Source organism: Megalobrama amblycephala, linkage group LG13 (assembly GCF_018812025.1).
Source record: "Megalobrama amblycephala isolate DHTTF-2021 linkage group LG13, ASM1881202v1, whole genome shotgun sequence".
Classification (NCBI taxonomy): domain Eukaryota; kingdom Metazoa; phylum Chordata; class Actinopteri; order Cypriniformes; family Xenocyprididae; genus Megalobrama; species Megalobrama amblycephala.
In genome coordinates, this window is record NC_063056.1 from 8,820,613 (window position 1) to 9,100,466 (window position 279,854).

Consider the following 279,854-nt stretch of genomic DNA (forward strand, 5'->3'; position numbering starts at 1 on the left):
GAAACGAGACACTGCGTCGGAAACGACACTTTAGGGAATCCCCTCAGCGTAGCGCGTCTGAAGCATGAATGAAACTATTCCAATCCTGATTGGTGTTGCGTCATGACGTAACGTGACGGCATACACGGAAGCTACAAAGGGACGCCGGAACACAACAGAGTTAGCTTTTGCGATGAAGCAAGCCGCTCCCAGGCATAAGGAGGTGTGGCAAAGAGACTTTGGGGAACGGATACCCACTATGCCACACCGAAACATGCCTGTCCTAGTGTGAAGCTGAACCAGGCACAACTTAGGACGAGAGCACTCGTGCACCCGGCGTGGAGGGAAGGTGCAGGCTATAAAACCTGAAGAAAGTATGCGGGGTGGACCACCCAGCCGCATTGCAGATCTCCTGCAATGGGACCCCTGACAGGAGGGCCCTAGGGTGTAAAATGGCCTTAACTCTCCCAGGGGCAAACTCCAGGCAAGTCGGCGAGATAGTCAAGGCCTGGAGATCCCCCACTCTCGAGCGAAGTAATCGCTAGGAGTAAGATCACCTTAAATGTCAGGTTCTTTGCCGTAGCCGACTCAAGAGGTTCAAAGGGGCCAAGTGACAGCCCTTCAAGAACCACCACCAGATCCCAAGTTGGGACTCTGGAACGAATCGCAGGCCTCATCCTCAATGTACCATGGAGGAAACGTATGACCAGCTGGTTCCTCCCCAGAGGCCCATCACTTAAAGGAGCATGGAAAGCCGCAATGGCAGCCACGTACACCTTTAGTGTGGACGGGGTAAGACCAGCAGAGAAGCGATCTTGGAGGAACTCCAGTACTGAAGCCACCAGGCAGTTAACAGGGTCCAACCCACACTCTCTACACCAAGTGGAAAACACATTCCACTTTAGGCCATAAAATTTCCTCATAGAAGGAGCCCTGGAACTTAGTACCGTTTCGACCACTCCAACCAACAGGCCAGCCTCTAGGTACTGAGCCCCCAGTTTCCACAGCTCTGGCCGAGGGTGAAATATCATGCCCCCTGCCTGAGACAGCAGTTCCCTCCTCAGAGGGATCTGCCATGGCTGGCCTGCCAGGAGTGACATGATGTCTGAGAACCATACTCGGGCCGGCCAGAACGGGGCTACCAACCCTAACGTGGCTGGATGCATGAGAGAAAACCACAGTGGACAGTGGGTCTTCTCTTGAGATGCAAACAAATCCACCTCCACTGGGCCGTTCCTCTCGCATATCGACTTCACCACCTCGAGGTGAAGTCTCCATTCCCCGGACCTCAACCCTGCTTCAACAGGACATCTGCTCCCTGGTTCCGGTCCCGGGGAACATACATCGCTCTGAGAGACGACAGTTTCCCCTTGGACCACAGGAGGATCTGATGCGCCAGTCTGCACAGAGGGTGTGACCTGAGACCCCCCTGATGGTTCAAATACGAGACCACCGACATATTGTCTGCTCGTATTAGGACATGGTGACCCCTGAGATCTGGGAGAAAGCTCCTCAGAACTTTGTAGACTGCCAGCAATTCCAGACAATTTATGTGCCATGTGGAATGCTGGGCCTGCCACAGACCTCTCGGAAAGTGGCCGCCCCAACCTGTAAGGGATGCGTCTGTCGGAATTACTTTTCGGCAACATGACGCTCCCAATTCCAGGCCTTGGGACAGAAACCAAGGTTTCTTCCATATGGACAGGGCACAAAGGCATCGGCGCGTGACCCAGATCATACAGAACGGATCTCCCCTCGAGGAAAACTCCTTGGTTTTCAACCACCACCGTAGGGACCTCATGTGCAGAAGGCCAAAATGTGTTATGTTGGAAGCATCTGCCATGAGCCCCAGCAGTCTTGAAACTGCTTTACAGTGATAGTGTGGCTTAGCTTCATCCTGGAAACTATTGCCATGGATGGCTCGATACGAGTGGGAGACAACTGTGCCCGCATCGTTGTCGAGTCCAGTACCACCCCCAGGAACGTGGTTCTCTAGGAGGGCAACAACACTCTCTTCTCCATGCTGTGTCTCAACCCCAAGCTTTGAATGTGGCCAAGGATGACATCTCAATGCTGAACTGCCATTTCTCGAGACTGGGCCAGTATAAGCCAGTCATCGATATACTTTAGCACACGGATGCCCTGAAGCCTCAGCAGGGCCAGGGCAGCATCCATGCACTTGGTAAATGTGCGAGGGGAGAGTGCTAGGCCAAAAGAAAGAACCCCATATTGGAACACTTCACCCCCGAAAGCGAACCTCAGGAAAACCCTGAGATGGAAGGATGGATATGTGAAAGTATGCGTCCTTTAGATCTATTGTGACAAACCAGTCCTCAGACCTGATTTGACTCACGATGATGGAATAATGAGCATCTTGAACCTGAAACTCCCCAGAGAACGGTTTAAGTGCCTCAGATCAAAAATTGGACACAACCCCCCATCCTTCTTGGAACAATGAAGTATCGGCTATAGAACCCGGACTCCCAGTCTGGAGGAAGAACACATTCTATGGCCTCCTTTACCAGCAGGGAGTGAACTTCCTGTTCCGACACCTGGCCCTGCAGTATGCAGGACCCCAGGAGATATATTCGGGAGGCATTGCCCTGCCCTGAAAACATCTACTAAGGGATCCAGCCTCTTGAGGCTGGTCTCGGGTGTTGTTGTGTGAACACGAGCACTGCTTGGCCGCAAGCCAAGCCCCTTTAGGGCGGACACTGCAGCGTGCGTTCGCTGGAAACATCGATTTCCTGAGGGCTCCCCAAAGGGAAACTTTCACTCTCGACCCCCTAAAGCAGAATACTGGCAGGGAGAAATCAAAAACGATTTCCTTTTGTGCGGACGCGAGCACTGCTTGGCCGCAAGCCTTTGGGGCGGCCACTGCAGCATGCGTTCGCTGGAAACCGATGTGTCCCGAAGCGCACTTGACGGCGGGATACAAACATCAATTTCCTGAGGGAGCAGATTTCAAATTGCCCTCTCCCAGGGAGACGGCCCTCAGAGGCCCAAACAGAGTTAGGACCTCTTTCCTGAAGCGTTCTTAGCCTGAAGTACGCTCCTCAGATCCGTCTTCTGGTTTGAAGGCTTCAGGCGAGAACGCTGAAGCTTTTCCAAGCTTTCTGAGGGGGAGCTCTAGAGGCTATGCTCTCCTGAACATCAGCTACACACAATGAAGTAAGGTCTGAATGATAGGCTGCATATACTATATTAGTATTTATTTAGTATGCACTCGTAATCTACACGTTGCCTCGGCAACACGAGATTCGAGCCGCTCATATTAGCTACATGACATTTTTCCCTCGAGAACAAACATCAACAGGCACGAGGCTGAAACACCCGAAAACGTTTTATTTTTTGCTATGCATCGAGATATTTCTGAATAAACACAGCCAGCCCCCTCAAGAGCTGACTGTACATGACCCACACCCAAACAGTAATATACACAGATCGCATGTGTCACCTCCCTTAATTTCATAGGTGAGGTTTCCCCCGGGTCAACACTGAGCACATCCACATCCTCAGATGCAGACAACTCAACAACGGGCTCCCGCACCAAGCAGAAGAAGCTGCAGAGCAGGCTTCCGCGTCGGGAACGGGAGCATATTTGGAGCAGGCCAACGAGAGCTGAGAAAGCGCCGAAATGGTCTCAAACTCCTCTGCGATTGCCATGGCAACAGACACCGCACCGCCTCAGCGGACACGGGACCGAGCCTTTGGAGCGCGGCGTGGGCAGAAAGACACATACTTTCAATGTGCTTATTTAACATTTCAAGTTCCTACAGGACAAACAACACCAAATAGTACAGACAGTTTGACATAGAGCGCTTGCTGAAGAGCAAAAAGCTAACTCTGTTTTGTGCCAGCGTCCCTTTGTAGCTTCCGTGTATGCCATCACATGTTATGTCATGACGCAACACCAATCAGGATTGGAATAGTTTCATTCATGTTTCAGACGTGTTACACTGAGGGGATTCCCCAAAGTGTCGTTACCGACGCAGTGCGAGTTCCCTCAAAAGGGAACTTTTAAATTCCAACATAATAGAAAATTAAACACTATCTCCCCCTATTAATATTGAGCAAAAACATGAAATAAGACTTAATTTTAACATTTACTCTCCTTTAACAGTCAGAAGCAAAGCATGCTGTTTTATCCACTCAATATATATAACATGATGGTTTTATGTATGTTTGAGTTTTAATTGTGTTACATGTTGTCTTAGCCATTTTATTCCTCTTACTTATTTTAATGTGTGTATGTCTTTAAATGTGTATGGGTCTGCCTGTCATGTGACTGACAGGAACCAGGAAGTAAGCCAGCATAAAGGCAATCGCTGCGTCCCAATTCGCATACTATCCGTCCTAAATAGTATTCGAAAAAAGAATTAGTATGTCCCAAATCGAAGTATGTTGAAATGAGTATTCCAAAGATACCCGGATGGTCTACTTTTTCCAGTTAGAATTTGAAGTGCAGATCCGTGCACACTTCTAACGGCTAATATTGCCCATAACACATTGCGCTGTGGACGAGGATTCGATTAGAACTACAAATACGAATAAAAAGTGTTAAAAAACTACAATCATGATGGATGTGCGAGACCGACGGTTGAGCAGAGCGGTTAAGATAAAGGTGCTTGAATGATTAATAATCAGTATAACCTGACGAAAAGATATTTATTAAATGTTATCCACATTATATTTCATCTGCAACAGCATTGTGAACTTTTATACGATGCGTTTGGTCACTTTTAAATGTACCTGCTGTTAAATGTACTGCTGTTCAGTGTACTCGCTTTAGTTTTATTTTGTAATTTTTTAGAGCAAAGCACAGCTAGTAGCTATATAATGCTTTTGCTACTTAAGGGGAAAAGTACATTTTATTAAAATTAAATAAATAACTTTTGTTTTTTGTTTTTGGATTTGATGGATCTGAATTTGCTTAATTCATGCAATCTAGTGTACAACCGTGTAATGTATTATATATTATGAAAAACAATGGTTCATTCTGAAATACCTGTGTAAAATATACATTTTATGACAAATTAATAAATGTTTATCATTTTTAGTGTTTAAGCTTTGTGTTCAATTTATATTCAGTTAATTATTTAAGACATAAAACAAATTGATGAACTTTTAAAATATTAAAAGTTTACAAGGGCGTTTTAATACACACACATAGGCTATATATATATATATATATATATATATATATATATATCATAACTTTTATGTTTTGTGTGTTATTATTATTATTGTTATTATTATTATTAAGCTATTAACACAACGTGAGTATATCTATCTATCATTTCAGTTAGATCGTTTTAATATAATGACAATATGACATTAACATAACATAACTTTAAAAAGCTCAAAATGGAGCAATATATACAAAGATAAATTGGCTCCGCCCACTTCCGCCCTCAGGCTGTTAGTCTGGCGCTGTCGTCCTCAGACTGTCATGACGTATGGTTCTGCGGTTCTGCAGTTAGTCCTGTCTAAAGGAGGCAGCATGGTAAACAATCAATCCCTGCATCTCAATGTGCATTCTATCCACCCTATCCACCCTAAATAGTATTGAATATTACTAATGTCACATACTATTTACGATGGATAGTATGCACGTTGAGACGCAGGCAATCTCTCATTACAAACGTGATCACGTGCTAGCTGGACTGTGGAGTTTAATTTTATGGATTTACCTTTCCAGCAAACCACATCACTTTTCCATTGGATTATCACTTTCAGTACTTTGTATATACACCGGTGGACACTTTCACATTGGGACAGCATGTTAGGACTCTTAAAGGCGCTCTATGCGATTTGACGTGTTTTTAGGCCCAATTTTTTTTTTTTTTTTTTCACGTACAGCAAACATCTCCTCACTATGCGCTAGCTGTCTGTCCCCTGAACACACTGTAAAAAAACGCGGTATCTGTAGTTGCCACAAGCTCCGAAAACTGCAATAAAAACAAACTGGTGCAGCCTGGACCACTTAACATAATAAACATGCTCCAGCCAATAACCGAAAAGCAGCGTCAATACGCAAGCTACTTACATTTTAAATGCGCGTTCATGACTGTTTCAGGAAGCACGGAGGGGAGGGCCAGGAGGAGTAGGAGGGAGGGTCTAGCTATCCTCTGTTTTGTTTGACAACACTTCGAACGTCAACAGGAAGTTACTCCGGTCTGAATCGCTTAGAGCGCCTTTAAGGACTGTTTAGGGTATGGTGCAAACGGACTCCACGCTTTTAAACAGCCTAAGTTTTTCTAGTTTTATTGTGTTGTTTTACGTTCCTTGTGATTATTGTAAATGCACCTTATTTATTCATTTCTGTAGTCTGTCTTATCTTTATAAACACTCGTAACCTCTCACACAGTATAATCGGACCCCAATTTTAATCAATGTAAAATCGACCGATAGGGCCGATCGTTACAACATTCACATTTATATGGGAACATATTTGTGGAATATATGTACACAAAAAACAATAAAACATTATTAATATTACAATGCTATTTTTGTCTTCATTTCTAAATATGTTTAACCCTCTGGTCCTCTTCGTTTAGGGGTGACACTTGGCTCCTTCTCAGTCAAAAATGACTGAAGCCTTGAAATGTAACTTTTTTTTTTCTTTTCTTTTTTTTTCAGGAAAACTAATGTAATACATATTTGTTCAATAATATTTTTTGATTATTATTTAAATGGAGTGTATTTTATGATACTATGCAATATTTTATAATAAATAATAATATAATTTTTATTAGCTTTTTTTCAAAATATATTTTTGAATTATTTTTCAATTAAAGCAGCATTCCATGTTAAAATAGAGACAAGGCATTTAGAATCCAATTTTTTTAAAGGTAGATTAGTGCCATCTGGTGGGAGTAAAAAAGAAAAACTTATGTAATGCCAAGGTGTAACCAGATTCCTGTATAGTTCAATATAAAGCAGCTTATAAATTCTCTAGTGGTTTTTAGACATAAATACTTTATTTTTAATTATATACTTATTTTATTTTTCTAAGTTGTGGATTTGGATTTATACTTCTCAAAGATATCGAATTTGATTTGTGCCAAAATATATTGTACGTAACTTTTCAAGAAATTAATGGAAATATAAATTGAAACTGAATAAAATCAATGTCTTTCAAACTTAAAAAAATAAATAACATAAAATCGCAGGCAAAATGCTTGACTTCGTTTTTAATACACTTCATGTTTTGCTGTTTTCTCCCTCTAGCTGATCTGTATTTATAAATGCTTTTCCAGAGTTTTTATTTAAGCTTCTGAAGTTTTCGTTTATGGTCCCAGAGTTTTTAACGGGACGTCAGAGCGGGTGACGTCACGGACCAGGAAACTATAAAGCACCCCTGAGAACAAAGAACGCTAGCTTCTGTGTCTTCAGCAAGCACTCTGTGTATTGTGTGTCTTATTTGATGTTGTTTGTCTGTTATACAGCTCGAAAATATCTCTTAGTCCGAGGGCAAGAGTATTTTCAGTCCATCAAGCACTTATATATATAGAAAGTGAAAAGACACATTTATGATGGCGAAAGAACAAGCAGGCAAGCAGCAGTTTGTTCAGTGTGTTCCTCCCTGCCCTCGCTTCATCACGGGCGGGGATACACACGAGATGTGTGTAGCCTGTTTGGGAGTGGAGCATGCCCAGGCAGCTCTTGAGGGAGCTGTCTGTGTGCACTGCGAAAAGTTAATGCTTCGTATACTCCGTTCACGCAGGGCGTTCTTTGAAAAAGATAAAGAGGGCGCCGCGGCGAGTGTTCCCCAGGGATCAGGTCCCGCTGCTGCCGAGGCACAGCGGCGGCTTCATTCCTGGGGTTCACAGATGGATCTGTCGGAGGGGTTAGAGACGGGCCCAGCCCTATCTCGGCCCTCACCCGCCAGACCCAGTGTCTCTCCTCTGGTTGCGGAAGCACGCGCTGCGGTTTCTTCCCCCAGAAGAGAGGCATCGGCGCTTCACCTGTCTAGCTCTGAGGAGTTGGATGTGGTGAGCGTCGAAGCTGGAGAGGAAGACTCACCATCCTCATCTCCAGCGTATGAGGAGCTGCTTGAGGTTGTGACTAGGGCAGTGGCAAAACTTAATATCGAATGGCCAGCAGAAAGACCCGAAGCGCGTCATAAAAGCAAACTGGATGAGCGCTTTCTCCCTGCCCGGTCACAGCCTCAGCGTCGGGGATTACCATTCTTTCCCGACCTCCACACCGTGGTGTCGAGGTCGTGGCAAAAGCCAGCACAATATCGTGTTTATAACCCTCAAACGTCAATATATTCCAGCATACTGGGGCTTAAACAACATGGCTATGGGACGATACCTTGGGTCGAAGAGACGCTCGCGAGCTATCTCTCACCTGAGTCTGCGTCGTCCCTAAAATCCCCGATGCTGCCCACCAGACCATTAAGAACAACATCAGCTCTGGTGGGCAAAGCATACGCCTCAGCAGGTCAGGCCGCAGCGTGTTTACACACAATGTCTGTCCTTCAAGCATATCAGGCTGACCTGCTGGGGGAGATTGATGAGAGCGGTGAGACGAGTTTTGAAGTAATAAAGGAACTTCGAAAAGCCACTGATCTATCTCTCCGTGCCACCAAGGAGATGGCAAAAACAATCGGCCGCTCTATGGCAGCCCTGGTGGCAACGGAGAGGCATTTATGGCTAAACTTATCTGATATAAGAGAAAGAGATAAGAGCGTCTTATTGGATGCGCCGCTGTCTCCCCTGGGCCTCTTCGGCGACTCTGTCACTTCGGTCGTCGAGAGGTTCCAGGAGGCAAAAAAGCAGTCAGCGGCCTTCCAGAAGTTCCTCCCTTGCCGCTCTCTCCCGTCCAAGGCTGCTGAGCGGGAGCAGCCTCGGCCGTCTAGCAGCTCCTCATCCGCGCATAGAGCGCAACAGAAACAGAGTGTTGCCGCCCGTGCTCCCCCGCAAAGAGCTTGGGGACCGGTACGGGCAACACAGTCGAAGCCTTCCTAGGGTAAAACAGATCTGAGGACTGTTATTATCACCAGGAAGGCTTCGAAGAAGTCCTGACGCCATTGGCCCAGGACTTCCGAGGGCAGCCCCCTCCAGAGGGGGTCCTGTATTAAAATCTATAAAGTTAACTCCCCTCCGGTGCCCTCAGGGGGTCGTTCTGCCAACCCTACCACCTTGTGTGCTTCAGGGCGCAGTGGTCCCCACCGACCCTCTTCTCGAGAGACTGGTTCCCTTAGTAGAATTTCTGGAGGAATGGAAACGTCTTCCCAACATTTCTCAATGGGTAATGCGTATGATAGAAAAGGGTTACAAAATACAATTCGGGTTTCGCCCGCCCCGGTTCAATGGGGTCCTCCCTACAGTGGTGGGCCCCCAGCAGTCTCTGGTTATGGAACAAGAAGTTATGACACTTTTGCAAAAAGGAGCTATAGAAAGGGTTCCTCCTCCCAGCAAACAGTCAGGGTTTTACAGCCGTTACTTCATCGTTCCGAAGAAGGATGGAGGGTTGCGTCCCATAATAGATTTAGGTATGCTAAATCGTTCAGTACAAAAGCTCAAGTTCAAGATGCTTACACTCAAACAGATCACCACCCAGATCAGGTCCGAGGACTGGTTTGTGACAATAGATCTGAAAGACGCTTACTTGTGTCAATCCATCCTTCACATTGGAAGTACCTCAGGTTTGCTTTCGGGGGCGAACCTTACCAATACAAGGTTCTTCCCTTTTGCCTATCCCTTTCACCCCGGATCTTCACGAAGTGCGTGGATGCAGCTCTGGCTCCTCTGAGACTCCAGGGCATCCGCGTACTGAATTATATCGACGATTGGTTGATTCTAGCTCAATCAGAGCAACAGGCAGTTCAACGTCGAGATGTAGTTCTGTCACATATGAGAAGGTTAGGGTTGAGACTCAATGCCAAGAAGAGTGTGCTTCTACCAGCTCAGACTACCAACTATCTAGGGGTAGTTTGGGATTCCACTACGATGCAGGCATGTTTGTCTCCTGCTCGGGTGAATTCCATTCTCTCAGCCATGAAAGGGGTAAAATTAGGCCAGTCACTCACTGTAAAACAGTTTCAGAGACTGTTGGGTCTGATGGCAGCTGCGTCCAACGTGATACCTTTTGGCCTGCTGCACATGAGACCCTTACAGTGGTGGCTCAGGACCAGGGGGGAAATCCGAGGGGAAATCCTCTCCGCATGATCAAAGTCACGCGGCGATGCCTTCGTGCTTTATCCATGTGGAAGAAGCCCTGGTTCCTGTCCCAGGGTCCTGTGTTGGGAGCTCCTTGTCGTCGCATAACGACGGACGCATCTCTCACAGGCTGGGGGGCGATCATGAGTGGTCACTTGGCTCAGGGTCTTTAGGAGGACCATCATCGTTCCTGGCACATAAATCGGCTGGAAATGATGGTGGTATTTCGAGCACTCAAATACTTCCTCCCAGACCTGAGGGGCCACCACGTGTTGGTCCGTACAGACAACATGTCGGTGGTCTCATATATCAACCATCAGGGGGGTCTGAGGTCTCGTCAGTTGTACAAATTAGTCCATCGGATCCTCCTGTGGTCCCAGGGAAAGCTCCTCTCCCTGAGAGCAGCTTACATCCCGGGGCATCAAAATGTGGGGGCAGACATCTTGTCAAAGCAGGGGCCGAGGCCCGGGAAATGGAGACTCCATCCCGAGGTGGTGGAGTTGATATGGAAAGAATTCGGTCGTGCAGAAGTCGACTTATTGGCCTCAAAAGAAATGTCTCACTGGCCGCTGTGGTATTCTCTGACTCATCCAGCCCCCCTGGGGTTGGATGCCATGGTACAGACGTGGCCGAGGCTGCGTCTGTACGCATTTCCCCCGATTGCACTGCTTCCCAGAGTTCTGGAGAGGGTTCGGCGGGACGGGGTCCGTCTCATATTGGTAGCCCCGTTCTGGCCAACCCGGATATGGTTTACAGACTTGATGTCTCTTCTAGACGGCTCCCCCATGGAGATTCCAATCAGGCAGGACCTTCTGTCTCAGGCGGGCGGCACGATAATTCACCCCCGCCCGGAGTTATGGAAACTGTGGGCTTGGCCTCTGAGTGGGCTGAGCTCATAGAATCCAGTCTCCCAACCGAGGTTGTGGAGACCATACTCCACTTCAGAGCTCCGTCCACGAGAAAACTGTATGCATATAAGTGGAAGCTGTTCGCTACTTGGTGTAGCCAATCTCAGGTGGATCCGTTCCACTCCTCTATCAGTCACATACTGCAGTTTCTCCAAGAAAAATTCTCTGATGGCCTAACTCCTTCTACATTGAAGGTTTATATAGCAGCAATCTCCGCTTATCATGCTCATTTGGAGGGTGTTTCTGTGGGAAGAAACCCACTAGTCATACGTTTTCTCCGTGGTACCCAGAGGTTGAGGCCGTTTGTGCGTACAAAGACTCTGTCCTGGGACTTAGCCATTGTACTAGAAGGGTTGTCTGCGGCTCCCTTTGAACCTTTGGAAGAAGTACATGAGAAGTTCCTCACGCTAAAAGCAGTATTTTTGCTGGCTATTACATCTCTTAAAAGAATTGGAGATCTTCAGGCACTTTCAGTTGCTGGCTATTACATCTCTTAAAAGAACTGGAGATCTTCAGGCACTTTCAGTTGCTGGCTATTACATCTCTTAAAAGAATTGGAGATCTTCAGGCACTTTCAGTTGCTCCTTCATGTTTAGACTTTGTGCCTGGAATGGTCAAAGCTTTCTTGCATCCTAGACCTGGGTATATACCCAAGGTCCCTACTCATGTCCCAGGGCCTATTGTACTACAGGCCTTTTGTCCTCCACCTTTCACAAATGAGGATCAGGTAAAACTAAATCTGCTCTGCCCAGTGAGGGCTTTAGACACCTATGTCCACAGAGCTGCCCTGTGGCGAAAAACAGAAGAATTGTTTGTATGTTACGGGTCCCCTAACAAGGGAGGTCCCGCGTCTAAGCAGAGAATGAGCAAGTGGGTGGTCGAGGCCATCTCTCTTGCTTATAAGTCATCCAGACAGCCCTCGCCTTTGGCTGTCCGGGCACATTCTACCAGGGGTATGGCTGCCTCAAAGGCTCTGATTTCGGGGGTTCCCCTCAATGATATCTGTGATGCTGTTGGGTGGTCATCTCAGCATACCTTCGTTAGGTTCTACAACCTTGAGTTGGGCTCCACTCCAGGGTCCTCAGTACTGTCGTCCTGAAATATAATACAGACAGGCATTTGGTCTTATGGCCTAGTTGAGATTGCGTTCCCAAAGCAAATACGCAGCGTCGACATTACTCTGTGTGTTCACTCGGCGGCTGCTGCGAGACACTTGTTACACACTGCAGTAAGATAGATCGATTTTAGAATATCATATTAAATGCTAGATGGCTTGTGCTGATAAATGGCATGCAATTCATTTTAAAACAAATTGTATGATGGAGAAAATGCTGTATTACTGTTACTAAAAATAAAGCTGCATCTGATTATGCTATGTTAGCTACTTCACAAAATAGTGTTTTTCTCTGAGGCATGGTAAAGCATGGTACTCGCAAAAAAATCAAGAAAATTTAAACAATAAGACTAAACGTGCTATATAACAATAGTTCTCTGTCTATAAACATAACCAAACAGTTGTTCTCTTGTCACTTAAAACGTAATAGATTAAAGCATCTTTGGTGTTTCCATGGTTTCTATAAAATAAAACTGGAAACCGAGGGTAACGCGGGTATGATGCAATTGACAGGCGACTCTTCACCCGTCCCGGAGCCTTGGTTAAAATTGCAATTTTCTCACGATTTACAAATTGTTGGAAACATTTGGGATATTGTAAGTTACGGTGGCTGAAAGAGCTCAGTGCGCTGCTAATGAAGAAAACACATGCAAATAGAAAAAACACCAGCAAATAAAGATAACATCTTCATCAGTTTGACAACACATGCAAAAGTCCACAACACATGCAAATAGACAAACACGCTTAAAAAGTCCACAACATATGCAAATAACATGCTGCAAATAGCACATAACAGGCCCGGCGATCTCAAGCCCCTTCTGCGATGATCTGAATGATGAAAATATTACTTTAATTCTAAAAGTAGCCTCATCATCATCATCATCATCATCATTCAGATGATCTCTTGCCTCTATTTGAGATCGCTGGGCCTGGTATATGCTATTTGCAGCGTGTTATTTGCATGTGTTATGGACTTTTGCAGCGCATTTCTCTATTTGCATGTGTTGTGGACTTTTGCAGCGCATGTGTTGTCAAACTGATGAAGATGTTTTCTTTATTTGCTGGTGTTTTTTCTATTCGCATGTGTTTTCTTCATTTGCAGTGCGTTGAGCTCTTTCGGCCACCGTAGTAAGTACTCAACTGGATAAAATATATAACACTGGCCTAGTGGTTTTTGAATATTTTACAGCAAAAATTTTACATATTGCAGTTTTAATGTTAGTAGAATGTTATTTAAAGGTTAGTATGATGTTACTGAAACATTCTTTCAGTCATTCAAACACCTGCTGTGAATAAGCACTGAAGAAAGAGAAAAAAGGTATAATACAAACATACATACAAACTTTACAATACATACATATACACACAATACCTGTGATTAACTCACAACTATCATCAACCAACCAATTGCACACTGCTCATCTTACGACACAGTAAAATGGGTTGAAGCTCTTAATTTTGAGCTTCCAAAGTGCCCCAGATTGATGCAGTTAACCTTAAAATGTACTAAATTTTCTTCCAGGGGAGCATGCCCCCTGACCCCCCGAGAGGAGGTATACCTAACAAACTTTTACAAATTAAAGTGCCAAATCATGTACATTTTATGAACTTTACTCAAGAATACTATAAAAAAGCTTCTTTCATGTCAGTAAATCTGTTAACAGGAAATTAAAATGTCATTGGAAAAATATAGATTTGGGCTAAGCCCTGAATGTTAACAATGTCTGGCTCCGCCCCTGGATGTGGGTCCAATATTGTCTAAAAATGTGTCGATTAATGCAACTTGCCTGTCTTATTACTTGGAGTAATGATCAAGGATTGTTTACAAAGTCTAAAGCATTATCAGCTATTCACATTTGTGTTCGGCTAATGTGGGAGTTTACAACATAACTTTTTTACAACATAACTGTAAACAAACTGTTTTTTTATTACAGTAGAGTACAGTTCTCCTGCTCTATCTGTATTGTAATAGGATGTTAAGATGCATCGTAATGTCAAACAATGATCTAGCCATTTTTTACTTTGTTAATAGTTATGATGAAAAAGTCTGTACACATCTGGCCTAAATGTTTATCTTACGTTAGAGGTTTTCAGCTTCGCTTGGCATTCTGATCCAGTTCCCACTGGTGCAGCTACATAAAGTATAACAGTGATGCTGCTATCACGTCTTATAAATAACTAAGGTGACACTTACCATATAGAAACGTCCAAATATAAAACAGTCCAAATATTATAATAGCAAATTTGGAGTCTCTAACTTAATCCCATAGCGCCACCAACTGTCCAAAGTTTCACTTACATTTATGCTAATAACTTTTGAATCATAAGGACTAGAAACAAAATTCCATCATGACAATTTTCCCACCAAAAAAACTTTTTCGAACTCCTAGACGGTTTGTCCCAATTTAATGAAAATTAAACCAGATCATCTACAGACCATGCTGGCTAAAATATATCAAAAGCTTTTTGATAAACTCAGCTGTTCTCAAATAAAGCGGAAACAAATTTGACGAAGAGCACGTGAGGCTAAATCTCTGCAATGCTTTAGCGTATTCAGACCAAACTTGGTACAGTACATGTCATAGCAAGCATAAGCTACATGAAAATATGAAAAATGTCTAATTGCTTATACTGTAACTTCTGAATGCTCAAAAATCATAAAAGTGGTCTTGTTAGATTTGGGGCAGCATGCAGAGTCGAATGATAATTTTTATTTACCATATCGGCCATTTTGAATTTTGTGCTAAAATGCAGTATTTTATGAACGCATCAGCATATCGTTACGAAACTTGGTATGGGCTATCAGCACGATGCCCTGAAGGAGCCTGAGAATTTTTGAGCCAGCGTCACCTAGTGGTGAAATCAAATATTCTCATCCTTATAACTTTGGATTTGGTTGACTTATATTCATGGGAGTCATCTCATTAGATTCCTGAATCCAAGTTTCGCCTTATGGTTTGTGCAACGTTGTGATTTAGCATTTAAACAACTTTCGAAAATATCTTCAAAACTGTTAGTCCAAATGAGACGAAACCACCGTAGGAAAATAGGAAACATGACTAAGTGTAAAGGGCCAAATGTCAAAAAATTGAAAGTGGCAAAAAAATGCAGTCAAAGTCAGGTGTGGGTAATTTTTATGTGCTCATAAATATAAATGTCTATAATTCACAAACTAAATGGGATATTTTCACAGAATTTGACAGGCTTATGTATGGGGGCACTCTGAGGACACACACAAACAATAGTACTATAATTGAACAAAACATGAAGCTGGCTCCAACTACAGTACTGATGGTCTGATTGACTTCAAAAATGAGATGCAGTGTCTTTGTCTCAGTTGCTATCATAGTCCATTGTGACACTGTACCTTGAAAAACATGGCCATCATTTTAATTACAAAATGTCAAAAATGATCCAAAGATATAACTGCAATGATTTCATCCCAACTTATTCTACTAACCCTAACAGTCTACTAATTCTCTAATGAGAGTTAGATAATGTGTTGTTGCAAAGTTACTCATAATTAGTAGCATGTCTAAAGTGCACCCTCAAAATAGTGTGACCAGATTTTTTTAATGCTTTTGAGTCTCTTCTGCTCACCAAGGCTGCATTTGTTTGACCAAAAATACAGTAAAACAGTAATTTAAAATAACATGAATTCTACGTGAATTTATTGTAAAATGTAATTTATTCATATGATTTAAAGCTGAATTTTCAGCATCATTACTCCAGTCTTCAGTGTCACATGATCCTTCAGAAATCATTCTAATATGCTGATTTGCTGCTCAAGAAATATTTATGATTATTATCAATGTTGAATACAATTGTGCTGCTTCATATTTTTGTAGAAACTGTGGTACTTTTTTTCAGGATTCTTTGATGGATTCTTTTGTTCAGTTTAATGTGTCCTTGCTGAATTAAAGTATTAAATATTACTGACCCCAAACATTTGAACAGTAGTGTGCATAATTTGAAATGTTGATTTAAAACTACCATTGCTTTTCACACATTTAAAAAAAAAAACCCATCTCCTTCAAGTTTAAGGCGATTTAAAAAGGATATGCATTGTACTCTGGATATACTGTATTAGTATAGACTTGTCAAAGAGTGTCCAATGAGTTCAAATGAAGACACCAACAAAGATTTTTTTGATAATAGCATTTTAATACAAAAACCCAAACAGTTCTCTTTTAATATTTCACATACATACAGTGGGTACGGAAAGTATTCAGACCCCCTTAAATTTTTCACTCTTTGTTATATTGCAGCCATTTGCTAAAATCATTTAAGTTCATTTGTGTTCCTCAATGTACACACAGCACCCCATATTGACAGAAAAACACAGAATTGTTGATATTTTTGCAGATTTATTAAAAAAGAAAAACTGAAAAATCACATGGTCCTAAGTATTCAGACCCTTTGCTGTGACACTCATATATTTAACTCAGGTGCTGTCCATTTCTTCTGATCATCCTTGAGATGGTTCTACACCTTAATTTGAGTCCAGCTGTGTTTGATTATACTGATTGGACTTGATTAGGAAAGCCACACACCTGTCTATATAAGACCTTAGAGCTCATAGTGCATGTCAGAGCAAATGAGAATCATGAGGTCAAAGGAACTGCCTGAAGAGCTCAGAGACAGAATTGTGGCAAGGCACAGATCTGGCCAAGGTTACAAAAACATTTCTGCTGCACTTGAGGTTCCTAAGAGCACAGTGGCCTCCATAATCCTTAAATGGAAGATGTTTGGGACGACCAGAACCCTCCCTAGAGCTGGCCGTCCGGCCAAACTGAGCTATCGGGGGAGAAGAGCCTTGGTGAGAGAGGTAAAGAAGAACCCAAAGATCACTGTAGCTGAGCACCAGAGATGCAGTCGGGAGATGGGAGAAAGTTGTAGAAAGTCAACCATCACTGCAGCCCTCCACCAGTCGGGGCTTTATGGCAGAGTGGCCTGACGGAAGCCTCTCCTCAGTGGAAGACACATGAAAGCCCATATGGAGTTTGCTAAAAAAACACCTGAAGGACTCCAAGATGGTGAGAAATAAGATACTCTGGTCTGATGAGACCAAGATAGAACTTTTTGGCCTTAATTCTAAGCGGTATGTGTGGAGAAAACCAGGCACTGCTCATCACCTGTCCAATACAGTCCCAACAGTGAAGCATGGTGGTGGCAGCATCATGCTGTGGGGGTGTTTTTCAGCTGCAGGGACAGTACGACTGGTTGCAATCGAGGGAAAGATGAATGCGGCCAAGTACAGGGATATCCTGGACGAAAACCTTCTCCAGAGTGCTCAGGACCTCAGACTGGGCCGAAGGTTTACCTTCCAAAAAGACAATGACCCTAAGCACACAGCTAAAATAATGAAGGAGTGGCTTCACAACAACTCCGTGACTGTTCTTGAATGGCCCAGCCAGAGCCCTGACTTAAACCCAGTTGAGCATCTCTGGAGAGACCTAAAAATGGCTGTCCACCAACGTTTACCATCCAACCTGACAGAACTGGAGAGGATCTGCAAGGAGGAATGGCAGAGGATCCCCAAATCCAGGTGTGAAAGACTTGTTGCATCTTTCCCAAAAAGACTCATGGCTGTATTAGATCAAAAGGGTGCTTCTACTAAATACTGAGCAAAGGTTCTGAATACTTAGGACCATGTGATATTTTAGTTCCCTTTCGTGGGAACTATCGACGCTACGTCGAATGACGTGATGGGAACCCTCTGTATTTTGTGTTCGTGAAGCACCTCTGTATCCAACCAATGAAGAGACGTGACGTCAGAGGCGGGTGACGTCACGGATCAGGAAGCTATAAAGCACACCTAAACACAGCGCACGCCAGCTTCTGTTGTCTTCAGCAAGCGCTCTCTGTATCTTGTGTGTCTTATTTGGTGTTGTTTGTCTTATCACATATAAACAAGTCACGATCTCTTCGTCTGAGGACAAGAGTATCTCACACCAATCCATATATTTATATATAAAAAAGACACGTATCATGGCGAGTGTTACCCGCGGATCGGGTCCCGCTTCTGCTGAGGCAGGGCGGAGGCTCCGTTCGTGGGGTTCACAAATGGATCTGACAGAGGGGTTAGAGACGGGCGGCGCCTTTTCTCTGCCCTCACCTGCCAGGTTCAGTGCCGTCTCCCAGGTGGAAGCACGCTCTGCGGTTTCTTTCCCTGGGTTGAGGCACCGATACTCACATGTCCAGCTCTGAGGAGGTGGATATTGTGATATCGATCTGAGGATCGCCACCTCACAGTGCTACAAAGCAAGTTGGCTTTATTCTCGAGGGAATAAAAGTCTATTGCAAAGCTCGAATCTCGCGCTTGCCGAGGCAGCGCGTGGATTGAGTTTTCATTAAAGTATATAGCTCAGATCTCGCGATTGCCGAGGCAGCGCGTAGGCTGAGTTTTCATTAAAGTATATAGCTCAGATCTCGCGCTTGCCGAGGCAGCGCGTAGACTGAGTTTTCATTAAAGAATATATGGCTTGGATCTCGCGTTGCCGAGGCAGCGCGTAGATAAAGTCTGCAAGAATGAAAATACGGCTCGGGTCTTGCGTTTGCCGAGGCTGCGCATATATCACGTGTCCGTAATTATGCATGTGTGTGTATGTGTATATATATGTATATATTAAGAGATCTGAGTAGACGGGAGTTCCCTTTCTCTCTTTCCCTAAAATATCTTGCGAATTATTACGAGCTATAATTCTTTTTTGTATTCTAAATATATTCAGTCTGTTCAATATATATTTATATAAAAACTGGCTGCATTTAATTTGAGGATTAAATGAAATATTGAATACGTTAAATTCTGAGGAATTTAAAAGTCCGGAGGTAGGACGGATCTGAGGACCGTCATTATCTATCGGAAGGCTTCAAAGAAGAGGTCCTGACATTTATAGTGCAGGATCTCTCGAGGGCAGCCCCCTCCGGGAGGATTCGGATATCGGGTCCTCCTCGGTGCCCTCAGGGAACCGTTCTGCCAACCCTGCCACCAAGTGTGAGTCAGGGCGCAGCGGTCTCCACCGATCCTCCGAGGAGGGTCGGCCAGCACGTGATTCGCCTGTCTGCCGGTGCGCCGATTCAGATGGACGAGTCAAGTGCTCAAAAAAACACCAGAGACCAGTCTCGAGAGACTGGTTCCCTTAGTAGAATATTTGGAAGAGTGGAAAAATCTCCCGAATGTTTCGAAGTGGGTGCTGCTCATGATAGAACAGGGCTACAGCGGTTCACGACCGCCCAAGTTCAATGGGGTGCTTCCTACGGTGGTAACCCCAGAGCAGTCTCTGGTGATGGAGCAAGAAGTAACGACGCTTTTGCAAAAAAGGGCTATAGAAAGGGTTTCCCCTCCCAGCAAAATGTCGGGCTTTTACAGCCGCTACTTCATTGTTCCGAAGAAGGATGGAGGGTTGCGTCCGATCATAGATTTACGTGTGCTAAATCGATCCGTAAAGAAGCTGAAGCTCAAAATGCTTACACTCAGACAGATCATCCCTCAGATCAGGTCCGAGGACTGGTTTGTAGCGATAGATCTGAAAGACACATACTTTCATGTATCCATCCATCCTTCACACAGGAAGTTCCTCAGGTTTGCTTTCGGGGGCGAAGCTTACCAATACAGAGTTCTTCCGTTCGGCCTATCCCTCTCACCCCGCACGTTCACGAAGTGCGTGGATGCAGCGCTGGCAGGGCATCCGCGTGCTGAACTATATCGACGATTGGTTGATATTAGCTCAAACAGAACAACTGGCAGTTGAACATCGAGATGTTGTCCTGTCGCACATGAAGTGGCTTGGGCTGAGGCTCAACGCCAAAAAGAGTGTGCTGGTCCCGAGTCAGGTTGCAAACTACTTAGGTGTAATCTGGGATTCCACCACGATGCAGGCGCAGTTGTCCCTTGCTCGTGTGAGTTCCATTATCGGGGCCGTGAAAGGGGTGAAGTTAGGCCAGTCACTCACTGTAAAACAGTTTCAGAGACTGGTGGGTCTGATGGCAGCTGCGTCCAACGTTATTACTTTTGGCCTTCTGCACATGAGACCCCTACAGTGGTGGCTCAGGACCAAGGGGTTTTCCCCGAGGGGAAATCCTTTTCGCATGATCAAAGTCACGCGGCGATGCCTTCGTGCTCTGGTCATGTGGAAAAAGCCTTGGTTCCTAACCCAGGGACCCGTGCTGGGGACTTCTGGTCGTCGTGTAATGCTTACGACAGATGCTTTCCTCACGGGCTGGGGAGCGGTCATGAGTGGCCGCTCAGCTCAGGGTCTGTGGGAGGACCATCAGCGCTCCTGGCACATAAATCGGCTGGAGATGATGGCGGTGTCTCTAGCACTGAAACACTTCCTCCCAGACCTGAGGGGCCACCACGTGTTGGTCCATACGGACAACACGACGGTGGTCTCTTATTACCAGTCACTCACTGTAAAACAGTTTCAGAGACTGTTGGGTCTTATGGCAGCTGCGTCCAACGTTATTACTTTTGGCCTTCTGCACATGAGACCCCTACAGTGGTGGCTCAGGACCAAGGGGTTTTCCCCGAGGGGAAATCCTTTTCGCATGAGCAAAGTCACGTGGCGATGCCTTCGTGCTCTGGTCATGTGGAAAAAGCCTTGGTTCCTGTCCCAGAACCCATGTTGGGGACTTCTCGTCGTCGCGTAATGCTTACGACGGATGCTTCCCTCACTGGCTGGGGGGCGATCATGAGTGGTCGCTCGGCTCAGGGTCTCTGGGAGGACCATCAGCGCTCCTGGCACATAAATCGGCTGGAGATGATGGCGGTGTTTCATGCATTAAAACACTTCCTCCCAGACCTGAGAGATCACCATGGGTTGGGCCGCACGGACAACACTGCGGTGGTCTCATACATCAACCATCAAGGGGGGCTTGCGGTCTCGCCTGTTATTCAAGCTGGCCAGTCGCATCCTCCTCTGGTCCCAGGGAAAGCTCCTCTCGCTGAGAGCAGCTTACATCCCCGGGCGGTTGAATGTGGGAGCGGACGCCCTGTCGAGGCAGGGCGCGAGACCGGGGGAATGGAAACTCCACACCGAGGTGGTGGAGTTGATATGGAAAACTTTCGGTCGAGCTCAAGTCGATCTATTTGCCACAGAGGAGTCAGCTCAGTGCCCTCTGTGGTACTCACTTCAGCACCCAGCACCTCTAGGGCTGGATGCCATGCTACAGACGTGGCCGAGGCTACGTCTGTATGCGTTCCCCCCAGTCTCAATGCTCCTGGGAGTTCTGGAGAAGGTTCGCCAGGAGAAGGTCGACCTAATATTGGTGGCCCCTTACTGGCCGACCAGAATATGGTTTTTCGGACATAATGTCTCTACTTCACGGCTCTCCCTTAGAGCTTCCTCTCAGGCAGGATCTCCTGTCTCAAGCGGGCGGCACGATTCTCTATCCCCGCCCAGAAATGTGGAAACTGTGGGCCTGGCCCCTGAGGGGGCAAGGCTCATAGGAACTGGTCTCTCAACCGAGGTTGTGGAGACCATCCTTCACTCCAGAGCTCCCTCCACGAGGAAGTTGTACTTATGTAAATGGAAATTGTTCTCTGTGTGGTGTGAACAGCATAATTTGGACCCGGTCCATTCTTCTGTCTTTGACGTGCTTCAGTTCCTTCAGGAAAAGTTTTCGGAAGGTTTAACCCCTTCCACGCTGAAAGCATATGTGGCCGCTATTTCGGCTCATCATATCCCTGTAGGGGGCTCCTCGCTGGGTCGAGACCCCCTAGTAGTACGCTTCCTCCGTGGTGCACTCAGGTTGAGACCTGTGGTGCGCACAAAGACCCCGACCTGGGACCTCACTATTGTGCTCCAAGGGCTGGCTGAGGCTCCCTTCGAGCCAATAGAGGAGGTGTCAGACAAGTTCTTGACACTTAAAACTATCTTTCTCTTGCCGTCTCTTCTTTGAAGAGAATTGGTGATTTACAAGCACTGTCAGTCGCTCCATCTTGTCTTGAGTTTGCGCCTGGTATGGTGAAAGCCTTTCTGCATACCAGGCCGGGCTATGTTCCAAAGGTTCCGACGAGGGTCCCAGGTCCCATTGTACTCGAGGCTTTCTGCCCGCCTCCTTTTACGAGTTCGGATCAGGAAAGAAAGTGGATGAGCAAGTGGGTGGTCGAGGCCATCTCACTTGCATATGAGACAGTGGGATGTCCGTGTCCCTTAGTGGTGCGCGCTCATTCCACGAGAGGTATGGCCGCGTCCAGAGCTCTCTTATCTGGAGTCTCCATGGACGACATTTGTGGTGCGGCTGGATGGTCATCCCAGCACACCTTCATCAGATTTTATAATCTTAATCTTAATATCACTCCGGGGGCCAGGGACCTACAAGATAGCAGCCAGGCACTCGGAGACACGGCGTAGTTGGGATTGCGTTCCCATCACGTCATTCGACGTAGCGTCGATAGTTCCCACGAAAGGGAACGTCTCGGGTTACGAGTGTAACCCCTGTTCCCTGAGTAAGGGAACGAGACGCTACGTCACGTGGCCGTATCTCCTGCATACCTGGTGCGCTTGCTTCAGACATTTTACAGAAGCTGGCGTGCTTTGTGTTCAGGTGTGCTTTATAGCTTCCTGATCCGTGACGTCACCCGCCTCCGATGTCACATCTCTTCATTGGTTGGATACAGAGGTGCTTCACGAACACAAAATACAGAGGGTTCCCATCACGTCATTCGACGTAGCGTCTCGTTCCCTTACTCAGGGAACAGGGGTTACACTCGTAACCCGAGACGTTTTTCTTTTTTAATAAATCTGCAAAAATGTCAACAATTCTGTGTTTTTCTGTCAATATGGGGTGCTGTGTGTACATTAATGAGGAAAAAAATGAACTTAAATGATTTTAGCAAATGGCTGCAATATAACAAAGAGTGAAAAATTTAAGGGGGTCTGAATACTTTCAGTACCCACTGTGTATATATATGTGACCAGTCACGGAAAGTAGGGACACAAGTCGGTTCTGGGGCATTTTGAGTTATTCGCAGATTCTGAAAGTGTAGTTTCCAAGCTTTCCAACGATGTGTAACACATGGAAATCTGATAATATTTGGAGAAGTTGTAGCCATTTGAATGTAGGCACTTAAGAACGCTCTATAGGGAGAAAAACGCCTCTAAAGTTGCAGTTCTCGCCTGTTCTCACCTGCTGGGAGTGACAATAGGGCTCATTTACATCTCATTTAGATAAGCCATACCCCCTGTAAAGCTCCCCCCTGTTAATGTGGGGACACATTTCAAGTGAGAGCAAGGTTACATCGTGTTACCTTGTAAAATACATTGTTACAGTTTTCATGTGTCAAACACAACTGTGCAAAAAGCTTTTTTTTTTTGCATTTATTTTTGGCCATATGACATATGAGGTCTGATTCTATTTGTCATATTTCTGTTCTGCATAAAACTAAAGAATATTCGGTACATCCTATACTGTATTCTAAAATGATCTGATATTAACTTGTGCATGGATTTTATTGAAAAGAGCTTAGGCTCATGTAACCAGTCATTTCACAGTGTGTCTGTGAAACGCTGAGGTACCGTAGTAGTTTTGTGCGCGCGTGAACATCATGGCAATGTACAACACAAAGTAACTCACGTTGTAAACACTTAACGTAATGCGTAAATGCAAGTAACTAACGTAAATCAAGCATAGTCCACGAAGTGTTGGTGAAATAACACATTATTGGACCGGAGAGAATAATATGGAATTTCTTCCAGAAAACTTCTTGCACAAAATAAATTCAAGCACTTTCAAGGATCTGTATCTATGTATGTTTATTTTCAAAAACTTTCCAGGGCATGAGTATGAATCCAAGTATGTACCAAAAGTACCACTTTTACTTGGTAATAGCAGCATAAGACAAAGGTCTTTGTGACACAGTCCAATGATATTACATTCGCGGTCTCTTCTGTGTTGTGACCCTTGGCGCTGGGCATGTGATGTATCTTGCCTCGTCAGCACAGAATGGCCTGATTTTTTCATACAGATAGGTCTGCCTGTCAATGTTCAGTCCAGGTGGGGCCAGGACAGAAAGACCGTCGATAGAGGGCAGATCTGCTCCGTCGCGCAGTAGCTGATATTCGACAGGTTGTGCATCACAGTGAGTTTTTGCAAGCACCACACCTGGTCTCTTGGCATCAAAGCTGTGACAGAATAAGCACATACGACAATTTAAACATGGCAAAGTATTTTCTCATAAAATACTGTCATGTGTATGTTGTTACTATGTTATATTGTATGTACACAATGTGAAAGTTTCAATATAAGTACCTGAAGTGCTGATAACTCTTGATCTGTGGGAGTCTACGGAAGTGGTGAGTCAGATGCTGCTGCCAGTCGAAGGTCTGGACTAAAACTTTGCCCTCTGCCGTTCAAACAAGCTGTGGGATATTGAGGTGACTCACAGGAGAGCTGTTTTCCACAACCTGATGACAAAAAAGAGAAGAGAGGAAAAAAAAATCTTCAGTTAAATGTTTAATTGAAGCAGAACAGAAAACAGCACTGAAGTCATTAAAGCAAAGTAAAGTTAAAGTACCTCAGCGATGTCTGCCAAAGTGTTGACTCTTGTCTTCATGTAGGCTTGCTTGATGAGTCCAAAGCCACAGTCAGGGGAAAACTTGGTGTGGCCAGCAATAATCAAGTGGATTTCAATTTTATCGTGAAGCTTGTGTCCAACCCGCCAGGCAAGGTACCAGAGCATAAAGTTGTTCTTGTTCTGCCCACTACAGTTGTCACAATGAAGATCCACCTCTGTTTCTCCAACTCCAAAGTTGCCGAAGAAATGATGCATGTAGCTGATGACTTCATTGCTTCCCTTAGTAGATGACATGCCTTCATCAATCAGGTAATTCACCTGTTTCTGCAGCCCTTCACAGGAAACACCAAATAGGCCACATTTCCGTGGGGTCAGGAAGTACATTGGTCCTGGCTGGAGAGGGTTTGAGGAAAAGTGTAACTGTTGGAGACAGAGGGAGAGAGGGAACTTGGATTAGATTAAATAAAATTTGTGTATATTCATAACTGTCTAATAAAGATAAAAATTACTATATTGATGGTATTCTGCATTTATCATTTATCTGCATTTATCAGGCTGCTTATTCTCATGCACCAAATCGCCCTTTAAGGGACATTAATAAAGTAAAGTAAATGTGTGTGAAGTATTACCTGCTGAGCAAAATCAAAACTGTAATGCATCCTAATCTTCTTGCTTGCTGGTAGGGACGGTCCAAAAGACAGGTTAGAGCCAGAGCAAATCTTTTTGCAGGCAGCAGTCATCTCGTTGTACACAGCCCTCTCTTTCTGCACAAGGGAAAGATGATCTTGTTGCTTCTTTACTGCTTCAGACTTTCTGTCATCTGGGAGGTTTGCACTTCGTATCAGCTGCTCATTATTGCTTTGGCACTGCCAGCAGAGATCTGTGCGTGGCCGGCAACTTTTGATGTGTGGGAGAAGTCGGTCCCACAGTGCTTTGAAGCTGGTTTTACAAACTGCACGCTCACCTGAAAAACAGATACGGCTTATGGTTAATTGTATTGTAATTGCTAATAGTGCTTCGCATTATTTCACATTATAAGCACTCAATTCTAAATCAATGTTTACACATACCAAGCTCCTTAGCAGACTTCACGTAGAGACGCCACACTGAGGCCTTGGACACATGAGTTGGCAGCAACTTCACATGCCAATCCTTATGCCCAGGCTGTCGGCCAGGCAGCATGATGGCATTGTCTTCTGCATAGTTTTTTATGAAGTCCACAACTCTGTTGATATCCTCAGGCCTGATGAACCTGGCTGGCGGACGTGGCAGTGAGTGCTTCTTCCTCAAACGTGGTCTTGCGCCATTCTCCTCATAGTGTTTGACTATATCAGCCAGGGTGTCTTTGCCAATGCTGAAAAAAGGAGAAAAAACAAGGAAAAAACGTTTAACATCATGCTAACAGGCATCTTGTCACCTATATCAGAATGCATTGTACAAATTATAGGTCAAATTATTGAGTCAAAGGATTTAAAACAATCCTGTACATTAAACTCTTCATAAATACTTTTACTTTTGACTTATAACACACATTTTGCGGCTACGGATACTTTTACTTTTACTTAAGTAGGAATTTAATCTGATACATTTACCATTACGTTAGAAAATCCTTGTTAAGAATGTAGCACTTCCTCCACCACTAGCTAAAATGATTAGCATCACATTCAATTCAAGAATGCTAACTGGCAGGTTTACGTGGGCTAAGTCATTCACACCAGTCAATTCAAGCAATTGAAGCATTATTCAAATTAATAGCAGATGCTAACATTACCATCTAAAAGCCCATTATAGTAATGGGGCTTTTTGGCAAGTGATACGATGCGAACGATTACAATTAAAACGACAGTCCTGAGCTAGCTAATAACAATAGACACATGAGAAAACGTGTACGTGTTCTTAGAATGAACACAAAACGACAAACTTTGATGTTAATGGAAACTCACCCCATAAGAAACAGAAAAGTATTCTTGCAGATCTCGTTGCCTCCAATAAAATAAGTCGTTCGGGCACACTTTCTCTTTGTCGGTGTCTTCTTTGTGGATGTAATCATCTCCGAAGTTTGCACTGTAGGTCTGTTTGCCTCTAAATGTCCAATAATTCGCATGTCCTGCCACTCTTTTTCCGCAGCTAAAGAATCCAGCCGTATGTTGTACATAATATCTGGAGAAAGCTTCTGCCCAGATAGCACACGTACGTCTGCAAGACGTCTGTTAAAGATCACTTCATCTGGAAAGCATCTGCTGTTTACAAACATCTGATAGACGTCTTTAAGATGTCAGTTTTACATACATTCTAAATCATAAACATCTTAAAGACATCTTCTAAACGTCTATTTGACATCTGACAGGATACGTCCTATAGACGTATTCCAGATGAGCAAACAACCTAAATAATACGTCTTCCAGACGTAAACACACACATCAAATAGACGTCTCCGAGATGTACGTGTGCTATCAGGGTGGCTACATGACTGTCTCCCATGCAGAGAGATCTCTTTTCTCCTCGTGCAGCATTTACAGTCAAAGTTACGGATTTTCACCATTTCTCTGTCTTTATCCCCATCAAATGTTACTATCGATATAGCCTCTGATATCTTACGGTCCAACTCGTCTGACGCCAGTCCGATACATTCTTCCTCGTCTTCATCTTCGCTCAGTTGCAGATTAGGGATATTATTCAGTCTTATTATGCTGCTTTCATCGTCGCTCAGATCGTCTTCAGAATCAGTGAGCGCTTGTTCATAATCATCCGGCTTTTCGAAGAAGTACTTCAAAACATTTTCGGTGTAACGGCCACGGTTCAGCTCGTCTGCGATATTCTTTGCGGCGTCCATCTTCACTGAATTTTGATATCAGAGCCGGTCAGAGCGCTGCATAAATAAGTAGCCACGCTTCCCTTGGAGGGCGGGAAGAAACAAAAGAAACAAAAGCCGGCGTATCCGATTCCAGTATGGAAATACACACAGACAATGACACGCCCCTACTGCGAGATAGAATCCCAGAAAAACAAGCCGATTTCAACCTCAAAATGTATGCTTTTTAATAAACCAATACTGCTATCTCAAACACGGAGAGGCTTCTTCGTGATCTCAACTAACAGATTCTGCAAAAAAACGAAAATCACCAATTTTGAAAAAAAAACGCTTCTTTCTCATTTTGCTCGATAGTTGTGCTGCCGACTTGTGTCCCTGGTTTTCGTGACGGGTCACATATGTATATAATATATATATATATATATATATTTTTTTTTTTTTTTTCTATATGTTGTATACAAACTGCAGCTCAAAACTTTAATATCAAAACTTTCATATCTGAGGAAAAAGTGACATGAGTTTTCTGATTTTGATGCACAAAAGTACTGAAAAGTACTGAAAAAAGACACCCACATTCAAAAGCAAACATCAAACATTTAATTAAAAAGATCTAAAGAAAATTAATTCAATAATCAAAAAGTTCTGGAATATTCTCTGTACAAAACCAATTCAGAATAGCGACTTCCAAATGAACACTAGAAATGGAGCCAAACAGCAAAACATGGACAGCCCAGATATAGGTTTCTTCTTTTCTATATTAAAACAAGACATTATGATAACAATACTTAAGATAGCAATAAAAATGGCTTAGAAGTAGGGCTGTGAATCTTTGGGTAGACAGCGATTCAATTCGATTCACGATTCATAAGTGTTCGATTCGATTCAAGAACGATTTTTGCAAATTCAGAACGATTCAATTAGAGACGATTCATATTAAAATTCGATGTGATCTGATTAATTCGATTAGATTCTGCATTTTAATATGCATTTATAGGGATATTGAAATTCTTCCCTCAACGTGTCTTAGTCAGGGTGCGAATTACACAGCGGCCTTCAGGAAGTCAGCGAGTAAGGGAAAAAACAAACAAACAAAAACACCTTTTGTCCATTGTTAATGTTAGTTCTGAATGATACTACATAACTTTATTTTAATAGCCTATAAAAATTGGCATTTGTGTAAATTTACATAGGCCAAAACTTTAAAAAGGCTTTATAAGTATTGTTAGGCCTAGTTCATGTAGTGGAGGATAGTGTTAATGGCTACACAACCTTATTAAAGTGTTCCAGGTACATTAAACATACTAATGCTTACATGGAGAGACTACCCTAGAATATCATGCACTTTCCCAACTAATCTTAAACCAACTTTTCTTTACGGAATAGTAAAAATCCCTCTTTGTTCTCTTTATATGGAACATTTTCCTTATGGTGATTCTGAAAGAAAACGCGCTGGGTTTCTACTGTTGCTATAGTAACGAACGCAACTCGAACACGCATCTGATTGATAAACCGCGCGCTCTTATGTCACTGTTGTTAATGGTGTAGTTCCCTTTCGATACTTCACTCGTACTGCGTATGGGGAAAGGTCTCCTTTTTCCCCGTTACTGAAGCCTTTTTCAATAACGCAGTGTAACTGCATCGTCATTGGTTCACTCATAGACAAGTTGTTGAACCAATGACAGCGCGGCATAGCTGCGCGACCTATGGCGACAGAGCGCGCGAATATTCCCGCTGAAATGGGCGGGGTTTAGGGCTATATAAGCGGGCGTTCGCCATAGGATTTCAGTTCTCTCTCCTTCAGCGACGACTTCACATCGCTCCTCGCTGATCTCCGGCTGAAGCCTTCGCCGCCTGGAAGAAGCTCGCCTGGAAAGAAGCTCTCGCCACCGTCGAAGAGGCTCCCGCAGCGGACTGCCGAGGAAGAAGCGCCGGCGCCCTCGTCGACTGCCGCCTCGAGCGCCGTCTCGAGCCGCCCGCTTCCCGCTTCCGGCCGCCTGCCAGCCCGTCTCCTGCCGCCATCCGGCGCGCCTAAAAGAGCGAATTTCCCGCGGTTTATTGCCGCTCTAAAAGAGCTTTCCAACAGCGGTTTTCACTGCTCTAGCGGCCCTCGCCGCTCTAAAAGAGCCCCCTCAAACGCCGTTTTCACGGCGGCGGCGTTGTTACAAATGCCGCGCCACTCGTGTGGCACATGTAGAGCCCCTCACCGGGACCTCGTGTTCTCACTGTGAGAACATGAGTCTCGCCTCTCTGCGCTCGCGGATCGCCTTCTTCAGTGAAGGCGATCTCCACCGAGAGAGCAGTCCCCCGTCCTGTTCTCCCGCCCTGAGCTGTGTCCCTCGGCAGATGCGAGCGACCTCATTTCTTTTGGCGGTTCTGAGGACGAGCCGCTTGATGACGTCATGTCTCTCGCGGCCTCTGTATCCGAAGGTTGGGCCGGTGATTCTGACCCCGCCCGCCTTCCTTCGCTGGAGCCCATTGACTGCAAGCCGGGTATGGATGCCGAGCTCTTCCGCATCCTTTCGAAAGCAGTAGAGGTTTTGGACCTCGAATGGGCTCCGCCAGAGGAGCCATCACGGAGCAGGCTCGATGAGTGGTTCCTGCCGGGTTCCCGCCAGGCCCCTCGTCAACGCGCCGCGCCGTTTTTCCCAGAGGTTCACAACGAGCTGACGAAGTCGTGGCGCGCCCCGTACTCTGCCCGCCTATGTACTACGCATTATTCAGCTCTCACCTCTATGGATGGCTCTGAAGAGAAGGGTTACGAGCATCTACCGCCCCTGGACGAAGCGGTGGTGGCTCACCTCTGTCCCCCACGGCTGTGGGTTGGAAAACTAAGAGGGCTCTTCCATCCAAGCCCTGCAGGACCACTTCTGCCCTGGCTGGCAGAGCATATACGTCCGCGGGCCAGGCTGCCTCAGCGCTGCACGCCATGGCTATTCTCCAGGTGTTTCAAGCGAAGCTCCTCCGTTCTCTGGATGAGTCCGGCGTCGATGCACCTGCCTTCCGTGACCTCCGCAGCGCCACTGACTTAGCCCTGCGTGCCACAAAGGCCACAGCTCAGGCTATTAGACGATCCATGGCCAGCCTGGTCGTGCTTGAGCGCCATTTGTGGCTCAACCTGACCGAGATTAACCCTCTGGAGTCTGAGGCTGATTTGGGGCCTGGAGAAGTTTTGACATGCCCTGACATTTGTGCTTTTTTCAGTTGTTCATAAACATATTAATGACACAAGTGTCATTACACTGTATTCAGCACAAACTAGGCTACCATAATATGTGAGGAACATGTATGTACATGTTTGTGTTTTTGAAGGAATAACGTTTATGCGTGGTTACTGAAAAAACAAAAAACTTAAGTCACTGATATAAGGCCAATAAAAGTATATTAAATCTGTGTTCACAAGACTTTTGGGTATTGAAGGTTGTAGACTAGAGTTTTTGCTTCAAAATTATGTAAAAATTATGCTGACTACTCTTTCATTTATAACAATATACTGATTTAGTTTTTGTAAGACACTTTTTGCCAAGAAACACGGTATGCGAGGAGGCGTGAATCTCCATGAATAATGGCTCATTCTCACCTGTGAAGACAAAAGAATTGAATAGTAATGACCTGAAAAGACTTGCATATTAATGAGGCATTTCAGTCAGGTAGGCTGTGAAAAAAAACTTCTGTGATGTCTCAAGCCCATCATGGTATATGAAACATACAGAAAAATGTTATTACAATATAAAATAATGGTTTTATATTATACTTTAAAATATAATGTATTTCTGTGATGCAAAGAGTCTGAATATAGGCTTTTAGTTTAAAAGCATGCACATTTGGAGAAATATAGGATTCTCATATGTTTGTCAATTTTCTATACAGAGGAGTTATTTTTTTATTTAATATTCATTGTTATCTCTATGAGCGCTGGTGTTTGCAATTCATACTGCAGCCGGAGGGCGCTCTGTGCATTTTAGTCCACAAATTCACCTAAGAAGAAGACGATATTCCATGAATGGTGTTTACCAATTCATACTACAGCCGGAGGGCGCTAAAGAAACAAAAACTCACTTAAAACTTATCAATAGAAGAAAACAAACAGGAATTTACTGCATGTCTTCCAGAGATCGCTAACCATGGCTTTTTCATCCAGATAAACAATTTTCAAGGCAATAAATACACGATTGAGATGATGAATGCATGTGTTGTCTCTGAATTTGCGTCTGAATAGCGCTGGCTCCGTGGGCGTGGCCGCATTAGTGGGTAATGAGCTGAATCACGGACTTCTGACATGGCTCTCTTTTCATACAGATTACATAAACACAGAATGTTTGTTTTCGATTTTACTTGCACGATTTAAAACCTGACATTTCAACGTTTTGTTAGACATAAGTATGAATTTTTTGTGATTAGTATTCACTAAGTTACACTTCATTTTCTGAGAACTATCAGATTGGACTTCGTTCAGAGGGAGATGAGAGATCACGCATCATGTTAGTTTTCTTTATTTTACAAAAAGCACAACATTTTGTTTTTACTCTGAGTGTATACAAATAAAAGGAGATATTCTATAGTTTCAATTGATGTATTACTTATGTCTCTATGACAACAAATGACAGAGTATTTTAAGTCTGTTTTGCTGCAATGTGAAAAAAAACCTGCAAAACGCGCCGGCGCGTTTTTAGACCTCAGAGTGTTAAGGAGATGGACAAGACGGCCTTTTTGGATGCCCCGGTCTCTCCTTCTGGTCTCTTCGGGCCAGCAGTAGAGGGCTTTACGGAGCGTTTTACTGCAGCACAAAAGTCGTCCCAGGCTATGCGACACTTCCTGCCTAAACGCCCTAGCTCCACGTCTGCTTCCAGCCGCCCCAAGTCTGCGCCGGCTCAGCAGAACAAACCTGCCCCCTCTACCTCTCAGGCAGCACCACCCAAGGAACAGCGCCATCGTAAGCGCTCCTCCTTCCCGAGGCAACGTCAGGGACCCCGGCCTAAGATTACGCTGGACCCGGCGCCTCCTAAACCCTCCTGATATTTCAGGAAGGAAGAGGATGGGGCAAAGTCTCGCCACAGCCGGACCACCCCAAAAGCTCTTTCGTTCCACCCCCCCTCCGCCTCGTTCAGCTCCGGGCGTGGGAGATATGTTCAGTGTTGTGCTAACTGGGCCCAGTGCTGCGTCCATGCAAAACGCTATTCTTATGGCGAACACTATGAATATTCTACCTTCTCTAAGAAAGAGCGAAGTTCCTCTTCCACTCTCTCCGGTGCACCCGATACCATTCAGCCCCTTGTCATGCGGGCCGAGGCCTGGCGGGCCATCCCCGGAGTGTCAAGCTGGGTTCTGGGAACCATAAGTCGAGGCTACTCGCTTCAGTTCGCCCGAAGGCCCCCGCGCTTCAGCGGGGTGCTTCAGACTTCAGTCAACACGGACGACGTTCATGTCCTCCGAGCCGAAGTCACGTCTCTTCTGAGGAAAGGAGCTATAGAAATAGTCTCCTCCTCAGAGAGCAATTCGGGGTTCTACAGCCGTTATTTTCTAGTTCCCAAAAAAGATGGCGGTCTCAGACCCATCTTAGATCTCAGGCTCTTGAACCTCTCCCTCATGAGACGGAAGTTCAAGATGCTAACGCTGAAGCAGATCCTCGCGCAGGTTTGCCCCGGGGACTGGTTCTGCTCGCTGGACCTGAAAGATGCATACTTTCACATCCAGATAGCCCCCCATCACAGGCGATTCTTGAGATTCGCGTTCGAGGGTGTGGCTTACCAATATACGGTCCTTCCATTCGGACTGTCCCTAGCTCCTCGCACTTTTACCAAGTGCATGAACGCGGCGCTTTCCCCACTGAGACAGATGGGAATCCGGGTTCTCAATTACCTTGACGACTGGCTCATCCTAGCCCAGTCACGAGCCGAGCTGGAGCATCACAGATCCGTGTTACTCAGCCACTTGGAGTGCCTGGGTCTCAGGGTCAACTTTGCCAAGAGCTCACTGCTCCCCAGCCAGCGTATAACGTTCCTGGGTGCAGTTTTCAACTCAGTCCGTATGACGGCTGTAGTATCTCCAGAGCGCGCTCTGGCTATTCAGCAGCTCGCGGCATCGGTCAGGAACAGAGCCTATTTCCCTCTGAAGTTTTTCCAGAGGATGCTAGGGCTGATGGCTTCCGCCTTCCCGGTTCTGCAGCTCGGCCTTCTTCGGATGCGGCCTCTGCAGTACTGGTTGAAGTTCCGGGTCCCTCCTCACGCCTGGCGGCACGGCCGCCTGCGTCTCAGGGTCAATCAGGCCTGTTTGGCAGCTCTGAAACCCTGGATGAACCCTGTATGGTTCAGCCAAGGGGTACCCCTACAGGCGGTGTCCAGAAGGACGGTGCTCTCAACGGATGCGTCCAACACAGGTTGGGGCGCTCTTTGCGAGGGCAGACCGGCCTTCGGCTCGTGGTCTCACGAGGAATGCCATCTGCACATCAACTGCCTCGAGATGTTGGCAGTGATTCGAGCCCTTCATGCATTCCAGGCACACCTGACAGGGCGCCACGTCTTAGTCCAGTCGGACAGCATGACAGTGGTGTCATACATAAATCACCAGGGCGGTCTTTCGTCCAGCCGCTTATGCGCTCTGGCGAAGCGTCTTCTGGAATGGGCATCACCGAGGTTTCAGTCGCTCAGGGCGACTCACATACCCGGGAGAACAAACTTGGGAGCAGACATGCTATCTCGGAGCAATGTCCCCTCAGACGAGTGGATGCTCCACCCCCAGACGGTTCTCATGATCTGGGAGTTCTTCGGAAAGGCAGAGGTAGACCTCTTCGCTTCAGAAGGCAACTCTCACTGCCCAATTTATTTCTCGAAGGAGGAAGATGCGCTGGCCCATGTCTGGCCCAGCACCCTCCTTTACGCTTTTCCCCCGATCGCTCTGATCCCACAGGTCATCAGACGAATCAGGGAAGACGAGCACAGAGTCCTCCTGGTGGCCCCGCTCTGGAGGAGCCAAGTTTGGTCCTCAGAGCTGTTCAGGCTTTCCACAAAAGCTCCGTGGCCGATCCCCCTGAGACGGGACCTCCTCTCTCAGGCGAACAGGACGATTTGGCATCCCCAGCCAGAACTCTGGGCTCTGCACCTCTGGTCCCTCGACGGGAGCCTGCCAACCTCCCCGGGGACGTGCTGAATACCATTTCTCAGGCGAGAGCTCCGTCCACGAGACGCCTCTACGCCCAGAAATGGTCGGTCTTTGTTGACTGGTGTTCTACACGCAACATAGACCCAGTGGAGTGTGACGTATCTCCGATACTGTCTTTTCTCCAGGAGCGTTTGAATCTGGGTCGCACCCCTTCAACGCTCAAAGTTTACGTAGCAGCCATTGCAGCGTTTCACGCTCCTATCGCTGGCCAGTCAGTGGGACGAAACAACCTCGTGGTGCGTTTCTTGAGAGGTTCTAGGCGATTAAATCCTCCTCGTCCTCTCACTGTTCCCACCTGGGACCTCTCGTTGGTCCTCAGAGCTCTTAAAGGGCCTCCCTTTGAGCCACTGCGTTCAGCTGACCTCAGGCCCTTGACACTCAAAACCGCTCTGCTACTTGCACTAGCATCGGTTAAGCGAGTTGGTGACTTGCAGGCCCTCTCCGTGAGCCCTGCATGCCTTGAGTTCGGGCCCAACGACTCCAAAGTCGTTTTGAAACCTAGGCATGGCTACGTCCCTAAGGTGCTCTCGACTCCATTCAGAGCACAGGTTATTTCCCTCTCAGCGCTTCCTCCCTCGTCGGACGAGCGAGAGTTGGAACTACTCTGCCCTGTCAGGGCATTAAGGACCTACGTTGATCGATCACAGCCTTTTCGGCAATCTGATCAGCTCTTTATCTGCTTTGGTGGCCGCACCAAGGGGTCTTCGGTCTCAAAGCAACGTCTTTCGCGTTGGATAGTCGACGCTATTGCTCTTTGTTACTCCTCTATGGGACTTGACTGCCCCATAGGAGTTAGAGCTCACTCTACTAGAGGAATGGCTTCCTCTTGGGCCTGGTCTAGTGGAGTTTCGATTAAAGACATCTGTGAGGCGGCCGGCTGGTCCTCGCCATCTACTTTTGTCAGATTTTATCATTTGGACGTCCCGACCTTACAAGCTCGGGTCCTCTCGGTATGATCCAGCGGCCTCTATCGAGCTCCGCTTCATGCCACTCTGGGAGTTAACTCCCTTTTTGTAGTGTAACGAGGGTTCGGCGGCTCCGGCCTTCTCACTTGTCCTCTGGTTCCCTCACGGTGCCCAAGACAAGTCCAGTCGTTCCCTTCCGTGGCACGGCGCGGTTGAATTCGTTCCCCATACGCAGTACGAGTGAAGTATCGAAAGGGAACGTACTCGGTTACTAACGTAACCTCGGTTCCCTGAGATACGGAACGAGTACTGCGTTACATGCCGTGCCACGAGGCTGCGGCTTCAGTGTCGTCGCTTCAGTCGAATGACCTGAAATCCTATGGCGAACGCCCGCTTATATAGCCCTAAACCCCGCCCATTTCGGCGGGAATATTCGCGCGCTCTGTCGCCATAGGTCGCGCAGCTATGCCGCGCCGTCATTGGTTCAACAACTTGTCTATGAGTGAACCAATGACGATGCAGTTACACTGCGTTATTGAAAAAGGCTTCAGTAACGGGGAAAAAGGAGACCTTTCCCCATACGCAGTACTCGTTCCGTATCTCAGGGAACCGAGGTTACGTTAGTAACCGAGTACGTTATTTCAGCAGTTTCCTTTCCATATTCAGTTTAACAACATTATTATCTCGCAATTCTGACTTTATAACTCACAACTGAGTTTATATCTCACAATTCAAAAAAGTCATAATTGACAGTTAAAGTCAGAATTGCTTGATAAAAACTCGATTGCAAGAAAAAGAATTGCGGGACAAAATTGCGTGTTAAATTGTCCAATTGTGAGGGAAAAAGATTTTTTTTTTCTTTTAAAATTGTGAGTTTGTAACTTAATTTGGAGAAAAAAAGTCAGAATTTTGAGTTATAAACTCAGAATTGTGTGATAAACTCTTGCAGAATTCTCGTAATTCTGACTTTATAACCCGTTTCTGACTATAACGCAATTCTGACTTTATATCACTCAATTCTAACTTTATATCACTCAATTCTGACTTTATATCACTCAATTCTGACTTTATATCACTCAATTCTAACTTTATATCACTCAATTCTAACATTATATCACTCAATTCTAACTTTATAACATGCAATTCTAACTTTATAACTCGCAATTCTGAGAAAAAAGTCAGAAATGTAAGATAAAAAGTCGCAATTACCATTTTTATTTTTTTATTTAGTGGCGGAAACAAGCTTCCATTTACAGTTCATCCAAAAGTGAAAATTCAGTCATTTACTCACCCTCAAGTTGTTCTAAACCTGTATGTAGTCAATGAGAAAATAATGACAGTTTTCATTTTTGGGTGAACTTTCCCTTTAATGTGCAAAATTCCAATTCAGTAAATTTCCATAATTTTCAGTAAATTAATTTAATTGTCCTGTCTTTCCAATTCAACATCCTGTTTGGCCAATTAAATTCAAATTCCAAGTCATCAACTGAAAGAGAGACTATTCTTCAAAGAAGAAGCTCTTAAAATGAGAAAAAGGAAAACATGCCACTGCTTCTGCTTTACAGACAACAACGAACCTGACCAACACATCTGATCTGGACGTATTTCTGAGCAACTTTCTGACACATTATATCATGGGGATCAAAATGTCACATGGCATTAGAAAAGAGGCAGTGCAATCAGTACAATCACAGTCAGAGACAGACAGACGAGACTGCCTTTGTGCGCGCGCAATGTTATGTGTGTGTGTGTGTTTATAGGGCAAACTTACCCTCCTCATTGCCAACTCAAAATTCAAAGCATGTGCATGTATGGCAGAGACACAGTGTGGGACTGCTTGTGCAAGAAGTGTGCAATTGTGCGTGATTTCAAAGTGAACACATAGAAACTACGTCGTTTCTGTCTCTCTCCTGTATCCTCACATTATGGCTTATAACTTCCATTCTCACAATGCATCCTTCTCTCTTTCTCTAGATCCCCCTGTGCCTCCATTCTGTCCGACCCTGCTGTCCATTTGGTTAAAAGAGTAAGAAATGGCAACAGTGAGTGAAGGCACTGACAAAGAAAAGATCACTCAGGGAAAGTAGGAAACATGGGCATCTCTCCGAAGTCATCATTCATGAAGCTGCCGGTCTGATCCAACATGGAGAGAACATCCTGAAGAAGAGAAAGAGAGAGGGATGTTAAAGGAATAAACCATGTAGAATGAGTCCAGTCATCATTTACTCACTCACATGCTGTTCCAAACCTGTAGGATTTTATTTTGTCAGTGAAACACAAAAGAGAACGTTTAGGAGAATGTTCATGCTGCTCTTTTACATTCAGTGAAAGTAAATGGGATTCCACCAGATATTAGGATGCGTTTTGGTCAATCGGATCACACTTAGAGGAGGACATATTCAAGAAAATCTTCAAGGGGAAGGTCTATGGGCTGGTAAATGTATGGGTTCTATGGGTTGTATAGATCTTTCAATCTAATGGTCAAAGTAATCTTTCACAATTTACATATGAACGTACTGAGCCCCGCACATGACATGCAGGAAAAAAATAGTCTAAATTGTGCCCACGATTTACTAATTCATTCTCTCGTGCACACGGTTTAGCAAATCGAGGGAACGAATTAGTAAATTGTGCACACTTTTTAGCAAATCGAGGGAACAAATTATTAAATCGTGTACACTGTTTAGCAAATCGAGGGAACGAAATAGTAAATCGTGCGCACTTTTTAGCAAATTGAGGGAACAAATTATTAAATCGTGTACACTGTTTAGCAAATCGGGGGAACAAAATAGTAAAATAGAGCACATTAATTACTTTTTTTATATAAAGACGGTAATTTTATACCGGTACATTACCGGTATAAAGCTCCGTATGAATGTGACCGGAGATGATGGAAAAACATAAAGAGAGAATCAACTTTCAGCTACTCTGACAGCCGCAAGACCGGCCAAACGATGTGAGTGTGCTTTAGAAATCAGGAATGGTGAGAAAACATTGTGTTTGGTACGTTTTTCAACTTCACACCAAACTTGGGTCTTCAGCCAACAAAGTTTAAATCACATCTGGCTAGCGTGCTTCCCATAATGTTCATGCATTAGATTAGTAGGCAGTCTATAGTGGCTGTTCAAACACTTTCAACCACATGAGCATTTACACCATGAAAGCAATCTGGTTGAATGCGTTTTCAACTACCTCTGGAAGTGGCCGAAAGTGGGCAAGCTCAAAACGTTTTACGCCCCATTTACACCTGTATTTAGTGTTTTCCACTTATGATCCATCTTAATACCAGGCAGAAACAGGGCCTGAGCTTCAAAAACGACAAAAACAGCACCAAAGCATCACAACAGTATTCCATGTGACTTGTGTGATATAGATAAGCTTTTAAAGACCTGCACAAGTAAAGGCCCGTTCACTATAACTATAACAATGAAGATACAATTTTTATTTGAGTCTGTTCCTCACACTGACCGGAAACATCTCTGCCTATCCTTACAGTGAAGGATCAATTATATACATTACCGGTATAAAGTTCAGAATAATTAACATTTCTTATTGTTTCTGAAAGAGTCTCTAATGCTCACCAAGGCTGCATTTATTTGATCAAAAATACAGTAAACTGGCAAAAAAACAAGCTGTTGCTGTTGTTCCCTACTGCTTACACTTTGTTATGAGACCACTAACAGCTGACCGTGGAATATTTAGTAGCGAGTAAATTTCACAAATGGACTTATTGCACAGGTGGCAACCTATCATGGTACCATGCTTGAATTCACTGAGCTCCTGAGATTGACCCATTCTTTCACAAATGTTTGTAGAAGCAGTCTGCATGCCTAGGTGCTTGATTTCATACACCTGTGGCCATGGAATTGATTGGAACACCTGAATTCAATGATTTGGAGGGGTGTCCCAGTACTTTTGACAATATACAGTAGTGTAGTTATGAATATGAGTTTATGAATTTAAAAATGGCAGTCAGCCAATTTAAAATAGTCAATTTCTGCAAATTAAATTAGTTTTAATTGAGTGCATGGTATTTTTACCTTAACATACTGCAATGTAGATTACAGTAAAGAACTGTAAAAGTAACAGTAAATTACTGTCAACTTTTTGCCAGTATTTTATTGTAAATTCACAGGACAATTTTTACAGTAATTAATGTTGATTTTTTTTATTGACAATTTTTGATGTCACTATTATAGTGAAAAGCATTTGCTTTAGTCGAGCACTTGACCCTTGGCTTTTCTTAAATTAATTTTTACATCAATTGCAACAGTGTTTCATTAAGGGTGTGTTCACACTTGTAGTTCGTTTGGTTCATTTGGTCCGGACCAAAGAAGAAAAAAAAAAAAACATTAATTCCTGGTCCGATTAGCGTTCAGATTGGCAATTTTATCACAGAACCAAAAGATACCGAACCTTAAGGCATACATTCACAACTTGGTTGGATTTTATTAAGTATTGCCTATTTTGAGACGGAACTTACCGTAGCGGTGCGTAGCCTGCATGTGATGGTATTTTGGCCAGCTGGGAACTCGTGAAGTGCTTATAAAATGTGTAAAGGAGTCAAAACAGCGGCGGGAATCCATCCATCACACACAAACGATCTGCTGCGTGGAGACGCGCATCTGATGCCTGTGATGGGCAAACTTGCGACTATGACAAGAAAAACGTCATGCGTGAGGATTCTGTCCTTTTTAGGGTCTCGTCTTCCTGTCTTTGGTCCGTGTTGCGTTCATATATCATTCGAACTGCACCAGAGTTCGTTTGGAAGCGGACCGAAATCGCTTCCCTTGTTTGGTGCGCACCAGGGTTCGGATGGCAGCATTCACATACGTTCAAATGAACCGCACTAACCGAGCAATCGCACCAGGGTTAGTTTTAATCGAACCAAACATGACAAGTGTGAACGCACCCTAAGGGTGCTTTCACACCTGCCTCATTTAGTTCAGTTGAATCGTACTAGAGTTCGTTTTCCCCTTTGGTGCAGTTGATTTGGGCAGGTGTGAAAGCAGCAATCGCACTCGGGTGCGCACCAAAAGTGTACCAAACAAGCCTACAGAGACCTCCTTGAAGAGGTGGTCTCAGTACGCTTTCAAACGAACTCTGGAGCGGTTCGCTTGAGATGTGAAAGCAACCGACCCAGTTAACGGACCAACAAACCAAACAATATCATAATTCATATCAGGAAATGTGATTTTAAAAGCAGTAGTGTATGATTCTGAGTGAGAACATTATTTACCATAGTTGAAAACCAACGAGTGGCTCTTCATCTTAAATGTTGTGTAATTGCACTGACTGTTGTGTAATTTGCTTCCGACAAAGCCTTTTTTTCTGCTCTGCTTCATTTTAACATTCATATGGTCTCGACACACTGACAGCCTACTACAACACTGGGACATCCAGAGAAAGCGCATGCGTTTGAATTTGCCGCAGCATTAATATGAATGTAGTATATTTAACAGTGGGAATGACGGCTACATTCATATAGTGTTTGCGTGTGTCTCGACATTTACAAATACAGACACAATAAGCTCATGGAGCGAACTTGTCAATCATTATTTATGGATGACGCTGAGAAAACTCTGACCAATAAGAATACATTGTACTCGCATGTGACTTCCGTAAACTCATTTTGGTACGCTTTGAAATGTTGCTTTGTGAAAGCGACCTGTTTCAGAACAAAACAAATGATCCATAGGTGTGAAAACACCCTAAGAACACTTGTGCATGGATAAAGTAGATCAGCTGAAGTTGTCTGTATTTTATATTTTCTTTCATCTAAAATTTAGCTGGAAGTAGAAAATTTAGAGACACTAATAGCACTAAACCCTAGCAAACCAGTGATGAGGTTTCAGATATGAACAGTGAAGAAAACCACTTTATGATGCTTATATCATTGATAAGTAGCAAGTATCTTATTTTTCCCTTTCTTTAACACAACAAGCATGTTTTCTAAACACAGTGTTAAAGCAGCCTCAAAAAAGTTAACGAAAAAAATCCAAGGATCAAGAACACAACTAAAGGAAATGCTATTCACCAAAATTGTGACTTTAAAAAATATATTATTTTCAATTATAATTAAATAAGTGAAGCTGGCAAAGCTGTTTTATGTCTTTTTGTTTTTTGAGTTGTTTAATCATCATCTGCTGAGATCTTGAGATATTTCATTTCATTGTTTGCGATTGATGTTTCAGTGGCTGACATCAGATCAGTTATTATTTGCAGTAGAAATTAATTTGAATGTGAAAGATCTCAACAGAACAAGGTGAAATATTTGAAATAAAAGAATTATTCACAATTGACAAAAGAACAATTTATTTATTTATTTTTTGTTTAAGAAATAAGTCAAATTAGGTTAGTTGAGGTATAAAAAAAAAAAGTTAATTTTACTTTCATAAAGTTATTCCAACTAAACTTTATAAGTTCAAATAACTACATTAAATTGTACGTAAATACAACTTAAATTTTTGGGTTATCTTTTTGCATTGACTCAGTTAAGTTAAAAACTTCCTTCAGAAAAAACTTCAGCAGAATCAGAAGAATTTGTGATCTTTTTGAAAATGAATGAATCATTTCACTTCTAAAGTCAAACAGCAGCTTTGTGTGAGGAGCAGATGAGATTTTAAATATTCACTCAATCATCAAGAATTTCAGAAGATTACATTCAGGATGTTTTTAACACTTTAGAAACGGATAGGTTCAGTTCACTGGTCATTACATCAGCATACAGACACAAAAGCAAAAAACACTGTTAAGAGTTACACAGAATAACAGAGATGAGAGTCCGTGCTTATATAAAACCTGAAATATGAGGAATAGTCAACAAAAATAACTGTATTGATTGAGAAAACTACATTCATCACACGTCAACAGTTCATGTCAAGGTTTTTTGGGCGATGAGAGCCAAACCTTTAAAAACATGAAGAATACTCACCTTTATGAATGAAAGCCATTGTCAGTTTTGACAGTCCAGTTTATTTCTTTTTATCCACAAAACAGTTCAGAGGACGAGTTTTCTTTACAGTTAGAGAATAAACAAATTAGCCTTTGGAGTTATTCAAAAAGTTTCATCCTTAAAAATGTTAAAGGACTTACAGTAAGGGTCCTGACCTGGTCAAAGCATAATTACTCAACTATAACTACACACAAATTAATTATAACTACACAACTATAACTACACAAACATCAATACATGTTTTTGATTAAAGAGACTGATGAAGATCATTATGAACAGATAAGCTGATATACAGTGATCCTCACCCGACACGACTGACTGAATAAGATATTTGTGTTTATAGATGTCTATAGATAAGTTATCTGTCCATCATTCTGATGAGGAAATATGATAAGTCCACTGTTTCCTTCTTAAATTCAAATAAACAAATGTATATGTACAGTGCATTCTCATAATTTGTGCACACAATGCCACATGTGTAGGTTTTTTTTTCTTTCTTTTTCAGATTTAACACACATTGGCAGCTGCTGGTAATTAATCATGAGGTTTTTTCTCAGCTCGACCCGTCATGGACAATCCCAACATTCCCTTCTAAACATCCTCAATAAGATGGGCATTTCAAGTCTCGTCCATCCCTCAAACTCTGATTATTAACTTGTGTTGTAAACAGAAAATATGCATAGACCTTGTGATCAGATTCTCTGATTATTTCACAGATATATCTATAGTTAAGACTTTTGTATGTTACATTTTAAGTACAGATATGTTGCAGAAAATGGCTTGATTTAATTTTTTTCAAACTAGGACATTCTTCTCAAATTAGAGTCAGTCTATTATATGTATAAAAACATTTTCACAAACACACTTATATCACACTGTTTATTAAGAGATAACTTTGTAACAAAACATTAAAATAAAACCTGAACGAAAGCAAAAGCAAAAAAAATAAAAAAAATAAAAAATACAATCATTATTCATGTGTTTTAATACAAAAATACAAGCCATTTTAAAATAAGTATATGAACAGATGATATCTTAAGTTTAGTTATAAAGGTAAATCCCCTACATATGAAACCTGTGACCTTCCCTTCTGAAAATATATTTTGCCATATGAATATTTATATATAAAAAGGATCCTTAAAGAAAAAAGTAGATTTCTGAGCTCAACTCAGTCTGTAAAAAATGCTTTTCACCCTCCACCAAAAAAAATCTTGTAGGTTTCAAAAGAAGATTAAATAATAATCTTTTTTTCCATATAAAGAAATGGGCTGAGACTACATTTAACACCCAAAACATTGATTCTGTGTATTTAAATATAACATTTGTTACGAAGCAGCAGGGAAAAGGAGGAGCAAGAATCAGGATGGAGCAACATTGATTCCAAAAACACAAACAAAGATATTCCACATCAAAAATCCAAACCAGGAACAGGAACAAAATGGAAGGAACAAGAACGTAACAGCTTTATGAAACATGCTAAAACAAGGACAGACACAAGGCATCTAAAACACAGGTATAAGGCTACATTCAGACTGTCAGTCCAAATCCAAATTTTTCCAAACATTAAATGTGATTTTTAAAAATCTGTTTCGAGCAACATTCATATGTGGTTTGGAATCCTATTCAAATTGCATTTCTAGAAATCCGTGTCAGTGAGTCTGACTGCTCTGATCGGATTTCGTGTAGTTTAAGTGACTTTCTCACGCCACTTAATGCCAAGTTTACACTACAGGACTTTAAACGTCAGCAGATCGCTGTGCTGTTCAGACTACATGACTTGCTGTGGAGTCTTGAAGTCGTTGTGGTGTTCACACTACGTGACCCTACGTAAATGATCCGCAACAGGGGGTTACACACTACACGAGCTGACAACAACTGTCACACAATGACTTTATTTGAAAATGGACATTGGGAAGAAATTAGATTAAATGTTTAATTAAATTTAATAAAAGTTAGATGAACCCTTTCACACACAAGTTTAAAATATTCTGGCTGACCTTCCAGAGTTAAGGCCACCATTAGAATGTTTCCTTTTTATTTTCCATGACGACTTGTCATAATTGTCACGTGACACATTGCGGCCACACTGTACGACAGATGTATTGCTTTTATCACCATGTCATCAACTATCTGATATTCCGATTCTCAAATATTTGCAAGTGAGTGTTTTGTCATTTAAAGTCCTACATCATGATAAATACACAAGGAAACCATGGGGCTAACGAGAGACAGGTGTATTCAACGAGTGGCCATAGTAACAAATGAGGGTAGCTATGGAAACAGACAATGGAGTAAGGAACAAGGGCAACAAGAAACTAAACACAGGAAGTGAACACAGAAACAATTGAAAAGAAAAACTTCAACATAAAAGTCCTTAACCATGAGACAGGGGAATACAGGCTGGAATCATGACAACATCACCCATATATTAATGGCACTTGAGCAGTACTTTTTATTTCCTGAAGATGCTGCTATTGTCCTCAGTGTTGTTTGCGTCCACAGCAAAGACATCTGAAGCACTTCCTGTACTGCTGCCTGACCTGGACAAGAATAAGACGAGAGGAGCTGAGTGACATCATGACATCAATTTAACCTCTGAAACTCAACCACAATGGAATTATAATAAACAGGTTGAAAAAAAAAAAATGAAAAAAAAAGGTGTTTTAAGAGACTTTCTGAAATAAACTGATACTTTTCTTCAATATACTGTTTCTGGAGAGAGTGAAACAGTTTTCCTATGAAGCAGAATGATAAAATGGCTGAATTAATTACAGAGGACAAAATAGAAAAAAAGCCTGGGAAAGCTGGGCCTAAAAGTTTGAAGTCTTTTGAAAAGCTTGGAGTTTGAAAGCATTAATGCCATGCATTAGACAGACTGATCAGACAGTGTCTGTTTGAATAGTTTTGAACATTCAGTCACAGGAAGGAAATGGAAAAGTAACAGATTAAAGAACTGCTTCTGACATTTCTCTCTAAAAGACACGGATTGACAAAATGACAGGACCTCCATGAAAACAACTGTAATAGTCTTTCATATTCAGATTTTGACATTGAATATACAGTGGGGATCGAAAAGTTTGGGAACCCCTTGCAGAATCTGTGAAATTTTTATCAAAATAAGAGAGATCATACAAAATGCATGTTATTTTTTATTTAGTACTGTCTTGAGTAAGATATTTACAAAAAAATGTTTATATATAGTCCACAAGACAAAAAAATAGCTGAATTTATTAAAATGACCCCATTCAAAAGTTTGGGAACCCTTGATTCTTAATACTGTGTGTGGTTACCCGGATGATCTACGACTGTTTTTTGTTTTGAGATGGTTGTTCATGAGTCTCTTGTTTGTCCTGAGCAGTTAAACTGAGCTCTGTTCTTCAGAAAAATCCTCCAGGTCCTGCAGATTCTTCAGTTTTCCAGCATCTTTTGCATATTTGAACCCTTTCCAGCAGTGACTGTATGATTTTGAGATCCGTCTTTTCACACTTAAGACAACTGAGGGACTCAAACACAACTATTAAAAAAGGTTCAAACATTCACTGATGCTCCAGAAGGAAACACGATGCATTAAGAGTTGGGGAACTTTTGAACAGGATGAAGAGGTCCAAATTTTTCTTATTTTATTGAAATATCATTGCTTTTCATTTAGTACTGCCCTTAAGAAGCAACATAAGACACTTAAATGTTTGCCAGAAGACAAATTAAGTACAATTTACCTTGATCTTCAAATTCCAAAAGTTTTCACCCCCCAACTCTTAATGCATCGTGTTTCCTTCTGGAGCATCAGTGAATGTTTGAACCATTTTTAATAGTTGTGTTTGAGTCCCTCAGTTGTCCTCAGTGTGAAAAGATGGATCTCAAAATCATACAGTCACTGCTGGAAAGGGTTCAAATACGCAAACGATGCTGGAAAACTGAAGAATCTGCAGGACCTGGAGATTTTTTCTGAAGAACAGAGTTCAGTTTAACTGCTCAGAACAAACAAGAGACTCATGAAGAACCATCACAAAAACAGTCGTAGATCATCCAGGTAACCACACACAGTATTAAGAATCAAGGGTTCCCAAACTTTTGAATGGGATCATTTTAATAAATTCAGCTTTTTTTTTGTCTTGTGGACTATATATAATCATATTTTTTTTGTAAAATATCTTACTCAGGACAGTACTAAATACAAAATAACATGCATTTTGTATGATCTCTCTTATTTTGATATAATTATTCACATTTTCACAGATTCTGCAAGGGGTTCCCAAACTTTTGATCCCCACTGTAGTGGCAAATTGAGTGATGTCTGACCTCATTATTGAGGACACAATAGACCAGGAAGATGAAGGTTCCCTGCTGGGAGTTCAAGATCAGGAAGAGGATCTCCAGCTCCTTCCTGCCATTAGTGAAGAAACCCAGAATCCAGGAACAACCAAGAACCACAAACTGAGCCAGTGTTTTAAATGTCATAGTCCTGCAGAGAAACAGAGAGAGTTAATGTGTCTTTATTGACTGCATATATTTTTGAATGGAGTGATCAAATCATAATGTTTGTTACTTGGTTTGTTTCATCTGTGAAACTTCAGCGTTCAGATTTTTGAGAGTTGAGTTCAGTTTGATGATGATGTTGATGAAGAGAATCATGTTTAACTGAAAAGTGGAAAAAGTAGAAATTATCTTGTTATCCCATTAATATGAATTAAAATCATGAGAAATAAGAAATGTACTTACTGCTAGTATGACACAAACAGGACCCAGAAAACTCCAGATGAAACCTTTATCCATTTTAATCCAGCAGCTGTTTGGAGGAAAATACAATATAAGAACTAGATGAGTTTGTCAAAAAAATACTATTTGACTTTTTAATATTTTTATTCTTGTATGTGTTTATACAGATTGTGTAAAAATGTACTTTTATCAGATATAAGAAATGTCACAAAAGCCCCAAGCTGATTTATTTCATTTTAATCAAATTTATTTTAAACAAAAACTGCCTGAAAAAAAACTGACTTTTCACTGCCGTAGCCTTCAGGAAGCAGCCCGACAGACACGGCCACCACAACCAGAGCAACCGTATATCCAATCACACACAGGAATCCACTGCTTAGCACCTCCCTCTTTTTGGAGCTGATCTGTGATAGGTTCTTCACGCAGATGAAGAGCAGCACAGCTTCAATGAACATCCACACAAAGCCGGAGAGAAAGAGGAAGTGCAGCACACCTGATATCACGGCACACAACACCTGGAGATCATGAGAGACAGTTATGATGATTCTCAGTGAGGTTGTGCTGAGCTGTAGGGCTCCATCATTCTCACCTGCTGAGGGCGTATGAGGTCCAGGAACTGTTGTGTGAGCAGGAACAGAAGGTGAGCCAACAGAAGACTGATGCAGATGTTGACTCGAGCCACATTATTCACTCCAGGACTCCACTGACAAAGGGCAAAGGTCAACAGGGCCAAACTGAAGAACACCAGCCCCACGATCACACACACCAAATTCAACAGATCCAGCTGTGAGTCGCTCTGAGAAAACAAGTCAGAGTACATGAGTGCCAAATCTGTGCTGTTCTTCAATGGTCACTATGTAAATGTTCTCGTACCTCTGGTGGTCTGCTGGTTTGCATGATGAGAGCGAATGTCGACAGATGAACACAGGAACACACAGTGTAGTTGCTGTTGGTCTCTAAAACAGAACAACCATCTACAATCCATTCGCTGATATTCCAGTACACACAAGACAGAGAACCGTTGAGGTCAAACTCCTGGAAGATGAAGAAAGAACATGCAGAAAATATTACAAGACTGAATATTCGATGTTTTCAGATGTTCATCAGTTCTCAGGTTGGTCAAAAACTCATTTCAGTCTCACTCTGATGTGTTTGAGGGTGAAGTTGACTGGTTTGGTAAGTTTAGTGTTGTTGGTTTTGGGAAGAGTAGCTGAGATCACAGTGGACATCATGGTTTTAACCGTATCATTTGATGTGTTGAAGAAGTCGGGCTTCAGTAGATTCTCCATTGTGTTGTAACCCATGAAAGCCACAGCAGCTGATCCTGTGTGACAGAAACAGAAGTTTACATGCAATACCATGCTAAAACAACAACAATAATAATAATAAAAAATAATAAAAAAATATTATTTTTTACAGAGAATCATTAATTCTACAGAGACATTTCACATACCTTTATTGTTCTTGGCAATCCCAATGAGATCAATGTCCACAGAAGAGTTTGTCGTGTCAAGTCGAGGGATTTTATTTAAGGCGACACTTGGTCCAACCATGAAGACTTCAACCTCTGATTAAAAACAAACAAGCAGTTGTGCGCTATATTAATTTATTTACAATATTTAACTTTTTTTTTTTTTTTTTTTAAATGAAAGTACAATTCAATCATTCAATTTGCACAAAAGACAAACAAATAAAATGTCTATTCACTATTGTTGGGTTTTCATCTCTGATGTAATTTTGAACCCTTTAGGTTTGCTTTCATTTAATCCGCAAACTGAATAAATGTAAATCTAAACACTATTAACTGTCATTAGGAGGTCAAAGGTTAGATCTTACAGCACAGTAAATTCCCTGTCCTAAATCAACACCGCTCTGTTTTCATATTGGAACCAACAGCAGGGTGTTAAAAGTAACACAGAAGCAGTGTTAGAGTTATTTAGATACTTAAAGGGTTCTCCCAAAAATGATTTTTTTTTTTGTCATCAAGTACACACTCTCATGTAATTCCAAACACCTTTGTTTATCTTATGTTATTTTTGATGAAATCCAAGAGTTTTTTTTATCCCCAACAGAAAGCAACGTAATTACTGTCATTCAAGGTCCAGAAAAGTACTAAAGATATTGTTAAAACAGTCAACATAACTACAGTCTTAAAGTCCCCCTGTAGTCAATTATTTTATCCCTTAAAACTCATCTTTGATCACAAAAATGACATATTTAAAAAAAAAAAAAAAAAAAAAAAATCAAGTGAAAAAAAATTCTTCATGTCTTAAAATAGCTTGAATGTAACTCTACACCCTTGCCTCATTTAATATACACGGATCAATGAATATGCAAATTAGCTCTGCCTCCACTCGCTCACACCAGCTCGGAGAGTCTACTGTTGCTGTAGTGATGAGCAATTTGTTGTTTGTGTTGTGGGTATTTAAGAAAAAAGCTTGCTTCGCTTCGTATATTCAGTTTAACAGCGGTGCAACTGAACTGCTCATATTTTCTGACGCTTCAATTGTGTTTTAAATTATGAATTGGTAAAATGCCTTTGCAAAACAGTCTGAATCTACTTGCATTTGTTTGGACAGCTCTCTCACTGAATCACCTGAAGTGATTTCTCAGTAAAGCAGACAGTATCGAGAGAACAAGTAGCCATTTTCCTCTGTGAACATGCACTAAATGGATGTTTGACAATTTTGTTGCTTTTTGGAGTTTTTCAGATTTAAAAAAAAAAAAAAAAAACATTCAGATGGAAGCCTGCTGGCACGTTGTTGTGATTGGTTACAAGGTAGTCTGTGACATCACAAACACCACCGATTTCAAACCGCGGGTTTTTTGTTTACTGCAGTTTCAAACATAAAATACTCAGCAATGGTGCTGACTTATGAATTTGCACATAGTTTGTCTCAAAGCATATTAAAAACACTACATAGGTATATAAACAACATTAAAAACTTGATTTTCACCACAGGGGGTCTTTAATGTTATGAAGCAACAAGACTCAGTATTGTATTCCAAAGAAAAACGAAGGTCTTATGGGTTTGGAATGACATGAGAGTACTTAATGACTTAAGTACTTAATTTCATTTTTGGGTGAACTAACCCTTTAAGTGATTAAGTGAGTGATGATTGTTTGATTATTGAAGACGCCTGATGATAATGAGCAAAATCACTGGTGATTTTGATGCAAAGTATATTGCACCTGAAAGAACCATTTACTGGATCATCAAGAACTTCAAGGTGAGAAATTCAACTGCAATGAAGATGGCTTCAGAACAACCCAGAATGTCCAGCAAGTGCCAAGACTGTCACCTCCTGAAGCAGGGATGGCTAATGTTGTTCCTGGAGAGCCACAGTCCTGCAGAAATTAGCTTCAACCCTAATCAAAAACACCTAAACAAGCTAATCAAGGTCTGAAGGGTTGCTAGAAAGCTATAGGCAGGTGAGTTTTTATCAAGGTTGGAGCTAAACTCTGCAGGACTGAGGCTCTCCAGGACCAAACTTCGCCACCCCTGTCCTGAAGAGTCACTAATGAATCATGTGCAGAGCTGCTCAATATTGGCAGCAGGTGTGTCTGAGAGCATCTGTACACACAGTCTCATTTAGAGCACAATCTCTGACTGTATGGGTGATGTGTTAATTTTATCTTATTGATTATGACAGACCTGAGCTTCTTCAACTGAAGGATTTTTAAAAGTTGCTTTGCTCAAAAAAAATCAATCAGACACACAGAAATTAAGAATCAGCGTATGAATTAACAATGGTGACAATAAAAAAAGCTTCATGTTGCTGTGCATTCTGGGTGCACCAATCAAAACTCATCCATGGCTCCCATCATGAATTGTGCCATGAATAAATGATGAGCTTAACTGTCTTAGTAATTTCTTTTATTACTATTTTCTTTTATTTTTTATGTTTTTGATGTGACTTTTTAGTAGCTTGCTTTGTGATGTTCTTTGTTTACCTGAATATGCGGTTTGATTGTTACCTTTGTTAAGATGCATACGCTAATTCTTGATGTCTGTGTGTGTCTAAATTATGAAGTAGTTCAAACCTTTATATGCAGAGTCTAATACTGTAAAGTTACAGAATTGCTATATTTAATAACACAAAGATTAAATATCAACCATATAATCAGATATCAAACTCTATGAGATCAGAGAATCAGGTCACTCTATGGTAATTATGTCACTATCAAAACATAACCAACACCTGATCACTTTTTCTCTGGGTTTTCTTTGTCACAATAAACGTCTTTAAAAGCAGCCAGAAAAATAAAAAAGTATAATGTTAAAAAGTCAAGGGTCAAGAGCCCAACTAAAGCAAACACTAATCACCATAATGGCAACTTAAAATTGTGTGACTTTTCTTTCATTGATTCTGCTTGTTAACAGCAGGTGTTCATCAATAATGCTCATACATAACTCAGTCAATGACTTTATCTCATTAACTTTAACACTGCTTCAGTGTTACTTTAACACACTTGAGTGTGGACTCAGAGCAGAGTTAATTTAACACTGGGGTCTTTGATATGTAGAAGCTTCCTTACAAGTGTTTTGGAGCCGGGTTGGATTTAAACTCTGCAGGACGTTGGCCCTCCAGGAGCAGGATTGGGTACCCCTGCCAATAAGACTTTAGTTCTTCTTTGGAACACAAATTAAGATATTTTTGATGAAATCTGAGAACTTTCTGATCTCCCATAGATAGCAACGTAATTACCATCATTCGAGGCCCAGAAAGATAAAGACATCGTTAGAATAGTTCATGTGACTACAGTGGTTTAACCTTAATGTTATGAAGCGACGAGAATACTTTGTGCGCAAAAAGTAAAGACTTTATTCAACAATTTCTTCTCTTCTGTGACAGTCTCTGACATTGTTCATGTGAACACCACGACACATTTGTGTGATGCTGACGTAGAACCCCAAACCACTGCACTGTATTTACAATGTGTGGTAGTTGCTTTCTATGAAAGTAAGCTCTCGGATTTCATCAAAAAAAAAAAAAAAAAAAAAAAAAAAAATTTATTTGTGTTCCAAAGATGAATAAAGGTCTTACAGGTTTGGAACAACATGAAGGTAAGTAATTAATGACAGAATTGGGGAATTTACTGTAAATTTACTTTGAGTATTACTCTAGTGATTCAGTTCCCAACTGGTTTTGCTTCCAAATCCAAATTTCCTTAAAATCAAACATTTATGGTTTTTCAGGATGAGTGATTTTCAGGACACCTGTCCATCTGACATCTGTGTAATTTGACGAGCTTCTACCAAATGATGAATGAATTTGTCTGCTCTCTTTCAAAACATTTGTAACTCTTCATATTTACATAGTTACTGAAGCTGTAGCATTAATCATTGTTGCTGTCTGTCACCCGTGATCCTCTGCTGCTCTCTAGACTAAACCCAGATAGCAAGCATCCATAGAAATAATGTTAAATCAATGTTAATGTGTCAGTGTTAACTGCATTGAATCGACATCACTTTTGCACCCGCAATTAATGTTGAAATGTTATAAAAAAAAAAAAAAAAAAAAAAAATAAATCAATGGTAATGAATCAATCAATGAATCAATGTTTCAATATGATGTTGGTTCAACATCATTCTTGCACTCTCAGAAAATGAAACAACAACTACAACTGACTTAAAGCCACACAGCTGGAAATCAACTGCAAATAAAATAATTTGGTGTCCATTATTTGCAGTTGATGTCAGGCTGTATGTATTTAAAAAACAGAATATCTGAATGGTTCACTTAATGAATGGCTTAATGAATCAATAAAGCCATTTACCACTGGCAGTTTTAGCTTCTTATTTAGAGTATAATTTTATATATATAAAAAAAAAAAAAAAATAAAAAAATTACATTTTGATATAGTAATAAAAAAAAGTTATATTTCACCCAAAAATAAAAATGATCAGTCATCATTTACTCACCCTCATGTTCCAAAAGAGTATGTGTAATAAATTCTATGTTGAATCAAATAAAATGTTTCTTGTTGAAGCCACTTTTTTGTAATGTCTATTTGATGCTTCACACATAATGATCTTTTGAGAGTAATTTCTCAGCAAAATTTGATTTGCAATTAATTTGAGATTAATTAGATTAAAAATCTGAATTGCTTGACAGCCCTACCAAAAACTGTTTCTGCACTTACCAACAGCAGCAAGAGCCAAACTGACATTGTCACTTGTGTCTGTCGGCTTCACCAACGTAGAGATGAGTTTCTCACTGGTTTTTAACACACGGTTTCCATAGGAGGCGAGTTCAGCTGGGCTGACTGATGATGATGACGAGTCTAAAATCTTCTCTGAAGCATTGAAGGCCATAGTCAAAATGTTCGTCACAGTCTAGTTTATTGATCAGATAAATAGACTCACAGTAAATGTCAACAGAGCCAACACAGTCAACACTGTTTTGTCAACCATCTATTATCTACAGTATGTAACTGACAAATATGATTTGATCAAGACTTACAGTCACAGAGAGCACTTGAGATGATGTAATGTTCTCAATCTGCTCAAGTAGATTTTGGAAACAGTTCTGACTCTGAAATCACAATTGTGAAAGCTGTATTTGTTGACTTTGATCATGTTTTTCAAGATTAACAGGTAACCAAACATGTATTTTTACTGTACTGAAGAACGCTGTGAAGATCCTTCAGTGATGTTAGTACAGACACACAACACACATCTATCAACAATAAATAGACAAGCACATTCATATTTCACATAACAGTTATCTAAAATTCACATTTAATTGTACTGCTCTTTGGACTAATTAGCTTTAACTTGAGCAAAAAAGAAAAAAAATCACCATTTCCATTCCATGTGTTCTAGAGAGCAAAATTGCCAGTTCCTGAAAAACTGGCAGAAAACACCAGTAATAAAAATTGAAGCTGCTGCAACCAGACATGAAACGCAATAATAAACATCATGTCATCTTTTGTTTAGATGCCTGATGTTCATGATTACGTGTAACAGGTCTGGTACCAAATCATTTTGACAGGAATTTCAGAATAACTAAAACCAAATTTTAGATGGTGTGTGATGAAACTGTTTAGTTCAGTAATCACATAATCTTATGCAATATCCCAAAATGTGCATAAGATACATGGATGGAAACATGGCTATTGATAAGAGCTGTGAGTCTAACTCTAAAACTTAATTTCATAGACTCAACTTACAGTGCATCCTTCCTGCAGTGTTATATTTATACCTGCAATGACAGAAATCAGCATGAAGACAATCTGCAAATGAAAGTTCAGCAGGGTCAGACAAAACTTTGGAAAATAATCTCATAAAGCCCTCGTATCCATTTTTATTACTTTGAACTTAGTCCAGAGTGAAAGTCAGTGTCTCACTTTAAGGCTGTTATGATGTTGCTCCATTAGGATCAAAACTCATGTTACCAGCCCATAAAACAGTAAGAAATCAATATTAAACAATATTAAAAGATTAGCAGCAGTCAGAATTAAAGAAAGCAATGATCAAAAATAAAATGATGGATGCGACCATAAATGTGGGAATGAAGAGAAGTTGCCTTTTTCCCATATATGGACATCAAATCTAAATCTATCTCATCTCAGTCTATTAAAAAGAAAAATGTCAAAAGAAAAAAAAAAAATCTCCCTTATATACAGTAGCTTGTGTGCAGACATGTAAATTGTATACAATGATCTGCAACTGCACATTTTACACACTCAATCCTTATCTTTATCTAGAGACACAAACACACTCATGTTCAATTCTACAGATCCTCAAACATTCAGCCAAAACACAATCCAACAGAGGAAACTACATTACCAGCTGATGTCGTCTCTGGTGTGACTGTTGGAAAGGTTGCACTGATGTTAGTAACATCTGAAAAAAAAGAAAGATGAATATCAATGAATTGACAAATGCAAATAAATTAAATGTAAATATATTTACCAATACAGTAAGGCTCTAGCACAGTGGTTCTCAACTCCAGTCCTCAGAACACACTGCTCTGCACATTTTGTATGTCTCTCTTATCTGACACACTCAGTTCAGTTCATGGAGTCTCTCCTAACAAGCTGATGATCTGAATCAGGTGCGTTAAATAAGGGATACATACAAAATGTGCAGAGCAGTGGTTCCCGAGGACTGGAGTTGAAAAACACTGCTCTAGCAAATCTACTACAATAAATTAGAATTGTTTGTGTGTTATCAGCTTGAGCACACTGTGTTTGTCTATTCATGTGACTTAGATGAAGATCAGATCACATTTTATGGCAAATTACTGCAGAAAACCAATTAATTCCAAGGGGTTCACATATTGGAGTCAGAAAAAACATTGTTCTCTCATATTAGTAGTCATGTGAAACAGAAAGCCATGGCTGGACAGTTTGACCCTGGTTTGCTAAAAATTGTAAACAACAATGGGAATATACTTCAGAGATCCTTAGAGGTTTTACTCATAATAATTTCTACACAGTTAAATCGACTCTGCTCAGAGAGTTCCCTATCTAGTTAAAGTAACACTGAAGCAGAGTTAAAGTTAATGAGATAATTAAGCGATTAATTAAGTGATGATTGAGCATTAGTGATGAACACCTGCTGTTAACAATCATTAAAGAAAAGAGAAACATAAGAACTACACCTGACTTCAGCCACAGCCTTAGATGAAATCAACTGAAGATAAAAGGCATCGAATCTCTCAAGACCTGATTAAACATCTCCACAAACAGCATTACCAGCTTCATTTATTGCTAACCAGACTGACTTTTTCACATGTCTACAGAAGTCCTTATTGAGAATTTGTTTATTGCAAATCAGCAGAGGTGGGTAGTAACGAAGTAAATTTACATGAGTGGTTTTTTTTTGTTTTGTTTTTTTTGAAAATTTGTACTTTTTAGAGTAGATTTACATGTGGGTACTTTTACTTTAACTTGAATACATTTGTAATGAAAAATCTGTACTTTTACTTCGCTACGTTTGGCGACGTTCCTCGTTACTTTATTGTAATGCAATACTGTAAGAAATGCATAGTTTATTCCAAGCACGCTGTCTCTTTTTTCATGAATGATGCCCCATTCACAAATGAATCACTCTTCTGAGTCGATTCTGTTCAAAGACTTGATCAAACAGGTTGGCAAAGCTGACTTTTGAATGATTTGTTCAGTTCCCGCACGCACTGAATCGTCTGAAGTGGTTTCTCATTCGGAGCGTTGGATGAAATGGCAGTGGATCTACAGTCAATTAAAAGCAAATCTGCAAATGCATCCTATTGTTTTCCAGCGATGAATATCTTTATTAGTTAAACTGCGTATGCTGTCTGTGAACAATTCCACAGGTATCGATTTCATTTGATTTCAATACATACAGCCAATAGCCTACATTTCACAACCAAGCAGATTATTACGCCACGATAACAAAGTATGTAGCATTTCTTTACCGTTTTTATGGACTTAATTTATACATTAAATAAACTACCATTGTTCAGAGATTATGAAATGAACACCAGCGGTTGCGCAATGGCGGCGCCGGCGACCTGTCCGTCTTGAAAATGAACGCCTTTGCGTTGACACAATTAACCAGTTTACACGCGCCTGCAGAAATGTAAATTTGATTACATTTTGGAGAACAGACAGAAGAAGATCCGTCAATGTGCATTTGATCATTGTTTGTGTTCAGATGTTCAGCGGTTATGAGCGCGAGCACATCGAGTTTCTCTCTTCTTTCAAATGTAGCTGTATACGTTATTATTATAAAAAGCAAAGGACGTGCAGTGGTATTTGGGCAACAGATGCCAGAAATAATGCTTGTCTCTTCTGTGTTTGTTGCAAAGATATCTAATTATGATAATAATTTAAATATCTATATAAATAATAACATGCTATTGTATTGTGGTGTGTGTGTGTGTGTGTGTATATATATATATATATATATATATAAAACAGTTCTGTCTGGTTCTCGAATCTGATTGGCTGATAGCCGTGCGATATTTCAGTGATAACAGCACTCCTACCGTTTTACGTTTGTATCACTCGGATCCGCCTGAAGCGACCGTCGTGGCGGCTGATCAAATCCACCATCATTTTTGCTAATACTATTTGTTATACCAAGAACTGTTGTTTTAATAGTTTTTTTAGATGAGAATGTAGTTTTTTAGACCTGAAATACGTTACTCATATTTAATAATAGCGCCTAATTTGTTTTGACGTTTTCGGAGATGCGAGCTCCAGGGCTTCAGTGGCCGTTCAGTGCTCGTGTACCCGCCGAGAACAGCTTCATCTCGGCCAGTGCTTCGGGGATTTGCCGCTGGCTCTTACAGTGGTTAAACATGAGACATAACTCATTTTGAGTACATTAAACAGGCAATCTTTGGTCTTATTAATCTATTATTTGTTCCAGAGAAAGTCGAATTGTGCTATGTTTAATTTGATAATAATTAAGTTACCTTATCCTTTATATAGCATAGCATATTGGCTACAACTAGACGGGACATATCAGACGAAGACTCTTCTCTGCTTCCTCTTCTTGCTCCCTTTAAATACATACCCTTTATAGACAGTGTTTTTTGAGTAAAGAAAATGCTTTATAATTTTTTTTTCTTTTTTCAAACATCAGATCTTTATTTACCTTTGCATTGCATAGACGAGATGACCAAACATGCACTTTATTCACGAGGATTTATGAGGTTTGACTGACAGTTTGAGGATCCAATGGAGTTACGGGGTTTTGTCACAAGCACTGTTGCCAACTATTTTCAATGGAAAGTAGCTAAAGCCTGCCCAAAAAGTTGCTAAATGTAGCTAGATGACGTCATACGTAAATTAGCATATTCGTGACGTCATCACGTCGGTTGCATTCTGCCTGCCTAATGTGTTCTCTCTCCTAATCCGTGCTCACATACTGTATTTTAATACAATATAATATAATATAGCCGAATGTCAAATAAAGCTGTTCTCATTTCCTATATATATATATATATAGCCTATATAAATGTTTATTTTTCTGTCCGGCAACAGAACGAGTATGATATAATGAATGACATTCTTATTTATTTGTAAATTACATGAATTCAGAGAGTTCGGAAACTGGATGAACTAAAGTTCTGTCATAGTGAGTAATATAAGTGATAAGCACACGAGAAAAAATGGAAATAAAAACCAAACTAAGTTATTTAAATATAAAACAAAGGAGAATCAGAAATAGTGTTTGGTCTGTGCAACACTGTGTGCTCATGTGTAACTCGCTCATTCACGTCTGTCAGATACCGTGCACTCGTGCTGCTGCTCCTCTCAGCCATTCAATGAACTGTCATTAGTAAATTAATACATTAGTAAACATTGATCAGATTATATGCAATCATTAAAACAATTTTAATGTAGGAGTGGACAGTCAAAATTGGGATAATATTTTAATAGAAAGAACACAACCATTTACTGTAATTCTACCATTTCAATACCGTTTTACATTTTCAGCAATGGTTACAGCTATAATTATACAATATAAAAATGAATACATTACATAAACGATAGTCTACATAGGCCTAATTAACATCTCTAGTGGCATATATATATATATATATATATATATATATATATATATATATATATATATATATATATATATATATATATATATATATATATATATATATATATATATAATGTATACATATCAAACTATTTTTCAGTAGATTGAGAAAAAATAAATGAAGAAGAAATAGATTGTGGTACATAATTTTCTATTTATTAAAGCACAGACACAAAAAAAAAAAAAAAAAAAAAAAAAAAAAAAAGGCATTGACAAATTGGCTGAAACTGACCCAAACTGAATCCCAGCATAAATGGCCTATAAACAGGAAGTTAAGAAAAAGGAAAATAGCACTTGCTTTAACATGAAAAAAAAAGTTAATTTGTTCAATTAAATTCTCATTATTCATTTACCCTGATGCACAACTGCCTTTCTTCAGCAGAACACATATATTTTTAGAAAGAAATTTGAATTCTGTAGATGCATACCATGAAAATAAAAGACTGCAATCATTTGGAAAGTCCAAAATTAATGCATGCACAACCTGATCAATTAATGTCTTATAGCAAAACAATAGGTGTATAACAAAACAAACAAAAAAACAAATAAAGCTTTAGAAGTTCTTCCTGTCTGCACTCAATTCATTATGTAGCGGTGTAACAAATTCATGTGAAAAGAAAGTGATGCTTTGATGGCAATAGAAGAATGAACTTCACATGAGTTTCAAACCGAATTTCAAACAGTATCAGAGCCCTGGTCAGAAACACTAGTTTAAAGGTGATAATGTTTTACTAATTGATTTGTTCTTGCATATAAATCACAATGGTGGAACCCATTTTCTTGCATTATATATGCATATACAGAACTTGAATTTCCTGCAGATTAAAAAAATGCATTTGTGTTCTGATAAAGAAAGTCATGTACACCGAGAGAATCTTAATTTTTCATAAACAATAAGAATCTTCATTTTTGAAAATATACTGCTTTATATTTTAATGATTATGATAACAGTTTTAAGAGGAAAAAACAATGTTAAAGAAAAGTGTAAATTGCACAGTCCAATGAGAAGAACTAGTTTGTTAATAAACCTTAATAAGAGACCACTAAAAAAAAAGCCAACATGTTATACCAACTTTGAAAAACTTTTTTCCCCTTTATGTTAGTAAATATATAGCACATGACAACAGAGTTATCATTAACACTGCACATGGTTGTGTTGTTTCTATTAAACTTTTATCCCAGTTTTGAAAGTGTAATATTGGTCCCCAAACTCCACTCCTACATTAGAATTGTTTTAAATGACTGCATATATAATCTAATCAATGTTTACAAATGTACTAATGCTCAGTCTCTCTTGCGCAGGTTCGCTCGCTCTCGGACAACTCGATCTCTCTCGTGCGCGCATTCGGTCTCTCTCACGCAGGTTCGCTCATCTTAATTCTTCTGCCACTGGTGCAATGATCTGATTGGATGCGCGAGTCATCGTTTTTATTAAAAATCGCGAAAAAAAAAAATTAAATCGTCTTAAGATTTAAATTCGAATTAATTGAAAAAAAAAAACACAAAAAAAAAAAAAACCACCCAGCCCTACAATCTAGATTAGACTCTGATGAGATCAGTGAATCAGGCCATTAGATGATGAACATTAATAATTAGCCAACCTCATCTGATCACGCTTTCTTTCAGCTTGTTTTGCCACAACAAATGTGTTTTAGACATGGTTACAGCAGCCAAAGAAAAACTAATTTTCACAATTCAAGGGTCACTGATCTCCATCATGGTAACATCAAATGAAACAATAAAACATCTAAACCTCTGTTAGTTCTCAATAAGAACTTCTGCAGACGTATGACAGAAATAAAGTCAGTCTGGTTAGTAATAAGTGAAACTGGTAATGCTGTTTGTGGAATTGTTTAATCAGATCTTTAAAAATTTAATGTTATTTTCAGCTGATTTCATCTTTTTCTGTTCTTGTTTCTCTTTCCTTCAGTGATTCTGCTTGTTAACAGCAGGTGTTCATCAATGTTTGAATTCATACACGTGTTTTCATTCACTCTTTCAAGTGGACTATATTAGTGAACTAATTTAGGGAATAATGATTGAGGGTACAGGGTGTGATTTGGAACAGCCTCTGAGTGTCAATTTTGAGTGCTGTTATTTCACAGTATATTGCTGTAGGCTACTTTCTCAAAAACGTTGAATATTACCCAGAATACATTGTTTTCTACGGTATATTACTGTTTTAATGGAAAACAGCATGTTGCTGTCGAAATTTGGCCATTTTTTTTACAGCAATTTTTTACAGTGTGGCAAGAAACTATTGTTGGTGAAAATAATCTATTAATAATGAAGAACGACATTTGGTCAGTGATGAGATTAATGAATAATGCTACTTTATGAAGATGAAAATTATATCACCTGATCGTCTTTGTTTCTGTTAAAAGAGGGGCCTTTCCTCATGATATTACACTTTTATATGTCTGTGTGGTGTTTTAATAAACATGCTTTAATAAGCGTCTTTGGTGTTTCCATGGTTTCTACAAAATAAAACCGGAAACCGAGGGTAACGCGGGTACATTTGGGATATTGTAAGTACTCAAGTGTACAAAATATATAACACTGGCCTACTGGTTTTTGGATATTTTACTGCAAAAATAATACATATTGTACCTTTAAGCAGAGCGGTTAAGCTAAAGGGGATTGAAAGATTAATAATCAGTAAATCCTGACAAAAAGATATTTACTAAATGTTATATACATTATATTTAATCTGCAACAGTAATGTGAACTTTTATAACGATGCGTTTGGTCATTAACTTTTAAATCATTATGCAAAGATGAAGAGAGTTCTCTGCATGAAAGTCCCATGACTGGCAGATCAATGTGCGACTACATTTCTCTCCGAAACGGTAGGAAATTAAATTTAATTGAATGTGGAGAATTTTAACTGTGACAAGATGATTGACAGGGTAGTTTAAACAGTTGCAGGTTGTGTAACTAAGCGACAGAATGTCCGTTAAAGACGCAATTATGATGAAGTAGTATGTCCCAAAGCTTGCATACTCTTCTGCTACACACTCAAAAGTGTGTAGCCTACTTTTTCTTTACAAAAACAGTACATACTTTTAGGACGTAGTATAAGTAGGCAAATTGGGACACAGCAATAGTTTAACTTTATAATAGTTTCTATTATATATATATATATATATATATATATATATATATATATATATATATATATATATACACTATTATAAATATAATAGTCTCTTTCTTTTAAATAATCAAAAAAAAAAAAAAAAAAAAAAAAAACATTTAAAACTAAAAGAGAAGTCACAAAATTAATTGAATAAACAACAAACTTTCTGACCAAAACAAGTGAGCTGTATTTTCCACTGAGGAGTTAACAGAAAAAGAGTTATTTACATCAGTGTCTGATTTATATCTCTTAAGAACACTTTGGTTGGACAAAATCTCATTTAAACATGCACTTTCCTCGAGAAAGAGAGGGAGGCATGCCCACATTATCAGGAGATTACAACAGGATTATTGGTGCCCCTCTGCCCACCCTCAAGGACCTGTACTCCTCCAGAGTGAGGAAGAGGGCAGGTAAAATCATCACAGACTCCACTGACCCCGACCACCACCTGTTTGAACTGTTACTGTCCGGACGGCGCCTCAGATCACTGGGCACTAGAACATCTAGGCACAGCAATGGTTTCTTCCCACAGGCTGTTTCCCTCTTGAACAGTTAAATGCCTTTCAAGTGCAGTGTTCCACTGTTTAGTGCAGTATCTTCATAAATTAATTTAGTCCTATTTATTCATACAAAGTTCTGGCATGAAACTCTAATGGGCAGGCTAATAGGTCCTTTAACACAACCTGCTAATTATCGCATCATTTTCTATAGGTCACAGATGATTGGTTCTTGCTGTATTAGTAGCCAATGAGCTTGCGTGCTAATCTTTAAATACATGAGTTGGCATTGCTTAGCAGCGCGCTTCAGAAATCATCTAAGATAATTACATGGGTTCTTATACCACCGTTTTGCGTAGTCTGCTTCATCAATTCTATGTCATGTCAACAGTCTGTTTAATGCTTAGAGAGAATTACTAAGCATATTAGCAGCTAGCGCATGCATGTATAAGGATACAGAGACAAGCTCGCTGAACTTTAAATGGAACAGGTTGTGTTTAGTATTTATATTCTAATGAAGCTACAGCAAATATTTTGTACAGCAGCAGCAGCAACAGTATAGATAACAAATTCAGATAGCAATAAGCAAATATCATAGGTGAATATCAACAACATAGAACGCAGCAGACGTTTCGGTGCGTGCCGCGTGCAGGTCTAAAGTTACCTGAGCTGTTGAGTGAGATGAGTTTGTGTCGGCTAATGAGTTGATCATGCAATGTGATATATCATGATTAAAATGCAAACAATGTTTTCATCTTATTTACATACTAAGTACGTTAGCAGCTGTATTCTGATTTTATTGGGCATATATTTTTCATACTACAGGACGAACAGCGATTTTGCAAGGCCGGTAAGTCATTTATTAATGGATTTCACGTAAAATGATATTTATCATTTATGCTTAGAGTGTGCCAAGGCAGTTCCATGTATTCTTCAAACGAAGCGCCTCAGTTGATGCTTAATACATATTTGTGTCATAATTTGTATAGTATAATTTTATAAAACATTAGGTGTTTTCTATATGCAGTGTGTTGCAGCGGCAGGCAGTATGGCTGAATTATGGACACGCCTTGTTGATCTGAGCGGTGGCTGCATGTCTGTCAGAAATCTCTCTCTCTGCTTAAAATGCCGAGGTATTCATTAACAGGAGCGTAAATAGGAGACACTTTGCAGTGTGGTGGTCAGCCATTGACGTAACGGAACTTTTGAGTTCGCTACTGAGATAAGTGAACGTTCTACACGCTCTCGCGGACATACGTTTCATTTGTGTTATCTGTGAGGACCGACAGTCGGTTGCACGCTGAGAAGTGATGATAAAGCAGGAACACACCAAGCCGACAGTCGGCCAACTAAGTTTTCTCAGTGTGTTCTGCACCGTCGAGTCGTCGACTGAAGTTGGTCCTCGTCGGCTTTTTTTCAGCCAATTCGAAATGTTGAATTGGCATTGGAGCTCGTCGGTCCGTCAGGCCATCTGATCATTCTGATTGGCTGTTCAGATACTGCCACCTGCTGGTACGGAAAGGCATTTCATCTGGCGCAGAACTGACGTGATACTTGGCCGTCGGCTGTTTAGCGTTGGTTTGGGGCAACTTTGGACACAGATGCTGCCGACGTGAGCCAACCCCGCAGTCTGCCACTAATTCGTTGCCGTCGGCTTGGTGTGTTCTGGCCTTTATGGGATTCACTGTCAAATGCATAGACTGACATAACCATTGCATATGAGACAAAGATATAATAGTAATGCATTAGCATGCAACTCAGACAGATAGAATATTAATTCAAAATTTTAAGTTTCTATTAATCTCATTCATATTATGACATGTAAATCTAAATGTTCACAGTATTTCTCAACCTCAACAACTCTTCAAGGCTAAAGGCCCCGGTATACTTCAAACGAAATCGAAGAACAAACTGATGTGATGTCATTTCAAACAAAATCAGGCCAAAACGAAGTTCGTTTTGTGTTCTTTTTGGAAGTTCGAAATGGCTTGCCAAAGCGAACTTTCAGGAAAAGTTCGCTCCAGCTGCAAAAGACCTTCGTACTACCATTGGTCATGACGATAAAGTAATAGGAGGTGTGCGCTGAGGCTCCACCTTCACTCGCGTGGACCGCGTCTTTGACTCATTTCGTGTGTTTGAGTTTGTCGAGGTAAGATCTCTATGGGTGAAAACATGAACACGCTGGATAGCCGCTTTATAGTACAAAATGAAGTTGTGCTTGTAAAAAAAATGAGGCACTAACACTGTTTTTCATGTTTGATACTGTAAAGCTGCATGATTTTAAGCAATCTATTAAATAAAGTGCTATATGAAGATGTGATGTGACTGGAGAGCTCATTTGCAGAGCTCATGCTACTGCTAACATACCCATGTTGTTATGATCAGACGCTTTTCTTATGCTTTCTATAATAAATGGCATCAGATGTTCATTTACAGTATATCGCTGGTCACGCATTTCGAACTTCGTTTTACTCCTAAACGAAGAATGAAAAAGAACTTTGTTTGAAGTATACCGGGGCCTTAATGTTTCATGTACCTATGTGTTTCGGGCTGGGTCAGCTGATGCATGTTGGAGTCATGCCCATTAATTTCCGTTCATCCGAATGAGTTTACTTTAGGAGTATACCGGGTTTGACAATGACATTATCAAACGATGCTATATCATTGTACTATTATATTATACATTATACAGGTGGTCGTGGAGGGTTTCTTATCTCTATTAGCCTGCAACGTTTTACCATTGTTAAAGCCACACATAATGCACGTTCTAATTAGTATGTTTGAGCCTTTTGGCTCAGACACACATAGACATAGGCCACTAGAGCTAAGCCATTTGGCGTGGTAGCCCAGGCACACATAGTCTAGTAGGCCACTAGAGCCTTACAGCCCAGAATTACTTAATTGTGGCAAAAATGGGCCAGGCACACATAGACAGCATACACATGGTTCCTATGGCTCTTCGGAGCAGCAGCAGTACATATGTTTTGGCGGTAGATCTGCTGGGGGGGTGAGGGTGAATCATCATCTTGCCTTCTGCATAGATGGGGGATCTCTGACCTAAAATACACCAGGCTTGTTATGCCAGGCGCCAATCTAATGTTAAATTTCACTTTGGATTTATAATGTTTTTTATTGTAAAGTTTTGAAATGCCCCCCTTTATAATTTGGGTCTGGGTTACAGTCTGAGGTAAATTTATAGATCCTTTATATTTAGATAGATCGTTAGATTTATATAGATATTTTAGTTGTTTAGCTGGTCTCTTAAACAGGTAACTTTACAATAATATATTTCATATTTTCTAAACTTTAAATGTAGTAAAGTGTTTGTTAGACTCACACAACAGATGCAAGCCTGTGAAAGGTGTTTAAAACTTAAAATCTCTTTTACACTCTTGAAAACGGTTCACCAAAGGCTAAATTTCCATTCGGCAGAATTTTCTGCATACACTTTCACCGTGGAGGCCAGAACGAGCATTTGAAATGTTAGAGCCTCATGTTATATTTATAATAATTTTTGTTTTAATACTAATCATTGTATTTCAGGGCAGTTCGTGAAGACAGAGAAACATAAGAGATGTTGTGACAACATGGTCATGGACAGAAGTCAGTTCCAGGTCCACCTTCCACACCAGACTCTCTTTATATGGATGTCTGTCTACTATATTTTGTATTCTTTTCAGAATTAAGTGCAGATATTACTCAGGGACATGAACACTTGAATACTGCAAGAATAGAGAATTATATAAGAAATTAATGTTCACTGCACTTAACTTTAAAATACTTTTTTTTTTTTTTTTTTTTTTTTTTACAGTGCCTGCACTGCCACAACAAACACCAACAGGTTGAACACACCGATGCAACAAAACCAAATAAAGATGTTATTTGTGTTTTTGTGACAGTGTAAACTGACCATAATAACTGTATGTTGTTAAGTGTAACTTTAAGATTCGTTAAACTGCCTTTAATTTCTTCGCTATTATATATCTATTTATGAGTGCACGCGTTTGAAGCATAAGTTTCCCCACATTTGTTCTAAGTCCATAAACGGATAGTTCACCCAAAAATTTAATTGAGGTAAAATATAATTCACCTTTTTTTTTTTTTTTTTACAATTTACAATAACAGAACATGAATAATCATGAACTAATACCTGAATTAATAGTTACTTCAACATGAACTCATGATTAGTGAAGATATGAACTAATCATGAACTAATGAAGAGTGATCCTTAACTACGACAGGATTCATGCATGAAAACAGCAGCCTTAAGTACGCTTTAATACATGTTTGATAATTAATTAATTAATTAACATTTTAGGGTAAACTAAATAAACCAGGCTCCATAAGAGTAAACAAGAAGTACTCTGAATTTGAATTAAACATGTGATTCAATACTGTCATAATTTACACTGAAATATCATAATCTGCCATCTGCAGCTTTGTGACAAATAATTAGAATGGCACATGATTATTTAGACATTAATTACATAGATCCATTTAAACAAACGTGGAAAATAGACTAACTACCACAAATAAATTTAATTTGATCTAAACCGTTTTCTGATTGTTATAGTTCATTTATATTTAGTCATAGCTAAATAGTCATATTTCTTCTCGAAACTAAAGTATGTAGGGTTTGTTTCTGGTGGGACACTCATTAGTGGTACTCGAGGTGTTATTAACGGAATTTGTATTTTTGTCATTTAAATGTATACGCTTTGATTAGCATTAGCCTGTGGACGCCCGATTTTACATGTAAATGTGCCTTATGTGTGTCTTTACAGGTATGTTTATGGCTTGCTTTCAAGCCCATATATGTTTAATTATATAAATTAAAATAAAATACAAATACTTTTGTGTAAAGGAATAAGGTTGACACTCTTAGTGTTTATTCTTATATTAGTTAATGATTTGTAAGTGCATCATTGTGTCATGACTTTACTTGAGGGGGCACAATCATAATTAACTCATTAACTAACCATACTAACATCAACTAATAGCTTGCTAATGCATAATTATGTCATGACTTTACTTGAGGGGGCACATCATACTTAATTCACTGTTAACTACCAAATTCAGCTCATGATTTATCATTAACTAACTTACTATCAAATACACAACTAGTATTGAGCACAGTTAAGTGATGTTGTGTGGCTTTTCAAAAAGTCAGAGTCTGGCGGTACCGTATGATCACGGCCTCTGTCTGGATGGAGAGTGAACTTCTGAATCTGATCCCAGCAAATGTTCCCTGACCTTAGTTCATGTTTCCTGTTTGGCTATTTTTTTGGGAACTGATTCCTCAGGAACTGTTGTAAGTCACAGTAAGTTTAGTTTGATGGGAAAAAATGTCACAAAACATATTAAGACCTTTTAAGATAAATTATTAGTGTATTTAATATTTTATATTTTTTATAAGGAGGATCAGTGAAAATAATGACAAACTAATCCTGTGCTTTTTAGTAATGATTATAACGAAGCTGCTGATGTCAGTAGTTTAAATTCTGACAATAATTAATTGTTTAAATTTATTTCAAAGTCCAAATATTTCTTATTCCTTCAAATAAAGACTGTTTGATTTAGTTTACCCTAAATGTTAATTAATGCATTAATTATCAAACATGTATTAACATGTAGTTAAGGCTGCTGTTTTCATGCATGACTCCTGTCGTAGTTAAGGATCACTCTTCATTAGTTCATATCTTCTTCACTAATCATGAGTTCATGTTGAAGTAACTATTAATTCAGGTATTAGTTCATGATTATTCATGTACTGTTATTGTAAAGTGTTAATTTTCTGATGTTAGGCATACAATGTCTACCTGACCAATTTCATACTCTGAACTGAAGAAAATGGCATTAACCAATCAGAACACATGAAATCTCTTTAAATATAGACAGACATGGAAACACATACATCATGAATGTGTAGAAAGAGCTCACGTGAATATAATTACCTGCACAGTATGCTGAAGCACAGTGAATTGGTCTAACCAGCTCATAGACATAATAATTGCCTGGACAGGCTTTGACTTTAATGGGATAAGACCCCAAAAAGCAGCAGAAACTGCCAACATAACTGCAGACATCTCGAGTGACGACTCCATCCTCAACTGTTGGGTGTCCACCACTTATCCACAGTGAGTAATAAGTGCCACAGCTATACTGAGCAACACACGTGTCTGGGATATGTGCGCTCAGGCCGTTAATGAAGAGACGATACCAGCCGCTCCACGAGACATACTGGTCACACATGTTGTTATTTGTATTATTGATGGATCTCCATGGATCGTCCAGCACAGTGTAGTTGTAGCAGGGGTCTGCAGAGAGATAAACTTATGAAAACACCAATATGAAGTCATAATGACAATATAAATACAGTATGTTCACGAAATACAATTCCCAAAAGCATAACCTATGATATTAACAAAATTATTCCCAAATGCAAAATATGGTCACATTTTTTTTTTAATGATCTTACATTTCCTGCATTTGCAAATTGTCACATTCTTGTAAATCACCTTGAATTTATATTTATATTTAAATATTATATGAATATTTTGGGTTGTTCTGAGCCCAAAATAAAAGGATGAAAAAAACAAAACAAAAGATGTCCTAATCAGATGTGTTTCTGAATCTGGCCAATCATAACAGGCCTATGAACTCTATGACTAAAGAGTCACATGTCATCTGTACAGAGCGGATGAATCAGATGTCATTCCATCACAGCGGATGATCAACAGGATCTGCTCTAAATGAAGCAGAATTTCTATATTTTATAGATCTTTATAAATGAAAACACAATGAGGACTGTTTTTGTCAATGAAGTGTGTCATATTCAGAACTACTGTACAGTGAATGACAGCCAGCCACACCTGAGAACAATCTACAGGGTTCATACATTTCTATCAATACATTTCCATGACGTTTGAGGCGAATATTCATGACCTAACCCTCCATGAAATGTCTGTAAATACATGTAGAATAAGAATAAAAATACATGTTCAAATTTACCACAGCACATCTTAATTTAAAATTAATGTCAAGCTATGTGGTTTATTATAAAATAAACATTTATTTAAATAATGCTGACTAAGACAGATAAAATAATGTCTAACCCTGATAACTCAATGAGTTAACATAAATCAACTGGAGGCAACAATATGTTGCTACTGTATTTTTACGGTACTGGCAACCACAGCTTTACGTTCTTTACTGTTTTTATTTTATTTTATTTTATTTTATTTTATTTTATTTTATTTTATTTTATTTTATTTTATTTTATTTTATCTTTTACAAGGTATTATACTGGTACAGTAAATATTTTACACAAGCACAGATCTGTAAATACATTAGAAAACATTCAGAAAATAAACCAATAGAGACAAAGTGTGTTGCATTACCAGGTGAGATGGTCACTGGTGTGACAGTGGTAATGTTACCAGTGTCTGAAAGTTTGCATTAATAGTGTTTAATAAACAGACACAAATATCAATACAATAAATATATGACTGTAGAAAGAGCTCATGTGAATATAATTACCTGCACAGTATGCTGAATAGCAGAGAGTTGGTCTAACCAGCTCATAGACATAATAATTGCCTGGACAGGCTTTGACTTTAATGGGATAAGACCCGTAATAGCAGCAGAAACTGCCAGCATAACCACAGACATCTCGAGTGACGACTCCATCCTTAACTGTTGGGTGTCCACCACTTATCCACAGTGCGTAATCAGTGCCACATCTCTGCCGAGCAACACACGTGTCTGCGACATAAGCGCTCAGGCCGTTAATGAAGAGACGATACCAGCCGCTCCAGGATACAGAGGTGTCACACATGGTGTTATATGTATTACTGATGGATCTCCATGGATTGTCCAGCACAGTGTAGTTGTAGCAGGGGTCTGCAGAGAGATTAGCTGTTAATGAAAATATTTCAAGACATTAATGTTTCTGAAAAATGTGTTATTAATAAAATGTATCCAGAAGTGCAGCTTAAGACATTATTTTTTATTTATTTAACCTATTTTTGCCCATTCAGAGCGATTCATTTTCGATCCATTTTTTTTTTAAATGAATTTTTATTTAAATACCAATGTGTCTTAGAAAAGAAAGAGCACGAGCGTCACTGTGAGAAGCAGAAAGTGTCGGACTTTACGTTTGTTTTCAGCTCCTCACGACTGCGCGTGGTTACTCTCGCTGATCGGGTGCATCCAGCCGCAGCCGATGTCAAACACAAACTGTTGCTGTCAGGGGCAGTGGATATTTCACAAAGACAAATAATTTAATGTCATAAAAAGTCTTCAATACATTAAATGGTAAAACAAACGTCTTAATGATCATGTTAAGCATATTTGAATAAGTATAAGTGGCAAAGCCATGTTATAGTCTACGCAGTGACGTCATTGAAACGTGCATGTCCTGCGCACTGTGTATGTTATGAGCATGAGCATAATAAAAGTGTTGATGCTGTGAGTTCAAGAGACGATGGTGGTCTATCTGATTTTTCTCCCGTGAATAAGTTAATCACTTTGGTGACTGTGACACGCGAGTGACTGCTGCAGAGATGTCTACCGCTACAGGTTATGGGCCCAGTCATTCAGGCCAAAGGTGGTTCAGACTTTTATTCGACGATGATGAGAAAAATTATGAACTCTTGGAAACGAGATTCCTCGCGCACATGGAGTTTCGTGGCCTCAGAGAAGTTATTTTGGAGGTTCCGCAGATAGACAAGGGAGACGAAGAAGCTCTCGCGGATGAATGAATGAATGAATGAATGAACGGAGAGGCATATGCAGAGCTGGTACAATGCCTAGATAACGAAAGTTTGTCGTTGATAATGAGGGACGCGAAACGTGAAGAAAAGCACTGGAGATTCTTCGCGAGCATTACGCCGGAAAGGACAAACCCCGCGTTGTGAGTTTGTATTGTGAACTTTCCTCACTCCATAAGGCTAGCAATGAAACGGTCACTGACTACATTATTCGAGCAGAGACTATATTTACGTCATTGAGAAGAGCAGACGAGCATATTAGTGATGGACTTCAGATAGCTATGGTAGTAAAGGGGCTACCTGATTCATACAAGCCGTTTGTTGTGCACGTCACCCAGACTAATGGTAACGCTGTAACGTTCGGCGAGTTTAAAACAAAACTATGAAGTTACGAGAGTACTGAAAAATACGGGAAAAGTGACGTGAATGTAGAAGAAGACAATGTGATGAAGACTAGCGTGACAACGAGATCACTTGGAAGAGGGAGAGGAAAGAAAATGGATTTGACTGATATTGAGTGTTACACCTGCGGTAAAAATCGACATATGGCCAGGACATGTCCCGACGAATCCCAGGCGAGAAGAGATGATCGAAAATGGGACACACCACAGCGAGGAAAGGGACGTGGCCGAGGACGAGGCCGTGATCACGTGAAGAAAGCAGATGGAGAGACAGAGGCAGAGCCTACATCTTTCTGTTTCTTCAAGATGAGTGACTGTCCTATTCAAAGAGGAAACAAGAAGGGTCTCATGGTCGACTGCGGCACCACATCACACATGATCAACGACTCCACAAAGTTCATAACAGTTGACAAGAGCTTCAGGCCCGAGGATCACATGATCAAGCTTGGCGACGGAACCAAGGTGAGCGGGATGGCGAATATGAGGGGAGAAGCCGAAGTCTACTTGCTGGACAGCGAGGGACGACAAGTGAAAACGAGGCTAAAGCAAGCACTATACATCCCATCATTTCCATAAAACATCTTTTCAGTCAAATCAGCTACAGCTAAAGGAGCCGAGATGCACTTCAAAGATGGCGATTACTGGCTGATTCACAGGGACGGTACCAAATTTAAAATGGACGTGTATGGTAGGCTTTATTACCTTAACACAGTAGAAAATGAAAATGTTGATGAAGTGTATGGTAGTCATGACATTCAAACGTGGCATAGGATACTTGGTCACTGTAATTTTTATGATGTTGCAAAATTAGAAAAGGTAGTTGAAGGGATGACGATAAGAGGGAAACATGACAGGTCCAATCAAAACTGTGAAATATGCAGATAACCAGACTCAGATAGATTGTGACATGGGGGACGAAATTGAGAGTTATGGAGATACATCACCAAAAATAGTCAACCAAGGTCAGGAACAGCCTAAAGAGAGTAAAGAGTCCAGTACTGAGGAGGGTCCGACCCAGACAGATAGTACTCAGATACCCCTTTTCCACCAAGGCAGTTTGAGTGCTGGTTCGGAGCCAGAGCCTAGTTTCAAATCAGTTCTTTGTCTTTCGACACACAAAGCACCAGCTCCGAACCAGAAAAAGTGGTTCGTAAGTAGCACCAAAACGTTGCTGGGCTAGAAGTAAGAACCGCTTGCGTCAGGGGCTGGGGGCGGGGTTACCGTGACCACCATTTTTGAAATAGCAGCTAATCGAGCTAATAGCAGCTCGATCGTAATCTCCGTCTATATACAAATTACGGCGAGCCGTGTTTGGATGCCGATGTAGGTTCACAAAGCCATGAGCATCAACAGTAGTGTAACATTCACGATTGTTGATAGAAGGCTTGTTCGAGATGCATCGGAGCAGCGCGGACTGATTCGGCGGGTGCCGCGGGTCCGCGGCAGCGTTTGTAGAGCATACGACTCCTTGTGCTTTTGGATCGTTCTCGCGGAGCTTTGATGTCATGCGCCGATCGCTATGCGAGAAGCCGATGCATCTCAAACGAGTCTGGTGTATTTGTGTTTGGCGCTGCGGCGCTAGCTTTGCTGTGAAATATGAGACATATACAGTGACGCAAGACCTGGCTCTGTGGTGGCTCTCTAGCCTGTGGAAAGGCAAACTGGTTCTTAGAAGGCTCGTCAGTTGAACCAACTCCGAACTGGCACTAGCACTAGCTCTGAACTAGCACCCAGTTCGTGCTGGTAGAAAGGGGGTAAGAGTGAACAGGGAGAAAGAAGGTATCCTACAAGAGAAAAGCTCCAGAATACCTTAATGATTACCAATCTAAGGCTGAGTGTAATAATGATGAAAGTGAAAATGTAGATTATTTCTACAGAGTGGCTTATGATGTACCTAAAACATTTAGAGAGGCTATGGACTCTAAGAAGTCAAAAATTTGGACTGATGCGATGAAAGAGGAGATTAACTCTTTGACAGAGAATGAGACTTTCACTCTGACACCACTGCCAATAGGCACACAAGCAGTGGGAGGTCGCTGGGTATATACAGTAAAAGAGAGCCTAGATGGATCTGAGACTTGTAAAGCCAGATATGTTGCAAAAGGGTATGGTCAAGTGGAAGGGATTGACTATAAAGAGACCTTTTCACCGACAGCCAACATGACCTCTGTCCGAGCATTAATGCAAGTGGCTGTACAGGAGGATCTTACCCTACATCAAATGGATGTAAAGACTGCTTACCTCCATGCTCCGATGGACTGTGAGGTATATATGGAGCAACCGGAAGGTTTTGAGATCAAATCTAAAACAGGAGAACACTTAGTGTGTAAACTCAATAAGTCATTATATGGCCTAAAACAGTCCGGACGTAACTGGAACATGTTACTGCATGATCACCTTATGACTGAAAAGAGACATAAAGAAGATGTTAGCGAAATTTGGAATGTCCGAATGTAAACCGAGATCCACCCCATGTGAACAAAAGTTAAACTTTGACAATGAGGGTGAAGTCATTGACTCAACAGGATATAGAGAGATAGTAGGTAGTTTGATATACATTATGACATGCACTCGACCTGACCTGAGCTGGGTTGTTAGTAAACTTTCACAACACCTAGCAGAACCAAAACAACAGCATTGGGCTACAGCAAAACACCTACTGAGATACTTAAAGGGTACTATATATCAAGAACTACACTTCCGAAAATGTGAGGAAAGCCTACAGCTTGAGGGATACAGTGATGCTGATTGGGCAGCCGATAAAAATGATAGGAGGAGCACAACTGGATATTGTTTCAGCTTAACTGAGAATGGTCCAGTCATATCGTGGAAGAGTAGGAAACAGCCAACGGTGGCTTTATCCACCTGTGAAGCCGAGTATATGGCACTAGCTGCCACTACTCAAGAGAGTATGTATCTTGTACAACTACTTAAAGGAATTGATAGTAGTAACCAGCATGTACCAGTCAAGATATATGAGGACAACCAGGGGGCGATAGCTTTGTCTAAGAACCCAGTATGCAGACAGAGAAGTAAACACGTTGATATAAAATATCACTTTGTACGGTCTGCACACACAGAAGGGAAAATATCTATAGAATATTGCCCTACTGCAAACATGATAGCTGATGTCCTTACCAAGCCGGTGACAAAGGCTAAGTTTGAGAACTTCAAGAGGTATTTGTTTGGAGAATAATGTGAACTGGCAGGTGTTTTTATTTTTGAGAGGTTTTTAGATTACTGCCAGTATACCAAATGTTTTATTTTGGAGTTATGTATTGTTTTGTTTTTTGTTTGTCACTATAGAATGCTAGAAACATGTCTTTGAGTGGGAGTGTTAAGCATTTGAATAAGTATAAGTGGCATAGCCATGTTACGCAGTGACATCATTGAAACGTGCATGTCCCGCGCACTGTGTATGTTTTGAGCATGCGCATAATAAAAGTGTTGATGCTGTGAGTTCAAGAGACGATGGTGGTCTATCTGATTTTTCTCCCGTGAATAAGTTAATCACTTTGGTGACTGTGACACGCGAGTGACTGCTGCAGAGATGTCTACCGCTACAGATCATTTTAAGATGTCTTATATTTTGGGGATGAAAAACATAATTCGCGATACAGCCTATTGATTATTAAACTTCAAAAGGTTATTATTTCATTTAAAAAAAAAAAAAAAGAGTGCTGCACGTTGCTCATTCTACAGGCTCGCTTCAGCGCTTCAGACTTCTTCAGAGCGATCCTTAATCAATGAATAGTGCACATTTATGCCAAGCGATTTCTAATGAACTCAAGTTAATGAATTATTGTAGTCTCTGGCTGGGATGCTCCCCCACAGGAAGAAAAGCCTATAACATTTGACACATATTATCCAATAAATAGCCTAGATTTCACTAGTATCAGTATAATCAGTGTCCCATTCACTGAGAGAAACACTAACCGACATAACGATAACTCTTCCATTATTAAATGCTGTAATTCTGCATAATTTACAATGCATAATAATGCATTAGTAATTAAATGTAATAGTGGTCTATGTAATTAAAATTTGTTTCAATAAATCCAAATATTGTTAAAAATCACACATTATTTGTTGTTTGTCACAATTTTCGTGCCGTGGGTAATAGTAGGATTGACCACCGCAAGTAGGGTTGCCAACTGTCCCGAATTAGGCGGGACGTACCGCACTTTTGATTTGTCCCGTACGGGACCTCACTTGTCCCGTTTTTTTACTACTGCGCTGATCTAACCACTGATACAACAGCAGTGCTGATCACGACACTTGAGAATGATCACCGACACGGCAACACACACAAGGTGTGTTCGACATCGGCTGCGGCTGGATGTAACCGATCGGCGAGATTAGCCGCGTGCAGGCGGGGAGGAGCTGAAAACGGAGACGTGAAGTCGGACACTTTCTGCTTCCCGTAGTGACGCTCGCGCTGCGTTTGCATCGGTTTGCATACTTTATCACAGCTGAAGTGAAATAAATGCAATATTTGACTAATACACTGATGTTTCAGAGACCTTTTCATTCAAAACTTTATGTACTGCTTACAGCGTCTGTTTTTACAAGAATAAAGTTCAACATAAGCATATGTTATTTAAATAACAATGTAGTGGGGTCTTTGTTTTTTATCCGTTTTATTTTGATAAACATGACACAATACAACATCGCGACTACATGAAAAGAGCTTTAACTGTTATAAATACACATTTTTGAGCATTAGTGGAGCTGAAGGCGTGACAATAAACATGAAACACACGTGATCGTTGTCATGCGGTGAATCCGGCCAATCATGAAACAGCTGTATCGTCATCAGCGCTCGTGCAGCTCCTCTTGAGAAACTGCTCTGGCTGCCTCAGGCGGCTGATCTCGAATCGCTCTCGCGGTACTTTAAAGCCACACGTCACAGTCACATGACGTCAGCGCTGTCTCAAGTCGGACAACATTTCTTACCGGCATGCACTGCTTCAAGTCAGCCGCCGATCGGTCTTTGCGGCGCTGCATCAGGTCGAACAAGCCTACACACACAGGACACCTCACACCTGACCTATCATCATCATCCAATCACAGCCCCCCTCCTCTCACGCGCATCAGTATACGTTGTATGCGCCAATTCCTCCACACACACACACACACACACACACACACACACACACACACACACACACACAAAGTCGATAATCGATTTGGCATGTGGGTAAAACTGCAAATATGGATAAACCTGCAAAAAAAGAAAAGACTGTGCAGCTACAATAAAAATTGGGAAGTAAAAAATATATGGATTAAGCCCGTCAGCGGTGACTCAACAAAAGCCTTCTGTAGTTTATGTCGCAGGGAATTTTCAGTTGCCCATGGAGGTGAGAATGACTTGACTGAACATGCTTCCACAGAAATGCACAAGAAGGCCACACTAGCTAAAGGTGCAAGCAATATATGCAAAATAAGCTATGTTATTTTTAGTTTGTCACATGCAAGATTAACATGAATTTTTCTAACCTACAGTGCAGGAGTCACAAGTGTTTTGTCTCAGTCTGTATGAGTTTCTTTGTTCTGCTGAACACAAAGGAAGATATTTGGAAGAATGTTTGTAATCAAACAGATCTTGGTCCCCATTGACTTCCATATAGGAAAAAATATATACTATGGAAGTCAATGGGGACCGAGATCTGTTTGGTTACAAACATTCTTCCAAATATCTTCCTTTGTGTTCAGCAGAACAAAGAAACTCATACAGGTTTGGAACAACTTGAGGGTGAGTAAACGATGACAGAATTTTCATTTTTGGGTGAACTATTCCTTTAAATTAGCTATCATTATGACAAATGGCTAAAAATCATACACTGTATTTTCGCACAAAACCAGCCCACCTTTTGTCCCTCATTTCATAGTGACAAAGTTGGCAACCCTAACCGCAAGTATATTTCAAACCTGTGGAAAGCACTGAAATATGATTATACATACTATGTGTGCCATTCTTATCCAATTAGTGGTACAGTACAAAGAACAAAGAAAAAGGTCATTTGTAGTTCTTTTATCATTTATTAATAAACATATACGGACAAATGAAAAGAAATCCAAAACATGTAAAGACACACATAAGGCACGTTTACATATAGGGCGCAGCTAATGCTAATCAAAGCATAATTAAACAACAAAACAATATAGTTAATTACTGAACATAATTTTCTGAAATCCCAACACAACACACGTGCAAACATGACTTTAATGATCAATTCGGTTTAGCAAAGCAACCAACATTTATTAGATTATAATGTCAGCTATAACGTAGCAACACAACTAATGCTTCGAGCGAGCTAGAGTGCGCCACTAATGAGTGTCCCACCAGAAACAAACCCTACACGCTGTGGTCAAAAACAAACAATAAAAATCAGAAAATGGTTTAGATCAAATTATTAGTGGTAGTTATTAGTCTGTTTTCCACATTTGATTAGAAGGATCTATGTAATTAATGACAAAATCATGCACCATTTTAATTATGTGTCACATTAATTCAGTCACTTTTATTTCTATAGTGCTTTATACAATACAAACTGCTTAAAGCAGCAAACTTTGAATTAAATGTGAACAAATAGTGTCAAAATTTAAACTGTAATATCATAATGCCATAATCTGCAGCTTTGTGACAAATAATTAGAATGGTGCATGATTTTGTCATTAATTACATAAATCTGTCTAATCACATGTGGAAAACAGACTAATAACTACCACTAATAACTTTGATTTGATCTAAACCATTTTCTTATTTTTATTGTTCGTTTTTGTTTAGTCATAGCTACTTTTCTTCCTGGGACTACAGTATGTACAGTAATTAACTGTATTGTTTTGTTGTTTAATTGTATATGCTTCGATTAGCATTAGCTTATTAACGCACTCTATATTGTACATGTAAATGTACCTTATGTGTGTCTTTACAGGTATGTTTGGGATTTCTTTTCATTTGTCCATATATATGTTTATTGATGTAAACAAATAATAGAAAAACTACATATAACCTTTATCTTTATCTTTTATTTTATTTATTTATTTTTGTAGTGGTGTAAAGGAATAAGAATGGCACTCTCAGAGCATGTTTAATCATATTTTATTTAATGTTTTGTTAGTGGTCATTGTGTCATGACTTTACTCTGAGGGGCACATCATTACTAACACATGATTAATCACCCTTACCTCATGGCTTGTTAATGCATTATTTTGTCATGACTTTACTTGAGAGGACCCATCATAATTAACTCATTATTAACTATCCATACACTAACATCATAATGTTTATGACAAAGCTGCAGTCGAAATTTTAAATTGATAATATTATTTAAATTTGTTTTAAAGTCAGAGTACTTTTTATTCATTCTTAAAGAGGCTGTTTGATTGGGTTTATCCATAAATGTTAATTAACGCATTACCTATCAAACATGTACTAACATGTAGTTAAGGCTGCCTTTATTCATGTCCATAATGACTCCAGTCATAATTAATGATAACTCTTCATAGGTGTTATGGTATGCTGGTGTAGAGAAGAGGCAGATACGGATTTCCACAATCACACGTAATCTTTACTGAACAAAAGGCAAGGAGAACCAAACATACGCTCTATACAACATTCAAGACGGACGAGGAGTGAAGGGAGTGAGTGCAATATAAAGGGAGTGCTAACAATAGAGTCCAGGTGCTGGTGATGAGTGACGATGGGGAGCTGACGAGGGAAGTGAGTGCAGGTGAAGAAACAGGAGGATTCTGGGAAAAGGAGTCCAGGGAAACAAGGGATCCGTAACAGTACCTCCCCCTCCCGGTAGGCGCGTCCTCGCGCCGTAGATGTAACAACCGGGAGGGGGGCGGGCGCCCTGGAGACCTCAAACCGGAGCAGGGGGAGGAGTAGACTGGAGTGGAGGTCTCCAGGGCAGGTCCAAGAACCATGGCGGGTCAGGAGCCGTGGGCAGCCATGGCGGGTCAGGAGCCGTGGGCAGCCATGGCGGGTCAGGAGCCGTGGGCAGCCATGGCGGGTCAGGAGCCGAGGGCGGCCATTGCGGGTCAGGAGCCGAAGCCGAATTGTCGCCGAGCCCAGGCGGCGCTGAAGGACCGGCGGGAGATGGCGGAACCAGCGGCTCCACCGACCGAAGCGCAGCCGGGGCTCCAGAAGGCCGCAGTTGAACACAGACGACAGACAACAGAGTGAACACCAGGGGGAGTGAGGAAGCCAACTGGAAACGAGGGACGGAGGGACGGAGCGGAGACGGAGGAGTGCAGTCCAGAGGGGAGGGCAGGCTGACGAGGGACCAAGGTGTGAACGGGGGCAGGATGGAGACTTGTGAGGCTGGAGGACTGATGGGCAACGGTGGAGACGAGGGAGGTTGGAGCCAGGGTGTAGGTAATCGCCCAGAGGTCCGAGGTGGAGATCTGGGCGAGGGGGCTTGAGGTGGAGGTGACGTGTAGAGACAAATGGAAGGAGGCGGGAGAGGGAGGCAGGGAGGGAAAACAGTCTTTGGGTTGGAGGATACAAACACACAGTTCATAGTAGGAGCGGCTGGCTCGGCGGCGGCTGGAGCTGAGGGCTCGGCGGCGGCTGGAGCTGAGGGCTCGGAGGCGGAGACTGGCGCTGCTTGCTCGGCGGCGGAGACTGGCGCTGCTTGCTCGGCGGCGGAGACTGGCGCTGCTTGCTCGGCGGCGGAGACTGGCGCTGCTTGCTCGGCGGCGGAGACTGGCGCTGCTTGCTCGGCGGCGGAGACTGGCGCTGCTTGCTCGGCGGCGGAGACTGGCGCTGCTTGCTCGGCGGCGGAGACTGGCGCTGCTTGCTCGGCGGCGGAGACTGGCGCTGCTTGCTCGGCGGCGGAGACTGGAGAACTTGGCTCTGCGGAGACTGGAGAACTTGGCTCTGCGGAGACTGGAGAACTTGGCTCTGCGGAGACTGGAGAACTTGGCTCTGCGGAGACTGGAGAACTTGGCTCTGCGGAGACTGGAGAACTTGGCTCTGCGGAGACTGGAGAACTTGGCTCTGCGGAGACTGGAGAACTTGGCTCTGCGGAGACTGGAGAACTTGGCTCTGCGGAGACTGGAGAACTTGGCTCAGAGAAAAAGTCTATTAGCCAGGCCGCATCATCTGGCAGCTCGCACAGGGATGGAGCGGCAGGCTCTGGAGAGACTGGAGCGGGCTCTGGAGATACTGGAGCTGGCTCTGGGGATACTGGAGCGGGCTCTGGAGATACTGGAGCGTGCTCTGGAGATACTGGAGCGGGCTCTGAAGAGACTGGAGCCGCTTTCTTCCTCCTCCTCCGCTTACTGGGCCCAGTAGAGGACTGTGGGTCCAGCATGGGGCAGGCAGGGAGTTCGCAGGAAAGGTATGCGGAGGAAGCCGGAGGTTGACTGACTGGCCCGGCCAACCGTGTCTCTGGATGGACTAGAGACAGACACCCATCCTGAACCCAATCCACGATAAATTTGGAATCATTTAACCATAAAATGGAATTTATGGTTTCGCTTAAGGAGAAACGATAATCGGGTTCACTAAAACGGATGGTGTCATCATCTAGTCCATCCAGAAACAGGGAGATCAAAACTGCTTCAGGCCAGTCAGACAAATAAGCGAGCTCAACGAACTCCTCCACATATCTCTCCAGCGAACGACCTACCTGCAGGAGCCCGATAAGGCGATCGCTGGCTGTCAGGGTGAGAGGCGTTGGAGGAGCTGGATCCAGGGAGCCGGTGTAAGTCTCCATTATTTTTTTTTTTTGTTTTTTTTTTTTTTTTCCCTTGTGGAAAATCCGGTCGTTTTTGGGTCCGTCTTTCTGTTATGGTATGCTGGTGTAGAGAAGAGGCAGATACGGATTTCCACAATCACACGTAATCTTTACTGAACAAAAGGCAAGGAGAACCAAACATACGCTCTATACAACATTCAAGACGGACGAGGAGTGAAGGGAGTGAGTGCAATATAAAGGGAGTGCTAACAATAGAGTCCAGGTGCTGGTGATGAGTGACGATGGGGAGCTGACGAGGGAAGTGAGTGCAGGTGAAGAAACAGGAGGATTCTGGGAAAAGGAGTCCAGGGAAACAAGGGATCCGTAACAATAGGTTTATGATTAGTTCATGCTTTCAGTAATTATTACGTCATGTTGAATTAAGTATTAATTCAGGTATTAGTACATAATTAATCACGTGCCCTTGTTGTAAAGTGTCGCCATTATTATTATTATTATTATTAAAGAATTTATTTATCTCCATTATCTTGGTCTAGAAAGGACCATTTCAAAATTTTATAACTTTCCAGGTTTTCAACAGGAATCCTGGGTCACAAAACTTTAATAAAATAAATTAAAGTAACATAATTTGAGATTCAATTTCCTCAGTGTTTCATATGCAAATAAAGAAAAAAAGTTTAATGTTTGCCAAATGATTTCACTATAAAACGGCATTATTATTATTTTATTTTTTTACAGAAAATATGTGAAGGTGAAGTTTCCAGGCAGCAAAAGTGTTTTATTCCAGTAGTGTCCTCACCCACACTGTTTCAGTGGTTTAATCGGGTCTGAGTCTAAACTAGTGCTATTGTGAGAGAGACGGAGAGCTGTCATTCCCTCAGTGACAGTCAGTGTTTGTACTGAGAAAAGATCAGGTGCTATAAGAAAAGTGTCAGTGAGAGATACAGATGTAACAGAGCGCGGTGCAATCCTGTGAAGGATGATAAGTAGCGCAGAAACCTTGAGAAAATGAGTGAATCGTTTCACCTCTAAAGCTACAGACATGAATCCATAAAAAAAATCAGCCAACAGCAGAGTACATTACCAGTTGCAGTCGTCACCGGTGTCACAGTTGAAATGGCCAAGATAAGTCTTAAGACATCTAAAAAATAATAATGAATACAAATGAGCATATATAAACACATATAAATATAAGCTTGCAATTAAAATAACAGTTCACCTAAAATGAAAATTCTGTCATCATATCATTCAAAACCAGTATGACTTTTTCTTTCACACAGAAAAAAAAAAAACATTTATTGCATTAAAAAAAAAAAAAAAAAAAGGATCTGTCAGGATATTCTTCCACTGAAGAAAGACAGTGATGACCCAGACAAGCAATAATCATTATTTGACCTGAATGTGTCATCCACTATGGGGTGTTTTTGAGTCTTAATTTGGGCACCATTAACCCTTTAGATAGGCCTGTGCAAAATAAAGCTTAGTTTTATGGAGTATAACAGCATATTATAGTGTGTGTGTGAGAGAGAGAGAGTGGGAGAGAGTGGGAGAACTTACTGTGGTGTATCTGAGAAAATCAAAATATGCACCTCAACTACATGGAGTAAACAAAAACAAAGTAAGTGTATTTATGCACCTGCTGACTTTTGATGGTGAGAAGTACAGGCTAAACAAAAACAAGGTAAGTGGATTTAAACACTTGCATGCCATCCTGCTGGTCTTTTGATGGTGAGAAGAGCAGCAAGCAACATGAGAAAGGGCTTGACTTGTACCGAAGTTTTAGAAATGATTATGCAGCCTGACCCCTCCAGCGAGCTGCAGGATGTATTGTCTTCTCCCACTGACACCACAGACTCAGGAGAGTCAGATCCTGATTTTGTTGTGGCACACTCATCATCCTCTCCAGCTACCACTGAAGGCGAGGAGGATTCAGAGGATCCTTGATCTGGGTGGATTGGGAGAAACGGCGAAGTGTGGTTCCCTTTCGATACTTCACTCGTACTGCGTATGGGGAAAAGTCTCCCTTTTTCCCCGTCACTGAAGCCTTTTTCAATAACGCAGTGTAACTGCATCGTCATTGGTTCACTCATAGACAAGTTGTCGAACCAATGACGGCGCGGCATAGCTGCGCGACCTATGGCGAGAGAGCACGCGAACTTTCCAGCCGAAATGGGCGGGGTAAAGGGCTATATAAGCAGGCGTTACGCCATAGGATTTCAGTCCTTTCTCCTTCAGCGACGACAACGCATCTCCTCGCTGATCTCCGCCTGAAGCCTGAGGAAGCTCGCCGCCTTCGAGAAGCTCCCGCCGCCGTCTGAAGAGGCCCCGCAGCGGACCCAGCTGAACTCGCCGGTCGGAGACAGCGCCGGCGCCCTCGCTGACTGCCGCTCCGAGCGCCATCCTCGAGACGCCCGCCTCCCGCTCCCGCTTCCGGCCGCCTTCTCAGCGTGTCTCCTGCCGCCATCCGGTGCGCCCCTTGAGAGCTTTCCCGCGGCTTATTGCCGCTCGAAAAGAGCGTTTCCTCAGGCCATGAGACACTTTCTGCCCAAGCGCTCCAGCTCTGCGTCTGCTCCTAGCCGCCCCAGGACTGTGCCGGCTCAGCAGACCAAACCTGCCCCATCCACCTCTCAAGCAGCGCCGCCTAAGGAGCATCGTCAGCGCCCTCGCCCTGCTAAGCGCCAATCCTCCTTCCCGAGACGCCAGGGACCCCGGCCCAAGATTGTGCTGGACCCGGTGACTCCGAAGACGTCCTGATCCAGCAGGAAGGAAGAGGGTTGGGGAATGTCCCGTTGCGACCGGACCACCCCAAAAGCTGCCTCGTGCAGTCTCCCCTCCGCCTCGTTTAATTCCGGGCGTGGGAGAAATGCTCTGTGTTGTAGCTGGGCCCACACATGTTGCGCCCAAACAAAACGCTGTTTTCACGGCGAACACTATTTTGCTTCCTCTAAAAGAGAGCAAATTTCCTCTTCCACCTCCTTCGGTGTACGGCCCCCTACCCGGCGGCCTGTCATCCAACATCATTCAACCCCTTGTCACTCGGGCCGAGGCCTGGCAGGCCATCCCCGACGTGTCAAGCTGGATCCTCGGGATCATAAAGCAGGGCTACTCGCTCCAGTTTGCACGACGGCCCCCTCGCTTCGGAGGGGTGCTTCAAACCTTGGTGAACCCGGACGACGCTCCCGTCCTCCGGGCCGAGGTCATGACCTTACTGAAGAAAGGGGCTATAGAAATAGTTCCCCCTTCAGAGAGCGAGTCAGGCTTTTACAGCCGTTACTTTCTGGTCCCCAAAAAGGATGCCGGCCTCATGCCCATCCTAGATCTCAGACTTTTGAATCGCTCCCTCATGAGACGGAAATTCAAAATGCTGACGCTGAAGCAGATCCTCGCACAAATTTGTCACGAGGACTGGTTCTGCTCGCTGGATCTGAAAGATGCATATTTTCACATCCAGATAGCCTCCCTTCACAGACGATTCTTGAGATTCGCGTTCGAGGGGTGGCATACCAATATACAGTCCTGCCCTTCGGGCTGTCCCTGGCTCCTCGCACTTTTACCAAGTGCATGAACGCAGCGCTTTCCCCTCTGAGACAGATGGGAATCCGGGTTCTGAATTACCTCGACGATTGGCTCATTTTGGCCCATTCGCGAGTCGAGCTGGAACACCACAGATCCATGCTCCTCAGCCATCTCCAATGCCTGGGTCTCAGGGTCAACCTAGCCAAGAGCTCACTGCTCCCCAGCCAATACATTTCATTTCTGGGGGCAGTTTTCGACTCAGTCCGCATGACGGCAGTAGTCTCGCCAGAGCGCGCCCTGGCGATTCAGCAGCTCGCGGCTTCCGTCAGGAACAAAGCCTATCTTCCTCTGAAGCTCTTCCAGAGGCTCTTAGGGCTGATGGCTTCCGCCTCCCCAGTTCTGCAGCTTGGCCTTCTTCGGATGCGGCCGCTACAGTTCTGGCTGAAATCCCAGGTCCCCCCACATGCCTGGCGGCACGGCCGCTTATGTCTCAAGGTCAATCGGGCCTGTCTTTTAGCCCTGAAACCTTGGATGAACCCTGCTTGGTTCAGTCTTGGGGTACCTCTACAGGCGGTGTCACGTAGGACGTTGCTCTCGACGGACGCATCCAACTCAGGTTGGGGGGCTCTGTGCGAGGGCAGACCGGCCTTCGGTTCGTGGTCCCACGAAGAGAGCCATCTCCATATCAACTGCCTCGAAATGTTGGCAGTGATGAAAGCCCTGCAAGCGTTTCAGGTTCACTTGACGGGACGCCACGTCTTAGTCCAATCGGACAGCATGACCGTGGTGTCATACATAAATCACCAGGGCGGTCTTTCGTCCAGCCGTCTATGCGCTCTGGCGAAACGTCTTCTGGAGTGGTCAATACCAAGGCTTCGGTCGCTCAGGGCGACTCATATACCTGGCAAAACCAACCTGGGTGCAGACATGCTATCATGGAGCAACGTCCCCTCAGACGAGTGGATGCTCCATCCCCAGATGGTTTTCAAGATTTGGGAGCTCTTCGGGAGAGCAGAGATAGACCTCTTCGCCTCAGAAGACAACTCTCATTGCCCAACATATTTCTCAAAGGAAGTCGATGCGCTGGCCCACACCTGGCCCAGCACACTCCTTTACGCATTTCCCCCAATCGCACTGATCCCGCAGGTCATCAGGCGAGTCAGGGAAGACAGACACAGAGTCCTTCTAGTGGCCCCGCTCTGGAGGAGCCAGACTTGGTCCTCAGAGCTGTTCAGGCTCTCCACGGAAGCCCCGTGGCCCATTCCCCTGAGACGGGACCTCCTCTCTCAGGCGAACAAAACAATCTGGCACCCCCAGCCAGAGCTCTGGGCTCTACACCTCTGGTCCCTCGATGGGAGCCAACTGACCTTCCCAGGGACGTACTAGAGACCATATCTCAGGCGAGAGCCCCGTCCACAAGACGCCTCTACGCCCAGAAATGGTCGGTCTTTGTTGATTGGTGTTCCACACGCAACATAGACCCCGTGGAGTGTGACGTATCACCGATACTGTCCTTCCTCCAAGAGCGTTTGGATCTGGGGCGCGCCCCTTCAACGCTCAAAGTATACGTAGCAGCCATCTCAGCGTTTCATGCTCCTATCGCTGGCCAGTCAATGGGTCGGAACAACCTTGTGGTTCATTTCTTAAGGGGTTCGAGGCGATTAAATCCTCCTTGTCCCCTTACTGTTCCCACTTGGGACCTTTCTTTGGTCCTTAGGGCTCTCAAAGGAAACCCCTTCGAGCCGCTGAGTTCAGCTGACCTCAGGCCTTTAACCCTGAAAACCGCTCTGCTACTTGCACTAGCATCGGTCAAGCGTGTTGGCGATTTGCAGGCCCTCTCTGTGAGCCCTGCGTGCCTCGAATTTGGACCTAATGACTCTAAGGTCGTGCTGAAACCTAGGCATGGCTACGTCCCCAAGGTGCTCTCTACTCCGTTTAGAGCTCAGGTCATTTCGCTCTCTGCTCTTCCTCCCTCCGCGGATGAACAGGAGCTGAAGTTACTCTGCCCTGTCAGGGCATTGAGGACCTATGTAGAGCGATCACAGCCTTTCAGGCAATCAGATCAGCTCTTTGTCTGTTTTGGTGGCCGCACCAAAGGGTCTTCGGTCTCAAAGCAACGTCTCTCGCGTTGGATAGTCGACGCGATTAATCTCTGTTACTCCTCCCTGGACATTCAATGCCCCTTAGGAGTTAGGGCCCATTCCACTAGAGGAATGGCTTCCTCCTGGGCCTGGTCTAATGGAGTTTCCATTAAAGACATCTGTGAGGCGGCCGGCTGGTCCTCGCCGTCCACTTTTGTCAGATTTTATCATCTGGACGTTCCGGCCTTACAAGCCCGGGTCCTCTCGGTCTAACCAAGCGGCCTCTTCGAGTTCCACCTCTCGCCGATCAGGAGTCATCTCCTCTTGTAGTGTAACAAGGGTTTACGACGGCTTTGCCTTCTTACTTGCTCTCTTGGTCCCCTCTCGGTGTCCAAAACAAGTTATGTCGTTCCCTGCCGTGGCACGGCTCGGTTGAATTCGTTCCCCATACGCAGTACGAGTGAAGTATCGAAAGGGAACGTACTCGGTTACTAACGTAACCTCGGTTCCCTGAGATACGGAACGAGTACTGCGTTACTTGCCGTGCCACGAGGCTGCGGCTTCAGTGTCGTCGCTTCAGTCGATTGGCCTGAAATCCTATGGCGAAACGCCTGCTTATATAGCCCTTTACCCCGCCCATTTCGGCGGGAAAGTTCGCGCGCTCTTTCGCCATAGGTCGCGCAGCTATGCCGCGCCGTCATTGGTTCAACAACTTGTCTATGAGTGAACCAATGACGATGCAGTTACACTGTGTTATTGAAAAAGGCTTCAGTGACGGGGAAAAAGGGAGACTTTTCCCCATACGCAGTACTCGTTCCGTATCTCAGGGAACCGAGGTTACGTTAGTAACCGAGTACGTTTTCCACCTACATGGAGACAACTCTCTTTCTTCAGCCTGCCAGAGGTGTGACTCAAGGGCCGACGCATTAAGGCAGGAACACACCAAGCCGATGCCGACGAACTAGTGGCGACGAAAGCAGACTGCGGGGTTGGCTCACGTCGGCAGGGTCTGGGTCCAAAGTTGCCCAGACACACCAAACCGACGCTCGACAGCCGACGGCCAAGTAGCACGTCCGTTCTGCACCTGCATAAGATGAAATGCCTTTCCTTACCAGCAGGTGGCAGTAGCTGAACAGCCAATCAGAATGATCAGATGGCCCGAAGAGGACCATCTGAGAAAACTTAGTTGGCTGAGGGACAAAAACTGCCCGACGGCCAACCGTCGGCTTGGTTTTTTCCTGCCTTTATGCCATCGCAAGGGTCCAGAATGTGGATTCTGTGTTCAATCTGTTTTTTACGGAGGAGATGACTGACCTCATTGTTAGCATGACCAACCTCCATGGACGCCGCACAATGAGAAAGTAAAGTTGTTGCACTTTGGTTCATAATAAATTATGTTCATAAATCTGATGCAGAGTAGATTTTTTACAAAAAAAAAATGGAAAAGTGTATCACTGAAGGATTTTATGGTTTTAAACTGGCTTTACCATCAAGAAAAGACAAGCATTTCACACAAAGGCCGTCCGTACTTCTCACCATCAAAAGGCAGCAGGTGCATAAATACATTTACTTTGTTTTTGTTTACTCCATGTAGTTCTGAGAGTTGAGGTGCATATTTTGATTTTCTCAGACGCATCTAGGTAAGTGCGCAAAGGTCTCACTCTCACACACACACACACACTATAATATGCAGTTATACTCCATATAACTCCATATAAAACCAGAAACCAAGCTTTTTTTTGCACAGGTCTATCTAAAGGTTTGATGGTGGCACCTGGTGATCAACTGTAAAAATTACAAATTTTACCTCTTCCCAACAGGGAAAACCACCATCAATCAAGAATGCATGATTATATGGTGTCATGGCTTTGCAATCAAAAAATGTCATTATAATGGAAGTCAATAGGGCAAAAACAGCCACGAACACTAAATGAGGGAGAAAAAATTAAAATCTGATGCTGCACAAAAACTAACAATGCATTAAAACCAATGTAATCTTTCACATGTCCAAGACTGTGATAAAAGGTTAAAAAAATCCAGTCCACAATCACTTTTTATATTGAAAATAAGTCATTTTGTGTTTTTTCCAAAAATCAGTGACATCATTTATAAACTTGGCAATAAAAGACTAAAAATCCTGGATTTTTTTAAAACATTTAGTAGTTTTGATCAGGACTGAGGTTGATTAACAGATTTATGCAAAAAAAATTGAAAAAAATATTTATCTGATAAATTTTTACAGCAGTTTAATTTAGTGGATGTTTTCATCCACGAACATAACGAAAGGGTAGTAAATTTGAACAATACACAAGGGTTAATGAAAGTAGTGGTCCCCTGGAGTTGTGTCACTGGTGTTACCTTTAACAAAAATCTCTTATTTTGAAATAAAAAAAAAAAAATCACACTGATGACATCATTTGACTTCCTTTTTCCTATTTCCTGAAGATCAATGAAGAAAGGCCAATGGAAAGTCCACTATCTCTAACAATAAAGTAGGTCATACCAGTGACTTCAACTAAAAGCTTCATACGAAATTATGATTTTCTAATTCAAATTTCTGTTAACTGAAAAGAGATAGATCAGCTTTATTCAAAGCTATTCATTTTGTTCTTTTGCTTAAAATAGCACTAAGATTACATGTTTCTAACTTTTCTTTCTCATTGTTAATCCTCCTTTGGGCAGTTATGGCTAAATTCAGGGTATTTGGCTAAAGTGAGTGCAGCTGAGAAGCAGCGACTTTACAGACAGCGTATTTTACAGACATTTTAAAATGTTGTTTATGATCTTTTACTGCTTTCACTAAGTGTCAATGATAAGTCTTTGATTGTATACCAAATGTAAAAATTTAGTCCCATCTACTTAATTATAGTTGAAGAATAAGGATCTTTGGTCTTATGTACATGATTCATTGTGTCACTGGTGTTACTGTGTCACATTAAAGTACACATGAAATCAAAATTGGCCTTATTTATTTTGTTAGATCAAATTGCTAGTTTTGTGGTGAACAATTCATCCATGCAAGTCAATCCACACAAAAAAATTGTTTGGCTTTGTAATATTTAATCAAAATCTGAAAATGCTCCTCCCCTCTGCAATGGTGCCCCTTCTCTGATGACGTCAGTTTGACGGCTTGGGTTGAAAACACATAAACCACTCCCCTGCAACCGTTAGTCTGCTATGAGTGAGAGATGGAGAGGAGGAGCGCTAAAGTAAAACCCTGCCCTCTATTCAATATTCCGTTTAACTTGTAAATACATCATAACACTGGAAAAAAGTTGTTTGCAACTTCCGGTTCACACAGACATTAAAGGTGCAATGTGTAATATTTTTGCAGTAAAATATCCCAAAAACCACTAGGCCAGTGTTATATATTTTGTTCACTTGAGTACTTACAATATCCCAAATGTTTCCAACTTTTTGTAAATCGTGAGAAAATTGCAATTTTAACCAAGGCTCCGGGAAGTGTGAGGAGTTGTCAAGTAGCTAACATAGCATAATCAGATGCAGCTTGATTTTTTTTTAACAGTAATACATAATTTTCTCCATCATACAATACATCTTAAAATTAATTGCATGCCATTCATCAACACAAGCCATCCAGCATTTAATATGATATTCTCAAATCGATCTATCTTACTGCAGTAACAGTGTCTCACAGCAGCCGGTGAGAGTAACGTTATAACATCATTTTCAACACACACAAATGTATCTAATATGATAAACAGAGCTGCGTTACCTCATACCAGAGGTTGCGCTAGACTTTAACATTGTCCGTCATTTTGACGGACAGGGTCGTAAAAATTCCATCATAATCATTTTCATATTTTAATTATAATAACACATTTAATTGCTTTTATTTTTGTTCACATTTTCATTTTTAATTATGAACCTACAGGACGATATAGGCTTATCCGTTTATTTTGAAGAACAGATTAACAGATTAGACTGCGTAACTTTTACTTTAACATTAAATTTCTCTGTACTGTACTGTACGCTACGTGTTGTAGCCATTAAAGAAAACATAGTTTCATATTTATGTTTAAATAGTCCTATGTTATGTTTTAAATTCATCTATTTGATTATGAAAAGTGAACAGCACGAGTAAGATGCATCATAAGATGCGCAATATATCGTGAGACATGGAGTGAGTCAGACATGATTTTGACCACTTCATTAAGTTTTGTTTTGTAGAAAGCCTTTCTTTAAAGTAAATTTCGTTTTGTAAAAATTGTATCTTAATTTTAATCAATGTTTCATCAACCAACTGCCTGGATGTAATAAATAAGAAGCAAATATAGCAGGCAATTTAATCGTGACATGGAGGCGCGGGCGCGATCACTGGCACATGAACTGGAGCGCGACTTATAGGCTAAATGAACCGAAACTCAGCGGCTGCTTGCCTCACAGACATGAGAAATATATCTATAGAAAGCTTTAAAAATCTACTTTAACGAAAACAAAATAATTAAAAGCGAAAAGAAATAGACTACTCTGATTATGCAGACTAAACCGAATGAATTGTGCATTCTCTCTCTAGCGCGTCCATGAGGAGATGAGGAGAGTCAGTAATGTCAACTACATCTTTGCCGCCGACACTAATTCAGAAAACATTACTTTATTGAGAAACAATTAAAATGTCTCCTTGCTGTTTTGGGCACATTCATAAGATCAATATCGATTCGTAAATCCCAGTCGATCTTTTGGTAGGCTATATTCTGTTTTCAGTTGATGAATAAACAGTACATAGTGCGCCTCCCATCCAATAAATCGCAATAGGCTGAAAGCATGGGGTTGCTTTTGATATGAAACAAAGTCTCAGATTTCAAATTCTGTCCATTTCATTAAGAAATTCAAGCAATAAATACCGTTTTGGCGCTCTTTAATGTGGCGTGATAGATAGCTTACGGGTACTCGCCTGTGCGTTATTAAATGCATAGCAAAAGATTCGTGCCACTTTAATTTTTGTTCTGGATCCAGTGCTCTGCTGCTACATTGGAGCGCACTCGCCACCAACTGGACAGGGGTGGGAATTACAGTTACAATTTACAATAGATCACCCTCAGTGTAATCTGTCAACGTGACGGACGGCCTTCAGATTTTTCCGTCATTGATAAAAAAAAATCCGTCAATGACGGACAATTTTCGGTTAACGCGACCTCTGCCTCATACTCATGACCGGAAAAGCGGAAGCGGCGCCAGCGACTGTGGCATAATAAAAGTTCCGCTGCTCGTGTGTTGCTCAATCGCTCCAGCGGCCTCATTCAGCGGCTATCCGATCGTGAAAAGGCCAGGTGTAAATGTCCTCCGAAACGCATTCGAGACCGATATAAAGCTGATCACTCAAACCAGTTTAGGAGGTGGTCTGGGACACATTCCAGTCAAACCTGTACATGTATAAATGCATCTTGTTGTTGAAACCACATATGTAAATTGAACTCCTCCCAAAAATACTAAAAAATAAACTTGTGAGCATGTGTTTTAGGCTAAATAACATGTTACAGCCAGATATTACAGCGCTACTGCAGTACGCATCACTGCAGATGAGCAGCTGTGTATCTATTCAGCAATCTATTCAAACTGAAAGTAAGTCGCAGGCGCTCAAAACACAATCATCTTCATTAAAGGGTTAGTTCACCCAAAAATGAAAATTGTGTCATTAATGACTCACCTTCATGTCGTTAAGACCGTAAGACCTCCGTTCATCTTTGAAACACAGTTTAAGATATTTTAGATTTAGTCAGAGAGCTTTCTGTCCCTCCATTGAAAATGTATGTACGGTATACTGTCCATAAAGGTAATAAAAACATCGTCAAAGTAGTCCATGTGACATCAGTGGGTTAGTTAGAAGTTTTTGAAGCATCTTATATAGATTTTGGTAAAAAAAAATAATAAAAAATGCGACTTTATTCAGCATTGCATTCTCTTCCGGAATCCTTTCCATTGAATTGATTCCATTGAATCCTTTCATCTGTCGGCGTTGGTAATGCATTTTTACGTGGTTGTTTTTGACGATTAGGACATCCGCGGCATGCACACTTACGCACCATTTTAAAAAATAGCTTGAATACAGCGTGCGTCTCCCTCAGACTGTAAACAAAACTATGGCGCACCAGATAACACGTCAGCAGCGTCTTACATCAGCAGTGCACTGCGGTTCACTGAACCCGAGTCGTGAACCTGGATGAACAACAGACCCGGAAGAGAATACAATGCTGAATAAAGTCGTAGTTTTTGTTATTTTTGGACCAAAATGTATTTTAGATGCTTCAAAAACTTCTAACTAACCCACTGATGTCACATGGGCTACTTTGATGATGTGTTTATCACCTTTCTGGACATGGACAGTGAACCGTACATACATTTTCAATGGAGGGACAGAAAGCTCTCGGACTAAATCTAAAATATCTTAAACTGTGTTCCGAAGATGAAAGGAGCTCTTACGGGTTTGGAACGACATGAGGGTGAGTCATTAATGACATAATTTTCATTTTTGGGTGAACTAACCCTTTAAGAGTAATGAGACTAAATGATCTTACCAGTGCTGTGGCCACGCTCTCTCCTATTGCAGTTTTTGAATTTGTATTAGCTGATGATCAATAAAATGCAGCTCATATTTGTTCCTTTCGGTGACGTGGAGTCCATGAAATCTGCATGTAGCGTGGGAATTGAAGATCGGATTTATATCCGTTTTACAAAGACACATTTATGTGGCCAAGTGTAAAATCGTGCAATCGTTTTTATAAATCAGACAGCTATCTGATCAGAGAAAACGCATGAAGTGACCAGGTGTAAACAGGCCCTAAGACTCCTACGTCGAAGATTTTAAGATAAATTAGCAGCTTTCTTGAGAGCACAAAAAGCACCATTTATATGTTACATTACCAACTTTACTCAACCTCCCAAACAGATGAAGGCACATTAAGTGATGTGAAGGATGAACAGGATCTAATTCACTAGTCATTACATCAACAGACACAAAAGCAAAAAAACAAAAAAAAACAAAAAACAAAAAAAAACACTGATTAACAGAGATGAGAGTCTGTGCTTTTATAAAACCTGAAATATGAAGAAAAAGTCAATAAAAATAGCTAAAAATGTATTGGATTGGATTGAGTCTGAGAAAACTACATTCATCACATTCACCACAGTTCATGTCAAGGTTTTTGGGGCAATAAGAGCCAAACTTTTAAAGATGAGAAGAATACTCACCTTTATGAATGAAAGCCATTGTCAGTTTTGACAGTCCAGTTTATTTCTTTTTATCCACAAACCAGTTCAGAGGACGAGTTTCCTTTACAGTTAGAGAATAAACAAATTAGCCACTGCATTAATGCATGACTTTAAAAAAAGCTTTGTTTCAAACACACATGAAAAATATTCTAAAGCATTTATGAATCTGAATTAGAGTTCAAATTGCTGAGAGATTTAAACAGATACTATCAAAGCATAATGCAATAAAGAATGAAATGATGCTTGTGTGTTTTCCCAGAAATTATCATATATGAATCATCATAGAATCACAAGCTGTTTCCCAAAACTTCAGATCTGAAAAGTGGTGTAGATCTACAAGTGCTCTGGAGTTATTAAAAAAAAAAATGTTTTCATCCTTAAAAATGTTAAAGGACTTACAATAAGAGTCCTGCTCAACTATAACTACACACAAATTAATTATAACTACACAAACATCAAAACATGTTTTTGATTAAAGAGAATGATGAAGATTGTTATGAACAGATCTTACCTGATATAAGCTGATATACAGTGATCCTCACCCGACACTGACTGAATAAGATATGTGTGTTTGTTGAGATGTTTATAGATTAGTTATCTGTCCATCATTCTGATGAGGAAATATGACAAATCCACTGTTTCCTTCTCAAATTCAAATTACAAATGTATACTGTACACTGAATTGTCAGACTTTGTCCACACAATGCTATATGTGTAGGTCTTTTTTTATTATTATTTATTTTTCAGATTTAACACACATTGGCAGCTGCTGGTAATTAATCATTAGGTTTTTTCTCAGCTCGACCCGTTATGGACAATACCAACATTCCCTTCTTAACATCCTCAATAAGATGGACATTTAAAGTCTCGTCCATCCCTCAAACTCTGATAATTAACTTGTGTTGTAAACAGAAAATGTGTGTAAGGGTGGAACTCCTACAGCGGTTCAGACTGTAAGGTTTGCCGAGCGACTAAAGAAACGTTATCAGTAAGATGGTAGAAAACTGTACATTTCTTGTCTATTACCACCCACTGCAACTTATACCAACCACGGAAATAAGCGCAGTTAAGCAAAATATGTGGGAGAGCGTTGCTATAGTGTGACAATATCGTATTGCAATAGGGAGCACATTAATGTTAATACTAAATCAAAATTAGTTAGCACATCATTTGTAATTGAAAGGGTTTAATGACAATATCTGATTATGGTTACACTTAAAATAATTACAAAATAGATGTATGAGATGATAAAATCATATACCATTAATTGTACACAGCATGTATGAAAAAAGATAACTGAGGGATAGAGAGAGAGAAAGAGAGAGAGAAAGAGGGCCAGAGAGTGCCCAAGAAAAGCCAAGAATCAAAAAGAGACAGAGCAATAGTTACAATCTTCTTTTATCCCTTCCTTGACCATGTGACTAAAACCCAAATGTGAGACATTCAAACTGACCAATCAGAAGATTAAAACTTCCCCCACTGTACTAAAGGTGTGACCATTTGTAGACCCCCAATGTACATACATTTTGGCCTATAGGGGTTGATCACTATCAGCACCTTTGTGCCTTCCAAATGGCCCTTGTAGCAAGAGGGTTGAAACAGTAAAGCAAATGTCTTTGTTCATTTTAAAATATCTTTGGATATTTTCAATCTTACATGTGCATAGACCTTGTGATCAGATTCTCTGATTATTTCACAGATACATCTACAGTTAAGACTTTTGTATGTTACATTTTAAATACAGATATGTTGCAGAAAATGGCTTGATTTAAATTTTCATTTTTCAAACTACGACTCAAATTAGATTCAGTCTATTATATGGAGAAAAAAAAACATTTTCACAATCCCACTTATATCACACTGTTTATTAAGAGATAACTTTGTAACAAAACATGTATTAATAAAACCTGAACGAAAGCAAAAGCAAAAAAAAAAAAAAAATCAACCATCATTCACATGTTTTAATACAAAAATACAAGCCATTTTAGGATATCAGTTGTTCATATACTTATTTTAATAGTTTAGTTATAAAGGTAAATCCCCTACACCTATGAAACCTGTGACCTTCCCTTCTGAAAATATATTTTGCCATATGATTATTTAAATATAAAAATGATTCTTACAGAAGAAACAGTAATTTCCTTTCTAGGAGCTTTCTGAGATCAACAGTGAACTCAGTCTGTAAAAATATGCTTTTCACCCTCCACCAAAAAAAATCTTGTGGGTTTCAAAAAGATGGAGCAACATTGATTCCAAAAACACAAAGATATTCCACATCAAAAATCCAAACCTTATTGGAGGACTTATTGGACATTGTGAGAACTTGAATGGAGCTCAGATAAGACTTTATTCACACCATTTCTTACCATCATCATTCATGACAATACATGATCTATCTAGAATTCTGTTTACCTTTTTGTGTGTTTTGACTTAGTGGAAATTATCTGGATGAAAAGTTAAAGTGAAATAACCATTGCTATGCTTACTTGAATGTTTTTTTTCTTAATATAAATATGATATTTTGCATTCCATGTGAGTCTCTTGAGTTGTGTTATGTTTTGTTAGACAAATTACATTATTGCAGTAGGTTTCCTTTTTATAAATAGTTGTATGACTAGTTTTTGGTTTAGTTAAATCAGAAACTGTTATAATCACACGTCACAATTCATGTCAAGGTTTTTGGTAAATGAGAGCCAACCCTTTAATGATGAGAAGAATGCTCCCTTTTATGAATGAAAGCCATTGTCAGTTTTGACAGTCCAGTTTATTTCTTTTATCCACAAACCAGTTCAGAGGACAAGTTTTCTTTACAGTTAGAGAATAAACAAATTAGCCATTGCATTGATCCATGACTTTAAAAAAAAAAGAAAAAAAAAAAATTCCACAGCATTTATGAACCTGAATTGGAGATAAAATTGAAGAGAGTTTTAAACAGATATTATCAAAGCATAAAGGATGAAATTACGCTCTTGTGTTTTCCCAGAAATTATCATACACGAATCATCATAGAACCACAAGCTGTTTCCCAAAAACTCTGAAAAGTGGTGTAGATCTACAATCTACAATCTGTGCTCTGGAGTTATTCATAAAGTTTCATCCTTCGAAATGTGTGTCGAATCATGATTCGGATCGCCTGTCAAACCGCCAAACTGCTGAAATCACATGACTTTGGCACTCCGAACAGCGGATTCGACACGCTGATTCATAATGCTCCAATGTTTCCTGAAGCAGTGTTTTGAAATTGGCCATCGCTACATAAGTCGTTATTTAGTTTTTTTTTTGCCACACCAAAAATATTCTTGTCGCTTTATAATATTAATATTGAACCACTGTACTTACATGAACTGATTTAGGTGTGTTTTTAGTACCTTTATGGATCTTGGGAGAGGAAGTGTCATTGCTGGCTATGCAGGCCTCACGGAGCTATCGGATTTCAACTAAAATATCTGAATTTGTGTTCCGAAGATTCGGTATTATGGGTGTGAAACAGCATTAGGGTAAGTAATAAATGACAAAATTTTCATTTTTGGGTGAACTAACCCTTTAAGTGACAGTATTTATGCTCTATTTTGCAACAAAAGCCACAGCAGAACTGCAGCACACAAGCTGTGATTCGTGAACAAATCTGCGGCCTTGAACGACTCGTCAATGATTCAATGATCCATTCATAAATACAGCCGCTTTGATACTGAAAGAATGAATGACTCGATGATTCACTCATAAAAACAGTGACTTACCGCCACCTACTGACGGATTTAATGTAATATTTAAAAGTATCACTTCGTTTTTATCATCATTGTATATTTATTTAAATTTTTTTAAAGCATTTTTTATTTTATAAAGGCATTTATAAAGGTAAAAAAATGCACTGGAAAAATCGATTTAAGAGGGCAAATATTGTCCCTTAATGGAAAAGGTGTAACTTAAAGGTCCCGTTTTTCGTGTTTTTTTTTTAAGCTTTGATTGTGTTTATAGTGTGCAATATAACATGTGTTCATGTTTCGCGTGTAAAAAAACGTTTTCACATAATTTACTTATCTGTATACCGCTGTTTCCACTGTCATAAAAACGGGCGGATGACTTCCTTGTTCTATGAAGTCCCTCCTTCAGAAATACGTAACGAGTTCTGATTGTGCCAGCGGTTCCTGTGTTGTGATTCGACAGCAGCTTAGCGAACCTTGCCCGGAAAGGTCACGCCTCTTACCATAACGTGGAGATGCACGCGCTCAGTGTTATTATAAACATGTCTTTAATTTTACCCTATCAATTTGAGCCGGAATCAGACCCGGTGATTGGACTGCGGGATGAAAATAACAGCGTTTCGACGACATGGCGACAAACGCACTCTACAAACGCAACTCTTGTGTATTCCTGTGGGCGGAGGTTAGTCAAAAAACTGTTTTAGTGACGTCATTAAAGAAGGAAGTAGAGGGATGTAGTCCAAACTGGCCGTTCGATGTAGGCAACTTCTGTTAAATAAAATATCTCGATTGGCATTGAACTTTGAGCTTTAAAATTTTACATATTTTATTTATACTCTAACAACAACATTACACACTAACTAAAGTTTGAAACATGGGATCACGAAGAACGGGACCTTTAAGTCTAAGTGGAAAAGAGAGGGTACGCAGAAGGATGTTAAATCCCTCAGGGGGTACAACACTAAAAAGTTTGAGAACCACTGAAGAGGGATATGTAGAATTGCACAAGTGGTACTGCTACAAGTGCAATGTCAGTGCAGCCTGTTACCTTGATTCAAATTTTTCATGAGCATAAATGAACTGGTCTAAAAAGAAAAAATTATAATGACCATTTTGTCTAAAGACTACTTATAAAATAGCAATCAAAATGAATGTTGGTAACTGTAGTTTGACTTAAAGTAATGACTAAATCTTGACAAAAATGTGATGACTTTATGTCAACTAAAACAAGACTAAAATAAAGACAAAAATGTGACTGAGACTAAAGAGCCTTCTCGTCTGAAGATAAAGACTAAATCAAAAATGGCTGCCAAAATGAACATTGATGTAAGGTGATCCTCACCCGACACGACTGACTGAACAAGATATTTGTGTTTGTTGAGATGCTTATAGATTAGTTATCTGTTCATCATTCTGATGAGGAAATATGAGCACAAGTCCACTGTTTCCTTCTTAAATTCAAATAACAAATGTATACTGTACAGTGCATTGGTCAGACTTTCCACACAATGCTATATGTGTAGGGTTTTTTTTTTTTTTTCCCCAGTTTTAACGGTTTGTATGTTACATTTTAAACACAGATGCGTTGCAGAAAATGGCTTGATTTAAATTTTCATTTTTCAAACTAGGATATTCTTCTCAAATTAGAGTCAGTCTATTATATAGAGCTTTTTTTTTTGTCTTTTGTGGAATGTGGAAAAAACATGGTTCACAAACCCACTTATTACATCACACTGTTTATTGAGAGATAACAAAACATGTATTAAAATAAATCAAAAATACAAGCAATTTTAAGATATCAGCTGTTCATATACTTATTTTAATAGTTTAGTTATAAAGGTAAATCCCCTACACCTATGAAACCTGTGACCTTCCCTTCTGAAAATATATTTTGCCATATGAATATTTAAATATAAAAAGGATCCTTAAAGAAAAAAGTAGCTTTCTGAGCTCAACAGTGAACTCAGTCTGTAAAAAATGCTTTTCACCCTCCACCAAAAAAAATCTTGTAGGTTTCAAAAAAAGATTAAATACAGTTTATAAGTTAATCATAAATAGTATTTAGCAAAAGGTAATATTTCTTTTACCATTTAAAGACATGGGCTGAGACTACATTTAACACCCAAAACATTGATTCTGTGTATTTAAATATAACATTTGTTACGAAGCAGCAGGGAAAAGGTCAAAGGAGGAGCAAGAACCAGGATTGAGCAACATTGATTTCAAAAACACAAAACAAAGATATTCCACATCAAAAATCCAAACCAGGAACAGGAACAAAATGCAAGGAACAAGAACGCAAAAGCTTTACGAAACATTCTAAAACAACGACAGACACAAGGCATCTAAAACACAGGTATAAGGCTACATTCAGACTGTCAGTCCAAATCCAAATTTTTCCAAACATTAAATGCGATTTTTAAAAATCTGTTTCGAGCTACATTCATATGTGGTTTGAAATCCTATTCAAATTGCATTTCAAGAAATCCGTTTCAGTGAGTCTGACTGCTCTGATCAGATTTTGTGTATTTTAAGTGACTTTCTCACGCCACGTAATGCCAAGTTTACACTACAGGACTTTAAACGTCGGCAGATCGCTGTGCTGTTCAGACTACATGACTTGCTGTGGAGTCTTGAAGTCATTGTGGTGTTCACACTACGTGACCCTACGTAAATGATCCGCAACAGGGGGTTACACTAGACGAGCTGACGACAACTGTCACACAATGACTTTATTTGAAAATGGAAATTGGGAAGAAATTTGATTCAATTTTTAATTAAATTTAATAAAAATCAGATGAACCCTTTCACACACAAATTTAAAATATTCTGGCTGACCTTCCAGAGTTAAGGCCACCATTAGAATGTTTCCTTTATATTTTCCATGAGGACATCATGATTGTCACGTGACACACCGCGGCCACACTGTACGACAGATGTATTGCTTTTCTCACCATGTCATCAAATATCTGATATTCCGATTCTTAAATATTTGCAAGTAAGTGTTTTGTCATTTAAAGTCCTACATCATGATAATGCCGGTTTCACACCGCAAGTGTCAGTGGTATAGATACTTTAACCCAAACTGAATAATTAAAAACAAGTTTAAATGAGTAAATCTTCCATAAATATTTTTTTATACTAATTTTCTTTCTTGACATACTCCAATTCTTGTTAAAACACACTAGATATGCTTATTCTGTGCATTTTGAGCACTTTTTGTGTGAAATCATATTTTGTCCATCAAAGGTGTACTGTCACTTTAATTGAGCATTAGCAGCGCAGCAAAAATAGACCCAGCGCTGAAACAATCGTGGCATCATTGCTTCTGCTCTGCTCCTGCTACGTGCTGCTGCACAGCCTCTGTGTGTGGTGTGAATGCTCTCATCTGTTAACATGGGCACCGAAAAAAATGTGCGCTGCTTATGCTTTGCTGACGCATGCGGTGTGAAACCGGCCTAAAAACACAAGGAAACCATGGGGCTAACGAGAGACAGGTGTAGGCAACAAGTGGCCATGGTAACAGACGAGGATAGCTATGGAAACAGACAATGGAGTCAGGAACAAGGGCAATAAGGAACTAAACACAGGAAGTGATCACAGAAACAATTGAAAAGAAAAACTTCAACATAAAAGTCCTTAACCATGAGACAGGGGAATACAGGCTGAAATCATGACAACATCACATGTATATTAATGGCACTTGAGCAGTACTTTTTATTTCCTGAAGATGCTGCCATCATCCTCAGTGTTGTTTGCGTCCATAGCAAAGACATCTGAAGCAGTTTCTGTACTGCTGCCTGACCTGGACAAGAATAAGACGAGAGGAGCTTGTGACATCAATTTAACCTCTGAAACTCAGCCACAATGGAATTATAATAAATGGGTATTTAAAAAAAAAAAAAAAAAAAAAAGTGTTTTAAGAGACTTTATGAAGTAAACTGATACTTTTCTTAAATATACTATTTCTGGAGAGAGTGAAACGGATTTCCTATGAAGCAGGATGATAAAATGGCTGAATTAATTACAGAGGACAGAATAGAAAAAAGCCTGGGAAAGCTGGGCCTAAAAGTTTGAAGTCTTTTGAAAAGCTAGAAGTCTGAAAGCATTAATGCCATGCATTAGACAGACTGAATAGACAGTGTCTGTTTGAATAGTTTTGGCTCTTTTGAACATTCAATCACAGGAAGGAAATGGAAAGTAATACATTAAACAACTGCTTTGACATTTCTCTCTAAAAGACACGGATTGACAAAATGACAGGAACTCCATGAAAACAACTGTAATAGTCTTTCATATTCAGATTTTGACATTGAATATGGTGGCAAATTGAGTGATGTCTGACCTCATTATTGAGGATACAATAGACCAGGAAGATGAAGGTTCCCTGCTGGGAGTTCAAGATCAGGAAGATGATCTCCAGCTCCTTCCTGCCATTAGTGAAGAAACCCAGAATCCAGGAGCAACCAAGAACCACAAACTGAGCCAGTGTTTTAAATGTCATAGTCCTGCAGAGAAACAGAGAGAGTTAATGTGTCTTTATTGACTGCATATATTTTTCAGTGGAGTGATCAAATCATAATGTTTGTTACTTGGTTTGTTTCATCTGTGAAACTTCAGCGTTCAGATTTTTGAGAGTTGAGTTCAGTTTGATGATGATGTTGATGAAGAGAATCATGTTCAACTTAAAAGCAGAAAAAGTACAAATCACCTTGTTATCCCTTTAATATGAGTCAAAATAATGAGAAATAAGTGATGTGCTTACTGCTAGTATGACACAAACAGGACCCAGAAAACTCCAGATGAAACCTTTATCCATTTTAATCCAGCAGCTGTTTGGAGGAAAACACAATATAAGAACTAGATGAATCTGTCAAAAATACTATTTGACTTTTTTAATATTTTTAATCTTGTATGTGTTTATACAGAGTGTGTAAAAATGTACTTATATCAGATATAAGAAATGTCATAAAAGCCCCAAGCTGATTTATTTCATTTTAATCAAATTTATTTCAAACATCAACTCACTGTTCGCTGCCGTAGCCTTCAGGAAGCAGCCCGACAGACACGGCCACCACAACCAGAGCAACCGTATATCCAATCACACACAGGAATCCAGTGCTTAGCACCTCCCTCTTTTTGGAGCTGATCTGTGATAGGTTCCTCACACAGATGAAGAGCAGCACAGCTTCAATGAACATCCACGCAAAGCCGGAGAGAAAGAGGAAGTGCAGCACACCTGATATCACGGCACACAACACCTGGAGATCAGGAGAGACAGTTATGATGATTCTCAGTGAGGTTGTGCTGAGCTGTAGGGCTCCTTCATCATTCTCACCTGCTGAGGGCGTATGAGGTCCAGGAACTGTTGTGTGAGCAGGAACAGAAGGTGAGCCAACAGAAGACTGATGCAGATGTTGATCCGAGCCACATTATTCACTCCAGGACTCCACTGACAAAGGGCAAAGGTCAACAGGGCCAAACTGAAGAACACCAGCCCCACGATCACACACACCAAATTCAACAGATCCAGCTGTGAGTCGCTCTGAGAAAACATGTCAGAGTACATGAGTGCCAAATCTGTGCTGTTCTTCAGTGGTCACTATGTAAATGTTCTCGTACCTCTGGTGGTCTGCTGGTTTGCATGATGAGAGCGAATGTCGACAGATGAACACAGGAACACACAGTGTAGTTGCTGTTGGTCTCTAAAACAGAACAACCATCTACAATCCACTCACTGATATTCCAGTACACACAAGACAGAGAACCGTTGGGGTCAAACTCCTGGAAGATGAAGAAAGAACATGCAGAAAATATTACAAGACTGAATATTCGATGTTTTCAGATGTTCATCAGTTCTCAGGTCAAAAACACATTACAGTCTCTCACTCTGATGTGTTTGAGGGTGAAGTTGACTGGTTTGGTAAGTTTAGTGTTGTTGGTTTTGGGAAGAGTAGCTGAGATCACAGTGGACATCATGGTTTTAACCGTATCATTTGATGTGTTGAAGAAGTCGGGCTTCAGTAGATTCTCCATTGTGTTGTAACCCATGAAAGCCACAGCAGCTGATCCTGTGTGACAGAAACAGACGTTTACATGATATACCATGCTAAAAACAACAACAATAATAAAAAAAAATAATATAAAAAAGCAAATGTGGCTTGGAGACAGTGGTTTGACATTTCTTTCTAAGAGTTTTTAATTGTACAGAGACATTTCACATACCTTTATCGTTGTTCCTGGCGATCCCAATGAGATCAATGTCCACAGAAGAGTTTGTTGTGTCAAGTCGAGGGATTTTATTTAAGGCGACATTTGGTCCAACCATGAAGACTTCAACCTCTGATTAAAAACAAACAAGCAGTTGTGCGCTATATTAATTTATTTACAATATTTATCTTTTTTTAATGAAAGTACAATTCAATCATTCAATTTTCACAAAAGACAAACAAATAAAATGACTATTCACTATTGTTGGGTTTTCATCTCTGATGTAATTTTGAATCCTTCAGTTTGCTTTCATTTAATCCGCAAACTGAATAAATGTTAATCTAAGCACTATTAACTGTCATTAGGAGGTCAAAGGTTAGATCTTACAGCACAGTAAATTCCCTGTCTTAAATCAACACCGCTCTGTGTTCATATTGGAATCAACAGCAGGGTGTTAAAAATAACACAGAAGCAGTTATTTAGATACTTAAAGGGTTAGTTCACCCAAAAATGACATTTCTGTTGTTAAGTACTCTCTCGTGTTATTCCAAACACCTTTGTTTATCTTCAGAACACAAATTAAGATATTTCTGATGAAATCCAAGTTTTTTTTAATCCCCAATAGAAAGCAACGTAATTACTGTCATTCAAGGTCCAGAAAAGTACTAAAGATATTGTTAAAATAGTCAACATGGCTACAATGGTTCAATCTTTACGTTATGAAGCGACGAGACTCTGCACTGTATTCAGAAGATGAACGAAGGTCTTACGGGTTTGGAATGACATGAGAGTACTTAATGACAGAAATTACATTTTTGGGTGAACTAACCCTTTAAGTGATTAAGTGAGTGATGATTGTTTGATTATTGAAGACGCCTGATGATAATGAGCAAAATCACTGGTGATTTTGATGCAAAGAATATTGCAACTGAAAGAACCATTTACTGGATCATCAAGAACTTCAAGGTGAGAAATTCAACTGCAATGAAGATGGCTTCAGAACGTCCCAGAATGTCCAGCAAGTGCCAAGACTGTCACCTCCTGAAGCAGGGATGGCTAATGTTGTTACTGGAGAGCCACAGTCCTGCAGAGATTAGCTTCAACCCTAATCAAAAACACCTAAACAAGCTAATCAAGGTCTGAAGGGTTGCTAGAAAGCTACAGGCAGGTGAGTTTTTATCAGGGTTGGAGCTAAACTCTGCAGGACTGAGGCTCTCCAGGACCAAACTTCGCCACCCCTGTCCTGAAGAGTCACTAATGAATCATGTGCAGAGCTGCTCAATATTGGCAGCAGGTGTGTCTGAGAGCATCTGTACACACGGTCTCATTTAGAGCACAATCTCTGACTGTATGAGTGATGTGTTAATTTTATCAGACCTGAGCTTCTTCAACTGAAGGATTTTTAAAAGTTGCTTTGCTCAAAAAAAAAATCAAAAAAAAAAAATTAATCAGACACACAGAAATTAAGAATCAGCGTATGCATTAACAATGGTGACAATAAAAAAAGCTTCATGTTGCAGTGCATTCTGGGTGCACCAATCAAAACTCATCCATGGTTCCCAGCATGAATTGTGCCATGAATAAATTATGAGCTTAATTGTCTTTCTTAGTAATTTCTTTTATTACTATTTTCTTTCATTTTTGATGTGATTTTTTAGTTGCTTGTTTTGTGATGTTCTCCGTTTACCTGAATATCCTGTTTAATTGTTACCTTTGTTAAGATTCATACGCTAATTCTTGATGTCTGTGTGTGTCTAAATTATAAAGTAGTTCAAACCTTTAAATGCAGAGTCTAATACTGTAAAGTTACAGGATTACTATATCTAATCTTTGTGTTATTAAATATCAACCATATAATCAGATATCAAACTCTATATGAGATCAGAGAATCAGGTCACTCTATGGTAATTATGTCACCATTAAAACATAACCAACACCTGATCACTTTTTTCTCTGGGTTTTCTTTGTCACAATAAACTTTGTTTAAAAGCAGCCAGAAAAAAAAAGTATAATGTTAAAAAGTCAAGGGTCAAGAGCCTCACCAAAGCAAACACTAATCAACTTAAAATTGTGTGATTTTCTTTCATTGATTCTGCTTGTTAACAGCAGGTGTTCATCACTAATGCTCATACATAACTCAATGACTTAATTATCTCATTAACTTTATTATCTCTATTAACTTTAACACTGCTTCAGTGTTACTTTAACACACTTGAGTGTGGACTCATAGCATCGTTAGAATAGTCCATGTGACTACAGTGGTTTAAACTTAATGTTATGAAGCGACGAGAATACTTTTTGTGCGCAAAAAGTAAAGACTTTATTCAACAATTTCTTCTCTTCTGTGACAGTCTCTGACACTGTTCATGTGAGCACCACGACACATTCATGTGATGCTGACGTAGAACCCCAAACCACTGCACTGTATTTACAATGTGTGGTAGTTGCTTTCTATGAAAGTAAGCTCTCTGATTTCATCAACACTTTAGAATCTCACGCTATGAAGCATTAGTTAAGCATTAGTAAATAGTCAATTCATCATTTATAAAACATTAATAAACATTAGTAAGCATTTATAAATACAGATATAAATGCTTTGTTCTTGATTTATAAGCATATCTATAATGAGTTTAATAATTGTATTTTCATACTTTATTAATGATCAATTTATCATTTCTAAATTATGTATTACATTATTCACAAACCAGTTATTTAGGAGTTGTCAGTGGTTCATAAGATCATTTAGGAAGTGTAAGTAAATGATTAATAAAATATTTAAATGTACATTTATGCATCTTATTATTTAGACATATAGTTTTAGTTACTTAGTGTGTTATTAAATGCTTTATTAATACATATTCCCAGTGTCAAAACTACCTCAGTACTAACTTTAAAACATTAGAGAACAGCAGTGCAGAAGATCACTGAACCTTTAAATCTCATTTATAAAAGCTTTACAAAGCATAAATAGTCCTCACTTTAGATGAGCTCACAAAAATAGTTAACTGACTGCTTCTAGATGTTTTATAATTATCTGAATTAATCATGAATTACAGTAGGAATATGTGTTAATAAAACATTTACTAACACACTAAGTAACTATTACTATGTGTCTAAATAATAAGATGTATAAATGAATGTTTAAATGGTTTATTAATCATTTACTTACACTTCCTAAATGAACTACTGACAACTCATAAACAACTGGTTTGTAAATAATGTAATACTTAATTTAGAAATGATAAATTGATAATTAATAAAGTATGAAAATACAATTATTAAACACATTATAGATATGCTTATAAATCAAGAATAAAGCAATTATAGCTGTATTTATAAACGACTTACTAATGTCTATTAATGCTTTATAAGTGATTAATTAACTATTAACTAATGCTTCATAGTGTGCAGTTATTATAAAGTGTTACCATTTCATCATCAAAAAAAAAAAATATATATTTGTGTTCCGAAGATGAATAAAGGTCTTACAGGTTTGGAACAACATGAAGGTAAGTAATTAATGACAGAATTGGGGAATTTACTGTGAATTTACTTTGAGTATTACTCAAGTGATTCAGTTCCCAACTAGTTTTGCTTCCAAATCCAAATTTCCTTAAAATCAAACATTTATGGTTTTTCAGGATAAGTGATTTTCAGGACACCTGTCCATCTGACATCTGTGTAATTTGACGAGCTTGTACCAAATGATGAATGAATTTGTCTGCTCTCTTTCAAAACATTTGTAACTCTTCACAATTACATAGTTACTGTAGCTGTAGCATTAATCATTGTTGCTGTCTGTCACCTGTGATCCTCTGCTGCTCTCTAGACTAAACCCAGATAGCAAGCATCCATAGAAATAATGTTAAATCAATGTTAATGTGTCAGTGTTAACTGCATTGAATCAACGTCACTTTTGCACCCGCAATTAATGTTGAAATGTTATTTTAAAAAAAATCAATGATAATGAATCAATCAATGAATCAATGTTTCAATATGATGTTGGTTCAACATTATTCTTGCACTCTCAGAAAATGAAACAACAACTACAACTGACTTAAAGCCACACAGCCGGAAATCAACTGCAAATAAAATAATTTAGTGTCCTTTATTTGCAGCTGATGTCAGGCTGTATGTATTTAAAAACCAAAATTCAGAATATCTGAATGGTTCACTTAATGAATGGCTTAATGAATCAATAAAGACATTTACCATTGACAGTTTTAGCTTCTTATTTAGAGTATAATTTTATTTAAATAATTTTACATTTTGATATAGTAATAAAAAAAAGTTAAAATAAAAATGATCAGTCATCATTTACTCACCCTCATGGTCCAAAAGAGTATGTGTAATAAATTCTATGTTGAATCAAATAAAATATTTCTTGTTGAAACCACTTTTTTTGTAATGTCTATTTGATCCTTCACACATAATGACTTTATATTATCTTTTGAGAGTAATTTCTCAGCAAAATTTGATTTGCAATTAATCTGAGATTAATTAGATTAAAAATCTGAATTGCTTGACAGCCCTACCAAAAACTGTTTCTCCACTTACCAACAGCAGCAAGAGCCAAACTGACATTGTCACTTGTGTCTGTCGGCTTCACCAACGTAGAAATGAGTTTCTCACTGGTTTTTAATACACGGTTTCCATAGGAGGCGAGTTCAGCTGGGCTGACTGATGATGATGATGAGTCTAACATCTTCTCTGAAGCATTGAAGGCCATAGTCAAAATGTTCGTCACAGTCTAGTTTATTGATCAGATAAATAGACTCACAGTAAATGTCAACAGAGCCAACACAGTCAACACTGTTTTGTCAATCATCTATTATCTATAGTCTGTAACTGACAAATATGATTTTATCAAGACTTACAGTGACAGAGAGCACTTGAGATGATGTAATGTTCTCGATCTGCTCAAGTAGATTTTGGAAACAGTTCTGACTCTGAAATCACAATTGTGAAAGCTGTATTTGTTGACTTTGATCATGTTTTTCAAGATTAACAGGGAACCAAACATGTATTTTTACTGTACTGAAGAACGCTGTGAAGATCCTTCAGTGATGTTAGTACAGACACACAACACACATCTATCAACAATAAATAGACAAGCACATTCATATTTCACATAACAGTTATCTAAAATTCACATTTAATTGTACTGCTCTTTGGAATAATTGGCTTTAACTTGAGCAAAAAAGAAAAAAAAAATCACCATTTCCATTCCATGTGTTCTAGAGAGCAAAATTGCCAGTTCCTGAAAAACTGGCAGAAAACACCAGTAATAAAAATTGAAGCTGCTGCAACCAGACATGAAACACAATAATAAACGCTGTCATGTCATCTTTTGTTTAGATGCCTGATGTTCATGATTACGTGTAACAGGTCTGGTACCAAATCATTTTGACAGGAATTTCAGAATAACTAAAACCAAATTTTAGATGGTGTGTGATGAAGCTGATTAGATGGATAGATACATGGATGGAAACATGGCTATTGATAAGAGCTGTGAGTCTAACTCTAAAACTTAATTTCATAGACTCAACTTACAGTGCATCCTTCCGGCAGTGTTATATTTATACCTGCAATGACAGAAATCAGCATGAAGACAATCGAGAAATTGAAAATTCAGCAGGGTCAGACAATACTAAACTAAACAAAACTAAAGCCCTTGTATCCATTTGTAGTGTTTTATTACTTTGAACTTAGTCCAAAGTGAAAGTCAGTGTCTCACTTTAAGGCTTTAGGATCAAAACTCATGTTACCAGCCCATAAAACTATCAGTAAGAAATCAATATTAAACAATATTAAAAGATTAGCAGCAGTCAGAATTAAAGAAAGCAATGATCAAAAATAAAATGATGGATGCGACCATAAATGTGGGAATGAAGAGAAGTTGCCTTTTTCCCATATATGGATATAAAATTTAAATCTATCTCATCTCAGTCTATTAAAAAATATGTTCAAAAAAAAATCTCACTTATATACAGTAGCTTGTATACAAGTATATTGTATACAATGATCTGCAACTGCACATTTTACACACTCAATCCTTATCTTTATCTAGAGACACAAACACACTCATGTTCAATTCTACAGATCCTCAAACATTCAGCCAAAACACAATCCAACAGAGGAAACTACATTACCAGCTGATGTCGTCTCTGGTGTGACTGTTGTAAAGGCTGCACTGATGTCAGTAACAGCTGAAAAAAAGATGAATATCAATGAATTGGCAAATGCAAATAAATTAAATGTAAATATATTTACCAATACAGTAAGGCTCTAGCACAGTGGTTCTCAACTCCAGTCCTCAGAACCCATTGCTCTGCACATTTTGTATGTCTCTCTTATCTGACACACTCAGTTCAGTTCATGGAGTCTCTCCTAACAAGCTGATGATCTGAATCAGGTGCGTTAAATAAGGGATACATACAAAATGTGCAAAGCAGTGGTTCCCGAGGACTGGAGTTGAAAAACATTGCTCTAGCAAATCTACTACAAGAAATTAGAATTGTTTGTGTGTTATCAGCTTGAGTACACTGTGTTTGTCTATTGTTGTGACTTAGATGAGGATCAGATCACATTTTATGGCAAATTACTGCAGAAAACCAATTCATTCTAAGGGGTTCACATATTGGAGTCAGAAAAAACATAGTTCTCTCATATTAATAGTCATGTGAAACAGAAAGCCATGGCTGGACAGTTTGACCCTGGTTTGCTAAAAATTGTAAATAACAATGGGAATATACTTCAGAGATCCTCAATAATTATTAAAAATTATTATGGTTTTACTCATATTTTCTACACAGTTAAATCAACTCTGCTCAGAGTGGTCCCTCTCTATATAGAGTTAAAGTAATACTGAAGCAGAGTTAAAGTTAATGAGATAATTAAGCAATTAATTAAGTGATGATTGAGCATTAGTGATGAACACCTGCTGTTAACAAGCAGAATCACTAAAGAAAAGAGAAACACAAGAACTACAACTGACTTCAGCCACAGCCTTACATTAAATCAACTGAAAATAAAAAAAGTCATTAAATCTCTCAAGACCTGATTAAACAACTCCACAAACAGCATTACCAGCTTCATTTATTGCTAACCAGACTGACATTTTCACATGTCTACAGAAGTTCTTATTGAGAATTTGCTTATTGCAAATCAGGTGACATATTCGGTTTGTAAGGCATTTGAATAAACATTACAAAAGGGTCTCTAAATAGCTCCATTAAACAAAACCACCATAAAGCTTCACTGCTGAAGATGAACAAGTATTACCACTCAGGCTTTTAGCATGAACACTTATCATACAATCCTCAACAGTGGTGACAATAATTATTCATACTGCAGTGCATGAGTTCAGTACTATGGTGATACCCAGCATGCATTGCAGCATGAAGCATTTTTTTTATCACCATTGTTGAGATTCATATGCTGATTCTTGATGTCTGTGTGTCTCTAAACAGAGTAGTTAAAAATCTTTTATGCACTACACAATTTTAAAGTCACTCACAGTATCTGTTTGCTGCAAAACTGTTAAAATGCTGTAGTTTCACAGGCTTGCTAATGCAAAATCTAAATGACAAATGACATATAATTAGTTATTTTAGATGAAAACAGGCCAGCTCATGATTATTATCTCATCACACACTGTAAAAGCAGCTGATATCTGCTCATTGTAAAGCACTGACCTCACTGCTTTACAACTTCATATGAATTGTTGCAGCGAAAAATCTAACATAGGAGGTCAAGGGTCAAGAACCCAACTGAAGCAAACACGGATCTCCATGATGGTGGCATAGTTTTTTTTTTTTTTTTCTTGACCAATAATACATCATCTTAACCTCTGTTAATTCTCAATAAGAGCTTCTGTAGATGTGTGATAGAAATAAAGTCAATCTGGTTATTTATGAGTGAAGCTGGTAATGCTGTTTGTGGAGTTGTTTTATCCGATCTTGTGCTTTTATCTTCAGTTGATTTCATCTAAGTCTGTGGCTGAATTCAGTTGTAGTTCTTATGTTTCTCTTTTCTTTAGTGATTCTGCTTGTTAACAGCAGGTGTTCATCACTAATGCTCAATCATCACTGTAGTGAAACTAGTACAAAAGAGAAAAATGAATAATTAATCATAACTCATTATAATTAATTATAAATATTTGAATCAGTTAATCGAATCGCTTGATGAAGCTGAATTAATATTACAATCAATTAATCTGTTCTGCAGAAGGCAGAAGACCAGAAGAGACTAGAGCGATCTGCATGAGGGCTTTTTAACCTCTACAGAAAGCACACCTTTGAGTTTTGTCTTGACCAATGAGAAAGGTGCAATTTCCAAGTGGGAAATGTTCCTTTGTTTAAAAGTGGATTCAATTGCATGAGTGCAATAAGCTGGCAGTTTGTGTCCATTTATACTCTGATAAATATAATAAACATACAATGCTTTCTATGAGATGGTGATGACCACGAAAATGAGTCATTAAATGATGAGTATTTTGATATGAAACACCACCTAGATGGGCTACATTATCTAGAAATTCTGTCCTCAGGCATGCAAAACACTATACAATATACAAAAGAACAACATACAAACAGTTATAATGCACAAAAATGTACTGGGGACATGCATGTACATTTATTTAAACAGATTTGTCAATGAATTAGTGGCAATGATTTCATTTCTATGAGCTGAATGTCTGATACTTGTGTTGAGAACAATCAATGTCCCACGTGTCTTTGAAGTGCACTTCAGTGAAGCAGAAGGATGATAGCTCTCCAGTCATTATGGAGTCTGCATGGGTGAACGGTTGGAAGAGTAACTTTTACTGTGAATTTGATCGATTCAGATGCTACATTAAGATCCTTAATTAATTGCTTTAATCACTTAATTTGTCTCATTAAATTTAACTCTGCTTCAGTGTTCCTTTAATGCTATAGAGAGGAACCATACATTCTCTGAAGAGTTGAGTTAACTCTAGGGGGTTATGGATTGCACAGGGACATGAAGGTAGAGGATCTAAATGCAGGTTTATTTAAAGGGTAATCCACACTCCAGGTCAAGAAAACAGACAAAGGGTCAAAAATACATGAGAAGGCCGTCCACACAGACAACAAGACAGGAAAACACAGGCAGACAGGCAAATCCAAAGACATGCAATAATCCAAGAACCAGAAAACATGAAACCAGGGGGAGGCTCAGAATTGCAGCGGTACCTTTTTAGGGGTAAATAATTGTGGCCAAAGTGAGCAAAATATTTTTTGGATAAAAGATCAAAAGGATAAACAATAGAGATTTATTTTCACAACCCTCTTTGGACATATTTACCAAGGGTGCCAATAATTCTTACCATGACTAACACACACACACACACACACACACACACACACACACACACACATTTGTTTTTGTGAATTGTGGGGACATTCCATAGGCGTAATGGTTTTTATACTGTATAAACCGTATTTTCTATCCCCCTACACTACCCCTACCCCTAAACCTACCCATCACAGGAAACTGTGCACATTTTTACTTTCTCACAAATAAACTCATTCTGTATGATTTATAAGCCTTTTGAAAAGTGGGGACATGGGCAATGTCCTCATAAGTCACCTCTTTTTGTAATACCTATGTCATACCCATGTCATTATACACATCTGTGTCCTGATATGTCACAAAAACACGCACACACACTGTATAATTCATATATATATATATATATATATATATATATATATATATATATATATATATATATATGAGAGAGAGTTAATTACACATTTTTATTTGTATTTAATTTTTATTTGTATTTTTAGTGCAGTTTTTTTCTGCTGCCATTGTTTTCCTTGATTTGCTTCTCAGTTCCATGCAGTTTTTATATGCATGCAGATCTATAAGTTTTATTCTTGATGTCCGCCAACAATGTATTTACTGTAAATAAAAATAAATAAATAAAAAAAAATTCTACTGACAGCTGTGGTTGCCTGTAATGTGCTGTTAATTTACATCGCTCTACCGTAAATTTACAGCTCTCCTTTTTTACAGTTTGTTGCCATGATACTACCATGCATGAACTCATTTCATTTTGGAAACAGATTGCTTTAAATAGTTTGAGTTTAAAAACTAGTATTTATACGGTGTTAGTACTGTGAACTTATTTCATTTGAGTCTACTGAAAAAGAATATTTCTTAATATAAAAATGCAAACACATTGTGTAATAAAGAAATAAATAAAAACATGACTTAAGCTCAAATTTTTGCAGCTTGCCATTAGCTAGCCATGGCTCACATATATGTGTTAAAGTACTTAGCAAACAGCTTCACTGCATCAGTAACTACACAGTTACTTTAAATAAAGCAACATGCAGCATCAGTGTTTCTCTGCTCATCACTGACTGAAGCACAGGCTCTACTCTTCAGCACAATGGTGACACACAAAACTAATTAATTAAACTAAGGGTGCTTTCACACTTGGTTCGATTGGCTGGACCGAACCCGAGTTCGATTGCCTCCCTCCCCCCACTGGACTGTGTTCACATTATATCATTTGGGTCTGAACCGCGGTTTGTTTGCGTCATCAAACCAGCAGCTGTTTACTCCGTTGCTTAGTAACGACGGCGCAGGAGAAGGCGGCAAAATGTATAACGTTGCTCTCCTCACTTTAATATTTTTGTTTTTGAACCGTTGGTTTTGTTCATAACGGCACTTGCCTCTATCTGCCGCGAATGTAGAATGCTGAAGGCGAGCAGAAATGAGAAAGGCTACACTACTGTAAAGACTGAGACAAATCAGACACAATTATTTGTTACTTCACCAATAGTTTTAAGCTCACTCTGGGATCTGACTGTCCCCATCCCCCGAGAAGTTCTCAGTTACAAGTTTATTGCACCGAGGAATGTGCTGCCACATTGAGAGCAGAGAAGAGACACAGAAAATCTGCATCTTCCCTGCATTTTCCACACAGAACAAAGACGTTACTGCATTAATTCTATAAATGAACATGCATAATCCCAGGAAATGGTATCTATTATTACTGTGTTGTATTGCAGTCATTGTATTTACATGTTTTATGATTTTTAAGTTTTATGACATTTAAGGTAACTTCATTCATGCCATGTTTAGTGTCTATACATTCGTAGCAGGAAGATTTAAATGCTTGTGTATGCGGTATGTCCATACCTGTGCAACACATCAGTATTACAAGAATCTTTAATAGTTCTTATTCAAGAACTCAGCTTGTTAATCTTTCTGGGTTGTAAAAGCCCTGACAGGAGGGGTGTTGTCACCCAGAATTACAACATCTTCACTGGTCCGGTCAACAACTGAGAGGTGTGACTTTGACCAGAGGTTAAAAGCCAGCGAAAAATGCCACTCCCTCTCTTTCCTTGCCTCGTGGACAACTGAACAGAACCCTCTTGGCCAAAGACCGCTTCAGGCCAAGGCCTGTTAGGCCTAGGTCTGCTGGCCTCGGCCTATAAACCAGCCATGTGCCCAACATCCAAAAGACTGGCAACAACTTCAGACAAAATCCTCAAGATCTCTCCTCAACCTGCCGATCCGACGCTCCTCAGCCTAAAGGCATTTTGCAAGTATCGTACATTTGAACACTAAACAGCAATTTAGTATTGTGTAAAACTTACCTTTGTCAGCAAAGGTGTTTTATTACTGAGGAAACTGATGATTCTCTTCCAGATTGTCTTTGAATTTTTCCTTTAGCTCTAGTAACAGTACCTCTTCCGGTTCAACTCTATCATTACTCATTCTGACCTACGTATATGTGTGACCCTTTGTGTATGTTATGTTATGTGTTTGTTAGTTTAGTTATGTGTTTGTGAGTTAGTTAATAAAGTTTGTGCACGATACATGTTTGGTTCTGACTCTGTCTGCTAATAAGTTGCCTCTTAAGTGATTTAGATCCCAATTTAGATACGGTACAATAAGAATGTTATTTTTCCATAACCTGGAAATTAACATTTCTTAGAAGTAATAAACAATGAACACTGAGTGTTCACTGGACGAACAGCTTAGTTGATTGTAATACTAAGATTAATGTAGCTATATCCAGTTAATCTGAGTAACAGATTTACATATTCATAATTAATCATAACTAATAAATCATATTGAGTTATGAATAATTATTAATATTTCCCCTTTGAGTTAATTTCGCTACACTACAGCTCTCTGCTTGCAGTAGCCTACGTCAGTCATGCTCGTCCTCGTCAGGAAAGTGAGTGAAACACACACACAAACACGCATTTTTATCAAATAATACAGCATTAATAGCGGTTCACTTCCGCAATTTGGTACGTTTGCATTCATATCAGAAGCGAACCATACCGGAGTTCACTTGAACCGCACCCCAGACCACCCTTTTTAAGTGGACTCGGGTACGGTTCGCGGGTGTGCACCCGAGTTCAGAAGACAGTGTTCACATCATCCAAACGTACCAAACGCTGACATCAATCGAATCCGGGTGCGCACCAAAAGTGCTAATGTGAAAGCACCCTAACCGATCTCTCCTATATCATCTTGTGCAAAAACACATTAAAACACTTCAGTTTAATATTTAATCTCCTTTTCAGTTATTAACTTTGCATAACTTTTTTCAATTAACTTTCACTAATATTTCAGTGAAATTAATTTAGTTTAGAAAATCTGACTTTTTATTTTACAGTACATTACTGTTTTTTCCTTAATTTTATGGTAATCTACTGGCAGCTATGGTTGCCTGTAGATTGCTGTTTTTTTACAGTATGTTGCCGTAAATTAATTTACAGTTGATTACTGTTAAATTACTCTGTTTTGTTTTTTTTATCTTACACCTTTAACCCTTTTAACCCAACAGCAAAGTCTTCCATTTTAAAGGAAAACTTGTATGTTTTGCATGCACAGGGATACCATAATCAAAAATATAAAACAATCTTATTAAACAATCTGATTAGACTCCGATGAGATCAGTGAATCGGGCCATTAGATGATGAACATTAATAATCAGCCAACCTCATCTGATCACGCTTTCTTTCAGCTTGTTTTGCCACAACAAATGTGTTTTAGACACGGTTACAGCAGCCAAAGAAAAACTAATGTTCACAATTCAAGGGTCACTGATCTCCATCATGGTAATGCCAAATGAAACAATAAATCATCTAAACCTCTGTTAGTTCTCAATAAGAACTTCTGCAGATGTATGACAGAAATAAAGTCAGTCTGGTTAATAATAAGTGAAGCTGGTAATGCTGTTTGTGGAATTGTTTAATCAGATCTTTAAAGATTTAATGTTATTTTCAGCTGATTTAATCTTTTTCTGTTCTTGTTTCTCTTTCCTTCAGTGATTCTGCTTGTTAACAGCAGGTGTTCATCAGTGTTTGAATTCATACATGTGTTTTCATTCACTCTTTCAAGTGGACTATATTAGTGAACTAATTTAGGGAATAGTGAATGAGGGTACAGGGTGTGATTTGGAACAGCCTCTGAGTGTCAATTTTGAGTGCTGTTAATTCACGGTATATTGCTGTAGGCTACTTTCTCAAAAACGTCAAATATTACCCAGAATACATTGTTTTAATGGAAAACAGCATGTTGCTGTCGAAATTTGGCCATTTTTTACAGCAATTTTTTACATTGTGGCAAGAAACTATTGTTGGTGAAAATAATCTATTAATAATGAAGAACGACATTTGGTCAGTGATGAGATTAATGAATAATGCTACTTTATGAAGATGAAAATTATATCACCTGATCGTCTTTGTTTCTGTTAAAAGAGGGGCCTTTCCTCATGATATTACACTTTTATATGTTTGTGTGGTGTTTTAATAAACATTATTTAATAAGCGTCTTTGGTGTTTCCATGGTTTCTACACAATAAAACCGGAAACTGAGGGTAATGCGGGTATGACGCAATTGACAGGCGACTCCTCACACATCCCGGAGCCTTGGTTAAAATTGCAATTTTCTCATGATTTACAAATAGTTGTAAACATTTGGGATATTGTAAGTACTCAAGTGAACAAAATATATAACACTGGCCTAGTGGTTTTTGGGTATTTTACTGCAAAAATATTACATATTGCACCTTTAAGCAGAGTGGTTAAGATAAAGGGGCTTGAGTGATTATTAATCAGTATCTAACCTGACAAAAAGATATTTACTAAATGTTATATACTGTCACAGACACGTCAGGTTCCACCTCCATCCAATACCCACGCACACAATCACCTGAGTACTAATCACCGCCACCTGCACGTCATCAACTTTGCCATCACCACCACCTTAAATACCCCACACTCACACACAGTCACTGTCCGGTCTCGTTTGTACTACAACTCCATGTGTACTTACCTTAAGGACTCCAATCTGCTACTTACCTGCTTCCATTGTCTCCAGTGTCTCCAGTGTCTCCAGTGTCTCCAGTGTCTCCAGTGTCTCCAGTGTCTCCAGTGTCTCCAGTGTCTCCAGTGTCTCCAGTGTGCTTCTCCAACTGTGTGTGAGTGTTCCCAGTCTTCAGTCTCCAGCGTGCTTCTCCATATTCCATCTGCAATCAACAAAAGGACAGTATCACTTCTTCTATCAACTCACCAAACTTCCATCATTGCTACATACTTACCGTTTACTCTGCTGAACTCAATAAAACATTGTACTTGCTTTTACATCTGCCTCCGAGCCGTTTCTGTTGTAACAGAAGACCGGACCATAACAACAGGATTTCAGCATGAGTTCCCAGGACCCATTCCAAGAGCTCATTGACGCTTTGCGCTGAGCACTCACCCCACAACCACCGTCACCGTCACCATTATCTGCCGCCGCTTCCGCCTCCACTTCTTCCACTCCTCCACCGATGATGCACGCCAGTCCCATGGCCCGACCGGTGCCCTACTCTGGATCGGCGGAAGATTGCAGCGGTTTCCTCCTACAATGTGAGTTGGTCCTGGAGATGCAACCGCATCTCTACCCCACCGACACGGCTAAAATAGCGTTCATAATCTTTTAACTGCAAGGCAAGGCGCTCCAGTGGGCCGACTCACTCTGGACTCAGAAAGGTTCCGTGGTGAAATCATACTCTTCATTCGTCACCCACTTCCGCGAAGTCTTTGGAACTACCTCGGCGGACTCTTCCATTGGTGAGAAACTCTATAATCTAAAACAAGGATCAAACTCTGTGATTGATTATGCCTTGCAGTTCCGGACGCTAGCCGCGAGCAGTGGATGGAACGAACAAGCCCTCAGGCCTCCCAACGAACAAGCACCTCGTTCCATCAGGGGTTGGAACCCAGAGTGCGGTTGCATCTCGCTGCATACGAGGATTCCATCGGCCTCGAGCGCTTCATCCAACTCGCCATCCGCGTAGACACTCGTATGCAGTCGTGTCTCGATGAGCACCAGGGCCAGCCACTCTCCACCATCTATTCCCGCCAATGCGAACCCGTCAGCTCCCCAGGACCAGCCAGCGAACCCATGCAAGTGGATAATTCCTGTCTGTCTCCCTCAGAGCGGCAAAGAAGGCTGACCCTGAACTTATGTTTATACTGTGGATCTCCGGGGCATGCAATCTCCGCATGCCCAATTTGTCCTCCTCGACCTATGGTGAGTGCCATCATTCCCTCCATTAAGAAGATGAAACCACTCACTACTATTGTAAACCTTACTGCTGTTGATGTATCTGTTCCAGTGGTGGTGCTCCTCAACTCAGGGTCAGCAGGAAACTTCATCTCAGGCTCCCTCTGTCGACAACTCAAGCTCAAAACCTCGCCCTCTCCGACCATCTACCAAGTCCACTCCATCACGGGCAAACCCCTGAGCAGGAAGAGGATCAGTCGCTGTGGGGGACCCCTTCAACTCCGTGTAGGTATCTATATCCGTGTAGGGATCTAATCTAATGTTAAATTTCACTTTGGATTTATAATGTTTTTTATTGTAAAGTTTTGAAATGCCCCCCTTTATAATTTTATAATTCCTTGTCATTAATTAGCACTTGAGGTGGTCTGGGTTACAGTCTGAGGTAAATTTATAGATCATTTTTATTTAGATATATCTTTATATATTTAGTTGTTTAGCTGGTCACTTATTGTTTGAATTGTTGAATATTTGCAAGAATAGAGAATTATATAAGAAATTAATGTTCACTGCACTTAAATTAAAATGTATTTTAAAAGTTTTTTTTTTTTTTTTTTTTTTTTTTTTACAGTGCCTATTCAAACTGCCACAACAAACTCCAACAGGTTGCACTGGTGCAACAAAACCAAATAAAACCAAATGTTTTTTGTAGTTTTTGTGACAGTGTAAACTGTACGTTGTTAAGTGTAACTTTAAGATTTGTTAAACTTGCCTTTAATTTCTTTGCTATTATACATCTATTTATGAGTACACCAGTTTGAAGCATAAGTTTCCCCACATTTGTTCTAAGTCCATAAATGGATAGTTCACCCAAAAATGAAATTGAGGTAAAACATAATTCACCTCTTTTATTTTTATTTTTTTCAAATGTATAATTTTGTTAACACTTCACAATAACAGTACTTGAATAATTATGAACTAATACCTGAATTAATAGTTACTTCAGAATGAACTTATGATTAGTTAAGATATGAACTAATCATGAACTAATGAAGAGTGATCCTTAACTACGACAGGATTCATGCATGAAAACAGCAGCCTTAAAGGTGCCATAGAATTGAAAATTGAATTTACCTCGGCATAGTTGAATAACAAGAGTTCAGTACATGGAAATGACATGCAGTGAGTCTCAAACTCCATTGTTTCCTCCTTCTTATATAAATCTCATTTGTTTAAAAGACATCCGAAGAACAGGCAAATCTCAACATAACACAGACTGTGACGCAACAGTCAGGATCATTAATATATGTACGCCCCCAATATTTGCATATGCCAGCTCATGTTCAAGGCATTAGACAAGCCAGTATTAATGTCTGGAGCTGCACAGCTGAATCAACAGACTTTATGCAGGTAAGCAAGCAAGGACAATAGCGAAAAATGGCAGATGGAGCAATAATAACTGGCATGATCCATGATATCACAATATTTTTAGTGATATTTGTAAATTGTCTTTCTAAATGTTTTGTTAGCATGTTGCTAATGTACTGTTAAATGTGGTTAAAGTTACCATCGTTTCTTACTGTATTCAAGGAGATCAGAGTCATGTCGTTATTTTCATTTTTAAACACTTGCAGTCTGTATAATTCATAAACACAACTTCATTCTTTATAAATCTCTCCAACAGTGTGTAATGTTAGCTTTAGCCACGGAGCACTATCAAACTCATTCAGAATCAAATGTAAACATCCAAATAAATACTGTACTTACATGATCTGATGCATGAATGCATGCAGCATGCATGATGAACATTTTGTAAAGATCCATTTTGGTGTGTGAACTTTGTTTATGCAATGTATTATAGAGTCGCAAGCTCAGGGGCGGGGAGCGCGAGCATTTCAAGGGGAAGCAGCCTGAATCGGCGCATATTTAATGATGCCCCAAAATTGTTACGGTATACAGGAGACAGACACAGATGTAACAGGTAATGGATGTTTATTTGACCACAGTAGAGCAGGTGAACACACACAGGTGAGTGAACTGGTGATATTGAAGTTTAAGCAGGTAGTGTGAGGAATAGTTACTGTCCTTTCTCTTTGCAGGTAGATGTAAGTTGGAGCTTGGGGATCGCTGGAGCACAGAGGAGATCGCTGGAGAACTGAGGAGCCGACGGAAACACACCCACACAGCAGACGAGGCACACAGAGGGAAGGAGACACACTGGAGACAGGTGAGTATACGAAGAGGAGTCCTTGAGGTAAGCATAACATGGGTAAATGCGAACGAGACCGGACGTGGAGTGCTGTGTGCGTGTGGGTTATATAGTGCTGTAGATGAGTGCGGTGATGAGGTGCAGGTGGCGGTGATCAGTATTCTGGTGATGGCGTGGGTTGTGATTGGAGGTTGGAACCTGACGTGTCTGTGACAGTACCCCCCCCTCCACGGCCCGCTCCAGAGGGCCGAGGACCCCGACGCCGTGGTGGTCATCCTCTTCCCCGCGGCACCGGTCTCTCAGGGTGACTGTCATGGAATGTTTGGAGTAAGTTGGGGTCTAAGATGTCGTTCCTTGGGACCCAGGAGCGTTCCTCGGGGCCGTATCCTTCCCAATCCACAAGGTATTCCAGCTGACCACCACGACGTCGGGAGTCCAAGATTTCCCGAACCTCATATGCAGCTCCGTCCTCCAGGATGAGTGGAAGGGGGGGTTCGAGCCACGTCAGGTCCTGTGGGAAGAACAGAAGGGTGGTGAGCTTTCAGGAGTGACACGTGGAAAGTGGGGTGTATACGATACCCTTGTGGAAGACGGAGTTGATAGGTGACTGGGTTGACCTGCTTGACGATAGGGAATGGGCCAATGAACCTGGGACTCAGCTTTCTGCAGGGCAGACGCAGTCTGATGTCACGGGTGGATAGCCAAACCAACTGACCAGGCTGGAAGACAGGGGTGTTGGAACGTCGGAGGTCGGCTACCATCCTGCGTCTGCGCAGGGCTCGTTGCAGTTGATGGTGTGCTGAGTCCCAGACCCTCTCGCTCTCTCGGAACCAGTAATCCACTGCCGGAACGTTGGAGGGTTCCCCATCCCAGGGGATCAGTGGGGGTTGGTAGCCGAGTACGCACTGGAAAGGTGTGAGTCCTGTAGTAGACTGTCGGAGGGAGTTTTGGGCGTACTCGGCCCAACCCAGGAACTGGTTCCAAGAGTCCTGGTGGTCATGACAGAAGGTACGGAGGAAGCGGCCGATATCCTGCACCTTCCTTTCCGTCTGCCCGTTCGATTGCGGGTGGTATCCGGATGTCAGGCTAACGGCCACACCTAGGAGGGAGTAGAACGATTTCCATACCCTGGATATGAATTGGGGCCCTCGGTCGGAGACAATGTCCTCGGGTATTCCAAAGTATCTGAAGACTTGGTTGAAGAGGATCTCGGCTGTCTCCATGGCAGTGGGTAATCCTGGAAGTGGGATTAGACGGCACGATTTGGAGAAGCGGTCCACAACAACTAGGATGGTGGTATTTCCGTCTGAGACAGGGAGATCAGTAATGAAATCCACTCCTAGGTGTGACCATGGGCGATCTGGAATGGGCAGTGGAAGGAGTTTCCCAGCTGGCAGATGACGAGGAGATTTGGAGATGGCACACTCCCTACAGCCCTGCACGTACCTTCTGACATCCGAAGCCATCCCTGGCCACCAAAAGCGTTCTTTAAGCAACGAGAGGGTTTCATTGACCCCCGGGTGACCAGTGCCAAGTGACGTGTGAGCCGAGTGGATGGTGGGAGTGCGTCGTGTCCGTGGAATGTAGAGCAAGCCGGGTGGACAGCCCGGCGGAGGGTTCATGGAGGCATTGGAGGAGGGAATGGTCTCTTCTGACCAGGTAATAGGACTTACGATGAGAGAGCTCGGGATGATGGGTTCTGATTCCTCGGTCTGTTCGCCAGGAGCATGGAGACGGGAGAGAGCGTCGGCCTTTACATTCTTGGTGCCTGGGCGGTAGGAGATGGTATAATTGAAGCGGGAGAAAAACATCGCCCAACGGGCTTGCCTGGGGTTCAGTCTCTTTGCTGATCGAAGATATTCAAGGTTTTTATGGTCGGTTAGCACCAGGAACGCGTGTTTGGCTCCCTCCAGCCAATGCCTCCACTCTTCCAAGGCAAGCTTAACAGCAAGAAGTTCCCTGTCACCGATGGAGTAGTTGACTTCCGCCGGGCTGAGCTTGCGGGAGAAGAAGGCGCATGGATGGAGTCTACTTGGCGTCCCCTGCTGCTGCGACAACACCGCTCCCACTCCAGTTGTCGAGGCGTCCACTTCTACGACGAACTGTTTCTCTGGGTCTGGATGTACGAGTAAGGGAGCGGTGGTGAAGGCTTCTTTGAGCTGGTTAAAGGCGTTGGTGGCTGCCGGGGTCCAGGACAGAGACTTGGGCTGATGACGGAGCAGGCTGGTGAGTGGATGGGCGATGGAACTGTAACCTTTGAAGCGTCTGTAGAAATTGGAGAATCCGAGGAAGCGCTGGAGTTCTTTTATGGTGGTGGGTTCTGGCCAGTTCTGGTCAGTTCTGGCCAATGGATTCCACCTTCCTCTCGTCCATCCGGATGCCACTGTGGTCGATGTTGTAGCCCAGGAAAGAGACAGAAGGTTGGTGAAATGAACATTTCTCTGCCTTGAGGAACAGGTTGTACTGGCGAAGTTGGGTGAGGACCTCCGCAACGTGTCGGCGATGTTCGGCCTGGCTCCGGGAGTATATGAGAATGTCATCGATGTAGACTAGGACAAAGCGGTGGAGAAACTCCCGGAGCACCTCATGAATGAAGTCCTGGAATACGGAGGGGGCGTTGACCAGTCCATACGGCATTACTAGGTACTCGTAGTGGCCAGTAGGGGTGATGAAGGCGGTCTTCCACTCGTCCCCCTCACGTATCCGGATGAGGTTGTACGCGCTGCGGAGGTCCAGCTTCGTAAACACAGTGGCACCACGGAGATGTTCCAGGGCCGCTGGGACGAGAGGAAGGGGATACCGGAACTTGACGGTTATTTTGTTGAGGGAGCGATAATCAATGCAGGGCCGCAAGCCTCCGTCCTTTTTAGCCACAAAGAAGAAACTGGAAGCAGCAGGGGAAGTAGACGGCCTGATGTAACCTTGGGCGAGGGCTTCCTTGATGTAATCCTCCATGGCCTTCTCCTCCGGGATGGAAAGTGTGTATATCTTACCCTTTGGCACTGGTTCACCCGGAAGCAGGTCGATGGCACAGTCCCATGGCCGGTGTGGAGGCAGCTTGGAAGCCCGTTGCGGGCAGAAGACATCGCTGAAGGGGGCGTAACACTTGGGGATGTCGATGGACGTGGCGCAGAGAGAGAGGTCAGGCGAAGAAGATGGTGGAACAGGAAGTTCAGTCAGGCAGTGAGAGAAGCAAGTGTCGCCCCACTTCAGGATTTCGCCCGTTTTTCAGGAGATGATCGGGTTATGCTGCTCCAACCAGGGGCGCCCCAGAACCACGTCAGCAGTTGAGTCCTCCAGAACCAGCATATGAGCCTCTTCCCGGTGTAGTAAACCAACTTGAATGGTTACTGGTCCAGCCACGGTGCGGACGCGCTTACGGCTCAGGGGTCTGCCGGTTAGTGAGTTGAGCGTGTAGATGGTAGGAGACGGAGTGGTCTTGATACGAAGGTGGTGGCAGATGGCTCCGGAGATGAAGTTGCCGGCTGACCCCGAGTCGATGAGCGCGACCACTAAAAGGGAGACATTGGCGGCAGTAAGACTGACGACAGTAGTGAGTGGCTTCAACTTATGAGTAGCAGGAATAATGGCACTCAATAGCGTGCCCGGGTTCACCACAGTAGAGACAGAGACGGAGGGTCAGCCGGCGGCGGCGTTCTTCAGAAGATAGACGAGAGTGTTCAACATCCATAGGTATTTGTGCTGGTTCTGGGGTGCTGACGGGTTCGGATCGGCAGATGAGCACGTTGGAGAGGGACTGGTCCTGGTGCTCTTGGATGGAGTCCTCGCATGCAGCGAGATGCAGCCGTACCCGAGGTTCCAAACCTTGGCGATAAGTCGTTATTAGAGCTTGTTCATTCCATCCGCTGAGTGCTGCAAGCGTTCTGAATTGCAAAGCATAGTCGTAAACAGACAGATATCCTTGTTTCAAATTATAAAGTTTCTCACCAGCTGAAGAGTCCGTGATCGGTTTCCCGAACACTTCCCGGAAGTGGAAAATAAACGCCGAGTAGGATTAGGTTACAGCGCCCCGCTGGGACCAGATGGAGTCGGACCACTTTAATGCTTTGCCACTGAGCTGAGATATGATGAACGCTATTTTGGAGGTGTCACTCGGGTACAGGTGCGGCTGCATCTCCAGGACCAGTGTGCATTGCAGCAGGAAGCCGCTGCAATCCTCCGCCGATCCTGAGTAGGGCACCGGTTTGGCCATGGGACTGGCGTACGGCGGCAGTGAAGGAGGAGTGTTGACATCGCTGGTGGTGTTAGCTGGTGCAGGTGAAGGGACAGTAACTGGAGATGGCGGTGGATGATGAGTGGATAATGTGCGCCGAAGCGCATCCACGAGTTCCTGGAATGGATCTGGCTGGCTCATACTGGGTCTGCAGTGTAGGTCCGGTCTTCTGTTACGGTATACAGGAGACAGACACAGATGTAACAGGTAATGGATGTTTATTTGACCACAGTAGAGCAGGTGAACACACACAGGTGAGTGAACTGGTGATATTGAAGTTTAAGCAGGTAGTGTGAGGAATAGTTACTGTCCTTTCTCTTTGCAGGTAGATGTAAGTTGGAGCTTGGGGATCGCTGGAGCACAGAGGAGATCGCTGGAGAACTGAGGAGCCGACGGAAACACACCCACACAGCAGACGAGGCACACAGAGGGAAGGAGACACGCTGGAGACAGGTGAGTATACGAAGAGGAGTCCTTGAGGTAAGCATAACATGGGTATATGCGAACGAGACCGGACGTGGAGTGCTGTGTGCGTGTGGGTTATATAGTGCTGTAGATGAGTGCGGTAATGAGGTGCAGGTGGCGGTGATCAGTATTCTGGTGATGGCGTGCGTTGTGATTGGAGGTTGGAACCTGACGTGTCTGTGACAAAAATAGGCAGTTAAAAAAATAAATAAAAAAAATCTATGGGGTATTTTGAGTTGAAACTTCACAGACACATTCAGGGGACACCTTAGACTTATATTATATCTTGTGAAAAAGCATTCTATGGCACATTTAACTACGTGTTAATACATGTTTGATAATTAATGCATTAATTAACATTTATTTGAAAAGGGAGAAATTCTTTATGGACTACTTGTATTTTATATTGAATTGTTAACTAGACGATAGGCTCTGGAATAGTTCCCCCTCGGTTGTATATTGATTTCCTCTCACAAAATGACACCAGTTGTTCAGTTGCTCCAGAACTAAAGGAAAGATGCAAGGTTGATGTGGACATTGTTCATAGACTGGGTCGGAAAGAACACGGCAGAAGCCCAAGAACAACGATAATTCAGTTCACGAACAGGTCTACTCGTGATCTACTCTGGAAAGGGCGAAGAACTGTGAATTCCTTCAAGCGCAGCATTTACGGTTTACAGAGGACCTGACCACGCTGGATGTGGAAAGACGAAAACTCCTGTGGCCCATGGTGAAAGATGCCAGAGAGAAAGGTCGTAAGGCTTTTTTGTGGGAAGTAGAGCCTTTGCTGATGGCGTCGAAATTTTCCCCACATAAAGGTTTGGTTCGGGTGATTTTTGACCATAAAATATGCACAAATTAAAAGACAATGGACGAGGGGGGATGAAAAAAAAATAAATACAAAATAATAATCTCCCAGGTTAAGTTGTTAATAAATAGGAATTATGCACCCTTTGAGTTACATATACCTTAGCTTTTAAGAGTTTTCTCTTTCTCTCTTTTTTCTGTAATTGTTAAAAGTTCATGTCGTTATCTTTTTGTTCTTTTAATGTCAGGGGTATTCGAGATTTAACTAAACGAAAGGCTGTTTTTTTTGTATTGCAAGAGATTTAATGTCGATTTTTATTTGTTACAAGAGACCCATGCTTGCTCTTCAGATGTGAATTTTTGGATGGCACAATGGGGCAGTGAAGTTTGGCATTCTTTTGGAAGAAATCATTCAGCAGGAGTTGCGATTTTAAAGGGTTCATTCAAAGGTAAAATTGTTAATACTAAAGTCCACAATGGGGGTAGGTGGATAATTCTAACGGTATCCTTGGATGGGAAAATGTTTTTGTTAGGTACTGTATATGCCTCAAATATTAAAAAATATAATGTTGATTTGTTCTCTGATATTGAAAATGAGATTAATAAGGTAAGAGAAAGATTTCATGATATTGAAATTATTCTAGGTGGGGACTTTATTATTGTCCCAGATGCTAAAATAGATAGAATTCCTATTCCAATGAAACCATCTCCATCTAATTCAGAGCTATCTAAATTTTAAGATAACTGACATAGAAATAAACTGGAGAAATAAACATCCACTTATGAAAGAATACACATGGAGTAATAGAGATAAATCTAAACAGTCAAGAATAGACCTTTGGTTAATTTTAACCTAATTCATTAGAACAAAATACTAACAAAGTATCCACTGAACCATCATCAATATTGTCTGATCACAAAATGATTTATCTTCTCATTAAATGGAATAACGAAACTTCTTTTAAAGGCTCTAAGACTTATTGGAAACTCAATAATAGACTACTGGAAATAGACAGTTTTAAACATGGGATTAAAAAAATAATACCTACCTATTGGAATCAAGCTAAGCAAACAAATTTATATTGTAAAAATTGGGAGCTTATGAAGTTTCAGATTAGACTTAGTGCAATTAAAAAAGGCAAAGAAGTTGCAAAATTAAATAAATCAAAAGAAGAGGAAATTATTAAATCTATTTGTAACATTACTGACAGGAATTCTAAATATTTCAGGATGATTTAGCAGATTTTTTGTTAATGGTCTTTAAAGAGTCTATTGATCAGGGTTTTTTGCCTCCCTCTATGACACAAGGTCTAATATCACTATTTCCAAAACCTGATAAAGACCTATTATCACTAGATAATTGGCGGCCAATCACCTTAATTAATAATGATAGCAAAATTATTGCTTCTATATTTGCTGAAAGGTTAAAATCTATTAGAATTAGAATCTATTGTTGATGAGGTGCAGTCAGGTTTTATAAAAGGAAGACATATTTCCAATAATATTAGACTTGTATTTAATGAAAATATCAATGAAAATAGTTTTATTTTGTTTGTCAATTTTTATAAGGCCTTTGATACAATCGAACATGACTTTATTTTTAAAACCCTTGAATTTTTTGGTTTTGGGGACAAATTTCAGAAAGTAATTAGAACCCTATATAACAAGATTAATAGCTCTGTAAAATTGGCATATGGAACTTCTCATAGATTTGAAATCAAAAGGGGGATTCGACAGGGCTGTCCTATTAGTCCATTACTTTTTTTTGTTGGTTGCACAAATTATGGCCAATCATATTAAGAAAGATATTTTTCGTGGTATTAAAATAGAAGAGAAAGAAATTAAATGCACACAATTAGCAGATGACACTACTCTTTTCTTAAGAGACTATACTGAAGTTGAAAAAGCAATTAAATGCCTGCAATTATTTTCATATGTATCTGGTCTTTCCCTGAATATTAATAAACCCCCCTTTTCAATCATTTGAAAAGAACACACTCCCCAGGTTTACAGGTATGTTTATGGCTTTCTTTCAAGTACATATATGTTTAATTATATACATGAAAATAAAATACAAATACTTTTTATTTTTGTTTATTTGTACTGGGGTGTAAAGGAATAAGGTTGACACTCTTAGTGTTTATTCATATATTAGTTACTGATTTGTAAGTGCATCATTGTGTCATGACTTTACTTGAGGGGGCACATCATACTTAATTCATACCTACCAAATTCAGCTCATGGTTTATCATTAACTTACTATCAAATACACGTGTATAACACAACTAGTATTGAGCCCAGTTAAGTGATGTTGTGTGGCTTCTCAAAAAGTCAGAGTCTGGCGGTACTGTATGATCACTGCCTGTGTCTGGATGGAGAGTGAACATCTGAATCTGATCCCAGCAAACGTTCTAGTTCATGTTTCCTGTTTGGCTATTTTTTTTGGGGAACAAATTCCTCAGAAACTGTTGTAAAACACAGTAGGTTTAGTTTGATGGGAAAGAATGTCACAAAACCTAGCTGTAGCAGGGGTCTGCAGAGAGATAAATTTATGAAAACACCAATATGAAGTCATAATGTCAATATAAATACAGTATGTTCACGAAATACAATTCCCAAATGCATAAACTAATTGATATTCACAAAATATTATTCCCAAATGCAAAATATCGTCACATTTTTTTTAAAAATGATCTTATATTTCCTGCATTTGCAAATTGTCACATACCTGTAAATCACCTTGAATTTATGTGTGAATATTTTGGGTAGATTTGAGCCCAAAATAAAAGGATGAAAAAAGAAAAAAAACATGTCCCATCAGATGTGTTTCTGAATTTGGCCAATCATAACAGGCCTATGAACTCTATGACTAAAGGTTCACATGTCATCTGTACAGAGCGGATGAATCAGATGTCAAGCTATGTGGTTTATTATAAAATAAACATTTAAATAATGCTGACACACTAGTAAGACAAATCAAATAATGTGTCTAACCCTGAGTACTCAATGAGTTAACATAAATCAACTGGAGGCAACAATATATTGCTACTGTATTTTTATGGTACTGGAAACCGCAGCTTTACGTTCTTTACTGTATTTTTTATTTGTTATTATTTTTTTTACAATGTATTATACTGGTACAGTAAATATTTTACACAAGCACAGATCTGTAAATACATTAGAAAACATTCAGAAAATAAGCGAATAGAGACAAAGTGTGTTACATTACCAGGTGAGATGGTCACTGGTGTAACAGCTGTAGTGGTAATGTTACCAGTGTCTGAAAGTTTGCATTAATAGTGTTTAATAAACAGACACAAATATCAATACAATAAATATATGAATGTGTAGAAAGAGCTCATGTGGATATAATTACCTGCACAGTATGCTGCATTGCAGATATTTGGACTAACCAACTCGTAGACATAATAATTGCCTGGACAGGCTTTGACTTTAATGGGATAAGACCCGTGATAACAGCAGTAATTGACATCATAACCGCAGACATCTCGAGTGACGACTCCATCCTTAACTGTTGGGTGTCCACCACGTATCCACAGTGTGACACTAGTGCCACATCTATACAGAGCAACACACGTGTCTGCGACATGAGCGCTCAGGCCGTTAATGAAGAGACGATACCAGCCGCTCCAGGAGACAGAGGTGTCACACATGTTGTTATTAATTGTATTATTGATGGATCTCCATGGATTGTCCAGCACAGTGTAGTTGTAGCAGGGGTCAGAGAGATTAGCTGTTAATTAAAATATTTAAAGAAATTAATGTTTCTGAAAAACATGTGTTATTAATAAAATGTATCCAGAAGTGCAACTAAGCCTATTTTTGCTCATTCAGAGCGATTCATTTTCAAACCACATTTTTTTTAAATGCATTTTTATTTAAATACCAATGTGTCTTAGACAAGAAAGAGCGCGAGCGTCACTGTGAGAAGCAGAAAGTGTCGGACTTTACGTTAATGAATTATTGTAGTCTCTGGCTGGGATGCTCCGCCACAGGAAGAAAAGCCTATAACATTTGACACATATTATCCAATAAATAGCCTAGATTTCACTAGCAGTATAATCTGTGTCCCATTCACTGAGACAAACACTATCTGACATAACAAGGATAACTCTTCCATAATTAAATGCTGTAATTGTGCATAATTTACAATGCATAATAATGCATAATATTAGTAAATAAATGTAATAGTGGCCTATGTAATTAAAATTTGTTTCAATAAAAAAAATAATGTTAAAAATCACACATTATTTGTTGTTTGTCACAATTTTCATGCCGTGGGTAATAGTAGGATTGACCACCGCAAGTAGCCTATATTTCAAACCCGTGGAAAGCACTGAAATATGATTATACATACGCGTGCCATTCTTATCCAATAAGTGGTACAGTACAAAGAACAAAGAAAAAGGTCATTTGTAGTTCTTCTATTATTTATTAATAAACATATATGGACAAATGAAAAGAAATCCAAAACATGTAAAGATACACAGAAGGCACATTTACATGTAAAATAGGGCGCAGCTTATCGAAGCATATACAATTAAACAACAAAACAATATAGTTAATTACTGAACATACTTTTCTGAAATCCCAATGCAACACAAGTGCAAATATGATTTTAATGATCAATTCGGTTTAGCAAAGCAGCCAACATTTATTAGATTAAAATGCCAGCTATAATATAGCAACAACTAACGCTTCGAGCGAGCTAGAGTGCGCCACTAATGAGTGTCCCACCAGAAACAAACCCTACACACTGTAGTCAAAAACCAACAATAAAAATCAGAAAATCTTATAGATAAAAATATTAGTGGTAGTTATTAGTCTGTTTTCCACGTTTGATTAGACATCAAATCATGCATCATTCTAATTATGTGTCTCATTAATTCAGTCACTTTTATTTCTATAGTGCTTTATACAATACAAACTGTTTAAAGCAGCAAACTTTGAATTAAATGTGAAAATTTAAACTATAACATCATAATGCCATAATCTGCAGCTTTGTGACAAATAGTTAGAATGGTGCATGATTTTGTTATTAATTACATAGATCTGTCTAACCATGGAAAACTAATAAGACTAATAACTACCACTAATAAGTTGTTTAGTCATAGCTACTTTTCTTCCTGGGACTGCAGTATGTACAGTAATGAACTGTATTGTTTTGTTGTTTAATTGTATATGCTTTGATTACCATTAGCTTATGAACCCTATATTGTACATGTAAATGTGCCTTATGTGTCTTTACAGGTATGTTTGGGATTTCTTTATATTTGTCCATATATATGTTTATTGATGTAAACAAATAATAGAAGAACTAGATATAACCTTTATCTTTGTTTTTGTTTGTTGTTTTTTTTGTTTGTTTGTTTTTTTGTAGTGGTGTAAAGGAATAAGAATGGCGTGTTTAATCATATTTTTTTTAATGTTTTATTAGTGGTCATTGTGTCATGACTTTACTTTGAGGGGCACATCATTACTAACTCATGATTAATCAGCCTTACACTAACTTCAACTCATGGCTTGTTAATGCATTATTTTGTCATGACTTTACTTGAGAGGGCCCATCATAATTAACTCATTATTAACTAACCATACACTAACATCATAATGTTTATGACAAACCTGCAGTCGAAATTTTAAACTGATAATATTAAATTATTTAAATTTGTTTTAAAGTCAGAGTACTTTTTATTCCTTCTTAAAGAGGCTGTTTGATTGGGTTTATCCATAAATGTTAATTAATGCATTACCTATCAAACATGCACTATCATGTAGTTAAGGCTGCCTTTATTCATGTCCATAATGACTCCAGTCATAATTAATGATAACTGATTAGTGATTAGTTCATGCTTTCAATAATCATTACTTCATGTTGAATTAAGCATTAATTCAGGTATTAGTACATGATTATTCACATACACTTATTGTAAAGTGTCACCATTATTATTATTATTATTATTATTATTATTATTATTAAAGAATTTATTTATCTCCATTATCTTGGTCTAGAAAGGATTATTTCAAAATTACCTAACATTTCCAGGTTCAGCATGAATCCTGGGTCACAAAACTTTAATAAAATAAATTAAAGTAACATAATCTGAGATCTCAGTGTTTCATATGCAAATAAAGAAAAAAAGTTTAACGTTTGCCAAATTATTTCACTATAAAATGGCAGTATTTTATTTTACAGAAAATATGTGAAGGTGAAGTTTCCAGGCAGCAAAAGTGTTTTATTCCAGTAGTGTCCTCACCCACACTGTGTCAGTGGTTTAATCGAGTCTAAACTAGTGCTATTGTGAGAGAGACAGAGAGCTGTCATTCCCTCAGTGACAGTCAGTGTTTGTACTGAGAAAAGATCAGGTGCTATGAGAAAAGTGTCAGTGAGAGTTACAGATGTAACAGAGAGCGGTGCAATCCCGTGAAGGGTAATAAATAGTGCAGAACCTTGAGAAAATGAGTGAATCATTTCACCTCTAAAACTACAGACATGCATCTATAAAAAACATCAGCCAACCGCAGAGTACATTACCAGTTGCAGTCGTCACCGGTGTAACAGTTGAAATGGCCAAGATAAGTCTTAAGACATCTAAAAAATAATGATGAATACAAATTAGCATATAAAAACACATATAAATATAAGCTTGCACTTAAAATAACACACTCAAAAAAAAGATTTTTTGATGCTGTTCAGTTTATTTAAACAATTTATTTTGATTCAACACCATTGTATCAGGTTTCTGGTTTAAATGTGATTGATTAATGTTAAATTGACTTGAAACAATTACTCTTTGACTTAACTTGATGTTTTCATATTGGAATAACATGTTTAAATCAAGTAAACCCAACCAGGACTCAATCAAACAGGATTTTCACTTCCCATATATGCTTTGCAAAGGGGCTGAACTAGGAGTGTAAATGTTGAAATAAATTGTTATTTTAAGCAGTTTTTAGGAAGATGAGAAAATGGAAAGACTATTTAATGTTTACTGTTCTATTATGTTGGTATTTAAAAGTTTCTGTTAATTAATAGTTTTAGGGTTACCATTGTGGTGAATTGTTGCACTTGTGCTTGGGTTGAGGACCTGCTAACAAACTTTCAAATTACTTTAATAAGAAAGTAATCACTGTGGTAGTGCTCTGGGTTGCATTTCCCAAAAGCATTGTAAGTCTATGTTGATTGTAAAACCATTGCCACCAATGGACTTATGATCAATTTAGGCTTTACAATGTTTTTGGTTAAGGCAATTTAGGATGAATCCAGCATCACATCTAGATTTCTAACACCGAACATCACAAAAGTTATATAAATCACAAAATTAAACAAGAAGAATTAATTGTAAAAATCAATGTATATGAAACAATTTATTATTTATTTATTTATTGCTTTTTATTTATTTTCCAAAACATTGCAAATTAGTTGGGCTGACACTATTAAATTAAGCTGTGCCCAACCATAGTAAATAGGTTGAATCAACCTTAATAAATTAAGTTGACCCAACGTAAGTACATTAAATTGGAATAACAGAATTGCATTATGCTGAAATAAAGCAACTTAATCATGTGGAAATCCTTTCCATGATTTTTTTATGTTCGTTCAAAGAGTTATTTTTTTGAGTGCAGCTCACCCAAAATGAAAATTCTATCATGTCGTTCCAAACCAGTATGACTTTTTCTTTCACACAGAAAACAAAATCCTTTCTATCCTAGATTTTCTTGTTATCCCAACCCATCTTTTCCACATAATGAAACTCTTAAGACTTTTCTGTTCAAACTGACAAAAAAAAAAAAAAGACCATTGCAGTAATCTTTTTACAGTAAACATTTCACAAAAACAAACGTGAGTGAGTGAGTGAGTGAGTGAGTGAGTGAGTGAGTGTGTGTGTGTGTGTGTGTGTGTGTGTGTGTGTGTGTGTGTGTGTGTGTGTGTGTGTGTGTGTGTGTGTGTGTGTGTGTCTAATTAACTCAAAGGTATTTCCAGTGCTTGGTAATAAGCATTTATAGAGCAGATAATAAGATCTGATCATTTAAGAGGCAATCTATTGCAGACAGAGAGTCAGAACCAAATATGTATTGTGCACAAGCTTTATTAACTAAATCACAAACACATAGCTAAACTAACACATAACATACACGCAGGTCACACACATGCATAGGTAAAAATGAACAATGATAGAGTTGAACCGAAGTGGGACAGAAAATTGAACTATGATGATTTCTGAAGGATCATGTGACACTGAAGACTGGAGTAATGATGCTGAAAATTCAGCTTTGCCATCACAGGAATAAATTACTTTGTGAAATATTTTCAAATAGAAAACAGTTATTTTAAATTGTAATAATATTTCACAATATTACTGTTTTTTACTGTATTTTTAATTAAATAAATGTAGCCTTGGTGAGCAGACGAAACTTATTTTAAAAACATTAAAAATCTTAGTGGTTCCAAACTTTTGGACTGTACTGTAAGTGTGATAAAGGGGGTACCAATGAGTGTAACGATGGAGGAATTAAAGAAGAATATTAAAGGGGCAAAAGTTGTGAATGTTCAAAGAATGAAAACAACAAGGGATGGAGTGGTAAAGGACAGTGAGACAGTGCCAATAGAATTTGAAGAAGAGATTGTGCCAAAGAAAGTATTCCTGGGGTTTATGACTTACCCAGTGAGGATGTATATACCAAAACCAATGAGATGCTTTAAATGTCAAAGGTTTGGTCACACTGCAAAAAACGAATAATAGGCAGAGAAGATATGCAAGATGTGGAGGAGACTATTATTATTGAGAGTGTGGCTCAGGGGTTCCACCAAAGTGTTGCAGTTATGGAGGAGCCCACAATGTGGCTTATAGTGGGTGTGAAGTAATGAGACGGAAGACAAATATTCAAAAGATAATAGTGAAAAAAGAAAAATTACCTATGCAGAAGCTGTTAAGGTATCTATGGAAAAGGAAAGTAAAACACACGAGGAAGTAGAGATGGATACACTGGAGCAACCGCAAATCAACACTGAAGGACTGTACGTAAAGAAAACGGATTTAGTAACATTTATAGCAGGTGTGATAAATAGTACAGCTGAAGTAAAATCCACAAATGACAAAATCCAGTTAGTGGTTAAAGCTGCAGTCAATCATTTGGGATTAGTGGGACTGACATGGGAAGAGGTGAGGGAGACCCTTACTAATCAGTCAAGTCAAGAGTCATTATGGGTTGGTTGGTTGGCTGGTTAATAATAATAATGGTTTTTATTTTACAATGGAATGACAGGAGTTTAAACAGTTCATGAATGAGTTAGATGAGAAACCTGATGTTGTGTGTATTCAAAAAAACATGGTTGAAGCCAAATTTAGACTATGTGATGCATGGGTATTCAATAATAAGGAGAGATAGAATTTCTGGTCATAGCTCAGTATGGGGGAGTAATCATACAGACGCTAATGGTAGGTTAATTGAAGAATTGATGGAAGTATAATTCTCTTAACAGTGGCTATCCTACCACGAAGAGCCAAACAGAGTGGAGACCAACACAGAAGACTGCTTTTAATCTTATCAAGAAGAGACTGATAGTTCCATTTAGCAATGTGTGAAAGTGAAGAAAAAACTCTAATCCCCAGATAATTAAACTGGTTGATAATTGGAATCATAGTGGGTAAGGCCTGAATCTCTGATTTAGCAGCTATATTAAGGGGTAGAAGTACGGATTTGCTCCAATTAATTTTGTAACCAGACAATTTACTGAATGTATTGAATAATTTTAAGCATTCACTAACAGAATCTGTGATATTTGATAGATACAAAAGAAAAACCTGACTGATCATACTTGATCAAGTCTCCTACACACCGATCCAATCACCAATCCAAAAAGGCCAAACCTTTTGCCATTAGCTTTGAATCTGTGGATAGGAGGCTAATTGGCCTGTAACTAGAACACTCAAAGGGATCCTTTCCTTTCTTCAACAGTAAAGTTATCAAAGCTGTGTTTTGGTTTCTATGTAGAGCACTTTTTTTCTAGCAAAACTAAAAGAATTAAGCATCAATGGAGCCACTATGTATGGAAGCATATGTGTATCAGAATTCAATTTGCAATGTAATATGCAAAATGGCAATGCAATATGTAAAATGACAATGCATTTCTGTATTTAAATTTACATTTTCCATAGTATAGCAGATATACTGGCTTTGGATTCACCATCCTTCAACCTTAAAGCCAAAAGCTCCATAGAAATAAGAAGATTGCCTAGGCTAGTACCATGTATAATAAATTCAGCTCTATGCAAATATATAGATTTTAATTCTGATTTCAGAACATTTACTTCTTTGGCTTTGATATCACTAAATTTACCTTTTAATTCCTTCTCTAGCAGATCAGTTTGTTTTTCTAATTCAATTGTACGACTCTCTCTACGCTTTTTACTAAAAGATGAAAAACGTATACGTTTACCCCTAATAAAACACTTAGTGGTTTCCCACAATAATTGAGGGTTAGAGGCTGAATCCCTGTTAATCTGCAAAACTTCCTTCAAAGAGCTTCGCAATTCATCCACAAAAGTACAGTCTGTAACAGGGAGGTGTTAAATCTCCAGCAGTTGCGTCTGGAGCCCAACGATACTGGTGTTAAGGTAATAATTACAGGGGAATGATCAGATAAAAGAAGTGGCAGAATATCAACTTTACTAATAAATGGAATAAGAGAAGGGGACATAAGTAAATAGTCTATCCTTTAATAGCTCTTATGACGAGCTGAACAGAATGTATAGACCCTGGCACCATCATTTTGCAGATGCCAGACATCACATATGTTAGAGTGTCGCAAAAATGAGCATCCAGTAATCACTGAATCAGCCTTAGAGGCCTGAGATCTACCTAGCTGAGGATCCAACACAGCATTAAAATCGCCCCCTAAAACCACAAGACAGTCTTCCAAATTTAAAACTAAACGTAATAATTCTTAAAAAAAATAGGGGATCACCCTCGTTAGGTGCATATATAGACATAAAACATTATTTAGTATTATTTAGGGAACCAACAACATAGGTAATTCTGCCTTCTGTATCTTCACCAGAAAGTATAATTGAAAAATTAGTAGAACGCCTAGACAGTATCAGCACTCCTTTAGTCTTATTGCCTGCCGAAGATGAGGAGATCACTTTGAAGTATCTATTTTGAAAGCGATGTACGTCATCTCCTTTCAAATAAGACTCTTGAATAAGGGCAATGGAGACCCTTTTAGGCCCTTTAGGTAATCTAAGCATTTGGTTTGCTTAATAGGGCTATTTAGACCATTAACGTTCCATGACAATATATTTATAGCCATGTTATTGAGTAACAGTGATATCCAGACCAACCAGACTGAACAATAGGTGGGAGGACCATAAAATAATCCCCAGGAAAGATAGCAGCAATCAAAATATATGCATACACATACATGTACATCCAAATAACGTTATTACGCATATAAATACATAAAACTCGGGCATAGAACAGAAAAACACAAACAAGAACAGTAACAAAATGGACAGGAAGCAAAGAGTTGAAACACACTCTTCTACCTGGCCACAAAGTAAAAATCTTTGGATACGCAGCCAAGTAGCAGTCTGGCTCGTCTGTCAACGCCTGACCCAGTCATTTTTTGGATGAAAAAATAGTCAAACTGCCTCAGTAAGGTCCTCCATGGGAACGTCTCGGTTACAAAGGTAACCCTCGTTCCCTGAAGGAGGGAACGGAGACGTACGTCGGACAGACCGACGAATAGGAATCTCGCCAGAGAGGCCAATCTACTTCGAGTGTAACTAAACGAGCCAATGCACATTGGCATGCAATCATCTGCATCAGCTGCTCGCCTCGCAGCGCGGGTATATAATGAGCAGCAGGTGCGTTGCATCTTCAGGTTTTCGCTGAGGAGCCGAACCAAGCAGGCGGCAGCACAGCAGGACAACAACTGTGGCGACGGGACGTACGTCTCCGTTCCCTCCTTCAGGGAACGAGGGTTACCTTTGTAACCGAGACGTTCCCATTCAGTCGGTCACGTTCGACGTACGTCGGACAGACCGACGAATAGGAATCCCTACCAAGGCGCCACAGGAGCTGCCCTCCTCCAGCGCTCTGTTGTAAGCCACCTGAACCCCCTTGCCTGCGGACGGTGGGACAGGGCTAACACACAGAGAGGGTCGATCACTGTTGTTCCCAAACCCATTCAGTGAGACTATTGGATAATGCTGGGAAAGCGTAACCTTTCGTTGAAAGGAACGCTGCGGAAGCCACATCCTTCCCCGAAGGAGTTATGTGGAGAAGTACATATGGACTAACCCTGTAGGGCTGTGCTACATATGGAAGAACTGGGGTGACTCCAACTCGGTAGAGATGGGTTCTCCCAGAGGGAAAGACACGGGCTTCGTTTAGGAGCAACCGTGGAGAAGCCATATGGGATCCCCGTAGGGTCACACATATGGAACCCAGCCTAAATCCGGTTCTCAAGGATTCAACGGAGTATAGGCCTGGCGCCGGACGCTCCGCCACGTCGGCTGCCGAAGGGTAACCGGAGGAATCAACAGGGTCTGCCCGTAGGGACTCTCTGGAGCAAAAAAGCGCACGCAGCGCAGCAAGCCGACACTAAGCCGGGGCCTCTCCGTGCGTCTGACCTGAGGCGAGAACACGGGAGGAGACCGGCTCGACACGAAGGCTATAGTATCTAGCGAACGTGTTAGGTGTCGCCCAGCCCGCAGCTCTACAAATGTCTGTTAGCGAGGCGCCACGAGCCAGCGCCCAGGAAGATGCTACACCTCTCGTGGAGTGAGCATGCAACCTGAGCGGGCAGGGCATGCCCTGAGCTTGGTAAGCCAGGGCGATGGCATCCACTATCCAGTGGGCCATCCTCTGCTTGGAGACAGCCTTTCCCTTCTGCTGGCCTCCGTAACAGACAAAGAGCTGGTCTGAGGTCCTGAAGCTTCGAGTTCTGTCTATGTACAGTCGCAAGGCGCGGATTGGACAGAGCAAAGCCAGGGCTGGGTCTGCCTCCTCCGAGGGCAGCGCTTGCAGGCTCACCACCTGGTCCCTGAAGGGAGTGGTAGGAACCTTGGGCACATAGCCAGGCCGGGGTCTCAGTACCACGTGGCTGTCACCCGGCCCGAACTCTAGGCACGATTCGTCGACCGAAAATGACTGCAGGTCCCCTACCCTCTTGATAGAGGCCAATGCAACCAGCAGCAAAGTCTTCATAGACAGAATCTTTAAATCTGCCGACTGCAAAAGCTCAAAGGGAGCAATCTGGAGTGCTCTTAGCACCAGAGCAAGGTCCCAAGAGGGTATGGAGGGGGGACGAGGAGGATTTAACCGTCTCGCCCCCCTAAGGAACCTGACGACCAGGTCGTGCTGACCAACAGATTTGCCATCTATGTGGTCGTGGTAAGCGGAGATAGCAGCAGAATGGACTTTGAGGGTGGAGGGGGACAGCCTACGCTCCAACCCTTGCTGCAAGAAGGAAAGCACGACACCGATCGAGCATCTTCGGGGGTCTTCTCGGCGAGAAGAGCACCACTCGACGAACAGGTTCCACTTCGAGGCATAGGCACGTCTCGTAGACAATGCACGAGCCGAAGTGATGGTGTTAAGTACCTCGGGGGGTAAGTCACCTAGAACCTCCGCGTCCCGTCCAGGGACCAGACATGGAGTTTCCAGAGGTCTGGACGCGGGTGCCAAAGAGTGCCCCGTCTCTGAGAAAGAAGGTCCTTCCTCAGAGGAATGGGCCAGGGAGGGGCTGTCGCGAGGAGTGAGAGTTCTGGGAACCAGGTCCGGTTGGGCCAGTAGGGCGCAACTAACAAGACCTGCTCCTCGTCCTCCCTGACTTTGCACAGGGTCTGTGCAAGTAGGCTCACTGGGGGAAACGCATATTTGCGCAGGCCCCGGGGCCAGCTGTGTGCCAGTGCATCTGTCCCGAGTGTTCCCCCGGTCAGAGAGTAAAACATCTGGCAGTGGGAGGTTTCTGGTGAGGCAAACAGGTCTACCTGAGCCTCTCCGAACTCTCTCCAGATCAGCTGAACCACCTGGGGGTGGAGTCGCCACTCTCCTGGCAGCGCAGCTCGTGATAGCTCGTCGGCCACACGGTTGAGCACACCGGGAACATGAATGGCGCGAAGCGACCTCAGATGCTTCCGACTCCACAGGAGGAGATGGCGGGCGAGTTGCGACATGCGACGGGAGCGTAGACCACCTTGACGGTTGATGTACGCAACGGTCGCAGTGTTGTCCGTACGGACCAGTACATGCTTGCCCCGTAGCAGGCCTTTGAGGCGGCCCAGAGCAAGACGTACTGCCAGCAACTCGAGGCAGTTGATGTGCCAATGCAGATGGGGTCCCGTCCAAACCCCTGACACTGCATGCCCGTTGTACGTGGCACCCCAGCCGGTGGCAGAAGCATCTGTGAACACCACAGCATGCCGGGACACCTGTTCTAGGGGCACTCCTGCCCGGAGAAACAAGGGGTCCGACCACGGACTGAAGGTTCGGCGGCACTCCTGAGTGATTGGCACCCGGAACGTGCCGCGTTGCCACGCCCATCTCGGGACTCGGCCGTGAAGCCAGTGCTGAAGCGGTCTCATATGAAGCAGACCGAGCGGTGTTACAGCCGCAGCAGCCGCCATATGCCCCAGGAGCCTCTGAAAGAACTTCAGTGGGACCGCTGTCCTGCCATTGAATGTATTCAGGCAGTTCAACACCGACCGAGCACGTTCCTCTGTGAGGCGTGCTATCTGTTCGACCGAATCCAACTCCATACCGAGAAAAGAGATCCTCTGCACCGGGGCGAGTTTGCTCTTTTCCCAGTTGACCTGAAGCCCCAACTGGCTGAGGTGTCTGAGCACCAAATCCCTGTGTTCGCACAACTGATCCCGGGACTGTGCTAAAATGAGCCAGTCGTCGAGATAGTTGAGGATGCGAACACCCTGTTCTCTCATGGGAACAAGGGCTCCCTCCACGACTTTGGTGAAGACGCGGGGAGACAGGGCCAGCCCGAAGGGTAGGACTCTGTACTGATATGCCTGACCTTCGAACGCGAACCGCAGGAAAGGCCTGTGCCGCGGAAGGATCGAGACATGAAAGTACGCGTCCTTCAGGTCGATCGCTGCAAACCAATCCCGGGGACGGATGCATTCGAAAATGCGTTTCTGCGTGAGCATCTTGAACGGTAGCTTGTGAAGGCTCCGATTCAAGACTCGCAGATCCAGGATCAGTCGTAACCCGCCGCTTTTCTTGGGTACAATGAAGTAGGGACTGTAGAACCCTGACCTCATATCGGCTGGAGGGACCGGCTCTAACGCATCCTTCGCCAGTAGGACTGCGATCTCCGCACGCAAGACAGGGGCATCGACATCTTTCACTACAGTGAAGTGGACGCCCCTGAACCTGGGGGGACGCCGGGCGAACTGAATCGCGTAGCCGAGCCTGATGATCCGAATGAGCCAGCGGGACGGACTGGGGAGCGCTAACCAGGCTCCCAGAGACCGCACCAGCGGGACCAGAGGAACCACAGGCGCACCCGCAGCGGGGCAGCGAGGTGGAACGCAGGGACGCGGCCCGGGAGGCTCTCTCTGCGAGGCGGCCCGAAGCGGCGTCACAGTGTGCTGTGCAACACTTACCTGCTTCCACGGGTGGACAGAGGGAGCAGTCGAGGCTTTGACTGCCTGCTGCTCGCTGCTGTCCGCTGGCGACAGAAGAGGGGGATGAGAGTGGTGAGGTTCTTGCCCTCCCACTGCTCTCCGAGCCCTCTTCGGACCCGGAGATAGAGGAAACTGCTCTTTTATTGAGAATTTGGGTACCGCTGGCTGCTGGGCCACCCTTCTTCTTGGGGGGTGGCGGGACGGGCTGGGCGCTCCGACCGCGACCGGCTCCACGGCGCCGCTTAGCTGGAGGCTGCTGCTGCTGGGGCGCGGGAGCGGGGGCGGCCGCAGGGGGGCGCCCTCGGCGACGGGCAGTCTGAGGTGCTGCGGGCGGTGGTGGAGCAGCAGCTGACCGCCTCGGCAGGATGTGACTGATGGCCTCAGACTGCTTTTGTACAGTCGAGAACTGTTGGGCAAAGTTCTCGACCGCGTCGCCGAACAGGCCGGTCTGGGACACGGGGGAATTAAGAAACCTGACCTTGTCGGTATCCCTCATGTCCGCGAGACACAGCCAGAGATGGCGCTCCTGGACCACAAGTGTGGACATCGCACGACCCACTGACCGCGCCGTAACCTTCGTCGCACGAAGCGCGAGGTCCGTCGCGGCACGAAGTTCCTGAAGAACTTGTGGGTCATGACCACCCTCGTGCAGATCAGAAGAGCAGTCAGAAGAGCAGTCAGAGAGAGAGCTGGCTCGTTGAAGTCCGTCTTCAAACACTCACTCGTAGAAACCACCGTGTTTGCTCAGTAGTTCGGCTCCGAAGCGAAAAGCTGAAGATGCAACGCACCTGCTGCTCATTATATACCCGCGCTGCGAGGCGAGCAGCTGATGCAGATGATTGCATGCCAATGTGCATTGGCTCGTTTAGTTACACTCGAAGTAGATTGGCCTCTCTGGCGAGATTCCTATTCGTCGGTCTGTCCGACGTACGTCGAACGTGACCGACTGAATGGGAACTACAGATTCATGCTCACTATCCTCGGATTCTCGTGACACAGGCACTGAAACTCCCTTCAGAGAAGAATTTGCGATGGGATCCAGATTGCGTACAAACTTTTCAACCTCCGCCGGTGTCTCCAAAAGTGAAACCTTCCCTCTGTGAGTGACTTTCACTACCACGGGATAAAGCAAAAAAGACGTTATTCCAAAATGGGTTAGCTTCTTCCTCGCCAATGCCATCGATCTCCTCTTGGACGCAGTTTGATTGCTGTAGTCTGGGAAGAAGAGCAATGGAGATCCATTATGAAGAATTTGTCCAACACCTCAGGCTCCATGCAGGATCGCATTCCGATCTTGATACCGCAGCATCTTGAAGACGAATGTACGAGGGGTAGATTTTTACCGCTGTATATACGGTGAGCTCTTTCGATCTCCAATACCTTGCCAGCGAGAGAGGGAATCCATTTAGGAAGGTGATTTTGTATAAATCATAGAGGGTCATCTCCTTCTACACCCTCTTCAAGTCCCACTAAACGGACAGTAGACTGGCGGCTTTTGTCTTCAATTCTCGCCAACTTTTCCTGAAGGGAGTCCACTACTACCTTGATTTCCACTGTGTCTTTTTTGTGTTACGGAAAGCAGCCTGCATGTTGTCAAAGTTGTTTCTTATCAGACGAACATCCTCTTCCAAGTCTATCCATGATCGGGGTGAATTCTTCCTTAAACAGTTCCCTGACGAAGCTGAGGTGCATCTTTAGCTCATCTGCAACAATGGGGCAAAGATCCCCCTCAGGAATGTTAGGATCTTTAACTCATTTTTCTCTGGAGAAGCCAACGTTAATTGATGTTTTGCCATCCTCATTCGTTGCACCGTGAGTAGACCAACCAAATCTAACCAAGTGTTGATGGTTTAACTGAGAACAAGTATATAAGGGATACAGAGTCAGGGAGCAATCAAACTACATCGCTATTATTTCCCGTGGGTCATGTGATCCCCCTGCCTGTGTTTTTGACCCTGGACAGTTTCTTTGTTTGATGATCATTTGCTGCCTGCCTTGACCATAGACTGTGTTTGGATTACTCTTGTCATAGAGACATAAGTAATATATCAATTGAAACTATAGTATGTCTTCTTTTGTTTGTGTACACTCAGAGTAAAAACAAAATGTTGTGCTTTTTTGCAAAATAAGGAAAACTAACATGATGCTTGATCTCTCGTCTCGAAGTCCAATCTGATAGTTCTCCGAAAAGGAACTGTAACTTAGTGAATACTAATGACACATAAATAAGACTTATGTCTAAAGAAACGTTGAAATGTCAGGTTTTAAATTGTAAGTCAATTTTTGGATTTTGCTCTACTGTTAACTGGCTCTTTTTCTACTGTGGGGGTCGTGGAGGAATGCAACATTACTTCTGTGCTTTTAATGGTGGCTGCGCTAGAACCCACTCACAAAATGGCGGCCATCACAACACCAAAACAAGTCACAGTTGATCTTTATGAGCCAAATCAAGTCACAGTTGATCTTCCTGAGCCAAGTCAAGTCACAGTTGATGTTCCTGAGCCAAGTCAAGTCACAGCTGATCTTCCTGAGCCCAGTCAAGTCACAGTTGATCTTCGTGAGCCAAGTCAAGTCACAGCTGATCTTCGTGAACCTCGTCACGTCTCAGCAGACCTTCCAGAGCCTCATCACATCTCAGCAGACCTTCCAGAGCCTCGTCACGTCTCAGCAGACCTTCCAGAGTCACGTCATGTCTCCGCTGATCATCCAGAGCCACGTCACGTCTCCGCTGATCGTCCAGAGTCACGTCACGTCTCCGCTAATTGTCCAGAGTCACGTCACTTCTCCGCTAATCTTCCAGAGTCATGACACGTTTCCGTTGATCGTCCAGAGTCATGTCAAGTCTCCGCTGATTGTCCGGAGTCACATCACGTCTCCGCTGATCGTCCAGAGTCACATCACGTCTCTGCTGATCGTCCAGAGTCACGTCACGTCTCCGCTAATTGTCCAGAGTCACGTCACTTCTCCGCTAATTGTCCAGAGTCACGTCACTTCTCCGCTAATCTTCCAGAGTCATGACACGTTTCCGTTGATCGTCCAGAGTCATGTCAAGTCTCCGCCGATTGTCCGGAGTCACATCACGTCTCCGCTGATCGTCCAGAGTCACATCACGTCTCTGCTGATCGTCCAGAGTCACGTCACATCTCCGCTGATCGTCCAGAGTCACGTCACGTCTCTGCTGATTTTTCAGAGCCTTGCAACATTATGTCTGACACCCCAGAGTCACGTCTTGTTACGACTGTCATACCACAACCCTACTCTGTTCTGTCGGGGGAACCCGTCATCAAACATCAGAGGTTGGCATCCAGCGTGGAGGATCCACCGCTGGTGTCAGTTCAAACCGCTGATTTCGCCAAACCAATTAATTTTAGTCCTCCTGCTCCTGAACTGATTCCCCTGTCTGCAGAGCTCCTCATAATGGGGGTAGCCTTATGGTGTACCTGGGCCACATACATCACCACTGAATCTCCAGAGGTGGCGGCATATGCTGCAGAACCTCACGAAGTGGCGGTGCTTGCTTCAGCTACATGCACGGTGGTGGCGTCCAGCAACACGCTCTCATCCTGCCCTGTCCTGTCACAGCTAAGGAGGCCGTCTATGAACTTTTGCCTTGTCCTGTCACAGCTAAGGTGGCTGTCTGTCCCAGGTGAAAAAAAGTACACTTCTATAATGTACTTAAAGTGCTCTATTTTCGCGCACTAATTTTGTACTTAATATACTAAAAATTCTTCTTTAGTACTACTTAAGATAATCTTAAGAACACCTAAGTGTACTCAACTGTGCTATTTTGAGACAGCATGAAATATGAACTAAAATGTGCATTTTAGTTCATATTTCATGCTGTCTCAAAATAGCACAGTTGAGTAAAATCCAAGATGGCTGCCACACCTGAGCCCTCATCCAAGATGGCTTCCACGCCTGAGCCCTCAGCCAAGATGGCTGCCACGCCTGAGCCCTCAGAGATTGCAGCGTTGGCCACAGCCATTTGGTGCGTGTGGGCTACACACACATCAGCTCCAGTTCCAGAACCCGCTCCAGTCCATGAGCCACTCAAGAGTTTGCTGTGGTCCCAGAACCCAGCCTTGTGGGCTATGGACATGACCACGGAAGTCGTCCCTGAGTTTCCCATCTACCTTGACACGACCACAGAGGTCGTCCCTGAATTTCCCGTCTACCTTGACATGACTATGGAGGTGGTCTCTGACTTTCCTGTCTGACCATAGAGGTGACTTCGACATGACCATAGAGGTTGTACCAGAACTGTCCGTTTGTCCCAAAGCAACCACAGAGGTTGTTTCTGAACTGTCTGCTCCCCTCTACATGACCAGAGAGGACCTTCCAGTCAGAGCCCTGGAGGGCTTTTCTGAGCTCCCTGCCTGTACTGTCATGGCCCTAGTGGCCTATATTAACCTCTCTGTGCTTCATGTTTCAGTTTCTCCTGTTCAGTTATGTTGGTTCCCAGTGCTATCTGAACTGCTTTGGTGGTCATCTGCTCTGCCTTGGGGGTCTTCAAGCCCATCTCAACTGCTTTGGTGGTCATCTGCTCTGCCGAGGGGGTCTTCAAGCCCAGCTGATCTACTGTGGTGGTCATCTGCTCCGCCATGGGGGTCTTCAAGACCATCTTAACTGCTTTGGTGGTCATCTGCTCCGCCGTGGGGGTCATCAAGCCCATCTGAACTGCTTTGGTGGTCGCCTGCTCTGTTGTGGGGGTCTTCAAGCCCATTTGAACTGCTTTGGTGGTCATCTGCTCCGCCGTGGGGGTCTTCAAGCACATCTGATTGGTGGTCATCTGCTCTGTCGTGGGGGTCTTCAAGCCCATCTGAACTGCATTGGTGGTCATCTGCTCCGCCATGGGGGTCTTCATGCCCATCTGAACTGCATTGGTGGTCGTCTGCTCTGCTGTGGGGGTCTTCAAGTCTGTTGTTCTGGTCATCTGTCCAGTCTTCTTTGCCCTGGTTGTCTGCCCTTTTTTAGTTTTCAGGATGTCTTCCTTTCCATGGACCTGGCCCTCCATTCCACCCCATGTTCCGTCCCCGCTCCACCTCCCTCCAAGATTTAGGAGTGTCTGGAAGCCACTCTTTTGGGGGGGGAGGGGGGTTTCTGTGATGTTTCTGCCCACTGCTGCTTTCTTCCACTCCCCACCAGAGGTCTGTTCACCATTAAGACTTTTTCATTGCACACAGCAGTCACTTCACTTTGGATTACATTTCCCACAATTCCCCAACTAGGCACTAATCACACACCTGTTTTCCATCAGAGACTCTGTATAAGCTGCACTCAGACACACACACATTGATGAGTATTGTTTAGCCTTGTTTTGACCTTGTCTCCGTGTTCCTTGCCCTGCCTGTGTTTTTGACCCTGGACTGTTTCTTTGTTTGATGATCATTTGCTGCTTGCCTTGACCATAGCCTGTGTTTGGATTACTCTTTTGCCTTGCATTTCCTGTATCTGTTTGCTGGTGTTTGACCTACTGTCTGTATGACTACGCTCTCCTGTAATAATCTCCAACTTCGTTGCCCTGTCCCGTATGTTACAACGCAGCCCTGAAGTATCAGCAGAGATCAAGTCAACTAGATCATCCATTGTGAAGGCCTCATCGACACGACAGCCAGTAGCACAGTTCCACAACAAACCGTCCATACCGGCGTGATGAATACGATCCTCAACTGGATGGAACTGAAATAAATACTTTGATTGTTGCGATCATATCAGACTTATGATAGCAACCTGATTCGTAACAAAGCACTGTTTGCCAGAGGAGAACTGGCCCCCCAACTAAGCCTGGTTTCTCCCAAGGTTTTTTTCTCCATTTTAACACCTATTTGCCAATTGTTTGAAACCTGATGTCACCTGTTGGAGTTTGGGTTCCTTGCCGCTGTCGCCTTTGGCTTGCTTAGTTGGGGACACTTGACATTTGACTTGACATTTGATATTCAACAGTATTCTTGACATTTATTCAACAGTGCTTCTGATCTGCCTGCATTGACACTATTCTTTAAGAGAAAGAATTATGTACCAGTTATCAATGTAAAGCTGCTTTGACACAATCTGCATTATAAAAAGTGCTATATAAATAAAGGTGACTTGACTTGACTTACAGTATAAAATGCAAAAAGAGGTAATGAGGAACAAGATGAGGAACAAGATGAAGGAGACTGGGGTCCAAGACATCACATTAAAAGGGTTATTGAACACAAAACATAGGGCTCAGACCAGAATTCTTATGAATTTTTTAAGAGAAACAGGGATTTTTGATAGGATTTGAATATGTATAGGGGTATTAAGGAAGCTAGTCGTATAAATAGTATTATTGTAGGTCAGGGAAGAAGTGTGTGTAATGTGTGTATGGTATGTGTGAACAGGGGAGAATGGGGGAAGGTGGATGATCAGTCTGTAAACCTATTTTCTGATCCACACTCTGGAACAGAAGGGGGCGGTAATGCACCAAAATGCTGGATGCCAACCGCCGTAAAACAAGAAGAAGAAGAAGAAGAAGACACGTTGCTGAGTATTGTTTTGGCTTTCATTTATATCTTGTGTATTTCTTCGTTGTTGGCCTATTTCCTAGTAGATGTCTTTCTGTGTTCTGCCTTGCCTATCTGTCATTTTGACCCTGGACTCACTCCTTGTTTTGCTCGTTTGCTGCCTGCCCTGACCATTGCCGGTATTTTTGACTACTCCTTGCCTTGCCCCTTGCCTCCTGTTTGCTAGTGTTTGACCTCCTGCCTGTTTGACTTCGCTCTTTTTTTAATAAAGCTTGCTTTTGGATCTACCACCCTTTTGACTCGATCGCCAACATTACAATGGGGGTAGGATTGTAGCTAAATTCCAAATAAATAGATTATGATCCACAAATAAATGTAAAGGTATTCACAAAAAAATAATCGTATTCACAAATGAATATAATGAGATCCACATAATATATGTTAGGAGTTTCACAAAAATTTATTGAATTCACAAATAATTAAAATGAGATTTGCTAATAAAAAACATATTCACAAATGTGTTTTTATGTCACAAGCAAAACTCTGCCTGCATTTATTTGTAAATCACCACCTGTAGATTTGTGGATCGCTGCACGTATTTGTGGATCTCTTCCTGCGCATTTGTGAATCACCTCACGCATTTGTGGATTCTGAAACAATTCTAGCGTCATGACTGCAGACAAATCCACAAATAGGTCAACTCCACCCACCGACTACTCAAGCCAATCAGATAACAGCCACGTTGCGCTGACCAATCGCAGCACACTTTCGCTACAACCAATCACGTTTTGCTTTACAATCGGGGGCGTTCTCATCCTGCATTGGCTTAGAAAGGAGGTAGAGGGTTCTTAAACAATGGTACAGTAAAAACAGGTTTATAATTAATATTTCGTAAGACCATTAGACTGTGTGTCAAGCCCAGCCAAACTAATGTGAGTGCTAAGGTGCGAATCACGGGGTGTTATTGCCTAAATTACTTGTAAATATTAATATATACATTTTTAGCTCTGATTGATTTTAAAGTATCATTTGGCTGCTGGCGCATACTAAAATGGGTCATATGAGCAGGGGCATTCTACAGAAATGTCCACTTTTCTGTCCCTTTACTTTACAGAAATATTACTTGAAAAACACTTTAGGATTACAATTTTTTATATTTTAATATGAAACAATATGTTATTTGAACAATTAAACCTTCTTGAGCCATCAATGTGGCAATATTTGTTTTTTTATTAATTATAAAAATTCCAAGCACCACAGAAGTGCTCGTCCCCACAGTCATGTACAGAGGGAAATTGCTTTATTTTGAGCTCAGAAACAGGTTTTTCTACCATTTCAAATACAATAATGTATGCATAACTATCAAATATATAATGTAAATGACATAAAAAACAAATTCTGAAAAAGTATTATAACATTTTTAATGAATGTAGTGGTCCCCTGGAGTTGTGTCACTGGTGTTACCTTTAACAAAAATCTCTTATTCTGAAATAAAAAAATCAAACTGATAATCACTTGACTTCCTTTTTCCTATTTCCTGAAGATCAATGAAGAAAGGCCGATGGAAAGTCCACTATCTCTAAAAAGTAGGTCAATACCAGTGACAACTAAAAGCTTCATATGAAATTATGATTTTTCTAATTAAAATTTCTGATAACTGAAAAGAGATAGATTAACTTTATTCAAAGCTATTAATTTAGTTCTTTTGCTTAAAATAGCACTAAGATTACATGATTCTAACTTTTCTTTCTCATTGTTAATCCTCCTTTGGGCAGTTATGGCTAAATTAAGGGTATATGGCTAAATTCAGTGCAGCTGAGAAGCAGCGACTTTACAGACAGCATATTTTACAGACATTTTAAAATGTTGTTTATGATCTTTTACTGCTCTCACTAAGTGTCAATGATAAGTCTTTAATTGTATACCAAATGTAAAAATGTAGTCCCATCTACTTAATTATAGTTGAAGAATAAGGATCTTTGGACTTATGTATACGTGATTCATTGTGATTCATTGTGTTACTGTTTTTTTTTTTTTTTTTTTTTTTTTTGTCTGTCACATTAAATAAAATGTGTCATATGTGACATGGTAATAATTTTATATTCGTTGAATTCTGCTACACTCAAGAATTAAGATATAAAGGATTGCATCATTACTTGTTTATAACTGTTTTTCAAATATTTTCATTGTTATAGCAAATACTTGCGCAATTGAATTAACATCAATCAATCACACAACTAACCTGATTAAAATATTTTTTTAAAAAAAACACACATAATATCCTTATTTTTAGAATTGTCATTATTTTTCTGTAACTCTGACTGCATGTGCTGAAAACATTGAGAAATAATATTTCATAAAAACATTTAAAAATGCCAGAGAAGTAAGGTAACAGCAGTGACAAAAAAACATGCAATCTTTAAATAAGTACAAAAAAAAAAAAAAAAATGCTGTCATTTATGTGTATTCATAAAGTCAAAGTGTAATATAATAATGTGGTCTAAGTTTAATTGTTAGAAAAAGAAATACATTTTAAGACACTTTGTCATACCAAAAGTGGACGTTTCTGTAGAATGCAGTTAAAATTAATCCAAGAATGTGCATTTATTGCATGGATGGAGCAAGAACATAATGTAAGTGTTTAAAATGCATATGCATTGTTCATTTGCCCTCTTTTGCTTGCTGTTAATTCTGTTAAACTACATGTACGAGGCAAACTGTCTGCTTAAATAACAGCACTGAAGTAAGAAGAACTGTTTGTCCTTCGACTAGCCACACAGAACGCGTTTTTTTTGGGGTTTTTTTGGTTACAATTGCGAGACGCACGTCAGTGCAGGCATAGACGCCTTTTTTTTTTAAAAAAAAGTTTAACTTATTTTAACCTAAGCGCCGCATTTTTAGAACACCGCGTCATGACCATAGAGGTCATGACAAGACGATGCAAAGGATGCAAGACGCGAGTGCAAAGGTCAAAGCCCGTATAAAGCGCGTTTAAACAATTAAAAACAATGGAAAAGTAGATGAAATTGATAAGTGTTCTAAATTGTCACTGGACAGTAGAAAAGTGAAAATGGTAGCATTTTACTGAAAGTGAAAATAAGATAAAATCTTGGAGAGGTATGTACGGTGACCGGGAGGGGACATGTTCGGTTCACTTAGTTTTGTCGTGGCCACGACATATAAACTCGTGGGAACATGATAATATGTCGTGGCCACAAGATATTAATTCGTGATAACGTGATAATAAGTCGTGGCCACGAGATCGTTTTGTCAAGGTAACGACATCCTTATGTTGAGGCCACGTGAGGTAAAGTCGTGGCCTCGAGATCATATGGTGAGGTAACAATATATTTTTCTTGTGGCCATGACTTCATTATGTTGAGGGAACGGCATCATTTCTCATGGCCATGAGTTACTTGTGTAAACAACCTGCGCTACCATAGCAACCTGGAATTAAGAATGATCAAACAATAGAGGAATTAAGAAATGATTATATTAATATATTATTTGAATGCTGTCTATATAGTCAACATTGCGCACAATGTAATAAGCTATAAGCCTATTGCGCGTGATGTTGCCACTATAGCATTCAAATGAAGTTTATTATCAATTTGATAACAAACTTCATTTAATGATAAAAGAATATGTAAAAACATTAAATACTAAAGGCCTAGAAGAAAAAAAGGTATCCATCCCATCTCATAGCCTTTTAATCTGATTGTGTCTTTAGTATTATAACAATAATAATAATTATTATTATTATTATCAATATGCCTAATAAATAAAATGAATAATATGATGAACAAAATTAAGTTTTTGTCTAGAATATATCAGTGAATGGATTTTTTTTTTAGCTTAAATATTCTTTTAACATATAACCTATTAATAATAATAAATTATTCGAACTTCATTCAAATGCACGTCCATGAGGGGCTACAAATGATAACAGACGCTCATTTAGCCTATCTTCACGGCTACAGTCATAAAGTCACATTTTATTGGCATAGTCTGGCATTTAAAGTATTTACAAAATATAGCTAACATAATATAGGCCTACAGAAAGGATACAGGAAATGAAGGGGAAAAATAAAGCAAATAGGGCTACATAACAATGGATAAAAAATTTAACCAATAATGATAGCCTAATAATAATAATAAATGATATAAAATATGAAATAAAAAAATTAACAATCAGTGAATGGATTTAAAAGACTGTTGGATGTGATAAAAATATACATGGTATATTCTAATATTTATTGATAAACTTCATTTATTTGATAAACTTCAGCATTAGTGCGATGCCTAATGCTGCTGTAGGCATCGCACACAACACAGTAGGCAACATATTAATATAATCACTTCTTAATTCCGCACTTTTTCTTAATTAAAAATAAATATTATAATCTTATCCGTTTCTGATAGTTCCAGGTTACTATGGTATCGCAGGTTGTTTACACATGTAACTCCTTGCCATGAGAAATAGATGTCGTTCCCTCACCATATGATCTCGAGGCCACGACTTTACATTGTGTGGCCATGACATAAGGATGCCGTTACCTCGACAAAACAATCTCGTGGCCACAAGTTATTATCACATTCCCACGAGTTTATAAGTCAAGGCCACGACAAAACTAAGTGAACCGAACATGTCCCCTCCTGGTCACTGTATGTATGTTATATAAATGTTCAGTTTAAATAATTAAGAATAAGAATTATTAACTTATATAACTGGATTTAACCTTGTGATAAACATGCGAGTTTGCAAAATAGATTAAACTGTCGTCACATAACAGCATTTCCCAGTTTATCAATCAAACATCGACGGATATGAGCAGCAAACCAGGTATTAAACATTAACAGGCCCTTAAATAATATTTTAAACATTAACATTTAAAAACGTTTTAACGTTACCATTGTTTGTAAGACTTTTTAAATGTGACCGATTATTGAATTACATAGCCTATAGATTAAGTAAAATGTCCAGCAGTCAAACACTTGATCACCCAAATATTTCAGATGAATCAGACTATTTTTTATTATAAAAGTTATTTACAGCATCCAAAATAAATACAAAAAATTAATCTTTCAGGATTGCAACCTCTTTACTTGCATTATCCAAAACCATAGCTGCAGTGATGCAGAGACTCGTACTGGTACATCACTGATGCTCATTCAGGCTCATATTTGGTATTATACACATAGTATTGTGCAAAAGAATATACTCCAAAAATCATCCCCGTCCGAATAATGGCCGAAACTATACTGATGAGTTTCATGAAGTTTTATTGTACATTAGCTACCATGAAATGTCTGTTTTTTTACTCCAGATTAGCACTGTAAGAGCCTATGCCAGGGGTCCCCAAACTACGGCCCGTGACCGGCCCTCTGAACAATGCCAGAGACATATTTTGAAAATTTAATTTTAAAATTTTAATCATATCCGTATTTGATTATAAAGGTTGGCTTTCAAACTAAAATTTCCCTTAGTTGTTAACTATTACAATTTCCCTTAGTTATTAACTAAAATATTAACATAGCGTAGCTTAAGAAAAGCCAGCAAGAAAATTCAAAGACAACAAAATGGCTAAACGGTTGGGAAAGAGAAAAGTTGATTCAGAATGTAGGGTATTTAACCAAAAGTGGACGAGTGATCATTTTTTTGTTCAATGCAAAGAAACGGCTGTTTGTCTCATCTGTCAAGAAACAGTGTCTGTGTTCAAAGAATACAATCTGCGCCGACACTATGAAACCCGCCACAGAGACAAGTATGCGAGCTTGCAGGGCCAAATGAGAGCTGACAAAGTGAAAGTTGAACCAGTCATTCGTTCGAGCTAGCTTTCAGGTAGCTAAACTAATTGCAACTAATGGTAGGCCATTCAGTGACGGTGAGTTTGTCAAGAAATGTATGAATGTTGTTGCGGAGGAGGTGTGCCCCGATAGGAAAGACGTCTTAAATGCGGTGAGTCTGTCCGCAAGTACCATCACCAGACAAATTGAAGAAATGGGGGATTATGTATATGCCCAGTTTAAGGAGAAAGTGAAAGAATTTGATTTTTTTGCATTAGCACTGGATGAGAGCAATGACGTGCAGGACACCGCACAGCTGCTAATTTTTCTTCGTGGAGTTAGCGCAAACTTTGAAGTGTCCGAGGAGCTGGCAGCCCTACAAAGTCTCAAAGGTACAACGACAGGGGAGGATATTTTTGGTAAAGTGTGCCAAACGATGGGAGAGCTGGATCTAGACTGGTCTAAGCTGGCCAGCATCACGACTGACGGGGCTTCTAGTATGGTTGGCGCGTTGAGGGGGCTTATAGGACGGATGAACAGAGAAATGGAGGAAAGAGGTTTCACTCCCCCGTTACAAAGTCCACTGCCTGATTTACCAGCAAGCACTGTGCTGCAAAGTTCTGAAGTGGGAATCGGTCATGAAGGTGGTGATGTCATGTATAAACTTCATCAGAGCAAACCTCGCCTTTTTAATTGATGTGACAGAAATGTTAAACGGCCTTAACTTGCAGCTCCAAGGCAAGGGGAAACTAATATGTGACGTATTCCCACATAAAAGCATTTGAGGTGAAACTAGCACTGCTTGTGGGACAAGTGCAAAAGCAAGACTTCACCCATCTCTCTGTTACCCAAAGTCTCTCAGCTGAGAAACCAGTGGCCCCATTCCCAACTGAAAAGTCCTCGGAAGCGCTGGAAATGCTGAAGGCGGAGCTTGATATGCGATTCCATGAGCTTTTCCAGAACCCCTTTGCTGCCGACATTGACGAAGCCCTGCCTTTTTATCAGTTTGAGTTGGCTGAGTTACAGAACTGTGATGTTCTGAAAGACGCATTTAAGCCCAACAGTCTCATTGAATTTTATTCTGCCCTCCCTAACGAGACATACCCAAACATCAAAAGGCATGCAATGAAGATGTGCACACTTTTTGGCAGCACGTATATCTGTGAGCATACCTTTTCTCGTATGAAACTGATGAAAACTCCGATGAGATCAAGACTCACTGATGAACATTTGCATCAGACTTTGAGACTGGCTGTGACAGGAATGGAACCTGACATCGAACTTCTCACCAGCCAGAAGCAAGCCCACAGTTCACACTGATTAATAATAGGCTATACATAAGTAAGTAAATGTTTTGATTTCAATAGCAATGGATATGAAACATTTTATTATGATAATAATTATGCTTTTTTAAAAGGCTATATATCTCTTGAAAAGTGATACTCATTTGTCTGTATGGTGCATAACAAAATAATAAACTAAGCATTTGGAGGCATAATAAATACATTTAAAATCATAATAAAAACTCCACAATAATAGTAACTCTGGCCCATGTAATTTTCTGTGACCGACCCGGCTGCCCATTAAAGAAAGGAACAATAATGTGGCCCTCACAGAAAAAAGTTTGGGGACCCCTGGCCTATGCCCTTTCAGGGATGCATAACAAACTGGTAAACTTTCTATCCGTAAGAAAACTTAGATGAACCGTAATAATGTGCATGACCCTTTCTCTTGTTCATTACTGCAGTGATCAGTAACACTCACACCATAATACCTGTCAAAATAAGAGCCCCCATTTGTAAGATGGATAATGCAGACCTTATATATAATTACACCCACAAAAATATGTACAAAAACAATAAAGTCTGTTACATTTTGTAAGCGGGGTGTTTTTATCACACAAACAGCACTTCAGCTCAATTTGAACAAATTAGAACATAGTCTGTTCCCACCCCCGATTATAAAGCAAAGCGTGATTGGTTGTAGCTAGAGTGGGCTGCGATTGGTCAGCGCAACGTGGTCGTTATCTGATTGGCTTGAGTAGTTGGTGGGTGGAGTCGACCTATTTGTGGATTTGTCTGCAGTCGTGATGCCAGAATTGTTACAGAATCCACAAATGCATGAGGTGATTCACAAATGTGCAGGAAGAGATCCACAAATGCGTGCAGCGATCCACAAATGCACAAAAAGTAATTCACAAATGTACAGGTGGTGATTCACAAATAAATGCAGGCAGAGTTGTGCTTGTGACATAAAAGCATATTTGTGAATATGTTTTTTATTAGCAAATCTCATTTTATTTATTTGTGAATTCAATTATTTTTTGTGAAACTCCTATATATTTGTGGATCTCATTCTATTAATCTGTGGATACGATTATTTTTTGTGAATATCTTTACATTTATTTGTGGATCATAATCTATTTATTTGGAATTTAGGAATTTAGGAATTTAGCCCATACTTCAGTCCGTCCAAAAGAAGCAAGAGACAGAGGCGGAGTTGTGCATCTCCTCTTAAGGTCTGGGAGGAGCCACACCTCTCCGGGTGGACCTGACCAACGAGCAAAGTGGAATGTCTGTAGCGGGAACTTCCTTTTCGGGGGAGTTTATGGCTCTTGTCTTTGAGCGGGATTAAACTGGCTGAGTTGTTTTGAAGAAACTATTAAAGATTCTTGTAGTACTGATATGTTGCACAGGAATCAATATATCATATACACAATCATTTAAATCTTCAAAATACAAACTTATAGACACCAAACTTGGTATAGGTTGGTTTACATTAACCATTTGTTCTTATCATAAAATATGCATAAAACAGATATCATGCACACAACAGTTTGCAAGACAGTTATAATAATGTCATGGGATGCATGTTCATTTATAGATCGGTTCATCTATAAATTAATGCAGGAAAGTCTGTTTTGAGGACTATGTGTCTCTTTGTCTCTGCTCTTCTATGTAGCAATCCACATACTTCGGTGCAATAAAACTTGTAACTGAGGCCCCCTGTACAGACTGGTCTTCTCGGGGGATGGGGGACAGAACCCAAAATGAGTTTTAAACAATTATTTGTTAAATATACAAATAATTGTGTCTGATTTGTCTCAGTTGTTACAGGAGTCCCTGGGATGGCTCCAGCCAACTGGGGGAGACATGAGTGGCAGGGACAGCAGAGCGGACTCTGCTAATGGAAAGACACAGGCTCACTGTAGGGAGGTTACCATGGAAGATACACATAAGGAACCGCCGTAAGGGTCACAACATATGGCACACAGCCAAGCACAGGCATAGAACAAGTGCTTGGCCTAGCATCAGACACTCCGCAATGTCTGAGCCACAGGGTTCGCCAGAAGGGGAACTCGCTGGAGCAATGGACGCATATATCTGGCCCAGGGGACGGGAATGGCGTTGCAAGCCAACACTTAGAACTGGTCCTTCGCGCTACTGGCAACTGGGGGCAAGTACACAGGAAGATATAGGTTCTACACAAAGACTATAGAATCTCGCAAACATGTTGGGTGTCGCCCAGCCCGCAGCTCTACATATATCTGTCAGCAAGGTGCCGTGCACCAACGCCCAGGAAGAAGCCACTCCCCTAGTGGAGTGAGCCCTCAACCCGAGCAGGCAAGGCATGCCTTGGGACTGATAAGCCAAGGCGATGGTATCCACTATCCAGTGGGCCGTCCTCTGCTTGGAGACAGACCGTAACAGACGAAGGGCTGGTCTGAGGTCCTAAAGCTTTGTGTACTGTCCACGTATAGGTGCAAAACATGGATGGGACAGAGCAAAGCCAGGGCTGGGCCTCCTCCTCCAGGGCTTTCAGGTTCACTACTGATCTCTGAAGGGAGTGGTAGGAACCTTGGGCACATATCCAGGCCGAGTTCCCGGCACGATTCGTCAACCGAAAATGCATGCAGGTCCCCTACCCTCTTGATGGAGGCCAATGCAATCAGGAGGACCGTCTTAAGGGACACCCTTTGCTCCAAACCATCTTGCAGGAAGGAAAGCACTGACCTGATTGAACATGTTCGGGGGTCCTCTCATTGAGAGGAACACCACTTGGCGAACAGGTTCCACTTCAGAGCATAGAGGTTCCTCATAGAAGGTGATGGTGAGAAGTGATGGTGTCTACAACCAACTGGGGTAGATCACTTAGAACCTCCACGTCCCATCCAGGGACCAGACATGAAGTTTCCAGAAGTCTGGATGCGGATGCCATAGGGTGCCCCGTCTCTGAGTCAGTAGGTCCTTCCTCAGAGGAATGGGCCAAGGTGGTGCTGTCCCGAGGAGCATCAGTTCTGGAAACCAGGTCCAAGTGGGCCAATAGGGCGCCAGTAAGAGGACCTGCTCCTTGTGCGAGCAGGCTTACTAGGGGAAACACATACTTGGGTGTGCCAGTGCGTCCATACTGAGAGTGCCCTCGGACAGGGAGTAAAACAACTGGCATAGGGCTGTGTCCGAAGAGGCAAACAGATCTATCTGTGCTGCCTGGAAAAATTGACAAATCAGCTGGACCACCTGGGGATGGAGTCTCCATTCTCCCGGAAGCGGAGGCTGCCGTGAGAGCTCGTCAGCTGCACGTTTGAGCATGCCTGGGTTGTGATTGGAACCAAGCGACCTCAGATGCTTGGGCGGGCGAGTTGCAACATGCATCAGGAGCGTAGACCGCCCTGGTGGTTGATGTATGCAACGGTCGCAATGCAAAGCATGTGCTTGCCTAGTAGCAACTGTTTGAAGCGGCCCAACGCAAGATGTACTGCTGGCAACTCGAGGCAATTGATATGCCACTGCATTTGAGGCCCTGTCCACAGACAGGCACAGACAGGCACCCCTGTGGTGGAGGAATCTGTGGAGACCACAGCATGCCTGGACACATTTCCAGGGGGAACTCCTGCCCGCAGAAATGAAAGGTCTGACCACTGAGTGAGGGTACAACGGCAGCTCGGTATGATAGCCACACGTAACGTGCCGTGTTGCCATGCCGTTCTCGGGACTCGGCCATGAAGCCAGTGCTGAAGAGGCCTCATATGAAGCAATCCAAGCAGCGTGACTGCGGCTGCAGATGCCATATGCCCCAGGAGCCTCTGAAATAACTTCAGTGGGACTGCCATCCTGCTCTTGAGCGAACTCAGGCAGTTCAACACTGACTGGACACACTCCTCGTGAGGCATGCTGTCTGGATGACCGGGTCCAGTTCCATACTGAGATAAGAGATCCTTTGCCCCGGGGTGAGTTTGCTCTTGACCAGTGTTAATTTCGTTGATGAATAATTTTCGTCAACAACATTTTTTCACGGACGAAAAAAGAGATGATGACTAAATAAAAATGCATTTTGAATGACTAAAACTATGACTAAAATTAACTAATTTTCATCAACAAATAAAAGAAGATATCCAGTCAGGACTGCTGTCCTGTGTGGAAGATGCGCACATTTGAAGTGTAATGTGCTGATATAACCGTGGAAAATGTGGTGCTGTTGCGCACTCTACAGGTTCGCGCAGCAGCACTTCAGACTGCTTCGCAATTAATAAATAGCACACATTTATGCCAAGCGATTGCTTATAAGCTAATGTTGATGAATTATGACAATGTTTACTACACAATGTTTATATGGTAGTATGTTTTAGACGGTTGTAAGACTGCTCTCAACCGCTTCACCAAATAGGTCAACCTGCGACACGGGGGAGACCAGGAACCAATAGCCATATATGGCACTGCTGGACCACTAGAGTGGCCATCGTTTGACCAACAAAGCGTGCTGTCACCTTGGCCGCTCGCAGAGTGAGGTCGGTGGCAGTATGCAGCTCAGGAAAGAGCTGCTGATCAAAACCAGCCTGGGGCATGTCCATGAGCGCTTTAGGTCCGGATGGACCTGAAGGAGGGCCATGGCATGCAGGGCGGAGGCGGCCTGTCCAAAGGCTCTGTAAGCCTTCTCTGTTAGATTTGAGGATAACTTACAGGCCCGGGATGGAAGATGCAGGTCACCCCGCCAGCCGGCGGCTGTTGGACACAGCTGCATCGTAATGGCACGCTCAAGTGGGGGGATCCCGGCGTATCCTTTGGCCTCCTCGCCATCCAGGGTGGTGAAGGCAGAGGGAGGGACCAGACCGACTTTCAGATGCTAAAGAGCGTCTTCCATGATCTGGTCACCTCCTCATGCACCTCCGAGAAGAATGGCACCGGGGCAGGGTGCTGAGAACTAGCACGGGCTGCCCTTAGAAACCAATCATCCAGCCGAGAAGGTTCGGGACGCGGCGGAGGATTCCACACGAGCCCGAAATTCTCAGCGGCCTGGGAAAGCATAGCCATCAGCTCCGGATCTGAATCGGGCAGGATCTGAATCAGCCAGACATGATTCAGTGATTGTGATCGTCAGCAGGGGCCAGGGGAATCCAGTAACGGACGAAATGACATCTTGAAAAAGATGCAGTGTCCGTCCGTTAAGCTCTTTTAGTAAGGAAAACGCTCTTTGTACTGGTGCTGAAGCACACAGAGGATCGGGCCGTGGTGCGATTGTAGGTTCACACTGGACACCTACAATCTGCACACACAGAGAAAACCGACCCAAATTGCAGACCTGACCAGCAACAATCAAAAGCTTGCTTTGAAAACAGCAGTTGAGAACAGTGTACAAGCTCACAGCTGCCACTATAAAGTGCTGTTTCACCAACACTCGCCAACAAAGAGGTTCCAAAAGACTCAACTTCACACTGTCAATCTTTTTGCAGCAACAGAAACACAAATGCTTCAAAGTGAAAGACAAAGTGCGAGTGCTCTGCTTCCGCATTTATACCTGCTCGCGGGGGCGGTGCATGTGATGTAAAAGGTGATAGGGCTCTCTTGAGATATCTCAATTCGTCGGTTCACTTCTGATGTACATCAAACGTGACCAACTGAAAGGGAACAAAATGTATTGGCCTTTTTACCCATTATTATCAATCTAAATAAATCTACTGCGAAATATAGGAAGCTTGTTAAAACTCAAACGTGAGATTTTACTAGGACGTCACATGCCCCAGTAAAGTCGTCTATGATTGAACGTCATGATTTAGTTCATTCGTTAGGTTAAATGTTAAAAATGTTAGGCTACCTTATTAAAAGTTTTGCTCTTAACAGACCTGTGTGTTTTGTATCACTAGTGCAGTGTCTATTCTCTGAGCATATAAGCCCTGCCCTCGTGAGGCACGCCACTTCCGGTTCCCACTGTTTTGTAGTTTATTAAAAGTTTATTAATTCTGAACGTGTCGCGTGTCCATATTGCACCAAATGCGACACTGCTCTCCCTTGGGTCCGTAGCAACACATCCGCCACGTGTGAAGTTGATTGGATGAATGCTTCTCAACTTAATCAAAATGCAAACAGACAGACACACAGAGATCCCTGCCTTTATTAGAATATGTTCAGCCCCCTCCCTCCGAAACGTTGAATATTTAGTATTGATTACTACTGAAGCTTCAAAGCTCAAAAAATGGTATTCTGACCAACCCAAATCTTAACCTTTAAAAGAGGTCTTATGATCCAAAATTATTAGGAGAATAGACGATGACTTTTAAGAGGCTTAAAATGGAAGTAATCTCTGCATTAACATATTTGGCAACTGGAAAAATGCAACTCTGCAGCAGGTTTTGGGTCTGTCAAAACGTTCTTTAAGTATCATACAAACTAGTGGCGACGAAAGCAGACTGCGGGGTTGGATCACGTCGGCAGCGTCTGTGTTCAAAGTTGCCCTGACACACCAAACCGACACTAAACAGCCGACGGCCAAGTAGCACCTCAGTTCTGAGCCTGCGTGAGATGAAATGCCTTTCCGAACCAGCAGGCGGCAGTAGCTGAACAGCCAATCAGGATGATCAGATGGCCCGACGGACCGACGAGCTCCAATGCCGATTCAACATTTCAAATCGGCCGAAAAAAAGCAGTCGAGGACCAACTTCAGCCGACGGTGCAGAACACACTGAGAAAACTTAGTCGGCCGACAAAGAAAAACTGCCAGACGGCCGACTGTCGGCTTGGTGTGTTCCTGCCTTTAGACTCCTACATAGAAGTTTTTAAGCTAAATTAGGAACTTTCTGAGAGCACAAAAAGTACCATTTATATGTTACATTACCAACTTTACTCCACCTCCCAAACAGATGAAGACATATGAAGTGATGTGAAGGATGAACAGAATCTGATTCACTGGTCATTACATCAACAGACCCAAAAGCAAAAAAAAAAAAAAAAAAAAACACTGTTTAGACTTACACTGATTAACAGAGATGAGAGTCTGTGCTTTTATAAAACCTGAAATATGAAGAAAAAGTCAATATAAACAACTGAAAAAGTATTGGATTGAGTCTGAGAAAACTATATTCATCATACGTCAACAGTTCATGTCAAGGTTTTTGGGGTAATGAGAGCCAAACTTTTAAAAACGAGAAGAAAACTCACCTTTATGAATGAAAGCCATTGTCAGTTTTTACATTCCAGTTTATTTCTTTTTATCCACAAACCAGTTCAGAGGACAAGTTTCCTTTACAGTTAAAGAATAAACAAATTAGCCACAATGATTTTTTTTTTTTTTTTTTTTTAAAGCTTTGTTTCAAACATGCATGAAAAATATGCAGCATAGCATTTATGAATCTGAGTTAGAGTTCAAATTGAGGAGAGTTTTAACCCAGCCTGGTCTCATTGTTAATTCGTAGGTATTAATACGTAACTTTCAAAGACACAAAACATGCATTTTTGTACGTTTTAATTATAACTACACAGCTGTAACATCCTATACACACACACATCTATACATGTTTTTGACATAAATATAGGCTGATGAGGAGCATTATGAGCAGAAAGATCTTACCTGAGAATAATAATAAGCTGATATACTGTGATCCTCACCCAACACGACTGACTGAACAAGATATTTGTTTGTTGAGATGTTTATAGATAAGTTATCTGTCCATCATTCTGATGAGGAAATATGAACACAAGTCCACTGTTTTCAATCCTTAAATTCAAATGTGCATTCCCTTACACACAAAAAAGATATCTTTCCATATATGAAAGATTAATATATTAAATGATTTAATAGTATATTTGAAAATACAAAGGATACATTGTGTTAATATTACAATATATTGAATAATATTGTGTCTTAATGAATGAATAATTTATATGAATAATTGTCGCTTTTTATATATTGGAAAAATATGACAATATATTTACTAATACACACCTGCACATATTAAAGTATTCAGCAAAGGGACTCTCAATGTGCTGAAGAGAGCCATTACACTTACAACCATTACTAGTTTTTAAACAAAGTAATTATAAGTTGCGTCCCAAATGACACACTATACACAATTCACTTATACACTACAGTACTTACATTTGAGCTCAAAAGTTTACATACCCCATGCAGAATATGCAAAAATGTTAATCATTTTAACAAAATAAGAAGGATCATGAAAATTGCATGTTGTTTTATTTAGTACTGTCCTGATTAAAGTATTTCACATAACAGATGTTTACATAAAAAAAAAAAAATAGCTGAATTTATAAAAATGACCCAGTTCAAAAGTTTAAAAGATTTTCCAGCATCTTCTGCATATTTGAACCCTTTCCAGCAGTGACTGTATGATTTTGAGATCCATCTTTTCACACTGAGGGACTCAAACACAACTATTAAAAAAAGTTTAAACATTCACTGATGCTCCAGAAGGAAACATGATGTATTAAGAGCCGGGGATGAAAACTTTTTGAATTGGATGAACAGGGTAAATTATACTTTTTTCTCTTCTGGTAAACATGCAATAATCTTCTGTTCTGTACTAAATGAAAAAATCTTGTGGACATTATGTAAACATCTATTATGTGAAATACTTTATTCAGGACAGTACTAAATAAAAAATAGCATGCAATTTTCATGATCCTTCTTATTTTGTTAAAATGATTAACATTTTTGCATATTCTGCAAGTGGTAAACTTTTGAGATCAACTGTATGTACTACTGTACTATGTACTCATCCATGTAGTGTATGAATTTTTTACGTTTATTTTGTAATTAAACATCTATGTCTGATGCCCCTCCCCTCCACAACATAATTAAAGCTGCGACAGTTGAGTGCATGAAGTGTCCAACGTTCCACACTTTGTTTTCCCCATTAATTTAGTGCATCATCTGGGTATTAAAGTGCACTTTTTCTTTTTGGAAATTTCTGTGTGAACGCACTACTCGCACTATTTGTACTTAAGAACATCATAGAATAGTGCATAATTATGTGAATTGGGACGCACCTACAGTCTTATTTGTGATTGGCCAATCGTCAGCCTAACCACAGGCTCTACTCTTCAGCACAATGGTGACCCCAAAAACTCACATATACCAGAAATCCGTCTCGGGTTATGACTGTAATCCTTGTACACTGCGTCGGTAATGACACTTTGGGGAATCCCCTCAGCGTAGCGCGTCTGAAGCATAAATTAAACTATTCCAATTCTGATTGGTGTTGTGTCATGACGTAACATGTGACGGCATACACGGAAGCTACAAAGGGACGCCGGCACACAACCGAGTTAGCTTTTGCGATAAAGCAAGCCACTCCCAGGTATAAGGAGGTGTGGCAAAGAGACGCAGTGTCTCGTTCCCTTTCTCAGGGAACAAGGGTTACAGTCGTACAGTCGTAACCTTTCGAGGGAACTCGCACTGCGTCGGTAACGCCACTTTAGGGAACGGATACCCACTATGCCACACCGAAACATGCCTGTCCTAGTGTGAAGCTGAACCAGGAACAACTTAGGACGAGAGCACTCGTGCACCTGGCGTGGAGGGAAGGTGCAGGCTATAAAACCTGAAGAAAGTATGCAACGGGACCCCTGACAGGGAGGCCCTAGAGGATGCCCTGCCTCTAGTAGAATGGGCCCTCAAGGCCACAGGTGAAGGCAAGCCACGCACCTGATAAGCAGAGACAATAGCCTGAATGATCCAATTACTAATCATCTGCTTGGAGCAGGAAGTCCCTTCTTGGGTGATCCAAAGCACACCAGCAACTGTTCTGACCTCTTCCGATGAGAGGACTTTTGAATAAAAATGTTCAATGCTCTGACAGGGCAGAGCAGATGAAGCCTCTCCTCTTCCGCCGACACATGAGGCGAAGGATGAAAACCCTAAAGAACCACAGGCCGTGCCACATCAGAAGGCACCTTGGGCACATAGCCAGGCCTAGGGTGTAAAATGTCCTTAACTCTCCCAGGGGCAAACTCCAGGCAAGTCAGCGAGATAGCCAAGGCCTGGAGATCCCCCACTCTCAAGCGAAGTAATCACTAGGAGAAAGATCATCTTAAATGTCAGGTTCTTTGCCGTAGCCGACTCAAGAAGTTCGAAGGGGCCAAGTGACAGCCCTTCAAGAACCACCGCCAGATCCCAAGTTGGGACTCTGGAACGCATTGCAGGCCTCATCCTCAATGTACCATGGAGGAAACGTACAACCAGCTGGTGCCTCCCCAGAGGCCCATCACTTAAAGGAGCGTGGAAAGCTGCAATGGCAGCCACATACACCTTTAGTGTGGATGGGGTAAGACCAGCAGAGAAGCAATCTTGGAGGAACTCCAGTACTGAAGCCACCAGGCAGTTAACTGGGTCCAACCCACACTCTCTACACCAAGTGTAAAACACATTCCACTTTAGGCCATACAATTTTCTTCATAGAAGGAGCCCTGGAACTTATATAGTGATTTTTACTTTGTCCATCCAAGGACGCAAAGTAAGATAGGGATTGGTACTCACGTCACCACTGACGTTGTGATTTTAGGATCACATTTCTCTTAGGGTGTAGTTATGAGTACATCAGATGACCACTTCCCCCTTTTCCTAGTTCAGGACACCAGTCAAGGTCTTTTACCTTGGCAGAATGAGAACACTCTCAACAGGGGCTTTTCATTCATTTAGAATTAATGTAAAATGGTCAACTGATTTATTTGAAAGATTGGTGAGATTGCTAACTTGTAAAGCCTCTTCTGTATTATCAGCACAAGGAAGACACGAGTGTAATAAAAATAAATTTTATTAACAAAAAGATAAACAAGAATAACTAACACAACTACTAAATGAATACCATGAATTATAAAGGAATAAAGATACATAGAATACAAGTGATTAAGTTGGGTGTGGCTATGGAAGAGTTATGTTATCTTATGCAAAGATAAACTGTTTCATTGAAAATAATAAGGTGGAGAACCTTATTATGCACCAAACAAATAAACGAGAGATTATTTGTTATTAACTAACATCAGCTATATTACATCTAATGGGAATTAGGAAATGATACACTGATAATATACAACAATGCCAAGGTCTCTGGAAAGAGGTTTGGTTAAGTGATATTTACGTTCCACTTGGTTGAGTTCAATGACGGTGACGTCTTCCACTGGTTGTGCTGGGTGACAATGCAGCAGGGAGAGGAGCCAGAATCTGTTTCAACAGTCTTGAACACAAAGCTCTGTGTGATGCTGATCTCCTGGAGCACCAAAGGGTCCTAAAATCTGGAACACGCAGATGAGGCCCTGGTGTAGGTGCAGAAGGTCCTTAACAATCTGGAACACGCAGATGAAGGTACCTTGTAGTAAAGATTTGCTCTCCTGAGCTTAACCTTGTTGCAAATGTCATTACTGTCTCGCTGGACGGAAACTAAACGTAGTGTTTGTTAATGTCTTTTTCTTCGCAGGCTAGAGGCTCAGAACGTGGTCGTCTCTGTTGCTGCCTCACAAGCTGTAGACTCAGATCATGGGATCTGTTGTTGTCTCTTCCGGATGGACCAGAGGCTCAGAACGGTGTTTCTGTTGTGTCTTTCCCCTTTGACGGGCAGACTCAGATCTGTGTATCTGTTACAGTAATGTCTATCTCCGTGCAGGACAGACTAAGAACAATATCTGTTAATGTCTCACTCCTTACAGAGTTGAGACCCAGAACAATATCTGTTATGTCTTTCCCTGTTTGAAGGGCAGATTCAGAACAAGGAGTGTCTGTTGAAAGGGTAGTTTATCCCTTTCTGATGAGGAGGAGATTGCAATTTGGCACTTCTCCATTTGAGTGCTTTGATTGACTGCTGGCATCAGAGGGGACACACACAGTGTGGCCCACCCTTCTTTCTCCTGTGGAACTCATTTGCATAAGGCACAAAGTTGGAAGTCTTTACAGTGTCTTTAAAGTTTACCAGTGCATTTCTCACTTTCCAAACCACCACCAGAATATAGCATTATTCTAAACAAATAGAGACTAAACATGATGAAAAAAGATTGAACTTTCATTCAATTGTATATTAACAGCTGAATTTGTATCAGATGTTGCACTACAAATAACTGTCAATGAGAATACTTATTTCTGTTTCACGAGTTCACACTTACAAATAAGTCAAGTAAATTAATTGGTAAACGTATTTGGCGTGCTGTCCGGGGAGAGGGCTCCGAGCTCGGTAATCGGCCCGAACACACAGTACCCCCCCAAAAATGCAAAATGTTGGCTACGGACAGCAGCCGGGAACTGTAACCCCCCAAAAATATAGAAATAAGGCTGATGTTTGCAAGGAGAAAGCTGTCTGCCGGATCGGGAGGGTTCTATCTGATGGGAGTTCAATACTCACAGCGAACCGATGAATATAAACCTCTTTGACCAGCAAACTAAGATAAGGTTTAGATGTTTTGGCTGGGGGCATCTGCAGCATCCGACGGGAGTTCAATACTCGCAGCGATCGGATGGGTAAAACCCCACCAGCCAGAACACTGAGAAGGAATGGCATCCGACGGGAGTTCGTTACTTGCGGCAACTAGAAGGGTAGCTTCAGCTGAGGGGGCCCCTTTAGGTGTCCGACGGGAGTTCAATACTCACTGCGATCAGACGGGTAGGCCCCAGCTGACGGTGGGGAGGACGTTTAGTAATTGGGGGGCTCTTGCGGCATCCGACGGGAGTTCAATACTCACTGCGATCGGACGGGTAAGCCCCTGTTGGCATGGGGTGAATGTTTAGTTATTTTAGATTGGGAGGGTTCTAGCAGCGTCCGACGGGAGTTCAATACTCGCTGCGATCGGACGGGTAAGCCCCCCGCTGATGGTGGGGTGGACGTTTAGTAATTTTAGATTGGAGGCTCGTGTGGTGTCCGACGGGAGTTCAATACTCACTGCGATCGGACGGGTAAGCCACTGTTGGCATGGGGTGAATGTTTAGTTATTTTAGATTGGGAGGGTTCTAGCGGCGTCTGACGGGAGTTCAATACTCGCTGCGATCGGACGGGTAAGCCCCCCCGCTGGCAGAGGGGTTAATGTTTGGTAAGGGCTCTTGTGGCATCCGACGGGAGTTCAATACTCGCAGCAATCAGACGGGTAAGCCCCCGCTGGCAGTGAGGTTAACGTTAGTTATTTTGGATTGGGAGGCTCTCATGGCGTCCGACGGGAGTTCAATACTCACTGCAATCGGACGGGTAAGCCCCTGCTGGCAGTGAGGTAAATGTTTAATTATTTTAGATTGGTAAGCGCTCTAGCAACGTCCGACGGGAGTTCAATACTCGCTGCGATCGGACGGGTAAGCCCCTGATGGCATAAACGCAAAACGTTTAGCTATTTTCGACTGGGAGGGCTCTCGCGCAGTCCGACGGGAGTTCAATACTCACAGCGATCAGACGGATAAGCCCAGCCATAGTTGAACGAGAATAGAAAATTTATACTGTTTCTACTGTTTTCTTATGGGAGCTCAATACTCATGGTGTCAGATAGAAGTTTGACGGATTTGACTGGGTGGTTTGAATCATCTGTTTAGAGGGTTAGTTTGAAGACCGGGAGATTTCTTGCAACATTGGATGAGGGTGAGTTTAGGAAGAGCTGGGCTCCTGCGGGAACGGGGGTGACATCACTGCTGCGGCAGTGGAGAAATTAGCCAGAAGAACTGATCTGTAGGAGCCGAGGCAACATCACTGCTGCGGCAGTGGAGAAATTAGCCAGAAGAGTTGATCTGTGGGAGCCGAGGCGACATCACTGCTGCGGCAGTGGAGAGAAAAAGCCAGAGAAACTGACTTTTATTGGAATGACGGTAAACTTTTATTGGAATGACGGTATTAGTTGAGTTTAATATGGCTTGTGGGTATGTGTGAGAATATGAGCTGGAGCTGAAAACCTAGCTGATAAGCGTTTGTTAGGCTTCTTTAATGTGGAAACAGTTTGATGTAGTTCTTAAAAGCTTCTTATGACCAGTGACCAAGTGTTTGAATCTGATGCTGGGAAAGGCCTTATTGAGCAGCTGTGGTTGTTGCTCCTATGGGGAACGAATGACTGGAAAAGTGGTCTGCTGGGAGCTTGAAGGTTCTTAATGCTGTTTACATGATATAAATAAAGTAATGTTGAGAAGAGAAAATCAGGAAAGGCAGGCTGGAGGAACGGCTGTGACCGGGGCCACTTGCAGAGGCAGCCTCATGCTCGGGCTGGCCCCTGGAACCTAGGGAGGAACAAGAAGTGTAGAAAAGAGGGAAGCTGGGAGTCCAATAAGGCCTCTGGGCCTGCGCCGCTAGCGGAGGCAACCTCACGCTTGGGTCAGTCCCTGGAGCCTGGGGAGGAACAAGAAGTGTAGAAAAGAGGGAAGCTGGGAGTCCAATAAGGCCTCTGGGCCTGCACCGCTAGCGGAGGCAACCTCACGCTTGGGTCAGTCCCTGGAGCCTGGGGAGGAACAAAAAGTGTAGAAAAGAGGGAAACTGGGGAGTAAAATATGGGATCTGGGCCTGCACCGCTAGCAGAGGCAGCCTCACGCTAAGGTCCGTGGTTGAGCTGTAGACCAAAGACAAAAAGAGAGTTTGAGACTGATGACCGGGCCTGCGCTATTAGCGGAGGCATCCTCACGCTAACATCTACAGGCCACAGACAATGGATAGGGTAAGAGACGGTGGGATGAAATGGCTGAAACAGCGGAGCTTGCTCTGCTAGCAGAGGCATCCTCACGCTAGGAGGGAAGGCATTCGCCAAGAGGGCGAAGAGAGCTGTATGTGGTGTGGCACCTGGGAAACTGCGGTGTGTGGCTAGGCGGAGGGAGGAGGAGAGTGGGGAATCTGGGGCCCAGCCCAGGCTCACTGCGGCCTGACGCCTGTCTTCTAGTGCATGAATCGAAGAAGCAAGAGAGAGGAGATGAAAAAGCGACCTGCGGGATTATGCGCATCATGAAGATAGCTGAGCAAAGATAGCAGTTCCTGTTTAGAACAGTTTGGACCATCTATGAAGATGGAAACAAATAAAAATATCCTATTTTTCCTTATGTGGTGAGGCCTAGAAATTAACTGTATTTAAGTTAAAGCCCATAAATTCAGTTTGAGTTCAGCGAAACTGTGCAAGGCTGAGAAATCGATTATTAATTTTTATTAATAAGCCTAAAATGCTTTATAACCTGCATATATTCACCTCTGGCACGATTGTTTGATACCATACTGTCGTTTACAGTTTGTACTGTCATTGATTGATGTTGAACAATCATCAAACAGCAAAGTAGGCTACAGACTGATTTAGATGATCGTTTGTTCTTTTAACTGTTGCTGGTTTGAGTCACGTGCACCTTCATTTAGTAAAGATCAAAAGAGACTAGCTTGTAAAAGAGCTTTGCATAGTTGTTTTTTTTTTTTTTTTTTTTTTTTTCCCAATACTTATCCAGACCTGGTACTCAAATTACTCAAATCAAATTCCATGCTTTCTCAAACTGCGTAGGAACATACAACATAACAGTTTATTCACTGGTTATTTGTCTATGGTTCGTTACGTTACTTACAGATTTCTGCTAGTTCTAAATATAGATGAACATACAGATGAATAGGAACGGTAAAATTTATTTAAATGCATCAGCAAAAGAACGATTTTAAGAATTTGTCCTACCAGTCTGTGCCTCGTCTCAATAGTGAAGCTGTGGGTTGAAGTTACAGAAATGCATACTATTACTTTAAGTTTCCAAGCGATTTGTTGATAAATCGCAGAACAGCGATGACAGTAAGTTCCGAGTTTCATAGTGATTCAGCGTGCGAACTGAACGTGATATATGAGCCACTGTTTGCGTGTTTAACCACAAGGAAGCGGCACAGTAATTTATAACGGCAAGTCACAGAAACAATCCCCCGATCAACATTGATCCAGATGGAATGACTGAAAATTCAGGAAAGACGACGAGAAGGATTTAAACTGCTTCTTGCGAGGTTGAGCCGATGGAGTGGAGAATGTGAGCCGGCTGGGAACTGGATCTGCACTGCGGCGCGGCTCCGGGCTTACTGAAGGCCTGCTGCGGCGGCCTGGCGCTGGAAGAAGGCCCGTTCCGTCGCGGGAAGAGGCGGCATTGCCCGAGACTCGAGCTTGGTGCTCGGTTGCCTTATTGTCATTTTTCTATGACAGTAATGATTGAATGGGCCAGAGTATGGAAATACACAGAAGGATATCGCGGATGATTCGGACGTGGTGACAGGCCTTGGCGTTTTGGCATGCAGGGACCCGTTTGTTTGGGAAAGGCCCCTCCGAAATAATGCCGTTGGATTGGAGAAAAATTGTTCTTAAGGCCAGAGGATTGTGGCAAAGATTCCTCGAGGATGAAAGATTCTTCATCGGACGCGACTTCGGACATGTTAGGAACTTAGGGCGGGACCAAATTCTGGAAACTGTCGAGGATCCTTGGGTGAGTTTGACTGTGATTATATACAGGCCTGAACTCATGCCGATTGGGTAGACATGTTGATTACAGATTGTTGACAGCTGGTTGAGATGACGTAATGATTAAGATGTTGTAATGATTGGGTATCTTATTTGACTTGTTCCTCCTGAACTACGTTTATAAAACATCATGAATACGTATGAAATGGATGTGTAGTTTGCATCAGTTCTAAGGTTTTCAAACATAGTTTTGAATGGATTTGGATGGATCTTTGTGATCTCTCTTTGTTTCACCCATTGCTGCTAAGGTCCCGAGGAATTTTTATGTCGGTCTGTGGCCAACTTTAGGAAGTAGTCTCTAGATGGGTGAAGGGCAGAAACTACCTGTGGACCAATGAGAAGTCCTGTCCTTCCCAGGCTTGGTACAAGAGGTCTTTTTCTTGCCCTTTAAGAGGTGTCTGGATGTTGTCCTTACATCTTTATCTGATGGCGTTGGACAGTTTGTTTGTGTTAGTCCACCAAGATCCAATCAAAATGTAGCAAGCCTTTGTCCGTTGTTATGGACAGAGAGGGGCCCGGCCATAAACTGGACCCTGGAATGTGCTGTTCACTACACTTAGTACGGTCTCAACCACTCCAGCCAACAGGCCAGCCTCTAGGTATGAGCCCCCTCAGGGGCCAGACCCACAGTTTCCACAGCTCTGGCCGAGGGTGAAATATCGTGCCCCCTGCCTGAGACAGGGCACGAAGGCATCGTCGCTTGACCCAGATCATACACAACTGTGCCCGCATCGTTGTCGAGTCCAATACCACCCCCAGGAACGTGGTTCTCTGGGCGGGCAACATCATGCTCTTCTCCATGCTGTGTCTCAACCCCAAGCTTTGAATGTGGCCAAGGACTACATCTCGTTGCCGAACTGCCATTTCTCGAGACTGGGCCAGTATAAGCCAGTCATCGATATACTTTAGCACATGGATGCCCTGAAGCCTCAGCAGGGCCAGGGCAGCATCCATGCACTTGGTAAATGTGCAAGGGGAGAGTGCTAGGCTAAAAAAGAAAGAACCCGATATTGGAACACTCCACCCCCGAAAGCGAACCTCAGGAACACCCTTAGATGGAAGGATGGATATGTGAAAGTATGCGTCTGTGGCGAGGGGGGTGTGGTTCAGTGGAGTCAGTGCAGCGGGAGAGAGAGCCCGGAGACGCATGGTGAGTGAGTGGGTTAAATGTAAATCACAAACACCTGTTTCTAATTCCAGTAATTGGCACGGAGACAGGATACAACCCCAGGAGAAGCAGGAGTGTGTGAGAGAGAGAGGGACTGCTGACTGAGAACAATGGATTGCTGAGACACCTGTTGCTGGAGTGAAGCCCTTAAATGTGGAGATTATTTTGGTTGTTGTGCATTTGCATGGACTTTTTGTTGGTGATTTATTATCTGAAATAAAGCTCAGTCAGCAGTCAAAGCCGACCCTGTCCTCTTCCTTCCCTACGAACTTTGATCTTTACTACAGCGTCCTTTAGATCTATCGTGACAAACCAGTCCTCAGACCTGATTTGACTCACGATGATGGAATAATGGGCGTCTTGAACCTGAAACTCCTCAGAGAATGGTTTAAGTGCCTCAGATCTAAAATTGGACGCAACCCCCCATCCTTCTTGGAACAATGAAGTACCGGCTATAGAACCCGGACTCCCAGTCTGGAGGAAGAATATGTTCTATGGCCTCCTTTACCAGCAGGGAGTGAACTTCCTGTTCCGACACCTGACCCTGCAGTATGCAGGACCCCAGGAGATACATTCGGGAGGCATTGCCTTGCCCTGAAAACATCTACTAAGGGAACCAGCCTCTCGAGGCTGATCTCGGGTGTTCTTGTGTGAACACAAGCACTGCTTGGCCGCAAGCCAAGCCCCTTTGAGGCGGACACTGCAACATGGTTTCGCTGGAAACCAATGCGTCCTGAAGCGTGTTCAACGGCGGGAAGCAAACATCGATTTCCTGAGGGCTCCCCAAAGGGAAACTTTCGTTCTCAACCCTCTGAAGTGGAATCAATTTCCATTTGTGCGGACACGAGCACTGCTTGGCCACAAGCCTTTGGGGCGGCCACTGCAGCATGCTTTCGCTGGAAACCGATGTGTCCCGAAGTGCACTTGATGGCGGGATACAAACATCGACTTCCTGAGGGCACTGTGAGGGAGCAGATTTCAAATCGCTCTCTCCCAGGGGGACGGCCCTCAGAGGCCCAAACAGAGTTAGGACCTCTTTCCCGAAGCGTTCTTAGCCTGAAGTACGGTCCTCAGATCCGTCTTCTGGTTTGAAGGCTTCAGGCGAGAATGCTGAAGCAGCTACACACAATGAAGCAAGGTCTGAATGATAGGCAGCATATACTATATTAGTATATATTTATTTAGTACACACTCGTAATCTACACGTTGCCTCGGCAACACGAGATTTGAGCCGCTCATATTAGCTACATGACATTTTTCCCTCGAGAAGAAACGTCAACAGGCACGAGGCTGAAACACCCGAAATATTTCTGAATGATATTTCTGAATGAACACAGCCAGCCCCCTCAAGAGCTGACTGTACATGCCCCGCACCCAAACAGTAATATACACAGATCGCATGTGTCAAATTGTGTCCCGTAATTTCATAGGAGAAATTACAGCGCGTCAACACTGAGCACATTTGGAGCTGGCCGATGAGAGCTGAGAAAGCGCAGAAACGGTCTCAAACTCCTCTGCGATCACCACGGCAACAGACACTGCACCGCCTCGGCGGACATGGGACCGAGCCGCGGGGTGCGCGGGCAGAAAGACACATACTTTCAATGTGCTTATTTAACATTTCAAGTTCCTACGGGACAAACAACACCAAATAGGACTGACAGTTTGACATAGAGCGCTTGCTGAAGAGCAAAAAGCTAACTCTGTTGTGTGCCGGTGTCCCTTTGTAGCTTCCATGTATGCGGTCACGTTACGTCATGACGCAACACCAATCAGGATTGGAATAGTTTCATTCATGCTTCAGACACACTACGCTGAGGGGATTCCCCAAAGTGTTGTTACCGACGCAGTGCGAGTTCCCTTGAAATGGAACTTTTAAATTCCAACATAATAGAAAATTAAACACTATCTCCCCCTATTAATATTGAGCAAAAACATGAAATAAGACTTAATTTTAACATTTACTCTCCTTTAACAGTCAGAAGCAAAGCATGCTGGGAACTAGAAGTCTGTTATAACTCATTCCATGAATGTATGTATATATGTGTGTACATACATTGTGACACTGTCACATAAGACATGTTATCCGCTCAATATATATAACATGATGGTTTTATGTATATTTGAGATTTAATTGGGTTACATGTTGTCTCAGCCATTTTATTCCTCTTACTTATTTTAATGTGTGTATGTCTTTAAATGTGTATGGGTCTGCCTGTCATGTGACTGACAGGAACCAGGAAGTAAGCCAGCATAAAGGAGGCAGCATGGCAAACAATCATTGGCTGTGTCCGAAATCGCCCTCTATACCGTTAAATAGGGCACTAATTGGGGGGACAGCCATTTTTAGTGGTGCCCGAAACCATAGTGGATGTTACTGAGTGCACTCATTCAATCCCACAATGCATCACAATAAAGAGTGTACAACCGATGTACATTCAACGGCTAGAGAATAGGCTTGTACGAGATGCATTGGCGCTGCGCAGATTGATCAGCATATGGCATCAAAGTACCGCGAGAGTGATTCAAAAGCATGTCGTATGCTCTCCAATCACTCTTGCGGTACTTTGATGCCATATGCTGATCAATTTGCGCAGCGCCGATGCATCTCGAACAAGCCCCCATACCCCATTCACTATTCCCTACATTAGTCCACTTATATAGTCCACTTGAAGGAGTGAAAGAGTGAATTCGGACAGAGTGCGCTGGATGTGATGCTGTTTGTCTTTGTGCTTTGCTTGTTGGTAAATAAATAAAATAAAATAAAAATTGACAGTATGGTTGTGATTACTTTATTTAACGCACCTGCACAAGTATTTCCCACAAATTAGTATTAGCAGTTACAAGAGTTGCTTCTTCACTATGTCGTGCTTACATGAAATTATATTGTTCTTCGAATTATAGTACAAGTGAGAGAACAACAAAATGATGATTTCTGAGAACAACGAATATAGTAGTCTTGAAAGTTTAACATGGGGATGTGTAGCCTACAACACTCACATATAAACGTAAAAAAAAATAAATAAATAAAAGCCTTGTGTTATCCATTGCTGCTCACGAATGAGGTAAGCTTTGTTTTACATCATCTGCCGCGTGCACATGTTAAGACTGCAAACTCTGCGAAAAAAGCCAACAAACTCGGGTTTGATTTGGGTATGCTAGAGCCTATATAGCTGTCTGTGTAATAGCTACAATAATGTTTATACATCATTCTTTCTGGTTAGTTTACTTTTTCTTTTTTTATAATACACCATACTTTAACCCAAAATGAACAATTAAAAATAAGTTGAGTAAATCTTTTATTAATATTTTTTAATAGCCTATTAATATTCTTTCCTGACATAGCCTACTCCAATTCTTGTTAAAACACAGTAGATATGCTGAACACTTTTTGAGGGAAATCATATTTATTTTGTCCATCAAAGGTGAACTTTCATTTCAATTGAGCGTTAGCTGCGCAGCAAAAATAGACCCAGCGCCGAAACGATCGCGGCACTGCTGCACTGTTCCTGCTACGTGCTCTGTGCAGCCTCTACATGCGGTGTGAATGCTCTCATCTGCCCCGAAAAAAATACGCTCCAAAGCCACTGGAAGGCAAGCCTGCAACATTTAGCCAAAAAAACGTAACGGCTAAAGCTAACGCTCCGCCCCCCGCGGTACACAGTGAAGGAGACCAGAGGCTGTTTTTGAATGGATGTCAATGAATGAGAGGCTTCACTATGCTGATTAAACAGCTTTTGTGTGGAAATAGCTAAACATTTTATTAATGGACAGCCTGTTTGCTAATCTGCAGCATGTTTTACACTAAACAATACTTTCGTTGGGAACTATTTGTAGATTTTAACTTAATAAAAATGCGACTGACGTCACTGCCATTACACGATAGTCTGAGAGGTGCTGCACGTGATTAAGTTAGCCGTTTTCTCCAATGGTAAGAGATACAGACCCTCTTATCTCCCCATTATATACAATCTCTGTACACTCTGCTGACTCGTGCGGTGTGAAACCACAGTGAATTGTGGGTATTCTCCAGCCATTGAGCATGCACCGGTTGTACACTCGTTACTGCGGTGCATTGTGGGATTGAATGAGCACTCGACATACAAAAAACAATAAAACTTTATTAATATTATATCTAATGCTATTTTTGTCTTCATTTCTAAATATGTTTAACCCTCTGGTCCTCTTCGTTTAAGGGTGACACTTGGATCCTTCTCGGTCAGAAATTACTGAAGCCTTGAAATGTAACTTTTTTTTTCTTTCTTTCTTTTTTTTAGGAAAACTAATGTAATATATTTTTGTTCAATAATATTTTTTGATTATTATTTAAATTGAGTGTATTTTATGATACTATGCAATATTTTATGATAAATAATAATATAAGTTTTATTAGCCATGTTTCCCTATTGAAAATATTACCTTATTTTTTTCTAATATATTTTTGAATTATTTTTCAATTAAAGCAGCATTCCATGTTAAAATAGAGAGGCATATAGTATCCAATTTTTTTGAAGGTAGATTAGTGCCATCTGGTGGGAGTAAAAAAGAAAAACTTATGTAATGCCATGGTGTAACCAGATTCCTGTATAGTTCTATATAAAGCAGCTTATAAATTCTCTAGTGGTTTTTAGACATAAATTCTCATTTTTATTAAGTTGTGGATTTAGATTTATACTTCTCAAAGAAATCGAATTCGATTTGTGCCCAAATATATTGTACGTAACTTTTCAAGAAATTAATGAAAATATAAATTGAAACGGAATAAAATCAATGTCTTTCAAACTTAAAAAAATAAATAACATAAAATCGCAGGCAAAATGCTTGACTTCGTTTTTAATACACTTTATGTTTTGCTGTTTTCTCCTTTTTCTTTAGCTGATCTGCATTTATAAATGCTTTTCCAGAGTTTTTATTTAAAGGGGTCATGACATGAGAAATCAAATTTTCCTTGAGCTTTTGACATATAAGAGGTCATCATATTATAAGAATATCCTGTAAGTTTTAGAGCTGAAAACCTCCTTGTTAGTCCAATAAAATTGACACCAGACCCAGAAAACGACAGGATTTACAAAATGGGGATCTATGACGTCAAAGGGCAGCAAGCTCCGCCTCTGCAGAAGAAGATCAACGCCTACTTCATCCCTGTCTGTTTAGCCCCGCCCACCGAATCGCGCATAAGTAACATATGTGGTGCTAAACCAGATCGAGCTACCAAGCAAAAAACATGACGTTGAGGATTATAAAATATTTTGCAGTGCCTGGACTCGACAGTAACGCAACAACGGGGCGGGGGCGGGGCTAGCAGTGGTGTGTTCCTCATTGGCTTCTGAGTTTTTGATTGACAGCTTCTTGACCTACAGTGAAGACCCAGCTAAGAAAATGTTGTTATAAGAATGTTCTCTAAATATTTAGTGTTGGTTTTGGGAATGCAAAAAATGTCCAGTTTTCTTGACATTAGAGGAGCATGTTTTAAAAGGTATGATGTTCCTCAAATGTTCTTTCAACTTTTTTGATTTAAAATTCAACAATTTTGGAACATTGATTTGTAACATTCCAAGAACATAAAATTGTCCAGCTTTCTTAAAGGTGCACTATGTAGTTTTTCCATCTCCTAAGGGGCACCTATTCAAAACAAAGGCGTAGCTTAATGATGCCAAGTTTGAGCGCGGAATCTTGGGACTTGTAGTCTTCACCTCAACGGACAGTGGAAAACAATTGGGATAGGACTCGGGCAGAAATCATGTTCATGGATGCGATTATTAATGTTACTGTAGTATGAAGCAGAGCAGGACCGAGTGTTGTGGGAGCTGAATGAGACCACTGGAGCGATTGCGCAACATGCTGTGAGCAGCAGAACTTTTATTATGCCACAGTCACTGCCTCCGCTTTTCCTGGTCAGGAGTATGAGGTAACACAGCTCTTTTTTATCATATTAAAATACATTTGAGAGTGTTGAAAACTTGTTGCACACTGCAGTAAGGTTTTAGAAAGAGAGGATTATAGGCTACTTTATGTCAAAATGATTGATTTATGACCCCCCCATAAAATATCCCCCCCACCCCTCCCACCGGACTGGACACATGTTTGGACACCTGTTTTGGCCACCTGTTTTTGTCCTCCCCCCACTACCGCACTACCCCTCCCTATTACCCCTACTAAGGAATTTATGACTGTGTTTTGGACTTTGTGTGTTTTTGAAGTGAAAATGTTTGAAAACGGTGCTTAAACTTTAAAATGTAAAACAGTGTATTGGGGTGTCAGGCATTGGGTTTTTTAAGGGATGTTTTTATTAAAGAAAGTTATTTCACATATTTAAATGTTTTTAAAAAAGGCATTAATGAATTGTACAAACACAAAGACAATTTAAAATGTTGTTAGATTTTCTGAAACAAAAGTATAAAACAAGTGCACTAAGTAACATTAAGCACATTAAGTATATCAAGCAATAGTTGTTAAAATACAAATGATTTTAAAAGGGAAAAACATTTCTAACATTTACTTTTAAAGTTTTTTAACAATAAATATTTCTTACGCTTCTCTGTGAAAGACGTCCGATCTAGTCCATGACAAACACAGAATGAAATCAGAACGGTGAGTGAAAACGCTCCCGAGTCTCCGCCCCTAACACACCTCCAAACATCGACGTCATCCGCCCCTAACAGACCCACCTCAATGCCGAAAGATAGAATGTATATTTAAAAAAGGACGTTAATTAATTAATTAATCAGAAGATTTTAACAAAAGTATCAAACAAACGCATTAAGTATATTAAATAGTGTTGTTAAAAGACAAATGACTTTTAAAAAGCAAAAACATTTCTAACAATAAATATTTCTTACTGCTCCGTGAAACACATCCTTTCTCTGCGTCGTCAGATACAGAATGAAGTCAGAACGGTGAGTGAAAACGCTCCCGAGTCTCCGCCCCAACACACCTCCAAACATCGACGTCAGACACCTCCCTAACGCATCTCCAACAATGGATGAGAGTGCAGATGCGTATTTAAATGATAATAAAATAACTCTTATAAATAATAATACTTTAATGGACTTAGCTCACTACGAATGTGTACAGGACTAACGCTTTTAACGTATCAGACATTTATCACACGCACACACACACAGACACACACACGTACGCCCACACACACACACACACACACACACACACACACACACACACACAGATAATTACATATAGATAATTATTTTCCTATTGATGTCCCCGGAATTGTTTTATTGCAGGGGTGTCTGTTGAGTTCGCACAGAGGTTAAGGAAGGATGGGGTTCAGTGATCCCTGACAAGATGTAAGACGATCGCGCGCATGCACCTACGCACATACATAGCTGCGGAGTCCTGGTGATGTTTTGAGCGGGATGCGGCCTAGTGTGTTTATGATACAGATAATGATCGCACCACGCAGCGTTAAGGAGAAGGCTGAAAGGATCGTTTGATCATAAGAGCATACGCTCTAATGTGTAAATGAGCAGCAAGTTTGAGCGGGAGAGAATGCGTTTTTCTCAGGCTCATGTAATTTGATGCATCAATTAATAAATAGTAGTGGTGTAACATATCGTATTATAATATTATCAGAAATGTCACGCTGGGAATGTTGTACTCCTCTACAACATGTAAAGATATAGAATAGAGCTACGCTAAGAGATTTTAAAAAAGGTTTAAGGTTTTTGACACAGTAGGTGACAGCTCAGAAGACAACCCAGAACTTTATAACCATCAGAAACACTCCTCAGTCCGGTTAGATTTTAAAAAAATGTCAGAAAAATGCCATTTACAACAAAGATTCGACAGGAGCTACCACGTCGCATTATCCAATCATCATTGTTAGGATGGCTGCTAACAACATCGGTGAGTACTCTATTTTATAAGTAGAGCATGTACAGACATGTTTTGGACTATCTTAATTTCAATGTTTTTTTTTTTGTTTTTGTTTTTTGTTTTTTAATATCATAGATGTGAATGAAGAGGTTCTTTATTTCGACGAAGGACTAGATCTTATTCTGGATGAAATAAGTAAGTATCATTTCGCTCTCCATTAAAAAATCATGATTAATAAATAGTCTATTAAATAATGTGTTTTTTCTTTTCTTTTTTCTCTCAGTTGATGATGCATTTCTTAGGGGTGCTGCGGTTCATGATGTCTTGCAAGGTAGTCATATGGACAAACAATTTATTCTTTTCAATGCTATCGAGAGATTTTTCTGTTGTTCATAAGCATATGCTTGTAATTTTCTCAACAGAAGAAGTAGTGTCGATTGAATTCCCCGCCGGCGACTATGAACAGCCAATCTCCATCACAGGCCCTGAAAACAACGCCTCCAACATACCTCCACCTCCTCCCCCCGAAAAAACAGTTGGCGAGAAGCGTTGTGACTCTATCCCGACGCATTCGCAACAGGGCACCGGCGTGATTGCGTCTACCAGGCCTGTGTCAGGGCGTGGAGAAAAGCGACTCCGAGAGGTGTACAGAGAACAAGCAGTACCTTTACTTACGCAATATAACGGAGATGGTGACGACGCCATCCCGTCCACATCAGGATGTGGGAGGAAGAGGCTTAGAGAGGTCTACGGAAGCGACCGTCCTCTGCCAAAAGAAGGGTGTTTAAGCACGTCGGTGGATATAGGTAAGACGATGGACTATATATATATATATATATATATATATATATATATATATATATATATATATATATATATATATATATATATATATACACATGATACATTTAATAAATAAACTTTAAATTGTATTTACACTGACCAAGATTACGACGAGAGAGGTCTAACATTATACGTGGAATCCCAGGAGGAGACTTGCAACAATTTCGATTCTGATTCAAGCTCGGATGAGGATGATACAGGATCTCTTTTTAACGAACAACATCTGCCACAACTCAGCTATTCTATGATGAACAAGATCAACCGGAATTTTAAACGAATTTTGAATTTAGCTTGCCTGCCTTTATCATATCAAGAGGTCGAAGAGATTGTACGCTCTTCACAGTCCGATGTGATATCCATCCTACAGAACATAATAGCGTGTCAACAACAGCACACCATTACCCTAAGCCACGCTGCCGATTTCTGGATGAACGCTCATAATCAGCTTCTGGATGAAAACAGACAACTGCAGGCTACGCTCTCAGAAGTAAGGGGAGAACAACAGCTTTCCGTTGTTGCGTTAAGTCTAATGTCTGAACGCTTAAATATTATTCAAAGGGTGTTATTGGATTTACAAAATATCATTATGGGGAGGGATAGATGATGATGATGATGAGATAATACTTAATTCTACATGTTGACTGTTTTGTTTTTGTTATGATAATTTTGCATGCATGTATTTAAGTGTTTGTTTTATAATCTGAAAGTCATTCGCTATTTTTGGTACCGATGGTATGCTATTTACTGATATTATACATTGTGCCATATATTTTGATATGTATTTTGTAACTTCTAACGTTTTATAATTGTGTGTGGGGAAGGCGGAGCAAGCGTTTGTTTCTAAGAGAGAGAGAAAAAATAATAAATAAATAAAAAAACAAAAATGACTTCTAAAAGATGTCGCGATGATTCACTGTCACGGTTCACTAATCCGCTGTCTCATACTGTTGTCTGTGTGTAGGTTTTGGGATGTGTCACTTGATTGTTCTGTGTGGGCGTCGCCGCTGATTGCTGATCAGCGGCAGCTGTGGATCATTACACCTGCCTATATAACGGCTTGTCTTTCGTCTCATGTTTGTCAGATCGTTTGTTGAAGTCCTGGTGTTGTCCCGTTGTTTCTCGTGTTTCTTGTTCCTGGATTGGAGTCTCGTCGCTGTTCCCTGTTTCCTGTCTGTCTCGTTGGATTACTCGTTCTGGATTACATTCACAGATACTCACACGGACACACGGACTCACCATTCAGGACCATCATTCATCACGGACACTTCATCGCCCATCGAAGTCCCTGTGTTACCCCTCTCCTGCTGTCTGTGTTGCTGCTGTGTGTTTGTTGTCTACTTACCTGGCGTGAAGCTCTATTAAAGAGATATTAACTTGCATTTGTATCCAGTCTTCTTTTCCGTGACAGAACGATCTGACCAACCATGGATGCAGCAAGTTCAGCAGCTATCACGGAGTTCATCAACCACAGTATTTCTCGCATGGATCAGCAGCAGGAGAGCATCTCTTCCACCGGACGCGCTGTTCAGGCGTTGGTAACACAGGTGTCCGAGCTCTCCCAGCAGCTGCAACAACTTCACGCTCCCACTGCGCCAGCCCCGCCGCCTGTTCCCCCACCATCACCGGAGCAGAGAGACCTGCCTGAGCCCCGCCTTCCCGTCCCACAGAGCTATGCTGGTGAGCCAGATTTTTGTCGAGCGTTTCTTAACAAGTGTTCTCTTCACTTTGCTCTGCAGCCACGCACCTTCGAGAAGGAAGAATCTAAGGTAGCGTTTGTTCTAACCCTCCTGACCGGAAGGGCGGCACTCTGGGGAACGGCGGTGTGGGAAAATCAAGATCAATGCTGCTCCTCGTTCCCGGCACTCTCCGCCGAGATGAGGAGGGTGTTCGACCGTGCGGTGGCAGGAAAGGAGGCCGCCCGTCAACTCACCGCCCTGAAACAGGGCAACCGCACGGTCGCCGACTATACCATTCAGTTCCGCACCCTCGCGGCGGAGTGCCGGTGGAACGAGGAGGCGCAGTGGGATGTGTTCCTGCATGGGCTGGCCGATCGTATCCACCGTGAAATCTACGCATTGGACCTACCTAAGACCTTCAATGGACTGGTTGAGCTCGCTCTACGTGTGCACTCTCGTTTACAGAGGTTAGAGCTTTTAGAAGAATCTGGAGAGAAGCACAGCGGAGGCGGCAGTCGTTTTTCCTCCGTGGTGGATACGGTCGGTCCTGTTTCCGATCCTGAGCCCATGCAGGTGGGGAGAGCTCGGCTTTCCCGGGAGGAGAGAGAGAGGCGGAGGTCCCAGGGTCTCTGTCTATACTGCGGGGCGTCAGGACATATCATCAGGACCTGCCCGGTAAAAGACCAAGCCCGATAGTAAACTCGAGGCTACTATCGGGCGGGATCTCCGCCGAGAAGTCCTCGCCAGCCACCCTCCTCCCGGTAAGACTGAGATGGGCAACGCATAACATCACCTGCGACGCACTTCTGGACTCTGGGGCGGAGGGCAACTTCATGGACATTTCTTTCGCACGACAACACGGTTTACCCACATCACCTCTGACGCACTCCATATCAGTCAACGCTCTCAATGGACAGTCTCTTCCCAGTGTCTCCCATACTACTGATTTCATCACCCTCGTCACATCTGGTAATCACACTGACAAGTCCCAATTTCTGCTCATGGACTCACCTCATGCACCTGTTGTTCTTGGACATCCCTGGCTCACCAAACACAATCCCCGCATCGACTGGCAACAAGGAACCATCACTGAGTGGAGCACCCAGTGTCACAAGTCTTGTCTTTGTCTGCTTGTCCCACGGTGTCTGTTTCTGTTTTACAGGAGGAGGCGGTGGATTTGTCTAACGTGCCCATGGAGTACATCGATCTGAAGGAAGTGTTCAGTAAGTCCCGGGCTGCTTCTCTTCCTCCTCATCGTCCCTATGACTGTGCGATAGATTTAGTTCCCGGTAAGTCTCCGCCTAAAGGCAAACTTTACTCTCTGTCTGTTCCCGAGAGGGAGGCCATGGAGAAATATATTTCTGATTCTCTAGCGGCTAAGTTCATCCGCCCTTCCTCATCTCCAGCGGGGGCGGGGTTATTTTTTGTGGGGAAGAAGGACGGATCTTTGCGACCTTGTATTGATTACCGGGGGCTGAACAACATCACGGTAAAGAATACCTACCCTTTGCCGTTGATGTCTTCAGCCTTCGAGAGGTTGCAAGGAGCGTCCGTTTTCACTAAATTGGACTTAAGGAACGCTTATCATTTGGTCCGCATCAGGAAGGGGGATGAGTGGAAGACCGCTTTTAACACCCCCAGAGGGCACTTTGAATACTTGGTCATGCCCTTCGGGCTGTCCAACTCGCCTGCGGTCTTCCAGGCACTCGTCAATGACGTGTTGAGAGACATGGTTGACCAGTTCATATGTCTACCTGGACGACATATTGATTTTTTCATCGTCTCTCCAGGAGCACGTTCAACACGTCAGACGAGTGCTTCAGCGGCTGCTAGAGAATGGGCTTTTTGTCAAGGCGGAGAAATGCGAATTTCATGCACAGTCTGTTTCTTTTCTAGGGTACATCGTCTCGTCTGAGGGAATTCGCATGGATCCTGACAAGGTTAAGGCTGTGGTGGATTGGCCAAACCCAGATTCCCGTAAGGCCCTACAGCGGTTTCTGGGTTTCGCTAATTTTTACCGGCGTTTTATTCGCAATTTCAGCCAACTAGCCGCGCCTCTGACCGCCTTGACCTCCCCCAGAACGACCTTCAGGTGGTCAGATGCAGCCCACGCTGCATTTGCCAAACTGAAGAGCCGCTTCGTTTCGGCTCCCATTTTGATTGCCCCTGATCCTTCGCGTCAGTTCGTGGTGGAGGTCGATGCGTCAGAGGTGGGGGTAGGTGCAGTTCTTTCCCAGCGATCTCCCTCAGACGACAAGATGCATCCATGCGCGTATTTTTCGCATCGTTTATCTCCCGCCGAACGCAATTACGACATTGGTAACAGAGAGTTGTTGGCAGTCAAATTAGCGTTGGAAGAATGGCGTCACTGGTTAGAGGGATCGGGGGTTCCCTTTATTGTTTGGACTGATCACAAGAATTTAGAGTATATACGATCAGCTAAAAGGCTCAACTCTAGGCAGGCTCGGTGGGCACTTTTTTTCGGACGTTTTGACTTTACTCTATCGTACCGCCCGGGCTCCAAAAACATCAAGCCCGATTCCCTTTCTCGTATTTTTGACCCTTCCGAACGCCCGTCCACTCCCGAGTGTATTCTTCCCGAGACGTTAGTGGTCTCCACTCTTACATGGGAGGTCGAATCGAAGGTCCTAGCGGCCTTAGAAGGGGTAACGCCTCCGCCCGGATGCCCACCGTTTGTTTGTGCCGGAGGGGCTAAGGTCCTGCGTTATCAAGTGGGGTCATTGTTCCAACGTGGCTTGCCATCCAGGGGTTAATCGAACTAGGTTTTTAGTCAAGCAACGATTCTGGTGGCCAGCTATGGCTCGTGATATTCGCAGTTTTGTTTTGGCTTGTTCAGTTTGTGCCACTGGTAAGACTTCCAACCGACCTCCAGATGGGTTACTCCAACCTCTGTCTGTCCCTTCGAAACCTTGGTCCCATATCGCACTAGATTTTGTTACCGCCCTCCCACCCTCCCAAGGGTATACGGTTGTTTTGACCGTGGTGGATCGATTCTCGAAGGCGACCCATTTTATACCCTTAGCCAAATTACCCTCTGCTAAGGAGACAGCGGTTGCGGTCATTGATCACATCTTCCGGTTACATGGCCTCCCGGTGGATGTGGTTTCTGACAGGGGTCCCCAATTTGTGTCCAAATTCTGGCAGGAGTTTTGTAAGTTACTGGGGGCGACGGTTAGTCTTTCCTCTGGGTTCCATCCCCAGACCAATGGTCAGACTGAGAGGGCCAACCAAGATTTAGAGCGAATGTTGCGATGTTTGGCATCCAAGAATCCTTCCTCCTGGAGTCAACAACTCTCTATGATTGAGTACGCTCACAATTCACTGCCAGTGTCTTCTATGGGCCTTTCTCCATTTGAATGTAGTCTAGGTTACCAGCCACCTGTGTTTCCCAGTCTGGAGTCCGAGGTCGCGGTCCCCTCCGCTCACGCCTTCGTCCAGAGGTGCCGCCACACTTGGAACAGAGCCCGCGAGACTCTGCTGCAAGTGAGGGCGCGTACCAAGGCTAAGACCGATCGCCACCGGTCGAAGCCTCCCGTATACGTCGTGGGTCAGAAAGTGTGGCTTTCTACTAAGAACATTCCGCTCCGCTCCATTGCCAATAAGCTTGCTCCCAAATTCATTGGCCCGTTTACTGTCACTAAAATTATTAGTCCAGTGGCAGTCCGCCTCAAATTGCCTCCGGCGTACAGGAGGATTCATCCCGCCTTTCATGTGTCCAAAATTAAACCTGTTTTCCGTTCTCATCTTAATCCGCCTACTCCGGTTCCTCCTCCGCCGCGACTCGTAGACGGGGAACCAACCTATTCGGTTAATCGTATTCTGGACTCTAGGCGGAGGGGACGCGGATTCCAGTACTTGGTGGACTGGGAAGGTTACGGTCCGGAGGAGAGAAGTTGGGTTCCTGCTAGGGACATTCTGGATCACTCCCTTATTGATGATTACAAACAACAGGTAAGGAGTTCTGGGAACGCCGTGAGGCGTTCCTAGGAGGGAGGGTACTGTCACGGTTCACTAATCCGCTGTCTCATACTGTTGTCTGTGTGTAGGTTTTGGGATGTGTCACTTGATTGTTCTGTGTGGGCGTCGCTGCTGATTGCTGATCAGCGGCAGCTGTGGATCATTACACCTGCCTATATAATGCCTTGTCTTTCGTCTCATGTTTGTCAGATCGTTTGTTGAAGTCCTGGTGTTGTCCCGTTGTTTCTCGTGTTTCTTGTTCCTGGATTGGAGTCTCGTCGCTGTTCCCTGTTTCCTGTCTGTCTCGTTGGATTACTCGTTCTGGATTACATTCACGGATACTCACACGGACACACGGACTCACCATTCAGGACCATCATTCATCACGGACACTTCATCGCCCATCGAAGTCCCTGTGTTACCCCTCTCCTGCTGTCTGTGTTGCTGCTGTGTGTTTGTTGTCTACTTACCTGGCGTGAAGCTCTATTAAAGAGATATTAACTTGCATTTGTATCCAGTCTTCTTTTCCGTGACATTCACATCATACTGATGACGATGATAATGAACAAATAGTATTAAGACCTAGAACGAATGATGAACAGATACGTACATTAATAAGAGATCAACTACAAATGTTGATGGCCACGGGTGAAAATACACCTGTCAGCCTAGAACGTCTCATAAACGAACAAAATTAATGGTTAGAAATGTCTACGGATGATAATGAAAATGATCAGATAGGGCATGGTTCAGTTAGCCAGACAAATGACGATACTTTGGAGGCAATATGGAACTGAGTGATGATGAAATTCGTAGGTTGGTAACAGAAGGAGGTAATGTAGAAGACTATATCATAACGCCGCGTCAAAGATTTAATGGCGTAGAAATTCAAAGAACCCTAAATTTCAGGGAGATTACGGCAACTACTGATCTGGCGGCATATAACATCTTGCTACACAATGCGTTAAATGAAATTGTATCGTTATCCAGATTGCTGGCTGGTGAGACGGGATATATTAATGTGTCTCTATCGGGGGAGAGTCTTCCTGCCCCCATTAACGCAGTTTTAACACCTGATAATAACCACAATCCAGATTTATTCATAGATCAGATCGAAAATTCCATGCAAAGTAATGAATCTGTGTGCAATGATGAACAACTGATTCTTAAAGTGTCTATCGTAAGAGATAAACAGGGCGGAGGACGTAGGAAATTATCAGATTTGGCTCATAATGAAGTCATAAGAAGGAATAAAATGAACTTATTCTGCCCCGTAAATGTCGAAGACAATAGGTGTTTTAGTTACTGTTTAGCATATTTCATGAATCCTAAATCCACCGATCAGGAATTGAGAAAAATAGGGTCCGATATACACAGAGATGCGGGGTACAACCCACAAAGGATGATAGGTTTTAATGATATTTCTGTTTTTGAACGGCACTTGGGTGTGAAAATAGTTGTCTTTCATAGGGATTGGTCTGGAAATTTAGAAGTGCTTAAAAACTATGATGCACTACATCCAAAGGCTGTTCATCTATATATTCATGAAGATCATTATTATCTTATAAAAAATCTGAAAGCATTCCTAGGATCCAACTACGTATGCTCATTCTGCTATAAAGGCTTTGATGACCGGAGACTCCATAAATGCAAATTTGCATGTAACGTGTGTAACAGCTCGGATTGTCACTCCTATCCCAAGAGTTATAGACAATGTGCAGAATGTCTCAGATATTGCAAATCTAACTTCTGTTACGACACGCATAAACAATCGTACATATCAGGTGAAAAATCACAGTGTGATGTTATAAAATATTGTGACAAATGCTGTAGATTGTACCGTTTAACAAATAAGAAAAAAAAACACAAGTGTGCATCCTCTAAATGCGTGCATTGCAAGGAAGCTTTGGTGGAAGGTGCCGAACACATGTGTTTCATTCAACCTATCAAATTGGATGAACATGATGATAAATACATATATTATGACCTTGAGACAATGCACACAGATGGAAGACACGTGGCGAACTACGCATGTGCTATAACTCACAGCGGAGATGAGTTCACAGCAGAAGGCACAAATTGTGTGGAGCTTATGATTAAGCATTTTAGATGACCAAAATATGCTAATTACACGTTTATTGCACACAATGCCTCTGGATTCGACGCTCATATACTGCTGGAATATTTTACCAGAGTAGGTCTAGCACCAAAAATTTTAATGCAGGGATGTAAAATCATTTTCATGTATGACTCTGCTTTTAAACAGCGTTACATAGACAGCTTCAGCTTCCTGCCGATGGGGTTGTCTAAAACCACCTCTGCGTTCGACCTCAACATAGGTGAAAAAGGATTCTTCCCCATCACTTCAACAGACCTGAGAATGTGAATTATGTGGGGCCGTATCCTTCTAAACATTTCTACGGATATAACACGATGAGTAACTCCGATCGCGAGAGGTTTGATGAGTGGTATATTTCTTTACAAAACAGAATTTTTGATTTCAGACGTGAACTAGGATTTTACTGCCGGAATGACGTAATTATCCTGCGACAGGCGTGTATGAAGTTCAGAGATGAGTTCATGAACTGCGCGCAGATTGATCCTTTCAAATGTTTGACACTGGCTGGAACTTGCATGAAAGTTTTTAAAACGAACTACCTATGCAGAGATACTTTGGCATTAACACATAACAACGCGCACATTAATCAGTTCAAGACGTACTCCAATGCGTCGATACAATGGTTAGAGTACATTAAAGAAAGTCGTAATGTTGACGTGCGTCACGCGCTGAATTATGGCGAAGTTCAGTTTGGTCCATTCCATCTCGATGGATATTATGAAAATAATAACCATAAAGTGGCATTAGAATATTTAGGGTGTTTTTTTCACGCTCATTATTGTAAATTTAAACCCGATGATGTCCATCCTCTGCATAAAGTGACATTCGAAAATCTCAGGCGACAGACTGAAAACAGGCTTCAAACACTGCGTGACGTGTATTCCTTGGACGTAGTTTCAATCTGGGAATGTGAATGGGAGCGAGCGAAAAAAGACGATCCGTCAGTTATGAAATTTATGGAAAAATATGAAGCGCCCGAAAGACTAAAACCACGAGATGCGTTGTTTGGGGGAAGGACAAACGCATTTAAGGTATATCACAAAATCACAGAGGATCAGAAAATTCATTATTACGATTTTACTTCCTTATATCCCCACATGCAATCATGTAAAACATACCCCATAGGACACCCAACCATAATTTTTAAAGACTTTGGCCCTATTGATGAATACTTTGGTCTAATTAAGGCGACAGTGCTGCCCCCTAGAGGCCTCTATCATCCTGTGCTCCCTTTCAGAACCCGTCAGAAGTTAATGTTCACTCTGTGTCGTACGTGCGCGGAGGAAGAGAATCAAGCACGATGCAGTCACACAGACGAACAAAGAGCGATAAGTGGATGTTGGGTTTCCGTCGAGCTATCGCGAGCCATCAAACATGGCTATGTCGTATTGAAAATAGACGAAGTCTGGCACTTTCAACAGAAGTCAAACACATTATTCACTGACTACGTTAAAACATTCCTCAAACACAAACAAGAGGCGTCGGGGTTTCCAGCACACGTAGTCACAGAGACTGACAAACAGGCTTATGTTGATTCGTATCTCTTAAAAGAGGGAATCGAATTGAACATTGACAAAATTGCTCACAATCAAGCAAAACGAGCCACAAGCAAGCTAATTCTTAATTCTTTGTGGGGGAGATTCTGTCTTCGCGAGCAATTGCCAATAACAGAGCTGGTGAGTGAACCGGAGGACTTTGCACGGTTTATATTCGGGAACGGTTATGTGATAAAACATTTCTCGTTTGTGTCGGATTCAGTAGCTCTAATACAATGGACATACCCTGACAAGCTAGCTTGCGCTACTCGTGCACGACTCTTTACGCAGTACATACATCACAGGTCCATTTCAGCCTTATTTCTAATACAAAACCTGTATTTCCAGGGGAAGAGTACTCGTACTATTAGTCTCAACGCCAGTTATTTAATTATTTTTAAAAACCCACGAGATAAACAACAAATACGTTTTTTAGGGAGACAGATGTACCCCGGGGAGTCTAAGTTTTTTATAGATGCGTACAAAGACGCTACCGGACGTCCCTATGGATATTTACTAATAGACTATAAAACGGATACACCTGAGAAATTTCGACTCAGAACGGATTTACTGTCGGAGTGTCCTGTAGTGTACGTGCAGAAAAGGAAACGGTGAGACGTTATGAGTTCGAGACTATCCAGAAACCTACCTCTGTTAAAAGCTCTATATAAAGCGAGTCCTAAACAGAGACATCTTATTTTACAATCAGCTTCTGACGGATTTGTTCTTTCGCTGTGTGAGGTAGCTCTTAATATTCTTCACGGCATAATACCATTAACACCTAGTCAGCACAGAAGATTAAAAAAGAGAAAAAACGAAATTAAATACGTAGCTAATAAAAAAATTGATGTCAAGAGAAAAAGGCGCATGATTAATCAAAGAGGTGGATTTCTTCTACCCCTCTTAAGCGTGGCCATTCCATTTATTTCTAGTTTGATAACATCTAGACAATAAGTATGGACCATGCTGAAAAAATGTATGTAGTGTCTAAACAGCAGATGGATAAATTGAGGATGGGGCAGCCCCGTGAGTCTATTCACAATGTTGTGGAAGATAGCTTGGATAACACTATACGGAATATATTACAGAGGGACGATCTGAATTCACACGAAAAAGCTAAGCTTTATACTAATGCTTTACAGAGGTTTTTAAATTTAGTGAAGCATGGTGACATGGAAAGCAATATCTTAACCCTTAAATTACCTCAGCACGAGCCCTCTGATGAGGCAATGCATACTGAAACGGCTGCCATCCGTAATGATGGTGACGTAGCTGGGGACGAGGTCGTAAATGAGGTGTTAAGCAATGTACCGCAGAGGAGTCTAAAAAATATCAAATACATCATGGATAAAATGTCCAAAGCCAAGCAGTTGTCTTCATGGACAGACTCTGGAGAATTTGTTTTTAAAGGAAAAACGATTGAAGGATCGCATATGTTAGATCTACTGAAACATATAACACAGCCTCACCATATTCGTGATGATCGCAGACCAGAGGGGTGGCAGGAATTTCTGGAGGCATTTGCAAATTTAAATATCCCTTTCTCGACAATAAGCAATCATCACGTTAGACGAACAATCGAATCTATTAAAAGAGGAGCACCTACAAGAGACCCGGGTGAAGATTGAAACATATGCCCAGACTGCACACACTGTATACATTTAAAGGTCTTATCACTACAGATAACCGGTTTCAATTTTTTCACAAAGAGAGAAACCATTTTGTCATTTTTAAATAAATCATCATAATACATATTCATAATATCATCATAATCATATCCTTTTAATATATGATACAGAAAAAACACACAATGTTGTCCGCAGGTGTCTGCAAAGTCATTCTGCACTTGCTTGTTAGAATGCAGGATACGGGAGGAATTGTTTTTTAGGAAATCTTGGAAGGCTAGAGGGAAACGAATAGAGTCTGGTCTATTTCCGAAGCTGTCGAAAAAATAGCTTACACCTTCTCTGTCTACGTAAATAGCGATCCAATGCATACCCGGTCTGTGTGACGGATCTGTATTCGCTATAAAAAATAAGGGTAAATCCTTTATCTGTGCTTTGGGGATATGATCGCACGGTAGAACTCCTAAGAAATTAGTGTTGCATACCATCTTGTCTATTATTCTCGTCAACTGCACCGTATTCATTTTCAATAATAGTAGTCCGCAAGCACTTGTCTCCGGTTTGAAATTTCAATAACAGAATCATAAATAGCATAAGCTATAATAGTTATGGTATGTCTGAGGGGCCCTCTGAAGCGCGCTTCCAGACGGATGTTGTCCGTTCTGATTAGGGAGACGTGATGACCGCATTCTTCATCAGGAGTCAAGTTAAATGCATAAAGCGTGTACCCATGAAGAAAATCCTCTCTGTCTATAGCCAGGGACTGATTTTTAAGATGCTTCCCTGTAGCTAAAGCCAGCTGATAAAATTCTCTTACTGCTGATCCGTTGTCGAATTGCGGTTGAAAGGAACCACGCGATGGAATCTGTACCCCGTCCTGACAAAGCGCCAGGAATTCCAGATTAAAATTTTTAAAAGCAAAAGGATTTCTGTCGTATGCCCCTGAAAAAGCAGCGTTGTCCGTCATGGCCAGAATGATAGATTTTGGTACTGTACCTAGGAATAGATTCTCATGATTAGAGACGCGCGCACCAGCCGGTATAGACAGATTCTTAACGGACACCCTCTCAATCGCGTATTTCGCAGTTGCAGATAAAAGGGCCTGAGCGTGCCCCAGGTGAACAGGTGGCGAGACGGTGACCTTTTTTACAAAAAGGGACACAGATACTATATCGAGTTTATAAGCGACGTCGTCACCGGCCATCAGACAAAATTCATCTTTTGCACGGGTCATTTTAAGTCTTACGTCGACTCCCGAAATGAGTAACTTAGGCTGAAAAAATATATCTGAATGAATCGGAGCTAATAATTCTACAACGGTGCTTGCATTTGTGAATGCTGCCCTCTTTGTCAAGCCGGCGTTCTGGCCCCCCGGATCTGTGGCATCCATGGATCCGGCTGTGTCTTTGTAAAAGAGGCCTGCTGTGAAGGTGCTTTCCAGAGTATCTTTACCAAAATTCATAAGAGCTTCGATGATACATCTATAGGGATACGTATTGGAGCTCTGTGAGACTAGACGATCTCCTAAAGACACATCAACCTGGGAGAAAATACATGCTCCTGGATAATTCACGAGTCCGACAGGTGCACCGTCAGGAATATCTGATCCGTCAGGATTTGTTATCTTGACGCGTGTGTATAGGAGCGTATTATTCAGATCAAGATAATCTTCACCCGTGCCCGCGATAAAAAATTCTAATGGTGATGTATCCGTAATAGCCGATAATGGGAGAATTTCCACGTAGTTATGTCTTTCAATCGCAGTTTGTGTTAAAGGCAGGGCGAATAGATCCAGCTCCGATTTAACACATTCTTCTGACATACAATGCAATAAAGACATTTTTAAAAAATAGTGTTCAGAGATCTTTTAAGTTTAGTAGTTTTTTTCACCCGTTTCACACGAGCCCTTTGTGTCCGCCTGGCAAATGATCGTTTTTTACCAGACCGTCTGGACTTCTTAACACGTTGGCCACTCCCCCTTCTCATCCTGGTCCCTGGGGGCTTGAATCTTTTACGCGTCATAACCATTAATCCGTTACCGTTCTGTCCTTTGTTATCAGTATTATAAGATTTTGTCAGAGCTGTGGTGACGACGTCACTGACTATATTTTTTGCTGCCGCTTTTAGATGAGGTTTAGCTATACTGAAACCTCTTTTTAAGAATGGCAGAGCCATTCTAAATAGATTTTTAAAAACACCACCAATTCCTGCAAATCCCGATCCGTACATTACGCCCCCACCCCAGCAGACCGTTCCCAGCCTGGTTCTGATAGTATGCTATATAACTTTCAGGGTCCATTTTGTACTGAGCGAGGTACGCCATTTAAAACTGATGCTGCTTCACGGGTCTAAAGTGTAGTTTAACCGTTACCTTTCCGTAGGTGAACCGAATGTCCTGGTTTCGATCGTCTTTTACCTCAATGGAAACTTCTGTGATGCTGCTTTTATTTACGCGCACGTAGTGCGGCTTATCGTACCGAACACTTACGCTCTTGTTAGGCTCGCAGTCTAAATGTACCGTGCTTAATAAAGGCACATAAGCATCACCCACTGATTGGTACTCTATTATATCTGTATAAACGAAACAGGTGTAAAAACCTGCTCTTATATCAGCTTGAAATGGAGCGTAGACTACTGTCACGCCTCTGTCTTCTCGATTCTCACGGAGACTCTTCGCAGTCTCTATAGAAACACCTGGTTTGAGGCCGAGAATAATAGCCAGCTGGCCGTAAAACGTCAATGAGACATTCTGAGGAGCTTTTAGAAATACCTTATTCTTTATATGATCGTAACCAAGATATACACGTGGGGGGAGGGACGCATTTATTTCTCTGAGTAAAAAGGGCACATCCTCGTAATACCCCTCCTTTAAGGTATTGCGTAACACTGGTATGGTTTTAACATTATGATCAATATGTATATTAATGTCTTCTTTAGCATTATAATGTTCTTCTTCGCTTTTCAGTAAACTTTGGTCACAGTTGATAATGAAGGCTGCGTCCTCCTGATAGAAAGCGTACCACGAACTAGGGTAGTCAAATTGAACCAGAGCAACCTCCCATAATCCCTTTAAATTAATTGTCCTAGATAGTCTCGTTCTGTAATTAGAGATACTGTTTTCGGGATATACGACCCTCGAGGCGTTGCAAGGTAGCGTAATGTAAAACCCCTCCTCTTCCATGATGATACTGTAGCATAAATGATACGTGCCATAAGTTATCTACGTCTTTAAGGGTCTCTGTAAGTCCACCACCTGTTTTTCAGGCACCCAGCTGTTAAATTTTGAAGGCCACCCCCACCATTTAACAAGTACAATCATAGACTTTCCGCGCCGTTTCTTGTCTAGAATTTTTTCTATTTTAAATGATTTATCTGCGCTTACAATAATTTTCTGTAGTTCTTGCTCATAAAACGTTCCTTCGATTATTTCACCATCGTAATCTTGTATTTTGTATACGGGAGGTTGTCGAGGTATACACGCAGCTATTGTGAAATATTCTTCCGTATAATTCTGCTCATAACCTTTAGAAAATACATTTCTGACTTTAGACACTCTAACCACATCCCCTATTTTAAATTTAAAAACAGGTTTTTCTTTACGCAGATCCCCATATAAGTTGTTAAACACAATTGACTCATTCTCTTTACACACGTCCAAAGGTCTCATCCGTATAGATTTGTGATAGCTAGAATTGTATCCATCAGTCAGATCCTGTAATATGTCGCAGTAGCGCTTGGAATTGACAGCCGTTAGATACCTCCACATTCGTCCTTTCAATGTTTTATTAAATCGCTCGACCACACTCGCTTTTAAATCGCTGGCTGTAGTAAAATGATGTATGTTATACTTTTTTGTTAATTGTTTAAAATGTCTATTTAAGAATTCTGCCCCCTTATCGGTTTGAATCTTGAGAGGAATTCTTTTATCTTTTTTGAATATAGACTCAAACGCTTTAGACACCTCCTGCCCCGTTTTGTTCTTTAACACTCTAGTCCATGCATATTTGCTAAATACATCTATACACGTCAATAAGAATTTGATGTTATCATTCTCCTTTGAATAAGCGCTCATGTCTACTAGATCTGCCTGAAATTGGTGATCTTTCCCGAACACCACGACTCTGTTGCGTTTGTATTTTATTGGAGCCGTTCTATGCAATGTATACGTATCCTGAGTAGACAACCAATCAGCTACATCTTTGTCTTTTAAACGTACACCATATTCATGTAGTACCGCTTGCTTTAATCTGCTTTTGCCACCCAAAGCACCTGGATTTGTTGGGTCGTAATATATTTTCTTCATGAATTCACTCATGTTGCCCCGCCTCTTTCCACAAAATAATGACCAGACGTTTACATCAAACAGCGTTTTTATTTTCAAAGCATGTAGGGAAAAAGGGTACATTTCACACAAAATTATATGTTGTCCAGAAAACACAGAAATTTCATACACGTTACAAAATTTTTATCCATGTATTCAGCCGATGTGTTAATAATTTTACAAACATCAACAGGCTCATTTCTTGACATTAGTTCAGAACATACGTCGGTTACATAAGTAGATACAAATACATAGTATGTTACCTAACTTAAGCGATTCAGCATTTTCAGGCATCATCTCGAGAATATTTTTGATAATAATACAAGGATCACAACCAGAAGCAATAGACATGTTTGTTATATTATTCCATTCGTCCGATAATCTTCTCACTATACACATCTGATTCTTTAATTGCGTTAAACGTTTATCATCTGTATCGTTACATGTTGTGTCATCAATCACTTTGTGCAGTAAATTGGATATTTGCCATTTCATACGTTGTTTAAAGAAGTGTCTACATCAACCATGTAGAACAGCAGCAGAGGTTCCCCATCTCACAGCGACTCGGTCTCAGGTGTAGAAGCAGGTGTGGCTGTTTTCCAGGCATCAACTGCGTCATAAACAATCTGCTCACAGGTCTCGTCCACAAGTTTCTGTCTCAGAGAGGCCAGTTGTTCCTGTATGTACATTTCATCCGAGTTCGCACAAAACAGTCTCAGCAGATCCTTGAATTCTCTGTAGATGTGGTGTTAAACCGAACGCTCTCAACGCACGTGCCAGAATGTTTTTTTAATTCAGGTATGAACAGAGTTTTGGTTATTTCGTTAAAAACACTGTAAAAATAATAAGCAGAGGGTTCATACAGACATGAGTGTCTTGTCTGCGATGGATGGTCCACAGCGCATCCGTCGCATTCCGTCTTAAGTTTTTTGTCAATCAGATGTTCCAGGAGCACAACAATCACCGCTTTAATAAGTTTAATCCCTTCAATACCCAAACAACCGTCTGATTCATCAAGGGTTATGTCAGACTCAGCAGAGGGGGCAGAGATGTGTCCGGTAGCTCCGTAGTTTGCGAGGAAAGACAGGTTATGATAACCCAGTTCGGTACAGAGCTTGCTTAGCCAGAAGTCGGGTCTCTGATGACATCCGCTCACCGATGTTGGTGACGGTCCAGCCACAGGGCTAAGAGGTGAAGTAGCAGGTGCGCTCTCTTGAGACATAATGCTTGAATGATGTAGACCCTCCCTTCCGTGACTATATTAATGGTTGTAAAATGTAGGCGGAGCTACACTCTGAACGCCGCGCCTGGTAGGTACGCACCATTCAGGGTGAAACAGTTTTACTTTGATACCGTTATACTTTTCAAACGCATCGCACCACTTAAACAATTGGTCTATTTTAGCAAAAATGTCCTCCAACACATGTATATCTTTCCACTGGAACATGAATTTAAGGTCGTAGTATTTCAGGTGATCGGCCTCTGATACAGGCCATGAACATTCAGGCAGCCCCTTTCCAAAATCACTGCAGAGGATATAAACATAGTCATCCGCATATTTGTTGATATGATCTCCGAGTAGCCTGTATTGTCACGGCACACACGAAGACAAACAGGGTAGGTCCAATTGCAGGTATTTATTGGGGAAATCCAGAAACGTAATCGGGCCATTCCACCGAATGGGTGCCATTTGCCTGTTGTAACTCTTCAAAATTAAACATTATTTTTCTTCTTTTTTCAACACTGAATCTAATACTACACATTTTTAACTTTTCAAAATGTGTATTGGTCAATCTCAGGCAACTTTATTTAATTTTTTACAAGGTTTCAACGCAGAAGATGGATGCATGTTTTCTCAGTCCTGTTACCAAAACTCACGTGCCATTTAAAAATCATGTTTAAAAGCATGTGAGTTCATTCCTTTGTATTCACCTCAAGAAAGTGTTTATTTTGAAGAAATGGTTGATTATGTGTTCAAATAACTGATATTTGTGACAAAAAAAATCACTTTATATTAAGGCAAGGTGTATTTTAATAAAAAACGCAAAACAATTTTCTCATTTAAAAGAAGACAAAAGCATCAAGTTTATATGTTTTTAAATAATTTAATTTATTTAACAATTGTGTAAATGATGGATCAGACAAAACTGATAAAAACAGTGGTTTAACTTTATTTTTCTAGAAAAATATATAAATTTAGTAACAGGACTGAGCACTTTGTAACAGGACTGAACGCTGGGTAACAGGACTGAGTGTCCATATGTGTGTGTATGTGTGTGAGAAAAAGAGTGTGTTCATGGCCGTGTGTGCATGTGTGTGAGTGAGATTTCTGTGTTGAAGGGATGTTCTATGTGCTAGTAGTACATTACAGTGAAGGAGGTGGAAAGAGAAAGAAGGAGAGCAAGGAAAAGAGAGAGGGGGGAGAGGGAGGGAAGGAAAGACAAAAAAGGGGGAAAAAGATAGGGTTGCTGGTGTGTTTCACTCCTTCCCTTGCAGCATGCCATGGCTGTTATTTTTCATATGAGTAACAGGACTGAAAGTAACAGGATTGAGTTTTTAAGCAAAAATGATAAAATACATGACATATGGACACATGGCGTACATGCTAATATAATGAGGACACTAAGCAAATACTAGTGACTTATCTAAAGTTAATATTTTTAAAATAAACAAATAACATCTAAGAAATAATTTAGATAACAGGACAGTACGTTGAGATTGAACTTCTCAGTCATAGTTGCAATTTCATCAAATATACAGAAATTAAAATGAGAGAACTTACTTTTGGTCTTCTTATGGCCTGCGTAAGATCTAGGGCTGTCGCGGTTAAGGAATTTCCCTTGCGGTATTTTTGAGTGGCTCAATAGCGCGATATGCGGTATTACCGCCATATATATATATATATATATATATATATATATATATATATAGAGAGAGAGAGAGAGAGAGAGAGAGAGGTCATATTCAATAACGAAACTAAATAGAGCATTGAAGTAAAGAGAATGTCAAAATAAGGGTCTACAAAACAGAACATAAACCTGACAATAAGATGGTAGAGCTATTGTTGTATGTATAATAGTTAGTTTCGATCCTCGAATCTGACTAAACAAGACTTTCTGCTGATATTTCACGAGTATAAGCAGAACTAACGTTACTCATCTCTGCGCGTTCTAGACGGGCTGTCACTCAGTGCAGTTACATTGTTGTGACACAAGGTGGCGGCAAGGGACTGTCTTTGAGTCTTTAAACCGTTCATTCAACTGCACGTTCAAAAACGCAGATTCATTCAAAAGAGAGATGAAATGAAACAAGCTGTTGAAATCATTTTAACGTTGAGCGCCACTTTATAAGGCTCAGCTGACCAGTAATGCTTCGATGCTAAGGCAGAGATTTCGCTATCCTTGGACACGACAACTTTTTTTCACGAATATATGTCTCGGCCTGAAGGACAGACGCAGGTAATCGCACACGCTCAGTCGATCTCTCTCACATTCACTGTCTGTTTAGGCTTGTTTAGTGCACATCTGCCTCTTTACAAATCACCATGGTACACATTATGCTATCATTGTTACCTTATTTAATATTTAGTACATGTGTATGAAGTGGAAAACGAGAAGGACATAGCCTTTCAAAAAATAGAAAACATGCAAATATCGCGGTTGCTGCGGTTTTTGCAGTGTTCTGCGGTTGGCTCGTCAAAAGCGCGGTATTACGAAATTGCGGTTATCGCGACAGCCCTAGTAAGATCCAGATGATGCAACTTCCTGTTGAAAATGTGTCTTGTGGAATGTTCCAAGTTTTTTAGAGGGAGAAATGTGTGAGGGTAACAGGACTGAGTGAAAACCTGGGGACACGACTAAAATGTGTATTTTATATAACATATTATGGATTTTTTTATGAAATTTATTTTTGTTTAGCATAGATGGTATATGGAGTAAAGGTGCGTTCACGCGGCCTTGTAATTCCTGTAGTTACGAGATTCTAGCTTGTAAAAAGCATTCACGTCCTCGTAGAGATCGTAGTTACAGCTTGTAAGCTGGGAGTTTTCTGAAAGCTCCCAGATGTACCACGTGGGCGCTTGTACCACCTGACCACTGTAGATTCATTTAGGCGTTGATAGTGGTGCCATGGAAACGCATAATTCCCAGTCCAAGGACCAAAAGGACGTGAACAGCTCCGAATATAACGTCACGTGTTGTCATTTCAAGATTCCGGTAAATACGAGGTGACGTGAACGCAGCATAACACAACAATGCAAAAATAATAAGATTTCTGCAAGATTTTAATGATTATATTTCATGATAAAGTTTAGATTTAGTTAGCGGGGACATGTAACACATGCTATTTTTTAGTATTCTCAGTAGTTTTTAATAATGTTTTAAATTATATATTTTAAATTTGCAGTTAGATTAATGTTTAGGACACTTTGCTTAATAATAAAATATATTTTAGAGTTCATTTTCATGCATATTTATACATAAAATGTCCTGGGGACAGAAATGGCACCGATTCGGTGGAATGGCCCAATCCATAAACCAGTCAATAGTCAAAAAATCCAGGTAGACAGTCCAAACAAAATGAACAAAACACAAAGTAAACCAAAACAGAGACTCAGGCAACATGAATGAAGACACCATGACAAAAACAGAGACAAACCAGGTATAAATAGACAGACACTAATTGAACAACACAAAACAGCTGGGTGCAATGAAACAAGGATAATGAGTTATGGGTAATGTAGTTCGTGGGGTGAAAACCAAAGTCCAGGATGTAAACAGTCAGGGTTGGAGTACCCTCTGGTGGCAGACAAGGGCACTCCCAGTAATGATCGTGACATGTATCTTGTCCCCATGGTTACCCCTTTCCATTCAGCGATGAACAACGGTTCGTCGCGTCCTTCTTTCAGATCGCGCCACACTTGTGTGTAAAACAGAATCCAATCATTTTCTGTGAAAAGCAGATCGGGGTCGTCTGTTGAGTTCGTTGTAAATCTCTCGTCATTATCCACATTGATTAATTTGACCTCGCGGCTAATCTTGTTGAAGTCGTACGTACACACGCGATTGCCCGACAAATGAAAGTCATATCTGACTCGGTCCGCGTTGTTATGCAGGAATTTGGACAAACACGGTCCTCTGAAAGGTTTCCTTGGTGCAAGAGACAGATCTCCCATTGCATCATCAATGCTTCTCTCAGGAGTTTTAGGTAGAGATGCTTCAGCCATTGTTACAGATTAGTATTCTGTTTACGTAAAATCACAAGTCTCGTATCTTACATTTATACACACCGCTTAACCGTTTTTAAACATCCCCTCCGTAAGAAAGACGCATGCGCAATCTATCGCTCTGGTGTTGAGGTGGGCCTGTTAGAGGCGGATGACGTCGATGTCTGGAGGTGTGTTAGGGGCGGAGACTCGGGAGCGTTTTCACTCACCGTTCTGATTTCATTCTGTATCTGACGACGCAGAGAAGCAAGCAATAGCCGTCATTTCACCGTCTCGGTTAACTATAGACCCGATATAGTCCGGCTATGTGTAACCCACTTTTAGCCAAAATAATCTTTCCTTTGGTTACATGTCGTTTTTGCCAAAATAACTTGCGAGTTGTATGATATTGCATCATGTAAGTGAAGTCAACAGTGATTACAAGGTGTTTGATTTCACATCTTTGACATGTTATATTGTGTAGGCTGTGCGTAGCCACAATTTAGCTCGTAGTCAGACCGGCTATTTGTAGCCCACCTATAGTCAATCCTGATTTATTGTAGTTTTTGGACAGGAAGTGCTTGAGATGGTTGATATCTCATCATGTTCGCAATGTCAATGATTTCTACAAGATTTAAGTGGCATTTCATGACATGGTCTATATGTAGTCACGATTTAGCTCTGAATTGGATAGGCTATGTGTAGTCTGCTTTTAGTCCACCCGGCGAAATCGAGGCAATTTATAGTCTAGTTTTTACGGCTTGGCTATAGCCCTGATTCAGACCAGCAATGAGTGTAACCAAAATAGTGTTAAGTCATTTTCGACCACAAAGCTTGTGGGATTCTTGATATACTTGCATTTATACATTTATATGCAAGTATATATTTGAAACAGCATATTTTTGCTGTCACACAATCCTACATTCTACATCATATATATATATATATATATATATATATATATATATATATATATATATATATATATATATATATATATATATATATATCAGGGTATAGCCAAGCCATATATTAATTATAATTATATACCCCACACACATATATGATTCTGTATTTAATTTAAAGTTAAATAAAAATTTACAATTCTCAACCGCTAGATGGCAACTGTGGCTCTACTGAGACATGACCACTGGCAACGCGAGACTTGAACGTTAGCTCTCGATCACTGTTGCCAGATCTCGCGATAAACATTTCCGCATTTTACAACTGTTGGAGACGGAGAGCAAGCAACAGCAAATGTTAAAGCAAATTCTTTCCTGCTTTTGGTCTTGTAAGTATCTGTGTTTTTCATTTTGACATGTGTTTATTATTTATGTACATTATGTGTAGGAACCGTGACATTTTAGCGGGTAACAGTGCAGACTCAGAGTAAAACGTGGTTAGATTAACATACATGCACATGTGTTTCCTTGTGCCCTAAAACTGTAATTATCTAAATACAAGGGGGTAAACATGAAACCTGTGCACCCTACTATTATTTGTTATGGAAGCCTTGTATATCTTTTAATCTTTTGATCATTATGAAATAAAAATATGAGTTTTTGATTTGGCAAGGCAAGTTTATTTTGTATAGCACATTTCAACAACAATGTTCAAGGTAATTCAAAGTGCTTTACATAAAACATGGAATTTATGGAACTGAAAATTAATCAGCTTGTTTTATAAACCAAAAAAATATTGTTAACATTTTTTATTTGACTTTTTTTTGTCAGTGTTTTATATTTTTATTGTTACACGTTGTAATTTTCTTTTAATGTTTATTTGTATTGTATTTGTAATTTTTTTATCATTGTGCATTATCTTGAGTTCTTTTTCTAAATAAAACCTTTTATATTTAATTTGTTTGGACGGATTGTCATTTATGAGAACCTGTTATATTTAAGTGAAAAGAATCCTTTAGTCATTATTTAGTTGTCTATTGCATGTATAGATGTAATCATTCATTAGTAGTGTAATTGATGACTAGTCTATTTTTAGGTTATAGTTAGACGTCTATTAGATTTTCACTGACAGCCCCAATTTTGCCTTATTTTAGCCTAGACCCGTATTAACCGTCTATTAGACATAATAAATATGTAGTTGTCTATTAGTCGTCTAATTGATGACTAGTCTACTCTTGGGTTATGGTTAGACGCATGGGCGTCGGAACCATTGTATGTGGGTGGGACAAGACCCACCCACTTTTTAAGACCAATGATATTGGACCCACTCACTTTTACCGTCTCTAATTCAGCATTTGTCTAATCCCCCCGGTGATGCTACTCCACAAACCACCAACAGATCATAAAAAATACCAAAAATAAAAATATTTTTTTAAACATCGCCAAGTAAAAAGCTGCGTTTATAAAGAAATGTCTCTTTACGACCACAACAAACGGGACACTTTTCAGACGCGCATTCCGACTTCGCCTCAGCGCCGGAAAAGGTAGCTTCAGCTGAACAACAGTGAACTGTGGTCAGATGAGATGTTGTCAGGCTATGCCAGTAAAACTCCAATCAGCCGTTAGGCTATAGTCTACTGTGCACGAAGCGCGAACTCAAGAATTGCTCGCGCAAATGCGCCGGCGCGCGCTGCATATTACTTTATTATAGTTTAACTAAAGCGCTAAAGAAACTACGGGCATGCACCATCATTATTCTGAGGTAATAATGATGGTGAATAGTCATGGAATTACCAAACATGCGATTAAATCTGCCTCAAAACTGTGCATGCATGTAGGCTATGTATTTGTTGACATGGTTAAAGCTATTGTTATCCAATTTGTTGGCCTTAAAACGTCTTAAAAATGCATATATGTACACCAAGGAAATCAAAATTTTCTCGGGGGAGCATGCCCCCGAACCCCCTAGCATAATACATTTTGTGACCTCGATAAATATAAAACCCTGAGTACGGCCCAGCTTCTTTTCTATCTAGCGAAATCAAAGGTAATCATGTAACTCTCCAGTTGTGCGCACTTTGGGACTAAACTTTGTATGCACTGTGTGATCAATGTGTGAAAATAAATGGGATCAAAAAACGCGATTGAATGTAAAGGTTTGTGTCTCGTTGTTCAATTGAAAAAAATCAATAACTACCGATTGATTGGCATTGTTATCTATCTATCTACCTATGTATGTATGTATGTGTATATATATATATATATATATATATATATATATATATATATATATATATATATATATATATAATTGGAGGGAGGACCCACCCACATTTTTTTTGCTTCCGACGCCCATGGTTAGACGTCTATTAGATTTTCACCGACAGCCCAAATTCAGCCTTATTTTAGCCTAGATCGATATTCACCGTCTATTAGACATATATATGTAGTCGTCTAATAGTCGTCTAATTGATGACTAGTCTATTTTTGGGTTATGGTTAGACGTCTATTAGATTTTCACTGACAGCCCAAATTTTGCCTTGTTTTAGCCTAGACGGCCGGGCAATGTTTTGACGGCTATTAGACGTCTAATAGACATAAAATTGCTTGCTGGGAAAGGATGTGTTTCACAGAGCAGTAAGAAATATTTATTGTTAGAAATGTTTTTTCTTTTTAAATGTCATTTGTCTTTTAACAACACTATTTAATATACTTAATGATAATGCGTTTGTTTGATACTTTTGTTAAAATCTTGTGTTTAATTAATTAATTAACGTCCTTTTTTAAATATACATTCTATCTTTCGGCATTGAGGTGGGCCTGTTAGGGGCGGATGACGTCGATGTTTGGAGGTGTGTTGGGGCGGAGACTCGGGATCGTTTTCACTCACCGTTCTGACTTCATTCTGTATCTGACGACGCAGAGAAAGGATGTGTTTCACAGAGCAGTAAGAAATATTTATTGTTAGAAATGTTTTTGCTTTTTAAAAGTCTTTTGTCTTTTAACAACACTATTTAATATACTTAATGATAATGCGTTTGTTTGATACTTTTGTTAAAATTTTCTGTTTAATTAATTAATTAACGTCCTTTTTAAATATACATTCTATCTTTCGGCATTGAGGTGGGCCCTGTTAGGGGCGGATGACGTCGATGTTTGGAGGCGTGTTAGGGGCGGAGACTCGGGAGCGTTTTCACAGGCCGTTCTGATTTCATTCTGAATTTGACAGGGATGAGAAAGGACGTGTTTCACAGAGCAGTAAGAAATATTTATTGTTAAAAACTTTAAAAGTAAATGTTAGAAATGTTTTTCGCTTTTAAAATCATTTGTATTTTAACAGCTATTGCTTGATATACTTAATGTGCTTAATGTTACTTAGTGCACTTGTTTTATACTTTTGTTTCAGAAAATCTAACAACATTTTTAAATTGTCTTTGTGTTTGTACAATTCGTTAATGTCTTTTAAAAACATTTAAATATGTGAAATAACTTTCTTTAATAAAAACATCCCTTAAAAAACCCAATGCCTGACACCCCAATACACTGTTTTACATTTTAAAGTTTAAGCACCGTTTTCAAACATTTTCACTTCAAAAACACACAAAGTCCAAAACACAGTCATAAATTCCTTAGTAGGGGTAATAGGGAGGGGTAGTGCGGTAGTGGGGGGAGGACAAAAACAGGTGTACAAACAGGTGTCCAGTCCGGTGGGAGGGGTGGGAGGGAGGGGTGGGGGGATATTTTATGGGGGGTCATAAATCAATCATTTTGACATAAAGTAGCCTATAATCCTCTCTTTAGAATATCATATTAAATGCTGGATGTCTTGTGTTGATAAACGGCATGCAATTAATTTTAAAACAAATTGTATAATGGAGAAATGCTGTATTACTGTTACTAAAAATAAAGCTGCATCTGATTATGCTATGTTAGCTACTTGACAAAACAGTGTTTTTCTCTGAGGCATGGTAAAGCATGGTACTCGCAAAAAATCAAGAAAATTAGATTTAAACAATAAGACTAACTGTATCGAGCTATAAAACAATAGTTTTCTGTCTATAAATGTAACCAAACATTTGTTCCCTTGTCTATTAAAACATGTAAATATTAAAGCGTCTTTGGTGTTTCCATGGTTTCTACAAAATAAAACCGGAAACCGAGGGTAACGCGGGTATGACGCAATTGACAGGCGACTCCTCACACGTCCCGGAGCCTTGGTTAAAATTGCAATTTTCTCATGATTTACAAATAGTTGGAAACATTTGGGATATTGTAAGTTACGGTGGCCGAGAGAGCTCAGTGCGCTGCTAATGAAGAAAACACATGCAAATAGAAAAAACACGAGCAAATAAAGAAAACATCTTCATCAGTTTGACAACACATGCGCTGCAAAAGTCCACAACAAATAACACGCTGCAAATAGCACATACCAGGCCCAGCGATCTCAAGCCCCTTCTGTGATGATCTGAATGATGAAAATATTAATTTAATTCTAAAAGTAGCCTCATCATCATCATCATCATTCAGATGATCTCTTGTCTCTATTTGAGATCGCCGGGCCTGAGTTTGCTTTAAAGGTGATGTTACTGAAACATTCTTTCAGTCATTCAAACTGCTGTGAATAAGCACTGAAGAAAGAGAAAAAAGGTATAATCATCATTACTATCAGGATACTGGATACTTGCTGCAAGTCATTATTTTTTTAGTGTAAAAAATCAATACAAGTACTTGCTTTTGCTTTTTCAGGTGGAGAGGTATTTCTGATGCTGACCCAGAGGATGGAGTGGTAGTACCAGAGTTTCACTGTCCCCATCAGACAAGAATCTTATTTTGTACATACCAACAGCATATGAATGTTAAGGGGATAGTTCACCCAAAAATAAACATTCTCACATATTTTATTCACCCTCATGCCGCCCCAGATGCATATTCATTTCTTTATACAGATCTAAACACATATTAAGTCCTAAACAGTGAAAAACCACACAGCGACTGTGACGGTAATCCATGCGACCCCAGTGAATGAATCAATGTCTTCTAAAGTGAAACAGTACATAAGAAAAATACTAATAATTTAAATTCATTTAACTGTTAACAATCGAAGACCAACTGTCATACATGCATGGGTTACAATCCACTTATTATATGGACTCACTGGATTATTTTCTTAAAAACCTTTGTCTTTATGTGAAGAAAGAAAGTCATTGATGGTAAAGGTGATTAAATGGTGAGAGAATTTAAATGATTTTGGGTGGACTATCCCTGTAAATTCTAATATTGCACTCCATTACCACATAATGTACCCACACAGTCACTGTTTTGCCACTTTGTATTGCAACAGGAACTGTTCAAATGATCATTTTTTTCATTTAAAATATATATGAATTTTACACGTGTATTCTGTATATGTACTTGGGCATTTTTATAGTAATGTATATCTGAGAATATTGTGCATTACATGAATACTATGCAGATAGTGTTTTGTGGGTTCTGGTCTTTCCTGTCGCAACATAATTGCATCCAAGACTTTCACTTTGATACTTGTGTATATGCTGTAGTGACAATAATGAATGTAAATGTATTTGAATTTATTCATATTTTCACTTATTCAACTGATTTTTATAAAAGTCACAACTGAAACTGTTGATGATTGTTAAAAAAGTATTTCCAATTCTAAATGTTAGTTGATAATGTTAACTAAATAAAATTATCAGAATGATAAATTGTAACAAGAACATTCTTTGTGTGGAATATGTACTGAAATGCCCTTTGAGGACTATACCATCTGACAGCAAGCCACGATTGTAATTTTCATATTGTTCGAGTTCTTCTGAATTAAGTGATCATTAATTGTGATAGTGTAAGAGCATATTGCTAATGGTTAGTGTGATGGATGGCCAGGGTTGCTAACCTTGATTACATGGCTGGAGTGAGACTTTCTTGACAGCTGAATACATGATACTAGTATTCTCTTTAAATTATAACAGCACAACCTAATCAGACCCTACAATAGAGAGGAATCATCAGGAATAAACATATTCTCCAAAAACACTGGACATTATGCAGTATTTTCAGTATTATATAGTACTTTAATGTATTGGAGATAGGACTAACTGCAGAACCGCAGACCCATTGGTCATGACAGTCTGAGGCCGGAAGTGGGCGGAGCAAATTTATCTTTGTAGGCATTGCTCCATTTGGAACGTTTTAAAGTTTAAAACTATGTTAATGTCAAATATTTTATTAAAACGATCAAACTGAAATGATACTCACATTTTGTTATATATATATATATATATATATATATATATATATATATGTGCACCCTCAAAATAGTGTGACGAGATTTTTTTAATGCTTTTGAGTCTCTTCTGCTTACCAAGACTGCATTTGTTTGCCCAAAAATACAGTAAAAACAGTAATTTAAAATAATGTGAATTTATTTTAAAATGCAATTTAATAATGTGATTTGAAGCTGAATTGTCAGCATCATTACTCCAGTCTTCTGTGTCACATGATCCTTCAGAAATCATTCTAATATGCTGATTTGCTGCTCAAGAAATATTTCTAATTATCAATGTTGAAAACAGTTGTGCTGCTTCATATACAGGTCCTTCTCAAAAAATTAGCATATTGTGATAAAAGTTAATTATTTTCCATAATGTAATGATAAAAATAAAACTTTCATATATTTTAGATTCATTGCACACCAACTGAAATATTTCAGGTCTTTTATTGTTTTAATACTGATGATTTTGGCATACAGCTCATGAAAACCCAAAATTCCTATCTCAAAAAATTAGCATATTTCATCCGACCAATAAAAGAAAAGTGTTTTTAATACAAAAAAAGTCAACCTTCAAATAATTATGTTCAGTTATGCACTCAATACTTGGTCGGGAATCCTTTTGCAGAAATGACTGCTTCAATGCGGCGTGGCATGGAGGCAATCAGCCTGTGGCACTGCTGAGGTGTTATGGAGGCCCAGGATGCTTCGATAGCGGCCTTAAGCTCATCCAGAGTGTTGGGTCTTGCGTCTCTCAACTTTCTCTTCACGATATCCCACAGATTCTCTATGGGGTTCAGGTCAGGAGAGTTGGCAGGCCAATTGAGCACAGTAATACCATGGTCAGTAAACCATTTACCAGTGGTTTTGGCACTGTGAGCAGGTGCCAGGTCGTGCTGAAAAACGAAATCTTCATCTCCATAAAGCTTTTCAGCAGATGGAAGCATGAAGTGCTCCAAAATCTCCTGATAGCTAGCTGCATTGACCCTGCCCTTGATAAAACACAGTGGACCAACACCAGCAGCTGACATGGCACCCCAGACCATCACTGACTGTGGGTACTTGACACTGGACTTCAGGCATTTTGGCATTTCCTTCTCCCCAGTCTTCCTCCAGACTCTGGCACCTTGATTTCCGAATGACATGCAAAACTGAGCAACAGTCCAGTGCTGCTTCTCTGTAGCCCAGGTCAGGCGCTTCTGCCGCTGTTTCTGGTTCAAAAGTGGCTTGACCTGGGGAATGCGGCACCTGTAGCCCATTTCCTGCACACGCCTGTGCACGGTGGCTCTGGATGTTTCTACTCCAGACTCAGTCCACTGCTTCCGCAGGTCCCCCAAGGTCTGGAATCGGTCCTTCTCCACAATCTTCCTCAGGGTCCGGTCACCTCTTCTCGTTGTGCAGCGTTTTTTGCCACACTTTTTCCTTCCCACAGACTTCCCACTGAGGTGCCTTGATACAGCACTCTGGGAACAGCCTATTCGTTCAGAAATTTCTTTCTGTGTCTTACCCTCTCGCTTGAGGGTGTCAATGATGGCCTTCTGGACAGCAGTCAGGTCGGCAGTCTTACCCATGATTGCGGTTTTGAGTAATGAACCAGGCTGGGAGTTTTTAAAAGCCTCAGGAATCTTTTGCAGGTGTTAATTAGTTGCTTCAGATGATTAGGTTAATAGCTCGTTTAGAGAACCTTTTCATGATATGCTAATTTTTTGAGATAGGAATTTTGGGTTTTCATGAGCTGTATGCCAAAATCATCAGTATTAAAACAATAAAAGACCTGAAATATTTCAGTTGGTGTGCAATGAATCTAAAATATATGAAAGTTTAATTTTTATCATTACATTATGGAAAATAATGAACTTTTATCACAATATGCTAATATTTTGAGAAGGACCTGTATTTGTAGAAACCAATATATTTTTTTTCCCAGGATTCTTTGATGAATGTCTCTTTTGTTCAGTTTAATGTGTCCTTGCTGAATTAAAGTATTAAACCTTACTGACCCCAAACTTTTGAACAGTAGTGTGCATAATTTAAATGTGCCGATTTAAAACTACTGTTGCTTTTCACACATTTAAAAAACATCTCTTTCAAGTGTAAGGCAATTTAAAAAGGTTATGCATTGTACTCTGGATACACTGTATTAGTATAGACTTGTCAAAGAGTGTCCAATGAGTTCAAATGAAGGCACCAAAGATTTTTTGATAATAGCATTTTAATACAAAAACCCAAACAGTTCTCTTTTAATATTTCATATACATACATATATATATATATATATATATATATATTAGTTTTCTATATGTTGTACACAAACTGCAGCTCAAAACATTGTGAAAATCTGGATGAAAAAAAGAACGATTTCTAACGCATGACCCTTTCATATCGGAGGAAAAAGTGACATAAGTTTCTGATTTTGATGCACAAAAGTACTGAAAAGTACTGAAAAAAGACACCCACATTCAAAAGCAAACATTTAATTAAAAAGATCTAAAGAAAATTAACAATTCAATAATCAAAACTGCCAACAGAAGTTCTGGAATATTCTCTGTACAAAACCAATTCAGAATAGCGACTTCCAAATGAACACAAGAAGAAATGGAGCCAAACAGCAAAATATGGACAGCCCGGATAAGCATTATAGGTTTCTTCTTTTCTATATTAAAACAAGACATTATGATAACAATACTTAAGATAGCAATAAAAATGGCTTCGAAGGAGACAGACCATGCTCATTATTGCTTGATTTGAATCTTTTTCAATGCATTGACAAAAACACGCCTGAGAGAAACCTCGTCACATCGTCGGCACAGGCCAAACACGAGCTTGAACGCACGGCAGAGATGCGTCTGTCCATTTAAACTTTACAGATAAAGCTGCAGAACTGACAAAAGAACAACATCTGTGAGGAGTTTTACTGCATCAGCGTCTGTTATACTGCACCAACACTCACAGCTGAGCGGACAATCACTTCTAAATGCTGCATTTGAATTGAGGTAGCAAACAGGATGTAGAATTTAGACAAGTAACATTTAATATGCAATGAAGTAGTTTTTGAATTACCCATAAACATCATTCACAAAGTATTTCCAGAAACATTAGAAAATAAGAATCAATATTTATAGAGATTTGTATTTAAAGGGATAGTTATGGAAGCTTGTTTCCACCATGAAATAAAAAAAATTGTGGTAACTGCAACTTTATAACTCACAATTCAGACTTTATATCACGCAATTCTGACTTTCTAGCGCACAACTGAGTTTATATCTCGCAAGTCAGAATTGACAGTTAAAGTCAGAATTGCTTGATAAAAATTCCATTGCAAAAAAATTATTGCGAGACAAACTCACAATTGCGTGTTAAATTGTCCAATTGTGAGGGAAAAAGCCATTTTTTTCTTAAAATTGTGAGTTTATAACTCACAATTCGGAGAAAAAAAGTCAGAATTGAGAGATAAAAAGTCGCAATTACCATTTTTATTTGTTTATTTAGAGGCAGAAACAAGCTTCCATTTACAGTTCACCCAAAAGTGAAAATTCAGTCATTTACTCACCCTCAAGTTGTTCTAAACCTGTATGAATGTCTTTCTTCTGTTGAAAACAAAAGAAGATATTTTGAAGAATGTTGGTAACCAAACAGTTGCTGGACCCCATTGACTTCCATAATATGGAGAAAAAAATTAAATAAAAAAATACTATGTAGTCAATGAGAAAATTATGACTATTTTCATTTTTAGGTGAACTTTCCCTTTAATGTGCAAAATTCCAATTCAGTAAATTTCCATAATTTTTAGTAAACTGATTTCCTGTCTTTCCAATTCAACATCCTGTTAGGCCAATTCAAATTCCAAGTCATCAACTGAAAGAGAGACTATTCTTCAAAGAAGAAGCTCTTAAAATGAGAAAAAGGAAAACATGCCACTGCTTCTGCTTTACAGACAACAACGAACCTGACCAACACATCTGATCTGGACGTATTTCTGAGCAACTTTCTGACACACTGTATAATGGGGATCAAAATGTCACATGGCATTAGAAAAGAGGCAGTGCAATCAGTACACAATCACAGTCAGAGACAGACAGACGAGACTGCCTTTGTGCGCGCGCATGTGTGTGTGTGTGTTTATAGGGGAAACTTACCCTCCTCATTGCCAACTCAAAATTCAAAGCATGTGCATGTACGGCAGAGACAGTGTGGGACCGCTTGTGCAAGAAGTGTGCAATTGTGCGTGATTTCAAAGTGAACACATTTCAACAACGTCCGTCTGTCTGTCTGTGTGCTACGTCGTTTCTGTCTCTCTCCTGTATCCTCACATTATGGCTTATAACTTCCATTCTCACAATGCACCCTTCTCTCTTTCTCTAGGTCCCCCTGTGCCTCCATTCTGTCCGACCCTGCTGTCCATTTGGTTAAAAGAGTAAGAAATGGCAACAGTGAGTGAAGGAACTGACAAAGAAAAGCGGGATCACTCGGGGAAAGGAGGAAACATGGGCATCTCTCCGAAGTCATCATTCCCAAAGCTGCCGGTCTGATCCAACATGGAGAGAACATCCTGAAGATGAGAAAGAGAGAGGGATGTTAAAGGAATAAACCATGCAGAATGAGTCCAGTCATCATTTACTCACTCGCATGCTGTTCCAAACCTGTAGGATTTTATTTTGTCAGTGGAACACCAAAGAAGACGTTTAGCAGAATGTTCATGCTGCTCTTTTACATTCAATGAAAGTGAATGGGTATTGGCACCACCGAGGCCCTGTTTCCACCAGATATTAGGATACGTTTTGGTCAAATCGGATCACACGTAGAGGAGGGAGACATACTCGAGAAAATCTTTCTTCAAGGGGAAGGTCTATGGGCTGGTAAATGTATGGGATTTTTCAGATCTTTCAATCTAATGGACAAAATAATCTTTCACAATTTACGTATGAACGTACTGAGCCCCGCACATGACATGCAGGAAAAAATAGTAAATTGTGCCCACGATTTACTAATTCATTCCCTCCGGCACACGGTTTAGCAAATCGAAGGAACGAATTAGTAAAATAGAGCACATGAATTACTTTTTTTCCTGCATGTCATGTGCGGGGCTCCGTATGAATGTGACTGGAGATGATGGAAAAACATAAGGAGAGAATCAACTTTCAGCTACTCTGACAGTCGCAAGACTGGCCGAACGCTGCAAGTGTGCTTTAGAAATCAGGAATGGTGAGAGAACATTGTGTTTGGTACATTTTTCAACTTCACACCAAACTTGGGTCTTCAGCCAACAAAGTTTAAGTCCTGTCTGGCTAGCGTGCATCCCATAATGTTCACGCATTAGATCAGTAGGCGGTCTATAGTGGCTGTTCAAACACTTTCAACCACATGAGCATTTACACTACGAAAGCAATCCGGTTGAATGCGTTTTCGACTATCTCTGGAAGCGGCAGAAAGTGGGCAAGCTCAAAACGTTTTACGCCCCATTTAGACCTGTATTTAGTGTCGTCCACTTATGACCCGATCGACCAAAACGCATCTTAATACCAGGTGGGAACAGGGCCTGTGCTTCAAAAATGACAAAAACAGCACAAAAGTATCACAACAGTGACTTGTGCGATATAGCTAAGCTTTTAAAGACGTGCACAAGTAAAGGTCTGTTCACTATAACTATGACGATGAAGATCAAGCTTTTATATGAGTCTGTTCCTCACACTCACCGGAAACATCTCTGGCTGGTTGTTTTGAGACTGCGAGTGTGTGTCTGCAGTGCCTTGCGTGTGTGGCTGATTTTGCCACTGCTGCCACCCTGCAACTCCCTCTGCTGGCCTGGAGCTGAACTGCGCTCCCATCTGACTAACGTCGCCTAAACGAAAGAGCAAGAGCAAAACTGAGAGCTGGAACAAGGACAACTGTTTATTTTTCTAAATGTGCTGCAAAATATTTACCGTATCCATTAGTTGAGGGGTTGGTGTGACTGTTTATCTGTTGGTAACTTGTGTTTGCCATTGAAACAGAAGCTCCGCCCATCTGGCCAAAGGAAGAGGAAGTGGAGGACGTAGGAGCGGAGCTGAAACCACTCATGTTAAACTGAGATGACGGACCTTTTCCAACTTGACCTGCCACCTGCTGGAGAGTATTTACAACAAAAAAATAGGCATTAACCCTGTCCTTACAGTGAAGAAATCAATTATATACATTACTGGTATAAAGTTTGGAATAATTAACATTTTTTATTGTTTCTGAAAGAGTCTCTAATGCTCACCAAGGCTGCATTTATTTGATCAAAAATACAGTAAACAGGCAAAAAAAACAAGCTTTCCCTATAGGCTTTAAATGTCTACCTGTGTGTTGAAGGGAGGTCGTGTGGCAGACCAGACTCCAGGAGGCGCTGTGGGTCCTGCCGGGGCCTGGATGGGGCTGTTGTTGTTGCTGGCGGTGACTCCAGAGGGCGTGTTCTGACGGGACATCTGCGCCAGCATCTGACCTGCTGAATGAGCCACCGGCACCATCTGCTGGGGCATTGCAGCTGACCTGAGAACAGAGAAGAGCGCAGTCAGAGGAGCACGAGCAAGAAGATGCCAACAGCAGGAAAGCAAATTTCTATTTCTATGACAAACAACAGGATAATGATGAGGTGTGTGGTACCTGAAGGGCTCACTGGGACGTGCAGTACTGGGGAAAGACGCTGCTGGTGGGTAAACCTGCTGTCCACTAGAGGCACTGGAGGACACAGCCTTAGAGTCTGAGAGAGACAGATAGAGACGTGTCAAATCACTGACTCCGAATTAGAGCTGGGTGATAAATGAAGAAATAAAAAAAAAAATTTAAAAAAAACTTTTTTGTCATGTTCTTTTTTGTCAGTCCGCCCCTGTGTGCAGGTGACGAAGAGGACGGAGACGAGGATCAGGAGAACGAGAGCAAAGTTCTTCTCGTACAGCTTTCCCTCAAGTTTTCATATGAGAAAAGCCACTGTCAATAAATACATACTAAAACTCATAAGGTCTTCCCAATGAACTGCCAAAAATAAAAGTTGTTTAACTTGAAGTTATGACAGAAATATAGCATTATTTTATAGTAAAATGAACATCTATCTCAAAGTAATATGACAATACAATATTGTATATTTATACATTTATTTATCATACATTATACATTTATTTATTATATATTTCTTTAGTCAATTTTATTATTATTATTTTAAGGAATTTAAGGATATTTTTTTATCAATGCTTTAATTTATGCAGTGCACAAGTTCTGTTGTGTAGCACCCTCAATGAAAACAAAAATGCAATGTTTTGTTGTATATTAATGGTTATATTTTCATTTCATGATATTTTAAAAGATTGATTAAATTGTTTCATGAATTTAATTTTTATGAATCCATTTTATTAAACACCATTTTGGATGCTAAATCTGTATTAAAACAAAATCCAGAATCCAGAATAAATAAATGGAAAACACTGAATTGTTTAAAGGTCCCGTTTTTCGTGGTTTTTTGAAGCTTTGATTGTGTTTATAGTGTGCAATATAACATGTGTTCATGTTTCGCGTGTAAAAAAACACAGTATTTTTCACATAATTTACTTATCTGTATACCGCTGTTTCCACTGTCATAAAAACGGGCTGATGACTTCCTTGTTCTATGAAGTCCCTCCTTCAGAAATACGTAACGAGTTCTGATTGTGCCTGCGTTGTGATTCGACAGCAGTTTAGCGCATCTTGCCCGGAAAGGTCACGCCTCTTACCATAACGTGGAGATGCACGCGCTCAGTGTTATTGTAAACATGTCTTTAATTTTACCCTATCAATTTGAGCCTGAATCAGACCCGGTGATTGGACTGCGGGATGAAAATAACAGCGTTTCGACGACATGGCGACAAACACACTCTATAAACGCAACTCTTGTGTATTCCTGTGGGCGGAGGTTAGTCAAAAAAGTGACGTCATTAAAGGAGGAAGTAGAGGGATGTAGTCCAAACTGGCCGTTCGATGTAGGCGACTTCTGTTAAATAAAATATCTCGCTTGGCATTGAACTTTGAGCTTTAAAATTTTACAGATTTTATTTATACTCTAACAACAACATTACACACTAACTAAAGTTTGAAACATGGGATCACGAAGAACGGGACCTTTAAAATATAAAACGTATTTCATGGGGTCCCAAATTAAAAACGTAGCACATTCTGTGCAGTTTACCTGTAAACAAACAAGTTGTGTTTATATTCGTTCTGAATGTGTGTCTGTCTTCAGTAGTGTGTGTGTGTGTGTGTGTGTGTGTGTGTGTGTGTGTGTGTGTGTGTGTTTATGGGGAGTCTTACTGTGATCAGCATTGACTACACCTACAGTCTGCACTGGAACCTGAGAGAAACACAGATGGAGACAGCCATTATGTTGTGTTTAACTCACTTCACTATGTGAACAGGTTAGCAAATCTAATAGAGCTCATTTACATAAAATCTTAAAAGAACAGTAACAAAAACAGCCTGTTTCATTTAGGGTTAGAGAGAAGGTGGAAATCATGATAGGATGATGATCATGAAAAACTAATTTAACTTTTTGGTAAAGAAACCCATCTAACATTTCAAGTGGACTTCACAGAAAACAACAAGTTCTGTTTTTGAAGTGAGACAACAGAAACACATAAATTCATAATGTTTTGTAACTAGTTAACCCTCTTACGCCGTGTCTATACCTGACGCGACAAACCGACTGTTGCAAAGCAAGTGGACTTCGTCAGAAATAGTCCCTGTTCTATTTCTGACGAAGTCCACTTGCTTTGCAACAGTCGGTTTGTCGCGTCAGGTATAGACACGGCGTAAGAGGGTTAACTAGTTACAAAACATTAATTTATGAATTTACAGTACAGTTCAAACGTTTGGAACCACTAAGATTTTTAATGTTTTTAAAGAACTTTCGTCTGCCAACCAAGGCTACATTTATTTAATTAAAAATACAGTAAAAACAGTAATATTGTGAAATATTATTACAATTTAAAATAACTGTTTTCTATTTGAATATATTTCACAAAGTAATTTATTCCTGTGATGGCAAAGCTGAATTTTCAGCATCATTACTCCAGTCTTCAGTGTCACATGATCCTTCAGAAATCATTCTAATATGCTGATCTGCTGCTCAAGAAATATTTAATGTGTACAATTGTACAAAACATTTGTGTACAATATTTTTTTTCAGGATTATTTGATGAATAGAAAGTTCAAAAGAACAGTGTTTATCTGAAATCTAATCTTTTGTAACATTATAAATGTCTTTACTGCCACTTTTGATTTAATGCATCCTTGCTGAATAAAAGTATTCATTTCTTTAATTTCTTTTCAAAAAAATAAAAATAAAAATTCTTACTGACCCCAAACTTTTGAACGGTAGTGTATAATGCTACAGAAGCTTTGTATTTCAGATAAATGCTGTTCTTTTGAACTTTCTATTCATCAAGGAATCCTGAAAAAAAAAGTACACAACTGTTTTCAACATTGAAAATAATCATAAATGTTTATTGAGCAGCAAATCAGCATATTAGAATGATTTCTGAAGGATCATGTGACACTGAAGACTGGAGTAATGATGCTGAAAATTCAGCTTTGATCACAGGAATAAATTACTTTGTCAAATATATTTAAATAGTACACAGTTATTTTAAATTGTAATAATATTTCACAATATTACTGTTTTTTACTGTATTTTTAATTAAATAAATGTAGCCTTGGTGAGCAGACGGAACTTCTTTTAAAAACATTAAAAATCTTAGTGGTTCCAAACTTTTAAACTGTACTGTATGTGTTTTTACTGTCGGGAGCGACACATCCAGTGTTGACAATATCACTGATTATAATGGGTTCTATTGTCTTTTGATGCATTGCACCGCTCACGTCATGTGTAGACACGGTGCTAAGATGTTCAGTTATTTATATCCGATTTCCTTTTTTTTATTTAAAAGTTTTCCTCAGTTTGAGTGAATCAAAACTTGGTGACTTTTTTTAGATATATAATCTGAAAAAAATTGGAAAAAAAACTGGACTTCATTTGAGTCTGTGTTCATTAAAAAAAAAAAAAAAAACATTTTTAGTTAGATAACATCTATGCGTCAGCAACAAACACAGAAATGACTGTATTAATTACTGCAAAAATTATGTAAAAAAAAAAATATATATATATACTAAACTCTCACAAAAAATAGTTTGTAGTTAGATCATGTCTGAATAAATGTCCAAATTTACAACTTCTAAGCATACAATTGAGAATATTTAAACTTCAGAGTCAGACATCTACAGGCCATTATTATCATAAGATCATTTTCTTTATTTACCAGATGGCAGCAATCTGGACCAAATGCATGATACATTCTCATATTTTCTGTTTCATCTTATAAAAGTATAGATTTTTTAAAAATGTACATGTAAGTAAGACCTAAATAATGAGGCTAGTCCCATAACCGTTCCATATCTAAAAATGACCACTAAAAGCCAATTATATATCAAATAAGATCTAAATAACCTAAAATCCCATTTTATAATTTTATTTATTTCTTATCATTGCATCATTTTATTATTACAACCTCAAGTTGGTTCTTTAAACTTTATATTAGGGCTGGGACAATACATCCATTCTCAATTCTCGATACAATGAACTTGGATCGATCCTGATTTTTTCTCTCTTGAATGGATTCTGAGCTTAGTTTTAACAGCAGATGGCGCTCTAGGCTTGTTTTTAACCTCACACTCAAACACTCACCAAGACGACCACTGGGCAGCACTCATGCATTCGGCTGAGTCATGTAAGTGGTTAAATATACTTGCACTTCGGCTCAGAATGATTTTATGACGTGAGATTAATGTAAACAGCCCACTGCGTACCCTTGTAATTTGCTTCACCGTTTTCAAACTTCATGAATGATTACTTTAGGTTTAAATGGTGTGTGTAAAGGAACTGGAAGCAGGCAGAGTACGGGTGTTTCTGAAGCACGTAATGCCATCTGCTGTTAAAAACTAAGCTCAGAATCGATTTGAGAGAGGATTGCGATACATGGGAAAATATCAGAATCACTCCAGATTCTTTGCATCGTGAATCGAGAATCGATGTATTGTCCCAGTCCTACTTTATATTAAGTGTCTTTAACTACTATGTACTAACATTATATTTAAAAATTACCTGCATGTAATTAAAGCTGTAGTTAATGTCTGTAATTACATCTATAATTACATGGTTAACCCTTCCCTTAACACTTAACCCAACTATTAAACCTACCCATTACCACCAAACCTGGCCCTAACCTTACCAGTATCCCACCTCAATAGCAGCAAAGGTTTTTTGCAATACATCAACAACACAATAAGTATATTGTACCTAACGATTATTTTTAATATAAGTAGTTAAAGACCCCTAATAAAAAAGTGTGACCAACAACAAAATCCATTTACACTGTTTCTGGCATTTTTTTTAAACAACACACTTTCTGACACCATGAAGCAGAGTTTGAATACCACTAGCGTTGAAGTAAAGTGTGTGATTTCAGGTGTGTTTACCTGAGGAAGAGCGACCTGATTGGTTTCATAGGATGCATCTCTACCTATCCCTCCATCTAACTCCGCCTGCTGCTGCTGCTGCAACTGCCTGCAGAAGAGAAAACAACACTGACGTCAGTGCAATCCTACCGTCATGACCATCAAACCCACCACCGCCAACCGTCACACCCATCACCGGTCCCCTACAGCATTCACAGGTTACCATGGACACCACAGCTACCTACGGGAAGAGAGCATGCTGGTTAATCTACCACCAACAGCAGACGGAAGGAAAAGAGGGTCACCCGAGAGAGGAGGAAGAGAGACACGGAGAAAGAGAGTCCCACTGCTCTCACCTGGCTGTGACTTGACCTGGGCTGGGTGTGGAGGGGCAGTTAGGACTGCTCTGCCCCAGTGAAGGGGGCAGCGAAACCCCCGGGGAGGAAAGGGGGGACAGGGAATCCTGATTCGGACCTCTACTGTCGCGCAAAACCAGAGGGATTGGTGGAGAGAGAGCGTCAGATTGAACAGAGTGAGCTGAATTAACATGCTCACTCTCAGACACATACGGGTCAATCTAAGCAAAACAAGTCCGACCTATGGTTCACCCCAAAAATAAGAAAGTAGCAAATATGAAACTATGTTTTGCATTAAAAAAACAATATGCATATTTTGGGAGTGTTCAGACTTTTTTGCATCTTTTTTTCAGGACAATTGAGCACATTTTCCTAAAATCAGCATTATAATTGTGTCCAGATACTTAATTTAAAAAAATAATAATTTTATGTTTTTTTTTTTGTTTGTAATTCACAATGGAGATTCTTATTGTAATGCAATTACTTTTCATTTAAATCAACATAAATAAAACTAAGATTAAATACTACAATGAGACATACATTACCAAAGTTTGGGATTTAAAGTTTTTTCTTTTAACTGTTTTCTTTTAGAAAACAGTTATTTTTAAAAATTTTAATGTAATATTTTACCATATTGCTGTTTTTACTGTGTTTTTGATCATATAAATGCAGCCTTGGTGAGCAAAGAGACTTTTTAAAAAAAAATCTTACTGACCCCAAACTTTTGCACGGTACTGTACATAACTGAAATAATACACATATTTTTCTGCATTACATTAAGGAGAACTGGGGAGGAGGTAGATATGCTTAACTGTCATGAAATGTCACATTTCACTGTCATAATACATAAAACAAGCATCATTTTCTTTATATATTCTTTGTCTTTATCTATATAAACTTATGCCTTTTTTATTGTGTTGGGGTGAAATAAGACTCAGACATAAACAAACTGATGCATTCACATTTGATTACCTCAATAGGAATTAACCTTCGATCATAAAAACACTTTTATACATTGCATGAAGTCATACTACGTTACACAACACTGAATAACATGAAGCTAAAACAGTCCGAGAGTGTTAAGGCCGTGACACACCAAGCCAAGCCGACGTCAAAGAACCAATGGCAACAAAAGCTGACTGTGTTGTAGCATCGCGTCGGCTGCGTCTGGGACAAAAAGCTGTGCTTGAACACACAAAAGGACTACAGCTGACTGTCAACTAGCATGTGCGTTCTGCGCCTAAACGTAAGGAAATAACTGTCTATATCCGCAGGTATCAAAAGTCTATATTCGTCATTCAAAAAGGGAAACCGAAACTAGGACCGCAGATATATAAACCGTAAACAAAGCAGTGCTTGCTTATCATTCTGAATATCCATCATGCTGACCACTTTCTTCGTTCCATTCTGTCTGTGCCATCTTGACTTCTTTGCTTGCTTTCACCGCTTTCACTTTTAAACTCATGGACTGATTTGTTCGCTAAACTGAACAGCCAATCAGAGTGATCTCTCTCACCAATACTGATTCAACACGCTGAATCGAGCGAATTGCTACAGACGTGAGCCCGACTACAGCCGATGTGTGGAACACACCCAAAAGACTTGTCGTTGGCTTGGCGTGCCACGGCCCTTAAACAGTGGCCCCAAAAATCTTTCCACACTTAAGTCACAATGTATACAGCATTATCATATAGTGTGAGAGACATCAGCAAACAACTTTTGCAATGAAGTCAGTTCTCTCAAGTTCATCACCTTCAAGTGTGTGTGTGTGTGTGTGTGTGTGTGTATCCGGTCTTGTGTTTACATGATGCATTTCAATACTAACTTGACATTGGAGTTGGTGCAGATGATGTACTCGATCTCTTCAGAGAAAGGATTCTGGAAGGTGAACGAGCTTGTTCTCATCCAGATCCACTCGCGCGATTTAGACTGGAAGCGGAACATCACCGAAAGCACCTGACCTCGCAGTTTCACAACCTACATCGAGGGTCAAAGGTGACTTATACATCACAAAATATTGAGGACCAGCATCACACCAAGAACTATAGTTGCAGTTTTGTTGCTTCAAATGCTCGAGCTCTTTAAAGCAGGATGGATTCTGACTGATTTCTGAACAATTTTTTTAGCATTCATCAGCTGGGAAAAAATCATTTTGAAAGTGATTTTCTGTGCTGTTATCAATATAGTTATAGTTGTGGTGTGGACTCTGCTATTAGTTTATATTTAGAACGATAGCTTATATTTTTATCGTTATATAGCTATCATCCTTAGGGTGAATGGCCACTAAAGCTATAGTATGCTATGAAAAGAACAGGTTCAGATCTAAATGAAGTTTTATTGGCCAGTACATGCACATCTTTAATTGCACATCAACTGAATTTTGTTAATTTGTCAGTTTTCCTGGCACACACCATATTGTGTATGTACTGAACATATCTTATGATATCTCTATTGCTGCCATTTTATAAAAGAAAACATTTCTAGCCATGCATATCACATAAAATTAAATAAAATGGATGAATTACAATAACTTGTAATGTGTTGAATATTTGAGCGTGATGTACCATGCAAACCCACACACCTGCTGAAGGCTGTCTCGCAGTAAGCCCTGGTCTTCTGGGTGTGCAAAATCCAGAACGCTCTTCCCCAGTAACTCCTGTGTCACATAAGAACACAAAAGACTAGTGAATGAACTGACTATTTCACTGAATCACCAAAATGAAATTAAAGCTTTCATTCAGCTGAAACAAAAACAAGATTTATTTATTATTCACTTAATTAATCAAATTGTATTAATAATTTTATTTATTTAATAATCAACACTCTGAGTTGTATATATAAACATTTAAAATGTACATAAGGCATACATTTTCATTATATAATTATGTTTCTCTTCCAAGTCGTGAAATGTAAACATTTAAACGGTGGCCTAATAACTCGTTTCATTCAATAATGAAGACAACAGGTTAAGTAAAAATATAATGAATATGTAATATAGAGCATATAATTAACAAAATTATGTCTAGAGACACTAAAAGGCTTTCCTGAAGTAACATTACGTGTCATATTGTTTACAAGCAGTTTTCTTGACTTTCCATGGCTGAAACACTGACTGAGCGATTACATGAGACATTGCTGTAAGTTGTACTGTATCTTTAACACTCCTCCTGATGTTCATTCATGTTTATTTTGTACTATAACTAGTAGTAAAGAGGAAGGGATGATCACAGCGATCTGTCCCGCCACATTAAAGAATGCCAAAACCACCTTTATTTTTTGAATTTCATTATAAAATTGACCATTTGAAAGCTCAGACTTTGTTTTTTTATATCAAAAGCAACAAAGCACAAAGATTATTGGACGGCAGAAAACAGAATAGACTAAAAGAGCTCAGTTCATCAAAATTAAGAACTAGAAATCAATATTGTCAACTCAGCCCTATCCACACGGCTAACATGTTTACCTGTTGCAGTTTATACATGTTGTGTGCACGAAATAGACCACGACACGTCAAAACTCGGCATTGGAGAAGCACTAAATAAACGTCACCATTTCAGTCAATAATTTTGGCCCTCCAGAACCATTTTATATTTTATAAATATTTTAATATGTTCAGTTGTGAAATTTTGGTGCATCACTAAGCAAGACAATGGAAACTGAAAGCTCATTAGCTATACTCAAGAAATGCAGAGGGATCTTTAACATCCTGCTCTTCAGAAAAGGCTTCCTTTGGCCCTGAGATCCAGCCTCACTCAGGTTTTTGAGGCTCACCTGAGGTTGGTAGCCCACTGTTGCCAGACAGCGGTGATCCACAAAGGTGTAAACGCCCTGGCAGTTGTGGCGGGAAATAAATTCCACTGGAGCACTGATGTTATTTATGTTTGTGTCGCCTGGGCAACAGGTGACCTGCATGACAAACAGAGGTCAGAGAGGAATTTCAAGGGATAGTTCACCCAAAAAAGAAAAAACATTCTGTTATTATTTACTTGCCTTCATATCATTCCAAACCCATAAGACTTTCATTCATCTTCGAAACACAAATGAAGATATTTAAAATGAAACTAGAGATTTTTGTTGCACCATTGAAGTTCCACTCTACTGAATCTGGATGATTCAAAACGCTCATTAAAACACTGTAAATTATGAATCAGTTGATTTAAATCAAGTCTTCTGAAGAGACACAGTTGCTACATGTTGAACAGATTATTGGCTTTTATTCACATACAAACTTTGATCAACTCACATGGAGATCAACAAATAAGGTAAATGGAATCTCAAACATACTTGCTTGGCACGCAAGAACAAACCGCATTGATTTATCACGCGTCAAGTAAGCTTATTTGAGCTTGTGTTTTCCATATCTGATTAGCTCCATGTAGGTGTGTTTATGTTGGACTTTCAATTGAGGGACAGAAATCTCAGGTTTCATTAACCCTTGTGCGACCTTATGGACATTTTCATCTTTTTCATTTTTTTTTTTTTTAAATCATTTTATCTGTGTTAATGCCAACTGCATAAATTTTGGCACAAGTGTGTATTTTTAAGGAATTTTACTATTTCACCCCCATTTGCTTTAATAAATCTATTTTACAATAGGTACACAAAATAGTTACACTCAGGGCCTCAAGGACAAAAATGTCCCCATTGAAACCCATTAAAACTGTTTAATCCCTGGGCCATTTAAATATAAAATGATGCAGTCTTTGTTAACAGGCTTTCATTCTGTTGGCAACATTCTGTCAAAACATTCTGTTTTTTTTGTTTGTTTTTTACACTAATAATAATACAACAATAATCTGCCAATAATCTTCCTTAAAATGACAACAAACTTAAGTCTGTGCTCCCGAGTTTAGTTTTTGGACATGGACATTTTTATCCTCTTTGGACATAAGTGTAACTTTTTTTAAATTTACGCACAAGGGTTACATTTAGTTACATTTTACTTGCTTCATTTGTGTTTCAAAGATGAACAAAAGACTTACGGGTTTGGAATGACATGGGGGTGAATAAAAAAAAAATCATCATTTCTGGATGAACTAATCTTTTAAGGTGTTGGTCATTAATGAGACATTTAAAGAAATAGTTCACCCAAAAGTAAACACTGTCATCATTTATTCTCCCTATTTTGTTCCAAACCCATATGACTATCTTGCTTCTGTAGAACAAAAATGTTTAGTAAAATGTTGATGTTGCTATTTTACATACAAAGTGGAGACAAAGAACAACACGAACAGTCTGTTAACTTCTCCTTTTTAGGAAGATATGAGGTAAGCTATGAGTAAATGATGACAGAATTATTATTTCTTCAAATGTGACAAAACTAATTAATTGGAAACTGAAATAAAATGGAAAGGAAGTACCTGCAGCCTTCCAATGGCGACCAGACAAAAACGATTTCCCTGATTATTATCAGCCTCCTCTTCAGAAAGAGTCACTCCTGAGAGAGAGAGAGAAAGAGAATAAAGGGACCATATCAGTTCCAGTTGTGTTCTGACTGAATGCTGTTGACATCAGCTCTGCTCTCTGTGAACAATAGGCACTTCCTGTGTATTGTGCTGTGGACTGTGTTACCTGCAGGAGGCCAAGATTTGATGTAGCCTGTGCAGTGCACAACCACATACTGCGGTTCACCGTCCTTAGGAGGACCCAATCCATTCCTGCAGAAGAAGAGATTATCTTCATCTATGTCTGTTTGTGGACTGAGATTTATATACACAGAGACAGAGAGAGCTACCTCACCTGTTTCTGCTTCTCAGGAAGTTGAGTCGGTTCATGGATACTGGCTCTACTGGACACACTCCACATCTGAACACACACATTACAATCAATGTAGCATGTGAGAAAATGTGCATGTTTTTTTACCACAGTAAAACTAGTTTATATTGAAAATAGGCTAAATAATTTTTGCAAAAAAACCCATATTTGTTTCTCGTGCATGCAAATGACATATAACTTTTTAATTTCAGGCAATTTCTTTTAAGCACTTTTCAACATAAGCCAATTTTGCCAACCTTAGAAGACCCTAAAACTTCTGACCCTAAAAAAGTATTTTTGACCTACTGGGTGAGTTGTGTAGTACTAATGTAAATATAGGAATTGAATATGTGGAACACAAATTTGTTTGCTAATAATTTATACTTTAGTATCATTAACCCTGTAAAGCCTGACATATAAAATAATAGTCAGAAAGATTTTTTTTAATGGAACAAAATATATATAATAAAAAAGTTTGCATATGTGTTTTATGTTTTGTGTCATATTTGATAAATCAGGCTTTTATGACTCATATAGAGTTATAATATGGCGCTCATAGTTGGAGGAAAAAAACACTTCAATTTTATTTAGAGACCCAAACTGAGGAAAAACATGCAATTTGTTGCAGTTGCTGATTTCTACATGGCCAAAAAGAAAGATGAAATTCTGATTAATTCTGATATTGTACTGTAAGTCAATGAGATCTTCATGACAGTATAGCAGATACTTACATAAAATCATATAACTATCAGTTGTCACTCTATATCGCCCAATATGTCTTAGTAAGATGATAAATGCTTACTTTTATGATCAAAGCTCTGTAGTTTTAAAACATATAAATGCAATGATGATTGAGAGATAAATAAACTTTCCTCAAAAGCCTGATGGATCATATTTGATACATTTTAACAAATAATGACGTGTAACGTATACTTGTATAACCAAGTAAAGTTGCTTCAGTCCAGTACATATTCATCTTGAAATATTCCCAACAATGTCCAAGTTATTCTTACATTTACTTTATAAAAATTATTAAAGATTTCATAGCAAAAAGACACTGAAGGTGGACGTTTTTACAATTATAATAAAGTACAAGGCCTTTTACTTGCTAAATCAATCAGACGACAGAAGGCATGTAGTAGATTGTGTGCAACAGTAGGCTTTATAGGGTTAAAAGAGGTGTCAGTTCTCCCTGTGCATCACCTCATCCTGCAGATGAAGGAGCGACGTGCACCCATACTCATCCTCACAGATGTCTGACCACCCTCTTTCTTTACCGTGCCCGTTTTCATGTCCAACATCCGACCTGAAGTCAGAAAAGAGGAGGACCATTTAAACAGGGAAAGACTGACAACAGAAAAGATGAAAGAAGTTGAGCCGTTTTTTTACCGCTGTTGTTGTTTTCAGTGGTGGAAAGCTGCTCTCTGAGTTTCTCTGTGTCGTCTGGATGAAGCTGGTCGTACAGTGATGATCCAAGCCAATCCGACTGTGCCTGGTTCAGAACCGGCGTAACAGAGTCCGAAACATAAATGACGCGTCCGGTCTCACATGACACAACAAACAGGAAACCATCAGCTGCCTCTAAAATCAGGTGCTTCAGCTCCTATAGAAAGAGAGCTACGTAAATATTTGGTGGCAATGAAATCATAAACAGAATTTAACAGATCTTAAGAAGTTCTGAAATATTTTCTTAAGAATATCTGTCCTTTTCCTTAAGAAGAAAATGAGAGGCTGTCTTATCTGACTGTAATGTTATATTTTCTCTCTGATCAAAAGACCTCAAAGGCCATATTGTACTGTAATAATATTAAGTGTGCACAATATTTTCTTTGACTAAAAGTCTCAAGATGGAGTGGTCAGTTGCATTTATTTGCATTCCTTTTCCCTGTGTATGGAGTATGGACACTCTTATATGTGCTGAACACATCTGAACATTTTCATTCGGGCACATCCCTAGTAGTAGTAGTAATATGTATTACATACTGATGAGCCAGAACATTATGACCAGTCACAGGTGAAGTGAATATCGTTGATCGTCTCCAAACAAGGCCACATATTAATGTTTGGGTAGATTAGATGGTAAGCAAACAATCGGTTCTTGTTGGATGCAGAAGAAATGGGCAGGAATAAAGTAACTTTGTGACGAGAATACTTTTTGTACGCAAAAACAACAAAAATAACAACTTTATTCAACAATTTCTTCTCTTTCCTGTCAACTTGAGCGATAATTTTTTTTAAAGCTGTGTCATGCGCAAGAAGACACGAAACTGTGTGTGCAACCCCTTAAGAAGTATTTTTGGGAATATAATATAGTTTTTCTTAAGAATGTTTCGTGAATCCGACACCTGTTTTTTATTTTCTGTGTACAATGAGGAATCTGTATTGTTCAGAACTGACCTGGTCTGTGAGAAAAGACGGTTTATAGGTTCCATCGGTGCTGGTGTTGCCGCTCCCTCTGAGCGACTTCATGTGCGACACAGCCATGCGCAGGATGGTGAGCTTGTCTGGTTTGCGTGCCAGTGCGCTGCAGGTGGGCACCATGTCTGACAGCTCTGTGATGTAAGCGGTCATCTTATTTCTCCGCCTTCGCTCGATCTCGCTGTGATTCTCCCTGGGGTCAGGAGGTCAGAGCAGGAGCATGAGAGATGGGCGGCGCATGGAATTGTGGGGTGAAGAGAGCAGGAACAGAGAAAGGTCGAGAGAAACCAACAACAAGCGAACGAGGAGGAGAAAGAGAAAGAGAGATGAATGAATAAGCAAATAATGACTGCATAAATGTGCTCCTCAAATGAGACAACACTCGCATCTCTCCATGATAAACAAATGTGTATGAACGATCTTATGAAAGCTGAAAGAAAAAGCCTCTTCAAACGGCCTGAGAAAAGAGAGGGATAGAAGAAATGCTCAAGAGAAACACCAGAAATAAAGTGTTAGACACTGACAGACTCATGGGCTGCGTTCAAAATGAAATACTAGATTACAACTCACTGCATACTATACAGTGTATACTGTATACTGAGTACTATTTTAAAAAAATAACATGTCAAACAGTAGGGGTGTGCGACATCACGATTTTTGATCATGAACAATTAAAATGTCTCCACAGTCTGCTTTTGAAGAAATATCGAAGTATCGTGCTAAAGTGCATTCAGTTGCATACAGTACAACGTGACATACATTCACATCACGTTAACACAGAGGTAGGGTTACACTCACGTGACATTGCAGTTATTCACAATCACAAACGTTTATTATTTGCAAGCATTTTAAGCCTTGTCGGTTAAACATTTTATTCGCTCGCTGTTCCGACATGCGCTTTTCTGAACATACACCCCAAGCGTGCACATTAAAAGCCTGTCAAACAGCACGGGAGTACTGAACTAAGTTATCTTTCGTGTGTTATTGCACTTAAACTGTCAAATACACATGAAGTTTACATAAACACAGTTGGTTATGTCTTATTGAACATAAACAGTTGGGAGAAAACTGGATGGGTGTCAGTATATTATATCCGTGCATGGGGTCTTAAAGTGACAGTATCCTAATAAACCTGCTGCCGCTTGTCATTGATGTTAATCAAACAACAAAAGAGAAAATCACTTACTGCTTTTCACTGAGAATCAGTGTATATATAATTTATACAGTGAAGTCTATGTATTGTTTTATTTTTACATTTGTTTATTCAATTTATTGAATAGTACTGTTAAATAAACCTACTGTGAAAAAATAAAGCACAGTTTATTTCATTTGTATATTACATTGTATTTGCAATGTATGGAAGCTTGTTTTTGTTTTTTTTAAAGTAGTAAGGTAATTACACCTTTTTATCTCACAATTCTTAATTTTTTTCCCCCCTCACAATTGCAAGTTTATATCTCTTAATTATAAGGGATAGAAGTCAGAATTTTGAGATAAAAAGTCACAATTATATATATATATATATATATATATATATATATATATATATATATATATATATATATATATATATATATATATATATATATATATATATATCAGAATTGCGAGATTTAAACTCGCAATTGTGAGTTATAAAGTCAGAATTGCAAGTTCCAATTGTGAGGGGAAAAAAGTTCTCAGAATTGCAAGTTTATATCATGCAATTCGGACTTTATAACTCGTAATTGTGAGTTTATATCTTAAAAATCTGAGAAAAAAAAAGTCACAATTGCGAAAAAAAAAACAGAATTGCATGATAAAAGCTCGCAATTGTGAGAAAACAATTCTGACTACATAACTCGCAATTCTGAGAAAAAAAAGTCGGAACTGTGAGATGCAAACTTGCAAGAAAGAAAAAGTCATTGTGAGATAAAAAGCCGCAATTACCTTTTTATTTTTTTATTTTGTGGCGGAAACAAGCTTCTATAGCAATGAGCATCATTGCTCTTATTTTTCATTACAAAGATAAAATAATGAAATAATGATTTTCATCTTCACCCACCCCTACTTTGGCCTAATTGGTCTGTCATTGTTTTTTCTTTTGCATTTTGTTACCTTGTAAGGCTACATTTTTTTAAAAAAATAGGGAAATTTGGCTGTACTGCTCAGTGACTTGCAAAACAGTAAAACCAACATTAAAAAAAATTGAGATTAAATCATAAATCGTGATTTTCTTTATAAAAAAAAAAAGAAAAAAAAAAAAAAAAAAACGTGATATGATATTTTTTGCAATATTGCCTACTCCTATCCAACAGTACACAGTATGTAGCCTAAATAAACTCTTTGCAAAAATCTGGGGTAAAAGCAAGTTCGAAGTTCAATCATCATGGACCAGTTGTAGTTCAAAGGTGATAACAGCAAGTTTTCCAGAAAGTACGTGCTGGAGAGTTGTTTCAAGTAACCCACTGAGACTAACTGAACAGATTTTGTTCTAAATTACCTTGTACCTGTATGTTCTTTGATTTCATTTTAAATATATCAGGGCTTTAAGGCAAGACACTACATGTGTAACCGATATCATCATACTTTCCCCAGTTGAGTAATCATTACATTTTACATTTATATTTATGCATTTGGCAGACGCTTTTATCCACATTGCATTATACTATACATTTGTATCCGAGTATTTGCAATCCCTGGGATCGAACCCATGACCTCGGCATTGCTAGTGCCATGCTGTAACCACTGAGCTACAGGAAAGCATAATCATAGTACATTAAGTTTTTATCCAGAAATACTTTTAACAGGCAGAAAAAAAAAAAAAAAAAAAAATTCACCATATTTTTAGGAGTAAAGTATTATAAAAATCAGGCGGATGTTATGCTGCGTTCCAGGCAAATCGTAACCCGTGTTTTTCCAACCTTCTACCCGTGAAAGTGCAATGGAACAGCAGTCAAAGACGTGACTTCCCACCCGTGAACTCGTACTAGATTGATGTACTCCCAGTTACGGGTTCTGTCGTCACATACCCGCGAAACAACAATGGCAGCCCCTACGGATGCTGTGTTTATACAAGTGCGCGGTAAAATAAAAGGTATAACAGCTTATCTTGCCTTATGCGCCGTTTCCTCCTCTGTTTCCCTCAAATAAGCAAGGAGTAAGCACCTTTGGCGATAGAAATAATTGTTAATGAGCATAAGCCGTACGGTCCGCCATGTTGGTTTGTTTACACTTTTACGCAGTTTGGCGTGACTTTCCTGGAACGCTACAAAGTCGTGAGTCGTGATTTGAAGTCGTGACTTACGGGCTCAAAAACCTGCCTGGAACGCAGCATTATATGCAACCACATTCCTGGAAGCCCCCTAACACTGCACATTTTACATGTCTCCCTAATCAAACACACCTGATTCAAGTCATCAGCTTATTAGTAGAGACTCCAAGACCTAAAATGGGTGTGTCAGACAACGGAGACATGCAAAATGTGCTGTGTTGGGGGGCCTCCAGGAACGTAGTTGGGAACCTCTGATATAGATGATCATACTTGTACTTCTTATGCACTCTTATTTCCATCAGTCAATACCTGGCAAATCTCTCCTTGTCATTCGATCCACCTCCATCATCATCACACCTGAAGAGATAAAAGCCAGATGGAAAAGAAAGAAATTTTTTAAACAGTCACAAGACACAGAGCTTATCACAGTTCAAGCCCAGGTCGAACCCGTGAGTCACAGATCATGACTAACCTGAATAATTTGCTTCCCTCATCGTCGTCATAGTCCGAGCTGGAAACCAGGAAATTCACATTAGTCAGAAATATTGCACAACTGCAAAGATGACATTCAAACATTCCCGAATTTCTCCACTCACTCGACAGACGGATCAACAGCCAGAGCAGAACAAAGAGATGACTGAATCAAATCAACCACAGACACTGAATAAACAATCACACTATTGTTGGCCAAAACCAAAGTGTCATTCCAGTGAATTTGCCTCTGGAAAACCACCGTTAGCAGAGCCACATTTAAACATGAAACATATTAAGGGACTTTCATCATCCAAACCCCTATGACCTTATTTCTACTGTGGAACCCTTAAAAACATGTTAAGAGGAATGTTTACACTGCTCTTCTTCGATAAATGGAAACAGAAACTGTCAAGCTCCAAAAAAGCATTATAAAGTACCATTAAAATTAACATTCTTCCTAATGCGGTCAGGAACATGGCATACAAATATGTTTTTGTCCTTTTTGGAGCTTTAAGGCCTCAGTCCCCGTTTAATTCCACTGTATGGAAAAAAAAAAGCTGTACACTCTGAGCTCCAAAGAAGAAGAAAAAATTGAAAATGATGACAGAACTATCCTTCTGACAGCAGAGATCAACTGAACATGAGCAGAAATATTTCAGCACTAATTTAATAATGATTAGTACTTTTATATCTTTTAAAGAGACGGTTCAATCAGACTTACGTGGCTTGTCGCTTGTTATTGGCCTTCGGCACAACGGTGGCACTGTTATGAGATCCAGCTGGTGTGGCCATGGCCAGTGAAGAGACCTCAGGCATGTCTAAAACACAGCACACACAGAGCAGGACTAATAACTATATGTAGAATAAACTGGTTCAAGATAAAGTAAAGTTGTTTATGTGCCTTCATTCAGATCCTCAACATGAAGAAAAATGACAGACTGATATACTGGCCAGGCTAATTAATTAGTGTATCAAGTTTTAAAATCTACCAGGCATTTTCAAAACACAGTATCCCATGACTGTGTCCCATGATGTTTTTGTGGTGAATAGAGTTTAATATATAGTCAGCAGGTGCATTTGAAATGTTTCAACTAATCATCTTGTAATTAATGTCATTTCAGTTCTACTTTCTGAGTATGAATTATCATATGCAGTAATAGACAATAATACTCAAGCACTGTAAAAGGTTTTGCCACAAACTCTGACTGGCTCCTCTCCTTTATGATTTTACATTAATCTCTTCAGACCTTACTGTACATGAATTATGAGCTTACAGAACTTCTGATTGAGGCTGTGTGTGACCACCTAATTGAACTCAATTCCGTAAATTGAACATGGAAATAAAAACAGTATAAATAACACAGTTTTTTCTTAGTCTTATTAAGTACAAACACTGGTACTTTCTCAATATTCAAAGTGCAGACAGAGACCAAAACAGAGATATTTTGTGCGCATCAGGAAGCTTGCGTTTTACTTTCGCTTTCAAATTCACGATTGCGCATACACTGTGTATAGCGAGTGACAGTGATGAGCGTGCATTCTACAAGATAAGACATTCATAAGATGCTTAGGCTCTGTTGTGCTCTGCCATGTCCTCTGTCAGTCATCTCACCTTACTCTCATCATGTGATCAGTGAACTCTTGATTCCTGCTGCACTGTGTGTGACTCTGCAGCTCGTGCTGGATGAGCAGAGCAGACATTTACAATGGTTTACAATTGAAGCTAATTTCATCATCACGCTCTGTCATGGCGATATCGCAAGAGAGCCTTTTACTCAATGAGAAATCTCATCACATTTTAATATCACGAGATCTCGTCACATCCCTTATATGTGCTGGAGGAGACTTTACACAGTGCTTGACTCTTGCATTGTCAATAAAAGATCTTCACCAAAAACTGATAAACCTCTTGATGGAAATAACCACAACATTTATTTCAAGATCTATATTGACAATGCAAGAGTCGAGCACTCTGTAAAGTCTACTCCAGCACATCCCAAAGACTTTCAATGAATTTAAGGTCTGGACTCAGAGGTGCCATTTCATGTGTGAAAAATGATTCTTCATGCTCCCTCCCATTCCTTCACAATTTGAGCCTGATGAATCTTGACATTGTCATCCTGGAACATAGCCATGATGTTTCTTCCTGGTTGTTTAAAGTCGGCATGAAACGGAAGTTGTGATTGTATTTTCTTCTCTATTGTGATGTCTATCCAAGTGAAACAGCATCTGAAATGAGAGGGCAGGACTTGATTTCATCTTTCGGAAATTGGTTGGATCGTTGGAAGTTGGGCGTTGCTAACAAAATGGAGGCAGATCTGAATGACGAGGATGGTCAACGGCACTAAACAGAGAGAGAGTGCACGCAAGAGAGACTGACTGACTGACGGTGCGTGTCCATTGGCGTGGAGCCAGCAGGAAAGAGTGAGCGTTTTCGGTTCATTCCTTTTGAGCTTGCCGCTCAACTTCCATGGGAATTAATCTAAAAACTTTCTGCCGGCTTGCTCTATTCCAGTGGATATGCAGCCTGACAGACTGAGTGTGTCCTCCATCAGGTTTCTTTCAAAGTTTGAGGGTACTGTACACCCCAATGACTGGCATCAGCGGTGGTTAACGCATTGATCTCTATAAAGTGAAGCATCAGCTTACCCCAGCGAAACTCATACAGGTTTAGAACATTTTGAGGGTGAGTCAATGATGACAGAATGTTTATTTTTGGGTGAACCATCCCTTTTTGTGTCAAATCTTGTGTCAAAATGAAACACATTATACTGTCCACCACAAAAAATTTAAATCTGAGATGAGTGAGGAAACACCGAAAACACTCTGGTGCTGTATGGTATGGACAATGAAACTGAAACACTGGCCAATAGAGTGTTGGAGTTATATATCTATATAATGTATATATGCAGTCTGGTGTAAAATCTTCACTGATTTTACATTCCATCAGTAAGAGCAGTGTGTGAAGGTGTGAAGTGTGAAGAAATAACACAACTGTACATAAAATATTGAAATCCATACAACATAATAGGAGACATATCAGAGATCAAAACAGGACAAATTGTTGGCGCATGTCTCGCTGGCTCATCGGTGACCAGGACAGCAAGTCTTTGTGGTGAATCGAGAGCTGTGGTATCCAGGGTAATGTCGACATACCACCATATAAAATGAACCACATCCAACAGGAGTAACTGAATGCAAGAGGAAGCTGTCTGAAAAGGATGTCCAGATACTAACTCGGATTGTATAAAAGAAAATCCTAAAACCACAGCAGAAATAAATGTGCACCACTATCCTGTTTCCACCAAAACGGTTTGTCAGGAGCTCCACAGAGTCAATATTCATAGCCAAACCTTTGGTCATTGTGCCAGTGACAAATGTCAGTTTCATTGGTGCCAGCAGTGCAAATCCTGGGCTGTGGACAATATGAAACATGTATTGTTCTCTAATGAGTCCATCTTCACTGTTTTTCCCACATTTGTGGGAGTTACGGTGAAGAAGAAGCCCCAAAGAGGCTCAATACGTGACTGTTGCTGCCCAGAGTGAAGAACAGGGAGGATCAGTGATGGTTTGGGCTGAAATACCATGGCATTCCCTACTGTGCTTGATGGGCTCAGACTACCGGACCATTCTGGAGGACCATGTGGTTCAAACACTGTACCCTGAAGGTAGCAATAATTGTGACAGAATGGTTTGATGAACATGAAAGTGAAGTTGAACATCTCCCATGGCCTGAGCAGTTACCAGATCTAAATGTTTTTGAGGCACTTTGGGGTATTTTGGTGGAGCAAGCCAAACAACAACAACAACAACAACAACAACAACAACAACTTTTCCCTCCACCAGCATCACATAGTGACCTGAACAACAATGTTCTGGAAGAGGAACGGCTCAAAATCCCTCTAAGACTTGTATCTGTCATTCCCAAGATGAATTGATGCTGTATTTGTCTGCAAAAGGAGGCCCTACACCATAATAAATTATTGTGATCTAAAACCAGGTGTTTCAGTTTGTCTAACCCTTTTTTTACTAGGGGTCAGTAAGATTATGTTTTAATGAAATCATTATTCAATTCAGAATGCATTAAATTTATCACAAGACATGTATTCTTTCACAAAAGATTTCTACAAAATGCTGTTCTGTTGAACTTTATAGTAATTTGTCATTACTGAGTTATATTATAATGATCAAAAGCATTATTAACCGTGTATGACATTTGAAAACACTCTGATGCTGTACTGTATACATGCATAACAGATCAATAAGCAAAGCTGACCTGAATCAAGAGCAACACAAATGTCCATCATGAGCATGTGACTGTTGTTTTGGGCCTGTGTGAATGACAGCTGAAGCACAAACTGCCACAAGTGTCAGATCAAACTGTCACCTCTTTGCTACTGAAAAACAAACCCTTATTCTCACGGCAAAGCACGCGAAGGGCAAATGTTAGTCCAGTTTTCCCTCCACGAGCTTGTGCTATTAGCTAACGTTATATCACAACAGTCGAGCTAACAGCTGCTCGAGCTAACCAGCCCAACTGCTTATAATGGTCAAAACAAGCACAACTCATACATTTAACAGCATAATCGTGTCAAAATGAGTTTTACACGTTACCTGAATTAGCTGATGTCATATCCTACAGGTAAAGGTGTTCGCTTGGGAGGTAACAAACAACGTTACAAAACAACTTTCCCAGCTGCAGAGAAAAAGATCTCCCTGTCCAATGTTTGTTTCTTCTCCAGTGCGGGTTTACTTCGTCCGAGTCTTTTAAAAGTACTTTAAAACCGATGTCATGAGTTTAAACCGAGTGTCATTTTCACCGCAAGCCCGAACGGACGGGTTTGCAGATGTTGTAATAGTTGTTTTTCTTTCCTGCTCTTTGACTTTTTCCAGTTTAAAAACCTCCCCTGATCCAAGATGGCGCCTGTAATCTTCTCGTAAGCAGCAGAAGCGCGTCACAGGAGGAAACGAGAGTCTCTGCGCGAGCCAGACGCGCCACTCTCCTACACAGCAGCCTGTTCTGCAACTAACGACGCGCGGAGGGACGGAAGAGTAATAAAAAAAGATGTGCTTTGGTAAATCCATATGTCGGTATGACATAAAATGTCTTAAGTAATTATGACTTTTATAAAGTCATAATTTCGATTTAGCATGCCATAAATCCGAAATTACATGCCATAATTATGAATTTTAAGTGATAATTTCGACTTAATATGTCACATTTTGACTTTTTATGTCATGATTATGAATTTTAAATTATAATTTCGACTTTGTCACATTTTGACTTTTTTGTGTCATAATTATGATTTTTAAGTCATAATTTCGACTTAATATGTCACATTTTGACTTTTTATGTCATGATTATTAATTTTAAGTCATAATTTCGACTTAGTATGTCACATTTTGACTTTTTATGTCATAATTATGAATTTTAAGGCATAATTTCGATTTAGTATGTCACATTTTGACTTTTTGTGTCATAATTATGATTTTTAAGTCATAATTTCGACTTAGTATGTCACATTTTGACTTTTTGTGTCATAATTATGATTTTTAAGTCATAATTTCGACTTAGTATGTCACATTTTGACTTTTTGTCATAATTATGATTTTTAAGTTATACTTTTGACTTTTTGTCATGATTATGAATTTTAAGTCATAATTTCGACTTAGTATGTCACATTTTGACTTTTTATGTCATAATTATGAATTTTAAGTCATAATTTCGATTTAGTATGTCACATTTTGACTTTTTGTGTCATAATTGATTTTTAAGTCATAATTTCGACTTAGTATGTCACATTTTGACTTTTTGTTTCATAATTATGATTTTTAAGTTATAATTTCTACTTTTTATGTCATGATTATGAATTTTAAGTCATAATTTCGACTTAGTATGTCACATTTTGACTTTTTATGTCAAAATTATGATTTTTAAGTTATACTTTCAACTTTTTATGTCATGAAATTGAATTTTAAGTCATAATTTCGACTTTTTATGCCATGATTATGAATTTTAAGTCATAATTTCGATTTAGTATGTCACATTTGGACTTTTTATGTCATAATTATGATTTTTACGTTATAATTTCGACTTTTTGTCATGATTATAACCTATATTAGCTTTTTTTTTCTTATGTGGAAAAAAATGGGCTTCCATACGGGTTCAGTTTCTTCTTGTTCAAAGTATCTTGTATTTTATTATATTTAATTTAATTGAGTGTTGTTGTTTTTTTTTTTTGTTTTTTTTGTTTGTTTTGTGTGTGTATTACTGACACTTTATTGCTCTGTCAATGTTGTTTCTATTATTTCAATAAAAAACATTATCTCAATAAAATATCCAATGAAGTACGCTGAAATGGAATTGAAATTACAGAATAAAAGTAGTAAAATAGTAGTAGCCTAGTAGTAAAGCATACTAAAAATATCCCAAATATAGGAAATACTTCAGCATATAACATTGAACATGACCTATAGTATTTTAAGTTCAAGATTAATGCATGTGGAGATTTACATTTTGTTATTGGAGTCATTATATGTGCTATTTTTCTTATGAACACAATGTAATCTTCCTGAGGTATTTTCGGTATTGGTCAGAAATGTATTTGTTTCTGTAATTGTGTAATAAGGTTCTAAAATTTATATTCTAAACACTTTATGATATAGATATAACCTGAAAAAATATCAGGCTTATGATAGTTTGTTGGAGGGAAGGGGTTAAATAATAAGAGAAGACTGATGATGTCTGCTGGAAAGTGTTTATATTTTGATAACAGTCCAAGATTTTAAATATTATTTATTTTATTATTATTATTATTTGATTAACGTGCACTGATGAATCATGCAAAATAAGACAAGAAAGTCAAGAAAAAAAGTACTAAATTAATACATGTAACCAATCGCAGTAGCGTCTGGAGGTCACATGACTCCACGCGGAAGAGACTCTCGAGTGGCATTTCTTCCATTCATTAAAAATGTCTTTGCGTGAAATTCATGAACTGCATTCCGATTCAGAGAGGTCCCTAAGTTCACTTGACTTTGACAGTTTTCAAAGGTTCACTTGATATTTAAAATGTCCTACAACGCTAACATAGCTAGACGAATTATGACCGTTGTGAAAAATAAATGCACTTCAGCATACTTCGAAAAAGAGTAGCCTACTTATTACGGCAACTGTGAACCATGTAATGTTTTTGAACATTTAATTGAATGTCATTGCAATTAAATGAAAATGTATTGTAATGTAAATGTATATTAAATGGAATTAGCTGAATTTTAGTTGGACTTAAGTACAACTTTATATGTAATTTCATAATAACTTTTATTGTCTTTGAATAAATTGATAAGGATTTATGGTAAACAAATGTACTTTATTGTCACTAAAGGTTGTATGTCATGTAGCTATTATATGTAATTACACATTTTAATGATGAAGTTGCTGTGTAGTGCATTTAAAATATATGAACTTTAAGTCATTTGGAATAACTCATTAACAGTTATAATCAAATATTCTACATGTGCTTTAGTATGTAGGCGAAATCAGACACATCAGGCACGGCACACATTCAGTATTTTATTGTTAACATTCTCCATAATAATATCATCATATTACAAAACACAAGAAAAATACAAAAAAAAAGATAATACTGTAATCTGACTCGGCTGCATTTGAAACAATGTACAGAGGACAATGGGAGGAATGATGAAATCAGAGAAGGACAAAGAAATGCAATGTGAATGAGATTCTTAGAATAGAGCAGGTTAGTCAGAGGTGATGAAAGAGTGTCATCCATGATTGAATCTGTACAGAAATGTAGAGAGTACTGGCCACTTTGAGTGAGAAGAACCTCACAAAAACTGCACCACAGAGAATGGAGTTTATCAGCAAGAAGTTTCAAGGGTGGCAAACTGCATCAATACAAACTCACACACTTTTACACATTCTTTCTATCTTTGGTTTGCAGCCTGTGAATGTTCAGAATCTGTGTGACAACAAACATGCTACAACTTTATTCGGTATGTGTTTGCTCAGTGTTACGAATAATAATAAATATGGGTTTAATATCATAAATTGGGGAATCACTTAAAGGTAGAGGTTTTCCTGCCCCCTCAAAAAAAACAAACAAAAAAAAAAAACTTGTGTTGCCATGGAGAGTATATCACATCAGTGTACCGCATGGTTTTCCTTTGGTTTACACACTGTCTGTGTTAGAAAGTTTGTAACATTTGGCACAATAGCCATATTTAAAGGTGCACTCAGTCATTTTTTGTTTATAATGCGTTAGCTAATATGGCAGTCGTCTTGGGTTTATACTGACACTTTAGTGCAATGCAATGAGGAAAACATACTGAGTGCACTTTTAAATGACATAAAACATGGAAGGAAGTGTTTATAGAAGTAAAAAAAAAAAAAAAGGCCCATGGGTCCCACTGTACAGTACTGGTCACATTTACCGTTGTTTGGCAAATTTTTATGGGCATATTGAACATATTGAGCATATTTGTCACGTTGACAAACACAAGTCTGCTTGATTTAAAAGTGACTTCTGTGTGAGCATATTTCTTCATACATCAACAGACAATGGAGCTATTACAAAATTCCGTTAGTGTGAAAGCACCTTAAGTTGGTATTTAAATGTACTTCAGTTGTGGCTGAAAACAATGTAGATGCATAGTTATACTCTGGAAAGTATGGAAGCTTGTTTCCACCACAGAATATTCACAATTGCTTGTTTATATCTCATAATAGAGTGCAGCAGTCGGGTCCTGGAAGTAAAAACTCCATTCATTTTCTCCAGAGGGAAATTGATTTTGAACGATAACTCATAAACCTTTAAAGACAGACCTACTGTGAGCTATGAGGTTGTTAATCAAAGGTATTTGATTCCGTAGAAGTCTGCATTATTTCAACTTGGTTTTAAAATAACTGTTTAACAGTGGAATTCGTGGTGAAAAACTACATTACCCACAATGCTGTACAGAAAATTCCACTAATCAAAGCAAAACATGCCAATAGAGCTCTTTACACTCTAAAAATACTTAAATATATATATATATACTTTATATATATTTATCAAAACTACTCATTTACTCATAGTAAATGAGTAGTTTTATATTTCTTTATTGTTTTTAATTTGAATATGCTGTTTGCAATGCTTCATGGGATTGTAGTTCTTTCTGTCACTAAAGCTGTAAAGTACACAGTCTTATAACTTTGCATTTTTGTCTTACTTTCAAACACTTTTGTGCTTAAAATTAAAGTTTGTAATGTTATCATTCACCTCGTAGCTGGTTGGCTTGGTTCATGGCTTATAATGCTTTAACAAAGACTTTTTTTAAAATTCCTATGAGAATGAATGGAAAAAATACTTCGGGAATCAGCGCCGCTATACTGAGAAAGCTTTATAACTTGCAACTGTGAGTTAAAAAAGAGATTGTGAGATATAAACTCACAATTCAGACTTTTTTCTGAGTTCATATCTTACATTTCTGCCTTTATTTCTCGCAATTCCGAGTTTTTAAAAAAGTCAGAATTGTAAGATATAAACTTGTAATTGTGAGGGGAAAAAAGACAGAAATACAAGTTTATATCCCACAATTCTGACTCATTTTCCTCAGGATTGTCAAATGTAAACGTATAAAGTCCGAAATGCAAGAAATAAACTCACAATTGTGAGACAAAAAGTGTTTTTAAAATGAAAAAGAGAAAAAAAAAAAAAAAAGGCATGAAAAAGAGCAAACGATGGCAAAAGAAGGCACTATTTAAAGGGGCAGGTCACCTAAAATAAGTGTTCTTTAATCATGTTGTCCACAACCCATACAGCTTTTTTATTTAGGACATCAAAGGAAACGTTTAGCATAATGTCTGAGCTGCTCTCTTCCATACAATAAAAATAGCTCCAGAATGCACAAAAATGCACCATAAAAGAAGTCCGCACGACATGAGCACTTTATTTCAAGTCGTACAACAGCTTCACCATTGGCTTTGATTCTATAGGCAAGAGCAGTTTGGACGTCTTGCTATAAATAACTCCAAGAAAGTCATAGAGGTTTGGAACAACATCAGTAAATGATATTGATTTTAAGTGACCTGCTCCTGTAAGCATACGTCAGTAGAGGCAGCATTCCTCTGTTTGGCACTTGTGACCGACGTGCCTGTGTTCGTGTGATGACTGTTACTGTATGTGTGTGTTTGTCTGTACTCTGTAGTGTACAAAGCGATTATCTGTTCGTAAAACTGGTTCTGTTCCTCTGTTCTGCTTCAGGAGAGTCTTTGTGTTTTTGAGCATTTCTCCATCCTGTCCTCTCAGGAAGTCACTCTGTTTTAGAGTGGTTGTTGTTATATTTGGCGTGACCATTCTGAGCTGGTCCGTTTTTCTTTATCTCTCCATTTTTCATCTCCTCTTCCTCCTCTGATTCATCCGTCTCATCTCTATCAGACCTCTCATCTTCTACTGACGACTGTTGAGTAAGAACAGAAGAGAATCACTTCTTCAAATAAATACACTGAGACAGAAAGACAACTGATTTAAAGGGATAGTTTAAGTACACTTAAGTGACCTTTTATTTAAAGAAGTACACTTATTATTAAGTGCTTGATTATAATTTTATTCAATATTACATTTAAAGTTAATATATTTGAAACATACTAAATTCCTGCTACATCATTACAAATGTATTTAAATACATGGCAGACTAGTTTCTGTAACATGTATGTCTTGTTTAGGCCTTGTTTTCAGTGTGTTTTGGACTTTGTCTTCCTTGACCCAGTTTCTCAGTTTGTTTGATTAACAATCCCTGTTGTTTAATTAATTAACTAACTCATCAATTCCCTTTGTTTGCTCTGTTCATAAATACCTCTTCCTCTGTTCATCTTCGTTTGAAAGAGTGTTTGGTTGTTTTTAGAGATCGTTCCTGTGTACTACTTTTGATATGAAACAAAGTCTCAAATTTCAATTTTTGCAATTTTGAAAGAAATTTAAACAAATAGCATTCTGTGGCTCTTTAATGTGTCGTGACAGATCGCTGTAGCACCACAGTTCAAGCGGCTCGTGAACCGATCATCTCTTTCTACTAGTTAATTTATAGCATCAAATAAACATGAATGAACATCAGAAGGAACGTTGCTTGTCCGTGAATCTATTGGTTAGATCGCCTGTCAATCAAACTCCCGGCGAAGCATCAGTTGTGCTCATTATTGCAAAAAAATGATGTCTATGAAAAATTTCAGTCAGGATTCAGGCCTCATCATAGCACAGAAACTGCACTTTACAAATGACTTACTTCTAGCTTCTGACCAAGGCTGTATCTCAATACTAGTGTTACTTGATCTCAGTGCTGCGTTCGACACTATAGATCATGAAATACTCCTAGATCGACTACAAAATTACACTGGTATTCAGGGCCAGGCATTAACGTGGTTTAGATCATACCTATCAGACCGTCACAATTTTGTTTATTTAAACAGGGATAAGTCTAAGATAATATCAGTAAATTATGGAGTGCCTCAAGGATCTGTGTTAGGCCCTCTGCTATTTTCAATATATATGCTACCACTCGGCAATATTATAAGAAAACATGGAATTAGTTTCCACTTCTATGCTGATCGTACTCAATTATATATTTCATCATGACCAGACAAAATCTCTAAATTATCCAAGTTGACAGAGTGTGTTAAAGATATACATTTTTGATGACCAATAATTCTCTTCTATTAAATTCAGATAAGACTGAAGTATTACTTATTGGACCAAAAACCTGTACACAGAATCTCTCAGACTACAATTTGCATTTAGAAGGACGTACTGTTACTCCATCCTCAACAGTTAAAGACCTGGGTGTTATATTAGACAGCAACTTGTCCTTCGAAAATAATTTTTCATACAGTATGTTACAAAAACAGCCTTCTTCCACCTCAGAAACATCGCTAAGCTACGGTACATGTTATCTGTTTCTAATGCAGAAAAGTTAGTTCATGCATTCATGACCTCTAGACTAAAATTACTGCAATACATTACAAGTTAGTTGTCCTGTATCTTCAATAAACAAACTACAATTAGTCCAAAATGCAGCTGCTAGAGTTCTTACCAGGTCAATAAAATACGATCATGTATCACCAATTTTATCATCTCTACACTGGTTACCCATTAAGTTCCGTATCGATTATAAAGTATTGCTAATGACCTATAAGGCCCTTAACGGTTTAGCTCCTGTGTACTTAACCGATCTTCTATCGCCCTACAATCCTTCACGCTCTTTAAGATCACAAAACTTCTGGTTGTACCAAGGATATCTAAGTCCACTAAAGGAGGGAGAGCGTTTTCACATTTGGCTCCTAAACTCTGGAATAGCCTTCCTGATAACGTTCGGAGCTCAGACTCGCTCACCCAGATTAAATCTAGATTAAAGATCTCTTTAGCCAAGCATTCACATAATGCATCTCATATCCATGTACTCCAGTGTAAGATCAACAGAGATACTTTGATCTCCTGAGATATGGACAGCACAAACGCATACAGCCATTTGTCTCCACACCCCTCAGCGTGAAGTTGCGGGAAGGCTTCTTTCCATCCTGTCCTTCCTTCACATTTGCTCTTCTCCCCCACTTCCTTCCCTTTACACATTCTTCCCATCACTCAGTTCACTTAAAAAGATTATATACAAATTATAATGTTCTGTCAATGCAAATGAATCATGTTTGGTATCGTTTGAAATGTCTCAGTGCAACTGGTACAATGGTCTCGTCTACATAGAAGTAAACCAAAGGTATTAAAGGTTTTAAGAGTTTTAGAGATACTTTGGTTGCAACCATGGGTGTGCCTCTTTCCCAGGGTCTTTCATCTAAATTACCTCCTGTTCCACAGCAAGGTGCGGACCCCTGAGGTCTGTGACCCTAGTCAATGCAAATTCTGATTGTTAGTTCATGCCCCACATCGGGGGATGTTTTGGTTGGTCTGAGTATTTAAAGAAATGTTGCAAAAGGCTCGGGGCGCCTCTGTATTCAGATGGAGCCCATACTGCTGAGTGTCTGGACACTCAGCAGTATGCATGTCAGGTATGCATCTTACTCTATTTCTGAGCATTTGATGTTTTGTATTAATCATCTTTGAATTGATTATGTAATTGGCATGATACATTTACCTGACTAATAAATTGTCACATTTGACTTTATTCTGATTTACTCTGAAATTATTGACTTTAGTACATTCCGATGTATCCATTGTTACCGCAAATCTGCGTCAGGTTAGTAACGGACTAAAGTCCAGTTGAGTGGAGCATAGGGCACACTAACTGTGATTTTAGAGCTCCGACTAATGCTTGGCATTAGTTCAAGTGTACTTAAGACTGTAAAGGCTAAAAATGGAATTTCCGTTTAGGCAACAAATGTTGATCGACCAACCTAAATAGGGTGAGCCTTACCTCTGTTTATTGTAACGTTACTCTAGCTAAGTGTACATGGTAAAACCATGGCATAACCAAACCAAAGCTATTATAAGAGAAGTAATATTGGTCGACTTCCCTGTAAATAGTGGTTATGACCTCTGACTAGAGTTAGTGTTACTTTAATTCAAGAGTATACAGATCTAAGGGTACTACACAAATACTTTTAGACAGAGCAAGCATGAAAGCGGCCTTCTAAATAGTATAGTCAATTACCTCTGTCTAGTGACCAAGACTGGCGAGTTTGTGATCGTGGGCCCGCATATTAATGAATGGCCAGTGCGAGGACCCTGTGCGACACTGAGAACCGAATGAACGAGAACAATAAGAGTAAAGAGTTAAATAGAATATTCAAATGTAAAGCCAAATTATTATACAAATGACCAATAATCAACTGACATTTTAAACTAAATTCGAGGTCATGATAACATGGAGTCAGATAAAAGATTATTTGGAATTAAACTACTTTGCCACGCTGAAAAGACGGAACGCGCAAGAAACCTTCCCCGTCCTGTGGGAAACCGCCATTGGGCCGATTGGGCGGGCCTTACACCAGTTATATCAGATCAATTGCACGATTATCTTTGCTTAATGTTATGAACAGCAGCTACGCTAATTATTCTCCATTTGCTTTTCTGTTTTATCTCCGGATTACCATCCCGAGGTGACTAGAGAGTACATCAGCTCCAGTTGGATCCAGCCTTTTATGAAGACTTCAGGGGCCGTATTCACAAAACATTTTATCTTACCACTAAGAGTTCTCCTAAATAGCAGTAAAAGTTCTTAGCTAAGAGTTTTCTCTTAAAACCTATTCACAAAGCTGCTGAGACAAACTTTTACTAAGGAATAGACTGAAGTCTTAAGCTAAGAGTAATGGCGGGGTTGACCTCGTTGCTATGGAGTATACACACAGTGATTGGCTGATGGGGAGGAGTCAGCGATTTAATCATAGAAATATTGTAGAATGAGGTGTCATGTTTCCATATTAAAATAAGGGTTTTTAAATACAAATGTTGCCATATTCAAACAAATATTTTTTTAATTAAAATGTTGCCATATTCAAATAAAGGTTTTAAAATGTAGGCTAAGTGTCACTAATTAAACTAATATAGTTAATTGTCCACCTCTTGGATGTCTGCATCTCAAGAGAATGCGAAATGCAAGCGACAAATTATGTTTTATAAACAAAGTTTGGGAGAAACATTCAAATGGTCTTTCTAATCAGCTCGAGAGGAGGAATACACAGACGAGAGCCGACTCGCTTATAGTTACTTTGACAGTTTTCTGTATCCCTCTGCCACCCCACTCTTCACTCTCGGAGAACGGGAAGAACTTTGGGTTTGGGCTAAATTCTAAGCTCAGAGCCCTCGATCCCCTTGGACATCACACCAAATATGCTTATTTTTATTATTATTATTTTTTTTTTTACTCTATCCAATCATTTGTAAGTGTGAACTCATGAAAACCACTGCCACAGGTAATCGGACAATATTTATTTATTTGTTAAAGATTTTTTTTTTTTTTTGGTGTCTCATCGTAGATTCAAATCTATAAATCAAAATATATTGCATTTATGAAGAAAAAGTTCAGCACCTAAGGCTCTATCGCTATTGTCTCAATGGTGTTCAGTGTCTTTGGGTGGATTAGGACTGTTTGTGATTTGGTCTTAGTGACTTAGGAGTCCTCTTGACTACTCCTAACGTTTCACAGATTTAGGAGCTAGTTTTAACGCTAAAATGTTTTGTGAAATACTCTTAGAGCAAAAATTTAGGACTCCTAAAATTAGGACTGACACGCCCATTATTTTTAAGAGTTTCTCCTAAATCGGCAAGTAAGGAGCTACTTTTAGCCTTAAGATGTTTTGTGAATACGGCCCCAGATGCCTCAACACCAGTGAAGAGACGACCTCAACCCCTGCGAGGACTTCAGATGATTCAACTCTGGATCAACATACAATATTCCAAATTTTGATATGTAATTTGCTATGTAAAAGTATGCTAAAGTGTACAATAAATGTAAAATTCAACTTTAAGTTATCTTTTTTAACTTTAACTCTCTTTATCACTATATTTACAACTATAGGGTGAGAAAGAGAAATAAATAAAACAGAGATTGAAAACTTCCCTACATAAACATTTCCCTTCATAATCACAGACAAATGCTCCTACATTATAATTATTTAAATTCTAATAATGATGATGATAAAAATCAGGAGAAATCCAGCCGTATTTGGTCAATAAAGTGTTTCAGCTGTGCTGAGGCCAAAAAACTAACAGTTATGATCCAAAACACCATTCTTAATTATATAATTAACTTATGTAATAGATATATTTAAATTCAAATGCATTTGTGTTTTTTTTCTACCTAAACTTACAAAAACAAAATTCCTCTAGTTTTCGTGAACAGGTGCTGCTTGAACCATTTGGGGGTTCTATTATCTTTAGAGACTAGGTTTGCTGGAGCTCACAGTCGGGGGTAATTTCCTCTACTGTCTTTAGATGCTTTGGTTAAGCGGTCACCTCTGAGTAACACCTTTAAGGACTGCCCACTGAATGCCTATAAAATACAATGCATGCCTGCCTCAGCTGGATTTGATGACTGCAAATCGTTCAACAACACTGCATGTTCTCAATAAAGAATACTGCTCAAGGGTCCCAAAAATGTAGTCACCCTGGTACAATCTTACACTATTCCCATGAGATAAAATGGAAACACTGTTCATCTGTTACTGATAAGAAGTGTAAAAGTGAATATGAATTCACACAGACGTACGTTACTGCTCAAGAAGCTGAAGGCCAAGCGTATGATCAGTGCGGCCCAGAAGATGTGCAGACACAGCAGAACCAGCAGCAGCCCGTTAAAGAAGTAATATCCGAAGAAAGGAGGGTACACGGTCACGGGATACACCCACGTACAGTACATGATCCTGTGAGAAAGACAGAAACACATGAGTTACATGCAGGGCTTGACATGAAGTTTTTTTGCTCACCAGCCACTGTGGATTGTGGTTTTCCAGTAGCCACTCAGCATTTTCACTGGCCACAATTTTGTTGTTGGGAAATTACATTTTATTAGGAATGTAACAATACACTTAGCTCATGAGACAAGATGATACACGAGAACGAGATGATATTTTAACACTATTTTTAAGAAATCTTCAATGTCGGAATATATGACTGAAAAAATTGTCTTTTATTTAAAATGCTAAACAATGCAGGTGCATTTTGAAATGTTTTAACTAATCTAGGGCTGTCACTAATGACTATTTTGGTAATCAAGTAATCGGTCAATTAATTTGACGATTAATCATTAATCAGATTTTTTTTTGCGTGTGGTAATAAAAATAGACCTAAATGAAAATGACTTCAAATGCATATATAATAACAATGAGGCGGTAATAATTGGTTCAATAAAGTATCAAAAGCAAGTAATCATTTGGTTTTTTGAACAACACATTGTTACAATATGTGTGGAGAGAAACAAAGTGAGAGACAGATGAGATGTGTACCGGAAAGGGAAGATGATGAGGCGTGTGACGATGAAGATCGCAGCAAACAGGATGAAGATGTAGTTGCATGCGTTCTTCCATCTCGCGTAGTTAAACATCTTAGCTGACTGAGAGAGACAGAGAAAGATGATATGATATGAGGGAGAGAAACTGATGTGTACAGAAGACAGAGAGAGAGAGAGAGAGAGAGAGACGGAAATGGTTTTTCCACTGATATACATCATGTCATGTCATTTTGCATCCAAATTCACATCATCTGTACTGTATCGATTACAGCACACCTATGTAAGGTCTCATTCTGTGGTCGCGTGAAAAAGAATGCAGCAGCTGGACACTTGGTGCTATAACAGCAAAAAAAAAAAAAACATGAAAATGGCTATAACTACTTTAGCATTAGTCTGATTGACTTGAAAATTGGCATGCAGTGTCTTCGTCCTTTTTGACATATGTCAAAAAGCATGTCCGCCATCGGCCAATGAATTTTGAGCAGCTATCAGACAAGGTTAACGGAGGCTGATCGGAACGAAACTCGTTGGGCCTGTGAGAAATTTGAAAGAAATTGGCCACCGGGGGGCGCCTTTGCATTTTTTCATGTGCATAAAGGATTGTGTATCACACAATTTTTCGCACACACGCCCACGACATTCGTACCACATGGTTTTTTTGGCTCAACCTCAATAACTGTTAAAAAGCTTTATAAACTAAATTTCCTATGGTAAATTGACTGTATTGGCTGTAAATGGTCTTTTCCATCTATGATTGAGATGGTTGCAGGCTTGCTAAATAAAACATTATACCTTTTTACGCAACTGCTTAAAGGGTTAGTTCACCAAAAAATGAAAATTCTGTCATTTATTACTCACCCTCATGCCGTTCCACACCCGTAAGACCTTCGTTAATCTTCGGAACACAAATTAAGATATTTTAGTTGAAATCCGTTGGCTCCGTGAGGCCTGCATAGGGAGCAATGACATTTTTGTCTCTCAATATCCATAAAGGTACTAAAAACATATTTAAATCGGTTCATGCGAGTACAGTGGTTCAATATTAATATTATAAAGCAACGAGAATATTTTTGGTGCGCCAAAAAACTAAACAAAATATCAACTTATTTAGTGACGGACAATTTCAAAACACTGCTTCATGAAGCATCGGAGCGTTTTGAATCAGCGTATCGAATCATGATTCGAATCGTGTGTCAAACTGCAAACGGCCGAAATCACGTGACTTTGGCGATTTGATACGCTGATTCATAACGCTCTGAAGCTTCCTGAAGCAGTGTTTTGAAATTGGCCATCACTTTATAAGTCGTTATTATTATTTTTTTTTTGGCGCACCAAAAATATTCTCATCGCTTTATAATATTAATATTGAACCACTGTACTCACATAAACCGATTTAAATATGTTTTTAGTACATTAATGGATCTTGAGAGAGGAAATGTCATTGCTCCCTATGCAGGCCTCACGGAGCCATCGGATTTCAACTAAAATATCTTAATTTGTGTTCCGAAGATGAACGAAGGTCTTACGGGTGTGGATCGGCATGAGGGTGAGTAATAAATGACAGAATTTTCATTTTTGGGTGAACTAACCCTTTAAAGGCCTTAAAGAGCTTGAACCCCGATATATTATTCTGAAATATTATTGCAATTTAAAAAAGCTGTTTCCTAATTGAATATATTGTAAAGTGTAATCTATTCCTGTGATCAAAGCTGAATTTTCAGCATCATTACTCCAGTCTTCAGTGTCACATGATCCTTCATAAATCATCCTAATGTGCTGATTTGCCTAGATTTTTACTAATATACACAACATCTATCCTTGTCCACTCTTGACAATTTCACACAGACGTCCCATTGTGCCTCTGTCCCTGGTTGTTGTTCTCACCTCTAGTAGATAGTCAGCTGAATCGTGCATGAACATGATGAGAGTTCCTGCTCTGATGTAATTAACACACCAGGAGAAACTGATCAGCATGATGGTGGCCACATGATGAATGATCTGCTCTTTAAAGTCCTGGAAGAGAGTGTAAGATAACGCTGATATCATTATATCATTATGAGATGTTCATACTACGCCTCTCATTTTAATGTGATTCATTAGAAAACAATGCAAAAAAAAAAAAAAAAAAAACTCAATCATGATCCCTGCCTCACTAGCTCATATTACACACAGCTAATGTGTTTAAATGCAGTATATTTGTTATATTTGTATATTCCTTTCCCATGAGGTCCTGTTCTAATGTTAGTCAAGATACCTGTCATAATTTAGTTTATAGTGATAATTTTCCACCTTCCTTGTGAGGCTGTATTTTGCTGCTGTGCCTTTGAGAACAGTTTGTGTGAATTTTAACATATATGAATACTATAAATTCAAAGGTGCTGACTATAAGTCCACAGCACATTTTTAAATGCCCTGTGGAAGTAAAATAATGACAAATGTCTTTGAGTTGCAACTGACAAAATGATGCATTGCATTGCAATTCAACATGATTGTATATTTAAATATTTAGAATAATACAAATTATATTTAGAAATTCAACAATCAATATTCACATTCCAAAGTTTATTTTCAAAACATTCAGTATTAAAAAAAATATATAATAATAATAATACCACCTGTAATATTCAACAGGCAATTTTCGGTTCATTTTATTTTTGCTTTATAAATTTACTTCCACAAATTCAGGTTTAAATGTTCATGTGTATAAATGTTTTCATCTTTCTGATGTCAGGGAGTTCCAGAAGAATAAAACATTGTTGCAGCAACATGGAAACATATTCTAAACATCTGTCATCAACCTCACCGCAAAAACAAAACAGCCTGCAGTGATTCCCATAAACTGCTGCTTTGAATACTGTGCTGCTCAAAAAATAAAGTTCACATTAACTAGATGTTTGAATAAAACGATTCATTGAGATGCAAAGATGAGGTTTGCAGTGTGATATGATGATGATGGGATGACTGATGGCAGACTTACTTTACGTTTGACATCAGATGCCACACTGAAAAGAAGTGAGGTGTAGAAACTCAGTTCCAGCATGTAGTACCAGTACTGAGACGGCAGGAGGGTCTGAATGAGAGAGGTACAGCAATCTGACATTTGATGACATGAGCTTTACAAATAATGTGTCAATTATTCTAAGCTAATTGCTTCAGTCTATCAAGTTCTATCAAGTTTACGGTATAATTTATTATATTATATTTTTCCCCTGGAAATTCAACTACAAAATGTTTAATATATTACATTACATGTGATTATTTCTTTGATAATCTAGTCAACTAAATACTTAGATATGGATTATTACAGGATTTAAATTATACAAATAAAAGGTAATTCTCCTTTTGACTATTTCCCTTGTGCAAAAGAAGTGTGCTTAACTGTATTAAATGTGCACTTGTAAAAACTGTACAAGTAATATAATATTAATGAAATATAAGGCCACTTAAGTGCACTTAAAGAGAGTACACTTACATGAATATGTTTCTTAACACACTTAAATGCATTTTTAAAAAGAGCACTTTGTAATAATGTCAAACTAAAAGATTTACTTACAGTACATTTTAAATATGTTTTAAAGGTGCCCTAGAATTAAAAATTGAATTTATCTTGGCATAGTTAAATAACAAGAGTTCAGTACATGGAAATGACATACAGTGAGTCTCAAACTCCATTGTTTCCTCCTTCTTATATAAATCTCATTTGTTTAAAAGACCTCCGACGAACAGGCGAATCTCAACATAACACCGACTGTTACGTAACAGTCGGGGTGTACACCCCCAATATTTGCATATGCCAGCCAATGTTCAAGCATTAGACAAGGGCAGAACATCTGGATGTGCACAGCTGAATCATCAGACTAGGTAAGCAAGCAAGAACAATAGCGAAAAATGGCAGATGGACCAATAATAACTGATATGATCCATGATAACATGATATTTTTAGTGATATTTGTAAATTGTCTTTCTAAATGTTTCGTTAGCATGTTGCTAATGTACTGTTAAATGTGGTTAAAGTTTCTTACTGTATTCATGGAGACAAGACTGTCGTTATTTTCATTTTTTAAACACTTGCAGTCTGTATAATTCATAAACACAACTTCATTCTTTATAAATCTCTCCAACAGTGTGTAATGTTAGCTTTAGCCACGGAGCACCATCAAACTCATTCAGAATCAAATGTAAACATCCAAATAAATACCATACTTACGCGATTAGACATGCTGCATGACGAACACTTTGTAAAGAACAATTTTGAGGGTTATATTAGCTGTGTGAACTTTGTTTATGCTGTTAAAGGCAAGCGTGAGCTCCGTGGGCGGGGAGCATGAGCATTTAAAGGGGCCGCAGCCTAAATCGACTCATATTTAATGATGCCCCAAAATAGGCAGTTAAAAAAATTAATTAAAAAAAAATCTATGGGGTATTTTGAGCTGTAACTTCACAGACACATTCAGGGGACACCTTAGACTTATATTACATCTTTACACCTTTGATAATCTTTTGTCGTGCTTTAAAGAAGTACACTTATTTTGATGTGTTGACTAACATACTAAAGCACATGCATAGCACTTTTAACTGCAGTGTGTTATTCAATATTACATTTAAAGTTAATATATTTTAAATGTACTAAATTGCTGAAGTATGTTCTTTTAAATTATATTATTCTTTTAAAGTATATTTTTCCACAATAAGAGTAAAAAAATAAAAGTTTTACACAATAAATGTATGCAAAAGCAAACTACTTTTTCACAAGGGTTTCTCTCAAGTTATTTTGAACTTAATGGTTGCAAACAAAAAGATCAAAAGCTCCTATTCAAAGCTAGCTGGCTATGGAAATGCTTGGTTCTTATCCCCTAAATTTGCAGTATTTGCTCCAAGTTTGTTTCCAATTGTTATACGCGGTCTACAGTATATTCTGTTTGCTGGAAATGCCAAGGTGCCCTTTAGAAAATGAGCAGCTCTACATGATGTCTGTCTTTAGTGTGTCATGTTTTTAAAGGAGATATAACTCACCAGAGTGGGGAACCCTTTCCACATCTCCTCCAGATCATAAAACCAGGGTTTCTAGAGAAAGAGACAGAGAGGAAGGATTGTGTTATGCAATAAATCAGCACAGGAAATAAAATCAGAGGGTTAAAACAGGCTGAAAAAGCAAATGACTTACATCTATTAGTGCAACAAGACCACCAATGAAGGCGAGAAGATAAAAGGCGAATCTCCAGCTACAAAAGAACAAAAGGTTTAGTTAGTCAGTACGGTCCAGTAATTCACTGCTGGTAGATGCTGTAACTACACCATTATGGGGGCTTTTTTCCATTTATGGTCATTCAAAAGAAAAGCGGTGTATACATTTTCTTCAAGTAACATATAAGCACACATATTTCAGTATTTGGCTGCAATTTAAAGTAACCCTATTATGCTATTTTTTTGGAGGTCTCCTACAATAGGTTTACATGCATCCAAGGTCAAAAAACACCTCATTTTTCAAAGAGTCTGAAAAATATTCATTTGAACTATTTGTTCGCCCAGTCTCTTGTGATTGGTCTAACCGCTCTAATGCTTACAGTGCGTGTCAGAAACAAAACGCATATTGACATATTTGAATTTCAGCTCCGGATCTTCCTCAGCGCTTGATACACAGTGATGCGAACAGTAACAATGGTGTCGGTTTGTCCGTATCAATTCCAGTTCGAGTCCTCGTCCTTGTGAAGTACATCAAAGTGGATTCACAGCACTGAAAACAGTGTCTTCTCGACAACACGAACCAAACCAGGCCTCAGCTACAACTACAGTGTTTGAGGGCAGGTCAAAATAGATGTTGTTAGTTGTCATAGGCTGGCATTATGCAAATGTGTTACATTGTTATGTAGGTTTGTAACAGGAAGCGAGACTGGAATTACTGATGACTCGTTTCAGTGGTTCTTTTAGGAGATAATAACTGTTTTGTCGTGAACTTTGATCTTTAAAACTTTGCAGACCTTACATCCAAAAACAGCTATATTACATACTGCATGAAAGGTAATATTCGAAAAAGTGTTGATTATTAGATAAATATGAATAATTAATTGATTATTAAATGAATGGGTTTCGACTTCAGCTAAATGAAAATATTAATTTCTCAGTGTTTCTGTAAAAAAAATCACTTTCAGTCATCATTAAATTCTTTTCACCACTACTTGATCAGTGACATTATTCAGGGTGTTCCCGCACTTTCGAGATGAATGGGAATGCTACGTATAGAGAACCTCCTTGGTTACTGTGCTCATCCTGAATGCACCTTTTCTTTCCAATAGAGTTCAATGCATTAGGCTTTAAAACCTGAGCTGGGTGTGTCAGAAAAATATGCAGTGCTGTGGGCCTCCGAGACCAGGACTGAGAACCACCGCATTTGAAAGAGCCTTTAAAAGTTTTACTAAACATATGAATAATTGAATAAGTGCCAAACACCAGTGGGAACACTTCAGAAGAAGAGAGTTGCCTTATATGCAGAACTGACTTAAGCTTTTACACAGGCAACATCACGCACTTACAGAAACCACTTTTAATAAACCTCCATTTAATCTCACACATTAGCAGCTAAAGCATTGGAAATGGGCCAGTACTATAGAAAGTGCATGTGAAGAACAGTGTGCTGGTGTGTTTGTACCTGGCCTCACAAAACTTCTTGAGAAGGCTTGGTCTGTCTTGATTCCTGCGCCGCCTGAACCAGCGCTGGACCTGTCGCTCTGTCCACCCCGTCTGCTTGCACAGTTTCTCTATTGAACTCTGGATAGTAAAAACAAAATAATTGCCATTGTGGTAGTGTGGGGCAATTTGTGATTCATGTATAAGTGCAGTTAGCAGTGTACGCACCTGTGGGGGTTTTTTAGTTGTGTTGCAATAGTAGGACTCCAGTGTTACGTTGTGTGTAACTCGCCTTCTGACAGTTTCCTTAACACCAAGCAGAGAGGCTAATGGTGTGGCAACATATCTGAACATACAGGGATATTTTTTTTTTAAAAGAAATTAATACTTTTATTCTGCAAGGATGCAATAAATTGATAAAAAATGACAGTAAAGACATTTATAATGTTACAAAAGGAAATAAATACTGTTCTTTTGAACTTTCTATTTTTCATCGTGAAAATAAAAAAATGGAGGAGACACTGTAGGTCCTGGAGGCCAAGGCGGAGCCATGGTGATGTGCGGCGGTGAAGCCAGGGTCCTAGAGGACTGAGGTGGAGCTGGTGGGACTGAGGACCAAAGCAGAGCTGGACGGAAGGTGCAGCCCGATGGAGCCGAAGAGGTGGAGGAACAAGGTGTAGCTGAAGGCCCAGAAGTCCATGCCGTAGGAGGGAGCCTGGTGAAGCCGTAAGGACAACGGTTCCAGGTGGAGCTGAGGGAGGGAGGAGCCAAGGTGGAGCCGACTGGTCGACAGGCCAAGGTGCTCGGCTGCTTGTAGCGGACACAGGGAATCCAAATACCAAAGCAGAGCTGGAGACTGGAAGATGCAAGGTGGATTGGCGGAGCAGAGTGGAGCAAACAGAAGATGAGCCAAGGGACTGAGGGGATCCAGCGGAGGTGGGGCCAAAGAACTGAAGAACACCAGGGTGGATGAGTGACCCTGGAAAACACCTCCTCCAATTCCTCACACAATTGTTTAGAAGTTATGCACAGCTCAACCTCAGTTTTGGGAATATGGGTGGGGCTCCACATCATGCTTACAAACTCTAACACTAACACACCCTCTGGGACAGATGTTGATGCTGGCTCAAGTACCTGGTCAGACTTTTTGTTGGGCTCAGGCTCCAGGATGAAGATGGGCACAGGCGTCAAATCTAGCATGGCCTTTGTGGTGAGCTCTGGCTTACTGTCCTTTGCGGGCTTGGACTCTAGGTCTGTGGAGGATTTGGGTGATGGCCTGGGGAGGACTGGAGTAGACAACTGCAACCGGGAAGGGGCTGGATAGTCTGAAGCATGTTCCTCATCCATCTCATCCACAACAAAATCAGAACCATCCAGCCAGAGAACATAATTGATGTACTGATGTGCTATCCTTTCTGGTGATAGGAATACATACAGATGGTTATCCAGCCCTTGAGCATGTGTCTTCTCAAGGGGACTTGATGGTAAGTCCAAAAATTCCTCCACATACCTCACCAGGGGATGACCATTTTGGCCACTGTAATTGTATTTTTATTTTATTTTTTACTGTATTTTCATCAAACAAATGCATCTCTTAAAAACATTAAAACATTATACCCACTCCAAACCTTTGAATAGTATCTGTGTATAGATCACTTTATTATCCAAATTTTAAAGTCTATGAACCATTGTTGTGTTCCATTTATTGTACTTTCTTTTGCAGGCCTGTTTTATTTAATGCACTGTTTTCTGTTGCTCCTGTCCTGTTTTTTGGACTATGTATTTTAAATGGCATTGCTCATTTGAAATGAATTGGACAGTTTGACCCTTTGGGCCCTCATTTGATTAATAGTAAGTGACTTGTGACTGTGGCTCTGTTTCAAATGCTAGTAGGCTGCTTTGCAGATGATGTATTTTGGTGTATTTTAGTGCATGGATCATAATTCAGCCTCTTATTCCTTAACTTTGATACTCACAGTAATAAAAGAGAATTACAGGATGAATGAGAAAGCAACGACATGATGCGAAGACACAGCTCAGGATAAGAGATTGGAGAGTAAAATGAAGGGAGTGACGCAGGGAGAGAAGACATTAAAATTTGATAAGTGAAAGAGAAAAAGCATGTCGACACAAATAGAACCGAAGACCTATTTATAAACAAGTCAGACAGAGTCAGAGAGAGAGAAAGAGGCAGCTTATCAAATATCAGACAAAGCAAAAAAAACAATCAACTCTCAGGCATGGAGGACATACAGTTAAACAGAGAGGAAAAGAAAGATGAGTGTAGAGATGTAGCTTTGGACCCACCTCTCAAAGACCTGTCGAATAACCAGAAATAGGATGGCGATTGGCACTGCCACCCACAAATCCCGTGCCTTCGCATAGACCCGCCCATCACGGTCTTCCAGGTCAGCCCATCCCAAACCCTCTGGGAACCACAGACGCTCCTGCCAGAACACGTCACTCAACCACTGCAACATACTGCAGAACACAAAGACACAAAGATGATGAGTCTATCTGTCTGTCTGTCCATCTGTCCATCCATCCATCCATATCATCTGTATGTTTGGCTGTGACTAAAAAGCACATTAAAATAATGTTCTAAGTCCTGACCTGAATATGATCAAAATGATCATATGATCATGAAAATGATCTGTTTGTTCCCTCTCTGAAGAAACAGACATATGTGGAAAGCCTGGTCTGAGCAACTTCACGAACAACAGGATCAGGTCCCTCTGTGGGATTTTTAGGAGTTCAAGCGCTTTATTGATGGAATCCTTGGCTCAAGATGCATGCCTTGTCGTCTAGCGAAATCTTCGGGAGTTTTGGATTTTTCGAAAAAAAACTATTTTTTGTGAACTAGTCCTAGGTTTTTGACCCAATCAGAACCAATCCAATGCAGCAAGATACTCTGGATTCTGATTGTCCATAGTTATCAAAAAAAGTTGAAATTCCGATTCACGGTCCCTAAGGGTCGCCAAAAGTTTGAAGAGTGTGGAGCCACTTTTACTAAAATGGCTATAACTTGTGAACGGAATTAGATATTTTCACCAAACTCGGTAAGAGCTCATCCTGTGGTCATGTGAAAAAAGGACGCAGCAACTGACCACTTGGTGGCACTATAACAGGAAAAAACCCTGAAAATGGCTATAACTACTTCACCATTAGTCTGATCGACTTGAAAATGGGCATGCAGTGTCTTCGTCCGAGGTGCCATGACTATGAGGATATTTATGCATCTCAAAAAACATGTCCGCCATTGGCCACTGAGGTTTGAGCAGCTATCAGACAAGCTTAATGGAAGCCGATCAGTACAAAACTCATTGGGCCTGTTTTACTCAAGGCCTGGAGGCCTGTGAGAAATTTGAAAGAAATCGGCCCCCGGGGGGCGCCTTCTTGTTTTCCCGTGCATAAAGGATACATTTCCTATGGTAAATTGCCTGTATTGGCTGTAAATGGTCTTTTACATCTATGATCTAAGTGGTTACATGCTTGCTAAATAAAACATAATACCTTTTTACGCATGTGCTTAAAGGCCTTAAAGCACCTGAACCCCGATAATTGGTGCTCGCAGCTATATTTTTTAATGCTTTTTAAAAAAAAAATCATTTTATGCTACAGCAAGTGAAAATGGAGCATAAAAAATTGCTTATTATCATTCATGTCTAGAGCACAAACACTGCAGGATGACACACACATTGAACAATGTTTGTTCTAAACCTCTAACCCTCAGTATGAGCAAAAATTAGTAGTGTTGCCTTAGCAAACACAACTGTGTTATAAAATCTGATATGGATACATGTACTGGGCCATGTTAAACAGTGATGTCTGACATTACTTCATATTGTGCTGTTTTAAAACATATTTTAAACATACAGCCGCTCACAGATGTTTTTGGCTCCTAGACAACCATCCTGATGATTTACACTCGATTTACACAGATTATCCACAAGCTTCAAATGGGTGGAGTGACTGGTTAAGTTACAACCTCAAAACAGACCACAGTTGATCAAGATAAGCTAAATGTTGAGTTGAAGTGGTTATTTTTGCCATTTTAAAGAAGAAGAGCATGTGTGCTGTACGACATTACAGGGGTATTTGAAATCAGACTGAGGCAGATATAATGTGTGTGATCTGCCCAGATGTACCTGAGGTTTGTGTGATGTGGCGACTATATAGTGGTCTCTTAATTATTACTGGCGCTTGCTGAAGAAATGACCTAAGGGGGAAAACTCTGTTTATTCGCTCACTTTTTTTCCCCAATCAATTGTACTGACCAAATTTCTGTCACCACTTTTGTTTTTACAATAAGCATGCTGCTTAATTTTCAAAGTTACATTTAAAATCCACCTGCGCTTGTGAATGAACATGATGCTTCTGGCTATTACTCATATTAAGGGTTAAGAATTTTTCAAAAGCACAAATTTAAAAGTTTAAAAGTTCAGTGTGTGCGTCATTCTGTAGCCTTTGTGCTCCAGACATGAATGATTCCTCAGATTATCCAGCTATAGTCTGTGCTTCAATTAGCAGACCATGTAAACACATATAGTTTCATTAAAAACTAAAACTGTGAAACTACATGGTAACTGTACATTTAATGTTTTACGTATTCCACAGCTAAGCCTGAATCTGCACTTGACTTTACAAAACGGAGAACTGAGACGGAGAACACAGAGTGGAAGGATGTGGTCACTGATGCAACTGACTGCGGCACTGGAGGATTGTAAAAGCACAGCTGGGAGGATTCGCTGTTCCTGAAAACACAAAACTTTGCATGTTTGAAGTGTCATAGTAACAGACCACTCAGACAGCAAAGCACTGCCGGACCGACGCATAAAACAACCAATCACAGTTCAAGTTTTTGTTACATAATGTAATAGTGCAGCAGTTTCTGGGAAGGATTTCACAGTCAACAGCAAAGAAATGACTAATGTGCATTTGTAGTCAGAATGAGGAAATATCTCAGCAGCAAACATAGTACTTGATGACGTCTCTTGGCAATCGCATAAATTAGTTCTTCCTCTAATTCTGTTTCATTGCATTTTCTTCCATGAAACTATATTATTCTGGTATCAATCAAGGAGGTTCAGCATTATCTATTTTTTGAGCCAATCACCACAGCAGTAAACGACATGTGACTGATTACTAGATCTATACTAGAGCTCCATGCACCGTACAGCTAGTGAAATGCACAGAGACACTAGCTATGTTTCCATCCAAAGTTGCAAATTTAACTTGTGCACAAAATTGTAATATTTGACTCCATCCAGCGAGTCAAAGAGAACAAAATCGCCACTTTCTGACAAACTGTCGCTAAATATCACTAAGAAAAGTAGGAGAAGCCACTGTATATAATAATTTTTGTATATAATACTTTACATATAATTATAATTTACATATAATTACTTGCATCTTAGAGCGCGCAGACGACATGCAATAAACATGTTATCTTGCTTTCGGAGGATATCCTAAAATGTGCATCAAAATAGGTGGATGGAAGCATATCGATCTGTTTCACTGAGAGTGTTTCCTCTGAGAGGACAAACTCAAACAGATGTGGCCTGAAACATTAGCTTCATCGTTATTGTCCGCTCACACAATCCATCACGGACTAATAACATAACACCGCTCAAGATAGGAAGAATGAATTTCATTTAAGAAAATTAGTCTTGAATTGTTAACGAGTATCCAAATGTTCGGTCAAACTGGTAGAACAGATACATAAAGGAAAAAAGCTTGTCAAAGGATCCCCTCAGTTTAGGTGAAATACAACTTGAGTCCAGCCTGTTGCATGTCTAAAGATGCCATGTTTAATTTGAGAGCTGCAGCAGAGAGAAAGATGTTCAATAGTAACAACTTAAAGTTCTGTCTGTTCTTCACATAAAACTACTTTTGGCGATTGTAGGTTCATAAGTCACTATGAACTCATTGCGAGAAGAAATGTTTTCACTTTCCACTTTCCACAGCATAAAATAACAATGTACAGGTTTGGAATGAAATGAGAGTGAAAACAGAATTTACATTTGGGTGAACTGCTCCTTTAAATTCCATGAGTTACATTTAAGAGATGACAGTTTTACAAAACAAGTTGAATCAGTGACACTGTAACACTTCTGTTTTAAAGTTAATGTGGCAGACACTTCTTCACAAACTCTGATCAAAATCTTGACACATTCAATCTCTCTCGTCATCTCTAGGCTATTTAGGAACAGAGCACTGCAATTCAATTCACTGTGCCTCACTTCAAACTGTACCTGTAATATAGCAGAAAGTGCCCATGTGAAAAACAAGTGAGCTTAATTGTATTTAATGTGCACTTGTAGTGTACATCAAATCTTAAAAGTACTTCTTTTTTAAAACACTGTACTTACAGATAATATATTAATGAAATAAAAGGCCACTTAGTGTACTTGAAGAAGAGAGTACACTTTTATGACTGTTTAACACAATTAGGTAAACTTTTAAAAGTGCACTTTGTAATAAAGTCAAATTAAAAGTGTTACTTCAAAGTACATTTTAAATCAGATTTTTATAATTTTTTGTCATTCTTTTACCCTTTTATTCATGAATTATGACAACCTTTTTTTCTTCTGCTTTTATTGCACTTTGGGCATGATAATACATAAACAGATACTGTATTAAACATAATACAGTAATAACATAGTAACACTGTGTGTATTTAAAAAAACAAAACAAAACAATGAATAAAATTATATAAAATAATGTAAAAACTATAAAATATACAAAAAGTATATAATACAGCTTCAATTATTGCAAACGCAATTGAGTTCCTGTTCGACCAACAGACAGAGAAGAACTTCATACAAGCTGAACTTTGCATGCCTTTGATATCAAAACATGAGGATGTGATTCCATCAAAGATCTGATGGAGGTACAACTCTGTAGAAACCCAACTCAGACTACAGTATAGCCTCGTTCAGACTGTCAGTCCAAATCCGATTATTTGTGTATCCGACTGGAATCTGATTTAAACATTTTAATGTCCACACTGTGTATCGCAAGTGTTCAGATCCGATTTGTGTGTCCATGGTGCTTTTTTGTTTTCTGGAATTTCTGCATTGGTTTCTATGGCAATGAAGTTGCATACGTAGGTATATGCCAAAAACAACAACAATAACCGCAACATGGAGGGGTTTGCAATACAGATGTAGTCTTATTTACATCATGACAATGTGTAGCCGCCGGTGCTGGACTTCTGCATTATGAGGCAACGGCAGAAACAAAGGAGGCAAGTATGAGCAGCTTTATTCCGTTCTGTCGTCTCCACCGGTCTCAAAATATGTCTCAGTTATAGCCTATTGCTAATTTCTGCTTGTCCGGCACTTTGCAACAACACAGCCTTGTTTCTGCGGCGACTTTCAGCATCTGACGTTTACGTTTTACATTGTGTGAGAAAGTCACATAAACCACGTGAAATCCGATCAGAGTGGTCAGACTGAAACGGATTTCCAGAAATACGATTTGAATAGGATTCCAAACCACATAAGAATGTAGCTCGAAACGGATTTGTAAAAATCGCATTTCATGTGGTTTTTGGCCGTTTAGACTTGCTAAATCTGATCGGATTTCAATCGGATATGCACAAAAAACGGATTTTGACTGACAGTCTGAACGAGGCTTAAATTGCCAAAAGTACTGGGACACCCCTCCAAATCATTGAATTCAGGTGTTCCAATCACTTCCATTGCCGCAGGTGTATAAAATGAAGCACCTAGGCATGCAGACTGCTTCTACAAACATTTGTGAAAGAATGGGTCGCTCTCAGGAGCTCAGTGAATTCAAGCGTGGTACCGTGATTGGTTGCCACCTGTGCAATAAGTCCATTCGTGAAATTTCCTCACTACTAAATATTCCACGGTCAACTGTTAATGGTATCATAACCAAGTGGAAGCAATTGGGAACAACAGCAACTCAGCCACAAAGTGGTAGGCCACGTAAAATCACAGAGCGGGGTCAGCGCATGCTGAGGCGCACAGTGCGCAGAAGTCGCCAACTTTCTGCAGAGTCAATAGTTACGGACCTCCAAACTTTGTGTGGCCTTCAGATTAGCTCAAGAACAGTGCGTAGAGAGCTTCATGGAATGGGTTTCCATGGCCGAGCAGCTGCATCCAAGCCTTACATTACCAAGTGCAATGCAAAGCGTCGGATGCAGTGGTGTAAAGCAAGCCATTATTGGACTCTAGAGCAGTGGAGACGTGTTCTCTGGAGTGACGAATCACGCTTCACGCTTTTGGACAATTTCATGCTCCCAACTTTGTGGGAACAGTTTGGGGATGGCCCCTTCCTGTTCCAACATGACTGCGCACCAGTGCACAAAGAAAGGTCCATAAAGACATGGATGAGTGAGTTTGGTGTGGAGGAACTTGACTGGCCTGCACAGAGTCCAGACCTCAACCCGACAGAACACCTTTGGGATGAATTAGAGTGGAGACTGCGAGCCAGGCCTTCTCGGCAACATCACTGCCTGACCTCACAAATGCGCTTCTAGAAGAATGGTCAAAAATTCCCATATACACCTTGTGGAAAGCCTTCCCAGAAGAGTTGAAGCTGTTATAGCTGCAAAAGGTGGGTCAACTCCATATTAAACCCTACGGATTAAGAATGGGATGTCATTAAATTTCATGTGCAAGACAAACTTTTGGCAATATAGTGTATGTAGAAAACACTCACGCTCCCTCCAGTGTGATTTACCCTTATTAACTGATCATTCTAATTATGTTCAAAATGGACACATTTTTACATGTTTTCCTTTCTCAGAAAACCTCAGACTGAAATCTACATTGATCTATTGATGTTTTCAGACTGTGAAAAAAATCAGGTGTTTTCAATCTCAACTGAAATTAGCAGTGTTGAGGGTAATGCATTACAAATAATGTGCATTACGTAATCAGATTACTTTCTGATGTTACGAGTAAAGTAACGCATTTCAAGTAACATGCATTACATAATCAGACTACTTTTTGATGTAACGAGTTACGCATTACAAGTAACATGCATTATGTAATCAGATTACTTTTTGATGTAAAGAGTAAAGTAACGCATTACAAGTAATTTGCATTACGTAATCAGGTTTTTTTTTATGTAACCAGTACAGTATCGCATTACAAGCAACATGCATTACGTAATCAGATTATTTTTGTGATGTTATGAGTAGAGTATCGCATTACAATTAACATGCATTATGTGATCAGATTAATTTTTGATGTAACAAGTAAAGTAACACATTTCAAGTAACATTCGTTACATAATCAGATTACTTTTTGATGTAACGAGTAACGCATTACGACTAACATGCATTACGTAATCAGATTACTTTCTGATGTTACGAGTAGAGTATCGCATTACAATTAACATGCATTATGTAATCAGATTACTTTTTGGTGTAACGAGTAAAGCAATGTATTACAACATGCAATACATAATCAGATTACTTTTTGATGTTACGAGTAAAGTAACACATTTCAAGTAACATGCATTACATAATCAGATTACATTTTTGATGTAACAAGTAACGCATTACAAGTAACATGCATTACGCAATCAGATTACTTTTTGATGTAACGAGTAAAGTAAAGCATTAAAAGTAACATGTATTACATAATCAGATTACTTTTTGATGTTATGAGTAACGCATTACAAGTAACATGCATTACATAACCAGATTACATTTTTGATGTAACGAGTAACGCATTACAAGTAACATGCATTACGCAATCAGATGACTTTTTGATGTAACGAGTAAAGTAACGCATTACAAGTAACATGTATTACATAATCAGATTACTTTTTGATGTTATGAGTAACGCATTACAAGTAACATGCATTACATAATCAGATTACTTTTGATGTTACGAGTAAATCTTGGTTAGGAGAAAAAAAAAATCCTCATTCAAAATTCCTCAACAGTGCAATCAAATGGCTTTTTGAATAGATGTCCACTGTAGTGACCTCTATGCATGAAAGTGTTAAAGAAGTAAAGTGTTGACTAACATATAAAGCACATGTAAAGTATTTGATTATAATTTTACTGTAGCATGCTATTTATTATTACATTTAATTTTAATATATTGTAAATGTACAAAATTCATCATTACAAATGTGAAATTAGAAATATAATTAAATACATGACATAAGCAAATAAATGCTTGTCAGTACATTCAGCAGTACACTCTAACCATATTTCAAAGTCAATAGAAATAATTATTAAATTACATATAGATGTACTTACATCCTTCTTAAGTGGGTGAAAAAAAGTACTCTAAAGTTGCTAATTGCGTTTAATATGAATTTAAACTATTTAAACTATAAAACATTTTCATTTAATTGCGATTAACATGTGTCCAAAAACATTACATTCAGCATATTCTTTTAAAGTATATTTCTGTTATAAGTAGGCTACTCCTTTTAAAAGTATGCTAAAGTGTACTTCTTTTCACAAAAGTGTGTTTAGAAGTGAAATACTGCGAACATGCTACGAGTATGGTGAGATAAAGTTCAGTTAAACGCTCTTGTTGTGTTGATTCAGAACTTGTGTTAATGCAAGCATTCTTTTCACCACAGTCAGACACGCCTGTGAGGGTCAGACGCCCCGTCCCGCTCATGACAGCTCTGCTCTTAAAACCTCATTGGCTGCTCAGGTCATGTGATTCCACTCTGACCATTCTCTGCTGAACCTATCAGTGCGCTGTGTGTGTGTGTCTAGTAGGAACGCGAGGAAGCATTTTGTGAGGAACATGGTTTTGTTGAGTGCTGGAAACACATGCAGACATCGGCGGAGTGAGTGTGTGAATGATATACAAGTGTCTGTGTGTGCGTGTGTTGATTCTCAGAGGTTTTTAATACCTTAACAGAGCTATCCATTGACATTTCCATTTATCTCAGAGCACTTACTCTACATGGCACTGCTACTACAATATAATTAAAGACCCCCTGTGGTGTAAATCAAGCTTTTAATGTTGTTTATATGTCTATGTGGTGTTTTTAATATGCTTTAAGACAAACCATGTGCAAATTCATGAGTCTACACCAGTGGTTCCCAAACCGGTCCTGGAGGACCCCCAGCCCTGCACATTTTGTATGTTTCCCTCATATATCACACCTGATTCAACTCATGTGCTCATTAGTAGAGACAGCAAAACCTGAAATGTGTCTTAGAAATAGGGAGATATACAAAATGTGCAGGGCTGGGGGTCCTCCAGGACCGGTTTGGGAACCTCTGGTCTACACAATTGCTGAGTATTTTCTCCTTAAAACGGCAGTAAACCAAAAACACGGTTTGTAATCGATGGTGTTTCTGACGTCACAAACTACCTTTTAACCAATCACGTCAATGTGTGATCGTCAATGAGTGGATCTCTGAACTGGTGTGAGTGAGTGGAGGTGGGGCTAATTTGCATATTCATAGAATCGCATATACTAAATGAGGCAAGAGTGTAGAGTTACATTCAAGCTATTTTAAGGCATGAAGATTTTTTTTCAAGGAAAAAAACATTTACATATGTCATTTTGGTGATCAAAGATGAGTTTTAAGGGATAAAAATATTGACTACAGATTAAGTATTTGTGATTTAAATTTTGCAGTTTTAAATGGAGAGATTATGAACCATCTATGAATCTACTAGCAGGGGCTAACTAGACCATGCTAACCAGACAAACCTTTAGCACATGGCATTTGTATGTTTGTCTTTTGGAAAACATCAGACAATCTCAGATATGTGTCAGACAAGGTAAAAGGAATTATAAATTATTTATTCAACAAGGTCAAATGCTCTGACACTGGCTGTCCTCTGAATATAGACCAGCTGACTGGACAAATTTAAGATGGCACTGATTAGATTATCAGTTGATCAGATAGATGAAGAATCAAAACTGTGTTCCTCTCGCTAGGAAACAACCACAGGGCATGAAATCAATCAAAACAATAAGAAGTATTGATCTGCAAAAGTTCAACAGAATAATCTTCAATTTTAAGACTCATTCAATCTTACGACTCTTGTGAACATGCTTTTCTAAGCCATTATACTCATGATTTTGTGTGGCAGAGAATAAAAAAAATCCCCCGGACTTCCACTGAAAGAGGGAGCTGAGTCATATATAGAGACGAAGAGAGGGTGGACTATTTCAGAAACCACCTAGCAACCACATAGCAGCATATCAACAACCACTTAGAACATCTTAGCAACCACATAGCAATGCCCTAGAAATCACTCACAACACCTTACCACTGAGGCCCTGGGTTTTGCTCAGATAAGAACCACATCATTTGCTTTAGAAATGCAAAAAGAAATCTTGTTTAACCAAAAACAATCATTATTGCAAAGAGAATTTACATAATTTACAACAAACTGTCAAGAGGAGCTGTCAAATTTCCACCTGCTGGTCACCACTGAGGTTTTGCTTAGTAATGCTGAGGTGGTTTGTTTGTCATTCATGTCGGTCAATGACAAGCCAAGAACTGAAAACGAACTAATCAACAGCAGCATGTGAAGCCTGGTCAGTGTTTGTAAAGAGAGCAACAAATATTTGGGAGTCAAATGTCTATTACTGGCCTTGTGTAAACGGGTTTGTTGTGAGTAGTAATTACATTGCCTGGTGAGGCTGTATTACGGAATGATTTTTGCTGATGATATGTCTGTTCAGGCAGCTGAACCAACACCAGTGTGTCTGCATCATAGCATGCCCACTGTCAATCAATGAAATCATCGGTTTCTAATTCTAGTCTACAAGGATCCTGTGTCAGAGTTCTTGTTCCTGATCTGAAGAAACAAACTAAATTTCACCACTATACAAATGCATTAGAACTCAGTTAAAGAAATTATAACATAAGTTCAACTCTGTTGATATCAAGTTTAGTGAACTCTGATCTCCAAATCTGTATTAGGTGAAGATGTGTTACCAATAGAAGATTGATATGTCATGTTGTGACCTCTTAAAGTATTGTCTCACTTCAGAATTAAAATTTCCTGATTTACTCATCCCCATGTCACCCAAGATGTTTATGTCTTTCTTTCTTCGGTCGAAAAGAAATTAAGGTTTTTGAAGAAAACATTCCAGGATTTTTCTCCATATAGTGGACTTCACTGGGGTTCAACAGGTTGGAGGTCCAAATGTCAGTTTCAGTGCAGCTTCAAAGGGCTCTACATGATCCCAGCTGAGGTACAAGGGTCTTATCTAGTGAAATGATTGCTCATTTTCTAAAAAATTTTTAAAATGTATATACATTTTAACCATAAATGCTCATCTTGCAATGCTCTAACCCCATCTCTGATTTTACCTTGGGCTCCCTTGGGAAGCTCAACTTCCATTGGAATGAATTAAAAACGCTCACACACCTGATGTCACCTGATGGAGTTTGGGTTCCTTGCTGCTGTCGCCTTTGGCTTGCTTAGTTGGGGACACTTGACATTTGATATTCAATAGTATTCTTGACATTTATTCAACAGTGCTTCTGATCTGCCTGCATTGACACTATTATTTAAGAGCTGCTGTGCAGCCAAATTATGTACCAGCTATCAATGTAAAGCTGCTTTGACACAATCTGCATTGTAAAAAGTGCTATATAAATAAAGGTGACTTGACTTGACTTGACTCTGCTTTGCACCAGTGGACACTCACCATTAATGTGAACGGAGCTGAAATTGCTTAAAGCATAAATTAAGCATGTTTGGCTTTAGATAAAACTACTAGAGGATACAGCGCTGTAAGATCATTACCACAAACAATCCTGAGTGCTTGTGGTTGTGATCCGCACCGGTTTTAAAATCCGCATTTTTGGCGGGGTTCCTCTGGTAAAATTTGCATTCCAAGGGGCTAAATATCTTGTTATTGGGGTCACTTCAACCCGCGGACATGAAAAACAACCCGCAGCAACACTGTTAAAGTAGCCCAATTCCACAGGACCGTTCTGCCTCGTGGTCCAGATGGAAACGTGCTGGGGTCTGCGGTCCGTCATTTGAATATCAGTGGTTTAGTTTGTGTACAACATCTAGTAACCTATACTAGATTTTTTGAACAATAAAATCTTCACTGTGTTCATTGAACTGTTTTGAATGTAATTTGTATTGTGATCTGGAATCACGATGCCGGTTCAACATGTCTGTTAGCCATCGGCAATGGACGATGGCATTGTCTATCGGCCCAACCCTAATCTGATTGGCTGAGACCACCGATCAAACTTTATAAAGCTATTATCGGCTGATAATGATTGAAGCATCAATTGGAGCACCCAGAACTACTGTAGGTAAAATCTTTGAGTGGCCCACATCAGCGCAGAATCGTGACGAATGCCGATCAAGAGTGCCGTAAAAGTCACATAAATTCCGATACGACTGTTCAGACTGAGGGTGCATTGCAAAACATCTGACCTGTTTCGGATTTAGTACGACATATGGAAGTGGCCCAAATCAGAATAAAAAAAATCAGATTCCATGTGGTTTGTGCTGTTCACACTGTCATGAAATAAACAGATCTGAGTCACATATGAGCAAACATATGAGCCACTTTTGCCTGCAGTCTGAATGTAGTCTTATGAAACTCTGAATACTCCTGTAATTGAATCAGACGCTGTCAGTCCTTCATATCAGGAGGTGGTTAAAGTGATCATGTTGATAACACACAACACAGACAACAAATAAGGGTGTTCCGATCAGTTAGCTGCCGAGTGTTATCGCCCAATGATCATTTTAAATAGTTTCATCTGTGGTCTCTTTGCAAGCTGATAAGAAGTCGCAAAATTTTTCTATGTGCAGCTAAAATGACTACATTCACCAATCTGACCGTTCTACAAGGTGTCTGAAAAAGACAATCAATTTGCAATGTGTGCCAAAGAAATCCCATGAGGCTGAAGGCAACAAAAACATTTCAACACCACCAACCTCATCAGACATTTGAAGGTTTGTCACATAAAGGAATATGAGCTGTTTTCAAAGTAATAAGGCAGAAAGAGAACGGGACCGTTTATCACTTCAGCTGTCAGCAACAGAGACACTGAAATGACAGCAACCCTATACAGCAATGACAGCAAGAAAGTAGGGCTGTGCATGTGTATTTTCGATTTGAGCTTCTAACACTTATTATTGTGCCACATTCCGTCTAGCGGACATTTCCCAAACTTAACAAAAAGCCCAAACTGAACGTCCAAATCAGCTAAATTAGTGATTGAGGTAAAATGCAGTCAGATGCTTTATAATAAAAAAGAGGAGGGGGGGGGGGGGGGGGGGGGGTTTGCATGTAATTATGCATAATTTACTGTTATTACTATAGTAAGTACATGTAACGTGTAACAAGGACACTGTAAAATAAAGTGTTACCAAGAGTTATTAAAACTCTGAAAGAGATACTGTTACTGAAGCGGCTTTCTGTGCACACGCTCTGAGACGGACAACCAAAGTATGGTCAAAATAACGAGTACCGGGCTAAAAAATTAATTGTTGGTCACCAGCATATACTTTCTTTTCTCTTAGTTTTTATGCTTAATATGCAATGTTGTTAAGAACAGCTAAATAAACAATACTACATGATAAACAGAAGGTTTCAAATAGTCACGTCTGAAACTGCTTCCAGTAGTCCGTGATCAGCCCCAAAAAAATCCTGATCGGAGCACCATGAACTTCAAACAGCAAATCATGAAAGCATGAGATGATGAATGGAAAGTTTAAAACAGCATTAACTCCCTAAGAACTGATGAAAGACATCCTTTACGGATCACTGGGTGTAGGAAAAAGTGTGTTAAACACATCTGAACATCTAACAGCAGATGTTCTAACATGTAGATGGAACATTAGGGGAGTGATTTTGCATTGCTGTTGAGTTGATTTGGGTATTAAAATCAGACTCATTTTATTGTGACTGTGAATTCTTAAATGTTTCATACTTTTAAATGGAAAACATTTGAGCGAAAAATGGCAGGCGTTTTAATTCAGAGCTGAAGTTTAACAGCTCTTGCACTGAGATTCCCACTGCATCTTCATAATGATGGTTTATTAGTAATAATCTAGACAAGAGTTGGTATAAGGTTCAATTAACTAACTAACATCAAAGACTATAGAATAACACAAGACGTGTCACTCGTATTGTTTTGAATGGGAGAAAGTGTAACGCGCAATATGGCGGAATAAGTTCCGCCTTCTAAATAAGAGCCAATCGCCGACTGGTAAAGTCATCGCGTCACTTCAGCAGCCGTTAGAATCACCGGTTTCTATAGAAACAGTCATTTAGGTCTGCGCATGCGCATTAGCTTGATCCAGCCTGAAAAATAGTTTTTTTTTGTCATGATTCGAGCGTTTAGAAACTAAATTTATGAGCCGGTTGTTGTTAGATTTCATTGGTGATTTCAAATATGAAATTTAATCGTAAGGTTGGCGAACAGTTTTGGAGAATTTGATGTTTCCCCATTCAAAGAGATTGCATGTTGCCCAGGATGCCCGAGAGGCGTTTCAAAGATGGCCGCCGAGTGAAATGACTTGTCTTAAAGGGACTTTGCTAACATACATTTATTAAAATACATTTATTACAGTATTCACTGTATCTTTGTTAATGTTATAAAAAAAAAATAAAAAAAAAACACTGTTCATTGTTAGTTCATGTCAGCTCGGGTCCATTAAATTATATTTGATTTCAATAATGCAGTCAAGTTGTATGTCAGGTTTTTGTCATATCTAGAGCTTTTGAATGATGAGACATTCAAAGGGATAATTGCCCCAAATATTAAAATTCTGTCATCACCCTCAAGTTGTCCCGGAGTTCACTGTATGAATTTCTTTCTTCTGCTGAACACAAAATAAGATATTTTGAAAAATATGGGTAACCAAACATTGACTTCAGTAGTATGGGGGGAAAATACTAGAGGTCCATCAACTGTTTGGTTCTTCAATTCTTCAAAATATCTTCTTTCGTGTTCAGCAGAAGAAAGAAATTCATACAGGTTTGAAACAACTTGAGGGCGAGTAAATGATGATGATGCCATTTTTGGGACAACTATCCCTTTATTGAAGACTTTTGCTGTTCCATAAATTTTGTATTTCATTATTTTTTACACTATACAGTATATTTAGATGAAAACCTGTAATAGCAAGATCGTTTTAAAAATTAACCTAGCCTGAGAATCATTTGGTGGGGTAAAGTGTGACAACTAGCCCCGGTCTCTTCTCGCTCTGTCACTTCTAATCAGGTCAAAGGTAAGAGCAGATGTTTAAAGATGTGACGTGTCATTCTGGTCTTTAGCTGATGGTTTATTAGTCACATCTTCCACACATGGTTCAAGCGGACGCACACTCATCTGTTCTGATGTCTCATGTTAGTGTGTCATCTTTTATTTCGAGAAAGCTCCAATTTAAGTTGAAATCGCAGGGCAAACTTGTGCTGCAGCCTCATGAAGTGCTGGGTAAATGTTTCATAGCAGATGGACAGAAAGAGCTGACGAAAGGAAAACACGTGGACTCTTGAACTGTGGTCCATCATACGATCCAGCTCAGTGGACATGAATGCACACACACATGCACATGTCTATCTGGCTGTCTAAACGGGGATTCCCATTGAATTCCCATTAAAGTCACCATGAAATCAAAATTGACTATTCTAATTTTTTTATGGAATATTGCAGCAAATACCTTTATTAATGAATTAACATTTTTTTAAATTCATGTTCCCTCGTTATCTTTAATCAAAATAACTTCCCCTACCTCTCACAATGACATCTTCTCCTCCCCGATGACATGTTTACTGGCGCGAGGGCGGGGCAACCTGTCACTCACGTGAGATCCACCAATAGCAAACCACAATCATCCATTCAATTCCCAGTGGACAGAATCAAGCCCCGCCCTACATTTTCTCTTGCTTCAAAAGCCGTTTCACTCAGATGTATGTCACAATAGGGCAGAAAAGACGATCACAACTTTTCCATCTAAGGTACAACTAAAGGCCTCCTGTAGTAAACTGCCCTGTTTTTTATTTTCCCACTAAATAGCAAAAAACACCGTACACAGACAGAAAACTGGTTATGATTTTAAAAAAGCCTTCTTTATGTTGGGAATAAAGACACACCGATCTAAAGGCGCACACTGAATGAGATGAGCACAAACATCAAACGAAAAGAAAAATCACCGAAATCATGCGATGGTTTCCATAAGTGAGGGAAGACTGATTAGATGTGGAGGATGTGAAAGTTTACTCATACTGACTGATAAAATCACAGTGGAGATTCATTTAGGAAATATGCCTGGAAAAATGTTGTTGCTTCAAGGTGTACACCGTTCATATACTAAAAACAGAATAATATGCGAGTTCTTAAAAAATACTAGGTCATAAGTGATTAAATAAAGATAAATTTGGTCACACTTTATATTATGTGTCTTTAACTACTATGTACCTAGATTAAAAAAAAAAAAAAAAAAAAAAAAAAAAATATATATATATATATATATATATATATATATATATATTGTTAGATACAATGTACTTATTGTGTTGATGTTGTAGCCTATTGCAAAACACTTGTGCTACTATTGAGGTGGGATATGAGTAAAGTTAGAGAAAGGTTTGGTGGTATGGGTAGGTTTTAGGGTGGGTTTAAGGGTGTAAGAGAAGGGTCAACAGTGTAATTATAAATGTAATTACAGGCATTAACTACAGCTGTAATTACATGCAGGTATTTTTAAATGTGACCCTGAACCACAAAACCAGTCACAAGTCGCACGGGTATATTTGTAGCAATAGCCAACAATACACTGTATGGGTCAAAATTGGAATTTTTTCTTTTATGCCAAAAAACATTAGGATATTAAGTAAAGATCATGTTCCATGAAGATATTTTGTAAACTTCCTACTGTAAATATTTAACAAATGTATTTTTGTGCATGGATATGCATTGCTAAGGACTTCATTTAGACAACTTTAAAAGTGATTTTCTCAATATTTTGATTTTTTTGCACCCTCAGAATTCATATTTTCTATCAGTTGTATCTCGGCCAAATATTGTCTTATCCTAAACATACATCAATGGAAAACGTATTTATTCATTGACTAGTTTTGTGGTCCAGGGTCATAAATGTACAATGTAAAAATGGATATGTACACAATAAGTGCATTGTATCTAATGTTTAATTTAAAAGTTAGTACATAGAAGTTAAAGACACTTAATATAAAGTGGGACCAAAAATTGATGTACCATTTTGCTTCCGTGATATTTACACATTTTTTTAAGCAAACAAACTTCTTTCACTATGTATTTTTACACAAATTATGATACTCCATCAATAATCAATATATACAAAACAGAGTTTTGATATGGGAGCCAAAAATCTCATTTGTTTTTGGCCATTTAGCCCCATTGTAGTCTCTTTAAGATTAACTTTTCTCTTGAGACCTTTCTATTTTAGCAAACTTTAAAGGAGTCATTTAATCAAATAGATTTTACAAACACACATACACCTACACACACACACACATCTAAATTGGGGCATTCATAGACTTCTATTATTTTTATATACAGCTAGCATAAATACTAACATATAACTTAACACTATAACTCCCACCCTGAGGACGTCGTCAAAAGGGTGTTTAGACAGGAACAAATTTGTCACCAAAATGGTTAAGTACACACACACACGCACACGCACACACACACACACAAAGTAATATATATTACACATTGTAATAACAACAGGCGAGAGACTCACTTCAGTCGGTCAACAGAAACAGCGGACCGTGATGTTTGTCGCTCCAGAAGCGCTTTTCTGTCCGCTGGTTTTTAAGGCTCTGTTAGTGGGTTACGGTTCGGCCAGACTGTTTACCACCCACATCTCTTCTCGCAAGAAAAAAGTTTTCTACTTGGTCAAAATGGGTTTAGCGGAGAAAGTGCTGCACTAAGCGCCAGATGTGGTGAGTTTGAATGGTATTTCCTGATTGTGGGATCAGAGTTTCTTCCGCTTGGCTCCGGTGATGAGCGCACGGGAGTGGGACAGGCGTCGGTAAAGAGAGAAAGAGAGAGGAATAACGGAACGGGCGGGACTTAAACATCATGACGCTCAAAAGAGAGAGAGAGAGAGAGAGAGAGAGGGAGGGGAGAATGGGTCGGGGGGACTCTTCCGGATTCTGAAAGTTGCCCAGCTAAATAATTAGTAACGTTTAAAAAATGTTAGACAATATTGGTTCAACATTTGGAACCTTTCAGAAAAAAAAGTTCCACACATAAAGTTTTTTTAGACCAGCTAACTTTTTAAGAACATTATTAAAGACCAGATAACTTTGAACGAATATTCTAATGTTACTGGAATAACGAGTTCAAAACTTTTGAGAGAAGTTCCTTGCCAGAAGTTCTGAGACTCACTACTGTAGATATGACATAAAACATCTTCTGCCAGATATCTGTAGCCTACTTAAAATGTATTATCGGTTCCCCACATACATGATCTGACTTAAACATTTAATGAAACAATATCATACATAAATATAAATATAAATGATTGTTTTTGTTTCCCAAAATGACATGCACTATGCACCTATGCACTATGTACTCAACCATCTAGTGTATGAGGTATATTTTTAGGGTTATGTTTTCATCCAACATCACAGTCTGACAGCCCTTCTCGTTTGGCTAAGTAAATAACGCTGCGACAGTTGAGTGTCCAACATTCCACACTTCATTTTTTGGTTAAATAATTGCATCATCCAGGTATTTGAAGTGCACTTTTGTAGTGTGAACAAAACTACTCACACTGTTTATACTACAAATGGCTTAGAATAGTGCATGAGTACACACACTGGTATGCACTGAAATGGTTGCACAAACAGTTAAAGGGTTAGTTCACCCAAAAATGAAAATTCTGTTATTTAATACTCACCCTCATGTCGTTCCAAAGCCGTAAGACCTTTGTTCACCTTCAAAACACAAATTAAGATATTTTAGATGAAATCCAAGGGTTTTTTTTTATTATTCCCCATAGAAAGCAACGATGCAGTTGATGCAGTTCGGTGCTTCCGTGTTTACGTCCTAACGCCGACTCTGTATTGGCCGATGATGTTCACGTGAGCAGCCCGACACATGCGTGTGATGCTAATGCAGGAGCCGGCCATAGTTGGAGTTCGGATCTAAACACGTAAGCTCTGAACTGCGTCAACTGCATACGAGTCTTACAGGGTAGAGAATAATTTGTTGAATAAAGTTATTATCTTGTGTTGTTTTTGCACACAAAAAGTATTCTTGTCTAGGACTGCACGATTTATCGCAATTTTATTGCACGCGATTTGGCAAAGGCTGCGATTATTTTATGTGCAGCTTGTCAGAGCTGTACTGCTCTGTAATCAGTAGTAAATGCTTCTCCATCTGAAAGCCAGAGGGCGTTCTCGTGCAGAAACTGAACCATGGGTGTAGCAGGCGCAATGATATTATGCAGCGTCTCTCACAAATGTCTCCATGGTTGCAAGGCAAGCTCCCTGTGCAAACAGGGGGTCAAAGCCGCTGTGTAATATCATTGCGCCTGCTGCACTCATGGTACAGCAGCAAAGTTCCTTGATTATTATGCCAGAATGAGAGTATAATTCCTAGCCATATCGGCCTAGAAAATCACAACTTTTCATTTTCCGTCGGTCTTAGTACAAGATGTAACTACAGAAGAGTCAAGTTTAAAATAGGAAAAATATTGAAACTCTTTGGTCATTTTTTAGCAAGATGCTAACGGTCTAATCAGATTCAATGAACTATGCTAAGCTATGCTAAAAGCGGTACCGCCAGACCCGGAGATCGGCCGAATGGATTCAACTGTTTAACTCTAGGGGAGGTGGAAAATAAGCCTATTTTCAAAAAAAAAAAAAAAAAAAAAGAATGTTCCTTTAAGGTTGAACCACTGTAGTCACGTTGACTATTTTAATGATGTCTTTACTACTTTTCTGGACCTCGAATGAAGGTAATTATGTTGCTTTCTATGGGGGATAAAAAAAACCCCTTGGATTTCATCAAAAATATCTTAATTTGTGTTCCGAAGGTGAACGAAGGTCTTACGGGTGTAGAACGACATGAGGGTTAGTAATTGATGACAGAAATTTCATTTTTGGGTGAACTAACCCTTTAACC

General features: G+C 40.1%; 5 protein-coding genes and 2 long non-coding RNA genes across 12 annotated transcripts; 2 read left to right on the top strand and 5 right to left on the bottom strand.

Moving 5' to 3' along the window:
• Positions 1-23,918: 23,918 nt before the first annotated feature.
• LOC125243903 lies at positions 23,919-26,734 on the bottom strand. 2 transcript variants are annotated; one of them, XR_007179176.1, is made up of 6 exons: positions 26,637-26,734; positions 25,764-26,047; positions 25,323-25,657; positions 24,694-25,086; positions 24,429-24,583; positions 23,919-24,301 (listed from the first exon to the last, which is right to left on the bottom strand). XR_007179176.1 is itself a non-coding variant. In XM_048153769.1 (5 exons), the coding sequence occupies exons 1-5, from the start codon at positions 26,639-26,641 to the stop codon at positions 24,530-24,532; spliced, it is 1,071 nt and encodes a 356-aa protein (XP_048009726.1). In that variant the 5' UTR covers positions 26,642-26,734; the 3' UTR covers positions 23,919-24,529. The 2 variants fall into 2 exon arrangements, 1 of the variants encoding a protein (XP_048009726.1); XM_048153769.1 differs by having other exon boundaries at positions 23,919-24,583.
• A 16,655-nt stretch (positions 26,735-43,389) lies between these two features.
• LOC125243897 (adhesion G protein-coupled receptor E3-like) lies at positions 43,390-94,756 on the bottom strand. 2 transcript variants are annotated; one of them, XM_048153761.1, is made up of 19 exons: positions 94,651-94,756; positions 94,119-94,200; positions 82,397-82,453; positions 69,967-70,329; positions 69,828-69,872; positions 68,382-68,744; positions 55,033-55,089; positions 54,414-54,445; positions 53,705-53,776; positions 53,385-53,577; positions 48,690-48,803; positions 48,379-48,560; positions 48,110-48,271; positions 47,826-48,032; positions 47,519-47,751; positions 47,240-47,306; positions 47,067-47,158; positions 46,820-46,982; positions 43,390-45,060 (listed from the first exon to the last, which is right to left on the bottom strand). In XM_048153761.1, exons 2-19 carry the CDS (start codon positions 94,135-94,137, stop codon positions 45,001-45,003), a joined length of 2,481 nt encoding a protein of 826 aa, XP_048009718.1. In that variant the 5' UTR covers positions 94,138-94,200; positions 94,651-94,756; the 3' UTR covers positions 43,390-45,000. The 2 variants fall into 2 exon arrangements, with proteins under 2 accessions (XP_048009718.1, XP_048009719.1); XM_048153762.1 differs by lacking the exon at positions 69,828-69,872.
• A 4,818-nt stretch (positions 94,757-99,574) lies between these two features.
• Positions 99,575-164,263, bottom strand: LOC125243899 (adhesion G protein-coupled receptor E3-like). Its single transcript, XM_048153764.1, has 19 exons — positions 164,099-164,263; positions 163,690-163,771; positions 163,504-163,542; positions 133,871-133,927; positions 130,691-131,068; positions 130,544-130,594; positions 110,203-110,259; positions 109,604-109,635; positions 108,928-108,999; positions 108,608-108,800; positions 104,066-104,182; positions 103,730-103,911; positions 103,463-103,624; positions 103,179-103,385; positions 102,869-103,101; positions 102,606-102,672; positions 102,433-102,524; positions 102,186-102,348; positions 99,575-101,645 (listed from the first exon to the last, which is right to left on the bottom strand). The coding sequence occupies exons 2-19, from the start codon at positions 163,706-163,708 to the stop codon at positions 101,586-101,588; spliced, it is 2,181 nt and encodes a 726-aa protein (XP_048009721.1). The 5' UTR covers positions 163,709-163,771; positions 164,099-164,263; the 3' UTR covers positions 99,575-101,585.
• A 17,645-nt stretch (positions 164,264-181,908) lies between these two features.
• On the top strand, positions 181,909-182,734 carry LOC125243913. Its single transcript, XR_007179180.1, has 3 exons — positions 181,909-182,149; positions 182,238-182,285; positions 182,377-182,734. It is a non-coding gene; the product is annotated as an uncharacterized LOC125243913 (long non-coding RNA).
• A 21,618-nt stretch (positions 182,735-204,352) lies between these two features.
• Positions 204,353-209,858, top strand: LOC125243761. The gene is made up of 4 exons (XR_007179115.1): positions 204,353-204,545; positions 206,971-207,103; positions 207,280-207,414; positions 208,903-209,858. It is a non-coding gene; the product is annotated as an uncharacterized LOC125243761 (long non-coding RNA).
• Positions 209,859-214,010: 4,152 nt separating this feature from the next.
• arnt (aryl hydrocarbon receptor nuclear translocator) lies at positions 214,011-239,204 on the bottom strand. 4 transcript variants are annotated; one of them, XM_048152308.1, is made up of 21 exons: positions 238,805-239,204; positions 234,912-235,008; positions 234,189-234,227; positions 234,026-234,073; positions 230,443-230,656; positions 229,435-229,648; positions 229,249-229,351; positions 228,031-228,096; positions 227,863-227,948; positions 227,652-227,728; positions 226,063-226,197; positions 224,873-224,947; positions 224,117-224,268; positions 222,292-222,414; positions 221,957-222,044; positions 218,738-218,777; positions 217,064-217,160; positions 216,760-216,949; positions 216,364-216,541; positions 216,136-216,281; positions 214,011-214,991 (listed from the first exon to the last, which is right to left on the bottom strand). In XM_048152308.1, exons 1-21 carry the CDS (start codon positions 238,821-238,823, stop codon positions 214,905-214,907), a joined length of 2,274 nt encoding a protein of 757 aa, XP_048008265.1. In that variant the 5' UTR covers positions 238,824-239,204; the 3' UTR covers positions 214,011-214,904. The 4 variants fall into 4 exon arrangements, with proteins under 4 accessions (XP_048008265.1, XP_048008264.1, XP_048008263.1 ...); XM_048152307.1 differs by having other exon boundaries at positions 216,364-216,544; positions 222,292-222,411; positions 238,805-239,202; XM_048152306.1 differs by having other exon boundaries at positions 216,364-216,544; positions 238,805-239,202.
• A 2,539-nt stretch (positions 239,205-241,743) lies between these two features.
• On the bottom strand, positions 241,744-277,777 carry cers2b (ceramide synthase 2b). Its single transcript, XM_048152284.1, has 11 exons — positions 277,462-277,777; positions 260,075-260,248; positions 257,996-258,113; positions 257,790-257,908; positions 256,308-256,365; positions 256,157-256,207; positions 254,121-254,213; positions 253,028-253,156; positions 251,139-251,245; positions 250,403-250,556; positions 241,744-244,651 (listed from the first exon to the last, which is right to left on the bottom strand). The coding sequence occupies exons 2-11, from the start codon at positions 260,245-260,247 to the stop codon at positions 244,505-244,507; spliced, it is 1,149 nt and encodes a 382-aa protein (XP_048008241.1). The 5' UTR covers position 260,248; positions 277,462-277,777; the 3' UTR covers positions 241,744-244,504.
• Between the last annotated feature and the right edge of the window lie 2,077 nt (positions 277,778-279,854).

Excerpts from the sequence above, each read along its gene's own strand:
- LOC125243903 (XM_048153769.1), bottom strand. Across the intron at positions 25,658-25,763 it reads GAAGTCTGCTAAGGAGCTTG|GTGAGCGTGCAGTTTGTAAA; the intron begins GTATGTGTAAAC and ends TCTGTTTTTCAG. Across the intron at positions 25,087-25,322 it reads GTTTTGATTTTGCTCAGCAG|CCAGGACCAATGTACTTCCT; the intron begins GTAATACTTCAC and ends AACCCTCTCCAG.
- LOC125243897 (XM_048153761.1), bottom strand. Across the intron at positions 70,330-82,396 it reads ACCGGTGACGACTGCAACTG|ACCCCTGCTACAACTACACT; the intron begins GTAATGTACTCT and ends ATCTCTCTGCAG. Across the intron at positions 48,804-53,384 it reads TTTGGCTCTTGCTGCTGTTG|AGGTTGAAGTCTTCATGGTT; the intron begins GTAAGTGCAGAA and ends GTTTTTAATCAG.
- LOC125243899 (XM_048153764.1), bottom strand. Across the intron at positions 103,625-103,729 it reads TCACCCTCAAACACATCAGA|GAGTTTGACCCCAACGGTTC; the intron begins GTGAGAGACTGT and ends TTCATCTTCCAG. Across the intron at positions 103,102-103,178 it reads ACCTCATACGCCCTCAGCAG|GTGTTGTGTGCCGTGATATC; the intron begins GTGAGAATGATG and ends CCTGATCTCCAG.
- arnt (XM_048152306.1), bottom strand. Across the intron at positions 234,074-234,188 it reads GAGGGAAGCAAATTATTCAG|GTGTGATGATGATGGAGGTG; the intron begins GTTAGTCATGAT and ends TTATCTCTTCAG. Across the intron at positions 216,545-216,759 it reads GACCTCCCTTCAACACACAG|CAGGTGGCAGGTCAAGTTGG; the intron begins GTAGACATTTAA and ends AATACTCTCCAG.
- cers2b (XM_048152284.1), bottom strand. The coding sequence starts at position 260,247 with ATGTTGCAGTGGTTGAGTGACGTGTTCTGGCAGGAGCGTCTGTGGTTC. Across the intron at positions 254,214-256,156 it reads GGAAAGGGTTCCCCACTCTG|ACCCTCCTGCCGTCTCAGTA; the intron begins GTGAGTTATATC and ends TCTCTCATTCAG. Across the intron at positions 253,157-254,120 it reads CATCTGATGTCAAACGTAAA|GACTTTAAAGAGCAGATCAT; the intron begins GTAAGTCTGCCA and ends ACTCTCTTCCAG.